General features: G+C 35.4%; 2 protein-coding genes across 7 annotated transcripts; one reads left to right on the top strand and one right to left on the bottom strand.

The window, feature by feature from the left end:
- Window positions 1–22,214: 22,214 nt before the first annotated feature.
- Window positions 22,215–158,532, top strand: LOC150107612 (cytosolic iron-sulfur assembly component 2A-like). Of its 6 annotated transcripts, none has more exons than XR_016548249.1 (8): window positions 22,215–22,431; window positions 33,122–33,180; window positions 50,136–50,297; window positions 60,143–60,192; window positions 68,224–68,269; window positions 79,044–79,155; window positions 138,330–138,559; window positions 155,776–158,532. XR_016548249.1 is itself a non-coding variant. In XM_090391971.1 (7 exons), the coding sequence occupies exons 2-6, from the start codon at window positions 33,141–33,143 to the stop codon at window positions 79,139–79,141; spliced, it is 396 nt and encodes a 131-aa protein (XP_090248097.1). In that variant the 5' UTR covers window positions 22,215–22,431; window positions 33,122–33,140; the 3' UTR covers window positions 79,142–79,155; window positions 88,881–89,304. The 6 variants fall into 6 exon arrangements, 2 of the variants coding, with proteins under 2 accessions (XP_090248097.1, XP_090248098.1); XR_016548252.1 differs by lacking the exon at window positions 79,044–79,155 and adding an exon at window positions 114,730–114,774; XR_016548250.1 differs by lacking the exon at window positions 155,776–158,532 and adding an exon at window positions 88,881–89,006 and having other exon boundaries at window positions 138,330–138,383.
- Window positions 141,544–168,998, bottom strand: LOC150107613 (tubulin polyglutamylase TTLL13-like). Its single transcript, XM_090392138.1, has 4 exons — window positions 168,835–168,998; window positions 154,767–154,923; window positions 153,098–153,241; window positions 141,544–141,621 (listed from the first exon to the last, which is right to left on the bottom strand). Exons 1-4 carry the CDS (start codon window positions 168,996–168,998, stop codon window positions 141,544–141,546), a joined length of 543 nt encoding a protein of 180 aa, XP_090248264.1.
- Between the last annotated feature and the right edge of the window lie 36,002 nt (window positions 168,999–205,000).

The raw sequence follows: 205,000 nt of genomic DNA on the forward strand, positions 1-205,000 counted from the left end.
AGTGCGTGCTTGCTGCATCACGTGAACGCCAGTACATGATTACAGCTGAATGACTATCTGGAAGGTTGTAGCTTAAGTTGTTATTTAGATGAACAGGATTGAAGATGATTTCTCTCGATTCCACAATTTTTCCTCTCTATTTCATCACTGCAACGGAAGATGTTTGTAGATTTTTCCCAGCAGACTTTGTGACTTTGGTTATCATCATTAGGATTAGCCGAGAAGAGGATATGACTTGATAATGCACTTGCTCGCTGTCTCTTGTAAGTAATGTCTCTCATGTGTTCTTCCATACGCATTTCGACAGATTTGTCTGTCTGGCCGAAATAAGGAATATCGCAGTCACATAATATTTTATATACTCCAGGGTATTTGAGTTGATGATGACAAGGTTTTGGGTGGCTAATTAAGGAACGGATCTTTGGAAGTGGAGTGAACAAGGTTCTGATATTGTATTTTTTTAGACCTTTTGCTAATTTATGTGAAACAGTACTTATGTAAGGAATAGATATATTGCTTTTGAATCTATTTGTTTCTTCTGAGTGATATCTGGGAGGATTAAGAAGGAATTTGTTAATGATTTTCTTGGAATATCCATTAACTTCGAAAGAAGTTTTCAGATGGTTTATTTCTGTAAGCAGTTCATTTGGATCATCAATAAGAGAACGGGCTCTATGTCCCAAGGTGGAAATTATTCCAAGCTTATGAGGAGGGAAATGATGGGACTGACTGTGCAGATATCTGGTGGTATGTGCGGGTTTTCTATATATCGATATTTTTAGTTTACCAGAAGAGCGAGTCAGTTTGACATCAAGAAAAGGCAAGGAATTATCCGTTTCAAGCTCATAAGTACTGTTTCACATAAATTAGCAAAAGTTCTAAAAAAATACAATATCAGAACCTTGTTCACGCCACTTCCAAAGATCCGTTCCTTAATTAGCCACCCAAAACCTTGTCATCATCAACTCAAATACCCTGGCGTATATAAAATATTATGTGACTGCGATATTCCTTATTTCGGGCAGACAGAAAAATCTGTCGAAATGCGTATGGAAGAACACATGAGAGACATTACTTACAAGAGACAGCAAGCAAGTGCATTATCAAGTCATATCCTCTTCTCGGCTAATCCTACTGATGATAACCAAAGTCACAAAGTCTGCTGGGAAAAATCTACAAACATCTTCCGTTGCAGTGACGAAATAGAGAGAAAAATTGTGGCATCTAGAGAAATCATCTTCAATCCTGTTCATCCAAATAACAACTTAAGCTACAACCTCCCAGATAGTCATTCAGCTGTAATCATGTACTGGAGTTCACGTGATGCAGCAAGCACGCACTCTCCCAACAATGCAACAAATGAAAGAACAGCTTCAAATACAACTACAACGTTTTCATGCTAATTATATATAAAGACTATGTTGTTCATAGTCTTTTAACCCTCAATGTTTAGTGTTTTTTCTTTTATAATGTCACCTGAAGAAGGCTGTTACAGGCCGAAACTAATAGTGTGTTTTTATTAAAACCTTTTTAATTAAATCTCGGTTCTAGTCATTCAATTTTTTTCATAAAACTATGTATGTTAACCGAGTCAATGATCATTCTGTCATATATATATATATATATATATATATTCAAAATACCAAGTAATTTTAGATAAGCTTGGTTTTAATCCTATTTCCCAAGTAAGCAAACAGACAAGAGAGTCACGTTTGCGCCTGCACGTAGTGCAAGTCCAAGGCAACTCTTGGTAGTGCCAGTCGAGGCAACTCGTGGTAAAGGTGGGTAAAGCGCTGATCACTTTCCTTAGTACTTTTCCCTTAATGTAAAGCACATCCCCTTGCGGAGATGTATGATGCTAAACATTAAAAGCAATGGTCACTAGCCATACCGGTTTCGACCTTTATTGAAGTCTCGTCAATGTGAGCCAGACCTGAAAATGCCAAGTTTGAAGTAATGCAGAGCTCATTATGAATTTTACCTAAACAGGTTGCCACAAGGTGCTTTGACCTTATAAATAAAATCTCAGGATGAGAGATAGATGTAGAAAATTTTTTAACTTGGATATATTATGTATTCAAGATACCAAGTAATTTTAGATAAACTTTGTTTTAATCCTATTTCCCAAGTAAGCAAACATACAAGAGAGTCAAGTTTGCGCCTGCACGTAGTGCAAGTACAAGGCAACTCTTGGTAGTGCCAGTCGAGGCAACCCGTGGTAAAGGTGGGTAAAGCTCTGATCACTTTCCTTAGTAAAATTCATAATGAGCTCTGCATTACTTCAATCTTAGCATTTTCAGATCTGGCTCCCACTGACGAGAGTATATATATATATATATATATATATATATGAAGGAATGATCATTAACTCGGTTAACATACATATTTTTTATAAAGAATTGAATGACTAGAACCGAAATTTAAGTAAAAAGGTTTTAATATAAAAACACGATTATTCGGCTTGTAACAGCCTTCATCAGGTGACATTATAAAAGAAAGAAAAAAGAAAAAAAACACTAAAACACTGAAGATTAAATAAACTATAAACATCATAGGGAGTCTCTATACATAATTGACATTAAATCGTTGTGGTGGTATGTAAAGCTGTTCTTTCGTTATTTGTATTGTTGGGAAAGTGCGTGCTAATATAGTACATGATTACAGCTGAATGACAATCTGGGAGGTTGTAGCTCAAGTCATTATTTAGATGAACAGGATTGAAGATGATTTCTCTAGATTCCACGATTTTTCTCTCTAGTTCATCATTGCAACAGAAGGTTTTATTAGATTTTTCTAGCAGACTTTGTGACTTTGGTTTTCATCATTAGGATTAGCCGAGAAAAGGATATGACTTGATAGTGCACTGGATCGGTGTCTCTTGTAAGTAATGTCCCTCATGTGTTCTTCCATACGCAATTCGACAGATTTGTCTGTCTGCCCAAAATAAGGAATATCACAATCACACAATATTTTATATACGCCAGGGTATTTGAGTTGATGATGACAAGGTTTTGGGTGGCTTATTAAGAAACGGATCTTTGGAAGTGGAGTGAACAATGTTCTGATATTGTATTTTCTTAGAATGTTTGCTAATTTATGTGAAACTGTACTTATGTAAGGAACAAATATGTTGCCTTTGAATCCATTTGTTTCTTCTGAGTGATGTCTAGGAGGATTAAGAAGGAATCTTTCAACGATTCTCTTGGAATATCCATTAACTTTGAAAGAAGTTTTGAAATGGTTTATTTCTGTAAGAAGTTCATTTGGGTCATCCAGAAGAGAACGGGTTCTATGTCCCAAGGTGGAAATTATTTCAAGCTTATGAGGAGGTAGGTGATGGGACTGACTATGCAGATATCTGTTGGTATGTGTGGGCTTTCTATATATCGATATTTTGAGTTTACCAGAAGAGCGAGTCAGTTTGACATCAAGAAAAGGTAAGGAATTATCCGTTTCAAGCTAGGCAGTAAACTTAATACTTTGATGTCGGCTATTGAGATGTTCGAGGAAAACCATAAGGGAATCGTGTCCATGGCTCCAAATAATGAAGACATCATCTACATAGCGTTTCCAAACTTTAGGTGTTAAAATAAAGGAATAGATAGCCTTGGTTTCAAAATCCTCTAAGTAAATATTTGCGAGTACAGGGGATAAAGGATTACCCATAGCCAGTCCATGATTTTGCTTGTATATAGTATCTTGAAATTTGAAGTAACCGGACTTGATGCAATGTGTAAGCAAGGCTAACATTTTTTTGGATAACTTGTCCTTGAGTAATTCCTTGCCTTTTCTTGATGTCAAACTGGCTCGCTCTTCTGGTAAACTCAAAATATTGATATATATAGAAAGCCCACACATACCGACAGATATCTGCATAGTCAGTCCCGTCACTTCCGTCCTCATAAGCTTGGAATAATTTCCACCTTGGGACATAGAACCCGTTCTCTTCTGGATGACCCAAATGAACTTCTTACAGAAATAAACCATTTCAAAACTTCTTTTAAAGTTAATGGATATTCCAAGAGAATCGTTGAAAGATTCCTTCTTAATCCTCCTAGACATCACTCAGAAGAAATAAATAGATTCAAAGGCAACATAGATTCCTTATATAATCTATTCCTTACATAAGTACAGTTTCACATAAATTAGCAAACGTTCTAAGAAAATACAATATCAGAACCTTGTTCATTCCACTTCCAAAGATCCGTTTCTTAATAAGCCACCCAAAACCTTGTCATCATCAACTCAAATACCCTGGCGTATATAAAATATTGTGTGCTTATTATATTCCTTATTTTGGGCAGACAGACAAATCTGTCGAATTGCGTATGGAAGAACACATGAGGGACATTACTTACGAGAGACACCGAGTCAGTGCACTATCAAGTCATATCCTTTTCTCGGCTAATCCTAATGATGAAAACCAAAGTCACAAAGTCTGCTGGAAAAATCTACTAACATCTTCCGTTGCAATGATGAACTAGAGAAAAAAATCGTGGAATCTAGAGAAATCATCTTCAATCCTGTTCATCTAAATAATAACTTGAGCTACAACCTCCCAGATTGTCATTCAGCTGTAATCATGTACTGGCGTTCACGAGATGCTACTAGCACGCACTTTCCCAACATTACAAATAACGAAAGAATAGCTTTACATACAACCTTCTTCTTCTGCAGCTTCTCCCACTTAAGTGGGGTCACTGTTGATGATGAGTCTCCTGCACATCCTCCTGTCTTGGGCTGTCACCGCATCCAAGTTCTTTATCCTCAAGTCCTCTTCTACCAGCTCCCTCCATCTCTTCTTTGGCCATCCGCACTTCCTCTTCCTTCCTTGCACATCCATCTGCATGACCCTTCTTCCCACATATTCGTCCTCCCTCCTCATCACATGACCGAACTATCCCAACCTTGTCTCCTGTATCTTCGCTCCTAAGTTCATAACTTTCACTGTTCCCCTCACATATCATTTTTCAGACGATCCTTTCTGGTCACACCGCACATCCACCTAAGCATTCATACAACAGCTTTACATACAACCACAACGATTTAATGTCAATTATGTATAGAGACTCTCTATGATGTTCATAGTTTATTTAAGCTTCAGTGTTTTAGTGTTTTTTTTTCCTTTTTTCTTTCTTTTATAATGTCACCTGATGAAGGCTGTTACAAGCCGAAACTATTTATATATATATATATATATATAACCGAAGCCGGGTTCAAATCCGGCGTAGGCATGGATGTTTGTGATTGTCTTTTCCCCACCTTCATTCATACATTCATTCATTCATATATATATATATATATATATATATATATATATATATATATATATATATATATATCCCTTCCATCTATAATCAATATTTGTAACTCGCAAAACTAATGATCTACCAAATGAACATGGCGATTTTTCTAATCAGAATTACATTTAAAATTAGCTGATTTCAAAGATAAAAATAAGAATAAAAACACTTTCAATTTAAATGCGCGTCTATTTATAAGAGATATCTGAATTAAATTCAGATCAAAATTGATTTTTTTCAGTGCTTTCCTTGTATTAATTACATTCAAAAGGGGCAAATTATTTATAGAAATGTTCCTAATTACCGTAATAATGAGGCAATCATTAAGTGTCAACATATTCTAGATGTGTTATTTCTAGATTTATAATTATTTCTAGAAATGTTATGAACATACAGACAAAATTTTTTGAATACCGAACCTTTATGTGTGTTAGTACATACACATACAAATATCCAGTGTTGGCTAACACTTATTAATATATGCTGCTTGAAGTGATACATTACTAAAATAAACTATTTATTCATTGACAAATTTCGAGGTTCTGATTATTCTCAATCTTTATGAAAAATAAATATATTCATACTACTTACCGTTTAAAGACATAGCAAACTAATGGTTAATCAAAAACTATAAATATAGTAATAACAACACAACAAACTAATGGCTACACAAAAACATTAAACATACTATAAATCACTTCTATCGTCTGCTTTAATAACATACAGGAGAAATAGTTATTTCATTACCGATTGGGGGCAGTGTATTAATATATTCTGATTAACAATGTAATTAAAATAAAATAAATAAAGTATGGATAAAAACAGCGTCAAAATTCAAGTTTAGTGATGGAATCTGGATCTTCGAACTAATATAGGGCAGCTCAATACACAATAAGTGGCTGATATTAATTGAACATAAATCATAACAATAATAAATAGATATCCCACAACTCAGATCGACCTTAAAAAGTTATGCTATTGTTGACAATCACACTAGTTATGGGTGCCTTAATTAAAAATCTCACATAAATGATATTTTTAAACTAAAAATCTCATATAAATGATATTTTTAAATTAAAAATCTCATATAAATGAGATTATTAATCGTATGTCAACTTTTTTTTTCATTTTCAAAACTATATATACGGAAACTTGCATACAAGACAGAAGAATCAAAAAGTAAATTGAGGAAAAAATAAGCATCAAATAACGACTGGTTAAGAATGAAAACTTCAACCTAAAGCATAACGTTTAATTATTATTATTATTAATAAAAACTAATGTTTTAGGTAATTATTATCATTATATATAATAAATATAAAAATAACAACAACAACAACAACAATAATAATAATCAGTGTTATTATTATTATTATTATTATTAAGCTTCGTGGAAGACAGCAGAAATGTCATCCAAACAAACAAGTTTATCAAAAATGAAGATAATTACCTAAAACATTAGTCTTTATTATTTATTATTTATTAGTTCCTCCAGTCGGCGACAAGACTTGAACTTGGGTCTATCTTCAAAAATGAAGATAGACTCAAGTTCAAATCTAGTCGCCGGCTGGAGGAACTTATTCTAAGCCTTTTTTCGACGGATTTCTGAGTTAGTCCTCTGGAACGGACAAGCTGGTTTTTTCGTCGCGTAAAAAGAAAAATGACCGTATAACCTACATTATTTCAAACAAAAGCATATTCTGTTAGACTTAGGTAGCAAGAGATGGCAGCACTTGATTGCCTCTCTATCCATAGGTTTCCGTTTATAATTAATGATACTCATGGGCCAGCTTTTCCAGAATGGCTACCAGTAAAGTTTGATTTGCCCACTCAATCTCCAAAGTTTTTTTTTTTTTATTTATTAGTTTTTATTTATTAGTTTTAAATAAATTAGTTTTTATTATTTATTATTTATTATTTATTAGTTCCTCCAGTCGGAGAAACTAATAAATAATAAATTGCCCACTCAGTGTCCAAAGGCTAGAGAGGGTTAAAAGGGCTCACCTACTTCCTATAAGGAAATAAAAGGTGTTAGTTTATTTATTTATTATTATTATTATTATTATTATTATTATTATTATTATTATTATTATTATTATTATTATTATTATTATTATTATTATTATCATCATCATTATTATATAGTCAGCATTATATAGACACAATCAATAGACAGCATCCCATAATACTAAATGCTATTTGCAGGCCACCAAACCCAAACATGATAAAATTCTTGCACGAACTCAATTGCTGGCTTTCAAGCCAAGAAATATGCTCAACCGTATACCTAATGATAATTGGCGACATAAACATAAATATTGCAAACGAAAACCAGAACAACACTGTACAATACCTAAACAGGCTATCTAATACCAACAATAACATCATGCACTAGAGAAGAAATATTCGGAAATACTATCACTGCCTCCTGTCTAGATCATATAAATGTCCGAGCACCACCAAACAGTTACACTGCATCAGTCATAAAGTGCAAAGTAGCAGACCATTACTTCACCGCTCTAAACCTGCACACCAAGACAATATCCATGCAATGTCCCACAGAAGAAATGCGACAGAAAACAATAATAGACGAAGAAATAGTCAACCACGAAATAAGAAAAACAGACTGGAATCACCTGGCATCAGATTCAGCAGATATCTTATACAACAACATTAAACTCACACTGGAGGAAATATATAAGAAATCTACAAAGAAAGTCAGAATTCGTTCAAAAACAACACAAAATCCTTGGATAATACAAAACTTAATCCTAGAAATACACAGAAAGGACGCTTTATGGAAAGAATTAAAGCGATATCCAAATAACACAGCTTTAAAAACTGAATATAAGATAACAAGGAATCGCATTACAACACAAATCAGAAATGCAAAAAGAAACTACTACAGAGAAAAACTAACTTCTGCACAAAACAACATGAAACAAACCTGGCATCTGATCAATGAGATGCTAGATTGTGTTCCCAACACCACCGCCTCCGAAACCATAAAACGCAGCTTCATGAAAGACGCAAAACCTATCCAACAACTAGCAAATGACTTTAACCAATACTTTGCAGACTCCATCCAAGAAGTGCACATAAATATTCCCCCAATCATAAAAGGTGACCCGCCACTTGAAGCACAATTAAAACAGACATTATGGTTCCCAACCATAAAAGAAGCAGAACTTCTCTCTGCAATACATCAAATCAAACCAAAAAAAGGCCCAGTAATTGATGGTATAAGACCTAAAGATATAAAGCAACATGCGACTAGTTTAAGTCCTATCCTACTAAAATTAATAAATAAAATATTTGAAACAGGACAGATACCAAGTATGCTAAAGACCACCATAATCACACCCATATACAAACATGGAAAAAGAAATTTAATCAGCAATTACAAACCCATAGCAACATTACCAATTATCAATCAAATTATGGAGCAGATCATACTGAAGAAACTCACAGAATACACAGAGACCTTTCATATTATCCCCAAAACACAATACGGTTTTCAGAAAAATAAGGACACAAGATCTCTCTTGGAAGACTTTACAGACGTAATTAATACCGCCTTAGACAAAAACAAAATTGCCATGGTAGTCTTCATTGATCTAACTAAAGCATTCAATGCACTGACATATCAAACCTTGTTAGAAAAGCTGAGGCATGTTGGAATAGACGGGCCTCTGCACAGGTGGTTTACAAACTACCTTCAAAATAGAAAGCATATCATATCGTGTCAAACCGAAGCAGAGAGCTACCAGTAACCTGTGGAGTTCCACAGGGAGCTGTACTCTCCCCAACTCTATTCAACATTTACAAGCACGATATTAATCAGCTACCACTCAAAGGTAAGATATTCCAATACGCAAATGATACATCAATAATATCCATCCATAATAACGCAAGCATAGCCCAAACAAATACGCAACGTGACATAAATCTGATCATAGACTGGCTCAAGAAAAACTCCATACACGTAAACTTAGAAAAGAAAAAATTAATGATATTCAGAAATCCACTGATATGACCAGTTGATAACAAATATATAACCATCCAACATCCACTTTTCAACATAAAAAACATGCAGAACAGCAAAACCTCTACAATCACTCAGGTCGAAACAATACGGAATTTACTTCGATGCAGATATGAACTTGAATAGCCACATAAACCATCTACACAACAAACTCCGAACAATAAGTGGCAAACTCTACAGGTAAAAAAACTGATTAAATTTCTTTTTCCATGTTTGTATATGGGTGTGATTATGGTGGTCTTTAGCATACTTGGTATCTGTCCTGTTTCAAATATTTTATTTATTAATTTTAGTAGGATAGGACTTAAACTTAAAAGACATAGTTCCCATACGTCTAAAAACACTAATATACAAGGCACTATGCCAAAATATACTAAGATACGCTATAACAACGTATGCTTTTTGTGCACCCTACAAATTAAATAGATTAATGTCGCTACAGTACAAAATGATAAAACTGATCTTTTGGGAACAAAGAGAAAATAACGACCTTATATACATTGCAATGTCAGAACAAAAAATACTGACAGTAAAACATTTATGTCACTATGCAGCTTTGCTAAAACATTATTTCGATGCCAACTACAGGACAGTCAGAAATACATACCGTATAACAAGACCTCAGACTACTAATTATATCACATATCAATACAATAATCACTACGGAAAGGCCATGCGAAACTTCTACATCCCAGACATGATAAACAAATTACCTTTTGAATACAGAAACCTTACAAACTACAATAGCCTGAAAAGAGCTCTAAGGACATACTATGAACAAGAAACACGCACCCAAAATACCATACAAACTTAATGAAACACAATATATTTCGTTCAGACTTCCAGTTCAGCCACGCATCAATACATTCCAAGTTATTGTGTGGGGGGTGGGTGGGGGGGTGCGTGCGTGCTTGGGTGGGTGTCGGTGTGTGTATGTGTGCGTGTGTGAGTGTGTGTGCGTGTGCGCGCGCGCGCGAATTCCTCAATCATAGATTTCGTAGCCTTCCATACAAGCTACGAGGATGAAAGCAGAGAAATTAGTTCTCATCCAAGATATATCATATGTAACCAAGTGCATGTAATGTACGTATCACATGTAAACCAATGTATGTAATGTATGTATTATGTGTAAACAAATGTATGTAATGTAAGTATCATATGTAAACAAATGTAAGTAATGTATCATATGTAAACAAATGTAAGTAATGTATCATATGTAAACAAATGTAAGTAATGTATCATATGTAATCAAACGTATGTAATGTATGTAATAACTGTAACAAAAGTATGCAATATGGAGTGATTATATCTATTGATATTGTATATATAGAGTGTAAAATTGCAAAGAAACATCTGTAATAATCATCATTATTAATATTATAATAATATACGTTGTAAACAGTTATTGTTATTATTATTATTATTTAAAAAACTTTATGTACGAGGAAGTATTTATTATGCATGATTGTGTTCATATATTGTGTGTAATTTATCTGAGAAATAATAAAATGTTAAAAAATTTATTATTATTATTATTATTATTATTATTATTATTATTATTATTATTATTATTATTATTATTATTATTATTATTATTATTATTATTATTATACTAGTAGTAGTAGTAGTAGAATTAGTAGTAAAAGAAGAAGAAGAAGATTATGGCCTGTGTGGCTCAGTGGGAGTGATGTGTACGGCAGCAGGCAGCCGGATGAATGACGACCGAAGTTCTGGTTCCGAAGTGATTTTCTTCCCGTAAACTCCAACATTTGACCATAGAACCAACATTATTTATGACAGTAACAGATCCTATTAGGATTATATACCAAGGGATGGCAAAACTATTTCGCCCGTCTCTTCATCAGTGCTGCCTATAATTAGTGATAGTCTTGAGCTGGCTAGCTCTGGGTGGCTACTGGTGGAGACAGAACTGCTCACTCAGTCTCCAACAGCTAGATACGTAAAAAGGTCTCACCTTTCCATAATTGAATAAAAGGGGTTAGCTGTTATAAAAAAATAAAAATAACTAAATCAGCTAACGCCTTTTATTCCCTTATAGGGAATAGGCAAGGCCTTTATACCCTATCTAGCTTTTGGAGATTGAGTGGGTAGTTCAATCTCCACCGGTAGCCAATCAGAGATAGTTCACCCATGTCTATCAATAATTATAGCAGCCACAGATGAAGAGGCTGGCAAACAAGTGCTGCTATCTCTTGATACCTAACCCTAACATGATATGTCTCTGTCTGAAATAATGTGGGTACTAGGGTCGAGTTTCTTGAGTTTTCGGTAGGAAAAACCTGCTTGCCCCTTGCCAGAGATCTACTAACTCGGGAACCGCTCGAAGAAAGGCTTAGAAAAAGTTTCTCCAGTCGGCGACTAGACTTGAACCTAGGTCTAACTTAGAGGGGATAGCTGATTATTATTATTATTATTATTATTATTATTATTATTATTATTATTATTATTGTTTTATTCACATAATTGATACACAGTCAAAAGAAGATATCATTTAAACAACAATTTGACTGGTGATGCAGAGCAATTCAGATTCTACCTAATAATCTAAGAATAATCTGGTAGGTAGCAACGTAAAATATAGACTGTTCCAAGTAATGCTGTTGTTTGTACATCATATGTGGTCAATTCATTGATGTTTCTTCTTCTTCTTTGAGTGCCATCTCCTATCGGAGGTCGGCGACCACCTTGGCAAATTTTGAGCGATTCTCAGCTATTCTGAGCAGTCTCTCAGAGTTCATACCAGTCCACTGTCTGATATCTGCCAGCCAAGATTTTCTTCGTCTTCCTTGTCCTCTTCTTCCATTTATCTTCCCTTTTATAATCAATTGAAGTATCTTATATTTTTCATTACGAAGTAGGTGACCAAGATATGCAGTTTTCTTTCTTTTTATGGTATCTAAAAGTTCACGTGATTTCCGCATTTGTTCCAGTACTTCCTGATTGGACGTTTTTGCTGTCCATGAGATTTTTAACATTCGTCTGTATAACCACATCTCAAAGGCTTCAAGTCTTTTTATTGAAGTTGTCTTCAAGGTCCAATTTTCTGCACCGTACAGCAGTACAGACCATACATAGCATTTAACCATGCGTACTCTAAGCTCTAAGTTTAAACTGCGGTTACACAGTGTTGATTTCATCAAGAGAAAAAATTTTTCTTGCCATTTCAATTCAAACTTTTATTTCCATTTCTGGATAGCAATCTTCATTTAACCAGCATCCGAGATATTTAAACTTTGCCACTCTTTCTATTTGTTTCCTATTTAAAGAAAGTGCTAAATTAAGAATTGGTTTCTTACTTATGACCATGAATTTAGTTTTGGTGATATTTATTTTTAATCCCATTTTTTCACTCTCTGCATTTATTAGTTCCAAAAGATTTTGAAGATCCTAAATATTGTCAGCCAGAAGAGCTGTATCATCGGCGTATCGGATGTTACTGATGATTTCACCATTTACACTAATCCCTTCCTTTCTTCCTTCCAAGACATTTTGAAATATGGCTTCTGAGTAGATGTTAAAAAGAAGAGGTGACAGCACACATCCTTGCCTTACTCCTCGTTTGATGTTAATGGAGTCTGTAATAATGTCATCAACTCGAACAGATGCCTTTTGGTTCCAATATAAGTTTTCAATGATCCTGATGTCTTTACCATCTAATTCAATTCTTTTTAATAGTACAATCATTTTAGCATGTTGGACTTTGTCAAATGCTTTCTCGAAGACGATGAAGCAAATGAATATTACCTTGTTTTGGTCAATACATTTTTGAAATAAGATCTGAGAACAGAAAAGGGCCTCTCTTGTTCCCAAGCCGTTTCTAAAGCCCAACTGGGTATCACTGATGGTGTCTTCACATTTTCTGTATATTCTTTTTTGAATTATTTTCAGAAACATTTTGAGAACGTGACTCATTAGGCTGATCATTCTATAGTCATTACAAGTTTTCGCATTTACTTTTTTAGGTAGCATGATGAAGGTCGACTGTAACCAGTCTTGAGGGATTATGCCTGTATCGTAGATCTTATTAAATAGCTTTACTGATATGTTAATGTTGTCATCTTCTAATAACGTTACTATTTCTGCTGATATTCCATCTGGTCCTAGGGCTTTACCATTTTTAGCATTCTAAGATCAGAGGTAGAATGTGCACTAGAGTTTAGTGCACATTCTACCTCTGATCTTAGAATGCATGGACCTTCCATATGTTCATAAGTATTTTCTGGGTTCTGTCTGTTATCAGTAAATTCTTCTATATATTTCACCCATTCTTGTATTTTGTCATCCTTTTTGTATATAATTTCTCCCTTTTTGTTTCGAAGGATACAGAATTGTTTTTTCTTATATATACCTGAGGTCTCTTTCATCTTTTTGTGTAGATTAAAATTGTCATGTTTTCTTTACATTTTTCATTCATCCAGATTTCTTTTGCTTTTTTGATCTGGTGTTTAATAATTTTCTGAACCTCTGTATATTTTGTTGGATTATGATTTTTATATGATCTGCGTTGATTCATGAGAGAAAGAATTTCATCAGTCATCCAATCTTTCTTTTTTACTGCTCTATTAGGACATAAGGTATTGGTACATTTCTCTATGAAGACAGATTTCAATTTGTCCCACGATTCATCAACCCTCATTATATCATCATTCTTGATAAGTGCTAGCTCTTGATTCAGATCTTGACTCAATTTGCTTCTTATCTCTGTGTTTTTTAATTTTCCCAAATCAAACCTTTTTTGTTGATGTTTCTTAAGCATAGCTCTCAGTCTAAGTTGTAACTCTGCCACCAGTAGGTTATGATCAGAAGCAATATCTGCACTAGGATAGGTTTTTGTACTCTTTATAGAACTTCGAAATCGTTGATTAATTAGTAAGTAATCAATTTGGTTTCTGACTATATTCCCATTATTATCCTGTGGGGATCGCCAAGTATACAATCTTCGAGGTGGTAGCTTAAACCATGTGTTTGTGATTATTAGCTCCTCTTCCTGGCAGAATTGAAAAAGATGGTCACCTCTCTCATTTCTTGTGCCCAGTCCATGTTCGCCAACTACATCGCCACTTCTACCTTTCCCAACTTTAGCATTGAAATCACCCATGATTATGTTAATATCATGGGTGATTTATTAGTTCTTTTCATTAGTTCTTTTAATTGATCATAAAATTCTTCAATCTCGGTATCACTCTTTTCAGCAGTAGGGGCATAGACTTGTATAAGATTAACATCTAGTGGTTGTCCTTTCAGTTTTAATAACATCATCCTATCTGAGTAAGGGATGAAGCTCAACAGTGACTTATTGATATCTTTGTTTATTATTATTCCAACTCCGTTTTGATGGTTGTTTTCACAACTTCCAGAGTGATACATTGTCATGTCATTGACTTGAGTTTTGCCTGATCCTGGCCACCTAACTTCATTCATTCCTAAAATTCCAATTTCAAGTCTTTTCATTTCTTGGATAGCATTTCTTAGCTTACCTGCTTCATACAAGGTTCTTACATTCCAGGTTCCTAGTTTTACTGAGCGCACCATTAAACACCAACATTGATGTTTAATTGCTGTAAATAGTTGGATAACCTCTTTGAAGTTGCACCAAGTGCACCGATAATTATTGGGATGAGTTTGGTGTGTTTAAGCCACAGCCGGCCAACTTCAAATACCAGATCTCGATATTTAGTAATTTTTTCCAGTTCTTTGTTGTTAAGGTTGTCAGAAGTAGGAAAGCCATATTTTTGCATACATGCCAATGAATTATTTACAAGACATATGACTCGAGAAACTAAAATATTATTATTAAATAATAATATTATTTAATAATATTATTTATTTAATAATATTATATTTAATAATAATATTATTATTATCATACATGCAGCACTAAGTGCTTAACCTTTGTAAAATATTATGCTTGTATTTCACTCAAAATGATTATCTTATATATGTAAAAGAGTAATCAGAACTATTTTCTCCTTGACTTCAGGGAGAAATTAGTAGGCAGTAAGTCTTCACAATTGGTAATTGAGATCACTGAGAGCAACAATTTGCAGACCTTAGACAATTCCATCATCTCATGTTCCTAACCCTAACAGATATTACTCCAGAAATAGTACATCTACTGGATGGATATTTTCTGGTTGCATGGCTAAAAACCTTAATTTCTGAGATGGAATAATGGATAATACTACACATATCGAAAATGGATAACTTAAAAATGTGCTGAAGGAAAGGCCCAAAGAGTTCTTTTAGTTGAAATTGAATCAAGTCTATAATGGCCTTCCTTCTAACCACTTAGACTCATATGATTACCAAAACGTTATGCATAAAACCCCATTTTCTCAGCTAACTAAAATAAAAAAAATAATAATCAAATATCATTACCAAATCACAAATATCACTACATCTGTCAATAAGGAATTTGCCCTATAATTCCCAAGTTTACTTTTATTTCCTGTATATACACCATTTACCAATAATTGTACAGGCATCCCTCTTATTTGAAGTTATGGAACATTCCAGGTTTGTTAATAACATACTAACCAGAGTACGAATAGTAGGAAGTTTCATCGTAGCAGTAGAATACTAGTGGTATGCCAACACGACCTGAACTCAGTGACTTGGAGAAAGGTGTCATCGCATTGGTGACGTGTCCGTAATTGCTATTGGTGCTCAACTGGAGAATCAAAAATCAACGGTTGGCAATGTGATCAACAAATGGAGACGTTCTGGCATCACCAGCTGAGGAAAATGCCGACGCTGGCCGCAGAAAATGACTCGGGTATAAAAACGACTGGCATGCAAACCAGCTAAAATCGGCAGAGGCCATCCATGATAAGTTCCAGAGCACCAGTAACACCATGCTGAGCACTAGTACTGTATGAAAAGAACTCCATCTACTAGGTTTCGATGGAAGAGCAGCGGCACACAACTCGAACATCACAACAACGAATAAGGTGGCTAGTCTGGCCTGGTGCAAAGAGCATGAGAACTGAACAACTGAGCAGTGGAAAATGGTACTCTGAAGCTATGAATCAAGATTCACCTGTTTCAGTCTGATGGCAGGGTGTGTGTGGAGGTAGCCTGGTGAACGCTTGTTTAGTGGTGGAGGAGTAATGGTCTGGCCGGCATTCAGCTTGTTTGGAGTGTGATCACTAGTCGTTGTCCATGGTTTCATGAAGGCAGCTCAGGACCTTGTTATTCTGGATAGTTAGGTGCTGCTTACACTATGGAGGTTTTACGGAACAGCCCCATGTTACTATCAAGATGACGATGCCCCATGCCACAAAGCTGCAGCTGTTATGGAATGGTATGAAGAGATAAGCGTTAAACGACTGCCCTGGCCTGCACAAAGTTCTGACCTCAACCTCACTGAACAATTGTGGGACGAATTGGAGTGGCGATTGAGGTCCAGAGCTTCACTTCCTCGACCTTTCGCTGAACTGAGCACTGCTTTGATGGAGAAATGGAGACAAATTCCACCGGATGTCTTTTGGCTAACTTTAGTGAAACAAATATGATATATGAAATAAAAATAGGAAATTCGACATCGATATTATCTTCAATTTAGCAGGTTGATTAGGCATGAACTTAATAATAGTTTGCTTACAATAAATGTTACTTTGAAAAGTTGTTAGAATAAATTTTTGTTCTTTGGTGATCTCGTCTTCACTAATGTGGGAGCTAGCACAGTTAGCTAACATGGAAATGGTGCCAAGCTTCTTCAAAGAGTAATGGTGAGATTCTACATGAAGGTATATGTTAGTATGTGTGTTTTTCTGTAAACAGAGATTTTGAATTTTTCTAACATACATATAAATTTGACATCCAGCAACGGGAGAAAATCATACTTTTCCTGCACCATGGAATCCATGGAATCCAAACCATGGCAACAAATTAAGAAAATGTCATAGATCCGAGAATTGCCCATGAACAAGCCGAATTTCTCTTTCTAAATTGTGTTTCTAAATAGGACGTAATCACATTTGATGAAATGTATTGAAAATGTAATTCTTTCAAATAACTTATTTTTTAATAGATCTAACATATCCTCATTGCAGACATTAATAAAGAGGTAAATCTCATTTTGTATTTCTCTTTTTTATTTCCATGTTATGCACTTGATCAAGTATTCTAGCAAGGTAAAACTGGTTGTGCATTCAAAATAATGAATATATTTTCCATTTTGTTATCCCTCAGTATTTATTCATTGAAGTGTCTCTTCTTTTGTGTTGCTCAGTGAAAGTGACGTTTCTCTCGTCTGTGCTAGGCCGCCTGTAGAATGATTCTCTTCTAGTCGCCGACTAGAGAAGCTTTTTCTAAGCCTTTCTTCGACCGTTCGCGAATTTGTCAATCTCTCACACACGACCAAGGGGTTTTTGCAACCAGAAGCTCAAGAACAGCCATTCCAGAACCCCGCCATTTCAGACAATAACATATTGTCTTTTGGACCAAGAAATAGCAACACTTGTCATTCATCTCCTCATTGAATGCAGCTTATAATTAGTGATAATCATGGGGCAGCTATCGCTGATTGGCTACATGCAGATATTGAACTGCCCTCTCTGTTTTTAAAAGATAGGATTAAAATTGTCTTGTCTTATCCCTATAAGGTAATTTATTTATTCATATGGAGTTACCTCCCTTTTCTCCACCGTCCCTATTGGGGCGAGTTGAGCCCCCTCATGGGGGATTAAGTATTGATGACTGTAGACGCATGTGTTCACGGGGATGGTTTGTGGGATGAAAAACCCCAGATAAACTGGGAAAAAAACTTGCTGTCCATGCCAAAGACCGGCTAACTTGGCTATGGCTGAGAAAGATCCTTAAGCTCCTTACGTCGGTGACGTGAATCGAACCCAGGACACTCCTTCCCCAGGCATAAATTTCTACATGATTTCTTCTTTTCCTAGATCCTGCTTTATTTTTTATTTTGTGATCGCTGTGACATTCTTGTTTTTCTATCTTTGCAGATAATACCTGTATATCTTTATATGAATTAACCTGCTGTTCTTTTAGATTTTGCTATTGAGTTTCCTAAGGTGAGTGCTATTTTCATACCACCTACTCCCTTGCCTCTCTCTTTTTTAGGTTTTACATCCTTAATTCCCACTTCTTTAACTTTCATTATTTTCAAGAATAAATACGTTAAAGTGTCTTGCAAATTTATGTTTGAATTTCATAATCGTTTCTTAGAAATTTAGATATTCAGTATGATTAGGTAACTTTAACATTGTCAGGCTCAATAGTGATAATTTCTTATTTCAAATTTTCTCTAAACTCATCATGAAGCAAGCTGAAGATGAATATACAATAAAGTAATTGATATGCCATTACATTTTTGTGACTACATGAATTTTTGCACATTCTTTTATAATTGGAACATAATGCTATTAATTTTGTGGCCATACCTGAGAGCAACTCTACATTCATTATTTTAATGGCTAATATATCATACTTTCGTTTAGGAGTGCCCCTTTTTTTACAATGTGATTGACTCTTTACCCAAAAATCTACTGCATTACTGAAGTGTTATCAAAACTAATATATGAAGAATAAAAATAGGAGAAATTTTGGACATAGCTTAGTAGAAGTTGTATGCGCATGCACAGTACTAGACTGCCCGAAGAAAGAGCATTCTACGTTCGATTCTAGTCGCGTGACCACACTTTGAGAAATGTTGCTGTGGTCAATATCTAGAACAGAACATATAGCTGCCTTTCTTCTGGTGGTCTAGTATAATGAAGATAAAATATTTTAAAATTTACATTTTGAAATTTTATAATTTGCAATTACTTGTTTATTTTTGAAGAGCCCATGTAGCCTAGTGGATGTGGCGTTTGCACACCACGGTGCTTGACCGCACGAAGGAAGACTTCTTGGTTTTGAATCTAGTCCACGACTAGAAGAAATTTTTCTAAGCCTTTTTTCGACCGGTTCCCGAGTTAGTCGATCTCTGGCACGGGCAAGCTGGTTTTTGCTTCCGGAAACTCGGGTTTTTCGTCCCGTAAACTCAAGAATATCGAGTGTAGAACCAACATTATTTCAGACATTAAATACGAGTGTTAGGGTTAGGGACCACGAGATGGCGGCTTGTTGATCCGTTTCTCTTCACTGCATGCCGCTTAATTAGTGATAGCTTTGGCCCAGCTATCTCTGATTGGGTGCCAGTAGAGATTGAACTGCCCACCCAGTCTCCAAAAGTTAGACATGGCTAATACGGTCTCACCTACTCCCTATATACGGGAATAAAAACGCATTAGCTGATTTTTTTGTTGTTGTTTTCTTCTTTTTTTCTCTTTTTTTTATTGGTATTTTTGATTTTGCAAGTTTACAATTTACAACTTTGGAGAATATGCATCAATTTTTGCCTGAGTAAATGCTAATGAAGAATGAATGAATGCATCCTTGATTTTTCAAAAATAAATTGCGATAAATACGCTAATACGTTTTTGTTGCCAAAGGTGGATGTTTAGCCTTAACAAACTTTTGGAACTTGTAGCAAGTCAGTCCCATCATTACCCAGTCACAGATAGCTGGCCAAGGCTTTTAATTAATGAATTGGCGTTCGGGTAATAGAAGATAATAGACAACTACTGCCATCTAGCGGTCTTTCCTAGCTCTAATACTATGTAATATTGTCTCGTCGGAAGTAATGTAAGTTTTCTGGTCGAATTTTTTGAGGTGTGGGATTATAAGTTCAAGTTTCAGGAGGAAAATCTTGTACGAGTGATCGACTGACTCTGGAACTCGTCAGAAAAGTTTGGAAGATTCTGTAATCGACAAATAGAATCAGACTTAGGACGGACTTCCTTCGGATGCCTAGTACTATGGATACAAACAGGGCTGTCGCCAGATTAGATCGCGCCCTTTAGGAAACAATTCAATATTGTCCCTAATGGATTATAAGACAAAAATATAAGAAAATCTCGAATTGATATTTTGTTTTTATTACAAGAGAAGTAGCTCAATAGAAGTGGCGTTTGCACTCTATGGCACTTGACTGAAGCCTGTTTTCGGTCGGTTCCCGAGTTAGTCGATCTCTGGCACGGACAAACACGCTTTTCCTCCCAGAAACTCGGTTTTTTTCTGCTGTAAACCGAAGAAAATCGGCCGTCGAACCCACACTATTTTCAGACATTAAAAATATTGTGTTAGGGTTATGGACCACGAGATAGGGGAACTCTGCTAGCCGCCTTCTTCACTGTGTACCGATTAATTAACAATAGCCTTTTGCTAGCTATCGCTGATTGGCTACCAGTGGAGATTGAACTGCCCACTCAGTCTCCAAAAGTTAGATAGGGTTAAAATGACCTCGCCTACTCCCTATACGGGAACAAAAAAGCGTTAGCTGTTTCTTTTTGTTTGTTTGTTTGCTCGACAGGGATATCCCACAATAAAACTGTTCATAAGCTTTTCTAAATTTAAATTATAAGCTATGTCCTTCTCCATCGATATAGTTGCTAGACTGACCAATCTTTCTTCAGTCATTGCTGTTCGCAAATAATGTTTAATCAGTTTAACCTTGGAAAAACTTCTTTCCGCAGTGAGGCAGACTGCCTCTATGCTACTCCCAGTCGACAGTACTGATACAAATATCATTTATACACAAGCCTTCCTAACTTTCTATATAAAATTGATTTCCATAAAATTATTTCAAATTTATTATCTTTCGTTTTTTAAAGATGGCATTGATAAGAATTAGTAAGCCTGTGTAGCTCAGTAGAAGTGGCGTTTTCACTTTACAGCGCTTGATAGCACGACAAAAGGCGTTCGAATCTAGTCGCTGACTAGAGGAACTTTTTCCTAAGCCTTTTCTCTACCGATTCCAGAGTTAATCGATCTCTGGCACGGGCTAGCGGGTTTTTCCTCCCGGGAACTCGGGTTTTTCGTCCCGTAAACTCAAGAAAATCGGCCGTTGAACCCACACTATTTTCAGACATTAAATATATTGTGTTAGGGGTAGGGACCACTAGATGGCGGCACTTAATAGCTGCCTTCTTCACTGCGTGCCGATTAATTAGTGATAGCCTTAGCCTTGGGCCAGCTATCTCTGATGGGCTACCAGAGATTGAACTGCCCACTCAGTCTCCAAAAAGTTAGATAGGGCTTAAAAACAGCCTCGCCTACTCCCCATACGGGAACAAAAAGGCGATAGCTGATTTTTTTTTTTTAAAAAAACATACTTTCCATTTCCCTCTCATGTAAGGCTCAATGTCCAATCACCGCCAAGTAACTTGATTATAGATTATGATCGAACAGTAAATCCTATCTGCTAAGTCTGTAAATTCGTGTGTTCTTTTAGCCGGTTTTCATATTTTGAAGGATAAAAAACCCAACCACCTTCATGTGAGAATGGCTAACTCAGCTTACTTGAAAATGCCCAGATAAGGTTTCTCGCGTCCTAAGCGGGATTCCAACCCATCTATTTCCAACTCAAGGGTATTGATACCGACTGCGGTACGGAAGCTTCAAACATATTTTAATTCTTCATTAAAAAGTATTAGTGTATAGATTTGCTCTGGAAAGGCATTAAAAGCATCAATTCCTAAAATTATTTATTTTAGAATCATTATTTTATTTTGACTTGGCTAATCCTCAAATCGATTTTTTATGCACTTGTACTAGTTTATCACTGATAAATAAATGTTTGTATTAGCATGTTTCGGAAGACCATAACTCATGAGGTGTTTTATATATTATTATTATTATTATTATTATTATTATTTGACACCTCCAGGGAGTCCAAAGACTCATCGAGGGAGAGTGTGCCAACAGCATCGAACGATTGGACCCCTTCCAACTACTGTATATATATATTTCTTCAACATTAGTGACGATTTCTTCAATCCCTCTTTCTTAGTGGTGGAAAGGAAACTAAATAATTTTTTCCCATTTACTTTTTTTTTTGTTTTATAAAAAGAAAATAATTGCTGACCTCCAAAAATCTTTAAAAAACCTTTAGATGCTCCAGTAGAATGTGAACTACATCCGGTGATTGGCCATGACAAAGCTACACAGTGCATTTAGAGGTTATGGTTGTTGAAGATCGGTATTAACCCTCTAGCGGTGAGCTCATTTTAAGTTAGTTGAAGTAGTGTTTGGGTTCTTAGCACCCTGATTTTAAGTTAGTGTGGTTATGTTAATGTTTACTAGCCAAATGTAAATTTATCTTTAATTCTGAAAAACGGATTATTTGTGCAAAAGAAAACACGTAAAACTGAAAATCAGTTTTACACTTACAAAACGAAGCGTTTTTAAATTTCACAATAACAAGTGATTCTTCACATAAAGCGGTTGTTGCGCTTGTGTTTGCAGAACTACTGTTTCTGCAACAGCGAATTCAGAGAAGCAATAAATGATTTTTCTACAACTGTTTCACCTTTATTATTATTATTATTATCTCCATGGAGTCAGAAGACTCATCTAAACCATGGTTATCATAGAGTTGCCAGTTGCCAATTTCTTTGTATTGCTTGCATCAGGAGACTAATGCGATAAACTGGATGATTTTCATGGTGAAAAGTTTGAATAATGTAGGGAAAAATATGATTGTGCGCGTGATTATGAATTTAATGAAATCTATGGTTATATTTCTGAAACTGATTGCTTTCATGAAAATGTAGAGCTATTTAAATTTAAAAAGTGTGACTTCATATTCATTTATGTTTCTTTTTATCTGTGATTATACGAAGTATGTTTATATATGATATTACTATTCTAGACCTCCATGGAGTCATGACTCATTTGGGAAGTACACCATAGAGACTCCTGTATATCATAACATATTGTCTTTAAATTTGTTCACTTCATCTTCCTCCTTGTGCAATGCATCATATTCTAGCACTCTATGCAAAATACTACCCTCTTACTACTTTTGCAACTTCCAGGGATAACCTCTTGTCCTTGTTCTCTCCCAAGGCTCTACCATATGAAAATTCTTCAAGGACTCACTCTGGTAAATGCCTCTCAATAGCTTTAGTGTCTCCTTTCCACCAGAATGTGCAGATTACATGTCATTAGTTGATCCTAGTGTTAGTTATAGTATATATATATATATATATATATATATATATGTTTAACTGTCTCAGTATCATTTTTGTTTTCTGCCTTTGCACACACACTATAGTTATTTCAACCCATTCAAATCCCAGTTTCCAGATTTTGAGCAGCTGTGGCATGATCAAGACGATACAATGTGACTACCACTTTATCTGCACTGGTCAGTGCTGTCCTTAATTATGTTATGCTTGACAAGACAATGTAATCTTGTTTTTATCCACATTGACTATGCATCTTTCACACATGTCCAGATTAAACTCTGTTTTTAAGTTTTCTTCTTCCAACGCTGGATCACTTGTGTGTTTGTACAGACTGATATATCACAAGTCTCAAATCCCTCTTTTTTAATATTCTCTGACTCAAGATTTACTTGCCTGATTTAGATATTATAGAAATAACATGGATATGAACCATATATATTTGGTATGTTTTATTTGTGTGGCCATTTGGGTGTTTAATTTACTGCTGCTTGAATTCTGAAAACCACTCTGAAGTAAAGGTCATTTTTGTTGTTGATACTCCACTTTCATTTCCCAGTTCCATGGAATAAGTAGAGAGATGCTGAGGTATTTCCTGTAACAAGTAATCTAATTGTCTCTAATGCAAATCATTCATCTCCCAGCCAGAATATCAAACAGTCCTGTTCTCTCATTCAGCATTGATCATCTCTTAATCATTTCTCTTTCCATTTGTACTGTACAGGTCACCCCTTCACTCAGTAACTCAAACAGTAATCTTTCAACAAGTTTCATCACATGAAACATCCATTTCCTTAGCCACTGAACTTTCTGTTCTCTGGCATTACAATACCATTAAGTAAAATGGCTTCCAGGACCCCACCTTTCCTTGTCACATTATTGTTTCCAATTTCCAGATCAAAGTGCATGCTTTGCTTAAGGTAGATGGAAATGGGATACTGTATGGTTTTGTGAAGGGTAGGTCATGCCTCAGTAACTTGCTCATGTTTTATAATACAGTGACAGCTGAATTGGATAAAGGTAATGAGTTTACAGTGATACTGCTGGACTTTGCAAAGGCCTTGTATAGGATACCACATGAAATTCTAATCAGTAAACTCAGCGCATAGGGGTGGATATAGGGTTGGTGAGATGGATAGAAGGGTGATTGATTGGAGAAATATCAGAGAGTAGTTTATTCAGGAGCAGAGTCCAGAAAGCCTGTGACTAGTGGTATGCCGCAGGGTTTTGTTCTAGGACTGCTACTGTTTAATTTGTACATTAGCAATATAGGAAAGGATCTGAGAGGAACTGTTCAGTTATTTTCCGATGATGCAAAGTTGGGTAGAGCAATAGTTAATACAGATGATTTGGATAGATTGACAGGAGAACAAAGGAGAATGGATGTCAATTTAATGTGGCAAAGTGTAAGGTTATGCATTTTAGAGTGAAAAGATTACCAGTCGTATACTACATTGGTGGAACTGTACGCTACGAAATTGATGAAGCCAGAGACTTGGGAGCGGGGGGGGGGTGCACATAGCAAAAGTGGCTAAAACAGCTCATCAGATTACTTGATTACTGAAGAATACTCTGATGAGCAAAGACAAGCAGGTTATTGTTCCTCTTTATCTAGCCTTGATAAGACCCCATCTTGACTACTACGCACAGATCTTGGTGCCAGTGTTTCTTGGTGATGAAGAGAAGATCCAGAGGCGAGTCACCAAGATGGTAGCAGGTGTGTGGAATGAACCGAAGGACAGGTTGAAGAATTGTGGGTTACAGAAACTGATTGATAGGTGGAAAAGGGGTGATATGATTGAGACATACAAATTACTGGGTTTTTACAAGATTAATTCAGAGGGAAATTTTTCAGAACAGGTCTGGTAGAGGGAGAAGTAGGGACCATTCATGGAAACTGAGTAAGAGTATAATTATCAAGGGTGTTAGAAATAGGTATTTTGCTTGGAGAATAGTGAATGAGTTGAAAAGGTTGCCACAGTCTGTTGTGGGTGCCATGACTGTGAATGAGTTCAAAGCAAAGTATGATAAATACTAGGCAAATGTTGGATTCTTGGCGTGATGTTTAGGGCCTCTCTCGATGAGTCTAAGGACTCCTTGGAGTAACTCATAATAATAATAAAAGTTACCAGTCTGTTTATTCATAGAAAAATTATATTTAAAAAATTTTTTTGAAGATTTCTGAATTTAGTACTTCTATTTTTAAAAACAATTGTTATTTTTTTCACATTCCATAGATTTTATCTTATGTCTAACATACGTAGTATGGCATACTTCATGTATTAAATGGCTACTATCAGTCTTCCATGAAGGATATATGTTCCATATATCCTTCACAGAACATATTTTCCTTTTAGAAGGTAAGCTAATATCAAAAGATGTAGTTGAGTTTTTAAAATTTCTCCAATTCTAGATTATACCCTGGAATAGAAGTGGACATAAGGAGAATGTAAGGGTGAATATCAGGAGGTTATTGAGAAGAGTTGAAGATAACAGTATAGTGCAAAAGGTCGTCATTGTGTTATAGAGGTTATGACAATGATAAGTTGAGATAGAGAACCAGAATCATGAATGGTATGCTTCCAGAGCTATGTGAGAAGAAGAGAGTACAGTTTGTGAATGTATGACGTGTTTGAGGGGGAAATGGAATTATACAGGCATGATGGGTTGCATGTGAATGACTTTGAAATGAATGCACTAAAGAAAGTGTTGCTAGATGGAAGTGCATTGTGTGATGCAAGCAAGAGATCAGAAGTAAGAGATGAAGTGAAAGATCAGCTGAGTGGTATTGAAGAGGCAGAGGTGCTGCTTGACAGCAGAAACAGTGGTGTAGTGGTGGTGGTGTGAGAGAGACGAAGAGCGAATGGGAATGCAAGAGGAACAGGAAACCAGGTAGACAGGAAGACATGGCATAGGAAGAGTGGATGTTGGAAGTAGCACTAAATGTATAGAGATGATCAGTGTAGAAATGGAGTATATTGTAATGTAGGTGAGTACATTAAGACTGAGTGGATATATGTGGTAAGTAGTGATAAAGGTGATTAGGCAGGTGTGGTGAGGAAATCGCAACCAGCAAGTGGCTTGGATATTACTGGTCATAGACCTAAAAATGAACTGCTCTGTTTATTTATGAATGCCAGAAGTATCAGAAATAAGGGTGATGAAATAGTTTCACTGATTAAGTTTATTCACCCCAATATTGTTGGAATAAGTGAAACAGGTTGAATGATGATGATATGAAGCGCCTCCGTTGCGCAATTGGAAGAACGACGGTACATTGCACCCTTCGATTGGAATAGGCCTAAGTTCGATTCTCATTGCGACGGGAGGAATCTTTATCTGGTCGATTTCAATCGATGGTGAGTTAGCCAATCTCATACGGAGGTAGCAGGGTTTTTTCTCCCAGAAACTCGGGTTTTTCATCCCGCATACATACAAATCGGCCCTTCAGAACACACGCAATTTACAGACAAAAAATTACTAGTTGTGGTGGTGTTGGAGGTGGGCGGTAGATGGCGTTGATTCGTAGTAGAGGTAAGGTGTAGAGACAGTTGAAGATGTCCTCCCGCGATGAGTCTTCGGACTCCTTGGAGGTATCAGGAATAATAATAATAATAATAATATCCTAAAGAGAATAGAAATAGAAGGATACAGTATTTTTTGTGAGGATAGAAGGGACAGGAAGGAAGGTAGCAGTGCTGCTGATGATACCAGGGGAATTATATCATATAATAGACATGAAAGAGGGAAAGGATGGCAGTGGCTATCAGGCATTGTGGTGTAAATTGGAGATTGACATGAAGACATATTTAATTCGATGTTGCTGTAGGCCAGGAAATGTGGAGGGATAGTAATGAAGAAATGTATACACAACTTGGATTATTGAACAAAAGAAGGGTAATTATTATGGGCAATTTTAATTATGGCAGTATAGATTGGAATGAAAAGATAGCATTTGGGAATAAGGGAAATGAATTTCTTGAGAGATAACTATCTCAGACAGTATGTAAAGGAGGGCACACGTGGCTCGAGAGTTTTACATCTCATCATTTCATCAGAGGATTCACTTTCCTCCATTTGATGAGAGTGATCATGAAGTGATCGCTTGGGTTGTGAATAGCCATATGCATTTACCCTTTCCTCACAGACTACAGTCTGTGAGGAAAGGGTAAATGTGGAAGTACAAGACCGGTGAATATGATAAGCTTAGGAAACAACTTGGAGCCTCATTCTTTAACATGGAATGAGGAGTTGAACTGTAAGGAAATAAATGCTGCTTGGGAACTGACAAAGAAATACATAACAGCATCAATGTTTGAATTTATTCCAAAGATCAAAAGGCTAAATAAGGTTGGTGTAAAATGGATGAATGAGGGGCTTATGCATGAAATCTGGAAGAAGGCACTTTGGAGGCAGTACAAGATGAATAATTGTAATAATCAGTTACACGAAGAGTATAAAGAACAAGTCAGGAGAGTGTGACTCGGTTAGTAAGGACAACAAAAGTGCACTGTAAGTAATGGCCAAATTAGGTAAAGAAAAACCATAGAGTTTTTTAGAAATGTGGCAAATAGAAGGAAAAATGATTGCAGTAAGATGATGGATGAAACTTCTGCAGAAGACATTGTTGATGTATTCAGTGATCTGTTTATAAGGGTGTTTCACTCTCATCAAGGTGGAATAATGATGAACTTAAGCCATTCTCTATGTTCTCTACACTTAATTGTGAGTGGGAAGGTACTTGAGGAAATAACCTTGATGTGAATAAGGCGATAGGATTTGATGACATATTATGAATGTTCCATTCAGGAAACGTTACATGCTGAACTATGAAGTGTAAAATTATGAACAACTGACAAGTATACTGAGTTCAGCGGAATGGTATCAATTACTGGATGGGAAGAATATCAACAGTGCATGGGGAAGCATTCAAAACATACTTATTTGATGCAATATCATAATGTGTCCCAAGAGTTTGAAAAATAAATAGCTAGTAGTCAAATGGATGTGTAATCTTATTAAGCCAGAGACATGTAAGAAACTTATTATTATCATTCAGGCCTCCATGGAGTCAAAAAACCCATTGTGGGAGGTCCTTCCTAGGAAACACAAAGTCTATCATAACATAATAAATTTAGTTTAATCTTTTATTCAAGTGTAGGCAAACGAAGTTTGCGACTGAAAAATCTTCAGGACTGAGGTAAAGTAGTGCAACACCAGGCAACTCCAAGCAAAGGTGGACCAAGCTCTCATCGCTCCATGTCTCAGTATCTCCCATAATGTAAAGCACATCTCCTTGTGGACATGTATACTGCTATGCATTAAGGGAAGGGATACTACCCAGACAGTTTCAACCTTTATTGAAGTCTCGTCAGTGGGAGGTAGACCCAAATATGGAGATACTAAGGCAGAAGCAATGGGAGAGGTCATATTTACCTATAGGAGTTGCCAACAGGTGTACCACCTTATTATTGAATTACTCTGGATTTAGAGAAAGATGTTGGAAGTTTATTTTTCACTTGGTTAGACTATAATAAATTTAGTTTAATCCTTTATTCAAGTGTAAGCAAACACTAAAATTTCAAATTTTGCACTCCCACAGGTAAACTTTCAAAGTTTGCAGCTGAAAATATCTTCAGGCCTGAGGGAAGTTAGTGCAACGTCAGGCAACTCCGAGCAAAGGTGGACCGAGCTCTCATCACTCCTTGTCTCAGTATCTCCCATAATGCAAAGCACATCTCCTTGCAGACATGTATACTGCTATGCATTAAGGGAAGGGCCACTACCCAGACTGGTTTCAACCTTTATTGAGGTGTATTTAAGTAAAGACCTCTCTAAAAATTAGACGATCCTGAAAGATCGCCCAACTCAGCTTTGTTCCACTCAGTGACAGGCTCACTCCGTCAGCAAGAAGAACTTCTCAGCGTTGGCTCTACCCAGTGGCACATACACCCCCACCAGCAGACAGAGCCATAATCTCAGCGGTGGCTCTACTCAGAGACAGGCAAAAACCTACCCCAAGCAGAACCTCTCATATATCCAGCATGGGAGGCAGACCCAAACGTGGAGATACTAAGACAGAAGCAATAGGAGAGGTCATATTTACCCATAGGAGTTGCCAACAGGTGTACCACCTTATTATTGAATTACTCTGGATTTAGAGAAAGATGTTGGAAGTTTATTTTTCACTTGGTTAGACTATAGTAAATTTGGTTTAATCCTTTATTCAAGTGCAAGCAAACAAAGTTTGTGCCTGAAAATATCTTCAGGACTGAGGTAAGGTAGTGCAACACCAGACAACTCCGAGTAAAGGTGGACCAAGCTCTCATCGTTCCTTGTCTCAGTATCTCCCATAATGCAAAGCACATCTCCTTGTGTACATGTATACTGCTATGCACTACCTTACCTCAGTCCTGAAGATATTTTCAGGTGCAAACTTTGCTTGCTTACACTTGAATAAAGGATTAAACTAAATTTATTATAGTCTAACCAAGTGAAAAATAAACTTCCAACATCTTTCTCTAAATCCAGAGTAATTCAATAATAAGGTGGTACACCTGTTGGCAACTCCTATAGGTAAATATGACCTCTCCTATTGCTTCTGCCTTAGTATCTCCACTTTTGGGTCTGCCTCCCACCGATGAGACCTCAATAAAGGTTGAAACCGGTCTGGGTAGTGGCCCTTCCCTTAATGCATAGCAGTATACATGTCTGCAAGGAGATGCGCTTTGCATTATGGGAGATACCGAGACAAGGAGCGATGATAGCTTGGTCCACCTTTCCAGAGCCAACTCCAGATAAAGGTTCCTCTTATCACTGATGGGAATCGAACCCCAGGTCTTTCTGACCAAAGGGCTTCGTCTATACTGACTGAGCTATCGAGACTAATGAATTTGTCTTAAATTAATTTTCATTTGATAAGTTTTGCTTTTTTTCATTTACAATTTTTATTATTTTTTTTTTTCCAGCTGTCCTGCATCTAGAATAATATTGTCTGCATACTTAATCGGGTTGAGATTTATGCCATTTATTTGTAAAACTAGTTCTTCTGGCAGTAACTCTTTACATATTTCTTATGAGACAAATTATAAGTCTGACAATAGCAGGCACCCTTTCACAACTCCTTTTTCAACTTTGAATTTGTCTATTTTTATTTTATTAAATTTTATGACTTCTTTTGTGTGTTTATAATAATCCATGACAAAAAATAATCCATGATTTGTATTTCAGAGTCTAATTTTATAGATTTTAAGATATTTATTATTTTATTTGTGTAAATGAAATTGAATGTGCTGTTTGAAATCAGTAACATTGCAATAGAGAGATAAATTGTATTCCCAGTACTTTTGAACAAGGTTAATTGTGAAAATATGATCGGTAGCAGACCTCCTAGATTTAAAGCCTGATCCTCAATTTCGTTTATTAAGGTTTGAATATTTTATGTGATGTATGTACGAGGATGGTCTGAAAAATTTTCGGCCTTGACCATAGATGGCAACACTATTGGCAAGATTTTTTTTTTCTAGGTTGGTACATCTGTCATACGCATCCATGTGAAAGTGCAATCGTTCTATCAAGTAGTTTGTTTTATACAGCTGTCTGAAGCAAAAGTGTTGTCTGTATCCCTTGAAATGGATAAAATTGAGTATCGTGTAGTTATAAAATTCTTTGTAAAAGAAGGTTTAATGCCAAAAGAAATTCATTTGTAGTTCATAAAAGTTTATGAGTACTCTTGTCCTTCGTTTTCAACAATTAAGAAATGGGCTGCCAAGTTTAAATGTGGCCGTACCAGCCTTGAAGATGATCCACATGAAGGACGTCCAAAATGTGTAACAACACCAGAAATCATTGATCAAATGCACGATATGGTATTGGATGACCGGCAAATCTAAGTGTGTGAAATTGCTGAGACTATAGGCATTTCAAAAGAATGTATGATATATTTTGCATGAAGAATTGCAAATGAAAAAGCTTTGTGCAAGATAGGTGCCGCACTTGCTCACAGCAGATCAAAAACACTCACCTGAAAATCTCTGAACAGTGATTGGAGTGTTTTAACAAGAATAAAACTGATTTTGTGCATTGATTTATTACTATGGATGAGATTTGGATTCACCATTACACATCAAAATCCAAACAGCAGTCAAAACAGTGGACAGAAGCCAGTTGTTCAGTGCCAAAGAAGACAAAGTCAGTTTCATCAGCAGGAGAGGTCATGGCATTGGTGTTTTGGGATAAAACAAGAACCAGGGGAATATTATTGTGATCTTTTAACCAGACTAGATGAAAAAATTTCTGAGAAAAGATCAGGTTTGCAGAAGGAAAAAAAAATCATCTTTCATCAGGACAGTGCACCTGCCCACAAAGGTGTTTTGGCAATGGGGAAAATTAAGGGATCTGCACAATGAATTGTTGGAACATCCACTCTATTCCCCAGATTTGTCTCCCTCTGACTTCCATCTCTTCTCAAAACTAGAACTCTCCTTTGCTGGTCAGAGTTTTTTTTCAAATCAAGAGGTGATTGCAGCTGTAGATAGGTATTTTGCAGATCTTACTGCAAAATACCTATGAACCACTGAACCACTACAGGGACATGATAATGGTGCTGGTGCATCATTGGAATAAATGCATTAGTCTCTTAAGGAAGATTATGTTGAAAAAAAAAAACATTTTGAAATTATAAATTCGTTTTTTCATTGTTAGGCCAAAAACTTTTCAGACCACACTCGTAAAGATCTTGTAGTTATCCCTTTTTAAATATTGGTATTGGGAAGGATTTGACAGGTGACATGCTTATCTTTGCATCATTAGTAAATAGTTGTATGTTACCTAGCAAATCAGGAATGTGGCTGATATGATGTGCTTGTAGAATAGTTTGATAGGCTGGAATTGTGGGCATGTGAAAATGGCTGTCAGTTCAACATTAGTAAATGTAAAGTTTTGCACTATGGTGTGATGAGATATCCAATGACATATTATATTGGTGGGATAGCTAGAAGAAACTGATCAGGCTAAGGATCTTGGAATTTTAGTAGATAGAAAGTAAAAGTTCAAGGGCCATATAGCAAATATTGCAAATACAACTCAGAGGATAATTGGAATGCTGAAAAAAACTCTTAACATGTAAAGATAAGGAAGTCATTTACAATGCCTTAATAAGACCTCACTTGGACTATTATGTGTAGATCTAGTCTTCTGGTGATTCTGATCCAGGGGAGAGAGTGCAAAGGAAAGTATTAAAAATAATATCAGGATTGTGGAATACTGATTATGAAGACAGATTGAGAATTTATAGACTGCATATACTAGCAACAGAAAAAAGAGGGGAGTGATATGATTGAGACTTACAAACTTCTGAAAGGATCATACAAAATATCAAATAGATGGAATTTTTGCTTTTAAGGAGGGTGGGGAAAGGACGGAAGGGCATCCTTGGAAGTTGAGAATGCCACCAGGAATAGGGGTTGAGCTAGTTTTCTCGAAAACAGTGGTGTGTGTGATTGGAATTGATTACCATTGGATATGTGTGCACATTCAAGTAGTGTGAATGAATTCAAGAATAAGTATGACAGCTGGTGCAGGTAGTATGTGGCCTCTCTCGATGAGTCCCTGGCTTGCTGAAAGTCTCTCTTAATAATAAATAGCAACTATTGTTTCATTTTTTGCTCTGCTCTTTTTTTTTTTCTGAGTTGTGGAATTACATTTTTTTTTTTTTATAGCAAACAAAAAAAATTCTCAATGTATGAAGATCCTCTCTTGATGGTAGGAGAAATCTACGGTGAGATCTTTTGTGTGTTTGTACATTTTTTAGAATAATTTTTATATAGAATATTTTTATGCTAAATTATTTAGAAAATCAGTGAATAGCAAAACTTTTATGGTAATCGTTGCTCTTGGATTCCATCTTAAGGCAAAAAAAAAATTAAGTTCTAATTAAATTATTATTATTATACAGGTATCTCCATGTAGTCAGAAGACTCATCATGAGAGATCCATTCTTCACACACACTAGCCATTATTCACACAATACATATCATAACTCTCCTTAAACTCATTCACTGATTAATCACTCATAATCACTTTTGGCAACTCATTTCATCCACTCATCTTCCATTCCAAAAAAAAAAAACTAGTCCTAACTAGGACTAGCTTTTTTGTTATTAGAGCATTATATAGAGAAACAATAACTTCTCTATCTCTCCCCCTTGCTGACCACACTAACACAACTTCCATGGGTGATCCCTTGTTCTCTCCCTTCCTGAAATGTACTGAAAAAAAAAATCTTCAGTGTCAAGCCTATAAAATCCCTTTAATAATTTCTATCATATCTCCTCTTTTTTTTTTTTTTTTTTTTTTTTGCCTATCAGCTAGTTTTTGAAGCCCATGGACCATCAATCTATTCCCATAGGGAGCATTCCCTAGACCTGCCACAATGTTCAACACTTGCCACTGGATTCTCTCCACCACTTCATCCTCACTGAATCTAGATATCTAGATCCTCACATAGTGGTCCAAATGTGGCATTATTAGAACCTTATATAGAGAAACAGTAACTTCTCTATCCCTTATTTTGTTCTTCAACAACCATGTAATCTGATGTGCTGTTTTGGTTACCTCTGCAATATGCTCTCTAAATTTCAACTCTCTGTGCACAATCACACCCAAGTCCCTGGCTTCATCGTTTTCCTGCAGTTCAGTTCCATCATTATAGTACACAGCTTTGATCTCTTTCCAAAGTGCATCACCCTTACACTTGGTCACATTAAACTGTCAGCCATTTACCTTTGTCCATACTTCTAGTCTATTTAAATATTCCTGCAGATCTCTGCATCACCCTCATCTACCATTGCTCTTCCTAGTTTAGCATCAGCAGAAAACAACTATATATTTCCTGTCATATCATATCCTGTATCATTGATATACAAGTTAGACAAGAGAGGACCAAGTACTTAGCCCTGTGGTACACCACTGGTATCACTGGACTGTGATACCTTGCCCTTTCCTGGACTGAACTCCATAAACCACTCTTTGATATGTTCATCAACTGCCCTCTAATCCAAATCACCAGATTTGTATCCTTCCCATCTGTTCCAGTTTATGCAATAGTTCTAAAAAAATGTTTATTTATTAAGAGTATTAAGTTTTTTGAAATGTATAAGTGGAGAAAATATTTATTTTGAAGAATAAATATGAGTGCAGAAATATAGAAAATAAAGTAAGTCAGTATTTCTAATTTTAAAATATTTCCAAAATATCTGAGAAATAAAAATTTCTAAACAATATATATTTTTAAAACATTTAACATGAAGTTAATTGATTGACAGGCAATTTCAAAAAGAGCTATTTGGACAAATTTCAAACTGGGAATTGGGTAGCTAGCTAAACTTATTTGTGCCTATGATCCCACAGAAAGCTCACCTAAGGAAGAAGGGGAGGAACAATTTGGGTCATTGGAGTCATCACTTTGGAACAATTTGGGTCATCACTAATACAATGTTTTAACATAAAGGATTGCACAAATTCACATAGAGAGAAGATACAAGGTGGGGGGGGACATCTTATTTGACTGTGATATCTTATTTGATCTCTTCACACTAGTTCAGGACAAGAGTATACAGAAGGTTTGAAAATGGAAATGAACATCACTTAGCAGGATAAAAGTGCATATCATATTGAAAATAAAAATATCAGTTTTTGCAAATAATTTCAGGCTGAGTAGCTTTAAGAGGTGAACTGCATTAAAAATATCAGTATTATTCAAGAAAAAAATGAAAGAGAAAAACAATAACCATACCCTGGATTCTTAATGGCAAATTGAAGAAAACATTGATTCAGCTAGGGAGCCATGTGGTGAAGTTATCTGCAAGGATAGAACAATATACAGGTGACACTTGGAAATAAGTTAATCTAAACATGTTCTCCCTCATTTTATTGTTTTTCAAAAGTGTGTTTCCTCATAATTTCTACAAAATGAAATGATAGCAGCAGTTCTTAAGTGGCCGAATATTCCTGTTCACTCAGTAGGATGCTCCTAAGTATCTCAAAATAGTTTTTCTCTCAGTTTATTAATGATCATGTGCAAACACCTGATGTGTACTGTGAAAATAAATAAAAATTGGTGGTAGTAAATTTATGCCCAACAGTGACAGAGTGGTCTAGGTCTTACTAACATAGCACAACCAGCACTGATAAATCCACTGCTGCTATTAAGCACTGCAAACTAAATTTCTCTCACTCTCTCTCTCTCTCTCTCTCTCTCTCTCTCTCTCTCTCTCTCTCTCTCTCTCTCTCTCTCTCTCTCTCTCTCTCTCTCTCTCTCTCTCTCTCTCTCTCTCACACACACACACAGAGAGAGAGAGAGAGAGAGAGAGGAAATAAAGGTCTTATGTGTGATTCCTGTTACCAATGGTTGATTGCCTTCTTGCTGTGTAAAGATTGACAAAATAGTATATGCATGTCTTTCTCTGTTGATAAATGACAAATATTTAAAATTGGTTATACTGTAGTTTGATCATGCATATTTGAAAATTTAAGGAATATATAACACCCTTCACGATATCATGAAGGGTGTTATATATTCCTGTATTCGATATTCCTATGTTATATATTTCTGTATTCGATATGAAGAGATAGGAGAGGAGGAGGAGTGCTACTAATGATATCAGATGACATGTCCAGTTAGGGTAGAGATACAAGAAAACAATGATGGTAACAATGTCCCATGTAGCGATGAGTTTGAGTCTATTTGGTGTGAAGTGGAGGTTAACAGAATGAAATATATGGTGGGGTGTTGCTACAGACCTGGCAGCTCAGTTGTAGGAAACAAAGAAATGCATCGCCAATTTAGCCTTATGGGTACCAAGCGAATGATCATTATGGGTGACTTTAATTTTCCAAACATTGATTGGGTAGAAGAGAAATCTCATGATCAGAAAGAACAGGAATTTATTGAATTGTTGGGGGATAACTTTCTCAAGCAGCATGTGAAAGAAGGAACTCGAGTTAAAGAGTGTTGAATTTGCTCATAGCGTCAGATGGGATCTCTGTCAAGAATATAGCTATTTTATCACCAATTGGTGACAGTGATCATGCTGTTCTTTCTTGGGAAGTATCTACTTGTATTGAAACTCTAATTAAATCAGGCTACATGCTGAATTACAAAGCTGGAAATTATGATCAACTTAGAAGATTATTATCTTTGGTCCCATAGTATCAATTATTGAATGGAACAAATGTCAGCAATGCATGGGAATCTTTGAAAAAGTGCTTGAATATATTCCTGGCGTTCGAAGAATAAATAGGTTGGGTATGAAATGGATGTGCAGCATTATTAAGCTAGAGATCCACAAGAAGAAGAAGATGATGTGGAAAGAGTATCATGAGAATAAGAGTGGGAGGAGTTATGAAATATATAAAGCTCAGGAAAGAAAAGTAACAAGTATTGTGAGAAAAGCTAAAACGGAGTATGAAAAGAAACTGGCCATGCAAGCTAAAGGCAAACCAAAAGAATTTTATCGTTATGCTGCAAGCAAAAGAAAGAATGAATGTGGAAGAATAACTTTATTGAATGCAGATGGTACACGAGTGTCAGAAGCTAAGGAGATTGTTCCATTAATGAGTGTTCACTTTGATGAGTATCAACCAGGTGTATGTAGCATGGCGCACAGTGCTACTGCTATGTTGGATGAGGAGTTAGAGGTTCATGAAAATGAGGTTGAAGAGCTTTTGCATAACCTGGATAAGAATTTGTCAATAGGGGCAGATGGAATATCTGCCTGTTTGTTAAAGGAATGTTCAGCGGAATTGGCTAGGACTTTCACACATTTGTATAACTTGAGTCTCAGGTCAGGAATGATACCACAGGAATGGAAGGAATGTAATATAGTTCCATTGCACAAGGGTGGTGCAAAAAACTGATGTGTCTATTTACTGACTTATTAATATTTCTGGTGTGGTAATGAAGACTTTAGAGAAGTTAGTAAGAACTCGCATGCAGAAATGGGTAGACAATCATTCTATACTCTGCGGGGAACAGCATGGGTTTACTAAAGGAAGGTCATGTTTTAGCAATTTGATCATATTTTATAACAATGTTACTGCCGAGTTGGATAAAGGAAATGGATACACTATGATAATGTTGGATTTATCTAAGGCATTTGATAGGATACCACACAATAGGCTGTTGTGTAAACTGGAAAATATGGGATTGGAACATAATCTATTGACTTGGATCAGGGGATGGTTAACAGACAGATATCGAAAAGTGGTATACAGTGGGTGTGAATTTGCCAGATTTAAGGTAACCAGTGGTGTACCTCAGGGTTCAGTTCTTGGGCCATTATTGTTCAATCTATACATTAATGACTTCGAGCAGGGTCTCAGCATGGATTTACTAAAGGAAGGTCATGTTTTAGCAATTTGCTCATATTTTATAACAATGTTACTGCCGAGTTGGATAAAGGAAATGGATACACTATGATAATGTTGGATTTTTCTAAGGCAAAATTACTTCCTTATCCTTACATGTCAAGGTTCGCTTCAGCATAGAAATTATCCTCTGAGTTGTATTTGCAACTTGTTTGCTGATGATGATGTGAAGATAGGCAGGGCAATCAGGGATGCTACTGATATTCAGCAATTACAAAATGATTTGAATAGACTGGAAATCTGGGCAAACAAAAATGGCTGTCAGTTTAATGTTAGTAAATGTAAAGTTATGCATTTTGGTGTGATTAGAGATCCAGCGGCATGTTATATTAGCAGGGTTATGCTACAAGAAACTGAAGAGGCAAGGGATCTTGGTGTATTGGTGGATAAGAATTTAAAGTTCAAAGGTCACATAGCAAAAGTTGCAAATACAACTCAGAGGATAATTTCTATGCTGAAGCGAACCTTGACATGCAAGGATAAGGAAGTAATTTTGCCTCTTTATAAGGCTTTGATAAGACCACACTTGGATTACTGTGTGCAGATTTGGTATCCCAGGTTCCAAGGGATAAAGAAGCTGTGGAAAGGGTGCAAAGAAGAGTTACAAAGATTATATCCAGATTATGGGATTTAGATTATGAGGACAGATTGTGAGTATGTGGATTACAGACTCTGGTTAACGGGAGAAAGAGGAGTGATATGATAGAGGTCTATAATCTTTTGAATGGGTGTTATAGCATTTCAAATGATGAAATTTTTCATTATATGGAAGGTGGGGAGAGAACACAGGGGCATCCATGGAAGTTAAGGTTGTTCTCAGTCAAGAAAGGGGTAAGAGCTAGGTTTTTTCACTCAAAGAGTAGTGAGTGAGTGGAATAATTTGCTCTTAGAAGTAGTGAGTGCATCTAGTGTAAATGAATTTAAGGGAAGGTATGATAGTTGGGTTGGATAATTTACAGCCTCCCTCAATGAGTCTTTGACTCCCTGGAGGTCTCAGATAATAATAATAGATATATTTAAGAGTATGTCAACTGCCTAGAGTAAAGACTTTACTGCATAGAGTAAATATATTGGAGAAATTTGAAAGTTTACTTGGAAATTTCTCCAATTTGAAAGTAAAATGTAATACCACATAACTTAATAACCTTATTAATAATATAGATTAAGGAATTATTAACGAGTATAGTCCATATTGATTATATATGAATCTTGATAGCATATAACATTGTCATACACATCATTTTATATCAAATCATCTTTCTGTACACTTTTCAATTCAAACTGCCAGTGTGCAACTAAGTATAAACTATATATAGTCAACTCTCGCTATAATAAACTTATTAGCTACAGACTCCCAAAAAAAAGATTTAGAATCCACTTCCATCACTCATTCATATAACTTCCTCAACAGAAACAAGTAGCTCATCTTAAATGACACATGGAGGTTTGAATCATCTCTCAACATACTTGAGTTTTCCAACACTCACCTCTAAACAATCCTGGAATACAATTGATGCCTTTCACACATTAGTAGTGTCTCATTTTAATTATCCTTTTTTTAATTTATTGCTCTGTAGAAACCACGGATCCTTAGTATGCAAAAGTTATCGGTATATAATCTACTTGAATATATTACAAACAACTATTAAACTCAGTTAGTAACGGTAAGTACAAATGACATAAAAAGTCGTGTGAATCAGATAATAAAAGATTTGAGATCGGTGAGGAGGTTAGAGATTATGCAGCAGAAAAGTGTAAGAGAAGATAGCAGGTGTGTTGCATAACCTCTGTAGATGCACTCCATCCATGGAACAGTAATCTTCCATGGATGGAGTGCATTTGTTGTTAGAAGAGAACCATATGCATCTAAACATGGAACTATCCAAGTCCATGGAGAGATGGTAGTCCTCTTCAAGTAACTGTTATGTAACTACAGAATCCCAAAAAAAAGACTTAGAATCCACTTCCATCACTCATTCATATAGCTTCCTCAACAGAAACAAGTAGCTCATCTTAAATGACACATGGTCTTTTTTTTTTAAAACAAATGGTACGTAGAGAGTAGAAGTTGTAGGGGATATTAGCTTGCATGATGAGAGGATGTGTAGTACAGAGACAAGTGGAGTCTGAGAAGAGTAGTAATAGGTATGGGAATATTAATAATGCGCTGATTTTTTCTATACAAATTTCAGTAATATCAGGAATAAAGGAAATAAGTTTGTAGCATTAGACTCAGCCTGTGTGAAGATTATTGGTATCACTGAAACATGGTTTGTTTATGGCAAAGTCAATAAGACTGAGCCCAGTGTTGTTTTGTCTGTAAATTGCATGTGTTCATTTGAATGGCATGCCTGTTTTGCAAGATGATAAATAGAGTTTCTGGGAGGAGAAATTCTTCCGCTTCCATATGAGACTATCTAGCTAAGTGAAACATGGTTAACAGGAAGATGTCTTGATAGGAATAGAAGTAAAATTGTATAACATTTTGGAACGATAGAGAAGGTAAATGGAGGGTTGGGAAGGTATTACTTTTGATTACTGCCTATCCTCTTAGGGTAGAGCAGTGTTTCTCAACCTTTGGTCAGCGGACCACAGGTGGTCCCCGACGATGAGACAAGTGGTCCCCAGGAAGACTTAAATTAAATATATTAATTATCCACACAAAACAAATTAAATTGAATAATTAAGTAAAAATTATTGAAATAAAATGGATACTTAAAAAAATCCAACAAATATCAGCAGAATGACGAGTGATAAAAGAGGGGTGAAGTGAACAACAACATGGCTTTAATGCTTCTGCCTTCCCTTGCTGTTTTGTCAGAAATGAAGTAAACATGTGTTATCCACATTTTGACCAATTTTTTGTTGTTTATTGATTTTTATTATTGAAGGATTACTCCTTCAATCAAAGCTCAGTATATCTTCAGAAATGCTAAGTGATACTTGGACAAAGTGCGTTGTGAGTTAACCCCAGTATTTATATATTTTTTGGAAACTTTTTTTAATAATGGAGAATTGCTTAGAACTAGGACTTTGAAAAGCAAAGCAAATGAAACAGGTGATAGTAACCCTAATTTTGATACACGTGTTTTAATGGCAAATAAATCTGATACTATTAAAGTAGAAGAAAAGCAGTTCAAAGAAAAAATACAGTACACAGTAGGAAATATAACAGTTCATGTTTGGAATTCGGGTTTACTTGGACATGAAAGTGAGAAGAGACCTCAATGTGTTTTGTGTTATTGAAGTGTTGTCGAATGAGCGCATGAAACCTGCGAAACTCCGACGGCATTTAGAAACTAAACATTGTAATGTGAAAAATAAGCCAATTGAATTTTTTCAGTGATGCTTAGGGACATTAAATCATGGGGAAAGATATAGTTTCGGCCATGGGTTCGATTAATAGCAATGCACTGGAAGTATCCTATCTCTTAAGTTTGCAATAGCGAAAACAGGGAAACCTTATTATATCGGGGAAAATTTACTACTTCCAGCTATAAAAGATGTGGTAAAAACTATGTTTAGCAACAAGTTACTAAAAGATGTTGATTTGATTCCTCTTTCAAATGACACTGTCGGCCACAGAATTAATGATATAGCAGGTGACGTAGAATCTCAGTTAATCGAAAGAGTTAAGAAGATCCCTTATTATGCATTACAAATAGATGAGACTACTGATGTTACAGATGATGTGCAGTTAATACGTAAGATATGCGCATGATAATATCATTTGGAGAAGAAATATCCAGGAGAACAACTGGAGAAGAAATGTTTCACACTCTCAATAATTACATAATACACAAAGGGATCCAGTGGGGAAAATGTATGGGCTTCTGTTCGGATGGAGCTCATGCCCTTACAGGCAATGGCATAGTGAGTTGTTCCTAAGGTCAAGAAAATAGCTCCGGATATGAATTGGGTACATTGTTTCATACATAAGGGGAAGCGTTAGCCTCCAAAGGAATGCCACCAGAATTTAAAACTGTGCTATACAATGCTGTGAAACAAGTTAATTTTATTAATGCTCAGCAGTTAAATAACAGTTGAAAGTTAGACTATAATAAATAAAACTTGGTTAGACTATAATAAATTTAGTTTAATACTTTATTCAAGTGTGAGCAAACAAAGTTTGTGCCTGAAAGTATCAGGACTGGAGTAAGGTGGTACAACACGGGGCAACTCGTTGCAAAGGTGGAGCTAGCTAACATCAATCCTATCTCAGTATCTCCCATAATGCAATGAGTTGCCCGGTGTTGTACCACCTTACTCCAGTCCTTAAGATACTTTCAGGTGCAAACTTTGTTTGCTCACACTTGGATAAAGGATTAAACTAAATTTATTATAGTTAAATAACAGGTTATTTTCAGTATTCTGCGATGAAATGACCAGTGAATTTATACAACATTTGCTTCATTCTGAAATTCGCTAGCTTTCTAGGGACAAAATACTAACAAGGTTATTTTAATTAAGGCACAAATTTTTATTGCTTGTAAATGTATGTAATTCTGATTCTGCATCACTCCTTGTTATCAACATGGCATGGTTATCACCACTATCCTATCTTTCAGATCTTTTTTAGAAATGAAATGAACTAAATCTCTCCCTTCAGGGAAATTCTTTAACTGTTCTTGATGCCTACGACAAAATAAAGGCATTCGAGAAAAAACTGGTGTTATGGATTGGTTCTAAAAGAAAGACAATTTGCACTTTTTCCAACATTGGAATCCTTTTTAGTGAAAAATGATATTTTTGTTGATTCTGAGTTCCTGGAAAGTTTCTGACAACCTAGAAACACTGAAACAGAATTTTGAAACATATTTTCTGAATAACTTTTAGAAGAAAATTATAAGTCGCCATAGCGCAATTGGAAGAACAGCGGAACATTGCACCCTTCGATTGGAAAAGACCTGGGTTCAATTCTCGTCGTGACGAAGGGAATCCTTATATGGGCTTTTTCAATTGAAGGTGAGTTATCCGACCTCATACGGTGGTAGCAGGATTTTTCAATCTGCGCACGGATAAATCGGCCTTCAGAACACATAATTTACAGACCAAAAAAATACTGTTATTGGTGATGACAGGTGACAGAGGGCGTTGATTGTCATAGTTGGAGAATTAAGTAATAGTGGAGAGGATGAGATATATTTAGTAAAGTAGAGTAGTGTGCTTTCTCACTATTACATGACACTCCCTCGAGGTTTAATAATAATAAGAAGAATAAATTTCTGTGGGTTTCTGATCGATTTCAGGCTTACAGTCACGAAAACAACCTTTCGTTATCAAGCAAAGAACAGCTAATTGAGCTTTCAAGTGACTGGGCTTAAAATGCAATTCTGTAATTTTGGTTTGGCTCGATTCTGGATCTCGCCTTCAGTGAAAAGTGAACTTCCCGAATTAACTGAAGAAACATTGAAAATCGTCATGCAGTTTTCTATAATCTATCTTTGTGAGAATGGATTTTCATCCCTCCTTCAAATAAAAACAAAATATAAAAATCGTCTTCGTGTGTGTGTGCCGATCTTCGGCTGAAGTTGACCAATATCGAGCCACATATCCAGCAACTCTGCAAGGGCCAAGAAGCTCAAACATCTCATTAAAAGTAAGTAGTAATATAATTATATCATATTATTTATTTAATAAAAAATTTTTGTTCTTTTTCTCAGACATCTTTTCGAAATTAAATGAACTAAATCTCTCCCTTCAGGGAAATTCTTTGCAACAAATAAAAATTATTTTTTTAATAAAAGTTAAAACTTGTTCATGAAAATATACTTTCAATCTTTTAATTGTAATTTAATTAATTATGTTTCCATGTATTCAAAACATGCTTTTAGATTATTATGTTATAAATGGCACAGTTTTTCCCAAATTTTGGTAATCCCCACATAGGCTTTTAAAAAAAATTACATAACTTAGTGGTCCGTAGAATTGTGGCATTTTACTGGTCCTTGGGCTTAGAAAGGTTGAGAAATGCTGGGGTAGAGAAATGGCACCGATGGCTTTGAAAGTATATGGTGTGAGGCCAGGCAGAATGTTCAGTGGGATATTGTTATAGGAGAGAATATATAGAGTGGTAAGTGGGAAATGTTTAACCCAAGTTAATTTAGCAAGTTCAGATTTTGCAGATTTTAACTATAGTAGTATAAATTAGCATCACACTATAATAACTGAAATTCTTGAGGTGTGGAGGAGGAGAAAATGTCTTAGGTAGCATGTAGTGGAGGAAATATTGATCAAGAATTTTGGATGTTGTCATAACATCAAAAGATGTTATCCAAAGAACATGTTGTGTCAGATATCATTCTTGCTCCTGGCTGGTGAGAGTGACTTTTGTTGACCCCAACATATGAAGGTTCACAAGACCTATAACACTACAGTGCCATGTGTGGGCAAGTAATTAAGGAGAAAAATGTAGCATGTTCATATGTTTCTTAAAGAGTGAGAGGTTGTACTCAGTGGAAAAAAAGTATGGGGGAGATTGTTCCAAAGAATAGAAGTGGATGGAATGAAGAAAGCTAATAAGTTAGTTTGGTGTGTTTGAAGCTGGACAGTGTATGGGTGTTGGCCAGTGGCTGCTCTAGTTCTTCTGTGGTTAAAAAAAGTGGAGGAATGATAGGAATGATATAATCATTTACCTGGATTTTGCAAAAGCTTGATAAGGTGCCATGATAAATCGATGCTGTAATTATTATTATTACTACTATTACTATTCCAAGGAGTCCTTAGACTGATCGATGGAAGTCCTGAACATCATGTCAAGAACTATCCAACATTTGTTGAGTATCTATTATACTTTGCTTTGAACTCATTACAGTCATGACACTCACAACAGACTCGGCAACCTTTTCCACTTGTTCGCTACTCTACAAGCAAAAAACCTGGTTCTAGCAATCTTGCTAACTACACTCTTACTCAGTTTCCATGAATGGCCCCTAGTTTTTCCACCACCAGACCTGTTTAGAAAAATTTCCTCTGATTTAATCTTATAATCCCCCCCCCCCCCTCAGGAATTTGTATGTCTCAATCTTATCACCCTTTTTCCACTTATCAACCAGTTTCTTTAACTCACAAATCTTGAACCTGTTCTCACAAGGTTCATTCACTGAACCTGCTACCATCTTGGTTACTCACCTCTGGATCCTCTCCACCTCCTCCTCATCACCGAGAAACCCTGGCACCCAGATCTACATGCAGTAGATAAGATGGGATCTTATCGAGGTTTGATTAAAGAGGAATAATGAGGTGCTTTAGCCACTTTTGCTATGTGCCTCCTTTCTCCTTAAATTCCATCCATAATTGTTTCTTTTTTTGCAGCTCCAGCTTGTTTCATTTAACTCCCACTTGATTTACTCTCCTGACTCTAGGTATGCACTCTGCCATTACTCAAACACTCCTTTACCACTTTCCATGCACTGTCAACATCCAGCCCTTGCAGTTTTACATGCCATGGCACCAATAAGCTTGTCATACTAGCCCTGTAATTCCACATTTACCCCCCCCCCCTCTTAACTGAAAATTCCACACATTTAGCCACCTCCCAAGTCAAGACCATATGATCACTCTTAGTTGCAAGATGGTCATATTCATTATAGACAAATTTTCAGATGCATTTACTAGATCGAGCACTCTTATATCCCCCTAGTATATATAATTACCTGAGACATCACATGCTGTCTCAGGTAATTATCCCTTAGTAACTGCATAAATTCCATTTTTTTTCCCCACATGTGTCCTCTCCTCCTTCCGATCTACATTCCCATGGTTGAAATCCCCCATAATAATTATCTGTCCTCCACTCATTGAGTCTATCTGCCAATGCATACTATTTCATCATCTTTTCCATTCCCTGGTCTATAGCAATATCCAACTGTATATTTTATTCTGCCGGCCTTTATCTCACACCAGATAGTCTCAGATGTGCTATTTTCACTGTCCTGCAGTTGACTTCTACTCTCTTTGGTTTGAATGTTTGGCCAAATCCTGGTTTGCAACATACAGCAGCTCAGGAAGTGGTTTGCTGTAGCTCTTGAGGCAATTTTGGTTTTTATTGTGTTTATCATAAAAGGAAAAATTCATGATAAATACATATGTATTTATACCTGTTTTTAATTAAATTTCTTTAGAAAAAATCTTGTGGCTCAAAAACATCTCGAAACCTAGTAAACTTGGCCATACCAGTATATAGGTTTAGATAACAGGTTTATGGATAAGACTGGAAAGTGTTCTCCACTAATAGATGCACATACACCACTCTGGTATCTGATAGGTACCAGAGTGACGTATGGGGTGGAGAACATTATCAGGGAGAAAGAAGGTTCTAGTACCCCCTAACTGGTATGTATACTGGATTGCAGAGAAATGGCCAGCATAGTTTGTAGATGTAGAGGTGGAAAGAAGTGATAATAATAATACCAATGTTGTGACTTTTTTTTTTCCCCCTCCCCTCTCAGTAGGATTTCAGTAAACTGGAAAGTCTGGAGAATGAATAGTAGGGTTAATTGATGTAAGGTTTTAAAATTCAGATCCACAGTTGGGAGGCTGAATAAATACACTGTTGGGGGAAACTATACTGGAGGATTCAAGGGATCTTGGGATGATGGGAGACATTATAAAGATAATGAGGATAGACTGATGGTATCTGCGGTATGCCGGATTGAGACGGGTAATTTTTCTTATTGCAGGAAAAGAACGAGTCTACCATGGTGAGTAAGAGAACGAGAATTAGTTTTTGCATAAAGTAGGATGATCTTAGAATGCATTGTCTGAGTGGTAAGAATACATACAGTGAATGAGTTGGTATAATAGTTCTGAGTTTGACCTCCCACAATTAATCTCGTGATTACATGGAGATTTTGAATTACAATAACAATTACTCTTAGCATACAAGATATGTCTTTGTTGACAGACACTGATGTGAGAATTGAAGTAGACAAACTGGAGGTGCTCATCATATTGAGAAATAGCAATGTAAATATGGCAGTGGGATTGGATAGCATGTTAGCCTGTGTATTACAAGAATGTGCAAGAAAATTGGTAGTGCCTCTAACCAAGCTGTTTAATTCAAGTCTTGACTCTGGCAAGGGTCCAAGAGAGTGGAAAGAGGGCAAGTTGTTCCATTACATAAAGGAGGGCCCCAAGATTGTAACAAATTGCAGGCTAGTTAGCATCTGAGGAGTAGTGGTTAAGGTATTAGTAAAGTTGGTTAAAGGTAGAATTTAGGAATGGGTGGATAAGAATGATACTCTATGTTGGGCAGCATTTTGTGAGAGGTAGGCCTTGCCTTCAGTAAGTTACATTTTATAATTGTCACAACTGAGCTGAATAAGGAAAATGGCAACACCACTGCTGGGTCGGTTTTGAGAAGACATTTGACACAATACCATGTGGAAGACTATTATATAAATTACAGCAAATGAGAATAGATATGAGGCTAGTGGCATAGATAGGAAGGTGGCTGAGTGTTATATGGTGGAGTAGAATCAAGGAGAACAAAGGTGATTGATTAGTGGAGTCCCTCAGGGCTTGTATTAAGGCTATTACTATTTAATTAGCATATTAATGATAAAAAGGAGTACTTAAAGGTCAAAGCTGTATAACTGAGAGAAGACCCCCACATAGCCTTGAAAGTAATGCGGAGAACCAACCAGAGCTTCTAACCTAATGTCCAATCCTCACCTTGTGGTGCACCCTGTTAGGTATCTACCTAGATACTGAATGAAGGAGGATGAGCTGGTAGTTGGGGATTTAGCAGACCAAATTGCATTCTTATTGGCTTAAAAAACCACAAATAAAATGATGATACAACATGACAGAATTTCATGCTGGGACATCACCTGGTTAAACAAGGCCCCTGTTGTTTTTTGCCAGGAAAGCAGGGCGAACAGTGAAAAGTCAGCTATTGGAACAAATGTTGAAACACACCCCCAACTCAACTTCACCAGAGTTCGAGATTGGTACTATCAACATAAGAAGCCTAAATGGCAAAGAAATGGAGTTGGCTGAGGAATTCGATAAGTACTAGATTGACATAATAGGGATGACCTAAACAAAAAAGACAAAAACTGGTGAGATCTTTCTAAACAATAAATACAAAATGCTATATTCAGGCAATAACAATCAGGGAAAAGAAGGAATAGCTATAGTATTCAACACTAAATATGAGGCTAATCTTCATGAATGGCAGGCCGTATCAAGTAGTGATGTGAGCAAATATCAGAATGGAGAATTATACAATGAGACTTATTTGTGCCTATGGTCCCACAGACGGTTCTATTAAGGTAGAAGTGGAGGAATTTTTGAAGCTTTAGAGAAAGCAATTAACACAATGAAAAATAAAAAGGTGGTCATTGTTGGGGATCTAAATAACAGAGTTGGAAATGATTGTCAGGCATACAGAAATATTTTGGGAAAATTTGGAGAAAAGAGCAAAGCTAATAATAATAACCTGTTGGATTTCTGCTCAGGACACAGACTGGTTGTTACTAACACCATGTTCTGACATAAAAATGTGCACAAATTCAATGAAGAGAAGAGGCAAGGAATAAAAAAAGTCTCATTGACTATGTTATTGTTGATAGAGATGTTTTCTTACTGGTGCAGGACACTAGAGTGTACTGAACATTTGAAATTGGAAGTGATCACCATTTAGTCTTGAGCAGAATAAAATTGAATTTCAAATTGAAAAGAACATGTAAGAAAGTTTTAAAGTGAATAAAAGTTGAGCAGCTCAGATGTGAACTGTAGAATAAAATACATTGGTAGTAGTTATCTCCCTTTATAAAGCATCATGGCTGCATCTTGATTATTGTGCACAGATTCAGTCATTTGGTCTTGGGGATGAAGAGGTGGCAGGGAGGATCCTGAGATGAGTGACCAAGCTGGTGGTGACAGGTCTGTGTATGCTCCCTTATGATAATAAGGATATATTGAAGGTGTGTGCGTGTTGCATAGTTGAGTTTGACAGGCAGCAAAGAGGAGACGTTACAAACTTAAATTACTCAGATTGATACAAAAGAAATTTTTCAACATATAACAAGTAGAAAGGAAACTAAGGGTCACCTTTGGAAGTTGTGTTAAAGTGTAGTTAGTAGGGATGTAAGGATTAGATATTTTTGCTTGGAGAGTGATGAATCATGCAAATGGATTACCAGAGATATTGTGAATGCTCTGTGACAATGAATAACTAAAGAGAGGTATGATAGGTATTGTGCGAGTAATGAGCCTCTCATAATGAGTCCTCTGACTCCATGCCCATAATAATATTCCTTTGAGGATTTTCCTTTTGGTGCTAAAAACTGTCTCCTTTATGACGTTTATCATGTTTTAATCTGTTTTTTTTTTTTCAAGTTCTTCCCATAACATATGTTGAGCTTACCTTCACATATGACATTCTCCAATAGTACATATTGACTTATGAGGCATTTTGTATTATCTTTTTATGGTCTGCTTCTTTAACTGTGTTCAAAGTGAAGGTCTTATTTTATTAGTCTTTAGACAGCTTCACAAAATGCTTCCTTGGTTGATTCACTCTCTAATGCTTCGTTCTTATTTTAATATGCCTTCACGTTTTCACCAATAACTTGTGTATTCAAGTCTGTACTTGACATCTAAGAATTGCTTCTTTTCAAAACTTGTACAGTTTTCCTATTTCAATGATGTATTCATTTTGCTCAACACTAGACAGATGCTGCCTCCTGTTTCAAATCCCCATGACATGCTTGAATTTTATGTCATTCAGAAAGCATCACTATTAGCAACTTCTATAAGTAATGAATTTTCTCATGTGTGTTCTAGCTATATGAATTTCTGCACATTTTTATGTTGAAACACAGTGCTAGACTACTCATTACTATGTCCCAAGCAGAAATCTAGCAGATGCTTGTCATCTGCTAGATTTGGAGAAAAGCACAAAGCTATTAGCTTTGTGCTTTTCTCCAAATTTTCCCAAAACATTTATGTCTGGGATTTGTTTCTACCCTGTTTTTTTTTTCTCTATATCAGCTGTTCCTCTCTGATGACTTATTCTATCTTTTGCTTAATAAATCTTTCATTGGGAACATGGGCACAAATGTCTTATTGTTCAGTTTTCCACTGTGAGCTTATGTATGGGCATGAAAAAAATCTTTTTTCTTATTAAAAAAGAATGGTAACTGAAAGGAAACATTCAGTTACCATTCTTTTCTTTTTTAAGGCATTATATTAGTTTTCAGAATTTCTTGTAATGAAGATAATAATAATTTAAGATATGTGCTTATTTAAATTCACTTAGTTACATGCATGTTTTTAATTTTGATTTGTTAATTTTAGACATAATCAAAGATATTCGTGATCCTGAAAAACCACAAACATTAGAGGAGCTGAATGTAGTTTATGAAAATGGAATAACTGTAAATACACACAGTGGTCATTACTTAATAACAATAGAATTTACACCAACAGTGCCTCATTGTTCCCTTGCTACTCTAATAGGTATGTAGTACTGTACATTAACTGAATGTTGTTCAAAAGAATGTGTAAAATAACTTATTACCAGCATACCTCCTGCTATACCTGATACCACTTCAGTAGTTGCTAAAGAAGCCTTCATAGCATCAGTGTGCTATGCTGAAAAGGAATTCACTATGACAAACTTTTCACTATGGCAGACTGTTCTTGGCTGTAGTGAAAACTTTTTTTTTTATAGTGAAGTTCTTAATGTAGTATATCAATAATATTGTGTTAATATTATACTAATAATTATATCATACTATTAATAATTATAGTGAGCTCACTATAGTAAACATGTAGAAACCTTTGTTCTTCCGAGTTTCCTTTTGCAAGTTTTAACTGTGTTATTTATATTACAGCTCTAGACCATCAAGTTAAAAAAAAATGTCATTGAATGTTCCATTTAACTTCTGCAGCATTATACAGAATGCAATTTAGTCATTTACACACCCACATATTCACAAAACCTGTAACACAATAGTATTATTAGATATGTGAAGAGCCAAAGGCTTCAATTCGGCGACATATAACTTGTTTAAGTTAAGGGATATTACATCCCATATAGTTTCTTAGCCGAATAAGAAACTCAAAGAGTTTCATGCCGAATATAGTAAAAACTATATATATATAAAGTTCGGCGATTCCAAGTGTAAGCAAATACCTGGATACTGCAGCACTGATCCCAAAGGGTAGTGTAAGCTGGAGCGAGCTCCGATCACTATTCTTGATATTTGCCCATAATGTGAACTTAGCTCCTAGGAACTGTATTTTTGTTCACATTATGAGAGAAGGTCAATATCAAGAATAGTGATCGGAGCTCGCTCCACCTCTACCACGAGTTGCCCCAGCTTGCACTACCCTTTGGGATCAGTGCTGCAGTATCCAGGTATTTGCTTACGCTTGGAATCGCCGAACTTTATATATATATAGTTTTTACTATATTCGGCATGAAACTCTTTGAGTTTCTTATTCGGCTAAGAAACTATATGGGATGTAATATCCCTTAACTTAAACAAGTTATATGTCGCCGAATTGAAGCCTTTGGCTCTTCACATATCTAATAATTTATTAGAGCACCTCACGGCAATACTCGTAGTAGGGGTACAAGTTCTGTTCGCTACAAACTTGATATTAACTAGGTCTGGCTACTCACTGATGAGACCTCAATAAAGGTCGAAACCGGTCTGGGTAGTGACCTTCTCTCATAATGTGAACAAAAATACAGTTCCTAGGAGCTAAGTTCACATTATGGGCAAATATCAAGAATAGTGATCGGAGCTCGCTCCACCTCTACCACGAGTTGCCCCAGCTTGCACTACCCTTTGGGATCAGTGCTGCAGTATCCAGGTATTTGCTTATGCTTGGAATCGCCAAACTTTATATATATATAGTTTTTACTATATTCGGCATATAATTTTTCGGCATGAAACTCTTTGAGTTTCTTATTCGGCTAAGAAACTATATGGGATGTAATATCCCTTAACTTAAACAATAGTATTATGTATTTTCAGATGATTAGGAAAATGAGAAGTTTTGCTAATGGATTTTTTGAAAAGCTAGAGATTGTACTCATTGAAGAAAATGGTTTAGAAACAAAGAGCAGAGGTTGAAGGGATGAAAAATTGATTCAGTAAGTTTAGAATTGAACTGCATATGGATAATGAACAGCAGCTACACATATTTAGAGAGTGGAGGAATTGGAGTGACATTTGGTGGGCACCCTGAAAGCATCTGGAGGGAATTCGTTATTTAAAGTCATTTTCTTTAGAAAATTAGCAGAGAAGTAGAAAATCGTCTACTTCTTTGCTAATGACATCCATGTACTTAGTTGTGGAATGTTATTTTCACATGAAAGTAGATTATACCTGAAAATTATATTCTTTTCATTCTTACTTTTTCTAAGCATGAGCAAACAGTTTTGCATGTGAAGTATTTTCACAACTTGACACTTGTATATGTAGAGCAGTTAACTGTACATCAAGTTGTATTAGTATTCCATAATACTACATTCACATAAACTGATATTTAAAGATAAGAAGCTGCCACTGTATCAAGTACTGGTAAGATCACACTTGGACTGTTATGCTCAGATTTGTCACCTAGTTTTCATTGTTATGTAGAAACATTAGAGAAGACCCAAAGACAAGACTAGAATAAGAGCAGGATTCTGGAATGTTGGCTATGGAGAGAGAGAGAGGTTAAAGGAATGTAAATTACAGAGGTTAGTGGATAGGATGAAAAGAGATGATAGGATAGAGATCCTATCACCTCTTTAAAATCCTATCATCTATTTAAATTAGTGAGGAGATTTTATCAGATTAATACAGAAGGGATTATAAAAAAGAGAAGCTGAGAGGGGAAGAACCAAAGGTTGTCCCTGGAAGTTATATAAGAGTGTAGTGGAGAAGGGTATGAGGAGTAGATTTTTTGCATGGAGAACAGAGTGAATGGAACACTTGACTAGCATATGTTATGAATCCAGGGAGTGTTAAGTATTTTAAGAATCAATATGTTAAATCTGTTGACTGAACCTCCCTTGATTAGTCTGCTGACTTCATGTAAGGTGTGATAATAATGCACAGTATGCATCATTCTGAGGCAGGTATAACTGTCATGCACTATCGGAAGCCACTACCTGGCAGTTATGACCTTTATTAAGGGTCTCATTAGTGAGAGCTAGATCCATAAAAGAATTATAACCTGCTATTGAGTTGGGTCACAGTATCTTCACAGGTGCTTTATTAAAATAAAGGCCATAAACCTAACTCTTTGAAATCTAAGTGACCTAATCTGCATACAGTAATCTTTCTTCTTCTTCTTCTGCAGCTTCTCCCACTTAAGTGGGGTCACTGTTGATGATGAGTCTCCTCCACATACTCCTGTCTTGGGCTGTCACCACATCCAAGTTCTTCATCCTCAAGTCCTCTTCTACCAGCTCCCTCCATCTCTTCTTTGGCCACACACGCTTCCTCCTTCCTTGCACATCCATCTGCATGACCCTTTTTCCCACATATTCGTCCTCCCTCCTCGTCACATGACCAAACCATCTCAACCTTGCCTCCTGTATCTTCGCTCCTAAGTTTGTAACTTTCACTGTTCCCATCACATAGTCATTTCTCAGACGATCCTTTCTGGTCCCACTGCACATCCACCTAAGCATTCTCATCTCTGCCACTTCCATCCTGCTGATGTTATTTTTCCTCAGGGCCACAGTTTCTATAGCATACGTCATAGCTGGCCTCACTACTGTCCTATAGATTTTGCCTTTCAGATTGATCAGCACCCTCTTATTGCATAACACTCCAGCCATCTCCCTCTTCCTCCAACCTGCTTGTATCCTGCATCCCACTTCCTTCTTAGCTCCTCCATCTTCTTCCACTGTTGAACCTAAGTATCTAAAGTCCTTCACCTTCCTGATGACATTTCCTTCCAACTCCAGATCTGTCTCCTAGCCGCTGCCCACTGTGCAACACATATACTCTGTCTTACTTCTGCTCAGTCTCATAGCCCTCTCTTCCAGTACTTTTATCCATCTTTCCAATTTAGTTCCCGCTTCTTCTCTTGAATCTGCACACAGCAAGATGTCATCTGCATACAACATTGTCCAAGGCACATCTTCTCTCACCTCCTCTGTCACCACCTCCATCACAATGCTAAACAGAAATGGACTTAATGCTGACCCTTGATGCAAGCCAACTGTTACTTGAAAACTTTCTGTCTATCCCAGACAGGTCCAAACACTTGTCTTCACATTTCTGTACATCTCCCACACCAACCTGACATATTTCTCCGGAACCTTCTTCTCCCTCAGACACCTCCAGACTTCTTGCCTTGGCACTCTATCGTATGCTTTCTCCAGATCAATAAATGCCAGATGTAGCTCCCGCTGTTTCTCTCGAAACTTTTCCATCATCTGCCGTAACCCAAAGATAGCATCTGTTGTTGATCTACCAGGCATGAAGCCAAATTATTCCTTTGCAATCCCCACCTCCTTCCTCAATCTTCCATCAAGAACTCTTTCTAGGATTTTCATTGTGTGGGACATCAACTTTATTCCTCTGTAATTTTTTCAGTCTTGTGCATCCCTTTTACCCTTGTAGATGGGGACAAGAGTACTCTTCCTCCATTCCTCGGGTATATTTTCCTGTTTGCAAACTTTCATGAACAGGTCCCACAGCAGGTCAATTCCCTCTTCCCCCAGTGTCTTCCATGCCTCCACTGGAATCCTGTCGGGGCCCACCGATTTTCCATTCCTCATCCTCTTCATGGCCTCCCTCACTTCCACTCTACTGATGTTCTGCACCATTCCCCTCAGAAGGCTGCTCATCTTCTCTGTGAGTCCTTGCATTTTCCTCATTCAAAAGTCCCTCAAAGTACATTCTCCGGCTGTTTCTTATGTCCACATCCCTCCATAATACTCTTCCTTCAGCGTCTTTGATCTGCCTCACATATAAGATGTCCTTTGCTGCTTTATTTCTACATTTCACTAGTTGGTAAATTTTTCTCTGTCCTTCCTTTTGTTTCTAATTGATCATACAGATCTTGCTATGCCATGGACTTAAAATAGGACTGCCACCTAAAAAATTTCATTTTCATGGTGAAATTCAAACCCATAATATGTTGGGCTATGAATATGCTATCAAGTTGGTCAATCAGGCTGGTGTGTGTGAGAGAGAGAGAGAATTTTTCTTACATTATACACACACCAGTGAAGAGGGTGTTATTCATTATGGGATACTTTGACAACTTGATATGATGATATCAAGTTGTCCAAGATATGAAGATACTTGCATGCAGACTTTTGTTTGCTAATGATTGTGAAAAGAAGAATGAAAACGAGAACATAATTTCTTTTCAAATATAACTTACACTATCATACAATTTCCAGGAATTTGCTGACCACTTGTTCATATTCCCCATTCCTTTTTCTCTTTAGAAGATCACACTGGTATCATTTGAGGTAAACTCCTCATAACTTAATATTCTAATACAGCTCTGATATTGCTTTTGTTACCTGTCTCCAAACTCTTCTATTTCCCCTTCAGGTTTCCTCGTGTCTTCAAAATCAAACTGACCTAATCTGCATACAGCAATCTAACTGTATGATAGTTTAAGTCCTAATACAATAGCACTATGACTTTCTTGTCTCTTATCATTCTCACATTAAAGCATTTCTTTTGCATCATCTTTATTACCTTTTACAACATATGTCTTGAATTTCAATATTTTAACCCTTTATCTTATTTTGGTGATAGTATCCTTGTATCCTGCAGTACAATCAAGCCAGTATAGAACTCTGCTCTCCATTTGTTCTGAATTCCCAAGTGTAGCACTGTATTTAGACACATTAAAGTATTATTTTCTACTTATCTGTTTCCCTTGTGAGTCTGAAACTTCTTGAGGGCCGTCATCAACTTTATCAATGACCACTATTCAAATTTGCATCATTTGCATGAACTAATATCTCCCCTCCCTGAAAAAATAAATTAAAATGTACATGCCTTTTCACAGTCATAGTTTTTTTCTCCTTATAAAATGTGACTGACTAGATTACTAAAATTAGATCTCCCTTTAACAGACCTATGCTGGCCTTGTTACAGAAGCTAGTCATCGAAATAACTTACTTTGTATATTTTAGTCCTTAATAACATTTCTGGTACCTAGGTTTTCATCCCAAAAATGCATGGTAGCCTATGATATGCTACTTCCTTTTTAAATACCACTGTTATGTTGTGGTGCTGCATTTCCACTCTTGTAGGAGTTTTTCCAGATGTCAGAATTTCATTAAAGAGCAGTCATTGTGAAATTGTATTGTACAAGCTATGTCAAATTCAGTTTAGATATATAAAACAGTTTTCAAAGCATTATACTTGATTGATTTGAATTTTTGTTGAGACAAAAGTCCTGTTTTGGATTCTTGAATAATTTTTGCCTTAATCCATAGCATCACATAAGCTGTCATACACATTTGGCATCTACCTAACAGCATGAAAGCAAGCTTTTATCCAACTTATCCTTAAAAAAGGAAGATAAGTCAGCAATCTATCATTCCATTGCCTTTACCTCAATATGCCAGTGAGTGATGGAGAAGGATATCAACCACGAGCTTCTTCACCATCTGGAGGCCCATTAGTTAATCAGTGATCACTAATGTGATTCGCTATTTTCATTATAGAGGAAAACTTCTTGCTAAACCTTACCCACCTTTGGACACAAACTGTGGAAAGATTTGAAAAACTCATATGGTTGTGATTGGATTGCCAGCTTACTCTCTGGCAGTTCAATTTATATCATGGTGGATGACTTCCTCTCATCTGATTTCTTTATCAATGCTGACATGTCCTCAGAGTTCTATACTCTTACCTATGTTCTTCATCATATACATCAGTAACTTCTAAGTTCGAATTCTCTTCATAGTTTTGCTGATAAAATTATTCTCCATTCCTCTTCCTTATATGATAAACCTTGTAGTACTCAAATGATTCAAGCTTCAAGATCTGTAATAATATCTTAAATACTGATTCTCAAGTGGTGTGAAAATAATGTAGTGAACTCCAGTACTTATCAAAGCAGTCCTATCTTATTACCCAGAAGCAATATCCTACTTTACTCCCTCTTATTTTTTTTGTTTTTGATAATGTTCAGATTTCTACTCAAGATCAATTTTTTCTTCTTGGGCTGACTTTCATATCTAGCTTATCCTAGAATAAACATATATCAGTGGCTTTCCACAAGAATCTCCCCCCCCCCCCACTTCACAAAACTGTGCTGTCCTCTGTAGTGTATCATATTCATTCATTCCTGAATTCTGGCCTTAACCAACTTTTCTAATAACTTAACCACTACCACTCAGGATTACTCTTCAATCTATAATTTCTTAAGTTGGTTGTGGAACCTCCTTCCATGCCCTTGGGAACTACTGTTCTCTTGCACACACTTTTTCATAATACAAAAATCAACATCCCATCTAATTCCATGACTATTCACATGAAGATTTTGTAATATCCAAAGCATTTCTCTCTACTGTATTTACTCAAATATAATTCTCCCTCACATATAACTCGCACCCCTGATTTTACTTTACAAAAAAAAGAAATTAAAAAATTTCACATATACCTCGCACATGGAAAAAAGTTTAAACATGTTCACGTCAGGTTGAATAGTAACTTGCTCCCTGCAGTAAACAACATGCCCTCCCCCAACAGCCACTATACTGCAGACTCAAGAAAAACAAGTAGTTTTATTGTATCACTGAATAAGGTACAGAGACATTTGCAGTCTGTGTAATATTTTTCTCAACAAATAGTGCAATTAGAGATAACTGGGATAAAAACAGCACCAACTAATGAATCACATGTTCCCTCCCACAGAAACTATACTGTATAGACTCAAGCAAAACCATATGTTGCACTGGTAAACACAGTATCTAACTAAAAAAAACTATTGTCCAATTTTTCAATTACATGAAATAAGTGTTTGATTGGAATTGAAATTTTCGATGTCATTAAGACAGATCACAAAGGCTAACTTAGAATAAAATTCTACTGTGAATGTGCCACATAATATGTGTGCAAGTCTGTCCACCGGCTCGATGTGGAAGCAGCATGCAGATAAGCAGCAATAAAATTCAACCAAAGGGTTGAAACTTTGTGTGAATGGAGCTCGCCCACGCGACGCAGAAGCGGTACACAAACAGTAAGTTCCATCGGAACGATAAATGGGCAAAACATCACCCTGTCGTGAATGTGTTAAAACTAAGAAATATATAGTGAATGCTGTTATGACAGTTTCAGATATTATGGAATTTGGTTGAAGTGAATTAGCATTTCAACTCAACAATTGTCGACTTGCCTTTGTCGTTGAGTTGCATGATCTTTTGTTGATACTGCACCGATCGTACACGTCTTCATAGCTTCTCTCTCTCTCTCTCTCTCTCTACTGGCCTACTATTGCTGAAGGTTGTTTCGTGCTCTGCTTTCACTTCTCATTAGTCATTCATGAAGGATTGTTCATTACGTATCTCAAGTCTTATAAATTATTGGTAATTTTTTCTTGAAATAATGGGAAAGATGATGCTATTTGGGTAGATGACTTTGACAATGCACACAAGGAAACCGCTCTCAATAGCAAATAGGAGATTCTTGATAAGTCATACCCATTATCAGTTTTTTCCTGAAAACTTTACTTTCCAAAAATCCCTACATATATCTTGCACGACAATTTTTTAGCTTTAATTTTGGGGAAAAAAGTGAGAGTTGTATTCAATATTGGTCCCCATCATATCAGTTGCTGCATTATCTTTGCCTGGATAATAAACCCTTACAAAGTGTTCATTCAGTTATCTTTCCACCTTCTGTGTTCATTAGTTATGTTTACATTCTTCCTTTTACTCATCACTTTGCAAAAGAATTCCATGATTTCCTATGGCCTGCTCAATTAATTATCTTTCATAATCTGATTTTGTCTTTCTTATCATGCTGGTCAATCTTTTTACTTTTGCTTCGTGACTCATGATTTTGCTGATGATATTTCTATTTATATAAACCTCTATAACATTTTCTTTTCCTGCTTAATGATGCTATTCATTCATTTAACTTCCTCATGATCTTTGGTATGCAGTCTGATTCTGTTTTCTGTACACTGATACCATCCTTGCCTTGTTTCCTATGCTGTGGAACTACTCTGAGCTACTTCCTGAGTTTGTCATAATTATACAGGCTTTATAGCTCCACATATAGCATCCTCCCAATTCCCCTTCTGAACTGAAAATTTCATATGCTTAGCTCCCTTTTGGGTTGTAATTGCATGATCACTCTGCACAGATGTTGCTTTCATTGGTTGTGAAATATTTGGCTTTCCGATTGTTATGGTAAGATAACTAATATTATCTTGAGTATTTTTCTTCAGTGGTGATTTACTCTGGATTCATTGCTGAAATAGTACCAATATTCTATGTCGTTCATTCAATTTTTTTTCTAGGAAAAATAACTTTTTTAACAGTGAAATCCCTATTGATTTCCAAAACTGTAAGTTGTACAAAAAAGTTTATTAATCATCTATGAAGTAATTTCACAAAATGTGATATTACTTCATAATTTTCTGGTTGAGAATAAAGTGGTACTGATAATTTCAACATTAACCATGGACAAACTTCCCTAAATTATTTTTGTGTCCTTCCATGCAAAGAATGTTATCAAGAATTGTTTATTTGTTGAGTATGAAGACACCATTGCTAACATGATAAAGGCTACCCAGATTCTCAAGGAGATAATCTGGATCTGCTTTAGTAACCATTAGTACATAACTTTAGGTCATCTTGCTTTAAAGAACATCAACTATCATGTCTTTTTAAAAAAAATAAAAAAATACCAGCATAACATTGACCCACTTTTGCATGTTTTTTTTTTATATATTTATACAAATTATTTAAAATAATTATGTGTTAGTTTAAAATGAATTGAGGTACAATTTTGTGTTTTAATTTTTTTGACATTTTAACTATTTAAGAAATTGGGACAAAGTTACCTGCACTCAGGACCCATAGGTTGAAACCCATTTATAAAAATGCAGTCCATCTCATGTGTTAATGTTGGAACAATAATTTTGTGTCAAATACATGAACTGTGACAAAATGAAGAAGTGAAGTGAGCGCTGCTATCTATCCACTTAAGTCAGAATCATTGAATTTGGTTTGCCCATTGTTTAGTCGTGAAGCAAACAATTTTATTCTAGGCCAATGTTATCTCAATTAAAGCAAGTCCTGAAAATTAATGACCGTACCTTTTGTGTTTCAATTTATCACATAATTAATTATTTTGTATTTACAGGCCTATGCTTAAGAATCAAGTTAGAGAGATGCTGGAATAAGAAGTTCAAGGTTGGTAATCATTGTAAAACTGATTTTAATTTTGATGATCTTTTATTTATTCCAGTTTTAAATGTAGGATGAGAATTATTAGTAATGAAGAAAAAAATGAAAATTAATCAAAATTAAACTTATGCTAATTCATAAGCAACTAAAGCATTCCTTAAAGATTACAGGTTTTAAAATCCAAAGTCTTCTGCTCATTCAGGAAATGCTATATTAAGTTTCTTCTCTTCATATTTCCTTACATGGGAGTTTTCCAGGACTCTTTTCCATGTTCCTCCTGGTCTCATATAATGAACTTTGCAGGGTAAGAAATTATTATTAAAAAAAATCCTCTAGCCATGTGGAAAATATATGATATAATTTACAAAATTCTTCAAATTACAAAATTCGCAGTTTTCTCAACACTCAAGAGTCATCCAATATCCAGTTGAAATGGATATTGCAATACAGTAATACCCCAACTTACGCTACCCTGACTTAGGCGAATCCGGAGTTATGTGGTTTCTTATATGTACGTATTCCCGTCACACCTCACCACTAGTCGTATCTTTCCGCGCCGTCCGCATTCGCAAATGCTGTGAACAAGCACTGACGTGTTTCGTGCAGTCTCCATTCATACACGATTTTTATAGTCTACAAATTCACATAAAAAATAATAATGTTATCCAAAAGAAGCAGGTCCGATTCTTCCACAGCTAGCAAGAAAAGAAAAACATTGACTTTGGAAACAAAACTCAACATTATTAAGGATTTTGAAGGCGAAATGAAAATTATGAGCTATCAAAGAAGTTTGATCTATAGGAATCCAGAGTAAGAACAATCATGAAAGATAGAATTCTCGCTGCTGTTAAAGATACCCAATCATTGAATTCAAGCATAATTTGTAAACGTCATGGGATTATTGGTGAGATGGAAATGATGCTTAAATTATGGTGTGATAATCAAGCGAGAGTAAAAAATTGCCCAGTTGATCAAACGACGATATGTAGCCAAGCTGATTTTTGAGAGGCTAAAAGTAGAAGCTGGAGAAACAGCCAAAGAAGAAAATTTCGTGGCCAGTAATGGTTGGTTCTGCCGATTTAAAAATCGCTGTAACTGGCACAGCATCACTGGCACAGGCAGCAAGCGCTGATGAAGAGGCTTCGTCTGCTTTTCCTGAGACACTTAAGACTATCATCGAGGAAGGTAGTCAAACCATATTTAATGTAGACGAGACCGGCTTGTTCTGGAAAAAGATGCCTAAGAGATCTTTCATCACACGTGAAAAAAAAAACGTTTCCTGGCTTTAAGGCTTCCAAAGACCGATTGACAGTAATGCTTGGTGGAAATGCAGCTGGTGATTGCAAGTTAAAACCTCTCTTAATTTATCGCTCCTAAAATCCAAGAGCTCTGAAAAAAAAAAATCTAAAGCTGGCTTGCCAGTGATTTGGAAGTCAAATTCTAAAGCTTGGGTGACAGCTTCTATTTTTGAAGACTGGTTTGGTCACCACTTCATACCTGAAGTTGAATGTTATTGCCAGTTTAAAAAAATTCCATTTAAAGTTATGTTCATTATTGATAATGCACCTGGTCACTCTCCTACAACTTTAATTGATTTTGATCCACATGTAAAAGTTGTTTTCTTGCCTACAAATACAACCAGCTTACTTCAACTGATGGACCAAGGAGTTATCAAAACATTCAAAGCATACTACACACGCCATTCGTTTGCAAGTCTGAATGAAGCTATGAGGCAAAATGAGCAACTGTCTGTTAAAGAGTTTTGGAAACAGTTTATTGTTTTAGATGCTGTAAGGATTATTGGAGATTCTTGGGGTGAAATTTCCCAAAAAACCTTGAATGGTGTCTGGAAAAATCTTTGTCCATCCTTTTTTAAATGCAAAACGGAAATGTTACCAGGAACTGATCAAGTTGCTGAGGCACTAGAAGAAGTTGTCAACCTTGCCAGGCAATTAGATTTAGAAGTCAACAGTGAAGATGTCAGCGAGCTGTTAGACTCGCATAACAAGGAGCTTACAATCGATGAGCTCATAGAGATGCGTATGCAAAGTGCTACTGAAGAGACCGAAACCTCAGATCCAGTTTTACCAGAAAAGCACATGACAATATTGCAAAATTAACAGAAGGTCTCAGCTTAATTAAGAAAGGTTTACAGATTTTGGAGGACATAGATTCTAACGAGGAACGAATTGTAGCCACAAGGCAAGGAATAAAAAAATCACTGGCTTGCTATGAAGAAATTTTGCGTGACAAGAAAAAGACATTATGCCGTCAGATGAATCTATTAGATTTTATGAAACCATCGACATCGAAATAACTCTTTTTTTATATACGAAAAACTACAATTATGATTACTGTATATTTCTTAAAAAATATAGGTGTTTTTGTAAACCTTTGGTTCCAATTGTATGTTTGTATATATAAATTACATGCAAAATTATACCCTGAGGTTATGCGAATTCGACTTGCACGCTTTTCATTGGTCCCACTTACCACGTAACTTCGGAGTATCACTGTATACTTCTAAGACCACCTACTCTTATCAGAAACCCACAATCAAAACTAAAAAAAAAAAAAAAATCAGCTAACGCCTTTTTATTCCCGTATACAGGAGTAGGCGAGGCCATTTTAGCCCTATCTAACTCACAATTAAAACTATAAAGTACCAAAATGGGATACATCACCTGTGTAGTAAAGAAATATATCTGTAGGCCTCTGCTGCCAGATAATGATAAAGATGAATTTTACTGTAGAATGCTTTGAAAACAACCATTTGCCACCATACAGCAGTGCCAAAAAATGGCTGCTGTATGGTGCCAATATTTTCATTGTCTGGCCATGTTCAACAAAGAATTGGCAGAGTTCCATAAATATCTTTACAGCCTACATTTAATATAAAGTTTACCCTTGAACTTGAAAATGCATGATGCTGCCTTTCTTTGACATTCGTCTACAAGGCTCTGAAGACAAAAGCATTATTCAGTGCACAGCACTGAATAATATTTTCTTGGCCAGTTTAATTTAACTTCAGTTTAGCAGTTGGATCAGGAATAGTGACATATAAGTTAGAAGTGTGCTCCTGCCAGTATAGTATCAAGGCTGATGTGATATTAGAGGCTTCATGTAACATTTGCACTTCATTTTTCCAGACAGGTTGTCTAGATTTCACTCTTTGAATAGCTTGTGGGAGATATCTTCATGAATGGATAAGGGATAAGTCATTGTTCTCAATAATTTTATTCCATAGGTTGCCGAAAGCCCTTTCCCTCCATAATAATGGAGGAGGTGAAACAACATTATTAAGTGTTGGAAGAAAGGAAGTTGATGTTGATTTTATTGTTCTATAGATAAATCTCGTGGCTTTGTTGAGATTGATATCAATCAATGAGGTGCAAACACTGTTAAGCCATACTGGGAAACAGTATTCTGCTGTGAGATATGTTAATGCCAGTGCTGCTGTTGTGCATAATGTACTGGCATCTGTACCCAATGAAGAATCTGCCAGTTTCTGCAAGATGTTATTGCAAGTTTTTAATTTGCCAGCAAGCTTTTTCAAGTGATTTTTTTTTAAAGTCGAGGTTCTATTGTATTTTATCATGCTAGTTCTAAAGTAGCCTTTCAAAACATAATTTGATTGGCTGTTACTTAAATATTATTATGTGACACCTGCAGGGAGTCCAAAAACTCATTGAGGGAAGACACCTACCCTACAATTCTCTGTCTCCACCACTCAATCCATCAACTTCAATGAACCACAACAACACCATCTACTGCCCACCACTACTAGTATTTTCACACAATCACAAACATCCATGCCCATGGTGGGATTCAAACCTGCAGCCTTTTGACTGGAGAGGCAGACGCACACTAATGACTTGGCTAACCAAGCCAGCAATAGAAAACTTATTGACTTCAGTGTTCTGCAGATTGGGTCATAAGTGCCATTTTGTCAAGTTTTGATAAGTCCTCTGTTAGTGTATTCTCTGCGACTTGCAAGGAGGTGCTCATCTCATTATCCAAATTTCACTTCCACATAACAATGCTAGTATGTTATAAACCCTTAATCCTATCTGTATTTCATCAGGTTCAGCACCAAATCCATTATACCTATTATCTCCAGGTATTTTGCAATCCTCAGCTACACATAAAATCATGCATTCCAAATAAGTAAAAGGATCAGCCTGTTCCAAAATTTGTTATTCACCACTATTTTATTTCCATTTGGATCTTGATCCCCAAGAGTCATTGCTCCATCAAGATTATCATTCCAAAATTCCTTTTTCCCTTAGGTTTATAATAGCCCTCTGAAGTTTATCTTCAAAACCAACAACCATCACTTGGCCATCAGGAAAACAGAGTGTATTCAGATTCAAACCAGAGGATATCTAGTTCACTACCCAGTGGTTTCTTATGTTTCACTGTCATTTCATTTACACATTAGAGTTGTAGATACAGACATTCCTATCCAACTCCTCAGGCCATTTCCCCTCCCTCCCAGATGACAGTTCATAGTTCAATTGTATCCATATTTCACTATACAACAACTCTTAGAATGTCACTTGATATTTGTCTTTCCTATAATTATTTGTTGATGAAAATGCTTCATTTTTTTTTTTTTTTTACTTTATTTGTTGTGTTTCAGAATTAATGAGTACCTTATATGTTTCCATATTGCATTTTCCTTGTTTCTATCATGAATTTTAGATCCATGCACGAATATCCCATTCCAAAACCATCCTGTGCTTCTAGAACAAAATCCTCCAAATACGCTGTAAATTTTTTCCATTTAACACTCTGTCATCTATTTTGCAATAGGAATTCAGAATCCTTATACCTTCATAATTTCTAGGGCTCTCTCTCTCTGCTACCCTCTCTTTGATAAGAATGCTTTTGAATCTCTTTTCAAATGCAAAGTTATTTATTTTCATAAGTTCTGTTTTTAGTCTTTCTCATATAATAAGGGTGGACATATCACCAAAGTCAAAGATCGGTACTATCAACATAAGAAGCCTGAATGGCAAAGAAATGGAGCTAGCTGAGGAATTAGATAAGTACCAGATCGACATAATAGGGGTGACTGAAACAAAAAAGACAAAAACTGGTGAGATCTTTCTGAGCAATAAATACAAAATTTTATATTCAGGCAATGACAGTCAAGGAAAAGAAGGAGTAGCCATAGTATTCAACACAAAATACGAGGCTAATCTTCTTGAATGGCAGTCAGTCTCAAGTAGAGTAATGTGGGCAAATATGGAATGGGAAACTGGACAATGAGGCATTTGTGCCTATGGTCCCACAGACGGTTCTACTAAGGTAGAAGTGGAGGAATTTTTTGAGGCTTTAGAAAAAGCAACTGACACAATGAAAAATGAAAAGTTGGTCCTTGTTGGGGATCTAAATAGCAGAGTAGGAAATGATTGTGAGACATACAAAAATATTTTGGGAAAATTTGGAGAAAAGAGCAAAGCTAATAATAATGGCAAATATCTGTTGGATTTCTGCTCAGGACATGGACTGGTTATTACTAACACCATGTTCCAACATAAAAATGTGCACAAATTCACATGGAGAGAAGAGGCAAGGAATAAGAAAAGTCTCATTGACTATGTTATTGTCAATAGTGATGTTTTCTCCCTGGTGCAGGACACCAGAGTGTACAGAGGATTTGAAATTGGAAGTGATCACTATTTAGTCTTGAGCAGGATAAAATTGAATTTCATATTGAAAAAAATGACATGTAAGAAAGTTTTAAAGCAAATAAAAGTTAGGCAGCTCTCAGATGTGAACTGTAGACTAAAACACAAAGATTATTGAAGAAAAAATGAAAGAGTTTGAGAACAGCAATCAAACCTTGGAGATTCGGTGGCAAGCCTTGAAGAAAGCCCTGATTGATTCAGCTAGAGAGGCATGTGGTGAAGTTGTCTGCAAGGATAGAAAAATTAGAACTCCATGGTGGACACTGGAAGTTAAAGTGGCACTGAAGGAAAAGAAGAAAGCATATCAAAAGTTCCTGTCAAATAAGTCAGCTTGTGCTCTTAGAGAATACAGAGACAAATGCAAGAATGCTAAACACTGTGTAAAACTACCTAAACAAAAGTCATTGGAGGACTTTGGTAAGAATATTGAAAATAAATATCAAGAAGGTGGCAAAATATTCTGGAGGTTGTTGTTGAAGAAGCTTAGAAATGGAGGAAAGAGTGCTGTAAAAGGAGTTAGAGATAATAAAAGTGACGTGAAAACGGGAGAAAAAGATATCCTTGAAGTATGGAGTAATTACTTTGAAAAACTGCTAAATGAAACAAGCAGTGATGACAGCACAGTGGTAAAAAACACTGACCAGGCATGCAGTCAAGAATACATATCCATACTTGAAGTAGAAAAAGCCATCAAAGGCTTGAAATGTGGAAAGGCATCAGGAGTAGATGATATCCAACCAGAAATGCTGAAGCATGGTGATATAAGAGTCTTACAGTGGCTGGACTGCATAGTTCAGAAAACGTGGACAGAGGGACGAATTCCCGATGATTGGAGTAGAGCTCTCATAATACCCATATATAAAAAGGAAAATAAAACTGAATGTGAGAATTACAGAGATATTTCGCTACTGAGTGTTCCTGGCAAGATCTATGCAAGTATACTTGAGAAACGGTTGAGAAGAATTGTGGAAGAAAAGCTTGGTAAAGAACAAGCTGGATTCAGGCCAAATTGAGGCTGTCAGGATCAGATCTTCACTTTACGACAAATAGTCGAGAAAGCATGGGAATATAATAGAGATCTGTATTTAAGTTTTGTCGATTTGGAAAAGGCATATGACAAAGTGCCAAGAGAGAAACTGTTCAATACACTACAGTTATATGGCATTATATCAAGCAATACTTAGTCTTTATTTGAGTTGTAAGTCAGCAGTTAGAATTGAAGGAAGTACAGGAAGATGGTTTAATGTTAAATCTGGTGTGAGACAAGGATGTACATTATCCCCTCTGTTATGCATTATCTATATGGATCACATTATGAAGGAAAGTGGTATTAAACATGATATCAAAATTGGAGATGTTAATGTCAGCTCTTTGCTTTATGCGGATGATGTTATACTTCTAAATAAATCCGCTGCAAGTCTGCAAGATTCTCTGACTAAATTGAATAGCTGTTGTAATAGATATGGTATGAAGGTCGACAATAAAAAGACAAAGACAATGAAAATAGGCAGAATCATTGAAAATGTCAACTGTGTTGTGAATGGAGAACCTGTGGAAGAAGTAAAACATTTCAGCTACTTAGGCATGATTTTTACTGAAGATGGTAAATTAAATATCGAAATAGACAACAGAATCAGCAACGCTGGAATGGTAGGAAGTCAATTGAATAAATTCATATGGAATAAGAGAGAAATTAGTTGGAACACTAAATCAGCTGTATACAAGACAGTGTTCAAACCAGTTTTAACTTATGGATCTGAGAGCTGGGGCAGAAGTAAAACACTTGACCAAAGACTAGAGACCGCAGATATGAGAGTCCTGATAAAGATTATAGGCATGAACAGATGGCATCAATGGCAATATCATATTAAAAACAAGGGTATTTGGAAAGAACTTGACATTGTCAGCATCCAGGAATGTGTTAGCAGAGCTAATCTCAGGTGGTATGGTCACTTAAACAGAATGGGCGAAGAAAGATTCGCAAAACAAGTGTTCTCTGCCAGGTTGGCAGCAAAACGACCCAGAGGAAGACCAAGATATAGGTGGATTGATACGGTACAAAGTGCCTTAAATGATAGAAATATAAGATCTGATAATGTTGGAGTCTTGATAAGTAACAGACTGATTTGGAGGAAAATTGTAGATAGGAAGTTAGTAATGATGTAATTTTTTTTCATGTAGTACTATTATATCCTGTACACCCCTTGAGGGTACATGGCAGGAATTTGATGATGATGATGATTATGAAGAATATACAATAGTGAAATATTTTCCTTATTTAAATATTGTTCTGTTTTTTGATTTAATTGTTTCTGATATTTGTTATTTTTACTTTGTCAAGCTTGATATATTCTTAAAAGAAGGCACCCATTCTACTGAACAAGAAAGTAAGTTTTGTTTCTAATTATGCATATAACTGAAATTACAGCTCTTATATAATATATCTAGTTTTATTTTAATGTTTTTTTTTTTAATTTCTAATTTCAAAGTAAATATTTTTGATTTATTAATCCCTAAAGTTTATCATTTGTACATCGAAATTGTTTCCACAGATATACCATTTCAGGTTTTTTTTTTGGGGGGGAGGGGGAGTATATACTCATGTTGTCAATTTTAACTGATAAATAAATGGGTAAAATATCTAATGTTAATTATATGACTACCTAATCATTCCACATTTCCCAAAAGTACTCCCAAATTATTTTTGAGGATTTTTTAAATTATTTGTATTTCATAGCACTAATTGCATAAGAACATATTCATTTTGTATTATATGTTTGTACCAAAAAACATGTTATGAACATTTTATATAAGTATTATCACTAATGCCACACTAATTAACATAACAAAATACTTTTCATGAATATATTATTTTTAATAGTGTCTCTGAAGGGGAAATATTTGATATAATAGGCATTCTGGCATGCCAATTCCAAATATCCAATAGAAATTGATCTACCGTTCAACAGATCTGTACACAATACAAATTGCTCATGCCTATAAAAACATGAGTTGCGACCACATCATTTCTATTTTTTTTTGGCTTTCTCAACAGGTTAGCCGCATGTCTAGTACCTTTAGGGTGGAAAATTCATTTAGATGATTTTTCCACCCTAAAGGTATTAGATGCCCTTGGATGACTTGATTCCAGACAATCACAGGTAAAAGTAGCATAATGACTTATGTATTACATCATCTTGGCACTATGGACACAGTTTCAGAATACAGGAACCATTACAAAAAAGCTTCCCAGGATTGTCTGAGGGCTACCCTACAGTGTTTTATCACCAACCATCTCTTGAGTTTGCTGCAGCCACAGGTGAAAATATTTCCAACCAGACTCGGTTCAAGTGGAATCTATGCAAGAAAGCAAGGTTGCATCCCATTAACCACAAACTGCTGCAAAGATCATCAAAACTGATGCTGTGAATGTGTGACTTGGAGTTCTGATAAACAGGGATATGATTCTGTTCTCTGAGTCCCATTTTAGCCTATAATTTGTTTTAAAGAGATTTTGATCTCTGTTACCAATTGTTATAAAAAGGAGGATTATTTAATTTTTATCTATCCTCAGTTTTATGAGATTTTCTCTATAACAATTATCTCTATTTCCGAGTGTATTTATATATACACAAGGGTTCACTCTGATTGGTGCAATGATTTTTTTACTGTTTCTTTCAGAAATCGGAAAATCACTGACTCAAGACCAAAATACAAAGATTAGATATTTTATGAAACAAAAAAAATATTTATATATATATACACTTCAAACAAAGTTACATAACTAACTACAAAATTAATTGGATCCAAGGCCTTTTAAAATAAACTTACACTTAAGAGATCACCCATTTTCTAACTCATTCTATTACTGATTTGTTTAACATATACTTCATCACATCCATTAGACTAAACACTTTGTTTACACAATAACAAAATGTTCATAGCCAGTTTCTCTGTTAAGGCCCTTTTCCAAAGATATAAGACTCTCTTCTTCTTTTTCATAGGATCCTTTCTCACCACTCTCATGCAGCACACATTAATTCTTCCTGACTCTGAATTAAATTTTTGTAACAGCAAAAAAGTTTCTTCTACTGCTTTATCTAAGTTGCTAAATTCCATCTCCTATTCCAGTAGAAAGTACAACTAGATCCGCTGTCCTTAAAACAGATGAAATTTTCAATCAGCGTTTCCTCGAACATTCCTATAGAACGTCAATCACAATATCTTCTTTTATTTACCAATACTTATTGACAGTCTCCTATTTTAAAAACTCACAGTTCTACGATTCCTTTTTCAGAATATACTATTAATTTTCCTCCGACTGTCACATAAAAAAAACTTAATTTCCTCAGAACCCAAATATCTGCCAGCTTGTGTTCTCTTTTCTTCCCGAACACTCTCTTGTTTTTTCCGTTACCTCGATACTGAACTCACTCTCTGTCAGCTGTCAATCACCCATCAAAATCCTTGGCGAGCATGCGCACTCCATGGAAGTGGCAAGCAAGAAGTATAATGGCTGACATGTTGTCCCCATTAGCGACAAGAGAATGTCTTCATAAAACTCAACACGTAATATTTTAAACTACAATAAAATTTCTGCAAGTAACACAACTATCCAAATCCAGTAAGTACATGAATTTTTTTTAAATGCTTCACATTTCATTTTGACAAAATAACATCAATAACGGACACATCACAAGTGCCGACAATGCATGTTATGAAACCAAAACTAATAAACATACTGACATAAACAATTTGTAAAAATATTCAGAATTTTAAGTTATGATTATTTTTAGAGTATCCAATTAACCACAAACAGCTGCAAAGATCATCAAAACTGGTGCCGTGAATGTGTGATTTGGAGCACCGATAAACAGGGATATGGTTCTGTTCTCCGAGTCCCATTTTAGCCTACGAACAAATTCTAGGTGTTTGATCTGGAGAGAGAGAGAGAGAGTGAGGAATGTAATGCTTTTCTTTAACATCAGAGAAAGACGTGCTTACAGTGGAGGCAGTGTAGTCTTACGTGTTGTGGAATAATGATCAGTGGCCACATCCCTTTTCATGTTTTTAATAGCAATACCATAACTGTGCAGAGGTACCGAGAACAGATCCTCAAATCCTGCATGTGATTTTATAGAGGTGCAGTTGCTCCAGATTTTCTTTTCATGCATGGATATTTTACTTACAAACCAAGAATACTTGGTTTGTATCCATGGGCACAGAAATGCCTGTTAGAACCACTAATGATGATGATAATGTAGTGTAAAATAAAGAACATACTAAGTCAGTATATTTAGTCATATGCATACATTGTAGGTCAATAATTTTTCCTTTTAAACCAGTGTTACATTCAAAACTAGTTGATGAATTTTCTATATAATTTCATTTTTTTTTATATTGTAAGTGATATTATTTAATAATTCTTCCCCAGGCTGAATGGAATTTAATGAAATTTAGTATTTAAGATTGCTATTAAAATTTGTTTTCATTTCACTTGACTGTTGCTGAAGAAAGAACATATGCTCACAGTGAAAGTACTTAGTTACAATGAAATATTCCATAATATTATCAATGCATCAAACAGAGAATAATAGGAATTCAAGAGTTATCTGAATATAAGTGTGTGCACTATTATATTCAATTGCTTTTTTTAAATGCATATCCTTCTGCACTGTTTTTATGTTACTATAATATTAATATATTTTGTAATAGGGTACTTAAGGATCAAAGCTGGATAACTGAGAGGAGACCTCCACATAGCCTTCTAAGGAATGAAGAGAACCAACTAAGGTCTGACTTAATGTCCAATCTGCACCTTCTCATGATGCACCCAGTTAGGGTGCATCATGAGAAGTACCTGATTACTGAATGACCAAGGATGGGCTAGCAATTTTGGGATTTACCAACCAAATTGCATTCTTATTGGCTTAAACTATGATGCAAAATGATGGTACAACATAACAGAATTTCATGCCAGCTGGGGTCACCTAGTCAAATATGGCCACCATTGTTTTTATCAGAGGAACCAGGACTGACTTTTTGACTGAGCAAAAAGTCAGCCACTGGAACAAACTCCGATAAGCAGAATTCAAGATTGACATTGGCAACATAAGAAGCATCAATGGAAAAGAAATTTAACTAACAGGAGAATTGGATAAGTTAGTAGATCAACATAATAGGAGTTACGGAAACAAACGAAGATAAACACAGGTGAGATCTTTCTAAACAACAAATACAAAATGCTATGTTCAGGCAATAACAATCAGGGAAAAGGAGTAGATACAGTATTCAACACTAAATATGAAGATAATCTTCCTGAATAGTAGGCAATATCAAGTAGAGTGATGTGAGAAAATATCAAAATGGGGAACTATACAATGAAAATTATTTGCCTGTGGTCCCATAGAAGCTTCTACTAAGGAAGAAATGTAGGAATTTTTGAGGCATTAGAGAAAACAGTTGACAATGAAAAAGGAAAAGTTGGTCCTTGTTGGAGATCTAAACAGCAGATTAGGAAATGATCACCGGATATATAGAAATGTTTAAGGAAAATATGGAGAAAAGAGCAGAGCTAATAATAGTGATACATACCTGATGGATTTCTGTTCAGGACATGAACTGGTTATTACTAACACTATGTTCCAACATAAAAATGAGCAAAAATTGACATGGAGAGAAGATGAAAGAAATAAGAAAAGTCTCATTGACTATGTTGTTAGTGATGTTTTCCTAATGGCTCAGGACACAAGTATAAAGAGGATTGGAAGTGATACTATTTAATTTTGAGTGGGATAAAATTGAATTTATATTGAAAAGAAGAGTGTGTGTGTAAGAAAGTTTTAAAATGAATCAAAGTTGAGCAGCTTTCCAAAGTGAACTGTAGAGTAAAATATTGAGCCATTATTCAAGAAGAAATGACTGAGTGAAAACAAGAACATACCTTGAAGATTCAGTGGCAAACCGAGAAGAAAATATTCATTCAGTCAGAAAACGCATATGCTGAGGTCTGCACAGATAGTAAAATCAAGTCTATGGTGGACTCAGAAAGTTAGAGAGGCAATGAAGGAAAAAGGAGAAAGCATATCAAAAATTCCTTGCAAGTAAGTCAACTTGTGTTCTTAGAGAATATAGAGACAAATGGTAGAAAGCAAAGCATTGTGTAAAACTAAATAAACAAAAGCCGTCGAAACACTTTGGTAAGAACATAGAAAATAAATATCAGGAAGATGGCAAAATATTCTAGTAGCTATTGAAAAGGCTTAGTAATAAAGGAAAGAGTACTGTGAAAAGAATCAGAAATGATAAGGGTGACACAAACTGAAGATCAATATATTCTAGATGTCTGGATTAATTACTTTGAAAGATTTCTGAATGAAACAAGCAGTGACAGTGGTGGTAGAATATGCTGAACTGGAATCTAGTCAGGAATACATATCAATGTTACAATTGGGGGGGGGGACATCAAAAACCTGAAATGTAGAAAGGCAGCTGGGATAGATGATGTTTGGCCAGAAATGCTGAGGTATGGAGGTATAAAAGTTTAATAGTGTGATTGCACTGCATAATTCAGAAGGCCTGGTCAGAGGGTTGTCCAGAATTGGAGTAGAGCTCTCATAGTATTCATTTATAAAAAAGGGAATAAAACTGAATTTGAGAATTATAGAGGAATTTACTGAGTGTTCCTAAGATTTATGCAAGTATTCTTGAGAAACAGTTAAGAAAAATTATGAAGGAAGCTTGGAGAAAAAAAAGAAATGGATTCTGCCAAACAGATGTCAGGATCAGAATTTTGAAAGGTTGGAAATTATGGAAATATAACAAGGATCTGTATTTAAGTTTTGTAGATCTTCAGAAGAGCTTAGGTTGTGAGAGCTTGTTAAGAGATTTCATCATTCTGTATTTTTTAGGATTGATGATATGCAGAGACTGATGCATGTAGCATCCCAAAAAATGTGGTTTGTGGTGAATAAATTGACATTTCTAATGAGAAATGTCAATTTCTCATTAGAAATTAACATTAAAAAAAGTCTGTCTTTTAAATACTTCTAAAATGCAGGGTAGAAACGACAAAGCTTGTTTGTCCTTTGTGGGAGGGGGGAAGCAGATAGTCTGTAAGGTTTGAAGGTGGTGATAACTGAAACTTTCTTCAGTATCCTGAAGTTTGTTCTGAATGAATTCGGCATGTCATCCAGACATTGAAAATATCTTGTTGTGAGAGCATTGTTAAACAACTCCACACAAGTCAGTGATGCAACAAAATGGGTGCAGAACAAACCAAAAGCTAGTGAATCATAGCATTTGATTTTGTTGGAATGTCCTTCTTGGCTCTATGGTTCGCCATCTTGTTGTAATGTTGTTCTTAATAAAATCAATTAATTGCTGGTTGATTACTAATCAAAATGTAGGGAAATTTATATTTATACTGCACCACCCTATATTTAGATTAGTCTATATAAAATAGTAGAATCAATTTTCAATTAACTTAGCAGTCTCCTTATTCATACAGGCCGAATTTAATGTTTTTCACTTAGGGCTCCCGCAAGGGTCGAACTTTTTATGAACGGTGCATTGAAAAAGAATCAGGCACACAATATTGAAATCAACAAAACAAAACATTTAATACAAGGTTATATGACAAATACATAAATTTAACTCCGAAAATAAGATAATACAATTAACTTAGTTCTTCAGGTCAGAACGTTCATATTAAATTAGATTTTAAATCTTCAGAGATACAAAATTCACAGTTCTCTTGATCATAAAGATTGTTCACGCTGATCAATACTACAGAATTTCTTGCTAAATAAATTTGCTGGTATCGCTCAGTTACACTCTATATTTAACACTTAGCAAGCACTTATAACGTTATTAATCACGGCAGTTACTGCTTCAAGGGGAATTATTTTCAAACTTCTAACTTCGGCTAAATTCAGTGAAATGCCACAGTAAATGTTAGGATATTCGAGACGGAACTATCACTTATACCTTCACATTGAAATAAATAAAATAGGACTGTTCTTACCAGGATTAATCCTTAGCAAATCAGATTCAATGTGAGCACATTTCAAACTTTATTCACTTATTACTCCGATGGAACACTATTCAAAAGAATTCTTCAAGGAGATAACTGAATTATTATTTATCGCGCTACACAATTCTTGACAGGCTTACTATAAGGCAGAATAATTATTCCATGTTTACTACTGTATAACAAATTGAGCTTTGTACAATCCTTCTTTAAAGCGATATAGGAATACGTAGTAATTCTAAAACTTAGTGGATTTATTCTGAATCTTCTATTAATCTTCCATTGTTTTAGTTATCTCATTACGGTACTAAATTCCTGTAACTGCCACCGTTGACTTTACTCTCAGCTGTCTCTAGGTTTTCTCCTTGTCTCCGTACACTTCTGAATGCTACTCCCTTGAATTTCCTGCCCTTCAGTTTCCTTGTTTACTTTTACCTCTCGCTTATATGCCTTCCTTCTTCCCACCTAAAACTTGTTCACTCCATCCAACTCATTAATTTCTCTTCTCCCCATTATCGAAGCTCATGCCCTACGCTCGCGCGTTCTATTTTATTTCTATCTCCATAGCAATGATCAAAACAGAACGTAAACATAAGCATTAGCGTTACATAAGATTATACCTTTACACTGAGTAATGAAAAATAATAATAAAAATATAGTTACTCAATTTCTCCTTCAATTCATTTATAAATAATAATAATAAAATATATGTTACAGTTTATATAAAGTACATAAAAGTTACATACATAGAATTCCTCATAATATTATTGAAGGAATAAAGTAATAAGATAAATGTTATTTACTACAGAGTCCTTTCAATAGTATAATATACATTAAAATTATATAATTAAATAATAGCTGATAAAATTCAAGGATAATACATGAATAATAAATCGTAAGCAAGGGACTAACAAATAATATTTAAACAAGTCTTGCTTAGTATATGGTAGATTATGTTAAATGTGAATGAAGAATAAAAATATACAAAACAATTTCATTCACAGTTTAACAGTTTCACAACTGAGAGTTTCAATTCAGAAGAGATCTCCACGACATTGATAAAAGGACAGTTTTCTACTACTACTACACTCAGTAGACAAAACATTAGAGATATCTACCTAATAGTATGTCGTCCTCCTCTAGCACGAATAACAGCCTGTACTCTCCAAGGCATTGACTCCACCAGATGCCAGATAATTCCAGCCATGCCTCTTGCAGCATTATCCACAGCTGTGCCTTAAATGTTTGTTCTGGATGCATAGATTTAATGTCTTGCTTTAAGGAATTCCAGTGAGATTCAATCAGATTTAAATCCAGGAGCCTTGGAAACCACTAGATGGTCCCAAACTCAGATGAGTGTTCCTTAAGCGATGCCTGGGTAGTTGCAGCCCAGTGGGGTGGCACATTGTCCTAATGAAACAAACCATTGTTGTGGGATGCATGAAGGCCATGAAAATGTGTAGGTGATCAACCAGCACATTCTGGTATCTCGCAGCATTTAAGGACCTCTTCAGGCACACATAAGAGACCTAATATGTCACATGAGAAGGCTCTTCCCCAAACCATCACAGAACTGACCTGTCATGACAGGACCATGACCTCATGCTGTCAATGTCGCACCCTCCCATCAGCTTGGTACAAGTGATAACTGGATTCATCAGACTACACGACTGGTCCACTCTGCAGAGATCCAGTTTTGATGGTCCAGATGCCAGGCCAGGTGCAATGCCTGATGGTGAGCTGTCAACAGTGGTACATGATTAAGATGTTGACTCCAGTAGCCCCCCATGGTATACAGGGCATGGCATGCCATTCACTCGCTAATGTTTATTAGCGCTAATTGTCTCTAATGTTTTGTTCATTGAGTGTACTACCAGCTTTACAATAAACTGTTTATACAAGAAATACTGTTTAGATTTTCTATCACAGATAAGCTTCCTTTTACCACTATGTATTAATAATTGCAAATGTTATTCTTTATTTTCATCAAGCTAGCTATTCAATACTTAGTATGAATAGCTAGCTAGAGTCATGAATATTTAGGACTGCATTTGATACATAATATCTTACTAATCTGGAGTGGCTCAGCCTGTTGTTAAAACCAGACATGAAGTGTTTTGGAATGACACCAAGAAAATTCATAGAAGGATTTTAACCATAAAGTCTGAGATCCACCTCCTTACCACATTGCCATGTCATGAATGTGGGAACTTCACTTCTTGAATTATTTTTTGTGTGTATCTTGTGCACACAATTTTATGAACATTCCATTCATAAAAGATTGCACACCTATCATACATTAACACTATTGATGGGCTAAAGGCTAGATAATCTGGAAACTACTGTCTAGAAACCTAACATGGAAAATTTTTTTCCATAGGCATCGGCGGGGGGGGAAGAGCCCCCAGTATATATATAAAAACAAACCCAGTATGTGTATATATATATATATATATATATATACCACTCAACAAATATGCTGTAGATTTTCACACCTGGCAAGTAACTGCAGACTAGACAAAATAGAATTTTTTTTATTAAATATGATTAAAAAAAAACTTTCTAAATATTTTTTTTAACTTTAAGAAGACAGAGAAGACTATGAGTAATATAAAATGCCATTTCAGTAACAAAAATTAATGTAACATATGATTTTTTGCCAAAAATTAATTTTGTTTTTACTGTCCTCCTTTAAATGGTTCTCACACAATGGAAATGTTTTATAGATGTAATGCTTTATAGAACTCCTGTTGAATTATTTGAACATGTCATTAAAAAATGAGGTTAGAGTTTTTGGCTAGTACATCTTGTTTCTTGGCAAATTGGATTTTGCATAATTTGTTGAGTCCTATATATATATATATATATATATATATATATATATATATATATATATATATATATATATATATATATTTGATGCAACAAATTTACTCAGCTATGTGACATAATTAAAGAAATTTAATGACTAGAAGCCAAGAGATAACAAAATAGAAAAAAACTATTATGTGAATGCACAACTAGTTTTGACTTTTTATGCACCTGATGAAGTCTTCTAAGAAGATGAAACTAGTTGTGCTCAAATAATAAATAATTTATTTCTATTTTGGTATCTCTCAGCTTGTAGTCATGAATTCTTTAATTATATTATATATATATATATATATAATGAATTTTATAAATTTTAAATAATACCATTACTGCTATTTGTGAATTCTGGTTTTTATATATAGGCAGCCCTTGTGTAACATGGTATTTTTGAGCTTTCGGGTGGAATAACTGCCTGTTACATTTGATGTAATTTTTCAGCATTTCCATTCTTTTTTTTAGGATTCCCCACTAGCCACTATGCAAAAAATAAATAAAAACTTTTTAAAATTCTCATGCTAGGTTTTGTGATATTGAACTTATGCTTGTTTGAGACCAATAAAAACTGACTACAATGCATGCAATGCAGTTCGTGACTTTTAGGATGTTTTTAAGATCATTTTGGTTTTTATTTGATCATTTATAAATTTTTCCGGGTATGTATTACTGAACTTCAGATTTCAAAAAAAAAAAGTTATTGAAGAGCATGGATGTACACCACATTAGGTTTTCACTAAAGGGGATAGGTCTTTGGTGAGAAAAGAAAAAGCGAAATAGAATGCTGATTTCAAAATAAAAAAAGAGAGAACTATGTGAAATTTTAATGTATCAAAAAATCATGTAACATTACTTAAGTGTGTGCGATAACACATCAGGAGATTACATGATAAAACTTATGCTAGTTTACAGATCCTCTAATCCTCGTGTGCAATGAAAGATGTAAATAAAAAAAGTGTTACTGGCATATTGGAAAGCAAATTAAAGAGGTAATCTGCCAATTATTTATTGCCAGTAGTTATTTAAAGAATGTTTTCTAAATTATCAGTTTTGATAGTTATAAAAATAAGATCATGCATGTTTGTTAGCTTTTTGAACATTCCCCTCCCCCTTCCTTTTGTACTGGTTCTTATTCCCACATAGCATGGTTTCCGCTATACAAGATTTTATAGGAACCTAAATACCATGACATATGAGGGTTTGCCTGTATTTGTAAATTATTTATTAGAATATGTTTAAAAGTCTTTTCACTTATTTTCATTTAGTAAACAAACAAATTAATGATAAAGAAAGAATTGCAGCTGCAATGGAAAATCCAAACTTACAAGACATGGTTGAAAAGTGTATATCAGAAGAAATGTGATAAAAATTATATAGGTAATATGTTCAAATAACTCTTAGAATTAAGTAATTTAAGTTTGTACAGTACAGTTGAGATACGTAAGCTTACATTTTTGTAAGCTTTTGTTTCTCAACTGTGTTGCCTTGAGTCTTAATGCACTAGAAATCAATAACAATTATAGAATGTTTTTAGTTTAATTTGCACATAAATGGTATAGGAAATAAACTGAAGGGAGATATTCAGTTGTTTGCTGATTATGCATAGTGGGGTAGGGCAATAATTTATCAAGGATGTAGAGCTTATAGGATGATTTAAATATACTGATAATTTTGTTACTGCTCAAGTATCCAGGCTGGGTTGACCGAGTGGTTAGCGTATCTGCTCTCCAGCCCAAAGGCTGTGGATTCAAATCCCGCCGTGGGTATGTATGCTTGTGATTGTCTGTGGAAATACCAGTGATGGCGGCGGGCGGTAGATGGCGTTGGTTTAGTTGGTGGATTGAGTTGCGGAGACAGATGTAGAGTAGGTGTTCTCCCTCGATGAGTCTTTGGACTCCTTGGAGGTGTTGCGTAATAATGATAATATTATGGGCAAAAGATAATGGACATCAGTGTAATTATGGAGAATGTAAAGTTATGCATTTTCGGATAAATAGATTACAAGCTGTTACTATATTGATTGAACTGTATTCCAGGAAATAGACGAAGGCTAGAAATTTGTGTGTGTGTCGGGGGGGGGGGGGGGATATAGTACATATGGTGTTGAAGCTTAGAAGGCATATTGCTAAGGTTGCAAAAATAGTTCATAGAATTACTTGGCTACTGAAGAATACACTACTAACAAATGGAGATAAGAAAGTTGTTATTCCACTTTATAAGACCTTGATATGTCCACGTCTGGATTCCTCTGCTCAGGTCTGGTCACCTTGGTTTCTTGGGGATGAGGAGGTAATGGAGAGGATCTAGGTGCAAGTGACCAAGATGGTGAGATTTCCTTTTATTATAAAAAGTGAGCAAATTACTAAGGCTGAATCTCCCCCACACAAAACCATGCTGTTTGCCCTCCTATAGCGCATCATCTTCCTGTCTATCCACCTGAATTCTGCTCTTTATCATCTTGCCCAATGCCTTAACCACCATTTCTTGGAACCTCCTTTATTTAGTGGGACTAGTTTTTATATGTTGAACCCCTAAGTAAGAAGTTGGTTGATCAATCTATAGTATGTTAGTGCTATGTGTGGGTAGTGAATTGGGAGAGGAGTAACTTATTTACATTTGATTTGAAGACCTATATATTGTATTTCTTGGGAAATATATGAGAGAAAAGACTACTCCACAGTACAGCAGTAGCAGGGATGAAGGAGGAAGAAAAGAAACATGTTCTGCTAATTTGGAGTTGAACCGTGAAGAGATGTTGGGTAGTAGCTGCACATGTTTCAATGGATATAATGGAGAGAGTTGAGGAATTATTGATGTTAATTCATATGAACATTTACCATGGAAATATTTACAGAAGATGCATTTTACAGAAATCACAAACATCTGTGTTGAGAGTGGGAGGAGTGAATCTGGTATGGATGCTTGGACATTATCACTCATGTTGATATTTAGTGGAATAAAACGGATATATAAATCTAATAATTAACTAACTGAAGTTATTTAACTAATTAAATTATAATACATAATATGTATTATAATAATTTATGTAATTTATTGTACCATCATTTTTTATTTTGGATGATTGGAGTAGAGCTCTCATAGTACCCATATATAAAAAGGGAAATAAAACTGCATGTGAGAATTACAGAGGTATTTCCCTATTGAGTGTTCCTGGCAAGATCTATGCAAGTATACTTGAGAAACGGTTGAGAAGAATTGTGGAAGAAAAGCTTGGTGAAGAACAAGCTGGATTCAGGCCAAATAGAGGCTGTCAGGATCAGATCTTCACTTTACGACAAATAGTCGAGAAAGCATGGGAATATAACAAAGATCTGTATTTAAGTTTTGTCGATCTGGTAAAGGCATATGACAAGGTGCCAAGAGAGAAGCTATTCAATACGTTGCAGTTATATGGTGTCATTGGGGCATTATATCAAGCAATACTTAGTCTTTATTTGAGTTGAAAGTCAGCAGTTAGAATTGAAGGAAGTACAGGAAGATGGTTTAATGTTAAATCTGGTGTGAGACAAGGATGTACATTATCCCCTCAGTTATGCATTATCTATATGGATCACATTATGAAGGAAAGTGGTATTAAACATGATATCAAAATTGGAGATGTTAATGTCAGCTCTTTGCTTTATGCAGACGATGTTATACTTCTAAATAAATCTGCTACAAGTCTGCAAGATTCTCTGACTAAATTGAATAGCTGTTGTAATAGATATGGTATGAAGGTCAGCAATAAAAAGACAAAGACAAAGAAAATAGGCAGAATAATTGAAAATGTCAACTATGTTGTGAATGGAGAACCTGTGGAACAAGTGAAACATTTCAGCTATGGCACGATTTTTAGTGAAGATGGTAAATTAAATATAGAAATAGACAACAGAATCAGCAAAGCTGGTATGGTGGGAAGTCAATTGAATAAATTCATATGGAATAAGAGAGAAATTAGTCAGAACACTAAATTAGCTGTATACAAGACAGTGTTCAAACCAGTTTTAACTTATGGATCTTAGAGCTGGGTCAGAAGTAAAACACTTGATCAAAGACTAGAGACCACAGATATGAGAGTCCTGAGAAAGATTATAGGCATGAACAGATGGCATCAATGGCAATATCATATTAAAAACGAGGATATTAGGAAAGAACTTGACATTGTCAGCATCCAGGAATGTGTTTGCAGAACTAATCTCAGGTGGTATGGTCACTTAAACAGAATGGGCGAGGAAAGATTAGCAAAACAAGTGTTCTCTGCCAGGTTGGCAGCGAAACGACCCAGAGGAAGACCAAGATATAGGTGGATTGATACAGTACAAAGTGCTTTAGACGATAGAAATATAAGATCTGATAATGTTGGAGTCTTGACAAGTAGACTGATTTGGAGGAAAATTGTAGATAGGAAATTAATAATGATGTAAATTTTTTCATGTAGTACTATCATATCCTGTACACCCCTTGAGGGTACATGGCAGGAATTTGATGATGATGATGTAATTTATTTTGTATTCTAAAATAATTAAAAATAGGAACAGCTATATTGCTTTTATCAAGAGGATGCAAATTAAGAAGAATATCAAAATATTATATGCAAGTCTTAAAACAATTTTGCAGTTTGGTCCAGCAAGGAATACAGAGCTGAGGAAGACTTCAAAGGGATAAAAAATTTCAAAAGTAGAAGCATTAGCCTCTTATTAAAAAAAAAAAAAAATCCAAAATGCTCATTCAATTGGAACTAAACTTTTAATAAGTTTTGGCTTTTTATGAAATACAGTTTTTACCTGCTTGATAGTTTTTTTCTTTTATTCTAATCCTAATCCATTTATGTATTATATTTATCCATAAATCCATTTATGTTGGTTGGTTGGATCTATTTTTATTTCTTTAAATTCCGTTTTTATTTTGGTAGATGCTGATTGATACTGATCCGAATATAAGGAAATTTATATTATCCTGCACCACCCTATATTCAGATTAGTCTATATAATATAGTGGAATCAATCATCAACTAACTTTTGGAATCTCACTTTTCTACAGGCCGAGGTTAATATTATCATTTAAGGCTTCTGCAAGGTCCAATAAACTTTATGAGCGGTGCAATGAAAGAGAATCAGGCAAACACCAAATTGGAATCAATAAAACAAAACATTTAATGCAGGGTTACATAACATGTACATTAAGTATAACTTTGAAAACAAGGTAATTCAAATCAACTTAGTTCAAATACTCATAACAAACATAAAACATTAGGCATCAGATATCCAGCTGTCAATTTTACATTCTTCCAAATAATTAAAAATGGTTCACACAGTTCAATGTTACAGAATCTTACAGTAAATATTCTTAAAGTAGAATTCTCTAAGTCTCTCTTAGGCAACAAACACTTAATTCAATTATGAGGCAGTTACCACTTCAAGGGGGGAACACTTTAAAGCTCCATGCTTCGGCTAATTTTAGTAGAACGCCACAGTTAATGTTAAGATATATCGGGCGGAGCTTACTCTTATTTCTTCATGCTGAAATATAAAAAAAATGGACTGCTCTTACAGGGTTACATCCTTTGCACATTGGATTCACTATAGGCACACTTAAAACTGAAGTTAACTATCACTTTGAAGTAACACTATTCAAAAGGAATCTGCACTTCTTCTACACGTTATTCCCACTTCCTGTGCAGGGTCCGCGTGTTATTTAGATGCGACTTCTTGTTAGTACTACTCCCAACCGACCGGTCGCCTGGTCTGCTGCTGGGGGGGGGGATATATTTTTGATTGTAGAGGCATATGTTCACTGGGCCGGTTTGCCTGCTTGCGGGATGAAAAATGCCAGATAAACTGGCGGAAAAAACCCTACTGACCGCGCCCAAGACTGGCTAACTTGGCTATGCCTGAGGAAGATCCTCAAATTCCTCACGTTTAGAACGGGAATCGGACCTGGGACACTCCTTCCCCAGGCATATGGTTGCGAAGCGCAAAGCCACTAGGCTAACCGCGCAGTCAAAAGGAATCTTCACTATATAACTGAAATATTAAACATAGAGCTTCACGCACTCGTTTCAGGTAATCTACTTATTCCTTATTTTCTTCTACGCATTAATTTCAACTTTGCACTATTCTTCCTCAAAACAATTGGAATTCATCGTAATTTTAGAATTCCGTATAAATATTCCTAATTGTCTATTAATTTCCTGGTTCCTTCTTAATCTATGTACGACATTTCCAAAATCCCCTTACTGCCACCCGTTACTTTACTCCTTGCTGTCCTGAATGCTTCTCCCTCTCTTTACTTTCGTTTTCCAATTAAATACGTTCATTCTTCCTGCCAAAATCCGGTTCTAGCCAGTTCAGCTTACATCTACCAGCTTCACTCCATATCACAGCCATTCACGTTCTAAGCACGCGCTAACTAAAATTAACTCCATTTCTCCTTTGCCAACCAATCAAATTCAATCAGAAGAATTACATAAAATCATATTAGCAAAATTCCACATATTTACATTCCTTTTCAGAAATAACAAATAATATAATAATTCATAGTTCACATAAAATACATTTAAATATGATAAATACAAATTCTTAATATATATATATATATATATATGCACAGCTTCTTACAACATTAACATAGGAATAAATATAATAAATTGAATGACATTTTGATAGAGTCCTTTCATTACCAATACAAATTCCAAAATTAAATAATTAAATAATAATAAACAAACTCAAAGTAATTATATGAATAATAATTTATAAGCAAGAGATTAACATCAAATAATATTTACAAGTCTTAAGTTATGGCAGATTATGTTAAATATGAATGACGTATTATAACACATAAAATATCTTTATTCACAATTTAACACCCACAAAAGGTTGTAAACATGTACACTGCTTTCCATAAATTAAAGAAAAAAAGAGAAAAATCACAACGCAAAAACTGATGAATTTTTATGCAGTTCAATGAAAAGCAGTATGTAAATAGTTTAATTTAGTAACGAATGGGTACATGAAGACAATGGTCAAAAACAAGAGATCAAAAGGAGATTGTCAAAGTGCCTCAATGAGGAATGTGGTCACCCCCACAGCAACACAGTGCTTTCAATGATGTTTCATACTTATAATGGTGTCCAGGAGCTTATTTGGTAATATCAACCATTGCTCCTGTGAAACTCTTAAATCTCTCAAGGTTTTGGGGAAGGGGAGTGAGAGCAGCAACATGTTTACCTAGAGCATCCCAACATACTCACTAGAATTAAGGTCAGGAGACCTGGCTGACCAATGAGCTTTGCTCAGTGAGGACAAGCATTGTCTTATAGGATAAATATCTCCCTTATTGTATCCACACATAGATTGAACATATAGAGGTCCAGGACCTCATCTCTATAAGTTGTACCATTCATGATTCCACTAGGAAACACATACAGGTCAGTGCTTCCATCCAACAAGATGCCTCCCCAAACCATTACACTACCTCCACCATAAGTGTCCCTTTCATGGATATTAAAGAATGATAATAATGTGTCCCTGGTTCTCTCCAGATCAGAGCACACCTGCTATTGCTTTGTAGAGCAAATTGGGACTCGTCTGTGAACAGTATCAACCCCGTTGTTCTGGGGTCCACTTGACGTGCAGCATTGTCCATTTCAGATGTTCTTTCCTTCCATCCAACAAGATGCCTCCCCAAACCATTACACTACCTCCACCATAAGTGTCCCTTTCATGGATATTAAAGAATGATAATAATGTGTCCCTGGTTCTCTCCAGATCAGAGCACACCTGCTATTGCTTTGTAGAGCAAATTGGGACTCGTCTGTGAACAGTATCAACCCCGTTGTTCTGGGGTCCACTTGACGTGCAGCATTGTCCATTTCAGATGTTCTTTCCTGTGGTGTAGGGATAGGGACATGCAGACTACCAGTCACCTTTCTGAACCCTTCTACACACACACACACTGAAAGCAGGTACCAATATTCCTATAGCCGATGCAAGGTCGGATCATAGCTGATTTGAGGTAGCGCTCCTGGTTCAGCAACCAGATAATTGGAACCTGTTGCATTCCTTCACTGCATTTCTGTGATGATTGTCACTGTTCAAATTGCTTCCACAGTCTGTGAACCACAGAAAGACTCTCATGCAGCCATCTGGCTCCACCTGACTTTGGTTGGCCTCTTGTCTTACTATGGCTTGTCACCTGAATTCATCAGTTAAATTAGTGATTCTTAGCCGGACTTGCAGAAAATTTATAGAATGTTTCTAATGTTTAAAATTTTGAAACCTCTTAAAATAATTATTTTTTGCTCTTCATTTTACTTTGTTTCAAACTTGTATTGTTTTGTATTGGTAATCTGAATTATGCGGTTTAATTCAGTAGTTTCTTTTGTGGAGGTGCCACAAGTCTTTTGCTGCTGGCAACACTGCGAGTCGATCCATACAACAACTGCTAAAATACAAATTTATCACAACATGATGATGACACACAACTGGAATTGACAAAGGATTTAAGTCAGAGCTCTGTTTTGAAGAAAAGTTTGGTCCAATTTTGGATACATATCTGGAGGGAATATCTGCACCTGTTTACCATCGATATTTAATGGTAAACAGGTAAATTAAGTTTGTTGCCTTTTGTTTCTACATATTTGTGTGAAAAGGGATTTGCCACAATGGTAAATACAGGGTGTTTCAAAAAGACTGTCCCAATGAATTCAGCTATCGGCTTGATGTTGTCCGTTCAGCAGGTGTAGGGCACATTGAGCATTTGTAATTGTGGTGAGTGAAACTTTAGGCCTTACTTCATACTTAGTAATTTATTTTGTAACTGTACCACATTTTCATTATGAAATATAATTATTTGAAATGGGATCATTCTTTTTGAACACCCTGTACTAAAATGAATGAAAATCAACTCCAAATAGACTCCTGCATGCGAATAGCATTAAGTAACACAATTAAATAGACAAATTAGTAGAGAGTGATTAACAACAGAGGTCTCATTAAAATACATTTAAGTAAAGTCAATTTCTGTTTTCTGATTTAAAACCACTATTTAAAAGAAAAACGTTTAAGTATTATTATTATCATATACCACAAACTAGGAGGCCATGAAAATATTTTAGGATACTTGGTGTGTGTGTGTGTGGGGGGGGTGCAACTATTAAAATGTAGAACTACTGAGTTAAATGATGTCTTGCAGCCATGTTTAAGAATTTTGCTATCACAAAATGTCTTGTCCTCACTCCAAAATGCCTGATTTTTATGCCATAGCTCATTTGCATATACCTAGGAGCATGCCAAGGGTATTTGCCATCTGGGTGCAAACTTTTGCCTCTAATACTGCATTGTATAATCCAAATTAGAAATTAGCTACATAAAATGTAGCTAATTTTGTTGCCGCCTGGGTGCGGTGCACCCCTTGCACCCTCGGGTTGGTGCGGCCCTGCATATACCACTGACAGCACAACTGATTTATATATGATAACTATAACCAGACTTGGCATCACCTTTTACATAATGTATTTGACTTTCATTTGCCCCTTCCCTCCCTCAGTTATTGCGATTTTTCTCTTTGTTCCTTAATTTATGGAAACTAGTGTAGTACTATGGGTGGGGTAAGAATTAAACAATACGACAATCCTGCTTGAAAGACTAAACATACTTTTTTACAAGACATGGTTGGACCAAAGAAATAGTATCCACACAGCCATCAAGAAATTGGATCTAGATTAATCCATTTTTTTTTTTTCAGTTATTAACATAACTGAAATTTAAAGATTGCATCCTACAATACAAAGTTAAAAAAAAAAATAACTTCAACAGCAACAAAAAAAAAGCTGTATGCTAATTTCTTAAATCAGCTGGTGGTGAATCATAGCAAATTGGTTTTTGTTGTTGGTATTCCTGCTTTCTTTTCTCTTTCTTAATGGTTGAATGGGTTGTTATAGACCAGCTTCTTAAACTTTTTCCACTTGTGACCCCTTTTTGCCCAAGAAAATTTTATGCGACCCCAGGTATATAGGTATATAAAATAGGTATACAAATCAAACATATACTGATAATAAATCATAAAGAAATTTATTTTAAAACATTTCTTTGGTATACATATAATTTTACCATTTACATAAAGAATTACAAAGTCTCAAATCTGAACTGAGGTGTTTCTGGCAGCATTCTTTGGCTTTGCGTGATATGGCATATGCAGTGCAAAGTGCGCATGTTGTGTCTCTAGAACCAAGGCTGCAGTGAAGTAGGGCGATGCAACATGGGCAAGTGCTGCCAAACCACCTCGGATTCATTTTTTCAAAATTCATTCCAAATTTTTCAAGGATTCATTAATTCAAAATCGAGCATCCCTCGGATGCTTGATTTTGAATTATTTTTGGTCATTGCACATTCAGAAACCTTGCACTGTTGCCAAATTTTTTGCAACCCCCACATTGAGCTATGTGGATCCCATTTGGGATTGGGACCCACAGTTTAAGAAGCTCTGTTATAGACAAGCTGGTATAATTTAACAATTAACAATAGAATAGGTTTATTACTTTTAGAATTAGGTTAATCTTTCAGATAATAATGGTTGTATCGTTGACACGTTGTGGTGATATGCTATGAGATGTGGTAAGTAGTCACTAAATAAGTAAAGCAGGAAATAAATTGTATCATAGTTTGCAAATTTACATCTTGAGATGTTTGTGTTTGTCTTTATTTAAAAATATCATAATATTCTTTATTTTCTCTTGGAAATATTTTTCGGAAGTTACCCACATGCTTCTCTTCATATTTTTGTTGCCTTTTCTGTAGAAGAAATCTTGTTCTCTCTTGCACACTATTGAAAATCATAAGGCAGCTTCATTATCATTTTGTTAACTAGTTTAGAATAAGATGTAAGTTAGAATTAGAAAAATAATTTTAGATTTAAAAAAAAATCAGTTTTGAATATTTATATTAAACTGTTTGTAACATAAATTTCTCATTTCTCTTACAAAAAAAAGTAATTTATATTTTTTAACTGGTGGTTATTTTTTTTTCTTGTTTGATTTTTTTAAATCATTATTTTCAAATCCTCTACAAATCTGTGATATATTTCGGTGTACTTTTTTACTTCAGTTGTGGTTGTCCAACAAGATTTTGTCAAAAGATCAACAAGAGTTTCACCTTTTGGATAATTCTGGAAGTTGAAAATATGGGACTATGTGCTATGTAGTATCCTTCATTTGATTCCTCTTTCTGGGAGTATGTTTAGAAATAACCACTCATTTAACTTTTTGTTTGTTTGTAAATCTTAAACTAAAATTCCAAGTTATCTGTGCTTTATGCACACATTATTGATTTTAAAATGATGCAGTGAAATAAGTTTATCAGTGTCTGATAACACTTAAGTTGTTAAAATGACTTGAATCAGCCTGTTGATATAACATCTATGTAAGTGTTATCATTCTTCTCCTGATACCTCTGTAAAATCAGTGACTCATTGTGGATAGATCTCACTGTCACACATAATGCTCATTAAATTGTGCCTTAAGCTTGTTAATTGATTCTGTACTCACCACATTCCCAGGTGTTGCATTCCACTCATCAACCACACTCATTTGCAAAACAAACAAACAAAAAAAAAGAGATTTTTCTGTCTCTCCACAGAAAAATCTTTTACATTAACTTGATAAACACCTTTCACTTATTTTCTGTAATCTCCAGCTCCCATGTACTATAAATGGCATTGTTTTATGGGAGCTTCATACCCAACATACCAGAGATCTGGTACTGCTCTAATCACTCTTCTCTAAATGCTTTTCAAAATATCTTCATCCCTAGATTAAGCCTTTGTTCATGGAACCATACCCTCCTTTCATGTCACTGTACACCTCATCATTGCCATAATCTTTTGTATTGTCCTTAAAATTCTAGCATTGCTGAATGATGAACCATACCTGAATTTTAGATACTTGCCCCTTATCTTCAAGATATTCTCACACATTATATATGCTGCATCCCATCCTTTCACTTTCAGATTTCAAAGCCTTAAAATTCTTAATATTGAATAGGTAATCCTGCTCATGCCCCCCCCCCCCCCATCTATTCAAATTCTCTTGTAGAACCACATATTTCATTCATCATAGCTCTCCTGCCTTTGCATCATTCAAAAATAACTACATATCCTCATTTAAATCTCTCTCTCAATATGATTAATACATAGAAGTTAAGCAAAACAGTCCTAAAAGAAATACCTGCAGAATAGCACATGATTTTCCTCTCTGAACTTGCTTATATCGGGTTTAACAGATTTAAGTGGATCAGGTTAGACCAGACTCCATCCATTTAAATGTGAATTTCATGCAGAAGTCACAAATGCAATCTAAAAATCTAAATTATAATTATTAGATAAAAATCTAAATCTACAATATATTCATTTCCCTTCTTGCCCAATACATTTATCACCTTGTAATGTGTGAGTAGTGTGTTACAAATACAACCTCCCCTTAATAAACTTGATGGAGAATCCTGCTGTTATCAATATAGTTCTGTACCACATTCCTTACCACCATCTCCAAAACCTAAACAACAACTCCAGATTCATGGACTGACTTTCAAGTGTTGGAAGAAACATACCCTAATGCTAATTTTCATTCAGTTCATTTTTTTATTCTTCTTCCTAAATGTTTATACGAAGTATGACTTTTATAGATTATAATGTATAAAACTTATGTAAGTAAATACAATTCTTTCATGTTGATGTTTATCAGAGAAAATGCACATGTAAATCTTATAATTACTAATAATTATTGCAAATTGGATAACTAAGCCGGTATTTTGCATTGGTCACCAAGGCCATCTTCATTGGCACAAAAAAAATGTACTAAGCATGTGCACACAGGCACATCAGAGGAAAGCAAACACAGACTGAATAATCTAGATGTTAAAAATAGGAATTCCTTATATTCATTGGTGAAATAAAATTTTAATCATCTGATTACTGGATGACCTATTTAAACTTACTTCACATTTCATATCTTAACTGAGTTATGTCACAGAACAAAGACTCACCTACATTTGACATCATGTATGTGAAATCTAATTGTGTTTTACTAGATGCTGTCTGTAATTATTTGTTACTTTTTGAATGATGTAGTTAATGCTTCTATTTAACATCTTTTAAATGCATTTTTATGTCATCTTTATCTGAGGATATAGAGCTTGCAGAATTAGTTGATCAGTTACTATTATAATGTGGATATACCTTCATCCATATTATAATATCTAACCTTTAGCTCACCCAAAGTGCTATGTTTCAAACCTTTTATGGGTAGAGATTGTAATAAAGTTATTATGGAGGTAGTAACTAATGGGAAAGTTAGCTTTTAAATTTATAAGATAAATGAGCAGCCTGAACTAATAATCTTCAGAAGAAAGATCCAGACATCTCCAATATGTGCTACTTTCTGACACACTGAGAATGTTATTAACCTGAAGCAACATGACAGCATATTATTAATCAGAACACAAAACACATATCTGAAACTCTGAAACTCTATCATCTACAGACACAGATATCCTACAACTACAGAATTTAGATTAGACAAATCTTAGCTCCCAAACAGAATTAGTTTCATTTACAAAGTACAGGATCCATGTACTTCATGATGACTGCAAGTATCACAAATATGATTATCATCTATAACTGACATTACAAATCCACAATTCAAGTATACAATCTGTTTGAATAGTACTCTCTCTAGCATAATGTTATTCACAGCTATTATGGACTATAACAGTTGATCAAAAATATGTGGTGCAAGCCTGACCAAAATAACAGGGACTGACCTCTGTCAGTTGAAAAACTGCTGAACTCTCTCTTTAGAGATTTCTGTTCACTTTTCCACTCTCTGTTCATGCATTTATGAATTAGAACAGTACTAAGCAATTACATAACACCACTTACATCTCTTTTCTTTGTCTGCATGCTACATTGCATACAATAACAATAATTAACATAAAGGTTTATGCGATGTCATCCATTCTTAAAATTATATTTTAAGGAAGTTCATGCATTTATAAAAATTTTGGAAAACATCAAACTACTTTGCTTGTGTGTGTATGTCTATTTTTTTTAATGCATATAAGTTATTTACTTAAGTGTGAATGAATATTAATTAAGCATGATTTGTGAATTTTTTAAAAATTCATAGTGCATTGAGAGACTATATGTTATAACTGTTACTTATATTTAACACGGTATTTCAACGTGCATGTCACTGACATCAGAAATAAATCAGGAGCTACAAACTATTATTGTTAAATGCAATCATTACTAAACTTGATTAACTATTATCCTGAGGAGAGCAAAATTTGGGTGACCCTCATTACAGAATTTTCTTTTCTAATTATATATGTATAAAAATAAAAGAAAAAACATATAAAAGTTATGATAAAATTGAAATGAAATTACTACTTAAAAAATAAATTGCCAATTATTAATGACCAAAAGAATCTATAATCTTGGAATTATTACATTCATAATTTGGTAGCTAATTTGTAGTATGATGTTTCATTTGAATTCATGGAATGCTTTAAATGGGATATTACACATGCAAGAATATTTGGATTATATGGTTCCTCCATTATTACAACAGAGTTATCAGACCATGCACTCCGTATTAAACACAAGACTGACTGGAACAGCACCTGTGTACTTTTTTTTTTCACATTTGATGTCCATAGACACCGTATGGTCACTCCCATACCTCCCTGGGTTTTGGAAATGAAGCCTTCTGCTAGAAAAAGTGGTAAGGTCGCAGATGCCCTTTCCACACAGAGTTAGTAGGATAATCACAAGTATCCATGCCCCTGGTGGGATTTGAACCCACAGCCTCTTGGCTGGAGAGTGGATACACTAACCACTCAGCCAACTAGTCGCCAATGTACTTCATGAAACAAAATGCTGAACACACACAAAAAGTTAGGCCTTAAAATATCAAAAAAAAAAAATTCAAATTATCAAGAATATAGTAGCTCAGTCAGTATAGACGAAGCCCTTTGGTTGGAAAGACACCTGGGTTCGATTCCCTTCCATGACCTGAGGAAGGTCTCTTTCGACTGAAGGTGAGTTAGCCAGTCTCATACAGAGATAGAGTTTTTTCACCTGGAAACTTGGGTTTTTCATCCCTCAGAACAGGCAAATCAGCCCTGTGAACACACACGGATTTATAGCCATGAATACTTATGACATATGGAAGAGATAGTCCTCACCACATGTCGTTACATCTGTAGTCAACCTCCTGGATAGAAGGCACATGAATGGGATAGTCAGTACAACTTTTCCAGGAGTAATTAATCCTCTTAGGAACCTTTAAATCATCTCCGACCAAAGGAAATAAGCTCTACCAAGTAGTAATCATCCACTGGAAAAAAGAACATAACTACAAAGAGCATAGTAAACTTCCGCTTGTTGAATATCAAGACTGTAGGCTCTTATTATTATTATCATCATCATCATTACAGTCACTGCTCTCCTGAATCAAAATTAGAATGTTTGTTTGCAGTGTGAAATCGTGTTTAGAAGGATTTTTATACAAAAATACTTTATATACCGATTTTACTGGTAAACAAAATTCACTAAAAATACTTGTGGGTTAATAGAGATTTTCATATTTTTTTCATTTGGAAATAATAAAATTTGTATATTACTGAATATTTTCACCTCAAAGGGTTTTGTAAAAGAACAGAAAAATAAGCGTAAGATTAATAGTGTCTAAAGAAACCTCTTAGTCACCAATAATTCCAGACTGATATTAACAAATATCTGTCTGAAATTATAAAAAAATAAAGGTATTAACAAATGACCTGGGACAACTGCAACCTCAGCGAGGGTCAACAGTACACGGGGTTCTCCCGACTAATTGCACCGATCGACGCGTGCAAACCACCAAAGTACTGGGGGGGCGATGACATAAGCAAAAACGAAGGTCATTGGGACCATATAAATAGCAGTTCGCTATGTCGAAACAGAGTCTTGTCTTGCCATTTTCTTGGAGTACGAGTTCGAGTCGATCCGGTGTGCATTCCCATTCTCGGGTCAGCAAGGAGTTTCGAGGTCATGTGGGGTTCCGACCTGAAGTTACGATGTATGCTACGGCAGCGGAGTTTTGCTAATATTGTTGGAGAAAATTTGTAATTGCCATCGGAGACTGTGTATTTCAGATAGAAAATTGCCGAGGGACCGACGCGACTAAGATGAGCTGTTTTAGAAGAAATTAGATGCCGAGTTTCCATGCCGCCAAGTTCCTGATGTCCGCTGATGATAAAGAAGGATCTCTCAAAACCCAGAAGAGTTTCCCGAGTTCAATGCTAAAGTTGAACGGTAACAGAAAGAATTGCTTTCAAGGATCATTCAGAGAGGTACAGACTTCTGTTCAAGTAAGATCTTTTCATTGTTTAGCTAGAGAAAAAGATTGTGATGGTGATTTATTTAAGGAACTTGTTTTATGGTGATACTTGAGGACTTTAGGCCTTATGCTGATAGTTGAGATATTTTGTTATATGTGAGAGAAGGTCTGGTTAAAAAAATTTAAAGTGAAACATCGTGTATTTTATGTTATGTTATAGCTATTGCCTAAGCCTGCAGAATGTTATGTAAGATTAATCTGAGTATAATCAAGTTTAATGAGAGAAAATTATAGACACGTGTTCTTACTAGAATTGAATATGATGAGGAACTAAATTGTAAACATAGTCATTAGTTGTAATTTGAAGCATAGAAGCTAATTCACTTAGTATACTTAAAATTGACCCATTGTACATTTCATTGATGTTAAATAAATTGTTTTCTTGTTTAAATAACTTGCCTGATTTCTAATCCAATGCACTACTCATTAATTAGGATCTGTGTGAGCCTTAAAAATAGATATTCTCATGACTGCTGCATAACAGAAAATTTAAGTTCATAGATTTACTTAGAATTAAGAGAGAAAAGTTCCTTGTGGTTTACTGTGTGTTATTCTTTAGAGGGAGATTCACCTCCCACCCACGAATTTGGTGGCGCAGCTAGAAACTAAATAAATTTTCCAAATTCAGTTGAGAATAAACACCAGTAGGCCAGACAAAGAGATTGTAAATTCTGTAAACAAAGGCGATTTCTTTGTTTTGTAAGTTTTGCACATGTGAGCTTTATTATTTGCGGCCATAAATCAGATGTATAATAAAGGTTAAGAAGAAAGGTTTAAACTAGATAACTATAATTTTTTTTTACAAAGGCACAGAAGACAAGATATAATTGAGGACTTGATAACACATTTTTTATTTAAAATAATAAATAACAGCAGCATACACCAGTACTTCCTTCAGTTACTACCAATTATTCAAAGTTAGAACAGCCACAATGTGATCATAAAAGTGCACAATAAAGAATTGAATAAGAGCAGAAAATATTCAAACTAATATCCTAATGTTTGGACTGTGTTTCCTGGGTGGTTAGTCAGATAGTCAGCTTTGTTGTTTATGGCAAAGGATGTCTCCCAAATTTTTGGCAATTATTGAAGTCAAATTTATTTCAGTTAGGAATGTTCTGTAAAGTATATGTTATTTATTTCCCTGAATTTTTTGTTTGCTTCTGAAGCGACATCACTTGAAGGTTTTTATCTATGACATTAATATTGTACAGCACAGTCTGCTAGTCCACTTTTTCTAGAGTGATTCTGAAGTACTTGTAGTTTTGAAACTGAAAAAAAAATTCCAATTTATTCATGTTTAAAGTAACAGTAAACATATTTCATGCAACACAAAGCATGAGTTGCTATACAATTTAATTTCTGTTTCGCACAGTTTTCCTGAAACTATTCTTCACTTGTTTGTGTAGAATGGTTTCAGAGAAGCACATCAGAAATTTCCATTCATTTAATATCTTTTAAACATTAAGTAATTTATCTAAAATACATTTTTTCATAAGTCCAAACAAACCACATAAGACACTATTTAGTATTTAATTTTATTTAGAAACAACAGATGGAATAAAAGGAGAAGAGAGGGAAACATTTGATACAGTATTAGTAAAATTAAAAATTGTTCTTTATATATTGGTAACTCATTATATGCAGTGGTTGTGTTCTCGAGAATTTGTGTGTACCATATTTATTCAAATATAACTCTGACTTTTTTTTCCCAAAATTAAAGCTAAAAAGTCGTGGTATGAGATAAATGCGGGGATTTTCAAAAACTAAAGTTTTCAGAAAAAAAAAACTGAAAATGGGTATGGCTTACCAAGAATCTCCTATTCGCTATCGCTACTTCTGGCATTGAGAATGGTTTCCTTGTGTGCATCATCAAAGTCATCTACCAAAATAGCATCATCTTCTGTCCCATCATTTGAAGCAGAAATTACCAGTAATTTACAAGATTTGAGATACATAATGAACAATCCTTCATGAATGACTAATGAGAAGTGAAAGCAGAGCACAAAACAGATAGCAATAGTAGGTCAGTAAAGATACAGCAGCTTTGAAGACGTGCATATGATTGGTGCAGTATTAACAAAAGATCGTGCGATCCAAAGACAAATGTGAGCCCAACTCAACAATGGCAATTGTTGAGTTGAAATGCTAATTCTCTTCAATTCAAATGCAATCAAACAAACAGTTATTTGATGTAATTGAAAAATTGGATAATACTTTTTAGTTAGATACTGTGTTTGCTGGTGTAACATATGGTTTTGCTTGAGTCTATACAGCATAGTTTTTGTGGGAGGGAACATGTGAATTATTAGTTAGTGCTGTTTTTATCCCAGTTGTCTCTAATTGCACTATTTGTTGAGAAAAATATTACACAGACTGCAAATGTCTCTGTACCTTATTCAGAGATACAATAAAACTACTTGCTTTTCTTGGGTCTGCAGTATAGTAGCTGTTGAGGAGAGTGTATTGTTTATTGCTGGGAGTGAGTTACTATCACTCTGACATGAGTATGTTTAAACTTAATTTCTTTTTTCGTAAAGTAAAATCAGGGGTGTGAGTTATATGCGAGGGCGAGTTATATTCAAGTAAATACGGTATATATCCAAAATGCACAACACGGGAGGTATACAATGTGAGATAATAGAGGTGGCATTCCCAAGCGAGCGAGATTCTTATCTTTCAAGATGAATATAATCAAAAATGCATCTCCTTTTCATACATATTAAGGCATAAGAGTATTAAATAAAATATTCAGTGCATATGAAATGAGTATTAAAGTAGTTCTTTAATACTATTAAAGAAACCTCCTACTTTCTTTGCTTTAAAAAATCATGAAGGCATAGCGACTCTAAGCTATCGAACCACTCACAACTTCCAGCAAAAGGTGTCGATTGTTTTTTAATCTTTCATCAGAGATTTTGTTATTCTGGTCACACTGATATTTGTAGATGATTGAGCACTCTTATGAATTGTATCAGCCATTATCACTAGTATCACTGGTCCTTTGCATGTCATTGCTACGTTCACCTCTATCAGACCAATTCAGAACTTCCAACTTCACTGCTGAACAATGGAATTATCCTGATCCTGATATGTATCCCTGGAGGGTACACATCAGGATACTACTACTACATGATCAAGCATTGTTACTGATTTTTATCAACAGTCTCTTTCTTCAAATTATATGAGTCTGCCATTGATGCCATCTGTTCACTCAACTAATTTTTCTCACAACTATTAAAGAAACTTAGTGCAATGCAATGGGTATTACATTGAAGAGAACAGTATATAAGAAAGTTTTAAAAAGAATTAAAGTTGAGCAGCTTTTACAGGTAAATTGGAGACTCAGCTATACAAACATTATTAAAGAAAATTTGAAGCAGTTTGAAAATAAAAATGAAACCTTGGAGTCTCAGTGGCAAACTCTGAAGACGTCATTGATGGATTCAGCTGGGGAGGTATGTGGTGAAGTTGTCTGTAAGGATAGAAAAAGAAGAAAGCACACCAAAAGTAGTAAATAAGTTGGCAGATGTCCCAAAAGAATATAGAGCTGAGCTATGTATAAAAGTAGCTAAAACAGAAATTATGCGGAAACTTTACCAAGTTATTGGTAAGAATATAGAAAACAAAATATCAGAAAGGTGACAAAATGTTCTGGAGGCTATTGAAAAAAAAAGCTTAGAAATGGAGGAAAGAGTACTGTAAAAGTAATCAAATGATAAGGTGACATCGAAACTGAAGATGAGGATATCCTGGGATAATTACTTTCAAAGACTGTTAAACAATACAAGCAGTGACAGAACCAGGGTAGAATTTTCAAGAGGAGTGCGTATCAGTACTTCAGGTTGAAAAAGCCATCAAAAGCTTGAAATGTTGAAAGGCAGCTTGAGTAGATGATATTTGACCACAAATGCTTAAGTATGGAGACATAAAAGTTACGCTGTGTAATTCAGAGGGCCTGGTCAGAAGGTCAAATTCCAGATGATTAGAGTAGAGTTCTAGTAGTTCCCATCTGTGAAAAAGAAAATTAAAGTGAATGTGAGAATTACAGAGGAATTTCTCTTCTGTGTGTTCCAGGTAAGACTTATGCAAGTACTTGAAAAGAGGTTGAGAAAGATTGTGGAAGAGAAACTGGAAGAACAAGAAGCTTGGTGCAGGTCAAATGGAGGTAGGTTGTCAGGATCAGATTTTCACTTTGCAACAAATAGTTGAGAACTTATGGGAATATAACAAGGATTTGTCCTTGAGTTTTGTAGATCTGAAAAAGGCAATATGACAGAGAAAAGCTTTTCAAAACATCAGTTATACAGATAAATGGAACATTATAGAGAGTAACGTATAGTGTATATTTAAGTTATAAGTCAGCAATTAGAATTGAAGGAGATACAGGAAAAGATGGTTTGATGTAAAATCAGGGATAAGACAAGGATGTATATTATCTCTACTCTTATTCGTCATCTGTAGCAGATATTTGACCACAAATGCTTAGGTTTGAGAATATTTTTGAGAATTCTTCATGGAGATAATATCGTAATCAAGACATGACAATTCAGTAAGTGGAAGTTGAAATTGGTGCAACAGCTATAAACAGGTTAGTCTTCTTAAAGAGGTGCCGAGACACCAATACCATACCAAGTGGATCACATTATGAAAGAAAGTGGCATTAGGCCTTGATATTAGAATTGGAGATGTCAAACTTAGCCCTTTGCTTTATGAAGATGATGTATTCCTAAACACATCTAGTGCAAGTCTCCAGGATTCTCTAACTAATTTGGCATGAAAATCAACAGCAATAAAAAGACTAAAACTATGAAAATAGGCAGTGTAACTATGTGAAAACTATGAAAATCTGAAATAAACACCAGAATAAACAAAGCTGGTAGGGAGCCAGATGAATAAATTGATATGGAATAAGAGAGAAATTAGCCAAAACACCAAACTAGCAGTGTATAAGATGGTGTTCAAACTAGTTTTAAGTTTTGTTAGAAATAAATGTTGTTGTCTTGTCCTTTGAGGAGTCCTAGATGTTTCCATGTGCTCCTTGAACTGCTTTGGCTATGTTGATGATTTTGTTTATATAGAGCTGTTGTTCAGGATTAGGATCTATTTCTTGCTGATGTAATTGCTGGGCAGGTAAAGATGTGAGTGGTTGTCAGTTCAGTATTAGGGCAGTTGCAGTTTCTATATGTTCTCGTATCATCTGTATTGATCTTCATTCCTCTATAATGTCCTGTTCGTAGTCTTTTTATCGTGGTGGTCTTTCTGGCAGTATTGATTTCGGGAATTTGACGTATCACTGATTTCAGTGGAATTAGTTTAGCTTTTGCTAGCGTGTTAGCATCAGCAAGAGTTATCATGTGAGTTTCTTAGTTGAGTTCTCTGGCCTCTTTTGCTAATTTATCAGCTACTTCATTGTAATCAATGCCTACATGAGCAGGAATCCATTGTAAAATGCAACATTTTCCTAAATACTTTAGTTGATTTAAGAGTTTATGGGTGCCTTGTGTGTGAGCTTGTTATTGCCATTTTTGATTGCCTCCATAACTGATCTTGAGTCACTGTAAATTATAATTTCCCTCAGATTGTTGAGATGATGATAAGTTTAAGTAGGCTTCCAGTGCTTTATTTATTGCATAAAGTTCGCTGGTAAAATTGGAAGCAGTTCTCCCAGATCCAACTTTTATTGTAAGTTTTTCACCTTTCGGGAGTAGGAGAACACCAGCATCTCCATTAATTATATTGGTGTCTGACGATCCATCGGTATAACAAATAACCTGTTTGGAGGATGAAAAAAGGTTGATAGTTCATTATTGTTAAATTATTTGGTCACTTAACATTCAAATTGAATGTTCTTTGTTTATGTGGGCATTTAGCTGATCGAGACCTATTTCCTTCCCGATAGTGTCATCATATTGTAAAGTTGATGATCTGTGAAGTCTGCATTTTTGATTCCAGTGTTCATAAGTTTTCAGAGAGAGATATGATCGCTTTGGTAGCTTCTGATATTATTTATGAATTTTATGGTGGCAAATTTTCGTCTCTTCTCCAGACTGCACCAATGATAATCTTGGATGCTTTTGCTTGTATTTCGTCTAATTTTTCCTTTACCGATGAGGCCGGAGGTGACCAGATAGGTGCTGCATATTCCATTATTGGCCTTATTAATATAGTGTAAGTGGTTTTGAGGATTTTTGGCTTTGTGCCCCAATTAGTTCCACAAAGCCTTTTCAGTATATTTCATTTTTTTAGAGCTCTGTTGGAAGTGTTAGGGATGTGTTATGCAAAACCTAATTCCTGATTAAGCATAATACCAAAGTATTTTTCAATTATCTTGTTGTTGATCATGACAAGGTATTTTTCAATTAGCTTGTTGTTGATTTTAGCACTAGTGTGCCAGATGGCTATATCATCTGCATAGCAAGCTACTTTTGTGTCTTCTGTAAGGTAGGGATGATTGTTATTGACATATAAAAGGAATAGTAAGGGACTAAGTACTGAGCCCTGGAAACACCAGCCCAGGTTCTCTGCTCTCTTGATATTGCTGCATTGATTCTGACCTTGATCTTTCTTCCTCTGATGAAATCAGCAATCCAGATTAAAATGTTTTCTCTAATTCCAATATCATGTACTGTTTGTATTAATTTTTTGATCCAAACACAATTGAAAGCAGCAGTCATATCAAGGAATATGGCAGTTGTCCTTTTTGTTGTTTTTTTCTGAAATGAGTCTATTATTGTTTGGCAGAAGTGGAATAATTGATCTGTTGTCGAATGACAGGCTCTATAGGCAGTTTGATAGTAGTTAATTTTCTTATTTTTTGTCAGCCAGTGCATGAGCCTGGAGTGTATGATTCTTTCAGTAATTTTACAGAGTATGCTAGTTAATGTGATAGGTCTATAGCTTTGACATTCTGCAGCATTTTTGTCAGGTTTCGGGATGGGTACAGTAACTGATTTTTTCCATTCTTTTGGAAGTTTGCCTGTTCGCCAAGAGGTACTGAGAATGTCCAAAAGTTGTTCTTTGGTGTTTTTGCCAAGGTGTTTGACCATATGACCAAAGATAAAATCATTACCAGGAGATTTATTAGGTGCAGTTTTCTCAATTGAATTTAGTTCACTTAAGGTAAATTCTTCAGAGAAGATGTCATTAGTTTAGTATGTTCTTGCGGGTTTTAGTATTTTACTTGTGAGTTTATTGAGGGTCTTGTCCTCTCTCTGTTATACTGAAGTTTGGAGTTGTTTGAATAGGTTTTTGCCATTAAGTTTGCAATTTCTTGATCTGTAATAGCTTGTTTCCCAGCATTTATGATGAAGTTTGTTTTCTGTTGGTTCTCTTCTTTGATGTTGTTGTTGTCTAGGATTCTAATAATGTTCCAGTGTTGGCTGTCTTTTCTTGGTCTAGGTCAGTGTTTCTCAAAATGTGGTAGTTTTGACCTTTATTGAGGTCTCTTCAGTGGGAGCCAGGCCCAAGTGGAGATATCAGGCAGAAGCATTTGGCAACTCCTATAGGTGGAGATGACCTGCTAATGCTTCTGCCTGGTGTCTCCACTTGGGCCTGGCTCCCACTGAAAAGACCTCAATAAAGGTCGAAACTAGTCTGGGTTGTGGCCCTCCCATAATGCAAGACATATCTGCAAGGAGATGTGTTTTGCATTATGGGAGATACTGAGATTGGAGTGTTGGTAGCTTGCTCCACTTTTGCAAGGAGTTCCCTGGTGTTGTACCACCTTACCCCAGTCCTGAAGATACTTTCAGGCACAAACTTTGTTTGCTCACACTTGGATAAAGGATTAAACTAAATTTATTATAATGAAATGTTAGATATGACACTACTGGAGTACTAACAAGTAATAGACTAATTTGGAGAAAATTGTGAATAGGGGATGAATAATAATGTATACTTAATCATGTAATACATGTAGAACACCCCATGAGGCTACATATCAAGAAATTGATGATGATTCTCAAATATTTATTGTAAAGTGAAAATTTGATCCTGACAACCTCTTCAAGTTTTCTTAGTTTCTTTTCAGATATGCTTGCATAAATTTTACCTAGAACATTTAGTAGAGAAATTCCTTTAATTCTCACATTCAGCTTTATTCCCCTTCTAATAGATAGGAACTATGAGAGCTCTACTCCAATCACCTAGAATTTGACATTTTGACCAGGCCCTTAATTATATAGTGTAGCTTCTGCAAAACTTTTATACCTCCATATTTCACCATATCTGGTTGAATATCATCTGTTCCCTCTGCCTTTCCACATTCCACTTGTGATAGCTTTTCCTGCCTTAAGTATTGATGTGTGTTCATGTTTGCATTCTTTTTTAGTATTTTCTACTACTGTTCTGTCACTTGTTTAACAGTCTTTCAAAGTAATTACTCCAGACATCTAGAATATCTTTATCTTCAGTTTCATGTCAAACTTAGCATCTTTAGTTCATTTTATTGTACTCTTTCTTCTATTTCTAAGCTTTTTAAATAGCATGTGGAAAGGCTTATGTGTTCGTAGTCCATGTTAATTTATTTTTGCGGTATTGATGACAACACAGAATGATTAGAAAATAATTACTATTTATTAACTTATTTGCTGATATTTCGCTGGTATTATATCCAGTGTCTTCAGACCACAAAAACAGTTTAAAACAAACACTTGAAGAACACTAACATACAAAAATTGTTTCCCTATATAAGGCTTTAATAATATTACATTTGGACTACTGTGTGCAGATCTAGACACCTGGGTTCCATCAGAATGAAGTGGCAGAGAGGATCCAGAGGTGAGATTGTGATAAAGATTGTGGTCTATGGAATGTTCCCAGTGAGAATAGATTGAAGTGTGGGCTTTAAAAACTAGCTGATAGATGAAAAAGAGGAGATATGATAGAAGAAATATGTTATTGAAGGAATTTTTAGGCTTGACACTGAATTTTTTTTTCTCCAGCACATTGCAGGAAGGGGGGGGGGGGGATGAGGGGTCATCCATTGAAATTGTGTAAGTGTTGTTAGCAAGGATGTTAGGCCTAGTTTTGGTTTTTAGGGCAGTGGGTGGGTGAAATGGGTTGGCAGAGGTGGTTGTAAGTGCTTCATTACTGAAGGAGTTTCAGGAGAGGTATGATACATGTTGTGTGAATAATGGATCTCTGGTGATGAGTCTTCTGGCTCTATTTAGACTTGTATAATAATAACAACACACACACACACCACGTCAATCTAACTAATATGGGAACATTTCTGTTTCACAAATCTGCATCTTGTCATTGGCCTCTATATCCTCTCAACCATTTACAACCTAAATAGCAGTGTTTTAAGGTTTTTACCCACAAGAACCTTATCATACACCTTTCCTAAAGCTTGTTAAATTCTCATAATTTTCAGCTGTTTGTTTTTAAAATAAAAATCTGCTCTGTACATCCTAATATCTGTCCTGACTCACTTGATTTTTCCCCAAAGTTTTCTCCTCAACAAATTTTTTTAACATCTTTTCAAGTATATGCTTGCAGAGGAACAATCAGTAGTGGAATTCCATTGTAATTCTATTTTTATATATATATATATATATATATATATATTTTTTTTTTTTTTTTTTTTCATTATTATATATGAGTATATGAAATCTAATCATGAAATTCTTAAATTCTCCTGCCCATAGGAGGTATACAGGATACTATGTAGCACTTCATGAAAAGTTTACATTATTTTTGACTTCCTAACAATTTTCCTCCTAATTAATCTGTCAGGACCTGCAATATTGTTAGATCTTATTGTAGTCCTATGAGGCACATCTTACTGCATCAGTCCACCTAGATTTTGGTCCTCCCCTAGGTCTATTTCCTTGCATCACACACCTGTTTTATTTTACTAACCTTTTCTCTCCCATTCTGTTTAAGTGACCATATTAGCTCTGCTTTATTCATATATTCCTAAATGCTAACAATGTCAAGTTCCTTTCTGATGTCTACATTTTTAATGATAATGCCACTGATGCCATCTATGGTCTCCAACTTTTGATCAGTTGTTTTATTTCTAACCTATCTTTCTGATCCATAAGTTAAAATTGGTTGGAATACCATCTTATATTCAGCCTTATTTAGAGTTTTGACTAATTTCCTTCTTATTCCCTATAAATGTAATCATTTTACTTCTCACAATCAAATTACTTATTCTGTTTTCTGTTTCCATATTTAATTTGCCATCTCTGCTAAAAATTGTACCTAAACAGCTGAACTATTTTACTTGTTCGTATAGGTTTCCACGTTCAGAATGCCAGTCTGCATAAAGTGAAGAATTGAGTTGAGTGCATTAGCACTGAAGATTAAACTCTTCCTCAAGAAACAGTATTAAAAAAAATTAACATAAATGCAAGACAAAATCAAACAAGAACCTGAAAAAAAAATGCTAAAAAACAATATACATATAAATATGTGTGTGTGTAGGTATATGTGTATATATCTATATTAGGTATATGTGTGTGTACACACACACACACACACACACACACACACACACACACACACACACATATACATATATATACCTAGTGTAGCCATAAATTGTTGCAACTTGAACAGCACATAACCCTTTAATTTATCAGTAAATCATTATTTAATTTATAGCATATAATGATATAACGGCCGTGAGACCCCGTTTACGGGGAAGTACGGCACCATCTCAATCCCTCCCAAATTTTATCCATGCTCGGGACACCAGCATAGCTGACGAATCAGTCCTATGGCTGGGACTCAAGTATTCCTGAGTGTAGTATTCCATGTGTGTTCACAGGGCTGGTTTGCCTGCTTGCGGGAGGAAAAACCCCAGATATACCAAGGGAAAAAACACTGCTGTCCATGCCCAAGACCGGTTAACTTGGCTATGTCTGAAAAAGATCCTTAAGCTCCTTACGTCGGCAACGAGAATCGAACTCAGGACACTCCTTTTCCCAAGCATTACAGCGTTTAGCACATGCAATCACATGTATAATATACATGTAGTAGCACTCAATGTTCAAAAAGATCCCCTCTTTTGCCTTCACACACTCCTGAAGTCCTTGAGGCCACATCTGTGAAGAGAAATCTGTTGTGTACTGCTGATGAAACGCCTTTGATTTCATTACCCTCTGTTGCATAAGTTGTGACATTAGAAAATGCCCAGTAGAATGATGATAGGCTCTTACTCCCAGGTCATCAGCAGTACACAACAGATTTTGTTGTGTACTGCTCACCTTCCAAATTCTGATGACTACTGATCTTTTCCGTTATTTTTCTGTGAAGCTTATTCATCTACAATTCACATTCTCAAACAATGACACTGTTCTTGAGTACTTCAACTTTTATAACTCAGAATGGGCTTCCCTACTCCAGTCATGATAAAAGAAATGGAGATATTTGTCGGTAACCAAACTTTTGTCTGGTTGGTTGACAAAATTCTTGATCTCTTCTTAGTATCCTGTTTGCATGATAAATATACTGTAGATGTTATTCTAGTATATTCAAGCCTTCTTTCCTGGAACATCCTTCACCAGCTATTTGTGGTCCTTTGTATCCTTTGGTGACTGTGTCTCCTTTCCTTGGATTGGCTACTGTTTGTTGCTTTTTTATATCCAGATGCTTGTTGAAGCTGAATAATTGAAATAATTCTTACTGGAATGAAGACAATTTCCCATTGTATTCAAAAGCAGACCATTAACCCAAACACTTGTTTTCCAATAAGTGTGCTAAGACAGTCAAAAAAAAACAGCCACATCCCAAATGATTTGAGAATGAAACTTCAGCTTCTCCTAGCATAAGCACATCAAATCCATAGCCTCCTCTGCATCCAAAAAAACTAGCTATCCTTTTCTATTTGTGATAATATTTCTCACTTGCACAACTTTTAACACTGTGAATTCCAAATCTGCCCTACCTTAGAATGTTGTTCTCATGTATGGGATGGTGCACTGAAAACCATTCTAAAAATGCTCAGTATCCAGAAGAGCCCAATCTGTTAATTGGTGACCCTTCTTTCACATATCTTTGTACTTTCTATCTCATAGCCATACCGCTTTCTTATGCATCTTTTAGAGGTATTTCCATGGGTGTTGTTCTCCCAAATTGACTGCTTTCTCTCAACTCTGTAAATGTATGCATCTGCTGGTCAACATCTATTTACTTCTACTGTGCATTGACCAGTCCCCCCCCCCCACACACACACACCTCCACTTATTCAAAAAACATTACCAACAGGTTCTTTCTTTCTTGCCTGCTTACCTACATGTGGCACTAATGTGATATGCTTTGCAACCTCTCATACATGAGACTGATACATATTAATTCATTTTTTCATATGTACTCCAACCACATAATTTTAAATGGCCCTAATAAAATCAAATTGAAATCATAGCAAATCTTCATAAGAGATCCTAAGTATTAAATGTCATTAAATTTCATCCAATATAATATAAAAATTCATAATATAGAAATTACAATAATTTTTAAATCAAAATTACAAACACCAAGATATATTCTTGTATGTCTATGTTTTATCCATCTAGGTAATGCACAAAGATTGAAATCAGTTCAAATCATTTTTTCAAATTTGGGCAATAAAAGTGAACTGACTTGAAACCAGTGAAATACACACATTCCATCCATCCATCCTCAATGTCAGTAACATAAAATTCCCAGCCATAGTGGCATTATTGCAATATATACAGAGCTTATAATTTCATTTATGTTGCATTTTATGTTTTCCTCTTTGTATACTCCCTTTTAAAAGATGTAATTATAGGAAAAATTGATATGCTTGACAATTTTTTGTAAGGAATTCAAATACCAATCAATGAAAATCCATCCATCCAAAATGTATGTGCAGGTGAATACATGCTTACATATTCTACAAAATTCACCTAAAAACAGACGAATATAAAGAAATAAGAGGTAGGTTACTTGAATCAGAAAAATTGTAAATTAAGTCGTCGTCATCAAATTCCTGACATGTACCCTTGAGGGGTGTATAGGATATGATAGTACTACATGGAAAACTTACATCATTACTAACTTCCTATCTACAAATTTCCTCCAAATCAGTCTGTTTGTGAAGACTCCAACATTATCAGATCTTGTATTTCTATCTTCTAAGGCACTTTTTTTTACTGTATCAATCCACCTATATCTTGGTCTTTTTCCTGCCAACCTGGCAGAGAACACTTGTTTTGATACTCTTACCTCTTCCATTCTGTTTAAGTGACTGTACCACCTGAGATTAGCTCTGCTAATGCATTCCTGGATGCTGACAATGTCAAGCTCTTTCCTAATATCCTTGTTTTTAATATGATATTGCCATTGATGCCATCTGTTCATGACCCTAATCTTTCTCAGGATCCCATATCTGTGGTCTCTAGTCTTTGGTCAAGTGTTTTATTTCTAACCCAGCTCTCAGATCCATAAGTTAAAATTGTTTGAACACTGTCTTGTATACAGCTAATTTAATGTTTTGACTAATTTCTCTCTTATTCCCATATAAATACTTTCAGTTGACTACCTACCATACTGAATATTTTGATTCTGTTGTCTATTTCCATATTTAATTTACCATCTTCACTAAAAATCGTGCCTAAGTAGCTGAAATGTTTTACTTGTTCTACAGGTTCTCCATTCGCAATGCAGTTGATATTTTCAATGCTTCTGCTTATTTTCATTGTCTTTGTCTTGTTATTAATGACCTTCATACTATATCTATTACAACAGTTATTCAATTTAGTCAGGGAATCTTGCAGACTTGTAGCAGATTTATTTAGAAGTATAAAATCCTCCGCATAAAGCAAAGAGCCGAGATTCATCTCATCTTCTTTATACCCTCTTTTACCTTGCAGTGTCGAGGGTTTATTAATCATTTAACCTCAAACTATTCGCAGGATAATGTGGTTAGCCCTATGTCCTGTAGTGTTGAGTTCTCAAGGCCAGTTTGCCTGCTTTGCTGGATGAAAAACCCTACTGTCCATGCCCAAGACCGGCTAACTTGGCTGTGGCTGAGGAAGATCCTTCAGCTTCTCACGTCACTGATGGGAGCCGAACCTCGGACACTCCTTCCCCATGCATATGGTTGCGAATTGCACAGCTACTAGGCTAACTGCGTGGAGCTGAGATTGACATCTCCAATTTTGATATCACATTTAATACCACTATCCTTCATAATGTGATCCATATAGATAATGAATGTTGGAAGTTTTTCCCGCTTGGTTAGACTATAATAAATTTAGTTTAATCCTTTATCCAAGTGTAAGCAAACAAAGTTTGCTCCTGAAATATCTTCAGAATGAGGCAACTCCTGGTAAAGGTGGACCAAGTTCTCATCACTCCTTGTCTTAGTATCTCCCATAATGCAAAGCACATCTCCTTGCGGACATATATAATGCTATGCATTAAGGCACTACCCAGACCGGTTTCGACCTTTATTGAGGTCTCGTCAGTGGGAGCCAGACTCAGATGGTGATCATCACCTCACGAGACCTGACGAGACCTCAATAAAGGTCAAAACCGGTCTGGGTAGTGGCCTTTCCCTTAATGCATAGCATTATAGATGGCCGCAAGGAGATGTGCTTTGCATTATGGAAGATACTAAGACGAGTGATTAGAGCTTGGTCCACCTTTACCACGAGTTGCCTCAGTCCTGAAGATACTTCAGGCACAAACTTTGTTTGCTTACATTTGGATAAGGATTAAACTAAATTTATTATAGATAATGTACTTCCTTCAATTCTAACTGCTGAATTACAATGCAAATAAAGTTTGTCTTGCTTATTATAATGCCCCATTGACACCACAGAACTGTAGCGTTTTGAATAGCTTGTCACCTTGTCATATGCTTTTTCCAGATGTACAAAACTTAAATACTGATCTTTGTTATATTCCCATGATTTCTCAACTGTTTGTCGTAAAGTGAAAATCTGATCCTGACAGCCTCTATTTGGCCTGAATCCAGCTTGTTCTTCACCAATCTTTTTTTCCACAATCTTTTTCAACTCTTTCTTCTCAAGTATGCTTGCATAAATCTTACCAGGAACACTCAGTACTATGAGAGCTCTACTCCAATCATCTGGAATTCATCCCTCTGTCCAGGCCCTCTGAACTATGCAGTGCAGTCACTGTAAGACTTTTATACCTGCATACTTGAGCATTTCTGGTCGAATATCATCTAGCAATTTCATTTAGCAATTTTTCGAAGTAATTACTCCATACTTCAAGGATATATTTTTCTTCAGTTTTCATATCACCTTTATCATTTCTAATTCCTTATACAGCACTCTTTCCTCCACTTCTGAGCTGTTTCAACAACCTCCAGAATATTTACCACCTTCTTGATATTTATTTTCTATGTTCTTACCAAAGTCTTCCCATAACTTTTGTTTAGCTAGTTTTACAGAGCATTTAGCTTTGTTACATTTGTCTCTGTATTCTCTAAGAGCACAAGCTGACTTATTTGCCAGGAACTTTTGATATGCTTTCTTCTTTTCCTTCACTGCCTCTTTAATTTCCTGTGCCCACCACGGAGTTCTGATTTTTCTATCCTTGCAGACATCCTCACCACATGCCTCTCTGGCTGAATCAATCAATTTTATTCAGGGCTTGCCACTGAATTTCCAAGATTTGGTTCCTGTTCTCAAACTCTGTCATTTTTTTCTTGAATAATGTTTGTGTATTTTAGTCTACAATTCACATCTGAGAGCTGCTCAACTTTTATTCACTTTAAAACTTTCTTACATGTTCTTTTCAATTTGGAATTCAATTTTATTCTGCTCAAGACTAAATGGTGATCACTTCCAATTTCAAATGCTCTGTACAATCTGGTGTCCTGCACCAGTGAGAAAACATCACTATCGACAATAACATAGTCAATGAGACTTTTCTTATTCCTTGCCCCTTCTCTCCGTGTGAATTTGTGCACATTTTTATGTGGATCATGGTGTTAGTAATAACCAGTTTCATGTCCTGAGTAGAAATCCAACAGTTATTTGCCATTATTATTAGCTTTGCTTTTTTCTCCAAATTTTCCTAAAATATTTTTGCATGTCTGACAATCATTTCCTACTCTGCTATTTAGATCCCCAACAAGGACCAACTTTTTATTTTTCATTGTGTCAGTTCTTTTCTTTATAAAACCTCAAAAAATTCCTCCAGTTCTACCTTAATAGAACCTTCTGTGGGACCAAATAAGTCTCATTGTCCAGTTCCCCATTCTGATATTTGCCGACATCACTCTACTCGAGACTGCCTGCCATTCAAGAAGATTAGCCTCATATTTAGTGTTGAATACTATGACTACCCCTTCTTTTCCTTGATTGTCATTGCCTGAATATAACATTTTGTATTTATTGCTCAGAAAGATCTCACCAGTTTTTGTCTTTTTTTTTTTTTTTTCAGTCACCCCTATTATGTCATTCTGGTACTTATCTAATTCATTGGCTAGCTCCATTACTATCAACATAAGAAGCCCATTCAGGCTTCTTATGTTGATAGTACCGATCTAATTAAGTAAATTAAGTCGTCCTTTAAAAATAGTTCAGATTTCAGTCAGAAATTATAGGGACCACATGAACAGTTTTAGTGAATAGTTTACTGTAGCAAATTTCCTTTAAAACAACATTGTGCCTATGGGGTTAGGACTAGCAACAAGCTTGCCAAAATTAAAGAGAAAAAACTTCACTCTCTAACAGATGAATTATGATTTTTTATTCTGCAATGCAGATTTTTAAATTAAAATTGACTAACATTTATATGATCACAGTAGGTCATATTCTTTTTTAAAACACATTTCAGCATTATATAAATTAAGAAGAAATAAGGTGCCTCTACATTTTGAATTCTGCTGTTTTAGTCTAAAATGATCAAAATAACTCATCTAGCTAGTCTTACTGCATATCTTCATCTTGGCTGGTGGATAGGCTAATCACAACAGAATAAGATCATGTTCATCTTTTTTGCAGGTACTGTTTCAGATTGAAACTAAATACAGTCATCATCATCATGCGTATCAAGGATTTAGGCCTAGCATGGCCTGTTCTGGCCTTAGAAGTCACCGTTGAATCGTTTAAGAGGACGTCCTGGTTTTCTTTTTCCTAATGGCTTGTATTTTAAGGCTTGTTTTGGTAATCTTTCTGTTTTCATTCTTTGAACGTGTTCTATCCATTTATGTTTATATTTTTTACTTTTTTCCTATTACTGGTTCTAGGTTTAATTCTTTCATAATTTCTTTGTTTCTTTTGTGATCAAATAGGGTATACTTTACAGTTTTTCTCATAAACTTCATTTCTGCTATTGTTAATCTTTGTCTTTTTGTTTTATTGTCCAGATTTCGCTTCCATACATTAAGACTGGTAGGGCTAATGTATTCTATACTTTTAGTCTGGTTTGTTTTTGAACTAGGTTTGGTTTAAATATAGAGTTAATTACAGCTGTTATTTTTAAATATTTTGCAATTTTTACGTTTATATCTTTTTCATTTTCATATGTGATCATACATCCTAGGCAGTTAAATGTATTCACCTGTTCTAAGATCTTGTTATCTATTACTATTTTAGTTCTTGCTGGATCTTATCCTTTAAAGGCCATAGTTTTTTATTTTTCGGTTGATATTATCGTACCATAATCTTTGGATATCTCATTTAGATCTAAAATAGCTTTCTGTAAGTTATCTTCAGAATTTGTAATTATTATTTGGTTGTCGGCAAAGAGGAGAGTGTTTAATTCCTTGATGTAAATTTTTATTCCATTTTATTATTATTTCATTTAAGTAGATATTAAAAAGAGTTGCTGAGAGGGGGCATCCCTGTCACCCCTTGGTTTATCTCTCTCGTATATGATAGCTTGTGATTTAATGTTATTTGTATTTGATTATTTTCATATATACTTGTGATAGCTTTTAGGATATTATTTGGTATTTGTCTTTCTTTTAATATGTTAAATAATATGTTTCTTTTAACTTTGTCAAATTCTTTTTCAAAGTCAATAAATGCAATATGTGTTTCTAAATTGTATTCTCTTCTTTTCTCTATTATTAATTTTAGGCAAAAGGCTGGGTCTATACATGATCGTCCTTTTCTAAATCCATTCTGTACTTCTAAAATAAAGTTTTCGGAATATTTCATTAGTTTGCTATTTAAGATTCTGCTATATATTTTGTAACAGGAATTTAGTATACTGATACCTCTATAGTTTTTAGGGTCATCTCTATTATATTTTTTAAAGATAGGAATCACAATTGCTTTTTTCCATTCTATTGGGGGGATACCAGTTGAGTAAATTTTATTTAAAAATAATAAGAGTCTTTCTTTGAATCTTGTTCCTGCGTATTCATATAGTTCTGAACCTAGCTTATCTTCTCCAGTTGATTTTCCGTTTCTTGTTTCTTTCAGGCTGATTTCTAATTTTTCTTTACTTATTTCCTTTTCATTTTCGTCAATTGTTTGCCAGTTGTGTTTTTTAAAATATTTGTCTGTCCACAGTTCTGTGTAGTAATTTAGAAATTCTTCTAATTTCAATTCAGTGTTTAATTTTATGTTTTCTTTGGTATCTGCATTTACAGGGTGTTCGGGATAAATTTGACAGTTTCGTAAGGAAAAAGAAAATCTTCTTTGTATCTATTAAATTTAATGAATTGACAAAAAAACATTACAGGCAGAGTTAATTACAATACTATCAACAAGATTTACTCAAAATAACCACCATTAGTATCGATCACAGCTTCAATTCTGCTTCGGAACCTCGAACAAGCTGATGCTACAGTCTCCCTGGGAAGGGCCGCAAAAACTGTTTTAATTTTATCCATTAACTGGGCTTTTGTATTACTGGAAGTGCGATTGGTGTCTTTTTCAACTGCGCCCCATACAAAATAATCCATGGGGTTAAGGTCTGGGGAGTTTGGAGGCCAAACATTTGGACTGGTGAAGTCGTAGAAATTTTCAGACAACCATTTTTGACTTTTCCCAGAGGTGTGGCAAGGGGCCGAATCCTGCTGCCATACATACGGCCTACCATTGGCTACCCTTGTTATCCAGGGCTTGACTACAGTTAGCAACTCCACGAACAAAGCCCGAATTCCAATGCCAGGGTTCTTCAACACCTGTTCCTGCAGATTTGCGAGGAATTCTGCTGTACGAACGCAATCAGATCGTCTGCTAGGGATCTTTCTTCTTGCTACATCCTCGTAGTCACCATTGCAAGTCTCTAGTTCATGCCTGATTGTTTTTACTGTATTCAGGGAGCATTGGGCAGCAGTCGTAATATCCTTATTTTGATGGCGGGCACGAATCATCATGATACAAGTTATTCTCTTCCATGATTCAGGTGGGTTCCAGCTATCCATCCTTTCTGACATCTTGTATATGAATGAAGAAGGGTCCAAACTTTTAAATGAAGAGAAGTGTGTGTTAATACATGTAACTTACGGAAAAATATAATTAATTATAAATATGTCAAATTTATCCCGAACACCCTGTAAGTGTTTCAAAATCTTATATACATTGGGTCTTATTTTTTATAAATCATGTTCTAAATTAGAAACAAATTTGTTCCATGATTCTCTATCTTTTTCTGACTTATCTTTTAGCTATGGCTCTTATTCTTTTATATTCTATTTCATCTTCTAATCTTTTACTGGTTAACCATTTGTGATAGGCTTCTTTTTTCTTTTTGATTATTTCTTTGATTGTATCATCCCAGATCTTCAGTTTTTTCCTTTTATTGAATTTTTTGGCCTTTCCTAAGCTTTCATTTGCTGCTGCATTTAGTGTTGTTTTTATATTAAGCCATTCTATTTCTTCATTTTGTTTTATTTTATCTAGATATTGGTTAATTCTTTGTTCATATAGCCATTGTACATTTGTGTCATTCAATAGTCTAGTTTTATAAACAAATGTTTCAATTTTTCTTTCTGTTCTTGTTACTTGTACCATTTAGGTGATAATCTTAATTTTATTTTAACGAGGAAGTGGTCACTGCTTATTTCATATCCTCTGTGAGCTCTAACATCTAGCGAAAATTTTGACGTCTTTTCATTTAATACGAAGTAATCTAATATTGATTTCCATCTTGCTGCCCAAGTATATTTATGTATGTCTTTATGTTTATAGAAGGAATTCATTATTTTTAGGTTATTATAAACTACAAAGTGTCAATCAAATTTTTCAATCAACTAAATACGGTGCATGCATTAAAGAAAGGAAGGAGAAGTGAATACTGAAATAATACTGAAATTTTTACCTGTGTATTTGTTGAAAACCATGTAGTAAACGTCCTTGTGTTCTTTTATGATCCTTTTCTTTTATAACTTCTAGTTGTTGTTTCCTTACATTAATTAGGCACAATGTATCATATAAAAGCTTTTCTTTTACCTGCTTATCTACAGCACCTTCAATATTGAAACTTGGAGAATGGTTCACCTAGAATAATTATTCAAGTGGAGCATAAATGTATCTATTTAAATTAATTATTATAGCTAGTAATGGTGATACTTAAATAGCTTTAAATATGTTTCTTTTTAGACTAGAATGATTCCTCTGCTTTATAGAAAAGTTTCCAGAATACAGGTATCATGCAGTAAGCCTTTTGCTCTATTAGTGTAAATGTTTGCTTAGACTCATGAGAGTTGTTCAAAAAGAAATGTAAATCATGAAAGAAACTCACATAAATAACTCTATCATCATTTATATATTTTAGAGTTTTATTGTAATCAATAACCCATAAGTACTAGAACTTGTATACAATTCACTGAGTAGATTTCCTTCAATAGTAGATAACCAAGTTTTAACTTATATGTTGTAACACTGAAGACCTATCCTAGACCGGCAATGACATACAGAGTTCACACAAATTAAAGATTACATGCAGCATGCCTGATGATATTCATGATTGAACTATCATTCCAGCCTTCTCAATTTATACATATTAGCAGCTGTTGGCAAATGTTTTTTTTTTTTTTTGTTATTGTTGATTTTTTACTTAACATTAAGCAATCTCCTGAGCATGCTGTTAGCCACATAGACAGTGAAACATGTTGATGAGGAAATACATCTAGTGTTAAAAAAAACATATACAAGTTAAAACCTGGTTATATATTACTGAAGTACTACGACTACCAGACAGGGCCGGCTGTACTGACGGTGCAAGACATGCGTTTGCATGGGGCAGCAAAGTTGGCATAAACAATACGAAAAATAAGGGAGAAGGGGTGGCAAAATATGCTACTGCATGGGGTGACTTTACGAAAAATAAGGGAAAACGGGCGGCAAAATTCCTAGGGGTGGCCCTGCTACCAGATTTAATTCACCGCTTATTAAATATAAATAAAAGCTAGGTAAGTGCTTGATTCTTTCTTCCTTCTTTTTTCCTTTTGTGTGTGTGTGCATTGGGGTAACCAAATGCTTGTAGGTTTTATCTTAAGAGCTAAGGCCACTGTTTGTCATTAATTAAATTTGCATAAGTATAGAGCTGAACAATCCTTCTGAGTTCTTTCTTGGCAGGACTGGATTTCATTGACATCAACAGGTTATCAAGATAAGTTTGCTGTTGTGATTATCAGTATAACTTGCTTTGCATTAACAAACAAGCACAGGAGCAGTCCTTCAAAACATGGGTTTATGTTAACCTGTTAACATAGACTACATAAAGAGTGGGAAAAAGTCAATGTCCTACAAAAATGACATATAAAAAAAGCCCATGTGTTATGCCAGCAAACTCTAATATTTGAATTGTTTAGCTTTTTTTCCCTTAATTTGGAAGAAGAAAGTTATTTATATATAGCATTTTTAATAAAATAAACTGAATAAAGGACCTGAACAGTTTTTGTTTTGCAGAAATTGCAAAGTAGTTGCTTTAATATGTCTGTTAATATGGCTTTATTTGGAGATATAATGGGAAATTGCACTATTTTAAAAACTTGATGACTTGATTTTAAATTTATTGCTCAGAGTAAATTATAATAAACAAAAAGTTGTATTCCTCTTTTAATCTTTTATCTACAATAAAGGATTGTGGATAAAGGAAATAGAATTTGCATGTGAAGTATCTTCACAGCTGGTTTAATTTATATAGAGAGACCAGGTCCATTGAGAAAGGGGTAAGATTCCCTGGGCCCATGATTTCTAATTTTGGGGACCTGCTAAGAACGTTTTCCCTGGGCCAGTGTTGGTTCTCAATGCCCCTAATAGAGACCATTGATTTTATATCATTTACTTCAATATTACTTCCTCTCAGGTGTGTATATTACTATACATTATGGGAAGAGTCACACTTACCTAGGCAGGTTGTAATCTTTATTAAGGTCTAACCAGTAAGATATTGAAGGATGCTTGGGATGATACTGAAGTTACATCAATGCAAATTCATATATTTTCCATATACAAGTAATAAAATGATGTAGCATCATATTATTAAAATACTTTGGATCAGATGATGATGAAAGTTTTCCTGCTTGGTTACAAAGTAAAGTATAATAGACAAGAAATTATATTCTTTCTTTTTTATTTTATTTTATCTGACCATAAGCAAGTGTGAAGTAAACCAGAATACACTTTGTCACTCCCCTATAATTTACTTTGTAACCAAGCAGAAAAACTTACAACTATGGACTTTCAATTATCTGACTTTCAAATGAATGAGCCTTTAATTAACCAACCGTATAGGTTAGTGTGACATCTCATTTCTGGTATAGCACCATGACATACCTTCAATTATCCAACCATTCAACATATATGAAAGCAAATTGCTCTCACCATGGCTGGATAATTAAAGGATTACTATATCTCTGATATGGAGTAGTTAATAATGTGATGGTGCACCATTCTATATGGAAAACGTATGATCTCTACATTGATTTAACCTCAGTATCTTGCTGGGTATCTTACTCCAACTAAAAGTCAAAATTGATCTGAGTAGAGAGATTTCCCATAATGTAAAGCAATATACACATCCAAAAATGTTATGGGATACTGAGGTAATGTGAAGTCAACAGCCACTACATACAAGTAGACCAGCCATGAGGTATCTTCACAGCATGATATTTGTCTATTATAATTTACTCTGTAACCAAACAGCAAAACTTTCTACAGTTATTGGTCAAAGTTTTAACCATTATATATGATTGCTATTAGGAGAAATGCAGCACAAATGAAATATGTAATGAATAAAGCAAAGTATTAAAATATTTTCATTAATTGTATAAGTTGGTGATCAGAGGCAAGACCAGATATTTGGTAGTAAAATTTTCCTTTCCCAAGGATGAAGATTTTAGACAATGCTGGAAGAGACATGTGAATTTGGAGGAAATAGGTTTTCAAGTACAGGGTGTTCGGGATAAATTTGACATATTTATAATTAATTATATTTTTCCGTAAGTTACATGTATTAACACACACTTCTCTTCATTTAAAAGGTTGGACCCTTCTTCATTCATATACAAGATGTCAGAAAGGATGGATAGCTGGAACCCACCTGAATCATGGAAGAGAATAACTTGTATCATGATGATTCGTGCCGGCCATCAAAATAAGGATATTTCGACTGCTGCCCAATGCTCCCTGAATACAGTAAAAACAATCAGGCATGAACTAGAGACTTGCAATGGTGACTACGAGGATGTAGCAAGAAGAAAGATCCCTAGCAGACGATCTGATTGCGTTCGTACAGCAGAATTCCTCGCAAATCTGCAGGAACAGGTGTTGAAGAACCCTGGCATTGGAATTCGGGCTTTGTCACGTGAAATGAATGTTGCAGCCTCTACTATGAAGCTTGCACTCAATGAAGACCTCCGCTACTACTCATACAAGCGCCGCAAAGGTCAGCTGCTTACAGAAAAGGCCCGTGAAAAACGTTTGATAAACGCGAAGAAACTTCTAAGCAGAGTGAAACATCCTGCGGAACCACAAACAATCTGGTTCTTTTCCGATGAGAAAAACTTTTGCCAGGATCAAAAACACAACACGCAGAATAACAGATGGCTTGCATACAGTACAAAGGACATTCCTCGTGTAATGCAGACTAAATTTCCCCAAACTGTGATGGTTTTCGGATGTGTATCCTCTGAAGGCAATGTGATGCCTCCGCATTTTTTCCAAGAGGGCCTCAGGTTGACTTCAGATGGCTACGTGGAGTTGCTAAACACTGTAGTCAAGCCCTGGATAACAAGGGTAGCCAATGGTAGGCCGTATGTATGGCAGCAGGATTCGGCCCCTTGCCACACCTCTGGGAAAAGTCAAAAATGGTTGTCTGAAAATTTCTACGACTTCACCAGTCCAAATGTTTGGCCTCCAAACTCCCCAGACCTTAACCCCATGGATTATTTTGTATGGGGCGCAGTTGAAAAAGACACCAATCGCACTTCTAGTAATACAAAAGCCCAGTTAATGGATAAAATTAAAACAGTTTTTGCGGCCCTTCCCAGGGAGACTGTAGCATCAGCTTGTTCGAGGTTCCGAAGCAGGATTGAAGCTGTGATCGATGCTAATGGTGGTTATTTTGAGTAAATCTTGTTGATAGTATTGTAATTAACTCTGCCTGTAATGTTTTTTGTCAATTCATTAAATTTAATAGATACAAAGAAGATTTTCTTTTTCCTTACGAAACTGTCAAATTTATCCCGAACACCCTGTATATCTATTGATTCTTCATAAAAACACTGGTAAATAAACTGGCTAATATATCTGATGGGAAAATTTGAATGTTTGAAAGTTTATCTACAAAACGCTTTGAGTTTTTTTTTTTTTTTTTTTTTTTAAATATGAGGCTTGAGAATGTTAGATAAGTGTTTAGAGAGAAGATATGTTAGAGAGCTTCTTCCATCAATTATTGGATGTATTGGACGTCTGCCTTGTAAACTTTGAGCACACCAAAATATCAAATATTCAATTGTTTTTTAAGGTCTTCTGTAAATTCAAATATACTGGAGATTAGATCATTTTTAAGTGTGATTCAGCGTCATCATCATCAAGAAGTTACTTAACATAAATAAAAAATGGCAAAAAATTAAACATTTTCCTTGATCAAAAATGATGACATCAAACGAAAACGAGAACTTCTAATGCTATTTCATCAGTTCCTCGAAAATGGATACTCAAAAAAAGTACTAAAGAACTATTTTCTGATGAACCACTCCATGATAATACAGAAATTAATTACAAAAGCATGGTATCTGTTCCATATGTTGGCAATGCATCAAGAATATAGCCAAAATATTAAAGGCACTCAGCACCTTATGAAGCTCTCTACACTCCCCTAAACACAAAGTTGTATTTTATAAACATCTAGGTGCATACAAAAATCTGTGCTCTTGTGGGAAGATATACATAGGTCAAACTGGGAGAAGTTTCGAAATCTGCAACAAAGAACATATGGGCAATGTTGAAAACAAACGGGAAGAAAAACTTGACTCATAGTGCACATCCTCAAAGAACATCACATCGTAAATGGGCAAGCATCCTCTATGCCATACTCAGAATTATTTCAACAGGTTATTTAAGGAGTCCTCTGCAGTGATTCACTCAAAAGGCACACTAAATAGAAATCTAGGAATGATCCTTCATGACATCTGGAAATCATTAATTAACATTTAAAATTAAAGACCTGTCCTTTGCCAGCAATCATATACAGAGTTTACACAACAATGGAGAGAAAGAGACTGCACATAAAATGCCTAATGATACGCATAATTACACTATCATTTCAACTATAGATATTAACTGCTGTTGGAAAATGTTTAATTTTTTTTAATGCTTTTTGGTATTTATGTTAAGAAACCTCCAATAATGATGACACATATAGACAGCGAAATGTGGAGGAAATACATCTAGTATGAATAAACAGTTACATATAACTTAAAAACCTGGTTATTACTGACATGTTCTGACATAAAAATGGACACAAATTCACATGGAGAGAAGATGCAAGAAACAAAAGTCTAAACTGACTGCATTATTGTTGATAGTGATGTTTCCCACCCAATGGTTCAGGAGAATATGAAATTGGAAGTGATCGGTTAGTTTTGAGCAGGATAAAATTGAATTTTTTTATTCAAGAGAAGAGTATGTAAGACAGTACAAATCAAAGTTGAGCATCTTTCAGTGGTGAACTGTAGACTCAAGTACTCAAACATAAATCAAGAAAGAATGAAACAGTTTGAAAACAAGAAGGGAAACCTTGGAGGTTCAGTGGCAATCCCTAAAAAAACCATTGATTCAACCAGAGAGGCATGTGGTGAGGTCTACAAGGATAGGAAAATCAGAATTGTATGGTGGACTCAGGAAGCTAAAAAGGCAGTGAAGGAAAAGAAGAAAGCATATAGATGGCTCTTGGAGTAAATCAGGCTTTTGCTCTTAGAGAATAGAGAGAAAAATGTAAGTAAACAAAGCATTGTGTAAATCTGGCTAAACAAAAGTAATGGGAAAACTTTGGTAAATGTTCCCATGACTTGGGAATACTGAGAACGTAGAAAATACTAGGAAGTTGGCAAAATATTCTGGCATCTATTATGATATAGCTTAGAAGTGGAGGAAAGAGTACTGTAAAAGGAATCAGAAATGATAAAGGTGACATGAAAACTGAAGATAAAGATATTCTAGATGTTTGGAGTTATTACTTTGAAATACTGCTAAATGAAACAAGCAGTGTCAGAATGATGGTAGAAAACCTCAACAGGAATGCATTCAGGAATATATATCCATACTAAAGAAGTAGGAAAAAAGTCATCAAAAATCTAAAATGCGGAAAGGCAGCTATAGTAGGTGAAATTTGGTCAGAAATGCTCAATACGGAGGTATAATAGTTTTTATGGTGGCTGCATTGCATAATTCAGAGGGTCAAATTCCATATGATTGGACTAGAGCTCTAATAGAATCCATCTATAAAAAGGGAAATACAGCAGCCACTGGCTAACACCCTAGCTTTGAACACACCACACTAACTCTCAATGCTTCCCTTTCACAATTTTTCTTGGTCTTTGCTGAAGTATACTTTCATAGATCTTACTAGAAAAATTTCCCTCTCAGTATGGAAATTCCTACATAATTCCCACATTCTGAAAGGGAAGCATTGAGAAAAACCATCTGGATTTAGACCAAATAGAGGTTGTCAGGATCAGATTTTCACTTTAAGACAGATTGAGAAATCATCAGAATATGACAAGGATTTGCATTTAGGTTTCGTCTATGGAATAGGCAAATAAGGTACAAAGAGAAAAGCTGTTCAAAATGCTACAGTTATATGATGGTGTAAATGGGATGTTATATTGAGCAGTACTTTTTTTTTATGTTGACCGTATGCATAAAAGGTGACAAGTCCTATAACGCTATAGTGCCGTGTGTGTGCAAGTGATTAAGGAAAAAAATGTAGCTTGTTGATATGTTTCTTAGAGTGGGAGGTTGTACTCAGCGGGAAAAACAGTAAGGAGGAGATTGTTCCAAAGAATAGAGAACGGAGGTGGATGGAATGAAGGAAGTTAACGAGAAGTTAGTTTGGTGTGTTTGAAGCTGGACAATGTATGGGTGTTGGCCAGTGGCTGCTGTAGTTCTTTTATGGTTAGAAGAAAGTGGAGGGAAGATAGCAGCTAATTCAGAGGAGCAATGTCCATGAAAGTACCTATAGAAAAGGTGCAGCACTGAAACAGAGAACCTGTGATAAAGTGACTGAAGGAAGTGTGTAAGCAAAAGGTGAGTATTTATTAAGGATTGCCTTCTGAATATCATCAAGAATTCTTAGAGAGGTCTTGGATGCTCAACCAAAAATGTGGGAACAGCACTTCTAAGATAGAGTACTGTTCCCACAAAGTTGGTATACTTCCATGTGTGAGGAAGAGAAGAGCAGAAAATAACACCAATCTTTTTAGAGGCTAAGGTAGGTATGTGAGTAGTATGTTTATGCCAGGATATAATGGATGTGACAGTCAATTCAAGAAGAGAAAGTTGATCTTGAAAGGAAACTGGAACATTATCAAAAATGAAAGGAGATGAGGTAGGATTTTTCTTGCAGGTAATAAGGCAGGCCTGAGTTTTTTTGGCATTGAAATTTACTAAGTTGTCTTCACCCCCATTTCAGTATGTTGAGGAGGTCAGTGTTCAAGTCACTGGTTATGGAAGATCTTGAGGCATCTAAGGTTAGGACACTGTAGGGTTTATCAAATAATGACGAGTACTATTCATCGGTGAAGCTGTGAATAGGATTTGAATTCAGAGAAAGGAGGTCATTGATTTAAAGGAGGAAGAGCATTGGTGAAAGCACAAAACCCTGAGTCACTCCAGCATTGATGGGGAAATCTGATGAGAGGAAGCCATCCACCATGACACATAATGAATGGCCAGTGAGGAAACTGGAAATCCAGTCTAAGAGTGTAGAAGGGAGCCATAAGATAGCAGTTTGTTCAGGAGGCCACTCTGCCAGACATGATCAAATAGAAATATCAAGAGCAAGAACATGAGTTTCTCCAAATCTTTCCATGGCCTAAGTCCAAAGGTAGGTGAGATTAGCTAGGAGATCGGCTGTAGAACAAGAATGGCCGAATCCATATTGGTGATTGCTGATTAACTGATGAGTCTTCAGGTAATGAAGCTGGTTATTGGTAACCTTCATCACTTTTGAAAATACTGAGGTAAGAGCAAAAGGACAATAGATCTTGATACTTATAAGACTCCTGGTCTAGACAGTATTGCTCTGGTTATGCTCAAGACTTGTGCTCCAGAATTGACACCCATCCTGTATTGTCTATATACACTTTCATATTCTACTGGCTGTGTCCAAAAAGAGAGAGAAAAGAAAGTCAGCCATCTAACTATTGTCCTTTTGCTATGGCTGACTTTCTTTTGTCTCTCTTTTTGGGTACTAGACTGGTATGGGCTTGCTTTCATTTCATTTCACATTGGGTAGATGCCAGTAGAATATGAAAGTTTATATAGACAATACAGGATGGGTGTCAATTCTGGAGCACAAGTCTTGAGCATAACCAGAGGAATATTGTCTAGACCAGGACTCTTATAAGTACCAAGATTAATGAGGATTCTTCTGATGTCTTTTTGGCAAAAGTTCAGAGGAGACATGTAGTGAGCAGTTTGTGAAAGTATGATAGGATTTGCTTTGGTCATCCGGGCTGCAGTTGGAGGAAAAAACTGATTGCCATGAGCCTTTGTCTTGGGTAGGTTACCATAGTACCAATACAAGGGAGAGGTTGCAACATGGAAGGGTAGAAGTTACGCCCAACAGCCTTAGCAAGGGTTGACGGCCAGGAGGTGAGTTTATTGCATTTCATTCTTACAAAGTCTGCTTTGGAATCATTAACTTTTTTACATGTTTCTAGCTGTTCTGTAAGCTGAATGAGAATCTAGAATTGTGTATCTTTTTAATTTAAGCCATTGAACATAAGCTGCATTTTTATCACAGATGGTAGAGGCAAATGTTTTTGAGAACCAGGGCTTAGGTACAGGTCAGGGGTTTGCAGTGGAGCAGAGAATGAAAGTTCTTATTCTAGTGAGGATTATTTCAATTACTAGTTTTCAATTCAGGTTTTGGATCATGAGAGCGAAAGCAGTAATCTGACTATGGAAAAGCAGCATAAAAATTCCAGAGGTCATCCCAGTTGACACAATTATAGTGCCATAGAGTACAAGGTTGAGATTGGTGGGTGGAGGACGAACTGTAAAGGAGACTGTGGTTCATAGTCTTATTCAAGAACTTTCATTCTCTTCTCCACTGCAAACCCCTGACCTGTATCTAAGCCCTGGTTCTCAAAAAAATTTGCCTCTACCATTCGTGATAAAAATGCAGCTTATGCTCATTGGCTTAAATTAAGTCTAAGAGGAGAGCAGACATCCTCAATATATTTGGAGGGAGAATTGGTTAAGAAAAGGTCAAGAACATTGGTAGAATGGTGAGGATTCTCTGGTATTCTGGTGGTATTGACTGTTTGTGTTAGGTTACGACTGATGCCAAATGATTCAGCTTCCCCATCAGCTTGATCTCAATATATTTGAGATCAAGTAGGAGAGCCAGTTTGTGTTGTGGATGTTAAAGTCCCCAAGGAGGACAATTTCACAATTTTGGTAATTAGTTTGTAAGAAATCAATTTTAAGTGATAGGTAGTCAGAAATGGCAGCAGGATTGTCAGAGTTAGGAGAGCGGTATAGGCAGCAAATGAAGGCTGTAAAGTGAAGTAAGAAAATTTCACACCAGAGCAGATCAAAAAGTGGGGATTTTAAGTTGGATAACCTTTGACAGATGATATCAGATTTCACAAAAGCACACACCACATTCCGCCCTTTTTGCAAAATTCACCGTATATGATGTAGCTGGGATAGTCATGGAGGATGCCAACTGAGGTTCTATTAGGAAAAAGAAATCAGGTTTTTATGTTTGTCAGTTGTGATGTATGTCCCTAATGTTGGTATTAATGCCTCAAGTGTTGGTGAAATGAATATCGAAGTGTTTCTTATTGGAAAAAAAAGGTTTTGGTACTATTTTGGGTTGATTGAGATTTATTTTTATTATTGGTTCCTATTTTTTTTGTTATATTTTTAAATTTTTTATGGGAGATTTTTTGTATCTGCAGTTAAAACTAGTATTTTTATGATTGACTTTCATCTGTAGAGTGGTTGATTCAGAAGACAAAGAGAAGGCATGGAGCTGGGATGAGGGACAAGTGAACATAGCTCACACACAAGGAGTGCCCAGACTCCAGTCCAAGTGTGTCCTCAGACAGTGTCCCCTGCATATCATTGACCCCGGTCTTCCTCCAGGCATGATCTAACAGGATAAGTGGTAGTAGGATTATTCGCCAGCTGATCAGGAAACCTCCAACAGATGTCACTATCAGGTTCAGTCCCATTTACTATCTAACAGTTTTCCATAAGCCAGCTTGTGGAAAACTGTTATATATTGCTGTACCCTCAAATGGAGCAGAAACTGGCTCCCTAATTGAAAGTGATCATGGTGTAATTAGTATGCCAAGCTAGGCCATCACCCAAACTGCATGTGAGAAGAAAGCTGGTGGGGGAGGACAGAAACCAGAGGCCTTATTCTGGGGGGTGAAACATGGCAGAAGCCACTTCACACCTTCAAAAAGCAAGGTGGCGGTGGTGGTGGTATTTCACTGGGCGATGAAAGGCATCTACCACCTAGAGGTAGATGCCTTTTTGTTAACATTTTCTCACAACTAGAGAATATATGCATTTGAGATGGCAGTACTTGTCCCGTTTGTGAAAACAGACCCATTATCATTGAGGGTGGGGATGACTTGACTGGGAGAGGCTTTATATTGTGCAATTATCAATCCGTAAGTAGCAATTAGAATTGAGTGAGGTGCAGGAAGATGGTTTAATGTTAAATCAGTTGTGAGACAAGGATGCGCAGTATCTCCATTGTTATTATGCAGGAAAGTGGTATTAAGTTAATCTCAGCTGTTTACTTTTTGCAGATTACTTTATACTTCTAAATAAATGCAGTACAAGTCTTCAGGATTCCCTGACTAAACTGAATAACTGCTGTAATAAATTTAATATGAAAATCAGCAATAAAAAGACAAAGACAAGAAAAATAGGAAGAAACATTGAAAATATCAACTGCATCCTGAATAGAGAACCTATAGAAGAAGTAAAACATTTTAGCTATTTAGCACAAATTTTTAGTGCACATTGCAAATTATATATGGAGTCAAACACTAAATAAGAAATTTGAACAATAAGACTGTTCAAACCATTATGAACTTATGGAGATTCTGAGAGCTGGGTTAGAAATATTATTATTATGTGACACCTCCAGGGAGTCCAAAAACTCATCAAGGGAGAGTGTGCCAACAGCATCGAACAACTGAAATCCCTTCCAGCTACTAACCGCACTCAAACTTGCTTAACTTTTTGTGAGCCATTAGTAGCAAAGGCTCTGCCAGTTGATCAAAGACTGGAGACTACAGATAAGAGTTCTGAAAGATTAGTGTAAGTGAATGTGAATAGATGGGATCAATGTCAGTATGATATTAAAAATTAGATATTAGGAAAGAACTTGCCATTGTTAGAGCTAATCTCAGGTAATATGGTAATATGGTTACTTAAACAAATGTGATAATTCTATTGAGCTAATCAGAGTTTGGGACAAAACATGAACAGAATTTATGCATATTTTGTTAATGTTAGTTACTAAACTATATGCAAATCCTCATATGGAGTTGGTTATTTTTGATTTTTATGGCTCAAAGACATCAAGGGTCACAGACACAGATTATAGCAGTACATATAGTAAATGTTAGTTGAACATTCACAAACATTCATGCCCCTGGCAGGGTCTCATATGGAGAAGTTTTTTTTACTTTATAAATGATGAAAGAGAACTGTTAGATTTTGTAGTTTGTTTACTTTTTATTCCTTATGTTTGCTAGAGTTATCCTAGAGAAATTTTTTATGTTAATAAACATCATGTTTTTGATTTGTTTAAAGTGTTTAAATCAATTATAAAACTTTAAAATAGCATATTAAGAATGTAATTTAGGGTTTCCCATAGCTCATCCTATAGTAATTTAGGGTTTCCCATAGCTCACTAAGAGGAACCTTTATAGGAACTTTTCAACTGAAAGGTGTATAGTTAACTGATCTCATATGTAGATAGCAGAATTTTTTCCCCCTTCTAAAAACAAACCAGCATAACTCTTTAAGTGTACACATATGCAGATATAATAAACAATACACAATACTAGCCACTCATGTGATTTAGAGGATGAGACATGTCTCAGGATAAGTTCCATTAAATTATTAGAACAGTATTTTGCCTTGGTAACCATGACATCTTCATGGGCACAGATAAGAACTATGTATTTGCATGTAGGCACACCAGCAGGAAACAAATACAGTGTGGCCCAGAAAGTGTCTTAGGTGTTAGGATAGCAATGAAAACTTCTCATGTAAAAAAAAAAAAAAACATTTTGAGCATACTGAAAGAAATGCCAGCAAAGGTTTGTCGATTGGTAGAGCCTCTGCTACTAATGGCTCACGTAAAAAGTTAAGCAAGTTTGAGCTCGGTTAGTAGTTTGACTGGATTCAATCATTCAGTGCTGTTGGCACACTTTCCCTCGATGAGTCTTTGGACTCCCTGGAGGTGCCACATAATAATAATAATAAATCCCAGTATCTGATTGAAATATTAGAAACTATTATCTACACTTTCAGCCATTCTGAAATTGCAGACCATGCCACTGACAAAGGTCACTAGATCAATTGATGTGTGTTGGGGGGGGGGGGGGGGAGAATCACCTCCCTGTAATATTATATAGAAGTACATTCACATTTAAGGAAATGTTTCTGGAACCTACTGCAGCACCACATTCTCTGAATCTAAATAAATGTGACTGCCTCACCTTATCAAAAATTTTGGGGACCTTACATAACCTTACATTTTTGCAACATTAAATTGGCAACCATTATCTTTTGTCCACAATGCTAATTTATTTAAATCATCCTCAGGATATCTACATCACTTTTATTAGCTATTACCTTCACCAGTTTTTTTATTATTAGCATGCAACTGAATATTCCCTCTTAGATCATTCTCTATATCATTAATACATAAATTAAAGAGTATTGGTTCCAGTACAAAGCCCTGAGGCACTCTACTGGTTGCTCTCATTCTGCTAGATTCCACTTTGCCATATACTATTCTCTGCTGTCTCAGCCCCTCCCACCCTCCATCCATGCCAAAGGCTTCATACCTGTTCACCTGTTCTCATTTTCTCCAACTTTTGTTTTTTGTGTGACAAATTGTCAAATGCCTTAGCAAAGTTCAGCAGTATCATGGTGTTGCCATTTCCCTTATCTAATTCTGCTGACCCTCTATTATAAAATGTAAGTAAATTAGTGAAGACCCACCTTTTACAAAGCCATGCTGCCTACCATAAAGTATCATATTCCTATCCATCTATTGTTGGATTTTACGTTTAACCACTACTCCTGACATATTAATTGGTCATTCAGATTAATAACAGAATAATTTCAAAATTCAAACAGAATGTGAAAATAGCTTACCTCTAAAAGAAATGGTTTCAACTTTGAATTGAGCAACACATCAAAACCTAGAATTTCAAAGCAAGGGCTTACTAGAGGGCATTCTGGAAAGCAGGTGTGATACATGTGCTGTAGAACGGGAAGAGCTGACAATATTGTTTTTATAATAACTTCTTCAATTGTCAACCACAACTTCTCTATGTTGTATCCACGAATTTCTAACCAACTATTAATAGTTGTGATTTTCCTATTATAGAAAGATTAATTATTAAAGTTAGTTGCATAGGTATTATTTCTGGGAAAATTTCCAGAATATTTCATGGCTTGATGAAAAGTTTCATGACTTACACATGTAATAAAAATTACATAGATTTATTTTAAAACTGGAGTTTTATCCAGTATATTTCATCCACCGTTACATGGATATCATCGAGATAGACCATTAACTGTATTCAGAAGATGAAAAACTTATGAACAACTAATAGTGATCACTTCTGAAACTTGAATAATGACATACAGTCTGATCAGTTCATGTTCAGGCGATTTCTTAGTGTTTCACATCTGTCAAGGAAAAGATGATTGAATTTTAACATGCTGGAATGAATAAGTTTCGTCTGGTTCCAAAGAACCAGACAAAATAGGAAAGATAACATGAGCAGGGTATTTGACAGTAGCGCACTCAGGATTTAATCTTGGGGGGAGGGGGGGGGCTGATTAGATGATTTGAGAATACACACTGCATCACATACGACCTATGACTGAGCATCTGTGATCACTAATTCATAAGTAGTATAGAAATAGATGACACGACATAACATAAATAAAAAAAAATGAATTTTAATTAGGAAAAGATTTTTGGAAAATTTTTTTGCGCATTTTTTCCTTTTTCTTTGTTTGGGACAGGGCAAACTGGCTGCATTAATATACCAGTAACCCCTCATTAGGAGAGGACTCAACCCATCCTAGACGGATGAGAAGGATAGGATAGGATTCCATTCACTGACAGTTCTCCATGCTAAAAATCTACTCATCACAAACCTCTTCACCACACTCTTATATAACTTCTAGGGATGGCCTCTGGTTCTTCTTCTTTTGCCTTCCACTCTTTTTACAATTTCCTCTGGACTAATCTGATAAAATCTCCTCACTAACTTAAATGTCTCTGTCACTTCTTCGTATCCACCAAACTCTGCAATCCACATTTCTTTAACCGCTCTCTCTCCATAGCCAGCATTCCAGAATTCTGATATTGTCTTAGTCACCCATCTCTCTGGACTCTCTCTCCAATGTTTCCACATCATATTGTAAACCAGATGAACAAATCTGAGAATAGTAGTCCAAGTGTGGTCTGACCAGTGCTTTATACAGTAGCATAACCACCTCCTTATCCCTAATGTTAGTGTACTTCTCATAGTGGCACTATGATGTGCAGTCTTTGCAATACTTTTGCATGCACTCTAAACTTGAGTCTACTGTCAACCATCACTCCCAAATCTCAAATCTCATCCGCTTCCTGCAGTACAGCACCATCAATATAGTACACAACCTTATATTTCTGCACTCCAAAATGCAACACCTTGCACTTATTAATATTAAATCTACAACACCACTCCTTTGTTTAAGTTAAAAGTCTATTCAAATCTTCCTGAAGGAGAATTAACATCAGCAGTGCTACTTACAGTTCTCCCCCAACTTTACATTATCGCAAACAACTGAAGATCCCCCCCCCCTGTCATTTCACATATCATTTACAGACAAGTTAAACAGGAGCAGCCCAAAAACAGAACCTTGGAACATGCTACTCCACTTCATAAATCCTAAAGATTATTAAATTTCACCTACTGTAAGTGAGGGCAGGGTTGCTGCAATAGATATTTTCTACATATTATCCCATTGTAAAACTGAAAACAGTGAATGAAAATAGGAATGTCTCAACATTTTTATAAGGAATTTCAAATACCAAATCTGAGTAAAAGTTGTCCCATAATAACTTGCATATGACAACGAACAAAATGAATCATTTTAAAGATGCTGACACATTTTGGGAAATGTGCCTAATAAATTATTATTCAATGTGTCTGATCAGTAATGTAAGGTTGTCAGTGAATCATCTGGATGGATTAATATAAATGTATTTACCAAATGCAAGATACTAATATTCTGATGTAAAGGGTAAAAAGAAAATTGGATATTCTTGGACTTTGCAAAAGCATTTGATAGATTACATGATAAGTTGGTGTACAAGCTGCAGAGGATGGGAATAGATAGTACATTGGCTAGATAGACTGGAGACTGACTCTCTGAACAATACCAGCAAGTTGTGTATGATGGAGCAGTGTCTCAAAAAAAAGGAGGTAACTAGTGCATGCCAAGGGTTCTGTCCTTGGGCCCTTGCTGTTTAATTTGTTTGTAAATGATTTATCATGTGGACTGAGTGGAGATCTTCAGTTTCCTTTCTTTTAGTGTTATACAGTGTTCAGCATTCATTTTAGAAATTATGGGCTTTACAACTGTGTTATAAATAACTATTTTAATTTCTTGACATTTCGACCTTCATATTAAGGTCATCATCTGGAGTATATACAAATATACAAGGACAAGCTGAGTTACATTTCACACAGTATGCTAAAGAGACAATGGTTATTCTACTGGCATGACCTCTAGTGAAAATATTATATATATATATATTAATTTTTTAATTTGAGGATACTGTATATTAGGGTTACCAAGTAATTTTATAAGCTTGGCTATTTAGCTCCTAATCCCAAGTAAGCAAACAGTTAAGTTTGCGCCTGAAACATACTTCAAGTCTAAAGATAGTACAACACCAGGGCAACTCATTGTAAAGGTGGGTAAAGCTCTGATCACTATTCTTAGTATTTTCCATAATGTAAAGCACATCTCACTAGAAGATGTATACTGCAATACATTATGGGTGGGAGTCACTACCCAGACCGGTTTCAACCTTTTTTGAGTTCTCCTCAGTGAGTAGCTAGACCCTAAATACCAAGGTTTTAGTAATACAGGGCCTTATCAACTTTACCTATACAAGTTGCTACAAGGTGTTTTTATTTTTAATAAGAATCTCTGGAGGAGACATAGATGTAATTAATTTTTTAACTTGGGGATACTGTATATTAGGGTTACCAAGTAATTTTATAAGCTTGGTTATTTAGCTCCTAATCCCAAGTAAGCAAACAGTTAAGTTTGCACCTGAAACATAGTTCAAGTCTAAAGATGGTACAACACCAGGGCAACTCATGGGAAATACTAAGAATAGTGATCAGAGCTTTACCCACCTTTACAATGAGTTGCCCTGGTGTTGTACCATCTTTAGACTTGAACTATGTTTCGGGTGCAAACTTAACTGTTTGCTTACTTGGGATTAGGAGCTAAATAACCAAGCTTATAAAATTACTTGATAACCCTAACATACATATATATATACACACACACACACTCATGAGCAGTTGAATTAGAGATACCTGCCTAGTAGCAGATAGCACCCCCCTTTTGCCTTGATGGCGGTGGTGATGCGGCGTGGCATGGACTCCACAAGGCACCGTAAGCATTGGGGAGCCAAACTGATCCATGACTGCTGCACAGCCTCCCACAATGCACAGAGATTGGTCGGAGCAGGGTACAGGGTGCATATATCTCTCTCTCGACAGCATCCCAGATGTGTTCAATAGGATTGAGGTCAGGGGACCTCGGGGTGCCAGCCAAGCATCCTCATATCCGTGGAGTGTTCATCCACCCACTTGGCCACAATTCGGGAGTGGTGGGCCAGAGCTGTACCTACAGCTCTCCTGTAGTGTGCTGTAGGTGCAGAAATGAGTTTACATGATCTGGCAACAGGTCCCTGTATTGTTCACCGTGAGGGACGATGTTAGATGTACCAGTGGACCCATTTCATCCCACATAAACAGTCCTCATACAAGGATACCACCGGCATGAGCTGTACCCTGCTGGCACGAGGGATCCATCGCTTCATGTGCTTGGCAATGCACTCGTACCCTGCCATCGACGTGTACCAATGTGTACCTCGACTCATCAGTCCAGGCGACCTTTTTTCCATGTGTCAAGGGTCTGATGGCGGTGTTTCTGTGCCCATGCTAATCATTGTGCCTTGTGATGTGCGGTGAGCAGAGGTACCCTAGTCGGGGGGTGGCTTCTGTATCCCATTGCGAGGAGATGGTTCTGGATGGTGTGGCTGCTCACACGTCATTGTTGTCCAGCATTGAATTGGCGATTGATCTGCGGCACTGTTGCCCATCTATCCACTGTTACCATCTGAGCTAGCCGACGCCGTTCCCCTGTCATCGACATGTTGTACACCATGGCAGTTTTCCCTGGTGGCCGTGGTTTTACCTGATTCCATGTACTCGGGTACACTCTTGACACAGTACACTCATGACACCGCTTCGGAGATGGAGTGCCCCATATGCCTGGCTCCGACTATCTGGCCGCAATCAAATTTGCTGAGATCTCGAGTCTTCCCCATTCTGTGCTCAACTAACTCGGATGGTCAGTACAAGGTCTGATGACATCCCCGTCATGCGCCATGTGGCACTATTCCATTCGCGCGGAGGGACCACAGCACCATTTCGCCAACACAGCAGGTATCTCTTATTCAACTGCTCATGAGTGTGTGTGTGTGCATATATATATTAAATTAAATAAAAAATACAAATGAAATTAAAAAAATAATTAATTAGAAACTACATCAAAGCTATATTCTGTTTAAGATAACATCAGAGAAACATTCTTTCATATAGATAGTTTTCTTACAGTAACAATGATGTCCTAATTTGGTATGACAATTGTTATATTACATTGAAGATTCTCTAGATTATCTACAGTCCTGTTTATAGTTAATTCTTAGGGAGAAAGGTTCCATGAGTAGAATATGTGCCTTCCATATGCTTGGGATTTTTAGACCATCATTACTGTTAAGATTAGGGTGGTTGATAAGAATCGCATAGGCTTCCTTAAATTTATGTTCATACCATGTTTTGGTGTGATGTAAACAACTGGTACTTTTCCAGTCAATTCTCTGTAAAGTTCAGGACATGATCAGAAAGGCCAGCTTCACTATAGTTATTATATTTAATGTGTTGTTTATGTTCCTTTTGTCTGATAGGAATTGTGCGTCCTTATATATGGTAGATTACAGGTGCAATAAATACGATATACTCCAGAATGGGCCAGTGGGGGGAGTGGGTCTTTGGATGAGTTGAGTAAACTTTTTAATTTTTCAGGAGGTTAAAGGTGGCTTTAAGGTTGTATTTCTGTAGTATTCTGTTTATTTTATCTGATGTCCCTTTAATGTATGGAATTGTTATAGTTTTATTGTAGTCTAGTTTATCTTTGATTTTAGTGAGGTCTTGTAGAGAATTTTGTTGATAGTGTTTTGGCTGTAACCAGTTTTTAGGAAAGTATTGCTGATAACTTTAAATTTGTCTTTAAGCGCTTGTTCATTTGAGCATATCTTCAAAGCCCTGTTTTTTTAGAGTATTAATGACACCTAGTTTTTGTGTTGGGTGGTGGTAGGAGTTTATGTGTATATATTGGCCAGTATATGTCAGTTTCCGATAAACAGTGAAGGAAAGACTGCCAGAAGGAAGACGTGTGACAAGTGTATCTAGAAATGGAAGTGTGTTCTGCTTTTCAATCTCAGTTATGAACGGTATGCATTTAGGTGGCTGAGGAAAGTGTCTAATGTCTGGCGGCCATGGGGCCAGATAGCAAAAACATTGTCAATGTATCTAAGCCAGACTTTGGGTTTTAAAGGAGAGGAATCTAGAGCACATTGCTCAAAATATTCCATATAAAAGTTAGCAAAAGGGGAGGAGATAATGGTGTTACACCCTGATACCTTCATTATGTAGAATTTTCAGTTATCATGGTGTAACATGAAGAGAAAATAAAATAAAACCCCTGTATAAGAGCTAATACATAAATTGTTTAAAGAAAGAAAAATATTCTTGCATCCAAGTAAAAATATATAAAAAAAAAAAAAGTGTTTGTTGAACTAAATAATTAAAGAAGGAATGTATTACAGTTGTGATATGAAAAAATTAGTTAAGACAGAAAAGATTAGTCATAAGAAATTGTATGTGAGAGGCTAGTTTTAATACTTGAAATGAGAAATTAAAATATTAAGTAAATTCTTAGAAAATTTTGGAAGGGAGATTAATTTGAGGCTAGCAAATGCAAAAGACTATCGCTCAGGGTCAATTCTTAAATTGAGACATCGTCACGTGTGAGTCGCGTGCTCGGCAACCGCAGGATGTTTGGCAGAAAAACACCACCCTAATTAGTTGGTGAAGTCGAATCCAGTAAGGAGCGGAGATAAGAAATTAAAGAAGGTGCCATTAGGGGTCAAGGTATAAAAGAGTTAGAAACCCCACCCCCCAAGAGGCTTTTTCTCAGATAGTTTCTTCACGAGCTTTTCATATAGGTTTTTTCATGCGGCTTTCCTGAGTGGAGGGGTTGGAGTTAATCTCCATCTAACACAACAAGGAAACAAACGTGAGCGGGATTCCATATTCCTATGGTAAGAAACGAGGAATGCCATTTAGCTAAAGGAAAGAAGGTATTGTCTATGTGTTTCATCATCCAGTGACAACAACAAAAAGAGGAAATCTATAAAGAAGTCAGTGCCCATGTGGTGAGTTTCACAGCCATTATATAGATGATTCTAAGTGTGTCCTTAATTTAAGTACGAAAAGTTAAGATCGCAAAAGCCCAGTTGAATGCCAAAAGAATTTTGGAGTGACAGATTATAGAGAAGTTTATCCCCACATAGTACAATCGGAAAAACGGTAGAGGCCAATATAGAAAACCCAAGTCAATAAGATACTGTAAAAATCTCATATTAATTGAAATCATAGGTAATTGTAATCACTGTTCTATTACTGAACAGTTGAAGAGACTAAGGAAATCATGTTGGAGGTTTAATGGATTTTTTACAACACTCAAAAAGAATTAAATTAGAATTTAATACTTCCTATATTTCGTCCTAGTCACTAGGACATCTACGGGGATTACAAGATGTCCTAGTGACTAGGACGAAATATAGGAAGTATTAAATTCTAATTTAATTCTTTTTGAGTGTTGTAAAAAATCCTTTAAACCTCCAACATAATGTCCTCACAGCACTTAAGCCTCTACACAAGAGACTAAGGAAAATTATACTGGGACTGTAGTACATGACTGATTGTAATGAGAGTATGATTGTTATTAATTATATAACTATTCAAGTGTCCTGAGATTTATGCATGTGTATTGTAACTTATAGGAAAGTTCTAAATGTCAAAGTTATGTATTAGCACAGTGAAAGGATAGTTTAATCTACATATAGTGTATATGTAGTATAAGCATATAGTGTATTCAGACTAATATAGGGTTAACTAAAATGTTAATTAGATCTGGGGTTATACATATGATTGTATGTGTTGAATTTTGTTATGGCAGCATGATTGCAATACCCATATAGGATCTTAGCCAAATACTTGTGATTAGCTAATGTTATTTTGTAAACGTTTTCTTAGTATTGAATTGAGTTATATATATTAGAAATTGAATTGTACCATGCTAATGAGTTTAATAAACCTTTGTTCATTGATAAAACAGTTGTCTGAAATTGCTGCCCAATGTACCACTTGAAAACTTACGAACCTAATCAAGCGAGAGGGGAGAATATTTAGATGAGTTACGAGATAAAGTGTCACGACTGCAATATTGGTTTTCACACTCAGACATATTTTTGTAATTGCTCCTTGTTTTTGTATTTTATATCTCAAACTAAATGTCCCAAAAGGCGCAGTATAATATAAATATTAGGAACACTAAGGAGAGAAATAGCTTAAATATTTGTATTTTGGGGTGATATCTCGTACATAGATAAAAGTTGAATATAGATGAGCAGAATTTCACTAGATAGAATAATAATCATAAATTGGGACACAACAACGGCGAGCCTATGGTTGTGCCTTCTTTTTGTAGATAGAACATCATTGTTACTGTAAGAAAACTATCTATATGAAATAATGTGTCTATCTTAAATAGAATATAGCTATGTAGTTTCTCATTAAATAATTAATTTTTTAATTAAAAAATCATTGTCTCTTTAGCATACTGTGTGAAATGTAACTCAGCTTGTCCTTGTATATTTCTATATACTCGAGATGATGACCTTAATATGAAAGTCGAAACATCGGGAAATTAAAATAGTTATTTATAACACAGTTGTAAAGTCCATAATTTCTAAAATGAAGAGATATTCAGTTATTTGCCAATGATGCAAAGTTGGGGAGAATTACAAGTAGCAATGCTGATGTTAATTCTTTTCAGGAAGATTTGAATACACTTTGACTTGGACAAAGGAGTGGGATTGTAATTTTAATAAGTGCAAGGTGTTGCATTTTGCAACAGAGTGCAGAAATATAAGGTTGTGTACTATATTGACAGTGCCATACTGCAATAAGTGGATGAGATTCAAGATTTGGGAGTAATGGTTGACAGTAGACTGAAGTTTAGAGGGCATATTGCTAGTGTTGCAAAGGCTGCACATTGTAGTGCTGCTATGATAAGAAGTACTCTAACATGTAGGGATAAGGAAGTGGTTGTGCCACTGGTCAGACCACACTTGGACTATTGTGCTCAAATCTAGTCACCTGGTTTTCAGTGTGATGTGGAAACATTGGAGAGGATCCAGAGATGAGTGACTAAGACAATATCAGGACTTTAGAATGCTAGCTATGGAGAAAAAGAGATTGAAGAAATGTGGATTGCAGAGTTTAGTAGGAGGAAGAGAGGTGATATGATAGAGACATTTAAGTTAGTGAGAGGATTTTTATCAGATTGATCCAGATAAGATTATAAAAAGAATAGAAAGTGAGAGAGGAAAAACCAGGGGTCATCTCTGGAAGTTATGTAAGAGTGTGGTGAAGAATAGATTTTTTACATGGAGAAAAAATTGTCAGTGAGTGAAATGCATTACCAGATTGTGTCGTTAATGCAAGGAGTGTTAAGGATTTTAAGATTCAGTATGATAAATATGTTGTCAGTTGAATGAACCTCCCACGATGAGTCTGCCAACTCCATGGAGTTTTTTTTTAATGAAAATATACTTTAAATAAACAAAAAAGTTCATTTAAAGTATATTTTCACTATGTGGGTATGTGCCTGTGTCTTTTTTTAGTGTAAACCATTAGTAAAACTTAGCTACTTCAAAATGTCACATAATATCAAAACTTGCAGTAAATGTATTTCCAGCATTGTACTTTCACCTTTCATGAGGTGGGGGGGGGGGTACTCTTGGGGAATCCCCTTACAAAATGAATAAAGACAAATAAAAACAATCAATATATACAAAAAACTTATATTACATTTATTAAAAAACTTTTGCTAAGTAAAGACACTACAAATATTTTTTCTTAGACATCTCTTTTGCAGATGTATCATTAATATTATTGTAATTCAAATTATTCACAACATAATTTCCAATAAATAATAGTGATAAATTTGACATTTTATCCTAATGCAAAGTTTCATAAATAATTTTTCACCCTCTTAAGAACAGAAAATGAACACCACCTGTTTGTGGCATGTCTGCAAACAGGTCATGGACACAAAAAATATATGAAAATAACTAGTATTTGCATTGTTTTTTTAAAAAAAAGGGCATGTGATCTATTTAGATATTGACTTGAAGCAACAACATCCTTTTTCTGAGCTATATATACCGGGGCATAGGGCTGACCATCTTATCCTGTGAATGAACGATTTGAGGTCCGATGATTAATAAACTGTCGAAACTGCAAGGTATAAGAGAGTAAAAAGAAGATAATATATATATATTACAGTAGTACCATGTATCATCATCATAATAAAAATATGCAGTATTTTCTTTTTCATAGGACATGATCTTTTTGGAACTGAATTTTATTCTTTTTATTATTATTATTATCATCATCAGAACATGCACAAAAATTATTATAAGGATAACATTATTAATACTGATATTGATTTAGTTTCATGTTATGCAGAAAAAATTACATTCATCTTTATATCAAACACTGTTGTTTATTTGATATTTTTTCTTTCCTTTGTCTTAGCTGGCCTAGTTGGCCAAGTGGTTAGCGTATCTGCTCTCCAGCCAAAAGGCTGCTGGTTCGAATCCTGCCGTGGGCATGGATGTTGTGATTGTCTGTGAAAGTACTAGTGGTCGTAGTCGGTGGTAGATGGCTTTGGTGTTAGATGATGAAGGTTGGTGGAGTAGTGAGACGAAGATTTGTAGAGTAGATGCCCTCCCTCGATGAGTCTTTGGACTCCCTGGAGGTGTGAGGTAATAATAATAATAATATATTATTGTGATATAGGAAATTTAAAAAAAAACAAATATAATTTTTTATGTTCAATTTTAATTATTTGTACTTTTAATTCTTCAGTTTAAATCTCATTGTTTGGTGATCTTGTGTACTTGTGCATAAATAAAGACTTATGTTTGCTCTTTTTTATTTTTGTATTGGAACCATACACAAGAGGTTCGGTGGTCAACTGTAATGATATGATGTCTTTTATTTTTCTTTACTATTATTTCTGTATCTTTAATATCTAATGTATATATCTCGTATATAATGTTACTATATGTCTCTAATCGTACCCATCATTTAATTATTTTTCTTCTCTATTTTTGCATGTATTCCTACCTTCCAAAATCTATATTCCTTTCACCTGAGAGCAATGGAATTTATTTAGATTTTTGACTGCACCATCCATGCCTCGATATGGTGCAAGAAATATAGCACTTCCAGTAGGTTACTAAATCTTTCACAACAAAATTACTTTATCGTCCCCAAGTTATCAATTTGCTTTGCAGTCTTGGCCCTTTACTCACTTACTGTTTCTACCAACGCTTCCTGCTTAGGTTCAATTTTATTTAGGATCAATGCATTGCAATTAAAAATAAGATCAGGCAAAAACTTTGCTTAAATGCAACATATGATTTAATAGTCAACAAATAGGCATATATTTTACACTAGAAGACAGGGGATGATCCTCTGTAATTCTCAAAAAAAAAAAAACTAAAACAAACATGCATATATCTCTACTTCAATTAATACAAGGCACACATCATGTTATCTGTCTAGCTTAAAGAAATATTAACAAAACTTCTTGAAATCTGAATATATCTCTACTTCAAATACAAGGCGCACATCATGTTATCTATCTAGCTTAAGGAAATATCATTAACAAAACTTCTTATACATGAATATATCTCTACTTCAATTAATACAAGGCATACATTATGTTATCTATCTAGCTTAAAGAAATATCATCAACAAAACATCTCAATATTTGAATAAACAGCGTTAAAGACATGTTACGATCGATCAATATAGCAATTGGTAAAGTTAGTTGGGAAAAACCATACATGATTATATACAGACGTTAGATTAAATCATAACCCAAAACATTTCCTAGGAATTAGCTATACTCATTCTTAGATGCAATCATCAAATTCCAGACAGAACAAGTCTCTAAAAGATACTCAGGCTATTAATGTCCCTCTTACATGAATTTCTCAGTTCATTCACCTATCCTTATAACATCACAAGCGGAACGGCTCATGGACAAGTTCGGCTGCTCCTTGGCTGTTTGTCCCCTTGGTCATCTACGCTTCTGGGCTAATGACGGCTTGCGGCATTTTTCTCTGTCTAACCACCGGCTTCCTCCTCGACACGTCAGGGCTTCACTCTAAGGCTTTCTCTCACATCGTCTCCTCGTCTCTCCTCTCTGTGTAAAAATCCCCCCTTTTCTCTCTAGAAGTCTCATCTTATATTCCATCCATTCCGAAACCCTGGGTTTAGTTTTCTAAACCCCGTGCACTCACGCGAACCCCTTACGTTATCATATGATTCCTGGTTCTGGAACTTTTGACAAGCCCTTTCTTCTCCATCTTCGTGTTCTAATCTGATTAAGTCGGCCAGAACATTCATTTGAATTTTGCCGCTCCCCTTTCTGCATTGACCTTGAGGTCACTTAGGGTTGAAGTTGTAAACAAAATTTCAAACGGCTTTCCGACTGTAGAGCATTTCCTTTAGCCTTGACAATTTTACATCTTTTGTTTTAAAGAGATATCTAATTCCCGTTGGGCTGTATACATGCTACATACAATACTAAAAATGTTAAGAGAAAAGACTATTTATGGGTGTTCTAGGTTCTGCCTATCTGTAAAATCTCAATGCGTTCGTTATACAAAAATTATTCTTGCTGCATCGAATTTTTACACAACCTGTGTATTACAGTAGTACCTTTTTTTTTCTTTTTTTTTCACTTGGATGAAAAAAAAAAACTTCCATTGGTAAGATGAGAATGATATGCTGATGAAAAAAGAAATGAACCCCTTCTTGGCAGCCTTATCATTATTATAACCATCATGTAGATAAGAAGGTCCAAAAAGGGAAGCAAGTGCTATTGATGAACGCAGGAGAGGGGAAATCATAATGCATGATGTGCAGATTGCCAGCATGGTTAGCCAAGTGGTTAATGTATCCCCTCTCCAGCCAAAAGACTGCAAGTTCGAATCTAGCCGTGGGCACAGATGTTTGTAATTATCTGTGAATATACTAGTGGTGGTGGTGGGCAGTAGATGATGTTTGTGTAGATGATACAGTTTGCTGTAGTTGGTAGATTGAGTAGCAAAGACAGGGAGTTGTAGAGTAGGTGCTTTCCCTTGATGAGTCTTTGGACTCCCTGGAGGTGTCATGTAATAATAATAAAAATATGCAGTATTTTCTTTTTCATAGGACATGATCTTTTTGGAACTGAATTTTATTCTTTTTATTATTATTATTATTATTATTATCATCACCAGAACATGTACAAAAATTATTATAAGGATAACATTATTAATACTGATATCGATTTAGTTTCATGTTATGCAGAACAAATTACATTCACCTTTATATCAAAACACTGTTGTTTATTTGATATTTTTTCTTTCCTTTGTCTTCCTGAAATTGTCTTATAATTCATTTTTTGGTAAGGCATTATAGGATTTTGATTACTTGCTTTTTGGTAAATTGTGTTGTTGGCTGATTGCCAATGACAAATTGTAATTTATTTTTTATTTATTTTTTGAGAACTGCTTTTCAGTGAATTGCTTTTCAGTTAACTTTTTCTTGATTATTTCATTTTATTTATTATTTTTTGTACATATGGGGGGATAAATTGTGTTTTGATAAATTGTAATTTGATAAGTTTGGCTTTTAATAAATTGTTTTTGGTGAATTTTCTGCATACCATTGTCATGTTGAAGACAAAACATTACCTTTTGCTATCTTCTTCAAAATTTCTGCTTTTCTTGTTAATGGCATAATTTGTAAGATGCATGAATTGGTTTTCCTAGAAATGTAATACCACATATTATGAATATATTATTAAGATAGCTCAATTTTCGATATATAGTTGCCAAAAATAATATTAAAAAAAAAAAAAAGTAAAAAGACAATGAATGCAAGATATAATAGTAATTAACAAATCTTTCAGAATGGAACTTCCCCGAGGTTGTCTTAAGTTTTAGAAAGAGCTACTTGGTTCTTCCATTATACAGACTTCCCATTTGACTAATAACTATTTTGGTGTTAAGATATATGAAATAGTTCTGTTAATTTGAATTATTCATTTAAAAATACTATAATGGCAGAATAAATAACATAATGTTGTCATTAAGAAACTAAAGTTTCTTTAGGTAATATATGAGAGAAATTGAAAAGAAGTTCACTAAAATAAGGATATAAATTGCTGACCAGCACCTAATGAAAAGACATAAAGCCTTGAAATATGTTGAGGTAGAGTAACTAAGATGTCTAAAGCTTTTTCCTTTTGATAGATTGAAAAAAGCAGGAGGAACAAGCAGTTATTACATTTCTGAAATATGAGGTTAGCTTTACTATTTATGTTAATTTTCTTTTTCAGCACCTGCACCATTAAAGAACTAGCATTACATGAACTTTGGTGTCTTAATGCCTAATATTTACCAATATGTTAGGTTTTTGCCTTGCATTGTTTACATCACCAGTTTAAAACTTCTAATAAAAATCAGCATTCAGTTACTTATTTTATTAGAAATGTTCAATTCATTATATCATTAGAAGTGAATTTAGTGGGATGCTGTCATTCAGCAAGGTATTAAAAAAATTAAAGTAGATAATATAATGGCTGTGATGAATCGATATTGTTGTTGCTTTTAACTGAAGATGGAAAATTTTTTCACTTAGTATCAAATTCAATTAAACTTGCTAAGAAATTATACTCCTTTTATCCAAATGTAAGCAAACAAGGTGTGTGTGTGTGAAGTATCTTCGTGACTAGGCTACTTGTATATAGACAAGTAGCCTAGCCTTCTGGAGGTCGCTCAGCCTCAGCAGGACTAGCATTGGTGTCTTCATCACTTTGGATGTTCAGAACTTTCTTTATAATATTCGTAAGTTCTCTAGACAGTGGCTGAGCCAGTCTCCTTTTCATGTGTGGTGTCGCATGATTCAAGCCCAAATTCTTCAAGTATTGGTACCTAATCATCTTTTTCTTAGTTGCTAACTGGAGAATTATCTGCGAATTGAATCCTGCTTGAACCAGCATCCCATAAAAATAGCACAGAGGCCATCTTCTGGTTTTGTGGCTTTTTGTGTAGTTGTGAGCCATCTGGTCGAAACTGTCAACACCACCTTTTGTGTTGTTATAAAAAAGTATAACTTCTGGTTGCTTAGAGACCTCATCAACTTTCTTGTCATGGTGCATTGATAGAAATAGCTGTGGTGCCTGACACAAATTTAACACTCATGCTCACTGGGGTATGCTATCACCCCAACGGTCTTACAGAACGACACATACTTTATGAACTACACTCACTCATTCACTGATGTGGAGAATGATTGTCAGTTAGAGTATAGCTGGGTGGGGGAAGCGCTGTGCACATCCGTGACTAATGTGTAGAAGAAAATGAAATCACCTGGGGCAACCCGTCACCCCGGAGAGCATTGCAGGGTTAAACTTGTAAATCACTTGATCAGTGCATAAGACACCTGCTCTAATATCTTCTGGCTGTCTAGAAAAGAAAAAATTATTCAAGGAATGTGCACTGTTTCATTCTGATTTTTTCAAGATCCTAAAGCCTGCATTTTATATGATATAGAATTGGTAGCTGTGCTATGACTTTTTTGGAAGTAGTCTGCATTGAACCACTTTGGATTACTTAATAAGCCATGGAAAAGACAAAGATTTACCTACTTCTGTGCTGGAGGAATGTCTTCTTGTACAGTTGTAATCTGCTTCATGATATTAGGAGAAAAAAAAATGAAGTACTGAGTTTTCAAAGTTTAGACATAATTTAAAGTGGAAGAAGTGGTTATTACAATCTTTTTTTTGGGACCAGAATGTACTGTCATTTGAACAAAAGATGCATACCTATATCTTACAAAAATCTGATCTATTCTAAGTAACTCCACACATAAAATTCTGTTCTTCTTTCGTTATAGTTCTTAAATTTGGTGTCTCTTCTTTTCTATAAACAGTTCTTTTCCTTTTTTTCAAAACCATAAAAATTAGCAGAAGAAAATCCGCTAAAATGGCGCCCTCTAGACCACTTGCTTTCCCTTTAAAAGATCCTAGGAGGACCTTTTAATATTAGATACATTTAACAGACTCTAGAAATATGATTTCAATAGGATATAACTGTATTCTTGAGAGCATAAATTAAGTGGCTGTGAGCTGCTTTGTGGAATGACAAAAAAAAAAAATTACTATATCAAAAGAAAACTAAAGTACGACTTTTGGTCATCAGTTTATGAAAGTTGAGTCTTTATACTTTTATTCACTGAATTTGTCTAAGAGCAGCCTATTTGCACACTACATTACTTTGCTGAGCTCCTTATAGCATGACATGGTATACACCTTTAATGTGCCCTGGAATTTCTCTGATTCGAGCAGTTTGAGAAATTCCAGGGACTTGGAGAGTGAGTTTGAGAAATTCCGGGCACTGTTCATCCACAGGGAACAGTATTAAGCCAATTGAATTACATGTATCCCACTGACTTAAGGCATGGGTCCCATGCTGCCAAGTGCATCCTCAGGTTGCGGATAGAAGAATGGCCTCTAGATACAGAGAAAAACCTGTGAATAAGCAGTTGTGGACAATGGGACAGCATCTACCAACAGGAAGTGGTCAGATAGACAGGAGCATGGCTATCTCTATAAAAAGCCACACATTTCCACTGACAGGGATGCGATATGGCAAGATGTAACCCCAATCAATAAGTTACAGCCTGTTGAAAATTGAGGCAGCAACAACTTTCATCCTGATCAGCAGAAGATCATAAGTGACAATGGTGTAAAGGATACTGTGGTAGGCAGACACTCATGAAGAATGAGAAACAGCTAGCACACAGAGTCTTTTTAGAAGGCTATTGCTGGACAAGGAAGGCAACAGGATACCACCTTGTTCTATTTTTCCCCTAGTAAGATAGCAGTATGGATGGACATTCTAAGAGATAATCAAGTACACAATGGCGCAATACTTGTGCACAGTAGGGGAAGAAGCAAGGCTTCTCAGGTCGTAAACCAGCGAGTGTACATACATTGGGACATGGAATGTGAGAACCCTCCTACAAATTGAAAAATTTGAAGAGAGAAATGGATAGATTAAAAATAGCCATATTGGGAATTAGTGAAATGAGATGGAATCGAACTGGAGACTTTTGGAGTGGTGATTACAGAATCATTTATTCAGGTGACGAGACGGCAAAAAATGGAGTCATGGCAGTTCTCAATAAGGAATGGGGAAGAAGAGTAATCAACTCAATAAAATGTAGTAGCAGATTGATAATGGTAAAACTAGAAGCAAAACCAACAAATTATAATAAAAGATTACATGCCTACTAGTGACAGCAGTGATGATGAAGTTGAGAGAGTATATATAGATATTGAGAATCTAATCAAACTCACCAAAAAGGAAGATAATCTTATTGTTGTGGGTGATTGGAATGGAATCATTGGTGAAGGCAAAGGTGGTAGAGAGGTGGGAAAGTATAGACTTGGATGCCAAAATGAAAGAGGAGATAGACTTTTGCAGTTCTGCCACCAATTCAATCTGATCATAACTGATAGTTGATATGAGGTATCAAAAAAAAGGTATACTTAGAAAATGTCAGGGGGATATAGGAAGGTACCAAGTAGATTATATTATGACAAGAAATAGATTTAAAAATCAAGTAAAATCATGCTAAAGTTACCCTGCAGTTGATGTTGACAGTGACCACAATTTGGTTTTATTGAAATGCAATCTGAAATTTAAAAAACTTGCAACCAAGGAAAAGGCCCAAATGGAACATAAATAACCTGAAAACAGAGGATAACCATAGAAACTATAAACAGCAAACTGATGAAAGCATTAAAACTAGAGAGAGGGAAAAGAAAAACATAGAGGAAAAATTTACTCACTTAAAGGATACAATCATCAAGGCTGCCAATGATTAAGATTAAGGAACGGGCAAATAAAAAATCCATGGATCGCCCAGGACATTCTAGATCTAATAGATGAAAGAAGAAGATACAAAACCTTTCTAAATGAAGAACGCAAAGACAAATATAAACATATGATAAATAAAAAGTGTAAAGAAGCAAAAGAACAATGGTATACAGACGAATGTAAATAGAAGATCTAACAGAGACTGGGAGAATCAATAAAGCTTATAACATTATAAAAGAAATAAGCCAGCAAAACAAGACAAGAAGTACAATTATAAAAAAAAAAAAACAGGAGAACTTATAGATAAGGAAGAAATTTTGGAAAGATGGAAGGAGTACTTAGAAGATGTACAGGGTGTTCGGGATAAATTTGACATATTTATAATTAATTATATTTTTCCGTAAGTTACATGTATTAACACACACTTCTCTTCATTTAAAAGTTTGGACCCTTCTTCATTCATATACAAGATGTCAGAAAAGATGGATAGCTGGAACCCACCTGAATCATGGAAGAGAATAACTTGTATCATGATGATTCGTGCCCGCCATCAAAATAAGGATATTACGACTGCTGCCCAATGCTCCCTGAATACAGTAAAAACAATCAGGCATGAACTAGAGACTTGCAATGGTGACTACGAGGATGTAGCAAGAAGAAAGATCCCTAGCAGACGATCTGATTGCGTTCGTACAGCAGAATTCCTCGCAAATCTGCAGGAACAGGTGTTGAAGAACCCTGGCATTGGAATTCGGGCTTTGTTCGTGGAGTTGCTAACTGTAGTCAAGCCCTGGATAACAAGGGTAGCCAATGGTAGGCCGTATGTATGGCAGCAGGATTCGGCCCCTTGCCACACCTCTGGGAAAAGTCAAAAATGGTTGTCTGAAAATTTCTACGACTTCACCAGTCCAAATGTTTGGCCTCCAAACTCCCCAGACCTTAACCCCATGGATTATTTTGTATGGGGCGCAGTTGAAAAAGACACCAATCGCACTTCCAGTAATACAAAAGCCCAGTTAATGGATAAAATTAAAACAGTTTTTGCGGCCCTTCCCAGGGAGACTGTAGCATCAGCTTGTTCGAGGTTCCGAAGCAGAATTGAAACTGTGATCGATGCTAATGGTGGTTATTTTGAGTAAATCTTGTTGATAGTATTGTAATTAACTCTGCCTGTAATGTTTTTTTGTCAATTCATTAAATTTAATAGATACAAAGAAGATTTTCTTTTTCCTTACGAAACTGTCAAATTTATCCCGAACACCCTGTATATAGTGGAAAAGATCTAGATGCCAAGGCTACAGAAGATGAAACAAGACTTGATGTAGAAGAAATTGGTCCAACTATATTAAAAGATGAATTTGAATGGGCACTAAATGAATTGTTGGCCAACAAGGCACCAGGCATTGATAACATCCCCTCAGAATTAATAAAATATTCAGGAAACATAACTAAGTCATACCTTTTCAAGATCATAAAGTATATACAGGAATATCTCGATTATCGCAGTTATTGTTGCCACAAAAAATATCGCAATAATCGAATCCGCGATAATCAGGATAAATAATGCGTGTAAAATGGTTGATCATTGTCAAGGATTTTTCAAATCTGTTAATTAAATTTTATATATGAAGTAAAAAAGAAATGTGTTAAACGTGTTAAGTAAAAAATGAAGGTTCATTTAGAAAAAATTATTCTTTAATCTTTATTTATATATAAGGAGTACATACACTACATACAATTATTCTTTCTTGGATAAAAATTGATGTAGAGTTGTCTGGTGGAATTTCTTTCTTTTTTCTTCGTATAAAACTCGGTAGCAACGGATGGAATTTTCAATTTCCTTATGAACTTTCATTGATTGCTCAAGATTAGGATCGGAGTTCAAGATTTTTTCTTTAAAATTTTCAGCAATTCTACACATTTCGTTCATTTCTTTGAGGATAAATTCCTTCGGTGGCACGTCAATTTGTTCATCATTGTCATCGATTTGAGCATCGTAAGCACGTTCTCTCTCGAGGTTAATTAGGTCTTCATCATCCAGCTCCTTATCATGTGACTGAAGCAGGTTCTGAACATCACCTTTTTCAATTTTTGTTAGTCCTAGATCGAAGCCAAGCTTGGTTATGTCATTGATAATACAGGTTACTTCATTTTCAAATCCTTTAAAATCATTTGCACAATGAGGAATAATCCTTTGCCACGTCGCTCTCAGGTTGCTAAACGTTACTTCACTCCATGCTTCCTTGACATTCTCAATGCAATTTTTGATGTTGAATGCCATCCAGAATTCCCAAGTCATAGCTTCATCTAATGTAGTCTTTTCTATTGCTTGTGAAAAAGTTCTTCGTAGGTAATATGCCTTAAAGGATGCGATTACACCTTGGTCCATTGGCTGGATGATGGAAGTGGTATTAGGTGGCAAATAAATAACTTTTACATTTTCACACAAATCATTCAGTGCTGTTGGATGACTAGGTGCATTATCTAATATCAACAAGATTTTAAAATCAAGATTTAATGACTTGCAGTACCTTTCAGCTTCAGGACAAAAACAGTTTTTAAACCAATCCTCAAAAATAGTTTTTGTCATCCAAGCTTTTCTATTGAATCTCCAATGAACAGGGAGAAAATTTTTATCTAAACTTCTAAGCAAGTGAGGATTTTGTGAACGATAAATGAAGCGAGGCTTCATCTTGTAATATCCAGAAGCATTGCCACATAGTAAAAGTGTTACACGCTCCTTCGAAACCTTGTAGACAGGCTGTGATTTTTCATTTTTCACTAAAAATATTTTAGTGGGCATTTTTTTCCATAATAAGCCTGTTTCATCAACATTAAATATCTGAACATCGGTATAATTTCCTTCTTCAATGATCTGTTGCAATTTACCAGGAAAACTAGCTGCTGCTTTTTCATCAGTACTTGCAATTTCACCTTGTACAGGAACACTATGAATGCTCGATCGCTTTTTGAACCGATCCAACCACCCTGAACTTGCAGATAAAGTTTCTTCCACTACTGATGTCGAATCATTTTTGCTTTCTAATTGTTTTCTTTTTAAAGTTTCAAACAAATTCAGTGCTTTTGTTTTTATAATCATTTGACCAAGAGGAATTCTCTTTTGGTTACAATCTTCTATCCACACTGACAATAACGTTTCCATTTCAATCATAAGATGACTTCTGTTTCTCGTGGTTTGGGACGCAGACGAGGTCGATGCACTTTGTCCTAGTTGCTTATAGTTTGCAGTGTGGTCTAAAATATGGCGAACAGTTGATTCATTTAGACCAAACTCTCTTGCAATTTTGGCTTTGGTTATGCCTGTATTTATCATATATGCAACTTATCTTCTAAGCTGATCACTCTACGTTTCTTCTTGATAGCTGTAGACTTGATATCATCCTTGTTTCTTTTAGCATTCATTGTAGGGGTAGATAAGAAGAAAAATAAATATCCACATGTACTTCAGGCAAAGGCAGACAGTTACTGGTGAGTGGTGAGCAGGCGGCGGCGGATAAAAATGAAGCACTACAAGAGAGCGATACCTGGAGAGTGGTGACTTGAACTGGTTGCATATGTAGTGGGCTACATCTCGCGGCCGCGATAATTCGAATTTGGAGTGCAGTAATTGGAATTTTGGTATCAAATTACCCGCGATAAATCGAGAATCGCGATAATCGAGGTATTCCTGTATATGAAACGGGGATCATTCCCAAAGACTTTACACAATGCTCTATCATACCATTCCTAAATAATGCAAACAAACAAATAAAGTAAATAATGCAAACAAGTGTCAAAATCATCGAACAATAAGCTTAATATCACATGCTTTGAAAATACTACTAAAAATTATACAAAAAAGACTAATAAAGAAGGCTGAAGAGTATATTGGCAATGACCAATTTTGATTCAGAAAACAGTAGAGAAAAAGAGGAGCAATCCTAGCTCTAAGAACAGTTATTGAAAGAAGATTTGAGAAGAATTAAATACTCTGATAGTCTTTCTTGACTTGGAGAAAGCCTTTGATTATATTGAATGGAACCAAATGTTTCATCTCCTAAAAACAATAATGTTATATGATATAGCAGTTATAGCTGATAAAGAATATAAATTGAAAATCCACCCTAACAAAGATGGAAGAAATTTTCACACAGTACAGCCTAAAAATTAATTATAAGAAAACAAAACTATTAATTACAAGTAAAGCAAATCCAATGAAAATAAACCTGGAAATAAATAATAACCTAATACAACAGGTATCCTCTTTTAAATATCCTGGAAGTCTTATCACAGAAGATGGAAGAAACCAATCAGATATTAAAGCACGAATAATCTTGGCCAAAAAAGCATTCTTGTAAAGGTAAAAGTAAAGTAAAGGACTTAAAAGTAAAAGTAAAGGACTTAGCACTCAGCTCATAAAAAGGCTAGCGAAAAAAAACATACATATAGAGCATTGTATTATATGATTGTGAGGCCTGGACGCTAACAAAACAAGACATCAAGAATTAAAAGCCAAAAGGCTTTTAATTCTTGATATCTTTTAATTTTTAATATCAAGAATAGTGAGGGAGCTTGCTCCACCTTTGCTTCGAATTGCCTTCGCCGATAGTTTTTCGGCATTGAAACTCTTAGATCATAGTTCTCGATCTTGAGTTTCACTTACTGGCTATATAACAAAATAGGATTCTTATCCATTTAATGACATCAAGAAGTTGGAGGCATTTGAATTTTGATGCTGGAGAAAGATGATGAAAATTAATTGGACAGAAAGAAAAAGTAATGAAAACGTTCTAAATATAGTTCATGAAGAGTGGTCACTAACGAACCACATCAGTAAGAAAAGAAAAAGCCTAATTGGCCACCACTAGGCATGAGGAACTGATTACAGAAATAATACAGGGGATTGTAGAAGGAAAGAGGCCATGAGGCAGACCAAGAATTTCATATATAAATAACATAATATTGCTAACCAGCGCTAAGAGTTATGAAGAGATAAAAGGAGATCACAAGACAGGATGTTATGATGTGCTGCTATAACTAACCAATCTTCGGATTGATGCACCAAAGAAGAAGAATATTCCACTGAATTTAAAAGAAAATAATAATAAAAATAAAGTAAAAAATTTTGATATTTTTATTTTTATTTTCTTTTAAATTCAGTGTAATATATATATATAATTCAATTGGCTTAATACTGTTCATTGTGGATGTTTATTAGTCTTGAAAGACATTTTAATAGTTTTCATGAAAATAAATTGTCTTTTCAAAAAAAAAAGGAGTGAGTGTCTTCATTTGTATTTATGTATATCAGCATTCATATGACTGACTCAGGGGATATACCTGCACTGTGAAATCAGTTAAGCAATGTGGAAATAAATATGCAATATACTTAAATAGTACATGTCTTATATGGAAGTATATATCCTCTTGTAAAACAAATAAGACTGGAATGGAAATAAAGATCAAAATTTGAGAATAGGAATAAGCAAATGTAAAAATGAAAACAGCATATTTGTGACAATCTGATAAAGCCTACTTTCCATGCTGCATTTCTACAGCAGGTTTTGGGCAACTTTTCATGATATAATATTCTGTATTCTTAATTTTTTTAATCAGGTTACTATTTCAGAGCTCAAAAAGAATAAACATTGTTATGCCTCCTTACTTTGACACAATCTCATAACATGCTACATTTCAGAACTCAGTTCCAACTGGAAATAAGAAGAATACAAATAACTATTATGCTCGGTTACTGAGATTACCTCTGATAACATTCATACAAAATTTTATGGAAGTGATTTCACAAGTTTAAAACTTTATTTATTCCTTTTAGAAGAACCTCTGTAGCCCATTATTTTGACAGTGCCCTTCGGTTAGAAAGCCCTGAGTTGAAATCCAGTCTAAGATGTGAAGAACTTATATCAGAAATTTTCAGTTGAAGGCGAGTTAGCAAGTCTCATACAGAGATAGCAGAGTTTTCCTCCCAGAAACTTGGATTTGTCATCCTGCAAAAAAAATTGCCAAAACACATGCAATTGAGAGCTGTAATATGCTATGCGGATAAATTAACTGCATTATCAGAGCATTAATTAGGTTTCAATGACCTGTCATGCCAAGTAACTTGGCTGTATCACTGAACCACTGAACCTAACATGTAAGGAGAATTAAAGGTAAAAGCATGCCAAAATAAATTTATAGAAAAAAGATCTTTTTAGAATATTGTGCAATAAGACTCCTGCTTTAATATCTTCTTGTCACTAGAAGAAAGAAAAAAAATAAGTAATATGCACCGTTTCATTCTGACCCTTTTTTTAAGATCATAAAACATGCATTATGTATGATATAGAATCGGTAACTATGCAGACTTTTTTGTTTGGAGTGGCCTGTATGAATTAGTATGGAATACTGTGATGAATGGCAAATGGTGAATACCACAATGATAGTGTGGTGGTATTAGTATCATGATGAAGCACTGATCAGAGCACAGTTGGTTCAGTCACAGTACAGATAGTCAGTTGAGTTTCAGAAGGCAGAGGAGATGGAAGGGGGAAAGTGCTATGAAATCTTAGCTATGGTGACAAATTGAGGAAAGTAAGTTGTAAGGCATAATAATTAAGAGTGAGGGGAAGAGTTAATATGATAGTTTTAGAAATATTTTTAAAAAATTTTTTAAATTTTAGAAAAAAAAAAGGATGAGAGAGAAGGTCATAGAAAAAGAGTACAATGGACTATTCTTAGGAATTAAATGAAAGTGCTTTAAGCAAGGAAGTGGGGAAATGTCTTTTAATGCAGAGAGTGGTAGGTAGGACAGTAACAACAGCAAGATGAGTGAGGTACTGTCCTCAGGTGCACAAGAAGAGGGGACACCAATAAAGGCAAGTTTTATCATTTTTAAATAGGGGAAATGAAATTTTCTGTTCTTGCCTCAGGTGCAAAAAAATCTAGTTGGGGCTTTGGTGATAAAAGGAGAGGAATGTATTACTGAGGAGAACAGCACAATAAATGTGACATTCCATGGGAGATATTTAGACCTTGAATCATCTGTGAGGGGAAAATTTTCTAGCATTTTTAGGTGAGGTCTGTGATGGTAGAATCAAAAATGCAATGTTCTACAAGTGCAGTCAGTACAATATGATTCAAATGCATTAAAAATTCTACTCTGTTTTTTTTTTTATTTCATCAATATCAATCAGGTTTCATTTAACACCAGCACCTATGATTCCCAAATACCACAGTGCAGCACAGAATAGAATTTTTTCCTTTAAAAACTAACAGAATTATTCTGTTACTTTTGATTTTAAAAAGTATTAGTAAGCAAGGAAGATATAAAAAAAGTTTGTATCCATATATGCTTACCAAATTGGAATTAGTTGGACTAAAATACTTCTCTGTTGCAAAACGTGCAAGGCCTTCTTGATACATGAAAATTCTCAGAGGATCACATGAAGTAATGAGAACATATATCCTGAGATCAAATTTGTATTCATCTATGAGAAATGGCTGCAATAATTTATATTACACATATTAGAACTACTATTTACGATAAAGTATTTTATGTAAAATTATGTATTTAAATATTATATTGCTTTCCTTTGTTTTATATTTAAAAAGTTGGATAGACATGCACTCTTCTAATTGTTATCACTTCAATAAATGTATTGTGAAAAAAATTTCGTACATGCTTTAAATTGGCACTTTTCATTTAAAATTTTCATTTATTAAATATTTAACTGAAGTACCTTTACAAGATGTTGGGGACAGGAAAGTGGGGATACAAAAGCAGAAACATTAAGAATAAAGAAGAGTTTGTGTTAAGAATCAAATTCATTGACCACCATACTATTAGCAGTTGTTTTGTTGCTACTCGGGTGTATCTGTTGTACACTGTGACACAAACAGTATAGTTTTCAAAATGGAGGTTGGCAAACAATGTATTATTATTACTACTACTACTGCTACTATTGGATATCTCTGTAGTAGTAGCAGGCCTACATTTACTGTTATTTGCACAATACCTATCATACTTCTTCCTAAACTCATTCACCACTCAACTGCCTCTGGCAATCCATTTTACTCATTCACCTCCAGTGACTTATGTTTCTCTCATACTTACTCTTTTCCATCTGTCAACCAAACTTTGGACCAACACACTTTCAGCTTATCCTCACAGAGAGCACTCCAAAGGCCATTTACATCTTGATCACCACTGGGTCCTATTCAATACTTCAGGGTAAACTGAGTTTCTTAAGAGAATAATTTCCTTATCTGTACTTGTTCCTGTGTTCAACCAAATGATCCTTTCATTTATTTTGTCACTATTTTAGTATGTCATCTGAACTTCATGCCAATCATTCCGAGCCTCATCATTTTCTTGCAATCCAGTTTCATCAGTGTAATACTACACACACAGCTTGTATTCTGCAAACCATCATTTCTAACTTGCTATTCAATTGTGGAGCTGGCATAAATTATACTGGAAATAATTTAGTGCAACAGAGAAACAGAAGGATAGTGTGTGTCAGACTGCACTTGGACCACTAACAAAGAAAAACTGAAATTTATGGGCACCTTTATTACTACCATATAGTTGTTAGACTCATCATGAGAAATTTGCTGAAGTACTATCTGTCATACCGGTCTTTAAATTTTTCCTCGTTAGCACTCTTCTCTCCCTTTTGAGTAATTCATTCAAAGTACTCATCATCTGTGCAAAAAACCTCTCTGGCTCACTACCTGTGATAAAAACTTATCTCCTGTATTTACTACAGTAAGATAAAATAACGTTCCCTCTGTACATATATATTAAGCTTTATTCTTAAGAAATTGTTATAAAAAAACTAGACAAGCCTCAAGGGAAAAATACATAATAACTATCACAGAATATATGAAGTTATCTAATTCAGAATTCTATTTTGAAGGTTGTAATTTTCCCCAGAACTATATAGCAAACTTTGGCGCCCCTAGGGTTGCCTAATGATAAAACCGGCCCTGAATATCATTGCCTTTTAATTTTTTTTATAATTACCTTTGTTATATATTCTTGACATATAAGGTGATCAGTTCCTTTAAGGTGACTAATATCTTTAGTAAGGTATATTCCTCTTCCTTTACAGCTTTTCTCTGGTTTAATTATATACACTTTACATCGTTTTCTCTTATGCTCTTCAATGAGCTTGCTGTAGCTAACAAATAAGAAAAGTACATTGTATGATCAGTCATAACTTATTACTTTTAATGTCTTGTATTAAGTAAATAAAAATGTTACATAATCTAATCAGTAATGGAAGGCTGTCTTCTGATAAGAGTTGCCAGTTTCATAACATAAAAATAAGAAGTAGAATATATGTTCGGCCTGGTTGGCCGAGTGGTTAGCGTATCTGCTCTCCAGCCAAAAGGCTGCAGGTTCGAATCCTGCCGCAGGCATGGCTGCTTGTGATTGCCTGTGAAAACTAGTGGTGGGCAGTAGATGGCACTGGTGTAGATGAGGATGATAGTGGCAGATTGAGTGATGGAGACAGGGTAGGTGTAGAGTAGGTGTCCTCTCTTGATGAGTCTTTGGACTCCCTAGAGGCATCGCGTAATAATAATAATGTTTTTTGCTTCATCTTATGTACGTGCAAACAGTAATTATTAAAAGTTAAAATGTGACCATTTCCTCTCAATTTATAAACCATTATTAGCTTTCTGTTAAATAGTCATATTTTTAACTTTCTGGAAAGTGCCACATTGACTATATGGAATGCATATTGTAAGTCTTTCCAGAAAGTACTCTACCCATTGAATCATTTGTTTTTTCAGATGGAATAACTTTCTCATTTTCAGTATATTTTTTTATGGCAGGTAAATGATAATTCTATACAAAATGTATAATTTAAAAGAAGAGTGTTATAGATTAGTTTAAGAAATTTTAGAGACAGGCCATTGAACTTTTTACATAATGCTAGCTGATACCCTGATAAGGCAGTTAATTTTATTTCTAGTCTGTTGTGTTTGTCAGTTATATATGTTCTCAAGCTGATTTATATGTTTTGCAGAATGAAAATTCCAGATTTCCAGAAGAAAAAATGCTGTCTCCAGTATTTTGGTATGAAAGAGACTGACCAACTAACTTGCCTTCTGATGAAAGGAGTTAACAGAAGTTCTTCACATCTTGGACAGAATTTGAAGGCAAATTTTTCCAACAAAAGGGCATTGTCATTTACCAGCCAGACTATTAAACTTACATTATTTCAAATTTCTTCTTAATTTTATTGTTTTCAGTTTAAAAAAATGTAAAAAAAAATTGTTGGGAAGATTAGAGGATAATATTACAACATTACCAAGGATAATTATTATTATTATTATTATTCAGGCCTCCATGGAGTCAAAAGACTCATTGTGGGAGGTCCTTTCTAAGAAACACAAGTCTATCAAGAGTCATCGAGGGAGGTCCCTCCTAGGAAACACAAAGTCTATCATACTCCTTAAACGCATTGACCGTTCTCGATCTCACCACTCCATCAGGCAATGCATTCCATGGTTCAACCACCCTCCATGCAAAGAAACCACTCCTCACCCTCTTTCTCACAGTTTCCTTTCATAACGTCCAGGGATGGCCCCTTGTCATGACTCCTTCCCGCTGTTCGACCAAGTGAAGGAACTCCCCAGTGTCAACCCTGTAACCACCTCTCAACAGTTTAAATGTCTATCATATCGCCTCTCCTTCTTCTATCCACCACACTCTCTCAGCCGATCCTCATAACTAACATTGTACAGTCTTGACACCATCTTTGTTATCTGCCTTTGTACCCTTTCCAGAGTTAATTTATCCCCTTCAAATCCTGGGGACCAGATCTGAGAACAATAGTCTAAGTGTGGTCTGATCAGAGTCTTATACAACGGAATGATAACCATTTTATCTCTGCAGGTCAGTGTCTTTCTCATTATTGCAGCAATCCTCTGTGTTATCTTCACTACCTTTGCAATATGTCCCCTAAATTTCAGTTCTCTGTCAATCATCAACCCCAGATCTCTTGTCTCCCCTACTTCCTCCAGTTTAACTCCTCTCATAGAGTATGCAGCGTCCCATCGATGTGTCCCAAACCTCAAGACCTTACATTTTGCTGCATTAAACTGATACCCCCCCATTCATTTGCCCATCTGTCTAGCTTATTCAAATCCTCTTGCAGGGCTACCACATCTGCACTATTACTAATAACCCTTCCCAGCTTCACATCATCTGCAAACAACTGAATATCCCCTTGCAATCCACAGACAATGTCATTGATATAAAGGATAAACAATATAGGTCCCAGCACTGAGCCCTATGGAACACCACTTGTAACCTTCTGCCTCGTTGATACTGCTCCACCATACACAACTCTCTGATACCTATCAGACAGCGAATCCCGAATCCAGTTAGCCAATCTGACATCCAGACCCATGTGCTGCAACTTGAATATCAGCTTATCATGTGGCACCCTGTCAAATGTCTTTGACAGGGTGCTACTGCACAAATCCATGTTGACTCTCACAGATAACATTACCCTCATCTGCCCAATGCTGTATACGGTCCCTCACTACTTTCTCCAAAATCTTACTAACTACTGATGACACACAAACTGGCCTATAATTAGACACTTCTAGTCTGCTACTGTCCTTATGCATTGACACTATCATACCTTCCTTCCATTCCATGGGCACCTTTCCTGCAGCCAGACTTTCATTGAAAAGACAGGTCAAAGGCACTGTCAGTTCCTTAGCACATTCTCTCAAAACTCGTGGTGAAATACCATCTAGTCCCACCGCTTTACTAACATCCAGAGTACTCAGTATGTGTAACACACTTGCCTCCTGCACCTCTAAAACTCGAACCTGCCCTATCCCTCTAGTATTAAAATTGATTCCTCCAGGATGAAATACTCCAATAAAGTGTTCATTGACCAATTCCACTATGTCTTCTGCATCAATCACCATTCTTATTTTTATCCCACAATGTCATTCTTCCACAGTCATTTCTCCTCCTACTGGCCACATAGCTAAAACATTCCCTAGGATTTTCCTTGGATCTAAGAGCCAATCTTTTCTCATATTCCAGTTTTGCCTTCCTTACCATACTAGTCACTCTCCTGGGCTGTCTCTTATATTCTTCATGCATCTTCTCTTCACCTGTCTCCTTATATCTCTTCCATAGCCTCTTTTTCACATGCAGTTCCTGTTTAATATTGTTTGTCATCCACTTTACTCCAAATTGTGTCCTCTTCTTCATGGAATACAGCTTACCATTGCTGCTAACAAATATTCCTTCACAATTTCCCAAGCACTTATGATATCCTGGCCTTCCAATTCCTCCCTCCACAAAACTTCACCAAGTTGACGTCTAAGACTATTATAATCACCTGCTTTATAATTCCACATACATTCCCATCTCTTTGATACTCCTGCATGTCTATTCATTTTTCAAGTCAAAACCATATGGTCACTCTCTCCAACTGGTTAGAGAGATGTCATCTTAGTTATTATCAACTCTTCTGATGCTATAACCAAATCCATTATAACGATGCTATAATATTACAAAAGGAGGACTATCTCAAGTGGAGGACAGTTTGTGACCATAGCACACACTTGGAAGATGAACAAAAAGAGATTTTGATTTGATTTTTATGGTGCAAAGACATCAATGGCCATACTGTGCTAGGACACAGGTTACAGCAGGCAGTACATGTGATAAGCTATTAGAACAATTACAGACATTCATGCTTTTGGTGGGATTCGAACCTGCATCCTCTTGGCTGGAGGGGGTATATGTAATACTCGGCCAAACAGACTAGCACAGAAGAGAGGTGAGAAATATGGGAGGGGGGGGGGGACATTTCTTTGAAATAATATCACATGAGTATAAATACTCACTTCAGAGGCCACTCCACCATATTACACTGCATTACATTAAATGTTTTACCTTTAAATAAAAATGTAACTAGAAATGCATATTAATTATCTAAAATAAAATAACTGCACTTGAAAAATATTTAAATAACAGGTGGCTCTTAATAATAAATGATAATCATTAAATAATAACCATGTGTCTCCATAGCACAATTATTATTTTTTATTGTTATTATTATTATGGGCAAGGAGTCCATAGACTCATTGAGGAGGCCCTAACATCATGTCAAGAACAGCTATTCGACATTCACACATTATCTATCATACTTCGCCTTGAACTCATTTACAATCATGGCACCCACAACTAACTCTGGCAGCTTATTCCACTCATTCACCACTCTCCAAGTAAAAAACCTAGCTCTAACACTCTTGCCCAACTTCCATGTATGGCCCCTAGTCCTCCCACCACCAGTCCTATTCTCAAAAATATCTTCTGAATTAATCTTATAGAAACCCTTCAGTAATTTCAATGTCTCAATCGTATCACCCCTTTTCTGCCTATCAACCAATTTCTGCAACCCACAAATCTTCAATCTGTTCTCATAAGGTTCATTCCATAGACCTGCTATCATCTTGGTCACTCATCTCTGGATCCTCTCCACCTCCTCCTCATCCAGAAGAAACCCTGGTGCCCATATCTGGGCACCAGTGTTTCTATCTAGTATCTAGACTACTGGGCACAGTAGTCTAGATCGATTCTTATCAAGGCTCGATACAGAGGAACAATAACCTGTTTGTCTCTGCTTGTTAAAGTATTTTTAAGCAACCAAGTGATTTGATGAGCTGATTTAGCCACTTTTGCGATGTGCTCCCCCTAAACCTCAATTAACCATCCACCAACACTCCCAAATCCCTGGCCTCGTCAATCTCCTGGAGTACAGTTCCACCAATGTGATATACTGCTGCTAATCTTTTCACCCCAAAATGCATAACCTTACATTTTGCCACATTAAATTGACATCAATTCTCCTTAGCCCAGTCCTCCAAACTATCCAAATCATCCTGCAAAATTTTGACATCCTGTGCACTCACTATTGTTCTACCCAACTTTGCATCATCAGCAAACAAATGAACAGTTCCTCTCAGATCCTTTCCTATATCGTTAATGAACAAATCGAACAGTAGTGGTCCAAGAACAGAACCCTGCAGCACACCACTAGTCACAGGCCGTCTTTTGGACACTACTCCTGAATAAACCACTCTCTGATATCTCTCCATCAACCACCCATCCTATCCATCTCACCAACCCTATATCCATCCCCATATGCTGCAGTTGACTGATTAAAATTTCATGTGGTATCCTGTCAAAGGCCTTAGCAAGGTCCAGTAAAATCACTGTAAACCCATTACCCTTATCCAGTTCAGCCGTCACTGTGTTATAAAACGTGAGCAAGTTACTCAGGCATGATCTCCCCTTCAAACCATGCTGTACCCCCATACAGTATCCCATTTTCATTTATCCAATCCTGTATTTCCTCTTGACTATTTTCTCCAAGACCTTGACAACGATTCCTGATATGCTGATCGGTCAGTAATTTACAACAGCAGTCTTGGAACCTCTTTTATGCAGTGGAACTGTTTTCTCCTCTTTCCACCCCCTTGGGACTAACCCAGACCCAAGACTCAAATTAAACAAAATGGTCAAGGGCACTGACAATTCTTTAGCTGCTTCATGTACGACACGAGCTAGCAACAGACTCACCATTCTAACTCTCGCACTCTTCTCTTTTGCTACCTCAAGTAATTCCTTCAAATCCTTTCTCATAGCCATTTTGTCTCCTTTCAAATCATTCATTCCTGCTGCTGCAATCAATTCTTTCGCCCTCTGCTTTTGTGCTCTAATAAACTAGCATACATCCTTAATGTTCACACCAGGTTGGTATGATTTTGTCAAACTCTCATCTATCACACCTCTCACTAAAGAATCTCCATACAACACTCGCTCTTTCATTTTGTTTACACTCACGATCATACTCTTATTTTTCTTATCATACTTTTGCCGTTTATTAGTTGGTACGCTCAGTAAACATTTTTGCCAACACTCCAGCTGCCGATTCACCCAATGTATCGCTCCCTGCAACATGTGATCTCACTCATTGCATCTGTCTCATCATTTTTATTATCCTAATTGGAAAAAGCCTAAGTTCAATTGTTGTTGTGACACGAGAAATCTTTATATATGTTTTTTTTTTAAATTGAAAATTAGCTGATCTCATATGGCAATAGCAGGGTTTTTCTCCCAGAAATTTGGGTTTTTTCGTCATACATACAGACAAATTGGCTATGAGAACACATAATTTACAGACAAAAAATAATAGCAGTAGTGGCCAGTAGATGCTGTTGTGTATAGTTGGTGGATTAAGTGATGGAGACGGAGATTATAGAATGCACTCCCTTGATGAGTCCTTGGAGGTGGCATGTAATAATCAACAATCTTTGAAGACTTACCAAAGCAGTAAAAATTGGAGGCGAACTTTTTATTTATTATTTATTACTTTTTTTTTTTTAGTAAATCTCATCACTAACCTGGAACATTTTCAAGCCACTTCAGGCCCTCTTTAAGTAGGATGGTTGACTCATACCAGCTAGTGAAATTTATTTACCACTTAAGACATTCACAAACATTTCAGCCACACTTGTGGCACTCCTGGTAGGAAACATGTCACATTCACAGCTGACTGGTTGGAAATCAAATGCTACCTCAAATACTGCTCTATCAACCAGGAAGGCAATTAAAATAATAAAAACTATAACTTAACAAAAAAAATTACATAAATGTTTATAAAATGTTATTTTTAAATACAGACAAAGACAGTCTAATAATCCTGAATTTTTATTTTAACCAACTTTTCCAATACTATTCATATTGGAAAATATTTATTGCAATGTACTTTTATTTTTAATAAATTTTTATAAATAATTTTAATAAATTATAAATTTTTAATATTGTAAAAAATTTATTGCAATGTACTTTTGGTAGTTTTTACAATGTGCACCTATTCTTGGAATCAATAAATTACAAGCTATAAATTACAAACTATTTAGTGGTGGAAAGTAAAATTCAGTTATGGGTAGAGAGGAATATGATACTCTGTAGGGGGGAAGCATGGCTTTGTAAACAGGAGGTCCTGCCTCAGTAATTTATTCACATTTTATAATAAGGTGACAGTGGAACTGGATCAAGTAAATGGCTACACTATGATACTGCTGGACTTTGGGAAGGCGTTTGACAGAATACCACATGGAAAATTATTACATAAGTTGGGGCAAATGGGAGTAGACATGCAGTTGGTGGCATGGATAGGGGAGGGGCCAATAGATGGATATCAGAGGGTGGTGTATGATGGAGTGGAATCAAGGCAAATGAGAGCAGCTAGCAGAGTGCTCTGGGCCTCTGTACTAGGACCTCTAATAATTAATTTGTGTGTTAGTGATATAGCACAAGATTTGGGGAGGGAATAGTCAGTTGTTTGCTAATGATGCAAAACTGAGGGCAACAGTTGATAAAAGTGATATAGATGTCTGTTAGGATGATTTAAATCAATTGGCAGTGCAGGCAAAGGACAATAGTTTTCAATTTAATTTTGTAAAATGTAAGGTAACGTACTTTGGAATGAAAGGATTATATACTTCGTATCATATTGATGGCACTAGATTACAGGAATTGATGGTGGATAGAGGTTTGAAATTCAGATGACATATTGCAAGAATTGGCACAATACCTCGGAGGATTACTTGGATGTTAAAGAATACGTTGACAAGTAAAGATTCCACTATATGTTGACTACTGTGCACAGATTTGATCACCTACATTTCAAGGGAACCAGGAGGTGGTGGAAAAGATTCAGAGATAAGTGACCAAGCTCATGACAGGTCTGTGGAATGTTCCCTAGGAGGATAGATTGAAGGTGGGTTGCAGAGTTTAGCTGCTAGGCAGAGGAGAAGGAACTTATATGATAAGTTCCTTCTTAAAGTGTTCATTAAAGAACTTATATGATAAGTTTCTTAATGATAGAAACTTATAAGCTACTAAAGGGATTCTATAAGATTGATACAAAAGAAATTTTTCAGTACATGGGAAGTAGGAGGAAATCAAGCACTCACACTGAAGTTGCCTAAAAGTGTGGTTAGAAAGGGTGTGCAGACTAGATTCTTTACTTGGAAAGTGTGAATGGGTGGAATGGATTGCCAGAGGTGGTTGTGAGCATCCCAACAGCGAATAAGTTTAAGGAGATGTATGGTAGGTGTCTGTTAATGGATAGTGTGGGTCTCCCGCGATGAGTCTTTTGACTCCATGGAGTACCTGTACAAATAATAAAATGTGCCAATGGTGGGGCATCAAATTCAAGACTGTACTTATAAGGAGTGAGGAAAAAACGGATCGCTAATATTTTTTTTAATGCAAGTTGCATGGTTTGGCTACTAGATTTCAGCGTTAGAGATGAAACAAGGCTACCCAACGTTCATTATCGAAATTGAAACTACTGCGTTTCAATTTTGATCTGCTTCTCTGTCCATCATTTTATTCTTTCCTACTTGCTTTAAATTTCAAGTGAATTAGGCAGCTTGCTTTCGGTGTTTCATGTTAATATGTGTGTGTTGAGTTAAAGTGAACACTTTAAGAATAGTTTAGTAATAACATACATATTAGAACAATATTTATTAAAATAATTATCTTTATTTAAATTGAAATAAGTTAGAAACATAATTTACAGATTAAATTGCTTAACCTGCATGTCATTTAAAATATAGTAATAAAAGAAATAGCGAATCATTATTTACTAAAATTTAAGAATTTTTGTTTTTATATCTTTCTACTTATCCCAAGTAAATTTTGCTTAGCGTTAAAAATGAGAAGTTTGCACTGGGCATAAAACCAGAAAACATATATTAAGACTAATTTATACAAGTCTACCTACAGTTGACATTTATTTTTGAAATATCCAAATAAAGTTTAGAAGCTTGTCATTTGAAATATTATGTCAGATTTTGCAACAACGAAATTACAGAAAGAAACATTTTAAATAATTTGATTATTTATTCAATTTTCTTTATCTGTTTAGAAGTAAAAAATTGCGTTTTATTTGTTGTTTTTTTTAAACAAAAAAAAATAAAGAACGTTATTACCAATGTCAAAAATGTTATTTTTTTAAATAATTTATTTACTGTTATGTGACACCTCAAGGGACTCATCAAGGTAGAGAAAACTGCAACTTTCCATCTCCACTACTTATCCACAATTTAATTTACAATTAATTAAAACGTATGTATTGCATTATATAATATTTAATATGCACCCTTTGATGAGCATGAAAGCTATTAAACCTAAAATTTGTTCAGTAGAAAGGGGGTGGGGTCTTAAAAGTTATAGCTTTGGATCCTCAGCCTACAATGGCATTTTCGCCTGTTAGTATTTTTTGTCAGTAAATGGCGTACCACTTCTAGCAGAGGGCTTCACTTCCAAAACCTTTTGAGATACGGAGTCTACTGACTCCGAAAAAAAAATCACAAATGTTATTTTTTATTTTTTTTTTTTTTTAATGACGTGTGTACTTTGGTGATTTACCTGCAGAATGAAGCCCAGTGGTGTAGCTAGAGCTTTTGCCGTCCCTCTCAATACACACCAAAAATACTACAAAAAGTCTAAACGACGTATAAGGAAATAAATTAAAACACTGTTTATTTTTGAAGTAAAACTTTCAACATTTTAAAATGTTATTTTTCTTGCTTTTCTGTTAGGAAAATCGTCGATGACATTGGCGAAGTCTATTTCATAGTAATGTTGGTAATTCTTAATCACTTTTAATTTAGAAAAACTTCTCTCACAACTAGCAAAACTTACAGCAGTAGTATTACAATCTTTGGAAATGAGTTCTCGAGACTGTATTTTAGAATTAACTGCAAAAGTTCAAAGTGCCGCCCGGGATGGCCACCCCCTCCTAGCTTCGCCTCTGATGAAACCTCCTGCTTTCTCGATATGAGATCAGTTAACACCCTTAATTGAAAAAACCCCATATAACGATTATCATGACGAGAATCGAACTGGAGTCGTTTCCACTCGAAGGGCGTATGGTCTGTCGTTCTCCTAAATGCGTTGCGAAGGCACTTAGATATGTGTCGGTCTTTTTAAATTTTGTTGCTTCACTAAGTTCGGATTGGAATTCTGTAGTAAATTATGATTTTGATACGATTATATAAATACAACACGTATAATGCAAATACCTCATAAAAAAAGCGTAGTTTCTGTATGTGTACTGCGGTATGAAGTGCCTGAGCGACTTCAGTTCAGTTCTATTGGGCATCGGCAACTTCCTGTATTAAGTTCCTTTAGAAAGCCACACCAATACCGATAATGCAGGAAATTCCACGTAATTCTGTATTGTTGGTTAAATCAAAAATAAAAGATCTCCAGGAGCAGGATGTTGTTGATAATGAAGCGCCTCTTTTGCGCAATTGGAAGAATGACTGTACAATGCGCTTTTCCACTAGAAAAGCACCGAATTCGATTTTCGTTATGAAGGTGAGTTAACTGATCTCACTGCGAATGGAAGGTTTTTCTCTTCAGAAAGTCGGGTTTTTCATCTTTCATACGAGCAAACCGACTAGAGAACACGATTAACTAACAAAAATTAGAGGCCATCACACTTCTACACTAGATGGCTTGTCATAGTGGCTTGAGTAGTTGAATAAATGGCGTAAGACAATGAGTGGGCCATGTAGCGTAGTGTCAGATTATATGGAGGTATCACATAATGAACAGTATTCAGTATCATAATTCTAAATATCCTTTTCGTTTTTTTAAACGAAAAAAAAAATAGAAATAAATAAAAATTTAGAATGCGACGCTGGTCGTATTCGACTTCTAAGTGTGGATATAACCAATCTGCTTCATGATCATTTAGTTCTTACAAAATCATTAGCGCCTGAAATTGACCAGCACTGAGAGCCTCTGCAGCTCAGTCGGTATAGACGAAGCCCTTTAGTCAGAAAGATGTGGATTCGATTTCCGTCCATGACATGAGGAACCTTTATCTGGTCTCTTTCGACTAAAGGTGAGTTATCCGGTCAGATATAGTGTTTTTTTCACCCAGAAACTCGGGTTTTTCGTCCCTCGGAACAGGCAAACAGCCCGTGAGCACACTGATTTGCAGTTAAATACATACTTAAAAATCCCTCATTGGAGGGCTCAACCAGTGGGGGAATCCCACCCGGCTACAACATTGACCAGCCTTTTCTATGAGTCCATTAAATCAGTTTAACTTTACAAAACGTGAAGCAATAATAAAGACCACCTTTTATCTTGGTTCCTGTTTGACAGGAACCAAGTATGCAATCCTTGTTTCATGAGTGATAATGTGTAGCTGCATATCATACACATAAGCAATTCCACTTATTTTATAGCCTGTTTTGTACATATTTTGCGTGTGCTCCTGGCCGATTTGTCTAGTTGCTGGATGAGAAACGAAGTTTTTTTTTTTTTGGACGTAGAATGAAAATGTTATATAATGTACTAAATTAAAGAAACGCGAAATTCACAGAAGTCTAAGTGCAAAGAAGAATTCTAACAGTGGTGAGTGTGCTCATTTATATTTATATGTATATCTGTCATATTACATTCCCTCATTCTATCATCACTCTGATATTTCACCACCTGACTTGATATTGTCACTGTTATCTATCTCTAATTTTCCAAAGCTTACTCTTGTCTGGAAATAGCTACCAAATCCAGTGGCGGATTAAGGATAGTTGGGACCCTAGGCAAATTATATTTGTCCCCCCCCCCTCCAAAAAAAAAAATAAATAAAAAAAGTTAGGTGGCAAATAAATGGAATTTTGTACTTTTGGATTTTTTGAACTTCTGGATTTTTCTGCCTGTTAAAGGATTAAAGGATGATAAATAAAACTTTTTAGTTTAATGAATGATTTTTTATTTTTTCGTTTTTACAAATTTCCTTTGAGAATTTTAGAATTCGCGAATTTATTGATTGTCTTCAAAGTTTATTTTTTTTTTTGGCAAACTCGTGTTCAATGGAAATTAGGGATAAGGCATTTAATCGCTCTTGGCTCATTACAGCCCGCTTTTGATTTTTTATTGATGCCGTCTTAGAAAAAGATCGCTCACCTTCATACACTCCACACGCCAATGTCAAATATAGTCGAAATGCGATACGTTTGGATAACATTGACAAAATTTTCTTAAACGTGTCTATGATATTGCCTTCAATTTCGCCCTTTTCCTCGATGTGAAGCACAACATGTTGATGAAATTGGATTATTTCATTTTCTAAAAGCTCTTCGAGATCGTTTGAATATTTTGCGACAAGTTGTTTAGCTGCCTGTTGTAAATTAAAATCTGAATATTCAAAGCGAAACGAAAAGTTTGAAATTTTTCGTAGGCAACAGAGCGTTTCGCCGTTTCTGTGATTAGACTGTCGCATATAGCTAAATATGTTTCAATTTTAAACCGATCCTTTGCAAAAAGGATCGGAGGTAGCAGGGTTTTTTCCTCCGGAAACTCGGGTTTTTCATCCCGCATACAGACAAATCAGCCCTTCAGAACACACGCAATTTACAGACAAAAATACTAGTTGTGGTGGAGGTGAGCGGTAGCTGGCGTTGATGGAGATGATTCGTAGTAGAGGTTCGGTGTAGTGGTTGAGACAGTTGTAGGCGTCCTCCCGCGATGAGTCTTCGGACTCCTTGGAGGTGTCGGGAATAATAATAAAAATTATCATGGTATGTGGAACGAGATTCGTCTGTGAAAAACTTCAATTTCATTTTATGCTTCTTCAGTTGTCGAACAGTTCAAACTCATTCAAATTTTTTATGGACTCTAAAAATTTTTTTCCTTCTGTTTCAAATTGATCAAAATTTCTTCGAATTTGTTTTAGATATTCTATTAAACTACTTAAATGATCTGTAACCTCTTTCAATATGACTGCATCTTTTTGAAATATTTTATTGACCTTATCAATTCTTTCCAAAATATTGTACCAAAATACACATAGTATGCATGTTTCTATTTCGCATAGTTGAACAAAATGTTTGCTGCTTCACTTGTATCGCAATTTTGTTCAATGTCTACTGTTAACATTTTTAAAAATTTAAGGATTGAAATATAATTTGATTTTAAAGATCTAACTGCGTCAAATCGCGCAGACCTTGTATCAGAAAGGGATTTATTAATAAAAGGTCGATTATTCAGCTAACACCTATGTTGTTCCCGTATAGGGAGTAGGCGGGGCCGTTTACCCTATCTAACATTTGGAGACTGAGTGGGCAGTTCAATCTCCACTGGTAGCCAATCAGAGAGATAGCTGGCTCAAGGCTATCACTGATTCATCGGTACGCAATGAAGAAGGCGGCAAGCTAGTGCCGCCATCTCGTGGTCTCTAACCTTAACACAATATTTTTAATGTCTGAAAATAGTGTGAATTCTACGGTCGATTTTCTTGAGTTTACGTGAAGAAAAACCCGAGTTTCCGGGAGGAAAAATCCGCTAGCCCGTGCCAGAGATCGACTAACTCGGGAACCAGCCGAAAAAAGGCTTAGAAAAAGTTCCTCTAGTCGGCGACTAGATTTGAACCACCAAAATCCTTTCTTTGTGCGGTCAAACGCTGTAGAGTACAAACGCCACTTCTACTGAGCTAAACAGGCTATCGCTTAAATTATTTAAGTGAATTTGTTCCTTTAATAAATTCCATCTGTAAGTAGATCCGGACACAAAGTTAAATAGTTTTTTGAATAAGTCCAAAAAATGAAGTTGCTTTAACACAAATACTTGCTGCGATTTGTCCCATGAGATTTAGAGAATGAGCGCTGCATGGTATGTGTTCGGCCAGATCATTGATTTCTTTTATTTCGCTTTGCACTCCACTGTATTTCCCTGACATGTTTGCTGCATTGTCGTAACTTTGAAAACGACAGTTTTTTATATCGAGGTTGCAATCTTGAATAAATTGTAAAATCTCTTGAGATAATGCACTGCCTTTGTGACTTTTAATAGGCAAAAATTTGAGAAACCTCTCGTGTACTTCAAAACTACTTGGATTTACATATCTTATTATAAAAGTCAGCTGATCGACATGTTGCAAATCAGGAGTGGAATCTACTATAATACCAAAGTATTTTGCTTCTTAACTTCTTTTAGAATTTTGTCAAGCACATACTCTCCCAACAATTGAATAAATTCGTCACAAATAGTTGAGGACAGGTATGACACATTTCCACGTCCACAATTTGCAAATTTCTCTATGTGATTTGCCAGAAACGCATATTTTGCTAATAATTCTAGCATACCCAAATAATTGCCGTTGAAAGGCGATCCAAACATTTCGTTTTTTCCTCTTAGTGCAAGCCCTCACTCACAAAGAAAACATATTACATCGACTATTCTTCGCAATACTTGTTTCCAATATTCGGACTGAGTTTCCATTTTTTTAAAAGCTTATCCAAACCCTTCTTGTTAGATCGAATGGACCAACTCATAACCGATCTTGAATGACCTGCGTTATTTTCGTGGGTCAAAAGCCGAGATCCGGCGTTTTTTCCAGTCATTAAGTCCAACTATTAGTTGATCCCGAACTTCAACCGAAGAAAATAACTTGCAAAATCCGCAATACACCATTTTTGTCTTTGGTGAAAAAACTACCCAAGGACGATCAATTCCTTCGCCATTTAGCATTTCCCGTTTGAAAAAGGATTTTGAAATGAACCCGTTGAACTCCTCCACTTATTTGCAGCGTAGACTTTATCGTTTCTTTGTCATCAAAATCAATATTTTGTGGAAAATAACCTTTTTGAACAAAATATTGAATAAGCTGTTCTTACTCACAATTATTCCATTCAGCAGGGTCATTATTTGGCGAAACACGAAGTCACCCTGTGTGATGCACTTTCTTGTCCATTATTATCATTAAGCACAAATTTTCCTCTCTCCTTAAAATTTTCACCATTTGAACCGGAATTAGGCGGAGAAGAAGGTGCGATTACTTGTTCATCATTTTCATTTTTCATAATAAAGCTCTCGGATGTCGATGTCGAAGACACACTACTGGCATCATTAGCTTTTAATTCAAGAAACCCTAAATTTGCTAAAGATGTTTGTCCCTTAGCTTTTCTTTTTTCTTTCCTTGTTGTACTTTCTACTTTTCTGCTCCACTTGGGTACCGCCGCTTCATAGTTAAACATTGAAGGGTAAAATAAGTAAATTTAAAAAATGTTTGAGATTTAGTTTTGAGTTTTCCCAAAAAAAAAAAAAAAAGTTTATTACTTACGTTTGCTCTTTAACCTGATTGTTTATCAGTTTTTTTTACAATTTTGCAAAGTTTTATTTTACTTGAACTACACTCAAATAATGAAAACACGAAAAGTCACACTAAAAAGTTATTTTTGAAACAAATACCTCAATCTTACACGATTTAATAACAAATGAAATTAAGGAGCAACCAAGCTAAACTTCCTATCTCTGCAATGCAATCAGTTTTCGTGACCTCGAAGCTGTCAACAGCGCCGTGCGCCGACATTGGTAATGAGGTTTAATTTAAAGCGTAGATAGCGGCGCTGTTCAAAATACGAAGCTTGTCAACTAGCTTTAAATAATGCCGCAATACATTGGTATTGCGGCATTATTTAAAGCGTAGATAGTGCGCGCTATTCAAAATACGTATTAAAACGTAATAATTGTTTTGAAAAAATTTTCGCATAAAATAATCAAGATTTTTATGATGTTTACTGAAAACATTAATCCATTTTAAGAAAATGTCTTGGCTTGGGGGACCCCCCCAAAAGCCTGTGGCCTCTAGGAAAGTGCCTCATTGCCTTAATGGGTAATCTGCCACTAACCAAATCTGTGTACAGTAGTTGATATGTGGTCTAATGAAAGCCTCATGAAGTAGACTACTTCCTTATCCTTATTTATCAATGCTCATCTTATTATGGTAGCAGGTGGGGGAAGCTTTTACTGATTCTCCCACCCCACCTACAATACAACGTTGCCACTAAGTTTTAAAAGAGGTAAACCGTGAGTAGACATATCGGTACACAATAAATAACGGAAAAAACTCACGTAGAAAGATTATTTATTAGTATAAATTTTCGCCTGTGTGTCACAGGCATCTTCAGTACATTAAGCTCAAAATTAAACACTAACTGACAATTCCAAAAAGCGCCACCTAAGTAGCTGGTGTAAGATAACTAAAAAGGTCAGTAACTTTCCTAAAAAAAAAAAAAAAATTAATACAATAAAAAGTTAGGAAAGATTAGCTGATTTGTAAAGTACTATCTCCCATAAAGGGGATAGACGTAAGCCGTCGGATCTGTTTAAGTTAGGAGAATGAAGTAGAGTTTCACATGTTTCTATCTAATGGTTATAAGAATTGCTTCATTAAAAGAACTTTGAGTAGTTTTAATATGTCTTCCTCTTCAAACACAGAGGAAATAACGCGCATTACTATTCCTTATGTACAAGGCATTAGTGAACGTATAGCAAATGTTTTAAAACCACTGAATATTTTTGTTGCCTTTCGACCGTTTAAAAAAATCTCCACCTTTCTCACTTCTCCTAAGGACAAGCTTCCACATCTTAATCATCCAGGTGTCTACCAGATTCCGTGCTCTTGTGGATTATCTTATTTCGGACAAACGGGAAGATCTGCCTCTATTCAGCTAGAAGAACACCAGTCTTATATTGAATACTTTAAACCTGAAAAGTCTGGACTTTCTGAACATGCCATCTTCACTAGACACAGAGTTCATTGGAGAAAGACAAGAGTTCTTCACAAAAGTCAGTTTCTCATGGAACGCCTTTATAAAGAAACATGTGAAACTCTACTTCATTCTCCTAACTTAAACAGATCCGACGGCTTACGTCTATCCCCTTTATGGGAGATAGTACTTTACAAATCAGCTAATCTTTCCTAACTTTTTATTGTATTAATTTTATTTATTTATTTTTATTTTTTTTTTAGGAAAGTTATTGACCTTTTTAGTTATCTTACACCAGCTACTTAGGTGGCGCTTTTTGGAATTGTCAGTTAGTGTTTAATTTTGAGCTTAATGTACTGAAGATGCCTGTGACACAGGCGAAAATTATACTAATAAATAATCTTTCTACGTGAGTTTTTTCCGTTATTTATTGTGTACCAACATTGCCACTGCAGCACATAGTGTTCATTTACAAGTGCAAAAAGTTTACATTTATTAATGTTGAACTGCCGTCCTTACTATTTTTCCCTCATAGCCAGTCTAATTCAAATCCTGAAGCACGGGTACACGAACATCATACTTTATACAGGGTGTCCCAAAATTCACGCAAGATTTAAATTTAGCGCCTTTTGTGCGGTAAAGTGTTGCCAACGAGAAAAAAAAAAAAGACAGCGTGACAGCTGACAGTTCAGGGTTATTAAAAATGACCACACGCAGCGAAGAGAGTTCGTTGAATGGATTATGGAACAACAACAAGTGGATGCTTATTTTTCCAACAAAATCATCTTCAGCGATGAGACTCATTTTCATCTTGATGGCTTCGTTAATCGACAAAATTGTCGCATTTGGGGTTCAGAAAATCCACGAGTGATTGTTGAGAAACAAATGCATCCACAACGTGTCACTGTTTGGTGCGGAATTTGGGCTGGAGGCATCATCGGTCCATTCTTCTTCGAAAATGCGGCTGGTAAGGCAATAACAGTTAATGGTGCTCGCTATCGCGACATGATAATCCAGTTTTTTGTGCCTAAATTGCAAGATATGGATGTGGACGACATGTGGTTTCAACAAGACGGTGCCACATGCCATACAGCCCGAGAAACAATTCAATTACTGCATGAGTCTTTCCTGGTCGTGTAATTTCCCGTTTTGGTGATCAGAATTGGCCACCCAGATCATGTGACTTAACGCCGTTGGACTTTTTTCTTTGGGTTTTTTTGAAGTCTAAGGTTTATGCCAACAAGCCCACGACCACCCACGCCTTGAAGGAGGAAATTGAGCGCTGTATTAACGAAATTCAGCCACATTTATGCAAAACGGTCATGGAAAATTTCGACAAAAGAGTGCGTATGTACCAGCAAAGCCGTGGAGACCATTTACCCGATATGCTATTCCACGCATAACCCTATACTGTATACTTTATGAATCAATACGAAATTACAATTTTCAATTAAAAACCTGTGTTTTCTATCTTGCGTGAATTTTGGGACACCCTGTAGTTTACCCGGAACTGAACTCGAGATATCACGGTAACTCTTCTCATAGTTCTGTATAGAACAACGAACTCGGACATTTATTAGTCAAGTAACCGATTATCCAAACTCATTTTGCTGCAATATACACTAATCTACCATGCAGCAATCCGTCAAATACTTTTGCGAAATCCAGAAATATCACGGTATATGAAAATTCACTACTGAAATGACTTAATTATGAAATGTAATTAATTATTTAAATTAAACCTTCCGATTGATCTGTATTGAGATCATCAATATAATATTTTATTCATGATTAGATCACTGAAACCGGATCGTATTATAACAAACCTATATGAAATCAGCATGCATTTTCCTCATTCACTAATAACTTACATCGTTGTTTGGGATTACAGGCGAAGTAACTAAAGACTCAGAAGTCAGCGTATTTTGTGTTAATTTCCAGTGTTTTGTGGTAGGAAAAACTATCACTGTGGTATGAGATCAGTTAATTCACCTTCAGACGAAAGCCTTTATAAGGGTTCTTCGCATCCTAGATAGGATTATAATCCAGGTCGTTCCAACCAAAGGGTATCATCCATACATGCTGACCCATTCTTTCTCTTTCTAGCCACATACTTGAAAATTCCCTTGAGGTTTTCCTTAGTCTTTTGTTGTTATCTCCCTGCATACACCAAATTCTTTCTGAACAGTTTAATTTTAAAGTTTGTTTTATACTTTTCTCAATTTTCGCTTCTAAAAGTTCTTGATTAACGTCATTAATTAATCAATTCATTTGACGCCTATTCTGTTTACTCTTTATTGCTTCTGGTAAGCAATAATTTATTATAATTGATTCAAATTCCTTTTCACATACTACTTAAAGCTATTTTCTGAGTCTTTCATAATCTCTGTCCTAATTTCCAGCATATATCCAGTTATCCTAAATAAATCGCATGGGTGCGCACCTCCAAGGTATCACTCACCAACCAGTGCAAAAGTTGACAACACATCATTCACAAATGGACAATCAGTGCACAATCTTAGCCTCTACCTGTCAATTGTTCTCATGTATGACGTATTAATATCCACAATAGGGAATCGGGCATGATCCAGCTGACATTCCTTCCGCACAAGAATATCTTCCTAGCTAAAGAAAATGTACGAGGATGAACCACCTCCACCGTGCTTAATGGCGACCTGAAGTGCCAAATTCCATGCCTGGTCTCACCAGCTGCAGTTCCTGTTTCTTCCCACTCTGTTCTCCATGTGGCGTTAGTGATATCCTTTAAGGCATGACAAACATACTTAGAGATCCAAAACTTCCATTTGAGGGTACAGGTAAAACAGTTTCACAGCTTTGCCATAAGATAGTACATGGGTCAAGTAACTAGTCCGGAGGCGTCGTTGGTAGTTATAATCCCACTTCCACATACCCTGCGCGGTCGCGCCTAGGGAGTAGTCGGAGAAGTAGTGCGTCAGAAGAAAGGAAACCTGTCACTCTTTGGCTGTTCTTACTCCATGTCCCGACTCCGGCTTTGATCTATTTCCTGATCAAAAATAAAATGTATAACGATAGTGCCAATGATTAAAATATACCTCTAAAAATGACTTATCAAACTATAGGAAACATGCTAAAATCTCTAAAAACAATAACTTTTACATCCAGTTCACCAACATCTGTGGCATAAACCAATATAAATGAAGTACCGCATCACTTAGAACAGACCTATTCTTCAACCATCATCGTTCAAATTGCACACTTCCTTTTGACACAAAACTAGCACCAGTGTTTTTATGGATTGGTCATTGCTTGCCAGATGTCTAGAATCCTCTGCTCTACTGTCAAAGTTAGGGTTTCATTCGCTGTATTTACAGTCCTCCAAATCTTATTCTGAACTTTACCTGGAAGCTCAACTTTCTGCAAATCTAGCTGCCAAATAATGAAGTAAACTTCCTAGATGATATTAATGCCCACAATTCCAAATGGCTTTCCTGTTTCCAACAATTTTATCTACTGACCAAACTGGATAAGCTTGGTCAGTATATCTTACAATCTACCAACCCAAATATCTAATAACCCTCTTCATCTTCTCAATACTCTTGAACTTTTTTAATCACTTCTTCCGGATGTTCCAAAAAGGCACGTCTCTCAGTAACTCGGATCACAATATTATCCACGTTTCCTCTCACACAGAACATCCTTTCTCCCATCAGTCATAATCTTCATCATCATCATCAAACCCCTGCCATGTACCCTCAAGGGGTGTACAGAATATGAGAGTACTACATGAATAATTTACATCATTACTAACTTCCTATCTACAATTTTCCTCCAAATCAGTCTGTTACTTGTCAAGACTCCAACATTATGAGATCTTATATTTCTATCATCTAAGGCACTTTGTACTGTATCAATCCACCTATATCTTGGTCTTCCTCTGGGTTATTTTCCTGCCAACCTGGCAGAGAACACTTGTTTTGCTAATCTTTCCTCGCCCATTCTATTTAAGTGACCATACCACCTGAGATTAGCTCTGTTAACGCATTCCTGGATGCTTACAATGTCAAGTTCTTTCCTAATATCCTCGTTTTTAATATGATATTGCCATTGATGCCATCTGTTCACGCCTCTAATCTTTCTCAGGACTCTCATATCTGCAGTCACTAGTCTTTGGTCAAGTGTTTTACTTCTGACCCAGCTCTCAGATCCATAAGTTAAAACTGGTTTGAACACTTTTTTGTATACAGTTAATTTAGTGTTCCGACTAATTTCTCTCTTATTCCATATGAATTTATTCAATTGACTTCCTACCATACCAGCTTTATTGATTCTGTTGTCTATTTCCATATTTAATTTACCACCTTCAGTAAAAATCGTGCCTAAGTAGCTGAAATTTTTACTTGTTCCACAGGTTCCCCATTCACAACACAGTTGATATTTTCAACAATTCTACTATTTTCAACAACTATTTTCATTGCCTTTGTCTTTTTAATGCTGACCTTCATACCATATCTATTACAACAGTTATTCGATTTAGTCAGGGAATCTTGCAGACTTGTAACGGATTTATTTAGAAGTATAACATCGTCCGCATAAAGCAAAGAGCTGACATTAACGTCACCGATTCTGATATCATGTTTAATACCACTTTCCTTCATAATGTGATCTATATAGATAATGAATAACAGAGGGGGAATAACGTACATCCCTGTCTCACACCAGATTTAACATTAAACCATCTTCCTGTACTTCCTTCAATTCTAACTGCTGACTAACAACTCAAATAAAGACTAAGTGTTGCTTGATATAATGCCCCGTTGACACCATATAACTGTAGCGCATTGAATAGCTTCTTTCTTAAATATAGATAAATGTGAAGAAATAGAATAGATAAATATAGATAAATAGAAAAGCTGAAGTATATGATAAATGCAAAACAAAATCAGTAAATCCAATCTGACTGAGCTCTTAGCAGATAACTTGCCTCCTCTCATCTTCCTGCCATCATATAGCTGATCAGATCGCTGTTCTTTTCCAACCCTACAGAGACTGCCTCTTACCATATGATATCTCCATTTTATGCAGATAATCGAGGTATCCAAACGTTGTCCTTCTACAATATTTTATACTCAACTGGCACTTATCACAATGCGTAAAAGTAGACATATATCCATCATATTTTTTTAAAGATATGAAAGGCTGACGCATTTATACCAACCTACCGCCATCACTCAATCCTCTTCAGAGTGATCTCTTATCTTACATCAGCTGCTACTGCTGGGTGAGATAGACTGATATTCATCTTTCCATAGAAAGGTTTGGAGAAACATGCTGTCACTCGATATTTCAGGAGCGTTTGGTCGTGTCTGGAATTAAGGCCTTCTCGTGTAACGGTAGTTAGCATTCTCTCTGGTTCAGTGAGTGTCATGGTGGATGACTCCCTCTATTCAATTCTCGAATTATTCTCTCACCTATCCACTGACCTTATCCGCAGTTTTGCTGAGATATGACACTTCATTCGCCCTATTAATTCGTCAGACAATGCATTGCTGAAATGCCTCAACCTTCAAGATTGTCTGCAGCTAATATCATTTTCAGCGGAGCGTTGATAAGCTGATTAGTTTCAGTGCTGCTGAAACGCAGCACTGAAGCAATCACAGATCTTACTTTTATACGCAGTAATACAAATCGCCAGGATCAGTTCATCCTTTGACTGATATTTATCTCTAGCCTCTTCTGCTGGCATAAATACATCACATGAATAGTTTCCTCAGCCTCTAAAAAAACTATGCATTCTTTTCTTCTCAATTAAATTTCACCCATCCAGCTAATAACTCTATACATAACTGCTCATCATTATAATAAGAGTGTTCGCATGTTCAGGGTGGTACAAATAAACCCTAAAAATTCTTGATGGTGTCTAGAAAAGGAGAGCATTTCATTTTGGAAATGATTCCTTCCCAGGGGCTAATATTCCATGCTTCCTATGCTTGCTGCGCAAACTCATTAATTGAGAAAGAAGTAATATTTATTTGTTAATAAATGCATGCATTTGTAAGCATTCCATTTAGGCTTTTATTTTTGTAGACAGAAGACGTCTTAAGCTTGCGCAGCAATAATTGAGCTTTGTGTTGCGTATCGAAGGCCGATGCTTGGTCGTCTAGTCAAAGATACCTTGGCTTACTCGGTTGTTGTAGGAGCTTCCAGGTCCTCGAAGCAGGAGCGGTGTGATATTTCATGCTGGCGCATAGTCATGTCACGTCGTCTCACTCTGTTGCTTAAACACAGGCCATATGCAGTCAACGTAGCTCTTGCCAGTGAGCTTTAGCCAGCCTTTACAAGTGTTGCTTGGGAAAATTAAGTTACAACCAACTTTTTATGATGATGTTATTGACCAGTTCATAAAGAAGAACCGTAGGGTAGAATTTGTATTCCAATAGCTAAATTGAAAAAGATAGAATATCATTTATAAAATAAATGTTGTATTTGTATGATTAAATGTACATAAATTTCTAAATATATAGTTTTAAATGTCAGTAATTCATTATTCCGCTAAGCAGACTTCAATCACCTCTCACTCGCTGAATGATAAAAAGAGCAAGTGTGAATTTCAAGACCAGCATTCGCCCCTGTTCCTTTCTCACTTCAACCACTATCTCACGGACTCACTGTTTCAATCTTTGCTTTTTCTACATCTACCTCCATGGTAAATGTTCCACTGAACTGACATTCATTCATTCATTCATTCTCTGCTTTCCTTTGGACCTGTGTAAACACAAGCAGCAGCAGCCGCCCTTCATCCTTTTTAGTCCAACTACAGACGCAAATACCATCTACCGATGTCCTCCAGAATTCTTACCCCCAACTACAGCCTCACCTCGAAGAAAAATGTCAACAGATTTCTTCTTTCCTGGTTCTTACCTGCGCCTCGCACATGGACTGATATGCTATAAATTCTACATTTCGTGTATGGTATCGATATGATAACGACAACAACTCAGCGTTATCACTAAATCTGGTAACCTTAATCTATGTGTTGCCTCTATCACAAATTGTATGAGATAGTGATTTCTCAAGAAATTCGCTCTCCATTTCCTCTTTCCAGTTTATATTACGATAGTAGAAATCCTTTGTTATAATAACTGTTTTAGTATTAGCTGAATCAAGTTTCCTGAACATATTCTTGTCATCACCATTAATGTTTCCATAAATGTCTGTAATAAACTGCGATGAGTAGCTTTCCCTAATAACCTATACCTCATACGAAACACTGTCTAAACCACTCTTATTACCGTCCCTCTAGTTTCTTAAACTTAAGTGGGATAAAACTTATCTGCTTTCATCAGGAGTAAGCCTCATTATTCATCCATCACTTTTTATTACTTTATTATTCGCATACATTCTCTATGAATAAATAAAAAATGCTATCGCCGAAGTCGATTCCAGTTAAGACATCACTCATGTTTTCGTTATTCCATTTTTTTTTTTTTTTTCAAACTGAAACAACCAAAACCATAAATTCTACTCTCTCATTTCTCATATTTTCTTCTCCTGGTATATATGCAGAGGAGAGTATTTTTATGTATTTTATTGTCTCCCATTAATCTTCTCTCAATCGTGTGAATATTAGTTTCCAAGGTTATCCCCATTTCTTTTCCTCTTTAAAGGTGACAGGATGTTTCCTCCAGGAAACTAGGTTTTTTCTATCCATTATAGACGAAACCCTTTGGTTGGAAGACCTGGGTTTGATTCCAATCATTGATGTGATGAACCGGCATCTGTTCAGTCATTGACGTGAGGAACCTGTATCCGGTATCTTTCGACGAAAGGTGAGTTAGCTGGTCTCATACGGAGGTAGGGAACCTGTATCTGTCCAGTCATTGACGTAAGGAACCTGTATCTGGTCTCTTTCGACGAAAGGTGAGTTATTCTGGTCTCATACGGTGGTAGGGTTTTTTTCATCCGGAAACTCGGGCCCCCAGACCAGACAAACTGACCCCGTGAACACACATGGATTACAGTCATGAATACGTCCAAGCCGTACGCCGCTCCCGGGCCCCGGATAAAATTGGAGGGGAGGGGAGGCAATAGTGAACTACCCTGTAAAAATTTCACCAGGAACGCTTTGTGGGCAACGCCTAAAATCCTAGGGTCAAAAACGACTGAAGAGAAAAACCACCACCACCAAAAGACCACACGCAATTTACACAGTACCCTGGTCTCATAGCCTTTGTTGCTTTGCCCATAAAAACTACAACTTCCCATCCTAATAACCCATATTTTCCTGATCTGACACTCGAGCATCCGTATTGTTCAAAATGACTCCACTGTTTGTATTAACGCAGCGAGAAGAAATAAGTAAATACACTGCTTTTATTATTATTCAATTCTCCTAAGGCTAAAAACTAATCCAAAAACGAGCCTTCATACCGCAATTGGAAAAACAACGGAACATTGTGACCCTCGATTGGAAAAGATCTGATCCGATTCTCGCTGCACCGATAGGAATCTTTATATGGACTTTTTCAGTTGAAGATGGGGTAGCCAATCACATTGGAAGTAATAGGATTTTTTTTTTTTTTTCTCCCAAAAAGTCCGGTTTTTCACCTCATGTACAGGCAAATCGACCAACAGGACACATGCAATTTATAGACGAAAAATACTGTTTCTGGTGATGGGCGGTAGATGGCATTGTGAGTTATGGTAGTAATATTTTCCTGTGTACAGTAGTTGTAGGATCGAGAAAAGGAAACGGTAAGGTGAGTTCTTGAGTAGTGAAGTAGTGTATCCACATAGGATAAGTACAAGAACTCCATGCAGGTGTCACGTAATAATAATAATCGAGGGAGAAGATTTATTTTTTATTCTCTATCTGATGTTAAACTTACAGTTATGCGATTTGAATTTAAATTATGTTGCAAGGAAAATATAAGTGTAACAAAATACATAGAATAAATTATTTAAGTTAACTTATATTTTATTATTTAAGTTATTACTTGAGAAGGAAGAAAAAAAACTGATAACACAAGTAATAATTATGTTTTTTTTTATAACAATTATGGTGCTGTCAAATAGATAGCATACGAAAATAAATGATATTTGAGAATAAAGGTGAGGCAACAAAAAAAGCTATGAATGAATATATATATATAGTAGTTAAAAGTAGTTACATGTTACAATTTTACATGTACTGTAAAAGTAGAAAGTATGAATCGGGGCGATCCGTGAGTTTATGAATCAACTCTACATGGACTTGTGTCTCCTGACAGAAGACCGATCTTATGCTGTTACCATCCCTGATGAGTCTTGACTTCAGGAGGTATTTGTATAACAATAACTTGATTTAGAATGATATCAGAAAATCTTCATAGGAATATTTACTGTAAATTTATGAACAGCTGCTGTTGAAAACCAGTTAAATTAAAATTATTTAAAATTAAAATTAAAATATTAAAATTGAAGGACGCTAGCACAACAGAGAATATTGACTGGTACGTGTGTGTGTGTGTGTGTGTGTGTGTGCTAGAAAAAGAATGAGCTCATATTCTGAATTAATACCAAAGGCGGGGGGTGTTGGAAGATTATTATTATTAACAAACTTAAACTAGCCAGCTCATAATTCAGTCTATTATTTTCTGTGATTTTTATTATTGTTGTGTTTGTTATACATGCAGATACCCCACTTATCATATTTCCATATTATAAAATTATATAACATAGGTGTGCTGTGTAATCATTAAGAAAAAGAGTATTAATTTGAAATTATAGGTATAATTAGATGCCCTTTTAAGCAAATTGCAGACCAAAAGTGGATTTTGGTCTGATGAGAAATGAACCAAAAGTTCATTTCTCTTCAAAATTTTGCATAATCATTGTACACTGGTATTTGCTGAGTGGCATGTACCCCATACAGTAAAAGAGTTATGTGTGTGTGTGTGTGTGTGTGTGTGCTAGAAAAAGAATGAGCTCATATTCTGAATTAATACCAAAGGCGGGGGGAGTTGGAAGATTATTATTATTATTCATCACTTATTTTAACGGTATTAACCTTTTTCGTTAGCGTATAAACGTACAACGTATTCTTAGTCTTATTATTATTATTACGTGATGCCTCCAATGACTCATCGCGGGAGAGCACTACTCTACTTACACAATCTCAAGATGTCCAAGGAATGTCTGAAAAACAATAGTAGTACTGCTTTTAATACGTCACTTCTCCAGGATCGATTTCGCCACAGAACATGAGTCTCCTGACTCCATGGAGGTCTGTTGATAATAATGCATGAATGATGTAAATTCAACGTTTAATCATTTCATAACTGTAAAAAAAAAAAAAAAAAAAAGCGTGCTCTTCAGACGTGAAATTAGTGCTTTACTTCTGCTCACTTGCTTCCTCTCCGAAAGTAAATTTTGCCACAGCAGCTTTCGTTGTCAGTGTTATGTCACTTCTTAAAAATAAAATAAAAACAAACACTCTTCTTTGAAATGCATGGAAAAACCACCCAGCAGAGTCTATTGTACCATGCATCTAGTAGAGGAGCTTAGCCAACTGCAGTGTCATCACCTGGCAGTCAGTACATAAATTTTTGATCACAGCTCGTACATTATTCAGATAAGGATTATGTTATATTACCGTCAATAGACAAGCCGTTCCAAAACGCATTCGTATAATATTACGCCCGAGTGTTTATTTCGGGGAATAAAATAATAAAATGAAATAAATCGAATCTCGTTTCATTTTCTTTCAAAATATATTCGAAAGTTTATAATAAGAAAAATACTGCAGTTAATAAAAATTAATAAAAGTTAATAAAAACTAAGAAAACACATAATCTCCAGTCCACTCAGGATATGGGCTCAAGTGCTATGATGCAGTGGTCAGTTTAGTAAAATAAGTGATAAATCATCACTATTTATCTTTAGGGATCTTTATGTAGAAATCTATACCCCTTTTTAAAAGTGAAGAGGATCTCCTTTTAACCCACTTACACACTAGTCTCCAAATTGTGATAAGATAAAAAAATATTTTATCTTTAATTCTTTAATACATGAAAGTTCTTATTATTAGTTCTATAAGCGGTGTAATGCTCAATGCATTATATGGAATTCAAAATGGCATGCTAGCAAGCATATACAAAACGATTTTTCGAAACAAAACTTGTGGATCTGAGAGGAGGGAGGGGGGGTTGTCTATTCTACCTACTATCTCAACGTGGCTAGAAAGTGAAGGGGAAAAAAACACTTTTTTTCTAACAGATTTTCTGCAAACCTTTTTGAGACATGTCTTGATATCAACTTTCTTTTCACTTTGAAAAGACAGTTAATATTAAATAGTAAACACCCATGCCTTCGATGAAACTACTTAGGATTAAAATTACCTGAAGAAAAGTGTATACTATGAACTGATTTTTTTTTTTCGTTAGCTATAACTTTGAAACACATATACAGCAAACATAATACTGTTGCCTACACTAAAATCAACATAAGTGCTATGAATTGTATGAGAAAAAATATTGGCCTCTGCTAAAAAAAAGGGGGAAAGGTTGCCGTCATCATTGTATCTTATCATTGTATCTTTTCCACTCCCTATAAAGATTTATTCTAAAGGAAAAGCTTCACAGTATCACTCACTCTGATGGTAAGCACCAGCTTGCAGGATAGAAATTGTAATCTCGAGGAAATCGCAATCTCATCCGGTTTAGATTTCTAGTCAGAAGATCTTTTCTCCACACTTCAATCATACCAGGAAAGTGGTTGATCTTCTGCAAAATACGACAATAAAATTATATGAAAACGACTTAAATTATTATCGATATATGTTTCAGTATAAAAGTTCGATTATATTAATGCAATAAACCAAAACTGTCAAGACATTCACTGTTTCCATTATCATTAGCCAAAATGAATATAAACGAACTACACAACGCTGAGGTGAAAAATAAAAGCATTAATTACTTAGATTAATCGTATAATTCAAATTCTGGACCTTTTACTACAGATTTGTCTTAGCAAATCATTATTTATTTTGGTCCGGTTGGTTAGTTGTTTTGGATTTATGGCTGAAGCACCTCGGTGTGTAGGATGAAAAACTAGGGTTTTTCATTCTACAAAACTAACAAACGTTCATCCTGTTTGCGACCATCTAACTCACCTTCAGTTGAAAAGCCCTTCTACTCGTCCTAGACGGGATTCTAACTCATATCTTTTCAACTAATCCATCGATTTTGACTGAGTATTTATTCTGATCAAATGGAAGTAGACAAGAAGCTTTTAAGATGCAAAAAATTATTTGGAATAACATTCTCAATATAATTCTGTTATATCTGTCATCAAACTAATTTTTTATTCCTAAAATAATTGTTTCGAAGCCTTATTTTCTCTTAAGAATTTTTCAAATTAGCTCCGAGTAGGAGTCATGAAATCTTGTCAAAAATTAAAGCTTGAGTGGAAAACACTCCATCGAATATGATCACTGCAATTAGTCATTTATACATATTTCTTAGGGAGAGTCATTACTTTATTGTCGAGAATCGTAATCATGGATGTATCAAATAACTACCGAAGACGGCCTGGTGAGGTTAGTAGGTAATTAGTTGACTGATAGACGACAGGATGTAGTATTCAGAGGAAGTTCTTTAAAGAGCCAGATTGTTAGATTGTTACTACAGGGTTTGGTGTTAGGATCCTGGATCGTTGTTATTTAAACATATTCATACATTTAGGTTAAAATATTAAAAGTAAAATTTCTCTTTTTCTGATGATTAAAGTTGGCAGAGTTGTCAATTGTTCTAATGACTTATGTTCTTTACAGAATGATCTTAAAATATTGGAAACGTTGCCAAGGAAGTGGGGTTTAAAAGATGTAAATAAATGCAAGTATATTCCATTCGGTAAGAATTGTATAATAAATTCGGTAAGAAGATAATATTGGAAGGATATAAGCGGAATGGATGAACTTTTAAAAAAATTAATGAACACAAATATTTGGGTATTTTGGTTGATAGAGTATTTAAGTTCAAGAACTATTGTATCTTAATAAGAAACTCTAGGAAAACTCTGCAGATTGTGGGACCAATTAACCGATGCTTCGCTTGTGGATGAAAGGGAGTTTTGATACCATTATATAAGTCTTTAGTAAGGCCAATATTGATTATGGGTCTCAGCTTTACTCAGTAAGGTTTTTAATGAATGCCAAGAAAATCGAGGGTATGCAGGAAGATTAACCAAGTGTGTAAAGGGAATATATCAGAGTTATAAGAATCAGTTCTTTCGGCTGGTTGTAAACAAACAGGAGACGGAGAGAATATTTAACTGAAGTTTATAAATTAGTTCAAATAGCCTTGTCCAGCCTAGCAAGGCTGGACAAGGCTCTTCCGGAGGGCATAATGATAATTTTAAAAAAAAATGCACTAAGTTCATTTTTTACCGTAAGAGTAGAAAATATGTGGAATGGCCTTCATCAACAGGTTATGTGAAGCGGCAGATTAATTCAGATTTATGTTATAATGATTGTCGAATTTGGCAGTATTTGACATGTCGCTATTGTTATGTGTTTGTGATAAATATGTATGGAAAAATAGATAAAAGGTGAGAGAATGAACGAGAAGATGAGTATACAAGTCATCCTATGCACGGGTGGCAATATCGTGCTACGCGTATCGATTTGGCCTCAGTGGTATTTAAAGGCATATGGTTCACCAGTTGTTCGTGTTATTGCTATTCCAGCGTGTTCAGTTAGTCTGTCTCAGGCCGTAACTGTGGGTTGGTTTTCCTCCGGATGTTCCGGTTATGTTGGTGTGTGATAGGGTTTTCTTGAAATATTCAGATAGCGTTCTATTTATAATAGAGTATTGCGGTCTTATACAGTCTATAATAGTAAACACTACTCAAGTGCGGTGTCGTATATGTTGGACATAAAACATGATTTTGAAAATTTCAAGAATAAAGAATACATACCAACAGAGATAGAAACAGAAAAGGAAGAAGAAAAGGGAGAAAAATAGAAAATCCAAAGTCGATAAGGGAAAATACGAAAAAATATCTGAACTACTTCCAGTGACAAATATGGGCATTGCATAATCTGTGAGTGAAAAGACGGAAAATCAAGCACGATTTTGTCAGCGTTTCCAACTTTGCTGAGATCATTCACAGAATTTATGCAGCAACAGCTTGGTTTTCAAACAAAGTGTAAACGAGTTAGAAAATATACGTACAACGCAACATTGCACGCCTGTTCGCAATATATTATTTAACAAATGTTAATAAACAAAATAAACATTTTAAGAGGAGAGGTAGAAAAAGCAATAGGACGGCTAAAACACAACAAGACAAAGAGTCCTGATAATGATAACATCATTGGAGAAATGATTAAATATATGGTGGGGAAAGTATGGTTACAGAAATGCACCAACTATGTAATATAGTATGGAAGGAAGGGGAAATGCCATAGGAGTAGGTGAAATCGGTATTAGTGATATATAAGAAAGGAAATAAGCTAGAATGTAAAAATTATAGAACAATTGCTTTGACAAGTCACCTTGGTAAGGTGGTGATGATGATGATGATATTGACAGAAAGATTGAGAACACAATTGGAAGCATTGTGTTCACCTTGCAGACGAGCAAGCAGGATTTAGAAAAGATAAAGTACAATTCAACAGATTTTGACAATGCGGTTAATAGCAAAGAAAGCTAGGAGAAAAAACAAAAACATATATACTTTTTTTGTTGATTTTCAGAAGGCATTTGACAGTATCGACCAGAAAGTGACATTAGCAGTGCAAGAATTCCTATGGAATTGACAGAAAACTAATAGCTATATTAAAAGATGTTTATAAGAATGCAGTGGCAGCAGTTAGAATAGGTGAGAATTTGGGGAAATGATTTAGAACAAGCAGAGGTACTAGACAGGGAGACTCAATATCACCAAGCATTTTCATCGCACATTTAGAAAGAGCAATGGACAAAATGAAGGAAGATGCAAAAGAAATATCAGTACACGGGATGAGAATTAACAATCTGAAATTCTCAGATGACATTGTTATTATTAAAGAAGACAAAAGAGAACTACAAAAAACATGGAAACTGTTAAATGAGGAAGGGAAGAGATTCGAACTTCAGAATGAAATACAGAATATAGAATTGATATAGAAAATGTAGAACAATTCATATATCTGGGAAGTAAAATGGCATATGACTTGGACTAAAAAACAAATAAATATCAGGATCGTAAAGGGAAGAACAAATCGGAAGGCCATGGATAACATCTGGAAAAGTAAAGCAATCAGCCTACAAACTAAATTAAGACTACTAGAAACATGCATCTTTAGCGGTGTACTATATGCATCTGAAACGTTGGTAATATAAATAAGGACTCAAGAAAAAGAATTTTGGCATTTGAAAGAACTTGTTTCAGGAAGATTCTAAGAATAGGATGGCTACAGAAAATCACAAATGAAGAGCTCTATCGGAAGATACAACCAAAGCAGAATTTAATGCAGAAGATTATACAACGGAAGCTGCAATTATTTGGACATATCTGTAGAATGAGCGAGGATTGGAAGATAAAGACATTCACAGGACAGTCGCTAGATTAGATCGCGCCCCGAGGCAAAAAAAAAATTAAATATCGCCCCTGATGGATTATAAGACAAAAATATAAGAAAATCTCCAATTACTGTTTTCTTTTTATTACAAGAGAAACATTAATACAAAACGATTACATAACAATATTAATTAAATGTTTGCTCTGCGGGGATATCGCACAATAAAACTGTTTACAAGCTCTTCTAAATTTAATTATAAGCTTGTCCGCCTCTGTCATCGATATACTGTAGTTAATAGACCAAGCAATCTTTCTTGGGTGATTGCTGTTCGCAAATAATTTTTAATCGGTTTAAGCTTGGAAAAACTTCTTTCCGCACTTGCTACGCTAACAGGAATTGTTAGCGTAGCGACGGCGCCAACCGCAATATGGCTGAACGAGAGACCTTAATTAAGCCCCACCGTGAGCTAGGCTGCTTCTATGTTACACCCTGTCGACGCTACTGGGCATTCATGTTTGGTATTATGGATGGTGTAAACAAAAGAGGTAGTCGATTCTCTGTATGGGCTACCTCTTCTGTAGACCAGCGCTTCCCAAACTGTGGGCCGCGGCCCCCTTGGGGGGCCGTAGGTTTTGTTGAGGGGGGCCGCGAAATAATGAAAACAAATTTAAAATGTTTTAAGACTAAGTAGATTTTTTTTTATTTTAAAAGAAACGTATTTAACTTTTATTATTTCTTTTTTGTTATTTTTTAATATTTTAATGGAAAAATTCACACATTGGTGTTGGTTCACAAACTTTGCTTCCTGCGTATTTTGACGCTTAATGAATATTAGTAAATATTGCTTATTCATATGTTTCATTTCAAAGCAGTGGTTAACTGTATTTACTTCGAATACTCTCCAGAAAAGCTCCAAATCTTCCTGTCCCTTTCATCAACCAGGGAATGTTGATATTGACTTTATATACATATCAAAACTCGTTTTATATTATCACTCTCATCCGAGCTAGTTTTCTGTTACCAATAAAAGTTTCTCATATACAGTACTTCACACATGAAAGTGTGAGGTATATGAGAAATATACTTCACACTCTCATATACTTAAACAAGTTCATGTGGGGAGATAGTAACTCGCTTGCAGTGGTAAACAACACGCCCTCCCTAATTAAGCCACTATACTGCAGAGGCAATAAAAACAAGTACTTTTATTATGCCAGTGAATAAGGTATTAATATATTTCTCAACAAATGTCCCCTCATAAGAAACTATGCTGTATAGACTGAAGCAAAACCATATGTTGCATGGGCAAACACAGTATCTAACTAAAAACTATTGTTATTAATTAGATGTGTGTGAGTTCGATTTCCCAAGGCAGCAATAAAATTCAACCAAACGTGTTAAAATTCGTAAAAGTGTTAAAACTAAGTAATATATATATATAATGAATGTTATGGCAGTTTCACATATGGAATTCGGTTGAAGAGAGTTAGCATTTCAACTCAATTGTCAGCTATGCTTTTATCTTTCGGTTGCGCGATCTTTTGTTAATACCGCACCAACGTTTTAATAACCTGCCTTTGCTGTCTGTTTCGCGTTAGGCTTAATTACCGTAAAGGGAGAAAAGTCACAAAAGAGAAAAATGTTCCTGGTGTCCGGGGATTCCCTTATTCAGGTAATATTCACTAATTTCATGTTATCAGTCTGTGGTGTGCCAGTATCGGTAAGTGGTGATATTATTTGATCTATTCTACGTTAAAAAATTTAACCCTGAGATGGATAAGTGGCTGATAAAAAATAAAAATAAAAATCCCGCGAACAATCAGAAAAAGCAGAAACAGACTCAAAAAAAAAAAAAAGGACAGTATTTCATATTTTACCAGAACAGCCCGTGCGTCTTCAGAACCAAACGGTAAGAGGCAAAAAATGTAATATATGTATTTGATTTTTGCAATATTCGCTGTGTATGTTTTGTATTGAATATAAATACAATAAATATTATAATAATATATCTCTCTATTACGATTTTTTTTTCGAGGGGGGGCCGTAAAATATTTTAATTTTTGCAAAGGGGGCCCTGACATCCAGAAGTTTGGGAAGCACTTCTGTAGACGACATAAAAGACGGGTGTAGAATGGGTTTATAGAAGCTGCGACACTGTGCACTGGATAAAGAACGATGGAAGAAGATAGTGAAGAAGTCATTGGACACCAACGGACAGTGTGCCCATGGTTCGTGATGATGATGAATAAACAAAAGACAAAGATTAGCGCGAGAAAATAAGTATTACGTATGTGGACCAAACTTTAAATTAGCAGTACCCATGGACACGAGTAATTTCACTAGAGGATAATTACTTGCGCTCAGGGCCACTGAAAATGAAAAATAAAATAAAATAAAAATTCTTCACATCAATAAAAATATTTAAAATGTGAAATGTGATGTTCATTATATATTCGCAATGAATCATTTTCACTCATGCAAGGATACATATTTTCATTTAAAAAATATAAAACGAATCACAAGACACTGTGTAGTTATTCTGTTCTAAATTGCTTCGTGCATTATTGTTTTAAAACACTACATTGATTGTCAGGCTTCCATCATATAGTTTCTTACGTATAACTAACTTTTCAGTGTCCATACTAAATAATAATTTACTGGCATACTACAAAACAGTTTCCACTAACTCATAAACTGGTGACGAAGTTAAATGATTAATTTATATCATCACGTAAAAAGGCTTAATTTTTCTAGATGCACATTTTCAAATAGCCCGTTTCTTAAGTAACAATAGCTATTATTCTCTGGCACTAAAATATAATATTTTAGTCATTAATGGCATCTTTAATTTCATAGTGAGTCAGCAAAATGAAATGAAACCACTCCTGACTGTTCCCATTTCTGTAGAAAAGGAACTAGGTGAACATTTCCAACCATTAGCAAAGTTCAAGGTTAAAAGTTTTCCTGTTGAATACTTCTTTTCCGGTTTATAACGGCTGCCAAACTACCAAGCTATTAAGAGAATCGTTTTTGTTTTGTATACATATCATGCGGGAAATGGCTAAGGACACAGGTTGGTCAATAGGTTATGTATAAGTAAAATCAAAATATAAAATATTATGTTTTGATATCAAAATGATGACATTCTACAAGAGCAGTTCTTTTTTTTGTTTAATTGTATATAAATTTGTTTAAAATTAGACAGTCAGTTTGTTTTGTTAAAATAAATATATAAATAAATAAGTCAGTTTTGTTTTTTAAAATAAATATAATTTTAAAAAAATTATCATCCTGGAAATTTAAAGCAAAAAATTACGACAAGGTATAGCATAAAATATACTTTAAATAAGATGTTTTATAGCTAGCATATTTTATGAACCAAAAATCGGATTTATGAAGGGCCTCATTTAACATAACTATTGTAAACCTTCAATTAAAAAAAAAAGAATATATATATATTAAAGTAAAAAGCAATTTAATTTGAAGATCACAATTTCAACTTTTTTTTTAAAATTTTCAAAAATACATCAAAATGTATTTCGTGTAGAAAAAACAAACAAAAAAAAATGAAAGAACGAAATGCACTTCGAAAGATTTTATTGGTTAATCAAATTTTGAATGATATACAGTATATGTAGCATAGAGCATATTTTTATTAATATGACATTGACAATCGCAAGGCTGCCAATGTCATATTAATAAAAGCATATTAATTTTTTTTAACAAGATAACTTTTATTTTAATACTTTCATGGCATTTAAAAGTGGTTACATTAGAGAGATAATAATAATAATAATAATATGCTTTTATTAATATGATAACCTTATATAAAGGGTAACCTTCCCGTTAAGCCTCTGTAATTTCCTACGAATCTCCTCAAACTAATTGGCATGTCAGCTAATTTTGTTTAAAATTATCTAACAAGTAATATAAAAATCAATTTATTCCTTTTGTTTCAAAACATGACTACTGATTTTTTTTTTAAATTCTGAACAGTAATAAAGCACCTAAGAACATCCTACATGAGAATGCATCAAGAGAGAAATCAAGGTTAGCTTTTACAGGTTGATTCCAGATCTTATCGTTGAGAAACAGATGTTACTGATTTGCTTTATAACCAGGTACACGTTTCGGACATGTGTACAGGAGCACAAAATAACTGAAACACTGAAGGTTGCTTTATTTTTTACCTTAATTTTAAAGATATTAAAGATATTTTTAAACATGTTCAGTTGAGTGATACAACTTTCGTCTCGGATTTTTTTTTTCCTGTCTCTGACTACAGTTTCTTTAAAAATTACAAGAGTATGTAATTTGTATAAAGAATATAAATTGTTGTGATGCTTTGTTAAGCGATTGATAAATTAAACGTTCCGTCCATCTTATTTTTTAATTTTGATCTTTAAGTGCACAATATATAAATCATTATATCTCATATTTTAATGTCGCTACATGTAAGTTTGATGGGCAGTTGCATACCATCAGTGATGCAGTGGGAGGTGGGAGGGGTCCTAGTTGTCAAAAAGATGGATGGAGAATCAAATTTAAGTAGAACAACTTTTTTTATTACTGAGATATCTGCTTGAGCCTCAAGATATGTAATATTAAAATCGTACAAAATCAATACCTTGTCAAAACGCGTTAATCGTGCATGTTAAAACAAGTTAAAAGCTAAGCAGATATCAAAAGTGAGAAAAATGTTAAAATATTGCTTTACTTACAAAAAAAAAAAAAAATAATAATAAAGATCAGATCGGGCTCTATGCAGGATACTGGATGTTTCGATGTCATTTTCTCTGAACTACATGCCTATCATCATTGAATTGTGATGGAGCTTTATGTCAGTTGTGAAGATTTAAAAAAAAGTAATTAATTAAAATTAATTATGAATAATTAATAGTAGTCACTTTCCAAAACTTGGAGATTGCCATGCAGTAATAGCGATTAAGGTTGGACGACTAGCGTTTCACATGTTTCAAGGAAAAGTGATGCAGTAGTCAGTGGGGGGGGGGGGGGGACGTATTGGAATGAAGAATCATTGTCTGGTTCCAAAGTACTCTGTGCCTAATGTCAATAGCATGAGAAGCAAAAGCTGGACTTCTGATTCCAAAAATGCAATATAGTTTTCACGTTCTTGGATTCTAATCAAACCAGAGCAGTCAGCTCGGAAACTGTCTTCTTTCTTACCATTTACAAAGGAGCATTACCATTTCTCTCCTTACCAGGTGCCTATCAAGTATCCTGCTCATGTCATTTTTGCTATTTTAAACACTGGCCTCTCTGCTTTGACAGAGTCAGGGCTCTTTGGAACCAAAGATTCTTCATTCCAGCAGGTTCGATTTTGATCGTATTTTCCTTGAAATATGAGAAACGCTAAGGTTAAATTTAAACGGTTAAGGTTTCCACCGAAACTTAACCGTTCTAACTGTATGTCAATTCCAAGTTTTGGAAAGTAATTACTATTACCATTCATAATTTATTTTTGGTTTTATTTTATTTTATTTTATTTTATTTTATTTAATTTTCTTTGAATCTGCATAACTCTTACAATTGTTCCTCTGAACTCTAATAGCGTAATCCTATCAACTTAGCTGGGCCCCGAAACGGAGTTAATAAGTCCATAGTAATCATTTTTAAAAAGGGTGATAATAGTTTACATGACTCGTTCTTATTTATGATTCTTAAATGTAGTTACCGGTCTTTCTCCCTGATGATGTGATGTCCATACTGCACTGGATGAAATATATCTACATTTGTAAGCCGTATAATTACCTATAAATATGTCCCTTAAAACAATTGATGATATAGGACCTGGTAATGATAGGATCGGTGGTGAATGAATTATAAAATAAATCTGAGAAAGTGACACAAAAAAACAAAGAAAAAGAATGGGGAGGGAAAAAAAGAAAAAGACGATGGCATTAAAAAGATAGAGATACACTTCTTCTTTCCTCAACTTTATGGTTGGTGGGATAGCAATATGCTACTTTACTAGGGAATATTGATTATGGGATAAGGTGGTTTCCCGTTATCTTCTTTGTCCTACTGTAAGTATTCATTTCTGTAGACGTCTGTTTTCACGGGACCTGTTTGCCTGTTTTGTGGGATAAAAAAACGTATTTTTCTGGAAAAAAAACCCTCCACCACCGTATGAGATCTGCTAACTCACCTTTAGTCGGAAAGACCTGATAAATGTTCCCCTCGCGTCATAGACAGGAAACACCCAGGTCTTTCCGACCAAAGGACTTCGTCTATACCGATTGAGCTACGGATGATCCGAGCCAGCCAAAAGTCAAAGAATACATGCCGATTTAAACAAACTCATTATTGAGAAAAAATCAACTGCTTTGGAAATTTCCTTTCATTATCTTTCTACTTGTTTTCATTATGAAACAAAGCTTATCGGATAACGCAGAATTTGACATTATTTAAGACATTTACCAAATATTTAGGAAATGTCAAGCGAAATTCTCCAAAAAAAAAAAAAAAAAAAAACGTGAGCAACATTTAATTAGAAAGATCTGTTATCCGATAAATAAATCTATTATCAAATAGATTTTTCTAATTAATCTATATCTAATAAAAATATTTCTTAAAAACTGAAGTACGGATCAGTTTTGTATTTATTATTATTATTATTTTGAATTTACAATCACTTAGCTATCAAGCGGTTTTCTCACTCCTTTAACTTTAAACTGAAGCTAAAAATAATATATCAGTATGAACTATTGTTTAATATACGCCTCACACATGAGTGGTTCCGAATATAATCGGTTTGAGTCCAGACTACCAGTATTTATTTTAGTCAATAACATGTGAGAACATTCTAAAATGAATTATCAAATAATATTATCTATAACAGCCGTAGACAATACTATCTACGATTATTCCTTTTAGAGGTGTATAGTCGTTTAAAGGTCATAAGTCAATATTTAAAGGTCATAACTTAATAAGGCATAAAAAAAAGAAATTTTTTCCTTATTTTGTAAGACAATTAACTGCACCTGATAAGGTTTGAGAAGTGCAAGTCTTGCCATGGAGACAGAGCGGTCATTCCAGCACAGATCCCATTCTTCGTCTGCTTCTACTTCTTGAAAGTGCAAGTTATGCAGTACAGTTCGAACTGTAAGAAAGATAATATATATATATATAATGCAATACGTTATAAATAAAAATGAATTTCATTCACTATCTATTAACAGCGCAACCCGATAAATGTGGGTACAAAACGAGAAATCAAGTGCGAGATAAATTGGACATATACTGGACGCATATAAGCATATAAGGAATGCTCCCAGATCCTTAACTTAAAAAGGGATCCTAAAAATATGAACCCTTACTTCGGACGCAAACGAAAGTCATATCTATGAAGCTCTCAGGAGGAAAAGCACTGGAGTCTTTGCAGTTCACTTCGTATCGACGATGCTCGTTAGCTGAAAAGACCCATGTGTCGAATCCCGTCTATGTTGCGAATCACTTTTATCAGAGTTTTTTTTTTTTGTGTGTGTGTGTGTCAACGGAAGATATTAGTCTGATACGGGCTATTTGGTGTTATGGCCGAACATCTAAGGCTAAATGGCCGGTATCATGTTTGTAAACTGAGTTTACTCTTCTGGCCGGTTTGTCTGTTTTGCGAGATGAAAAATCCGGGTTTCTGGGAGGAAACCTTCCCACCTCCGTATGAGGCTGACTAACTTTCTCTCAGCTGAAAAGTCCTTACATAGTTCTTCCTGTCCAGATAGGATTCAAATCTAGGTCTTTTCCATCAAAGGGCATTGTCTATACGGACTTAGTTCATCATCATCATCATCAGTTGTATCAGTTATGGGACTGGTAGCTCAGCAGCGATTTCCTCCATTCCGCTCTGTCATTGGCTTTCTTCTTAACCTCCTGGTAACTCCTCAAACCCGTGCTGTCTTTGACTTGGGCAAGAAAGCTTTTCCTTGGTCTGCCTCTTCTTCTTTCCCCCCTCTATTTTGCCTTCAGTTATTCTTTTCAAAAGTCCATCATGTCGAAGTATATGTCCAAGCCATCTATCCCTTCTAATTTTGATTGATTTAATTAGAGTTCTTGTTTCGTTAATCTCTCTCAGGACTTGTTGGTTTGATTTTTTTCTGTCCATTTTATTTTGTTCATGCGGCGCCAGCACCACATTTCAAAAGCCTCCAATCTTCTTACATCTTCTCTGCCTAGAATCCAGGTTTCACATCCATACAGTGCAATGCTCCATATCAATGTCTTTACTATTTTTTTTTCAATTGTAGGTTGAGGTTTCCTGTTAAAATGCTTTTCATCTTAGAGAATTGGGCTTTTACGTTGTTTATTCTTGATCTTATGTCTTCTCTTGTTCTGCCATCTTCTGTTATTGGGCTTCCTAAATATTTAAAGCTTTTAACTTGTTTGATTTATTCCCCGCTGATGTCTATTTGCTCTATATTTTATCAAATTTATTTGGTAAATATATTATAGGGATTTTGCCTGTAACAATGATTTTAGTCTTATCTGTGTTGATTTTCATTTTGTATTTTTCGAGGTTATTATTTAGTAATTCTAGCTTTGTTTTTAACGTTCTTCTGTTTTCTGCTACAAGGGCTATGTCATCAGCAAATCTTCTACACATGACTTGCTCACCATTTATCTTTATGCCACTATTTATTTTACCTTTAGTTTTTCCTGAATAGCCTTTTCAATATATAAATTAAATAAAAGTGGTGAAAGTATACATCCTTGTCTTACTCCACTCCTTATATTTATTATTTTCTCCTTATCATTGATTTTAATCCGTCCATTTTCATTTTTGTAAATTTGATAAATTATTTTCCTATCCCTCAAATCTATGCCGATATTAGTTAGACAATTTAGGAGTATTTGCTGGTTTACTTTATCAAACGCTTTCTCTAAATCAAGGAAGCAAATGTAAGTATTTTGACTAAGGTCTAACTTCTCTCTATTATTGTTCTTAAACAGAGTATTGCCTCTCTTGTTCCTTTATTCTTTCTGAATCCAAATTGGTCTTCATCCAATAGACAATCTCTTTTTGAATTAATTCTATTTTGAATAATTTTGAGCAGAATTTTGCTAACATGTGGGATTAAAGCTATTATTCTAAATTGGCTGCATTTGTTTTGCATTATTCTTTTTTGCTATTGGTATTATGGTTGATTTCATAAACTCTTTTGGTATTTCTCCTCTATCATAGATTTGGGCTATTGATAGAGTAGGTTTTTGTCTCCTCACCTAGATTTTGTAGCAGTTCTATAGGAATATTGTCTACACCTGGACTTTTTCCCTTACTCATTTCGAACAGTGCTTTATCAAATTCTTCTCGCATTATTGGGGGTCCTAGATTATCTTCATTTCGATTTTCTATGCTGATATCAACATCAAGTTCGTCGCCATTATAGAGATTTTCAAGATAATTCTTCCATTCCATTAATATATCTTCAGATTCTATTAGTCATTTTCCATTTTCATATTTGAAAACAAAAACAAAAAACTGGCCAGAAGGGCACACCAGCCTCATAGTCTTAGTCGCTTCTGCGGTAATTAACTAAAACTAATAAATATATGGCCTGGTTGGCCAAGTGATTAGTGTACTCACTCTATAGGCTGCGGATTCGAATCTGCCATGGACATGGATGTTTATGAATGTCTTTAGTTGTGAGATAAATTTCTCTTGGCACGAAAAATAAACAAAAGAAAAATTTCAATTTAAAAAAAAAAACTCGCCCTACCCATGTTATTAATATACTATCGACTTACAACCTTTCGTCGGTAGGAGTCACGTTAAAAAAAATAAAAAAAAGGAAGTGTCGTATCTCCGTTGCTGTTCAATGTGGTGATGAATAGTGTTCTAGATACTATTAACGACTAGAAAGGAGAAACAGCTGTGTGTTTTGCAAATGATGTGGTAATTTGGGTACATTCAAAAGAAGAGCTACAAAAGAAACGTGACAAATAGAATATGGTGTGAGGAAGGTTTTGAATCATAGAGAAAATATACAAGCTAACACGTTATACTCGATATTTAAGTCTTTAAGAGGTGTGAAAATTTCAATATTTGGGAAGTGTAAAAGTGACTCAAGTCTAGATTAGGAGATATCTAGGAGGATTTTACTGGGGCAAAGATTTTTTTATCAGTGTAGATAGCCTGCTTTGAGACAGAGAGGTTACACTGAAGTGTAAGTTTTGATTAACAGAAGTTACTTTTTTTTTCCCGATCACAACTGGACTTTGTCTGTGGTCAAAATGTGAGAACAACTGCAGTATACGCGCACACGAGCCACTACTCCTGTAGAACATTTTCGGCACCTCGTGGAGTCCATGGATCGACAAATTCGGACAGTTCTAACTAATGGAATCGACTCAGACTTATTGTCCTAAAAGCATGCTTCGTCTCTTCTCCTCACCCCAAAAACATAATTATTACATAATTTATGGAACAGCCTGAGACTGACTATTCTGATCATTTTCTTCTCTGAAGCGCAAACTGTTTCTCAGAAGTCTCAGTTGGATCTCAGTCTTCAATTGGAAACACGTTGTTTCGCATGAATAACACACTTCATAAGTGAGTTATTCATGCGAAACAAAGTGTTTCTAATTTCTTGACAGCTGAACCTGTCATAAGTACGAGTACAGCATGTTGACAGGTGGCACGATGGATTAGATAAAATTTGACTCCAAGACCAGTAGAAGTATATATTTCCATATTAGGTTTCACACATTCAAATGAAGGTTGGTTGGATGACATAACCTACACAATGCTGGTAGTAGAGGGAAACACATAGAATATACGGGTAATAGCCTCACGTGGCAGCCTATTGCAATTTATTATCCATAAGTAAGTAATCTGAGGGGGGGGGTACTGAAAAGCACATTGGTTTATTCGTTTAATAAATAAATAATAAATGATACTTCTTTTTCAAACTTCAGTGGTTGATTATGATTAAAAAAGTTCATGATGATATTTAATTCATAATAACAATAACAATAATAGCTGATATTGATACTAAATATTAATTTATTTAATAGTAACCAATTAGATGAATTATCATTTAAAATGTAGACATTTTATACGTTATTATTTTATACGTTTGCCAAGAACTAGTCAGAATAACCGTGATATATGCACACGCAGGCAGCGCTGCAGTTGATATAAATCCATACTGATATAAGCATTTTTTTTTGTTTTTCGTTTAAAATCAATAATTAATCAACTCCTTAAGGTTCACAGATTCCTTCTTTGCACCTAATGTACCTATATTATTTTTACTTCTCTTTTAAGATACCGTAGAAAAGAAATCTCTATCGAAGACAAACCTCTAAAGCAACATTACAGAATAAACAAACAAAAAACAAACCAACAAGGCTATAGATTAATTTTATTGAAAGAAGTCACTTACCTATAGCATAATTGCAGTCGCTTGTGCATACCTTGAGTCTAATGATAAAGCAAACAAAAAAGAGCTTTGTTAATATCGTAATCATGTTGGAGAAACAAAGGCATCACTAGTGACCAAACTAATTTCCTATGCAGTATATAATTCGTAACTTAAAAAAAATTAAATAATATGACCATAAACAATAAAAAATGGATAGTATCTACTCAGAATATTAAAAATTCTTAGACTTCATTTCACATATCTTCTCAGCAACTGAATGCTAAACAAGAAGTCAATAATATTTGAAATGCCCAATTCTACTAATGTATGAATACAACAAGAATATATACAGTAGATGTTCTCGAATACACCATCTACTCTCTCTCTCTCTCTCTCTCTCTCTCTCTCTCTCTCTCTCTCTCTCTCTCTCTCTCTCTCACACACACACACACACGCACACACATTAATAACTTTTTGTGAAGAAAAACTTTTGCATAAAAAACGCTTTAAAAAAGTCCTTTTTCAATTGTTGTGTGATATGTTTTGATCCCCTGGTAGGTGCATATAAAGGAATTCAACACATACACAGCAGTAGTGGATATAGTCCTGGAAAATCCCACGATGAGTCTCTTGACTCCACGGAGATCTAATAATAATAATAATAATAATAATAATAATAATAATAATAATAATAATAATAATAATAATCCCCCCGAAGGAACACGGCCTTGTCGTGGCGGTGGGGCTTGCGTGCTTCAGTTATGTCGAGAGCTATTCAGGCGGTTGCATAGCTGCCAGCAGGGCCACCCTTGTCAGGTAGGTCTCAACTGAGGAGCCAGAATAACAATGTTCCATCCCCCAACTTAAGGGCGAAAAGGAAGAAGAGATCCATACCGGACCAGTCGACGCCCGGGTCATCAAGGACTGCGTCAGATGTTGGGGATCCTGGGCATCAGACGACAAGTGGGCTACGGGACTCAGCTCTCCTTGCTGGGCAATCAGGGCAGGAAGCTGAAAAGCGACTGGAAGAAACCAAACGTAAAAAATGGACTGTAGAAGAAAACAGAGACATTATGAAATGTTTTTACAGATCAACATCCAGAAATCCAGAAAAACGAGGTTTCAGGAAGCGTATGCATTTAATTTGGAAACAAAAATTCCCAGAATCTGCAATAACAGAACAAAGACTTATGGACCAAAAGAATTTCATTTTTCGTAACAAAATATTTACTGAACTTGAGCTGTAGCGTTACGTAATAAACCAACAACACCAGTAACAGAAAATCATCAGGAAGTAGCTATATCAAACTTTGGAATTCAACTCAGTAAACATCAAGCTGACGACATACCTCAGAATGTTTTGACAGAAGGGAAGTGTAAAATGAAGTCAGGAATATTGAAACATATGAACTCCATAAATGACCGTATAAGACTACTACGATTAAAAGCTTTACAACATTCTAAGCTAAAACAGCTCCTCTTAGACGCAAATGCTGTAATTGAAACCATCACAACCAACAGTATAAAGGAAACAAATCAGTTTCTATACAGCACAGCCTATATCATTTCAGTGAAGCTTGGTTGCAAACCGAAAGAGCAAAAGCCAAGGATAAAACAATCTGCACCATGGAAAATCCGGTTAGAACGAAAGGATAACAGGCATCGAGCTGATCTAAGCAACTTAAAGAGTTTTAAACAAGGACGGTTGAAAAATAATAACATCAAAAACAAACTGATTAACACATATAATTTGGCCAACAAAACAATTGCTGAAGTTACCGAAGAGGTAAAACAAAGAACTACAGCGACTGCACATAAAATTAAAAGATATGAAGCAAGAATAAACCAATATGTACAAAATATGCAATTTCGACAGAACCAACGTCAGTTCTTTCAGTCTCTCCAGAGAAATACAAATGCAAACCGTCATTCACCCGGGAAAGAAGAAACACTCAAATTTTGGAAGTCAATCTCGGATAATCCTATTGAACACAATAAAGATGCTTCATGGATTAAGGAAATAGAATCAGAAATAAAACAAAAACAAATGCAAAATGACACTAAAGAAATGGTCAGTTCTCAAGCTAGAAAATTAAAAAACTGGAAGGCACCTGGCAAAGACGAACTAAATGGATTTTGATTAAAACATCTAACCAGTCTACATGATCGAATGGCAGAAAAAGTTAATTATTTGTTGCAGTCTGGCTCAGTGGAAGACTGGATGATATCTGGGCGAACATTTCTCTTCATGAAAGTTAAGAATAAGGATGCAGACCCAAGTAACTATCGTCCAATAACATGCCTACCAACTATGCTTAAGCTGTTCACTGCAATCATCGCAAATTCCATATGCCATTACTTATCGGATAATCAGATTTATCCAATTAAACAAAAAGGCAAATTTCAAAAATCTAGAAGAACAAAAGACCAGATCCTTATTAATAAAATGATTCTCAGAAACTCAAAAGACGAAAAACTGATTTAAACATGGCATGGATAGATTACAAGAAAGCGTTCGATTCCCTCCCACACTCCTGGATCCTAAAATCACTAAACCTATTTAGAATTAGCAAAAACATATGTTCGTTTCTGGCTACTGTTATGAAATCATAGAAAACAACATTAATAGTGAATAATGAACGATTTGGAGATATCAGCATTACACGTGGAATTTTCCAAGGTGATTCCTTGTCACCATTGCTCTTCAACATTTTTTTGATACCTTTGTCTATGATTCTGAAGAAAACAAAACTCGGATATGAAATTCCTAAGTGTAATATTAAAATTTCCCATCTGTTGTATATGGATGACTTAAAGCTATATGGAAAATCGGCCCAGAAAATAGACTCTTTACTAAACACAGTTCATATTTTCAGTCAGACATCAAAATGGAATTTGGTTTAGATATATGGGCAGATTTATCTATTAAACAAGGAAAAATTAATGACATTAGCAATTTTAATTTTGATCAAGAGAAATATATAAAAGCAATTTCAGCTGACGAACACTATAAACACCTAGGAATATTAGAAGTCAATGATATTCTCCACTCGAAAGTTAAACAACAGGCAGCATCAGAATACCTCAAAAGAGTTAGAAATATTATGAAAACAAAACTAAATGGATTAAACACAATTAGAGCAATGAATTCTTGGGCTATACCAGTGATCCGGTACACAGCTGGCATAGTAAATTGGACAAAAGAAGACCTGGACAAACTAGACCGTAAAAGTAGAAAACTAATGACTATGCATCATGCATTACATCCACGAAGTGATGTTCACCGGTTGTACCTACCGAGGAGAATAGGTGGACAAGTTCTGTTGCAAGTGAGACAGACTGTGGAAGAAGAAGAAATTGGTTTAAGAAATTACATCGACAATAGCTTTCAGCCAATTCTTCAAGCAATTACACAAGAGGGCCTTCTAAAAGCAACAGGAAACAAATCCGATTAGAAAAAAAGGAACAACAAAATATCCGATATGTGCGCTGGAAAAATAAACCCTTGCATGGCCAATTTCTTCGAGATACTGAGGACAAAATTGACGTGAACAAGACATGGTAATGGCTTCAACAGATACATTAAAAAGAAACAGAAGGATTTATTCTAGCAGCTCAAGAACAGGCATTACAAACTAATGCAATCAAAGCAAAAATTTTCAACATCGATAATAACAGCAAATGCAGATTATGCGATCAGAAAGATGAGACTGTAGAACATCTAATCAATGCCTGCAGCAAAATAGCACAAACTGACTATAAATACCGCCATGATCAAGTGGCCAAAATAGTTCATTGGCATGTATGCAAAAGATATGACTTTCCTACTTCTGATAACTGGTGGCAGCATAAAATCGAGACAGTACTGGAAAACGAAACAGCAAAAATTCTCTGGGACTTTAGAATACAAACTGATCGGCATTTGGAACACAATAGACCTGACATAACAATTATCGAACATCGAGAGGGTTGGATTATCGATATTGCAGTACCCAGTGATAACAACATCAACAACAAAGAACTGGAAAAAATTACTAAATATCGAGATCTGGCAATCGAAGTTGGCCGACTGTGGCTTAAACACACCAAAGTCATTCCAATAGTTATCGGTGCACTTGGTGCAACTTCAAAGAAGCTGTCCAACTATTTACAGCAATTAAAAATCAATGAAGTGACCCCATATGACCTACAAAAAACAGCATTACTTGGAACAGTCCATATTTTACGACGCTACCTGACGGACTATTCTTAGATTCTTGTGCAGAATCTGAATTGTTCTGAATCACCTGTTAAATTTTTATTTATATGATATCTTGTTTTGACTGTTTATCAATTATGTGAATAATAATAATAATAATAATAATAATAATAATAATAATAATAATAAAATACTGTTGGAGGGAACTTCTTCCATAGAAAGAGGTAGAAGTTTTAAGACAATTAGACGCAATGTGCAGCGAATCATTTATATAAATTATACTGATAAATCGCAAGCTGTATAAATAAATGGAATGCAATAAGCAATCTAATACTAGAATGGATATAATCTGTTTGGAAATATTCTAGCTAATCTAGTCTCGATTGCACTTGATATTAGTGAAATATTATATCAAGTATCTCACACTAAACAAGAGCTTACAGTAATATCATTAGGATATTACTGTAAACTTATTAAAATAAACGTATGCTCCCACGCATTTCCATGACACTAGTACAAGATTTACAAGGAAAACACTTTCGTACATGTCCAACATCAAGAACCACTCTTAAGCCAAGGGTGTCAAGTCACAATCTTACTCTTATAACAAGAATCATTAAGAATGAAATTCGACTTGCAGCAGTTCCCGTTTCAGACTGAATATTATTAATCTGCTATTTCTGTTCGATAATGGTGTTTATTCAACAGGATACAACTTGCAAAATTTGAAGTGTCAAGTCCAATTAATAAAAGAACTACAACACTTTGAAATTAGGGGGGGATGAGATTTCAGATGTAAAAAAATAAATAATACAAATAGAATTAAAAATATCTATAGCCTACTCACTTGTATAGGTACTATAGGCTTACAACTACAGGGTGTAAACCTATAGTGGTAATGTACTATATGCTTACAACCTTTCGTGAGTGTGAATCAGATAATAAAAAGACCCAGAACCGTCGTTCTTTTTCTTTTCCACTTCTTCCCCTTCCTCCTCCATCCTTACAGGCACCTCTACAAGGCGCATAATGCAACCGATTCCTAGCGCTGAAAATCCCCTGAGCTGAATCGGAATAAAATGGAAGAGCTGTCGGGAGCAGAGTTCCTTCTAATTCAACTCTTCGACTGATTCTCATCATACTTGGAATACAGTCGTTCCTTAAGGTGTTTAAGGACCTCTGAGAATTCCATCAAAGTTGGATGGAAAGGACACTTAATTCCATTAACTGGAATTAAGTGTCCTTTCTTGGTGGTCTTCTATAAGTCATCGTTCAACACTAGCTTCGACCAAATCTGGTTTGTGGTTGTTTCTTATGTTTCTAATATCACATGAGTGATATTAGAAACTGTAATTTCTGACCAATTGCACTAAAAATAGAAAATATCCGTAGTAGAGGAACTCCCGCTGATATGACTAGATCGCATTATTCAGGCAATAGACTCATTTATTTACTTTATCAATAAACAAATGCATTAACAATGACGTCTAAAAACATCTGATACACAAAAATATGAGCCAAGTACAGAGAAGGGAAAGATAGAAAATGCTGCCATTCAGAAGTGGCTACTTGAAAATAAAATGATAATGTTTTGTCAAATAGCTGCTTCCAAATTATAAAATAACTTCTTACTTTCTCAGTACTTGGCCCACTGTCTACATAACAATGTTTTTCAGAAGACAAAATGATTTTAAAAGATTCGTGTTTATGGTAACACATCTTAATGAATCTTGAGTCGCTCATATCAGGAGCGCAAATATTAAAAAAAATTATAAGTATAAAAAACATAAGTATATAATAAAATTATAACCTATAACAGTATTTCACGAACTCGATTACCAGTCCTATTTTTTCTCACATATATTTACATAATGGGTCATGATAACTTTTTTTTTCATAACCTTTTTTTAAAAGAATCAAAACCTCTTCTATAGGAACATTAGTAAAAATGGAAAATTGCCATCATTTCATCTTTTTGAAGGTGCATGTCTATAACAATTGAAGCAATGTGTTGCAAATTCTTGAAAAAGGTGGTGGACGAGCCTGTTAAACTGTAAAAGTTTGGCCATATATTTTGAAAGCTTGTATGTGGGAGAATTAGTGGGTCTTAGTGTATTTTATGCAATCGGGGGATAAAGGGATGAAGCGAAAGAAGAGGTAATCTAAAGTCTCTAGGAAATTCCGTAGTGGTTCTCAGGAGATTGTTCTTGCGATTATGAAGTTTACAAGTTGGATCCCTTTCAAGAATTGAGTAGGTGTGTGTTTGTAGTAGTTGAAACATTTTGTTGTTGTAATTTTCAGTATCTAGGATGATTGTCGAGTTATCTTTATCTGCAGGAAAAATTATGATATCCTTATTTTTCTGTACGTTTTTCACGGCTTGACGTTCTGCAATAACAGCATATCTATTGAGGATTTTGCATGTTAATCGTGAGGATGGATTCCATATGAAGTAGATTAACTTCTTCAGGTTGAAGGAATGAATGAACTTGCTTTTTCTACTTTTGTGAGTACTAGTTCTCGTGGAA

The sequence above is a fragment of the Typopeltis vanoorti genome, chromosome 4 (assembly GCF_054136105.1).
Source record: "Typopeltis vanoorti isolate ZY-2024b chromosome 4, IOZ_Tvanoo_1.0, whole genome shotgun sequence".
NCBI lineage: Eukaryota > Metazoa > Arthropoda > Arachnida > Uropygi > Thelyphonidae > Typopeltis > Typopeltis vanoorti.

Bases quoted from the DNA above. Each gene is read 5' to 3' on its own strand.
- LOC150107612 (XM_090391971.1), top strand. From the start codon at position 33,141: ATGTATGAAGATCCTCTCTTGATGGTAGGAGAAATCTACG. The intron at 60,193-68,223 runs GTTGGTAATCAT...TACTTTGTCAAG, and splicing joins GCTGGAATAAGAAGTTCAAG to CTTGATATATTCTTAAAAGA. The intron at 68,270-79,043 runs GTAAGTTTTGTT...ATTTTCATTTAG, and splicing joins CCATTCTACTGAACAAGAAA to TAAACAAACAAATTAATGAT.
- LOC150107613 (XM_090392138.1), bottom strand. From the start codon at position 168,998: ATGTTTGGATCGCCTTTCAACGGCAATTATTTGGGTATGCTAGAATTA. The intron at 153,242-154,766 runs GTAATTATAAAA...AAATTATTGCAG, and splicing joins GTCAAGAATATATAACAAAG to CCATTTCTCATAGATGAATA. The intron at 141,622-153,097 runs GTAAGCATATAT...TTACATTTCTAG, and splicing joins GTCCAACTAATTCCAATTTG to GAAAACCAATTCATGCATCT.